General features: G+C 46.1%; 2 protein-coding genes, 2 long non-coding RNA genes and 2 other non-coding genes across 8 annotated transcripts; 4 read left to right on the top strand and 2 right to left on the bottom strand.

The window, feature by feature from the left end:
- Nucleotides 1-9,616: 9,616 nt before the first annotated feature.
- Nucleotides 9,617-111,635, top strand: CRTC3 (CREB regulated transcription coactivator 3). 2 transcript variants are annotated; one of them, XM_054713269.1, is made up of 15 exons: nucleotides 9,617-9,925; nucleotides 19,656-19,754; nucleotides 70,382-70,501; nucleotides 80,064-80,125; nucleotides 80,935-80,997; nucleotides 83,635-83,735; nucleotides 90,889-90,924; nucleotides 93,395-93,480; nucleotides 94,688-94,737; nucleotides 96,280-96,497; nucleotides 101,408-101,703; nucleotides 105,702-105,902; nucleotides 105,988-106,068; nucleotides 107,440-107,542; nucleotides 108,280-111,635. In XM_054713269.1, exons 1-15 carry the CDS (start codon nucleotides 9,794-9,796, stop codon nucleotides 108,483-108,485), a joined length of 1,854 nt encoding a protein of 617 aa, XP_054569244.1. In that variant the 5' UTR covers nucleotides 9,617-9,793; the 3' UTR covers nucleotides 108,486-111,635. The 2 variants fall into 2 exon arrangements, with proteins under 2 accessions (XP_054569244.1, XP_054569243.1); XM_054713268.1 differs by having other exon boundaries at nucleotides 108,277-111,635.
- On the bottom strand, nucleotides 62,592-64,519 carry LOC129148338 (uncharacterized). The gene is made up of 3 exons (XR_008555402.1): nucleotides 64,499-64,519; nucleotides 63,980-64,037; nucleotides 62,592-63,007 (listed from the first exon to the last, which is right to left on the bottom strand). It is a non-coding gene; the product is annotated as an uncharacterized LOC129148338 (long non-coding RNA).
- Nucleotides 111,636-135,521: 23,886 nt separating the features above from the next.
- LOC114229151 (U6 spliceosomal RNA) lies at nucleotides 135,522-135,628 on the top strand. The gene has a single exon (XR_003615240.2). It is a non-coding gene; the product is annotated as a U6 spliceosomal RNA (small nuclear RNA).
- Nucleotides 135,629-172,279: 36,651 nt separating this feature from the next.
- Nucleotides 172,280-238,897, top strand: BLM (BLM RecQ like helicase). Of its 2 annotated transcripts, XM_054713407.1 has the most exons (21): nucleotides 172,280-172,377; nucleotides 173,220-173,899; nucleotides 174,946-175,108; nucleotides 178,276-178,400; nucleotides 182,221-182,353; nucleotides 182,865-183,544; nucleotides 185,652-185,843; nucleotides 188,549-188,667; nucleotides 189,862-189,975; nucleotides 192,629-192,727; nucleotides 192,958-193,106; nucleotides 206,973-207,079; nucleotides 208,473-208,633; nucleotides 215,021-215,216; nucleotides 215,615-215,805; nucleotides 219,771-219,918; nucleotides 226,862-227,061; nucleotides 227,769-227,961; nucleotides 230,927-231,049; nucleotides 233,529-233,730; nucleotides 238,573-238,897. In XM_054713407.1, the coding sequence occupies exons 1-21, from the start codon at nucleotides 172,280-172,282 to the stop codon at nucleotides 238,748-238,750; spliced, it is 4,251 nt and encodes a 1,416-aa protein (XP_054569382.1). In that variant the 3' UTR covers nucleotides 238,751-238,897. The 2 variants fall into 2 exon arrangements, with proteins under 2 accessions (XP_054569382.1, XP_054569383.1); XM_054713408.1 differs by lacking the exons at nucleotides 226,862-227,061; nucleotides 227,769-227,961.
- On the top strand, nucleotides 193,277-193,395 carry LOC114229152 (U4atac minor spliceosomal RNA). Its single transcript, XR_003615241.2, has one exon. It is a non-coding gene; the product is annotated as a U4atac minor spliceosomal RNA (small nuclear RNA).
- LOC129148366 (uncharacterized) lies at nucleotides 218,804-225,894 on the bottom strand. Its single transcript, XR_008555429.1, has 3 exons — nucleotides 225,821-225,894; nucleotides 220,407-220,477; nucleotides 218,804-219,024 (listed from the first exon to the last, which is right to left on the bottom strand). It is a non-coding gene; the product is annotated as an uncharacterized LOC129148366 (long non-coding RNA).
- Nucleotides 238,898-247,580: the final 8,683 nt, after the last annotated feature.

Genomic DNA, 247,580 nt, shown 5'->3' with positions numbered 1-247,580 from the left:
TCAGGCATTTTGATGGGAGCTATATATAGAGTTAGGGTTTTAGTCGCATTGAAAAGGCCCGGGCAGACCCAGTGACATGAAGCCCTGCAGCTCTGATTACGTTTCTCTGTTCGCTCCACAGTCTCTGTCAGGTCTCTCTCCTCCTCTGACCTCTCCCACCAGCCATCGTGACATTTACCGGGGATTTACTCCCTCCCAAGAAATCGGACTGCCCAGCAGATCGGGGCAGTGCACCATTGCCTTCGTATCTCTTTGTCTGAAATAAAAGGTCATTTGTTCATGTTTGTGTTTATTTTTCTCAGTTTCATTGTTGGCAGTTCCTGCTAAACAGAGTGTTGATTAGAGTGAGACTTAATCATGGAAAACAACCCTTTATAGTCTTTTGAAGGAACAAACACAAGTCAGCTACCAAATCACTGAATTATCTCAGAGAGACTTTTTAAAAATATATTTTTATTGATTTCAGAGAGGAAGGGAGAAGAAGAAATAGAAACATCAATGAAGAGAGAGAATCATGGATTGGCTACCTCCTGTACGCCCCCTACTGGGGATCAAGCCCACAGCCTGGGCATGTGCCCTTGACCAGAATCGAACCTGGGACCCTTCAGTTCACAGGCTGACACTCTATCCACTGAGCCAAACCGGCTAGGGCTCAAAGAGATTTTTAACATGTGAGTAGCCTTTTTTAAAGTAATATGCTTAAAGTAGCCTCAACATAAAAAGAAATGGGGGTGGGGTGGGGAAAATAAACAACATTACTGAATTCTGATTAAATAGTGGCTGAAAGTTTAAAATTACAGCGGCATTTAATGTAAGTGACAATCTTATCTAATAAAAGTAATATGCAAATTAACTGTCACTCCAACACACAAGATGGCTGCCCCTATGTGGTCAAAGATGGTTGCCCCCATATGGACACAAAGATGGCTGCCACAAGATGGCCAGCAGGGGAGGGCAGTTGTAGGCAATCAGACCAGCAGGGGAGGATAGTTGGGAGGGACCAGGCCTGCAAGGGAGGGCAGTTGGAGGCAATCAACCCTGCAGGGGAGGGCAGTTAGGGGTGACCAGGCAGGCAAAGGAGGGAAGTTGGGGGCAACCGGGCCTGCAGGGAAGGGCAGTTGGGGGGGACCAGGCCTACAGGGAGAGCAGTTGGGGGGGACCAGGTCTGCAGGGAAGGGCAGTTAGGGGCAATCAGGCTGGCAGGGGAGCAGTTAGGCAAGGGAGTAGTTAGGGGATGATCAGACTGGCAGGCAGAAGCAGTTAAGGGCAATCAGGAAGGCAGGCAGGCGAGCAGTTGGGAGCCAGTAGTCCTGGATTGTGAGAGGGATGTCCGACTGCCCGTTTAGGCCCAATCCTACCATTCCTCGAGGGGTCCCAGATTGGAGAGATTGTAGGCTGGGCTGAGGGACACACAGCTCTGTGCACGAATTTCGTGCACCAGGCCTCTAGTCCTATATAATAAAAGGGTAATATGCAAATAGACTGAATGGCAGAATGACCAGTCGCTATGACAGGCACTGACCACCAGGGGGCAGACGCTCAACACAGGAGCTGCCCCTGGTGGTCAGTGCGCTCCCACAGGGGGAGCCCCACTTAGCCAGAAGCCGGGCTCACTGCTGGACAGTGCAGCAAAGGTGGCGGGGGCCTCTCTCACCAACGCTAAGGGTCTCCCACTGACGGCTTAGGCCCGCTCCCCGCTTCTGTACTGTGAGAAGGCGCAGGCCGGGCTGAGGGACACCCTCCCACCCCCGCCCAGTGCACAAATCTCATGCACGGGGCCTCTAGGATTACATAAAGGGAAATGGAATAATTCTAAATGAAACATAAGTGAAAACTTGGGGGTGATGGTCTGTGTGAATGGCTGGTGATGACCCCACCCCCCTCTGAGGAAGAGCGAGGTGCTGAGAACGTGGCTTTCCCTGGCCACGGGCCCTGGTGGGAGTTCCTCTCGGAGCCTCAGTCTCCTGCTTTGGAAACGGGGGTGATGCTCCCTGGTGGGTGTGTTACCGGAACCTGGAACAGACTCCTGTAACAGCCTGTGCTCAGCGCTGTCCTGCAAAGAAGTCAGTGGCGTCAGAAAGGTGCTTGCCAAGGCATCCCGATGTTGGATAGGAAGCCAGAACCGAGGGGAAATAGGAGGGGGAGGGAAGATGGAGCCTGGAGTGATGAGTAGGCGGGGAATGCTGAGGGGTCCCCTGCTCCTGGGGGGCAGCCACAGCAGCACTACTCACACATCGAAGCCCAGAAAGAATTTGGGAAAACTATACATACTTTACCGTTTAACTTTCCCCTTCCTTCCTTCCTTCCTTCCTTCCTCCCTCCCTCCCTCCCTTCCTCCCTTCCCTCTTTCCTTCCTTCCTCCCTCCCTCTCTCCCTCCCTCCCTTTCTTCTCTCCTCTTTTCCTCCCTTCCCTCCTTCCTTCCTTATCTATCTATCTATCTATTTATTTATTTTTATATTTTATTGATTTTTTACAGAGAGGAAGGGAGAGGGATAGAGAGTTAGAAACATCAATGAGAGACAAACATCCATCAGCTGCCTCCTGCACACCCCCCACTGGGGATGTGCCCGCAACCAATGTACATGCCCTTGACCGGAATCGAACCTGGGACCTTTCAGTCCGCAGACCGACGCTCTATCCACTGAGCCAAACCGGCTTCGGCCATAATATATTGTCTTGATGAAGAATTCTAAATGCAAGATTTGAAATGCATTTCTTAATGAGGGAAATGAAGGTTTAATAAACATTACTACTTGCTAGAATGAGATGGGGCTCATAACCAATTTTCTTCCTATTTTTCATTTTTGTAAATGTAAGCTGAGAAACTTTGCTGTCCTAGCAAGCATATGGAAATGGGGAGTGTTTTGTTATAGCAAAGTCACCCATGTTTTTGACTATGAATTATACTTGTAACCTTTTGACGTACAGGCAACTTGTTCAACCCAATATGCTAAAGATGCTTTGGGAAAAATAGAACTATCTCAATGCTCCTTTTGCTCTACAATATTTATTTTTTTATTATGAAGCACTTCTAACATGTAGTTAATAGTACAAGTAACTCCTGTGTGTTCACTACCCTGTCTCAACAGATACGGACACATGCTGAACTTTCATCTCTACCACCCCACACACCCCCGTGGGTTATTTTGACAAATCCCAGATATAGTATTTCAACCATTAATACTTAAGGAGCCCTGGCCGGTGTGGCTCAGTGGATAGAGTGTCGGCCTGTGGACGGAAGGGGCCCAGGTTCGATTCCGGTCAAGGGCATGTACCTCGGTTGCAAGCTCCTCCCCAGCCCAGGCCCTGATCAGGGTGGCGTGCAGGAGGCAACCAATCGATGTGTTTCTCTCACATCTATGTTTCTCTCTGTCTTTCCCTCTCTCTTCCACTCTCTCTAGAAATCAATGGAAAAATATTCTCAGGTGAGGATTTAAAAAAAAAAAAGACAGGTTGTGCTAGATATCTTCTATTCGTCCCTCCAGGTCCCCTCTGTGCCCTGGGAAGATGGCCACCTGGGCTGTACCGCTGTGTCCCTCCAGCTTCTGGTTGGGTTTGGTCAAGGAGGTGAGGTAGGATTTATTCCTCCAAGTCACTGAATTGGGAACCTCTCCCCAACCAGCCACCCTCCCCTGTGCCAGTAAGCCGTCCCTCCAGGCTCTGTGTCCTAGCGATCCCTGCTCTACCGAACCCCAGGGGTACCGCATTCTCTCCCAAGCCCCACCGGGTCTCCTTATTAACCTTTCCTCACATTACCATCTGCTTCCCGCTGGGACCCTGCCTCACGGGAGAGACCAATTAATGTCTCAACTGGTGAGAGTTTGGTGACCTGAATGGGAGAGTGGCTGTTAGGATGGAAAGGGGGGTGGTGGATGCTGGAGATATTACTAGGAAATAAGGTTGACTTACTGGGTGTTGGGGGAACAGTGGATCTCATTGGAATATCCGGCCAGCAAACGCTCCTTGGAAGGATTCTCTGACCAGAACGTTTGGGAAGTCTCGACACACATTAGCGTATTAAAACGTTTTGCTAAGCCCTAGCTGGTTTGGCTCAGTGGATAGAGCGTAGGCCTGCAGACTGAGGGGTCCCGGGTTTGATTCCAGTCAAGGGCACATGCCCGGGTGGCGGGCTCCCCCCTGGCCCAGGCCCTGGTCAGGGCTTGTGCAGGAGGCAACCAATCGATGCGTTTCTCTCACATTGATATTTCTATCTGTCTTTCCCTCTCTCTCCCACTCTCTCTAAAAATCAATGGGAAAATATCCTCAGGTGAGGATTAAAAAATAATAAAAAAAAAAAAAGCTTCGCAAAGTCCCACAGTGGAGAGATCTGCTGGACTGTGTGTTCCCTGGCTTTTCCCAAATGTATCTGACTGAAATCCCAGCCCTCTTTGCAGGAAGCTCCTGTTAGCGTTTGTGAAGCTCATGTTCCATGAAACACACTCCGAAATGCTGGAGAAAGAGGCTAGACTAGAACCTGACTTCAAACTTTTTTGTTTTAATTTAAAAAATATATATATTTTATTGATTTTTTACAGAGAGGAAGGGAGAGGGATAGAGAGTTAGAAACATTGATGAGAAAGAAACATCGATCAGCTGCCTCCTGCACACCCCCTACTGGGGATGTGCCTGCAACCAAGGTACATGCCCTGGACCGGAATCGAACCTGGGACCCTTGAGGCCGTAGGCCGACGCTCTGTCCACTGAGCCAAACCGGTTAGGGCTGACTTCAAACTTTTAATAACTAGTTAATATGACTTAGGAAACCCTTCCCCACCGCCCCAAATTGCAGACATTCTCTATTTAGCCTCTAGTTGTAGGAAATAATCTTCTTATGAATATGTGAGATAGCACACTTGATAAAAATTGTACTTGCTCAGAGCCCCTGGCCTTTGTCCCGGGGGAAACACATCCCCAATTCTTGTAGGTACAGAGGCACAGAGATCTGGAGGTCGGTGTTGAAAAGGAACATAGAAAAGATGATGAGATATGAATTCAAGGTTAACGCCTCTCATAAACAGCCCACTCTGAAAGAACCAGCTTCCAAAAATAAAGAGAACCTGGCCAGGTAGCTCAGTTGTTTGGAGTGTTGTCCTAAATCGCCCAAATAGCAGGTTCCATCCCTGGTCAGGGCACATGCAAGAATCAACCAATGCACGCTTCAATACATCGATGGCACAACAGGTCAATGTTTCTCTCTCCTCTCCCTCTCTCTTTCTCAAAAATCAATACATAAAAGTTTAAATAACAAATAAAGAGAACCAGTGCTCAAACATTCCTTCCCACTAAAAAACAAAGATTGCTTGGAGAACTGGCTGATTCTGGAGCTGGGTAGGAAAGTGTGTGATGAGCCCAGATCATCTTGTGCCCAGAAAGAAAAGAAAATATCTAAAAAGTGGATGGAGCCCTGGCCGGTTTGGCTCAATGGATAGAGCGTTGGCCTGCGGACTAAAGGGTCCCAGGTTCGATTCCGGTCAAGGGCATGTACCTTGGTTGCGGGCACATCCCCAGTAGGGGGTGTGCAAGAGGCAGCTGATCGATGTTTCTCTCTCATCGATGTTTCTAACTCTCTATCCCTCTCTCTTCCTCTCTGTAAAAAATCAATAAAATATATTTAAAAAAAAATAAAAAAAAATAAAACGTTTTGCTAAGCCCTAGCTGGTTTGGCTCAGTGGATAGAGCGTAGGCCTGCAGACTGAAGGGTCCCGGGTTTGATTCCAGTCAAGGGCACATGCCCGGGTGGCGGGCTCCCCCCTGGCCCAGGCCCTGGTCAGGGCTTGTGCAGGAGGCAACCCATCGATGTGTTTCTCTCACATCGATATTTCTATCTGTCTTTCCCTCTCTCTCCCACTCTCTCTAAAAATCAATGGGAAAATATCCTCAGGTGAGGATTAAAAAAAAAAAAAAGCTTCGCAAAGTCCCACAGTGGAGAAATCTGCTGGACTCTATTCCCTGGCTTTTCCCAAATGTATCTGACTGAAATCCCAGCCCTCTTTGCAGGAAGCTCCTGTTAGCCTTTGTGAAGCTCATGTTCCATGAAACACACTCCGAAATGCTGGAGAAAGAGGCTAGACTAGAACCTGACTTCAAACTTTTTTGTTTTAATTTAAAAAAAATATATATTTTATTGATTTTTTACAGAGAGGAAGGGAGAGGGATAGAGAGTTAGAAACATCGAGGAGAAAGAAACATCGATCAGCTGCCTCCTGCACACCCCCTACTGGGGATGTGCCCGCAACCAAGGTACATGCCCTTGACGGGAATCGAACCTGGGACCCTTGAGGCCGTAGGCCGACGCTCTGTCCACTGAGCCAAACCGGTTAGGGCTGACTTCAAACTTTTAATAACTAGTTAATATGACTTAGGAAACCCTTCCCCACCGCCCCAAATTGCAGACATTCTCTATTTAGCCTCTAGTTGTAGGAAATAATCTTCTTATGAATATGTGAGATAGCACACTTGATAAAAATTGTACTTGCTCAGAGCCCCTGGCCTTTGTCCCGGGGGAAACACATCCCCAATTCTTGTAGGTACAGAGGCACAGAGATCTGGAGGTCGGTGTTGAAAAGGAACATAGAAAAGATGATGAGATATGAATTCAAGGTTAACGCCTCTCATAAACAGCCCACTCTGAAAGAACCAGCTTCCAAAAATAAAGAGAACCTGGCCAGGTAGCTCAGTTGTTTGGAGTGTTGTCCTAAATCGCCCAAATAGCAAGTTCCATCCCTGGTCAGGGCACATGCAAGAATCAACCAATGCACGCTTCAATACATCGATGGCACAACAGGTCAATGTTTCTCTCTCCTCCCCCTCTCTCTTTCTCAAAAATCAATACATAAAAGTTTAAATAACAAATAAAGAGAACCAGTGCTCAAACATTCCTTCCCACTAAAAAACAAGGATTGGCCGAAACCGGTTTGGCTCAGTGGATAGAGCATCGGTCTGCGGACTGAAGGGTCCCAGGTTCGATTCCAGTCAAGGGCATGTACCTTGGTTGCGGGCACATCCCCACTGGGGGATGTGCAGGAGGCAGCTGGTCGATGTTTCTCTCTCATCGATGTTTATGGCTCTCTGTCCCTCTCCCTTCCTCTCTGTAAAAAATCAATAAAATATATTAAAAAAAAAAAAAAAAGAAACAAAGATTGCTTGGAGAACTGGCTGATTCTGGAGCTGGGTAGGAAAGTGTGTGATGAGCCCAGATCATCTTGTGCCCAGAAAGAAAAGAAAATATCTAAAAAGTGGATGGAGCCCTGGCCGGTTTGGCTCAGGGGATAGAGCGTTGGCCTGCGGACTAAAGGGTCCCAGGTTAGATTCCGGCCAAGGGCACGTGCCTGGGTTGTAGGCTTGATCCCCAGTAGGGGGCGTGCAGGAGGCAGCCGATCAATGATTCTCTCTTATCATTGATGTTTCTATCTCTCTCTCTCCCTCTCTCTTCCTCTCCAAAATCAATAAAAATATTAAAAATAAAATAAAATAAAAAGTGGATGGAGACATGTTAAAAGGACACAAAGCCGAGATCTGGAAACAGCCCAAGCGTCCATCAGTAGATGAGTGGCTAAAAAAACTGTTGGAACATTTACATAATGGAATAAAGGAAGAAAAGTTTATCCTTTGTGACAGTGTAGATGGCCAGTCAGAGAAAGACAAGTACCATATGATTTCACTCATATGTGGCATTTAAAAAATATATTTCTTTATTGATTTCAGAGAGGAAGGGAGAGAGAGAGAGAGAAACATCAATGATGAATTTTGTTCTCTAAAAATGAACCCAGACAGTATAACAGGAAATCGGAAAATAAAATATAAAAAACACGATAAACAGAACAAAATGAAACAGAAGAAATCAATTACAATTTTTAAAAACTGAACTCCAGCTAATGGAGATAGGTGGTCACATTAAAAAGTCTAAAAAATCCAGCTAGGTGCTGTATATGAGACACATGAAAAACATAATGAATTACTGCACAGTAGTTAAAACAGATGAATCTAAAAAAAAAAGAAAAAGAAAGAAAAGAAAATGAAAAAAGCTGGCCCCTCAGGTGTGGCTCAGAGGTTGAGTGTCGACCTATGTACCAGGAGGTCAAGGTTGGATTCCTGGTCAGGGCACATGCCTGGGTTGTGGGCTCCATCCCCAGTAGGGGGCGTGCAGGAGGCAGCCGATCAATGATTCTCTGTCATCATTGATGCTTCTCTCTCTCTCTCTCCATTCCTCTCTGAAATCAATAAAAAAAAAAATTTAAAAAGCTGCAATAGGTTATTCAGCACGTCATTTTTGTAAGATTTAACAACAAAAATTGGCATTCCATACGCAGTGGATAGGCCCATCCATCAGATGTACTAAAAGTACAAAAACATGAAGAGAAATGGACTGAAATGCACTAACTTGAGCGCAGTGACTATCTCTAGGGAGGATGGAGTGTGATGAAGGGTGGGGCGTTAGTTGTTCTAATTTTGTATTTCTTTACCAAATACCAAGTAAGTGAAGCAAAATGTTTTGATAGGTTTCATCTTGATGGTGGAGGGCGTGGGTTGTTCATATTTTCTGCACTCGGGCGGCATGCCTCTGCTATTTCCCCATGTGTAAAACAGACACACTTCCAGAGCTGCCCAGGACATCAGCATTATGCACATCAGCATCTACACTGAGCGGCTTCTGAAATGCTAAAAACTCTGGAGGCCGCCCTCACCGGTGTGTCTCAGTGGATAGAGCGTCGGCCTGCGGATTGAAGGGTCCCAGGTTCGATTCCGGTCAAGGGCATGTACCTTGGTCGAGGGCACATCCCCAGTAGGGGGTGTGCAGGAGGCAGCTGATCAATGTTTCTCTCTTATCAATGTTTCTAACTCTCTATCCCTCTCCTTTCCTCTCTGTAAAGAATCAATAAAATATATTAAAAAATAAAATATATAAAAAAATAAAATAATAAAAAAACACACAAACAAACAAAAAAACTCTGGAGGCCGACGGGCTGGTTCTCAAAGGTGAGGATGACAGTCGGCTGGAAGCCAGCGTTTGCAGAGGCCACAGGGAGACTCGGAAAGAACCAGAGAAAGGAGCCTGCGCTGACGAGGGAAGAGGTTGCACCAGGGCAGGAGGAGATGGTGTCGCAAGTCCGTGCAAACCAGGAGATGGTTTTTAAAAAAGATCCGGATTAAGCAACTTGGACTTGGGTGGGCCTGAGCAGACGGTCAGCGACACGAATCGCAGGAGGGAGCGAGCTGGGAGCCAGAGGGCCGCAGCGTGGGACCTAAAGGAGAGAATTGCTCCAGCTACAGTCACGCCATGAAGTAAACCATCCTACTTTTGGGGAGAAGGGTGTCACAAGTGTTCTAAAATTGTAACGTAAATACAGAAGCCAGGCTGTCCCCAAATGGCAGCGTTTCCAGTGAAACAGGAGGCTAGCTTCTCCCGCACACACGGGGTCCGTTGGCTTGGCTGATGGGGGTGTCCTCTGGGTCCACGCGCAGCGCGGTGCGGAGCCTGGAGAACAGCCTGGGTTCCGCTCAGGGCCGGTGGGCGTTGCCTGGCGCCTAGGGGCGGGGCCTAGCGGGAGACACGGGGCGGGGCCTGGCGGCGTGGGCGGGGTCTGGGCGGGGCCAGCGCGCAGGGGCAGACCTCGCGCGCTCCCGGCCGCTCGCTGGCTCTGGGGCCGCGGCGGCTCCTCAGCGGGGTCGCGCCGGAGGAAGGCCCTCAGGCGGCGGCTTGGACGGCCTGCGGACGGACGCACGGACCGACGGGTGGGCCGAGCCGCAGGCCCCGCGCCCGCCGTCTCGCCTCCGCCAGCGCCGGGCCGCGCTATGGCCTCTTCGCCGGGCTCGGGCAGCGCCAACCCGCGGAAGTTCAGTGAGAAGATCGCGCTGCACACGCAGCGCCAGGCCGAGGAGACGCGGGCCTTCGAGCAGCTCATGACCGACCTCACCCTGTCGCGGGTGAGGGCCCGGGCCGGTGCGGGCGGGGGCGGTTGCGGGCCTGAGGCGGCGGGTGAGAGGCGGCGGGCCTGAGGCGGCAGCGGGGTCGGGCCGGGGCGGCGCCCGGGAGCGGGGCCGGCGGCCGCGGCCTCGGCACTTCCCCGCTTGCCGACACCGCGCGCCGTGGAGGTGGGAGGTCGCGGGGCCGGGCTTGCGGGGAGATGGGCCGGGACCGCGCGGGCGAGGCGGGCGGCCTGCAGGGGAGGGGGAGCCGGAGCCCGGGAGGAAATGCCAACTGCCCGGCGGCGCGCAGTGCGTCTCCTCGCCGCTCCGAGCGAGCGGCCGCCACCGGCGAGCCCTCCGGGACTGCGGGGCGTCGGGGCGCGGGCCCGAGAGTCCCCCCCGCCCTCCGGAGCGCTCGGGGCCGGGCCGGGCTCCTGGGGTCTGGGGACCGCCTTCCCACTTGCACTCCTCGGAGGTGCCTTTTGGGCCGGCCCTGTGGGTTCATCCCGGGTGCCTCACGAGGGCGGGCAAGGTGCACAGCGTGGCTGGGGACCGAGGGGGGTCCTGGAGGAGTGAGCGAGGCCCGAGCGGGAAGACACCCGGCGGGATTGAGCAACTGCGGAGGGAGGCCGGGGAGGATGGAGAGCCGGGCTGCAGGGCGCGCGCGGGACTGCGGAGGAGGCGGCTCAGGCCTCGGGGGACCTGGTGCTGACCTTGAGGGACCCTCGGACCCTCGAGGGGATGGAGGAGGAGGGTACAGATGCTGGGGCGGGGAGGCGGCTTGAAGGCGGGCCGAGTGCAGAGTTGCAAACCGGTGGTCCAGCTCACTGAGCTGCAGACGCCCTATTTTTTATTTAATATATTTTATTGATATTTTACAGAGAGGAAGGGAGAGGGATAGAGAGCTAGAAACGTCGATGAGAGAGAAACATCGACCAGCTGCCTCCTGCACACCCCCTACTGGGGATGTGTCCGCAACCAAGGTACATGCCCTTGACCAGAATCGAACCCTGGGACCCTTGAGTCTGCAGGCTGACGCTCTATCCACTGAGCCAAACCGGTTTCTGCAAGACGCCTTATTTTTTGATCAGCACAGTGTTTGGGGAAAATTTTCTTGAATCTGTTGCCAGAATTTTTTTTAATTGGGAGATCTTCGCAGAAAACCAACGTTTTTCACAGAAAATTGATTTGTGCATTTCTGTATAGAATATTTATGTATTTCTATACATAAAGTATTTCTTTTAAGTGTAGATACATATATGATATAGTATTATATATACGTTTAAAATTGGCAGGCATTCATCCTGAATTCCCATATGACGGCTAGTGGCTGGAGCTGGGTGGCTGCCCCCTCAAATGGAGCGGGAGTCCTCTCAATTGGCCACAGTTCACACCACTCACTGTTGTGATCTCCCACTGAGGCTAGGTGTCACTTGCCAGTTATCATTAAAAAACATATTTTTATTGATTTTAGAGAGAGAGAGGAAGGGAGAGGGAGAAAGAGATAGAAGCATCAATGATGAGAGAGAATCATTGATCGGCTGCCTCCTGCACACCCCACACTGGGAATCGCCTGCAACCTGGGCATGTGCCCTGACCAGGAATCGAACCGGTGACCTCTTGGTTTAATGGTCCACGCTCAACCGCTGAACCACACTGGTCGGGTGTCATTTATCATATTTTTTATAGTGCTTCCTTTTAGTGAAGTTAGGGGAAAAATATTCTTATATTTAGATTTCTATCACACTCAGAAATATATGGATAAAAGCAGGCTGAGGATTTCAATAAATTTTTTTCTCATGCCCTGACTCCATTCTTTTATTACCTGCCTGGTGTCCACAGGCATTTACATGTGACCTTGGTTGGATTCAGGGATGAGCATGGCATGACAAGCTCAGAGCACATTGAGGAGAATGAGTAGAAGTTGAGGGATTTAATGCTGGGGTCTGTGTCCTTTTGTGTTGTTTAGGTACATAAATTATGTATGTACAGATACATGCATTCTCTATGACTGTGTACCTGGCGTTTATCCAGTTTCTCACCCAATACACGACTCCCCTTTAAAACATCCCTGAAGCCATTAGTAAGATACAGACTTTTTATTTTTATTTTTTAATACTAGAGGCCCGGTGCACAAAATTCGTACACTGTAGGGGGGTGGTCCCTCAGCCCAGCCTGTGCCCTCTTGCAGTCTGGGACCCCTTGCTTCTTACCACCGCTTGCTTGCTGCTCCTTAGCGCTGCCGCGGAGGTGGGAGAGGTTCCCGCCACCACCACTGCGCTCGCCAGCCCTGAGCCTGGCTTCTGGCTGAGCAGTGTTCCCCCTGTGCGAGTGCACTGACCACCAGGGGGCAGCTCCTGTATTGAGTGTCTGCCCCCTGGTGGTCAGTGAGCATCATAGCGACCGGTTGTTCTGGTGGATCCGCCTTAACGGTCACTTAGGTTTTTATTATATAGATATTTTTATTGACTTCAGAGAGGAAGGGAGAGGGAGAGTAAGACAGAAACATCAATGTGAGAGAGAATCATTGATCGGCTGCCTCCTGCACACCCCACACTGGGAATCAAGCCCACAACCCAGGCATGTGTCCTTGACCGGAATTGAACCTGGGACCCTTCAGTCCGCAGGCCGACGCTCTATCCACTGAGCCAAACCGGCTAGGGCCAGACTTTTTAAAAAACATATTTTATCGATTTTTTTACAGAGAGGAAGGGAGAGGGATAGAGAGTTAGAAACATCGATGAGAGAGAAACATTGATCAGCTGCCTCCTGCACACCCTCCTACTGGGGATGTGCCCACAACCAAGGTACATGCCCCTGACTGAAATCAAACCCGGGACCTTTCATTCTGCAGGTCGACGCTCCATCCACTGAGCCAAACCGGTTAGGCCAGGGCCAGACTTTTTTTAAAGGCAAAGTTTTTCACAGATCCTCAGTGTTCACTTAAATGAGTTTGATGATGTCACTCAAAAATGTTCAAACATAAACCTGTATGTAATGTTCTTTGCTTATAGCTGTGATACAACCAGAGACAGGATTGGGGACTTGATCCTAAGGACAATGGGGAGTCATTGAAGGGGTTGAACCAGGGGAGCTTTGCATTTTCAAAGAAGGCCTCCAGCTCCAGAATGGTGGGTAGAACTGAGGAGCAGGTGGCAGAGAAACTGGAGGTTGTAATACTCTTCTGGGAGGTGTGCCAGTGGCATGGACTGGGTGGTAGCAACAGGGAGGCCGAGCGGTGAACAGATTGGTACTTAGGAGGTTGAAAGGACAGCCTTAGTGAATTTACGGGGGGATGAGGGAGGGGGAGGACTCATGGATGAGCCCCAGCTTTCAGACTTGAGCCATTTCAGGGTCTCCTCCATTAAGAGGGGGAGCACTGGCAGGAGCAAGGTGGGAGCAGACTCCTCAGTTTGATGCCTGGCCAGCAAGACTCGGTGGTTGAACGTTGACCCATGAACCAGAAGGTCAAGGTTCGATCCCCAGTCAGGGCACATGCCTGGGTTGCGGGCTCAGTCCCTGGTGGGGGGCGTGCAGGAGGCAGCCGATCAGTGATTCTCTCTCATCATTGATGTTCCTCCCTCTCTCCCTCCCTCATTCCCTCCCTCTCTGAAATCAATACAAATATATTTTAAAAAGAGAGAGAGAGAGAGAGATACTGAGTTTGAGGTGCCTGTGGGGCATGTGAGTAGTGATGGTCCAGCCAAGTGGTCCTGAAGCTCAGGAGGGAAGTCCTGGCTGGTGATATAAACGTGGGAATCTTTGTAGCTTCAGCTGCCAGGGAAGAATTTCTAAGATAGATCTTTCAAATTGGTGGCCTAAATTCTAATTTGGCCCTCTGACATGTTTTTAATTTGGTTGGGGTGCCCAAATGTGTTCTCCCCGCCCCCCCCAAATTAGGGCCAACAATGAATATTGAGATTTTACATTAAAATATGGACTCTGGCCCGGCCAGGGTGGCTCAGTGATTGAGTGTCTACCTATAAACCAGGAGGTCTCTGTTCACTTCCTGGTCAGGGCACATGCCTAGGTTTTGGGCTCAGTCCCTGTTGGGGGGACGTGTAGGAGGCAGCGGATCAATGATGCTCTCTCATCATTGATGTTTCTATATCTCCCTCTCCCTTACTCTTTGAAATCAATAAAAATTAAATAAACAAACGAAGCAGCATGCAAAAAAAAGAATATATGGACTTTGGCCTCTTTGAGACTACAAAGACTAGGTTTGGGCTAAGAATTGAACATTATCTTTTTGCTAGGCAATGTACTGATCCCTTTAGATTTCTTATCTCATGTAGTTCTCACGACCCTATGGAGTATGTTTCTAGAATGTTCTTTATTTTGCAGGCGAGCAAGTTAAGGCTTGAGAGGGAAGGTTGCATGGCTGGTTAGAAAAATGACATTTATCTAACAACACTCATCCTACATTTCTGCAGGCAGCAGTTACCTGGAGCTGAATAGTGGCTGCATATGTTCTTCACTTTGCCACAGTCCCCACCCCTCCCTATGGTGTTCCTCACAGGGATTCTAGCCCACTTCGCTTAGTTATCTTTCATGCTTGGCACCTGTAGGCATTTGAGTTCATGACCCCTGCTTTAGAGGGAGATGCACAGAGGGCCTAGGAGAAGCCCAAGGAGCCCCCGAGTCAAAGGGGAGGGAGAGGAGGATGAGGAAGAGGCGCCAGCAAAGAAGACTGAAGAGCCACTAGACAGAAAAGCAAGGAGGGTGACTGCTGAGAGGAGGGAATGTCAACAAGCCCAGCCCAGGGCTGCTGACTTGATCTAACATGATAAGGACATGTCCTTTGGTCTGCTAGTCACGTAGAGGTCATTGGTAACCTTGGTGAGAGCCACTACATTGGCTGGGAGGGAGGTTGTAAGGCATTGAGGAATGAATGGGAGAAAAATGGAGACAGGCTTGGGAACTTGTTCCAGAAGTTCAGCTTTGAAGGACAACATGTAGTATTGAGAAACCACAGGATAAACTCAGCACGTCAACCTGGAGCATTAATTAGGCTTGACTATTTGTAAGAAACATTATTTTGAGCTTAAAAATAGACCGAGGAGACTACAAAGACTAGGTTTGGGCTAAGAATTGAACATTATCTTTTTGCTAGGCGATGTACTGATCCCTTTAGATTCCTTATCTCATGTAGTCCTCACGACCCTATGGAGTATGTTTCTAGAATGTTCTTTATTTTGCAGGCAAGCAAGTTAAGGCTTGAGAGGGAAGGTTGCATGTCTGGTAAGTGGTAGAGCCGGGGTTTGAATCTGGCTGTCACACTGAATGGATGTCTGTATATTAACCACTTTAGAAGCATTTGTTGAAGACACTTTTCTTTCCCTATTGAATTGCTATGACACCTTTTGTCAAAAATCAACTGGCCATATATGTGTGAGTCTATTTTTGGACTCTCTCTTCTGTTCTGTTGATCTCTCTATCTCTTTTTTTTCACAATAGCACACTGCCTAGATTACTGTAGCTTTATAGTGAGTCTTGAAATGAAACAACTCGACTTTTCCAACCATGCTCTTTTGAAAAATTGCTTAGGCTATTCTAAGTTGTTCACACATCCATCTGTTTTAGAATTGTCTTGTCAATTTCTGTAGCAAGGCCTGCTGGGATTTTGTTGGGGATTGTGGTGACTATTAGGATACTTTTTCAAAAAGGCGTTAGTGCGGGTTGGATCTCATTTCATACAGACCATGAAGGAAATGTCACTGAAGTGTGACTACAGTCTAAAGGTTGCTGACTCTAGTTACAGGGTAAGGCCGGTGAGGGAAATGAGTGGAGGGAGCAGGAATGGCATGATAAATAAATAGTAGCTGATCTCAGGCTGCAGTGGAGGAATAATAAGGTACAATGAGGACTCGGTCAAATAGGAGAACCTATGTCCTGCCTAAGGGGGCGGTCACTTCTCGGCTCCATGCATTTTGCTGTGCAAGAATATGGGTTCAGTATTGTCTGGTCTCAGTGAGGAGAAGCTGGAAATCCAAACTTTTATGCAGTCTTCCAGTTTTTGAAATTAAAATTTTATTATTATTATTATTATTATTTTGTTTTAAATCCTCACCTGAGGATATTTTTCCATTGATTTTTTTAGAGAGAGGGAAAGACAGAGAGAAACACCGATGTGAGAGAAACACATTGATTGGTTGCTTTCTGCACGCGCCCTGACCAGGGCCCGGGCCAGGGAGGAGCCTGCAACCGAGGTATGTGCCCTTGACCTGAATGGAACCCAGGACCCTTCAGTCCACAGGCCGATGCTGTATCCACTGAGACAAACCGGCTCGGGCAAAAATTAAAATTTTAAACTTTGAGTGGTTCAAAGTCACGTGGGTCAAACAGAACTCTCTAGGCCTGCCAGTCTGTGACCTCTGCTTCACACTGATCGTTCTTTGGTTCTCATTTGCATCATCGGTGAGCTGTCAGGACAGTGTCACAGACAGTCAGTCTCTAAGGCTCTTTCTGGTTCAATGGTTCTCCGTCTCAAAAGAGAAAAATACCAAAATTGCTCAAGGGTTTAGGGGTAGTTGAGAATATCAGCAATAATGATATTTTGGGAAGCTGCCCAGAGCTTTACATTTTGCATACCACTGTCATGCCTCTTCTTTCTTTTAATCCTTACAGCGTCTTCGTGAACTAGACAGCAGAGTAATTGGCCCAGCCGCATGGTAGTTCCAGGTTACACAGTCAGGTCCCCTAATTCCAAGTCCAGAGCTCTTTCCACTGGGGTGCAGCAGCCTCCGAAGGCCCTAGAAAGAGGCGCTTTGGGAGGGAGAGCAGATGAGGGAGACTGAGCGGGTCTTCAGCTCAGCAGGCGGCAGAGGTCTAGCTAGATGTAGAACTTAGCTTGGTTGAAGTGTCAAGGCTTTGGGGTGAGAGTTGAAGCCTTTGTGAGAACTCTCTGAAGGCAGGCACTTTGGTACCTAGTCAGAGTCATAGGCCAGTGCCTGACACAGCACCTGACACATGGCATGGCTCAGTGATTGAGCGTCAACCTATGAATCAGGAGGTCACGGTTCGATTACCTGTCAGGGCACATGCCCGGGTTGTGGGCTCCATTCCCAGTGGGGGGTGTGCAGGAGGCAGTCAATCCATGATTCTTTCTCATCATTGATGTTTTTTCTCTCTCTCTCCCTCTCCCTCTCTGAAATCAATAAAAAATATATATAAATACACACACACACACATTTTATTTCAGAGAGGAAGAAAGAGATAAAAACATCAGTGATGAGAGAGAATCATTGATTGGCTGCCTCCTGCACGCCTCCTTATTGGGGATCAAACCCACAACCCAGGCATGTGCCCTTGACTGGAATCGAACCTGGGACCCTTCAGTCCGCAGGCCGACACTTTATCCACTGAGCCAGACCAGCTAAGGCAAAATATATGTATTTTTAAAAAGTTTGTATGTAAGTGAACAAATGGACAGATTGATGGAAGAAGGAATCAAAGGCTCTAGGTCAAGAAGGGTGAGAATTCTGTCTAGAGAATTTCAAGGACAGCAGTCAAATGCTTCTGGTAAGAACTTTGAGCATGTTAAGATCAAAAGCTGAGACTTTATTCTTATAACTCAGCTGATGGATGGGAAAGCTCACCATGACCTCCTCCTCTCATTTGACTCAGATCTGGGTTTAGATTAATAGGCCATAACCGTCTCCCAGGGAAGTATGTTTGAGAAATAAAATTCTGTAGGTCAAACAGAACTTAAAGAAAGTAAGCCTGCTAAAGGGTTTAAAACTTCCAAACAGATACGAGTTCTTATCTTTTGGAGAGGATGTTGAAATATGGAATACGATTCCCGGGATTTCTCTTAGTGGACTGCTGTGGGCAGTGGAGGAGGTAAAGACGGATCAAGATTAGACATAAGTTGGGACCGTTGTTGAAGCTGGAAGATGGCTCGATGGGGTTTCATTATGCTTATGTCTATTTTGTATATATTTGAAAGTTTTCATAACAAATGGAAAAAACAAAAAAATCAGAGGGCTTTATGGGCTCAGCAATGCTTTTGGTGAACCGAACTTTACTTGTCTCTAAGCTTGTAAGCAGTATGGTCATTGAGAGAAATGAAAAAAAAAAAAAAGAAAAGAAAAGAATGTGGCAGAAATAAGAAAGAATATGGGTTGCCCTAGCTGGTTTGGCTCACTGGATAGAGCGTCGGCCTGCAGATCGAAGGGTCCCGGGTTCGATTCCGGTTAGAGGAACGTGCCTGGGTTGCGGGCTCGGTCCTCAATGGGGGGGTGTGAGGGAGGCAGCTGGTCGGTGATTCTCTCTCATCATTGATGTTTCTCTCTCTCTCTCCCTCTTCCCTTCCTCTCTGAAATCAATGAAAATATATTATAAGAAGAAAAGAAAGAATATGGGTTTTTAGTTAGACCTCCATAGCTCGGCTTGCGCAAGACCTCCAGAGACCTTGCACAAGCCTCTGAACTTCCCTAAGTCTGGGTCTCCAGGTCTAAACGCAGCCTCCCTGGGAGGTGGCCGCGAGGGTTAGAGGTGAAGTGGGCAATGGAGACTCCGCTCTGATAGTGCTTTTAATTAGTAACGAAAGGGTCAAAACCTGCCTCGGGGTTCCCATCCACCCTTTCCTCCCAACATGAATCATAAGTGCCAAGCGTTATATAACCGCAGAGGTCATTTATTATTTTAGAAAGAGAACTCTTAAAAACCAAATTGGACCACTTTGGGGTTTACAAGAACTGTAACCAGTTTATTGCCTTTTGAAAAACGAAGCAAGGGACAGCTGGCAGGAGAAAGGCATGTTGAAACTGGAATGCCATCTTGTACCTGTTCAGTCGGCCTCCCTTCTTACCCCAATTCATGGTCTTATCCAATGTTGGTGAGGTTTTTGGTGAGACTGTTCTCTCATATGTACATGGGTATACCTTTTGGGAAAACATTTCGGCAGTATGTGTTGAGAGCCATTAAAAGGCCAATACCCAGAGACTTAGTAATCACTCTTTGGAATGTGTCCTATGGAAATGATTCAGAAGAAGTGTTACGTTGCCATGAAATATGATTATGTAATCTAGAAAAGGCTTAAGAGTGTACCTGTGTTATGATTACAACTATGCAGTCTTTACACATAAAGGTGAATGACTGGAGAAGAACATGGAGATGGGAGGGCAGCTAATGTCACAGACTCCTAGACAGTGGCTTAATTTTTCTTCACGAAATTCCCTGCCCTAGCCGGGTTTGCTCAGTGGATAGAGCGTCGGCCTGCGGACTAAAGGGTCCCAGGTTCCATTCCGGCCAAGGGCACATGCCCAGGTTGCGGGCTCAGTCCCCAGTAGGGGGCGTGCAGGAGGCAGCCGATCTATGATTCTCTCTCATCATTGATGTTTCTCTCTCTCTCTCCCTCTCTCTTCCTCTCTGAAATCAATAAATTAAAAAAATATATTTTTTAAAAGAAAAAAATGCCTTGTCGCTGTTAAAGATTGTGCCTGCTTGCCTACACATACACACTCAAATGTCTTGCAAGAGGACTGTCATGGCACACAGGACATGTGGAACATGAGTAAATTCTTTACAAAAATAGACAAATAAAAAACCACAAAGCACCGGAAACCTGACAGTTTTGAGTAGAGAAGAAATTGAAACCAAGACTTCCCACTCTTGAACCCTTTCTCTACAAAACACCATACTTGGGTGCTTTCTTGAGACCTTTGCTGTCAGGTCTCAAAGGTGTTGAGTTTTTTTTCTCTCTATTTTCTGTGTCTCAAAGTTTTTGAAATCTCTTTGTTTCCAGGTTCAGTTTCAGAAGCTTCAGCAACTGCGCCTGACACAGTACCATGGCGGGTCCTTACCCAACGTGAGCCAGCTGCGGAGCAGTGCGTCGGAATTCCAGGTACCCCGGATATTTGCTTCTTCAGGCTGAGTGGACTGTAAAAAGATGGGCAGAGATGATCCTTAAAAAGATGAGATCTTGAAGGGTAAACCTGTCCTAGATCTAGTTCAGTATTTTTCACGGAAGTCCATCAGTATTCTCTTCCCTAGTTCCTGCAGCATAACAGTGTGTGATTTCACAAATGGCCTAAGGCAGTACTGTTCAGTGGAAATATAATTTGAGCCATATATGTGATTGAAGTTTTTTCAGTAGCCACATTAAAAACAAGTGGATTAAAATTTATTTAAATTATTTAAATAACTAGAGGCCCGGTGCACGAATTAGTGCAGGGGCGGGGTCCCTCGGCCTGGCCTGCAATCAGGGCCAATCAGGGCAGTCTCGCCTAGTTCTGATCGGAGCTGATCGGTCCGGCTGGCTGCGGGTAGGGACCACGGGAGGTTGGCTGTGGGTGTGCACTGACCACCAGGGGGCAGTTCCGGCATTGAGCGTCTGCCCCCTGGTGGTCAGTGCATGTCATAGCTACCAGCCGGTCGTCTGAACAATCACTTAGGCTTTTACATATATAGATTATTTAACTCAATATATTCAAAATATTATCGTTTCAACATATAATCAATATAAAAACATTAATGAAATATTTCACATTTTTTATTTTTCCTGTTAAGTCTTTGAAATCTAATGTGTATTTTATTTTTTAATTAATTAATTATTATTTTTTTAAAATATATTTATTAATTTTTTACAGAGAGGAAGGGAGAGGGATAGAGAGTTAGAAACATCGATCAGCTGCCTCCTGCACACTCCCTACTGGGGATGTGCCCGCAACCAAGGTACATGCCCTTCCTTGATCGGAATCGAACCTGGGACCCTTGAGTCCGCAGGCCGATGCTCTATCCACTGAGCCAAACCCGTTAGGGCTATTATTATTATTTTTTAATATTTTTGTTGATTTCAGAGAGGAAAGGAGAGGGAGAGACAGAAACATCAATGATGAGAGAGAATCATTGATTGGCTGCCTCTTGCATGCCCCTTATTGGGGATCGAGCCCACAACCAGGGCATGTCCCCCTGACCGAAATTGAACCTGGGACCCTTCAGTCCAAAGACATTCTATCCACTGAGTCAAACCGGCCAGGGCTAGATGTCTCTCCATTTTTTAAAAAAAATATATTTTATTGACTTTTTACAGAGAGAAAGGGAGAGGGACAGAGAGCCAGAAACATCGATGAGAGAGAAACATCGATCAGCTGCCTCCTGCACACCCCCCACTGGGGACGTGCCCGCAACCAAGGTACATGCCCTTGACCGGAATTGAACCTGGGACCCTTCAGTCCACAGGCTGACGCTCTATCCACTGAGCCAAACCGGTTTTGGCAATGATGTCTCTCCATTTTAAAAGTAGTCTTTTTTTCTTGTGAAAACTGTGTTGACTTGTTTAATGATGTGCCATAATGCAGAAGTATTATTTAAATTGGAGACTTCCATTTAAGAGGGCTAAAAGGAACTCTGAAATATAGCGGTGATTATAAAAAGTACAGTATGAACAGATCTCTACCTATTCCACTGGAATCTTGACTTTAATATACATTGGCATCTCATTTTAGTACTGCCATTGCTAGCGGTCTACTTCTGTAGATCGAACCTCTTGTCTGTTGGCCTATTGGATCATTCTGTATCCAAATAACATAGACCTCTGTGCTGGGCTGGATTTCATGCTTCAGAAAATAAAGCATTGTCAAGGGCAGATGTTTTTGAGGTCCCATATCTGTGGCACTTTATTGTCAATTTTAGAGGAATACAGATTTCATTGTCCTGTCCCTCTCCTGTTGCTTTGGGGTATGGGATGACGTGACAGGCCTTGACTATCCCAGGATTCTTTCTTGAATACATTTTCTTACTCTGAAACAATCACAAACTTACAGAAAAGTTGGAAGTACCATACAAATAATTTTCCTACTTTGATAATAAGTTGCTGACCTCATGCTGTATCACCCCAAAATATTTCCCTGTGTATTTCCTACAAGCAAGGACATTGGCCTACATAAAACCAAAATAGAGCCATTAAAATCAGGAAATGAGCAGCGATAATTGTTACCGTCAGATCCTCAAACCCCATTTAAGTTTTATCAAATGTCCCATTACTGTCCTCTGTAGCAAAAGGGTCTAGTTCAAAATCTCATGTTCTTAATTATTGTCTGTAGTCGCCTTCAGTCTGGAACAGTTTTTCAGTCTTTTATTTTGACATGAAAACATTTATTTTTGACCTTCGTGGCCTTGCCACTTTTGAAGAATATCCCTTAGTTGGGGTCTGTCTGATGTTTTTTGTGATTAGATTCAGATTATGCATTTTTGGTAGTAATAGTACAGAAGTGATGTCCTTGTATTTCATTGAGTGAGTGACTTTCATTTGTCCTGTTACTAATGGTATTCATTATAATTAGGGTGGTGGCCCTGGCCAGCGTGGCTCAGTTGGTTGAATGTCCTCCCATGCACCAAAAGGTAGCCTGCCTCCAGAGTCCCCCAGTCCCCTCAGCCCCCAGCCGCCCAAGGCCAGCCTGAGGCGCAGGCAGGTCTCGGATGATGGCTGCCCAGCCGCCCAGGGCCGGCCCAAGGCACAGGCAAGCCTCGGATGGCTGCTGCCCAGCTGCCCAGGGCCGCCTGAGGCTCAGATAACCAGGGCCAGCCGAGGCTTGCGCTGCCGGCAGTGGCAGCAGCAGAGGTGTGATGGGGGTATCGCCTTCCCCTGATCGCTGGGTCGCCTCCTGCCCCTGAGGGCTCCCCGACTGTGAGAGGAGGCAGGCCGGGCTGAGGGACTCCCCCACCTCCCCAACCCCCCACCCCCACCCCCGTGCTAGTTTTGATAATAAATCCTCTTCCTAGGATTCTTGACAAACTGAGGGTAAAAGGGAACCCAAGAAGTAGTGGTTTTTTTTAAGTAAACATTTTTTTTAGGTATAATTTACATACAGTACAATTGACCTTTTTTAGGTCTACAGTTTTGTGTGGAATAATCTGCACCACAATCAAGATACAGAACAAATCCTGGCCCAGTAGCTCGATTGGTTAGAGCATCGTCACGTGGGTTCGATTCTGGTCAGGGCACATATAAGAATCAACCAATGAATTCATAAATAAGTGGAACAAGAAATCAGTGTTTCTCTCTCAAATTAATTAACAACAATAACAACAACAACTTATATTCACATTGTTGCACACCAATCTCCAGAACTTTTTCATGCCATGGAACTGAAACTCTGTATCCATTAAATAACAACTCCCCATTCCCATTCCCAAGCCTCTGGCAACCACCATTCTCCTTTTCTGTCTTTGTGAATTCCACTACTCTGGGAACCTCATATAAGTGAAATCATGCAGTACTTACCTTTTTTTGACTGGCTGTTTCACTTAGCATAATTTCCTCAGGCTTATCCATACTGTAACATATGACAGGATTTCCTTCCTTTTTAAGGCTGAATAATACTCCAATGTATGTATAAACCATATTTTGTTTATCCATTCATCCACTGATGGACATTTGGATTGCTTCCACCCGTTGGCTATTGTGAATAATGCTGCTGTGTACATGGGAGTGCAAATATCTCTTCCAGAACATGATTGCAATTGTTTTTTGAGTGGATACCCAGAAGTGGGATTGCTATAGATTGTATGGTAATTCTATTTTTAATTTTTTTAGGAACTCCCACACTGTTTTCCACAGTTGCTATACCATTTTATAGTTTCACCAACAGTGTGCAAGAGTTCCAATTTTTCTACATCCTCCCCAACACTCGTTATTTTATGGGATTATTTATTTATTTATTTTTAAATATATTTTTATTGGTTTCAGAGAGGAAGGGAGAGGGAGAGAGAGATAGAAACATCAATGATGAGAGAGAATCACTGATTGGCTGCCACTTGCATGCTCCCTACTGGCGATCAAGCCCACAGCCCCGGCATGTGCCCTTGACCGGAATCAAACATGGGATCCTTTAGTCCGCAGGTTGATGCTCTATCCACTGAGCCAAACCAGCTAGGGTAGGATTTTTTTTAATAGTCATCCTAATGATGTGAGATGGTGGCATTTCATTTTAAAAAATTTTGGTCATTCTAATGCATTGTGGTTTTAATTTGCATTTTCTTGCTTTTTTTCTTTTTTTGTATATTTTATTGATTTTTTTACAGAGAGGGAGGGAGAGGGATAGAGAGTTAGAAACATTGATGAGAGAGAAATATCGATCAGCTGCCTTCTGCACACCCCCCACTGGGGATGTGCCCGCAACCAAGGTACATGCCCTTGACCGGAATCGAACCTGGGACCCTTGAGTCCCCAGGCCGATGCTCTATCCATTGAGCCAAACCGGTTAGGGCTAATTTGCATTTTCTTAATGATTAATAACGTTGAGCACCTTTTTATGTTCTTATTTGCTATTTTTGTATCTTCTTTGGCGAAGTGTCTCTTCAAATCTTTTGTCCAGTTTTTAAATTGAGTTGTTAATTTTCTTATGAGAATTCTTGATATACTTTGGATACCATTTCTCTATCTGATATGTATTTAGCAAATGTTTTCTACCAGTCTGTGGCTCGTCTTTTCATTTTCTTAACAAAAGTCTTAAAGAGCAGATGTTTTTAATTTTGATGAAGTCCAGTTTATCATTTTGTTATTCTATGACTTGTGCCTTTTGCGTCTTTTCTAAGAATTCTTTGCTTAACTCTGGGTCAAAAAGTTGTTTTTCCTATGTGTTCTTCTAAACGTTTTATAGGCCCTAGCCAGTTTGGCTCAGTGGATGGAGCATCGGCCTGCGTACTGAAGGGTCCCAGGTTCGATTCCGGCTAGGGGCACGTGCCTGGGTTGCGGGCACATACCCTGTAGGGAGTGTGCAGGAGGCAGCTGATCGATGTTTCTCTCTCATCGATGTTTCTAACTCTCTATCCCTCTCCCGTCCTCTCTGTAAAAAATCAATAAAATATATTATAAAAAATAACATGTAGGACAAAGTAATGGGTTGAGGATCACTCTTTTTGCATATGGGTGTTGACTTCTTCCAGCACCATTTGTTGAGAAGGCTTTGCTTTCCTTACTGAATTGCCTTGACGATTTTGTTGAAAATCACTTGACCATGTACGTGTGGGTCTACTTCCTGACTGCATCTTCTGTCCAACTGGTCTCTGTGTCTGTCCTTTTGCTAACACCGTGCTGTCTCGATTGCTGTACCTTTCTAGGAAGGCTGGGAATCAGGTACTGGGAATACTCCCACGTGGTTCTTTTTCAAAGTTGTCCGGCTTGTTTTAGTTTCTTTGCTTGTCCATCAAATTTTAGAATTAGCTTGTTGATTTCTACAAAAGAGTCTGCTAGGATTTTAAATGGGTCGCACTGAATCTGTAGAACAGGCTGGGTAGAATTGATAACTTAATAATACTGAGTCTTCTAATCCAGCGGTCGCCAACCTTTCGGACCTCACGGACCACTGTTTGGCGACCGCTGTTCTAATCCATGAGCATGGTACAGAAGCAGAGATTTTGATTCAAGTTAAGTTGCTTATAATTATTTATGTAAACACAGTCCTCTTCCTTTTACATGTTAGATCACTTGGGAACTTGCAAAAAATGCTTTCACATCTGTTATTTTATTTGATCTTTACTACAGCATTAGTTGCTAAGCATAGTACTATTTTAATACTGGTTAAAGACCAATTTCCCATCCTCATGGGGAATCAAAAGCACATTTTTTTCCTGTAACCGATTGGGCCTTATCAGAGAACACAGACTTAATCAGATGAGTAAATCAATGCCAGCTCTTTTTGAGGGTTTATGAGATTTACTCATCTGATTAAGTCTGTGTTACTCATCTGATTAAGTCTGTGTTCTCTGATAAGGCTGCCTTCTGGTAATCCTTAGCCAGGGGCAGGCCATCAGTCAAGGATGGCTCGGGTCCTAGCCCTCATATCTCTAGGCAGGGTCTGGCTTATGGACATGGAAGGCAGAGAGGAGGAAGTGGGTATTACCTCCTTCTCGGAGAGCTGGGCTGTCTCTTCTGGTTAGGGGACCGGTAACTGTTCTCTAGTATGTTCCAGCTACCAGGGCATCTGTTGGCTGTGTGGCCCGAAGGTCAGCCACAGAGAGAGGACCAGGGGCTTCTCTCTGTATTGGACTATCTGGGTGTAGTCGTAGCCTTTTGTAGCCTTTATATAACCCACCTAGTCCTTTCAGATTTCACCACTAAAAATGAATCACACTTTATACATTTCTGATTGCCACATTTTATTTATTTTTTATTATTGTTTTTAAACAATACATTCGTTTTTTGTTTTTAATGTATCTTTATTGATGTCAGAGGGGAAGGAAGAGGGAGAGATAGAAACATCCATGAAGAGAGAGAATCAAATATATATATTTTTATTGCTTTCAGAGAGGAAGGGAGAGGGAGAGAGAGATAGAAACATCAATGATGAGAGAGGACCATTGATTGGTTGCCTCCTGCAGGCCCCCTACTGGGGATCAAGCCCGAAACCTGGGCATGTACCCTTGACTGGAATCGAACCCAGGACCCTTCAGTCTGTAGGCCGATGCTCTATCCACTGAGCCAAACTGGCCAGGTTCTGACTGCTACATTTTAACAAAATTTTGCCACCTTATTTATAGCTGAGGGTTTATGAGTTTTAACTCTTGAAGCCCACCACCTATATGAGGCCTAGAGTCTGCGTAGCAAACCTGTAAGAGAACCAGAACTTACCAGTCATCTTTGACGCCTAGTTCAGTGTCAGTGGCTTTTCTTTGCTGCATTTTCTCTTAAATTTTTAAGATTCTTTTTAAGAAAAAAATAAATAGCAAAAGATATGTCAGTTAAATTCAAACAAATGGAAACATAAATACCAATATTCATCTCAAAACTACTGGTAATAATAGCCAACATTTATTGAGTACATGTCTGTGCCAGCCACTGCATTCAGCTTTCTACATACATTATTTAATCTTCACAAAAACCCTTTGGAGTTGGGATATGTATTTGGTAATTGTCAAAGCGTCATTTGACTTTTATATGATGAAATAACATGGCAATAATTTTTTAAAATATATTTTATTGATTTTTTTTTTTTTTTTAGAGAGAGGAAGGGAGAGGGACAGAGAGCTAGAAACATTGATGAGAGAGAAACATCAATCAGCTGCCTCCTGCACACCCCCTACTGGGAATGTGCCCGCAACCAAGGTACATGCCCTTGACCGGAATCGAACCTGGGACCCTTGAGTCCACAGGCCAACACTCTATCCACTGAGCCAAACCGGGTAGGGCAACATGGCAATAAATTATGAAAAGCAAAACCTAGTAAAATGAGGATGTGACAGAAGCACAGCTATAGATTTTTAATTTGCTATAATGGTTGAGCCAATATTCAAAACAAAGATAAAGAAGAGTGACATCATTGTCAAGTCAGAAACACCGTATATAAAAATTTATTCCCTAAAAAGGCAGATACCTTTTTAGATATTCATAGACAAATTTTTAAAATAACATTTTTTCCTGATTATAATTTTGAGACTAGCTGATTATAGAAAGCAGATAACACCCCTTTTCACATTTTGGCTTTTTTCTTTCAGTAGTTCTAACAAAATCAGCAGCATACTGATTTTGCCAGCGGGGCTTGACAAGGGTGTCACCAGCCAGGTCTGGATCTAGCCCAATGATGGGGAGCCAGCCAGGTCTGGGTCTCACGTGATTTTGAGATGCATGTGGGTGGGCGGGGACTTGACACTGGGTTCCGTGGTGCTCCCCAGACTCTGATAGGAGGAAGATATTCATATACATTTTACTAATTTTCTCTCATCTCTGACACTTCTATTATAGAGAAAGGGCAAATAGCAATATTAAGATATTTCCTCTAATTAATCCCCTTTTATGTGCATGAATTTTGTGCACTGGGCCACTAGTTTTAATTTAAATTAAATTTAAATTAAAAAGGCAACCACTTGAAAAAAATTTTAAATTATTAAAAGAAAAACCTATTAGAGCCCTAGCTAGTTTGGCTCAGTGGATAGAGCGTTGGCCTGCTGAAAGGTCCCAGGTTCAATTCCGGTCAAGGGCACATGCCTAGGTTTCGGGCTCAATTCCCAGTAGGGGGCGTGCAGGAGACAGCTGATTAATGTTTCTCTGTCATCATTGATGTTTCTATCTCTCTCTCCCTCTCCCTTCCTCTCTGAAATCAATAAAAATATGTTAAAAACACACACACACAAAAACTATTAGATATGTTATCAGTGGCAAGTTAGATAATACATAAAGGGGAAAAGAATATTTGTAATAGTTTAAAATATATACATATGTACAAAACACTTATTTTACTTAAGAAATTTATAAGAACTATATGAAAAACACTATAAAGCATGAGAGAAAATTAAGAGCTAAGAGACTTTCCTTTACTTTGAAATCTGATGAAAGCTCTTGCTTCCTCCTGAGAAAAATAAACATGTACACATGCTCTCATTTACTTCTTTTTAAAAAAAGTTTTTATTGGGGAAAATTTTGAATATTTCACACTCATTTTTCATATGTATTTTCATCCTTTGTCAGGAACTCTTGGCCTAAGATGATTTACATTTATTTATGCTTTCATTAAATACTAGAGGCCCAGTGCATGAAACTTCATGGGAGGTCCCTCAGCCCGGCCTGCCCCCTCTTACAGTCTGAGAACCCTCAGGGGCGGGAGGCGACCTGGTGATCAGGAAGGCGACGCCCCATCACACCTCTGCTGCTGCCACTGCTGGCAGTGCAAGTCTTGGCCGGCCCTGGTTACCTGGCCTCGGGTGGCCTGGGCAGCTGGGCAGCCGCCATCCGAGGCTTGCCTGTGCCTCAGGCTGGCCCTGGGTGGCCAGGGGGCTGAGGGGACTGGGGGACTCCGGAGGCAGGTGTGCAGAGCATGCCTGCCACCCCGGCGGGGCTGAGGGGACTGGGCGCCGCCATCTTGTGGCTGTGGGTGCCACCATCTTTGAGGGTGGGGGCAGCAATTAGCATATTCCCTCCTTATTGGCTGTGGGTGCCACCATCTTTGAGGGTGGGACAGCAATTAGCATATCCCCTCCTTATTGGCTCTGGGCGCAGCCACCTCTGAGGGTGTGACAGTCAATTAGCATATTCCCTCCTTTATTGGCTCTGGGTGCTGCCATCTTTGAGGGTGGGCAGTCAATTAGCATATTCCCTCCTTATTGGCTGTGGGTGCCACCATCTTTGAGGGCCGGGCAGTCAAGTAGCATATTCCCTCCTTATTGGCTCTGGGCGCCGCCATCTTTGCGACAACGTGAGGGTCAATTAGCTTATTCCCTCTTTATTAGATAGGATTAAATATTAAAAACTAGAGGCCCAGTGCACAAAATTAGTGCACGGCTAGGGTCCCCATGATTAGGCCCGATTAGCGGGGCCGGGACCTTCCTTCTGGCTGCCGGCTGGGGCCTTCCTTCATTCCGCACCTCTCCTGGTGGTCAGCGCACATCATAGTGAGTGACCGAACTCCCGGTCTCCTGGTTGAACTCCCTAGGGGACAATTTGCATATTAGGCTTTTATATATAAAGATTAAATATTAAAAAATCATTTTCCTTAACTTTTTATGCCGGGTTTCTGAATGTGTAAAATGTAGCCAAATAAAATTGTGGAAAATGTTTCAGTAGCTTGGTGCAAGATGAGAGGCAGAAAAGGAGTTGACATACCTGGGCATTATTTCCATCTGTCAGCCTATTTTTCACATGTAAAATAGGGATAATAAACCCTATTTGGGTTGGCTCAGTGGACAGCATCAGCCTGCAGACTTAAGGGTCCCAGGTTCCATTCCGGTCAAGGTCACGTACCTGGTAGCAGGCAACCAATCGATGTGTTTCCTCACATCAATGTTTCTCTCTGTCTTCCCCTCTCCCTTCTACTCTCTCTAAAAGTCAATGGAAAAATACCCTCGGGTGAGGATTAAAATATAATAAAATAGGGATAATAATAATTGTCAAATAATAATAAAAAACTGAGTAATGGGTGGCCTGGAGGCATGGGCTAAAGGGTTTGGGAGCTGGAGTGAGTTAAGGGAACTAGGATGGAAAGATAACTGATTCCTTCCCAGGCCACTAGCTAAATTCTGTTTGTGTAGGACCATTCGTCATAGTTTGTGGCTTTTGTGGCATAGTCATCTGCTCAAAACTTAAAAGTGAGAGGGAATTTTGTTTCCAAAGTCATAAACCTTAGCCAGCCCCGCTCTTGGGTACAGCATGGTCTCTGCCAGCCCTGAAACAATGCCCTTCTATCCAATTACTATTAGATATAATGAGATAGGGCAGTGACCTCGGGCTTCCGCATGAGACTTAAAAGACCACACTTACACATTACTTTAAGCATGCGTTATTTCCAGGGAAGGTTTTCACTCATTCCTAATACCTGTTTTATGTTATGTCTTAGTTTCCTTTTCAGAAAACGGTATTTTTCTGACCTAGTCCCTAAATTCTGTCTTGGAGTCCGTACCTCCCAAATCACGTGCACTTTGCAGCTGTGACTTTTTTACCCCCTCTGTGTTTGATTTGCTCACTGGTCTGCCTTTGAGTTTTGACTTCCAGCGGCGTCTTCTCTTCTGCCTAAGGAAATAGTGAGAATCACAGAAAGTTAGGGGCTGACTTCATAGCTTTGGAATGTGCATCTATCCCGAGAGGAGCTGTGACCAGGAATGCGGGTGTCACATTTTTAATGCATATTTGAGGAGTACTTTTTCCTTTGGATCTATCCGTATGTGTTGAACAGAAGCCTCACAGAATGAAAGGGAAAAGTAGACAACCCATGAGTTTCCAGCAGTCGGGAATAACGGTCTTTGAAATGGTGGAAGGGGCGAGGAGACACTGGCCCATGCACTGAATTAGGAGCATCTGCCTCTATGAGAACTTGAACGAGAACCGGAACATTGCCATTCTCCTTCCACCTTTCACCATTAGTCAGGGTCAGCACGGGCCTCCAAATGGTGCTTTAAAAGGCTGACATAGTCCATTAATTGTAAGGTTCTAAGCCAGGGAAGTTGGGAGAGGTGGGAACTTCTGAGAAGTCCATCCTGTGGATGAAACCAGAGATCTATCTGCAAAGAAATACCGCGAGGACTGACATGCCAGTGTACGTTTTGTTTGAAAGTAAAAGCTTTGGGGCAATACCAACGCTGCATCGTATGGTGGCCAAAAGGTCAGACTCTGATTCAATTCCGGCTTCTGCCACTTTCCAGCCTTATGACCGTGGGCACATCACTTACCATCTCTTTGCCGGTGTCCTCGCCTGTGAAATGAGGATGGTGGTGATGGCAGTATCAGAGTTTCGTCGTGAGGAATAAATGAGTTACAGGTAGAGGCGTTTTCTCTCATTCTCGGCATTGTAACTATGGCCACTGTACTTACTCTGCCACCGCTGCCACGTCCAGGGCCCCAACTACACCCTGGGTTTTGACGTGATCCTGGCTTAGGTTCTAGCCCTTACCAGCTGGGTGTTCTACTTAAGTCTAAAAGCATCTGTTTCTAGCCCTAGCCGGATTGGCTCAGTGGATAGAGCATTGGCCTGTGGACTGAAGGGTCCCAGGTTCGATTCCGGTCAGGGACACATGCCCGGGTTTTGGATTCGCTCCCCAGTGGGGATGTGCAGGAGGCAGCCGTCAGTGATTCTCTCTCATCATTGATGTTTCTATTTCTCTCTCTCCCTCTCCCTTTCGCTCTGAAGTCAATAAAAATATATTAATTAAAAAAAAGTCATCTTTAAAAAATAAAAATAAAAGCGTCTGTTTCTATATTTGTAAAATAGAGGTGTGAATAGCATCCATTTCACAGGGTTATGGTCAGGGTGAGCCGGGTGATGCCCATGAGCTTGAGCACAGTCCCTGGGGCAGTCAGTGCTTGCTGCTGTGTTAGTGTCACTGGGTGGCTGTCAATCAAGGTGTCGCCCACAGCAGAGTGTGGGTCTCCATTATGAGTTGTGCTCCAGGTAATTTATTCTTACTAATAAGCACAAATTATAAGTGTCATTTTAGTAAGGAAACTATATTTTTAGAAAGTCGCTAAAGCTAAGTCAGAGTTATCCTCAGCACAACCTGAGTGCCGTTCACGTCCATTTTGAGGCGTGGAGAGCGCTTGGAGGAGACAGCCCTAGGCTCCTAGGATGGGCTCACCTGGGTACACCTGTCGGACATAAGGGTTGCATTTGAAAATTGGGTGTTCTGTGTGGGGGCAGAAACAAGTCTCAGAACCGCTGGTCTTGGGGTGCTGTCCTGTGTGCCACAAAGGGTACTCTTTTTTAAAAAATATATATATTTTTATTGATTTCAGAGAGGTAGGGAGCGGGAGAGAGAGAGAGAAACATCAATGATGAGAGAGAATCATTGATCGGCTGCCTCCTGCACGCCCCCTACTGGGGATCGAGCCCGCAACCTGGGCTTGTGCCCTTCACTGGAATCGAACCCGGACCCTTCAGTCTACAGGCCAATGCTCTAGCCCCTGAGCCAAAGCAGCTAGGACCACAAAGGGTACTCTTCACACTCTTGTATTCATGCTCTTCCATGTGGCATACCTCTGTTCCTGTGGCTTTCCAGACTGAGGGTCAGCCCGCCCCCCAAAGCCAACCCATTTCTATCCTGTCCAAACATGGAGATGCCAGAAAAACACTTGTTTTGACTGTTAAAATCACTTTTCTGTTACCTTAAATAGCTGCTGTAACTTGTCCTGACTTTTATTCATTAATAAGTATTTATGGAATGCCTGTTAGGAGTTAGATATTGGAATATGTCCATATTGAAAATGGATTTATGGAGATAATTGAGAGAATGTCCATTAACGAAGCTTATAATCAAGTTTGATAGACAGGTTGTGTACGCAAGAACTGTAGCAGAAAAGCGTTGCCTCCAGTGTTCCTTTCCCCCTTTTTGTTTCCATTTTTAAGCTTTTACATTCAGGAAAATACATTGTATTTGTTTATAGCTTGGTTCTTAATTTGTTGTTCATTATAAAAGTATTACATGCCCACTTAAAAAAATATAAAAATATATAAAATTAAAAGGGACAGCAAATGATCCATATTTTATCAACTAGAAATTACCATTTTAATGTATTTTTTGTTATTTTTCAAGTAACTTTTATTTCTTCAAACAGGTTTTCTATTCCTTGCTCAGTTTCCTCTCCTTCTGGAACCCTTATTATGCGGATGTTGTTTTGTTTCGTGTTGTCCCAAAGTTCCCTTAGGCTCTCCTCCTGCTTTTAATTTTTTTTTCTAGAAGCTGCTCTATTTGGGTATTTTTTTCCTACCTTGTCTTCTAGCTCACTGATGCGGTCCTCTGCTTCTTCTAGTCTACTCTTGATGCTTTCTATTGAGTTCTTTACAGCAGCAATGTCATTTCTCATTTCTTCTTGGTTCTTCTTCATTTCCTCTTGGTTCTTACTCATATTGTCGAATTTGTCTTCCATTCTTTTCAGCCACCTTATGACCATTTCTCTGAATTCTTTCTCTGACAGGTTGCTTGCCTCTGTTTTGTTTCCTTCCTTTTCTGGTGATGCCTGCTTTTCTTTCATATGCGGGCTGTTTCTTTGTCTCCCCATGGTCTCTCTTCTCCGGATGTCTGGTTATGTAGTTCTCTCTCTCCTTATTCCAGGTGAAATCTGACCTTTCCGTGGTGGAGTGTAGAGCTCCTCTGAATCTGTGTGTTTGCGCCAATTGGGAACTGGTGTTCTGGGGTTCACAGCTGTTCGGTGGTTGCCACAGTTGTAGATTTTCACGTTTCCAACAACATCCACTTTCCCCTTCAAGATGGCGTGGTCTCCGCGTCTGAGCCCGCAGCCCCGAGAGGGGACCCAGCAGCAGAGGGGGCTGCCTGGTCAGGGGAACCCCGTCCAGCAGTCCCCCACCTTCTCCTGGAGAATAGCTGTCCCTTAACTCACCAACAAATACTCCCCATGCGACTCTCCGCTGTTCCTTCTTTCTGCTCCTGGACAAGGCTCGGGACCCGTCTGTCTATTCCGCCGCCATTTTCTTCCTCTCAAGTAACTTTTTTTTTTTTTACTTGTTTAAATTACTTTATTGATTAAGGTATCACATATTTGTCATCAACCCCCTCCCCCCGTTCCCTTCCCAATCCTCCCCCCATCAAGTAACTTTTATACAGGTGATATAATTCTTTATGTTTATATCCTGTTTTCTTTTTCATTTTAGTCATTATGTTATTAAAATTCTTGGTAAGTGTAATTTTAATACCTTAATAATATTTCATCATATATGACTTATAATTTATAAGCACTCCCTGTATGCTGGACATTTTGGTTGATTCCAGTTTTTCTTTATTATGAATAATGTAATAATAAACACCTTGGTGTATTAGTCATCTGTGTTTCTGATCATAGATTTCCATAGATAGATTTATTCAGTCAGAGTACAAATATTTGTAAGGTAATTAATACATGTGGCCTTGTTGCTTTTTGGCAAAGATAAGTTAACCTAACAAAATTGTTGACTCTGCTTGACTTGACTTGACTATTTATTACCTTAACTACAGGAGATCCTTAGCCTTTGCAGATCCAACGTTCCAAGTGTTGACTATTCAAGAATGACTCCAAAGTTCATGACATAAAGTAGTTTGCATATTTACTGAAGCACAGGGTTTAATCACAGGGGCCTTGAGGCTGCTGTGCAAGGTCTGAGTCCCTTGGTTGGTGAGTGACCAAGGCTGCCTGGCACATTTCCCGGGGGCTTCATCCTCTGCAGTACCTCTCATGTATTGCTTTAAATTAAAATAATAATAATAATAATATAGAGAGCTTTGCCCTAGCTGGTTTGGCTCAGTGGATAGAGTGTCGGTCTGTGGACCAAAGGGTCCCAGGTTCGATTCCGGTCAAGGGCACATGCCCAGGGTTGCAGGCTCGATCCCCAGTAGGGGGTGTGCAGGAGGCAGCTGATCCATGATTCTCTCTCATCATTGATGTTTCTATCTCTCTCTCCTCTCTGAAATCAATAAAAATATATTTAAAAAATAATAATAATATAGAGAGCTTTTATCAAAACTGAAAAGGCCATTAACTTATGGTGTACACATATGCATAGAAAATGTATGACTGTAAGAGAAATGTGATTGAAGGAAAAAACAGAAAACAACAACAAAACACGAAAAAAAGAAAAAAAAACATGAGTTTGCACAGATATTTCCTAATTAATGAAAGTGAAGATTAGCAAAGGTCTACTCTTTCTAATTGCTTGATAGTATGTATTAATCTGTCATTTCTAGAAAATAAATTTAATTTCGTTTTTATTGCCAACTATAGAAACGATTCTAGTTATTTATTTTTTAATCCTCACCTGAGGACATTTTCATTGACTTTTAGAGAGGGAGGGAGGAATGGAGAGAGAGAGAGAGAGAGAGAGAGAGAGAGAGAGAGAGAGAGAAGTATTGATGTGAGAGAGAAACATAATCTGCTGCTTTCCCCACATGCTCTGACCTGGGGACGAGGATCGAACCCGCAACCTAGGTATGTGCCCTGACCAGGAAACAAACCTGCGACCTTTAAGTGTACGGAATGACACTCCAACCAACTGAGCTACACCAGCCAGGGCAGAAATGATTCTCTTTATAATAAATCATGAAATGATACTTATCTTTATAATAAAATATGGAAGTAAATATATTAATTAAATCATCAGGCAGTGAACTGCTACAAATATTCTCCCCGTACTTGCTTTAATTTTTAAAGAAGTTCTTTGGCCTGGCTCGAGTGGCTTAGTGGTCAAGCATCAATCTATGAACCAGGAGATCATGGTTTGATTCCTGGTCAGGGCACATGCCCGGGTCGCAGGCTCAATCCCCAGTGGGGGGCGTGCAGGAGGCAGTCGATCAATGATTCTCTCTCATCATTGATGTTTCTATCTCTCCCTCTCCCTTCCTCTCTGAAATCAATAAAAATATATTTTAAAATAAATAAACAAATAAATAAGTTCTTTGTATTTTGGTGGAATGTCTTATACTCAAGCTAGGAAAGAAAGTGTGGAAAACAATTTAGTCAGTGTCTAGGATCCTGAGAACAAACTTAGCACAAGAGACATTGCTGAGACCAATCACAAATTAATCTCTGCTTAACCTTGCACTTCTACGTGGAACCACGCATCCCGCCAGCTCCAGCATCCCAGTCTGAGAGCAGCTCCCTCCCCTCTTGTTTGAACTATTCCCCTGGAGGTTGCTTTCTCTCCTTTTGGTGACAGTAGGGTGGTAGCCACAGTTGCTATCGTCTGGCCCCCACAGTATTTTTTGCTTTTATTTCACAGTCCACTGGCAAACTAGCACCCCAGCTCTTCCCCTCCCAGGACCTGCCTTTCCCCCCCTCGTGGAGGGACTCAGATTTCTGCACGCCTGGACTTCTCATATGGTGATCTGGCCTTGTGGCCCTGCCCAGTATGTTAAAGGCCTAGAGTCTGTATAATATGCCAGCATCACCCTGATAAAGCTGTGGCTGCAGATGGAGTCAGGGCTCTGTGGTTTCTGGCTTCTGTTGTAGCCTTTCCCAGGCTCCGGGGGCCTCTTGGCCCCTGACTAGCCAGCCTCCAGCCTGTCTCCGGGACACAGCCCCGTCTGAGCCAGAGGCCCGAGGCCGCCTCTCACTGTCGTTTGGCCTCAAGTCACCATTGTTGGCCTCGCGCCTCAGCTCCAATAACTGGGCTCTTGTCTGGTTCCTGGGTGCCAGAATCCCATGGTAACCTGCCTCTGATCCCGGGGCCTTGTTTTTATCAGCCTCCCTCCCAGGGCCTGAGTCCTGCCCTACAACACAGTGACCAGTGCACTCGCCTGGTGGCAGCTGCCCATTTGCCCTCTGGTTGGACTCCAGGGCGCCCCAGATTTCTCATCGCCCGGCAGCAGCGCCTGCAGGCGGGAGCCTCCGTTCTGGACACTTATCTCAGCAAATGGCAACTCCGTTCTTCCAGTCGCTCAGGCCAAAACCTGCAAGTCATCCTTAACTCCTCCTGTTCTCACACAGCTCACAGCTGAGCCTTCAGCAAATCCTTGGTCCTCTATTCCAGGCTGTCCAGATTCTGACGAGCCTGCTCCGAGACAGTCATCCCTGCCCTGGATTCCTGCACTGGCCTCTGATTGGTCTCCTGGCTCTTGTCCTTGTCCCCTTTCAGCTGTTGTCAACACAGCTGTCTGAGTGATCCTTTTAAAATATGAGCCCGATTATATCACTTCTCTTTTCAGAATCCCTCTCACTCAGTGTAGAGTCAGGAGGCAAAGGCCCCCTTGGTTACCTCTCGGCTCCTCCGTACGACACACCTGTCCAGCACCCTTCCTCGCTCCCTCCACTGCGGCTGCGCTCGCCGCCTTCTCTGCTCCTTGACCCCTTCCTAGGACCTGTCTGCCAGGAATGCTCTTCCCCCAGGGATCTGATTGGCTCCTCAGTTCTCGTAGCTCTTTGTTCAAACATCTCCCATCAGGGCGGCCTGCCCTCTCTAAAATCCCAACCCCCTCCGCCTTCTTTCTTGCTGAATTTTTTCTCCTCCTCACTAGCCAACATACTATATATTTCGATTTATTTATCTCATTTATATTTCATCTCCATTAAAATCTAAGCTCCATGAGGGCAAGGGCAACTTTGGTTCACTGGTGAATTTCCGAAGTCTGGAACAGTGCCCAGCCAGAATATGAGTTCATTAGATATTTGTTGAATGAATGAATCAGACATTTGAATATCTGCCATGTGTCATCACTGTTCCAAGTGTTTTGTTTTATTTTCTTTTTTTAAAAATATTTTTACTGATTTCAGAGAGGAAGGGAGAGGGAGAGAGAGAGAGGAACATCAATGATGAGAGAGAATCTTCATGCCCCCTATTGGGGATTGAGCCTACAACCCGGGCATGTGACCCTGACTGGGACTCAAAACGGTTCATTGGTCGACTCTCAACCACTGAGCCACACCAGCCGGGCCCAAGCGTTTTCTATGTATTATCTCATCTAATGCTACAGTAATTCAATATGATGGGACTTTGTGATTCCCATTGTGCCTATGAGAAAACTGAGTCTAATAAGAGAGGTTAATTGACTTGACCAAGAGGATCTGAGCTGTGACGCAAATATTCTGAGGGCAGCATGTTAGAGCGAACATAGACTTTGTTGTTAGACAATCTGAGTTCAAGGCCCAGCTGTCAACTACTGGTTGAGTTATAACCTCTGCAAGCTTTAGTTCCTTCAGTTATAAAATATGGACAATGATTCTCCCTCTCAGAAGGATTGCATGAGGTCATGGGGATGTTATTTTCATATGTATTTTCCTTATTACTGGTGAGGTTGACAGGTTTTTCATGTATTTATTGGCTATTCAGATTTCTCCTGGGAATTTCCTGCTCATAACCTTTGCCCAGTTTTCTTTTTCCCCCTATAAAATTGCAGAAAGTTATTTGAATGGTAGACATACATGTTGTCCTATGTGTTACAGTTTACCTCACACTATCATTTGTCTTCTTTAAAAAAATACTTTTTTTTATTGATTTCAGAGAGGAAGGGAGAAGGAGGGAGAGAGAAACATCAATGATGAGAGAGAATCATGGATCGGCTGCATCCTGCATGCCCCCTACTGGGGATGGAGCCCGAAACCCGGGCATGTGCCCTTGACCAGGAATCCATAGTTTGACGTTCAACACTGAGCTATATCGGCTGGACCATTTGTCTTTGGATAATGTTCTTGGAATCTTTGATTGATCAACTCAGTGAGGATACAGATTATTCATTCAACAAATATTTACTGACTACTAGGACTCTGTAGGATGTCCATTCAATCAGGACAGCTCTTAGTCCTGACCTTCAGTTTGCGTCACTGATGGTGGCTCTCAGCTTTGGTTTTAGCAGATTTTTGAAAGAGAGTGTGTTTTCTCAGAGTCAAGTAGACCCAAACATTTCCCAGACTTTGGCCACATCATCAGAAATTTCAAAAGAGTTCTGGAATTTATGGGCTTGGCTCCAAATGATCAGGCCTACGTTTTCTCCTCTGCGGGCTTACTCCACCTTCCCTGCAGCTCCGAGGCCTGACGAGGGAAGACGATAGGACTACTTCAGACATCCGGTGGGGTAAACTCTAGACACAGAATTCATCCGGTCAGAACCTGAGAGGCTCTTCTGAAAATCGTGTGACATAATATCAGGCCACCAACTCGGCAGAGCCTCAAAGGTCTGGGCGTTGCAGCTCCAGTGTGAGTCTGAATAATAAAGGTCCCTTGAATGAGTCACCAGTGCCCCTGGCTCACCCTCCAGATTCAGGGTCAGTTTGTGGAGGTGCCTCACATGAGAACTGCCGTGTAAGCCGTTTGGGGGGCCTCTCCAAACCTTTAATACCACGCAAGTCCTTGCTTTGAAAAAACAGCGACAGTAAATCTCTCCCATTAGTCTCCACAGCCCTCATCAGTGCATCCAACTAAACACAGCTTTCACGCCCTGCCTTGCTGTCTCAGCTGGGCATCAAGGGTGTGTTCCCTGGAGCCCTGGCTGGTCTGGCTCAGTGGATAGAACGTCGGCCTGTGGACTGAAGGGTCCCGGGTTCGATTCCAGTCAAGGGCACATGCTCGGGTTGCAGGCTTGATCCCTAGTGGAAAGGGGCGTGCAGAAGGCAGCCAGTCAATGATTCTCTCTCATCATTGATGTTTCTATCTCTCCCTCTTCTTCCTCTCTGAAATCAATAAAAATATATTTTTTTTAAAAAGAGTGTGTTCCCTGGAGTCAGACTGGGGATCTGATGACCAGTGTCACCACTAACTAGCATTGGGGCCTGAGACAAGAGCCTTAACCGGTCTATGCCTCAGCTCACTCGTCAGCGCCTAATATAAAGCTGTGAGGATTAACTTAGTGCACGTATATCTTTAGAACATGTATATGCCCATCGCCTAGTTATTGCTCAATAAATGTTGCAGCCCTTGCTGGTTTGGCTCAGTGGTTTGAGTGTTGGCCCTTGGACTGAAGGGTTACGGGTTCGATTGCGGTCAAGGGCGCATACCTCAGTTGCAGGCTCGATCCCCGGCCCCAATCAGAGGGCATGCGGGAGGCAGCCAATCAGTGTATCTCTCTGACATCAATGTTTCTCTCTCTGTGTCTCTCCCCCTCCTACTACTCTCTCTCTCTCTCTTTATTTTTTAATATATATATATATATATATATATATATATATATATTGATTTCAGAGAGGAAGGGAGAGGGAGAGAGAGATAGAAGCATCCATGATGAGAGAGAATCACTGATCGGCTGCCTCCTGCACGCCCCCCACTGGGGACCGAGCCCACAACCCGGGCATGTGCCCTGACCGGGAATTGAACCGTGACCTCCTGGTTCATAGGTCGTTGCCCAGCCCCTGAGCCATGCTGGCCGGGCCTACCACTCTCTCTAAAAAATAAAATCCATGGAAAAATATCCTCAGGTGAGGATTAACAACAACAAAAAAAACCCACAAAACAAAACACAAAACAAAATAAATGTTGCAGAGTGCTTGGTCCAGACTCTCCCGTTGAGTGAAGTCCCAGAAGCAGGGCCTACCAGCCTTCCAATTTGACTTCAATGAGTTGTTGGGACCATCTTTCCCTCTCTCATCGCAGGTGCCCTTCCTAGGGCTAGAGAACCAGATCTTGCTGTTCAGATAACACTTCTTAAATCCAGACAGCCTGGTTACATCCTACTCATTCTTCTCTGACTAGATAAAAACGCTCTTGCTGAAAGTCTTCAGAGCCATTTCCGGGGCAGCAGCTGGATGCCGATGCCCAGACCCAGGGCAGCTTCCTGGGGAGCAGGGGGGACCCGGGGAGCAGACAGGCGGTGGCGGCAGAGCCAGCAGCAGGCCAGAGGCAGGTCTGCGTTCCCTCGAGTTTGGATTCCATGTTAGGTTCAAATCATACTAACAAGGAGCCGTCCGTCCTCTTGCCTTTCTCCTTGAATCCAGCCTCTGACTGCCGAGTCAGAAAGGGAGGGAGAGCCCTGGCTGGTTTTGCTCAGTGGATAGAGCGTCGGACTGAAGGGTCGCAGGTTCGATTCCAGTCAAGGGCACATGCCCGGGTTGCGGTCTCGATCCTCAGTAGGGGACGTGCAGGAGGCAGCCGATCAGTGATTCTCTCTCATCCTCGATGTTTCTCTCTCTCTCCCTCCCTCTCGAAAATCAATAAAACTATATATATAAAAAGAAAGAAAGGGCGGGAGGGGCACTGCCTTTAAAGCAGTGATTGTCTCTAACTATAACTAAACTTAAGTTCGCGCAGTTTTTGGCAGGAGAACCAGCCAAAGTTCTGTTCCAATCCCCTGCAAAGTTTCACAATAGCCAGAACTGGTCCCCGTGTTACGAAACAGCCCGTTTTTATACTTTAAACCTTAAAATGAAGCTGTAGTTGTTTATGAGTACTCTGGACATTTCCCAAGAGTCAGCGTAACATCTGTGGCTGATTCTACACAGGCCTTGATGCCCGTCACCAAAGTGGTTTCCCACTCACAGGCAATGGTCTGTGCTTCAAGGAACTCCCTGGGTGTGGACGTTGGCAATAGCTAGCGAGCCTCTTAGCCCTTTTCTGTCTGTGCCTCCAAGCTCTTGGGGATGTGACTTCAGAAAGCTCTTCCCCCCCCATTATTTTCTGCGACCTCTTCGGAGGCAGTCACCACAGTAACCACCTGCTTCCTGCCTGCTTTGCTTGAGTGTCCGGGAAAGCACTTCCTCCCAGACACTGACCAGGGAGCTTCCCAGGGTGAGGGGACAGTAGAGCTGCGGAGTACCTGACTGCTCTGTGGACCTGTATCCTTTAGTCCTCACACCAGCCCGCTGAGAGCAGTAGTATGTCCATTGTACTGATGCTTAAAGAGTCATGTGCCGACCCTAGCCAGTTTGGCTCAGTGGATACAGTGTCGTCCTGTGGACCAAAGGGTCCCGGGTTCGATTCCAGTCAAGGGCGTGTACCTTGGTTGCAGGCTCCTCTCTGGCCGGGGCTCATGCAGGAGGCAACCAATCGATGTATTTCTCTCACATCGGTGTTTCTCTCTCTTTCCCTCTCTCTTCCACTATTTCTAAAAATCAATGGGAAAATATCCTCAGGTGAGAATTATCAACAACAACAAAACGAGTAATGTACTCAAACTCACACCAGTGGTAAGTGACAGAGTTTGGACTCAAACCCAGAGTCATCTTTCTCAGGCTTTTGCTCTCCTTTTGCCAATTAAACAAGTATAGACACACAGAATCAATTTGTTTTTCATTAGGAAACGTGTCTTGTTCTTTCTTTTTCTCAGTCTGGCGAGATGCCTTTTTCCTCGTCCCAGGGGGCCCCCAGGTGCCCAGTTCAATGTGACTTTTGCTTAGTTCCTTCTCTTAGATGATGTTCTGATTGTTCACTCCCTCCGCTACCTGAGAAGTCCTTTTGCTGGTTTAATCCTGCTTTCAGTCTTCCCCTTGACTATCTAGGAAATCTGCCATTGGGTTAGTTAACTCTCCCCTGGACTGCGATTTTCACACTGGCACTTTGCCAGGAAAGGCCGGACTGGGAGGCTAAAGCCAGGATGGAAGAGGGGAGACAGTTAACAAAGGAAAGAGCTGGAAAGCTCCGAAAAGCAAACAGGGTCCAGAAGGTCAGAGCCAGTGAGGAGGGGGCGCACCAGAGCAGGTGTGGCCGCACAGGGTGCCCCGCGTTGCTGTGTGCGGTGAGTCTGCAGGTCACCTGCGGCCCAGCGAGCTCAGGGACCTGCTTCTGAGGCGGAGCTGCGCTTATCTCTTCTCAGCATCGCCCACCCACCCCTGCCTGTCATTTATGAAATTGCTCAAGAGATGCTTTCTGCCAGCCCGTGCCTGTCCAGGCTCTAAGTCGTTTGGGGGGTTACTTTCGAGTGAATTAACTCAGAACTATCCTGTAAAAGGTTGGAAGCCGCTTGTAAGTTAAAGTGTAACTCAAACTGAAGCAGAGAGAAGAATGTGAAAGGGGACACATTTATGGGAAACAAAACATAGCCTGGCCTGGGCTGCTGCCAATAACGGACGGCTCTAACTTGGAACCGAGATCTTTCCATATCGACTTCTGGTCCTGGCAGATGAATCAGAATTTTCACAACCAGAATTGACCCTGTCGCTCTTTTGATGCGATACTCTCACTGCAGAGGTCAGAAGATTGGAAGAAAAAAAACAATTAGGTGATTCACTGGTAAGTGGCTGGTGGAGCTTATGGAGTTGTCAGCGAGCACTCCATCCCCCATTTAACCAACACATTTGCCTTTTTTTTTTTTTTAGATCATTGTAAGTTACCGTATTTTCCGGCGTATAAGACGACTGGGCGTATAGAAGATTTTCCTGGGTTAAAAAGTCGTCTTATACGCCAGAAAATACGGTAGTGAGCTGTGCCATTTTGGACAAGGCAGTGTTTTTTTGTTTGTTTGTTTAGTTTTTAATATATTTTAATGATTTCAGAGAGGAACAGACAGAGACATAGAGACAGAGATAGAAACGATGAGAGAGAATCATTGATCAGCTGCCTCCTGCACACCCCGTACTGGGGATCGAGCCTGCAACCCGGGCATGTGCCCTGACCGGGAATCGAATCATGAACTCCTGGTTCATTGGTTGACACTCAACCACTGAGCCACGCCAGCCGGGCTGCCCTTTGTTTCCGAATGCAATGGGAAAGGAAATTGACTCCTTCCTTCTAAAGATCACTCTCATTAGCGTCAGCCCTGGTGCCCCTGCTTCCAGGACCGCTATTGGTGAAAATACACTGAATTTGCACCGTGATCAGGCCCTGCGGCTAAGTGCTTTGCACACATTATTTAATCTTCCCAGGACCCCCCAGAGTTCGGTACTGTTACTGTCTCTATTTACAGGGAGACAGGGGAGGCTGAGAAAGATTGAGCAACTTCCCTAGACCACAGCCCTAGGCGGTGGAGCCAGACTTCGAGCCCAAAGCTCTTTGATTCTGGAGTTCATGCTTGTAACCACTAGCTGTCCTTCCGGCCTTTTTTTCCTTCTTCTGTTGTTGGATTACTAAAACAGAACTTATTTTCTCCGAATGCAGAAGTCGAAACTTGTTGAAGAAATTCACCCAGACTATTTCTTGAAGAAAAACAAACCGTTTCCTGATTTCTTCACTTGGTAGCCCTGTGACATCACCAGGGCCGGTGCCAGCAGCTCCCTTGCCTTCACGCACAGAATGAAATGGAGATACAGTCAGCCCTCAGTTCTCGACTGTTTCCCATCACGAACGGTTCGGTTCTCGACCAGGCTGTTCCCAGGCAGATGTCTCAGTTGTCGAACAAAACTTCGTTTCTTGACCCGACAACCCTTTCATGCTGATACCTGTGTATCGATCAGTCAGTCACATGTCTCTCTGGTGACAGACGGAGGAGAGAATGCGAGAGTATGAGTCAGTTTACCGCTAAACCTCGCATTGTTAACGTCTTAGGAAATTGTATTGTGAATGTTTTCGTGTTTTTTTTTGCTTTTGTTGCTGCTTATTATTTTTAAAAGGTGTTTATTTTTTAAATTAAATATGTTTTTTAAATTGATTTTTAGAGAGAGAGGAAGGGTAAGGGCTAGAGAGATAGAAACATCATCAACTGCCTCCCGCACATCCCCTTCTGGGATTGAGCCTGCCACCCGGTCATGTGCCTGGACCAGGAATTGAACCGGTGACCTCTCGGTTCATGGGTCGATACTCATCCACTGACCTGTACTGACTGGGCTGCTTGTTGTTATTAAATACAGTAAGTCACATGGGTCCTAGATAGATTAGTGGCAGCAAAGTAAAAAGGAAAGTTGTGAGAATAACAATAGAGCTTAGACATGTATGTAAGAAAGGTTAAAACGGAATCATTTGGGGACCTGTGGCCGACTAATTCAATTTACATTATTTCTAATGGGAAAAAGTGATTTGGTTTTCGAACAAATTGCTCTCAAACAGCCTTCTGGATTGAATTAAGTTCGAGAACTGAGGTTCCCCCATAGTTACTTAAGGAACCCCTGAAGCTGTTTCGAGGGCTAGCAGCTCCATCTTCCTCTTTGATTTTCTCTGCCCTACATCTGGCCCCGATACCTGTGGAACGCACCATCCCAGCCATTGAGTAAAGGCAGGCAGCGCAGGCCCCGAGACTAGTCACTGTAGAATTCTCTTGTTGACTCCAATCTGCTTTTGTTCCAAACCCTGTCCTGCCTGTTGCCAAAACCGTGGCTCTGAAACCCCACCTTCGAGGCCACCTCTGACCCTTTGGACTTGCCACGGATAGAGAAATCAGGAAATAGGAAATTCACCCAGGAAAGAAACCCAGGGGAGTATGTGTGTTGTCACTATAAGCAGGGAGTGACATGTGGATGGAAATAATAATGCGATACCACAGCATATGGATAGCTTGGATTCAAAGTCTCCTCCACCCTCTAGGAGCTTTGCATTCAAGAACTTAAGCTGGCCCTGGCCGGTTTGGCTCAGTGGATAGAGCGTCAGCCTGCGGACTGACGGGTCCCGGGTTCGATTCCGGTCAAGGGCACATGCCTGGGTTGTGGGCTCGATCCCCAGTGGGGGGCGTGCAGGAGGCAGCCAATCAATGATTCTCTCTCATCATTGATGTTTCTCTCTCTCTCTCCCTCTCGCTTCCTCTCTGAAACCAATAAAAAAAATATATTATAAAAAAAATAAGAAAAAGAACTTAAGCTTTCTAAGTTTGAGTTTCCTCATCTGTAAGGTGGGATAATAATGGTACCATTTCACAGGGTTGCTATGAAGATTAAATGAGATAATGTATATAAAGCATCTAGCACTGTACCTGGAACAGTGTGATGCATTCAAGGTTGATTATTGCCAAAGTAGTAATTTAACCATTTTACTCATTAAAATAGGAAAATGTTTGAGTTAATACTCAATGTTGGTGAGGGAGTAATGAAATTGGTTCTCGTATACATTATTACAGATATTGTAAATCGGTATACATATTTTTGAAAGCAGTTTAGGAGTATGTAGGAAGTGTTACAATATTCGTATTCTTTGAAGAATTCTACTTTTGGGACTCTAAAGTAGAAAGTAATTCAAGGTATGAAAAGAAAACTTTAGGCCTGATAATGTTGCAATATTATTTACCATAGTGAATAATTGATTTGAATAAACTGTGATGCATCTGTTCAGTACAGTTTAAAATTATGAATGTAAATACTGCAGCTACATAGAAAAATTCCTGTATTATTATGTTAAGAAAAAAAAAATTAAAGGAGGTAGAAATTTTTATGCACTCGTTATAGATGTCTGACACTTTCACCCAGCTGCTTGGATGTTGCTGGCCGGTTTCTAGGGTTTCTTTGATCTGCCACACTGACTCTACTTCTTTTTGCTTTTAATGTGGCTTAAAAAATGATCAAGTAATGAGCAAAACATAGAACCCGATCCCATGCCTGAGTCACCTCCTCTCGGGCTGGGGGTAAGGGGTGGAGGGGAGGAACGGATGAGGCAGGGCTCAGAGATGCTCAAAGAAGTCACTTGTATCTTATGTGGGTCTCTTCTCAAAGTCTTGAACTTCTCTCTGTAGATGGTTGGGAGGGAGGTTGGGAGGGATAGTGAGTATCATATGATCTCTTACCTTGACCCCACCCCATGGTAGGGACATTCCAGTGAAATCCTAACAGTTTCTTTAGTCATGCATACATTATGTTCATGTTCTAACACTTCTTGATGATGATGATTTGGGGGAAGGAATCGTCATTTCTAGAAGTGAACCCAGTGGGCTAGAAACTAAATCATTGCTTTTTAAAAAAATTACAATAGTGACCCATCCTCCTAAGAGTTCAACCAGTCCAGTAATTAATGAAGTACAAAACCAAAGCCCCCAGGGCTGAGTGGTGGGTTAGTGAGGAGAAAGGTCGGTGGTATCCGAGGTCTGTTGTACACATTACTTGATTATAAAAACAGGCATCTTTACTTTGGCTTATAAAAGCCTCATGTTTTGACAGGGTGCAAAATGTTCCCCGACCAAAATGACTGTGTCAGAAGGGGCTTGTCAAAATGTCCAGCTTGGGAATACAGCTATGAAAAAACATGCCCAGGGAACAAAAACACTGGATGAAAACAGGGCAGTGTTTGGATGGTAGGATTATAATTCTACCTCCCCCTTCTGTGTTTGTGAATTATCTGTAATCTGATTATATATTACTTTTGTAATAAAAGTCTAATTTGACAGATATTTATGGACCATCATCTATGTGCCCCACACTGTGCTTGATGCTGGAGATAGGACAGTGACTCAGACAGGCACGGTCACTGCTTGGTGGAACTTCATTCCAGTGGGAGAGGCAGGTCAATTTGCAGGTCATTGTCAGACCGACTGATAAACCCAAGTAGAGACTTCAGAGATCAGCTGGAACACACCTGAGTGGTGCCTAACCCAGACCGGGTGGGGAGCACCCCGGAGGGCTGCCTGGAGGAAGAGGTGTCTGAGTTGGATCTGAGGGCTAAGTAATTAACTGGAGTTTGGAGTGGGGAGTGTTCCAAGCAAAAGCAACAGCACTTGGCAAAGCCAGGAGGCAAGAGAAAAGCGTGTCCTGTTTGAGGAACTGGAAGTTTGGTGAGACTGGAACATGGATTGAGTGTGAGGTGGGGTGGTGACAGATGAGGCCAGAGGGTGAAGCAGGCACCACATCACGAAGGACTTTACTGTCTTTGTAAGGAATTTAGATTTTGTCCTGAGGGCAGTGGAAAGCTGTTGGAAAAATATTTACTTATTTGCTTGATCACTTATTCTTCCAAATTAATTTTTATGTAAAAGTAATACATGTTGGTTGCAAAAACTCAAATAATTCAGAAGCACATAAACGAAAAGTAAAAGTCTCCCTTCTCTTTTTTGCACTTTCACCCAATCTAATCCCCAGAGTCACCCACGGCTAAGTGTGTCTTTTGCACCCTTTCAGAAGTTTTCTGCGTGTATCTATGCAAGCACACACGTGGAATCATGCCGCACTGGATAACTTCCCCCTGGAAAACAAAACAAAACTTGTGCATTGTGGACATCTTTCCATGCCCTTGACCGGAACCGAACCCGGGACCCTTCGGTCCGCGGGCCGATGCTCTATCCACTGAGCCAAACTGGCTAGGGCCTAACACTTCTTTATGATGATTATTTGGGGGAAAGAATTGTAATTTTTAGGAGCTAACCCAGAAGGCTATAAACTAAATCATTGCTTTTTAAAAAATTATAATAGCCGAAACCGGTTTGGCTCAGTGGATAGAGTGTCGGTCTGCGGACTGAAAGGTCCCAGGTTCGATTCCAGGTCAAGGGCATGTACCTTGGTTGCGGGCACATCCCTGGTGGGGGGTGTGCAGGAGGCAGCTGGTCGATGTTTCTCTTCATCGATGTTTCTAGCTCTCTATCCCTCTCCCTTCCTCTCTGTGGAAAATCAATAAAATACATTTAAAAAAAATTATAATAGTGATCCACCATCATAAGAGTTCAACCAATCCAGTAATTAATGAAGTACAAAGCCAAAGCCCCCAGGACTGAGTGGTGGGTTAGTGAGGAGAAAGGTTGGCGGTGTATAAGCTACATACTCTTTTCAGTGGTGGCTTCGCATGCCTTTCTATAGCTGTCCTATCATTTAAGTCTCTTATTGCGGGACATTTAGACTGTGTCTAGTTTCTCACTATTAAAAGCAAGACTGCAGTGAACATCCTTGTTACATATATCTTTGGGTATTTATATAAAGGTATCCGTAGTACATGTTCCTACAAGTAAAATAGCTGGGGAGGAGGGTTTGTACACTTAAAATTAAGGTAGATATTCCCAATAGATGTAGTTACGCTTTCTGTTCCCATCAGCATTACGAGAGTGTCTATTTCTTCATAAGAACTTCATCCTGGCACACATATATCCGTTTTTTAAAAGTTGTGGTAAACAACACATCACATAAAATTGACCATCTTGACCATTTTTAAGTGGGCAGTGTTAAGTATATTCACATTATTGTGCAAACAGTCTCCAATACTTTTTCATCTTGTAAAACAAACTATTCCCATTAAACAACTCTGCATTTTCCCTTAGCCCCGCCATGGTAGCCACCATTCTACTTTCTATTTTATGAATTTGATCACTCTAGGTACCTCACGTAAGTGGAATCATACAGTATTTGTCTTATTATGGCCGGCTCATTTTACTTAGCATAATGTCCTCCAGGTTCATTCATGCTGTAGCATGTGACAAGATTGCCTTCTTTTTTTCTTTTTTTAAGACTGAATATACTCTGTTGTATGTATATACCACATTTTGTTTATCTATTTATTCATCAAAGGACATTTGAGTTGCTTCCGTCGCTTGGCGATTATGAATAATGCCGCTATGAACATGGGTGTGCAAATATTTCTTTGAAATCTTGCTTTCAACTCTTTTTAATATGTATTTAGAAGAGGGATTGCTGGGTCATATGGTATTTCTATTTTAAATATATATTTTTAAAATGTATTTTTATTGATTTCAGAAAGGAAGGGAGAGGGAGAGAGAGAGAGAAACATCAATGATGAGAGAGTATCATTGATTGGCTGCCTCCTGCACGCCCCACACTGGGGATTGACCCTGCAACCTGGGCATGTGCCCCGACCGGGAATCGAACCGGGGACCCTTCAGTCCATAGGCTGATGCTCTATCCACTGAGCCAAACTGGCTAAGGCTATTTTGAATATTTTAAAGAACAGCCATACTGTTTCATAGAGTCTGTACCATTTATATTCTCACCAGTACTACACAAGGGTTCCAACGTTTGTTATTTTCTGTGTGTGTGTGTGTGTGTGTGTGTGTGTGTGTGTGTGTGTGTGTGTTTTAAATAGTAGCCATCCTAATGTGTGTGAGGAGGTATTTCATTGTGGTTGTTTGCATTTCTCTAATGATTAGTGATGTTGAGCACCTTTTTATGTGTTTATTGGCAATTTGTACGTCATCTTTGGTGAAATGTCTATTCATTACATACATCTTTTTAATTTTTGCCAACCTAATGGGAAAAAATGGCATCTTGCTTTAATTGGCATTTCTTCAGTTATGAGTGGAAGGTATCCATTTATTCAGTAAGTAAATATTGAGTGGCTCCTACGTGTCTGGCACTGTTCTGAATTGCTAAGGACATAACACAAAAGATAGGTTGAGCATCTCTTTTTAAAAATATATATATATTTATTATTGATTTCAGAGAGGAAGGGAGAGGGAAAGAGATAGAACCATCAATGATGAGAGAGAACCATTGATCAGCTGCCTCCTGCCCGCCCCACACTGGGGATCCAGCCTGCAACCCGGGCATGCGCCCTGAGGGGAATTGAATCCTGACCTCCTGGTTCATAGGTCGAAGCTCAACCACTGAGCCACACCAGCCAGGCGAGCCTCTCTTTATGCTTATTTGACCATTTGTATTTCCTATTCTGTAGACTTTGTTTTTAAGTCTTTTGCCTGTTTTCCTATTGAATACTTTATCTTCTTTTTGGCTTATAAAAGCCCTCTATTATATACAACCCTGTGCCGCTTAATGATGGGAATACGTTCTGAGAAACGTGTCCTTAGGCGGTTGTGGGGTTGAGCGAACATCCTGGCGTGCATCCGCACAGACCCGGCTGGTCCCGCTGCTGCTGTGACGACCTGTGAAAGCTTTCAGCTTTGTTTACACCCGCACCCACAGACACCTGAATGATTGCAGTGATGCCTGACTTGACTTCTCTTTTTGAAATGCAAGTGCCTGCCTTCAGCTTTGATTAGGCTTCTCAGCTTCAACAGAGGTTATTTCTGTTTCCCACGAGCACACTGCCAGTTCCACGACTAGATAGAGAGCCGGGGTGCCTCCTTTGTTTAGATCTTGGTTAATATGATAACCGACCATTGGGGCTATTTGTTTTTCCTCTCCCCATGCTTTGAATTCCCACTCTTCTGTTTTACATTCACCAATTCAGTGACCACGTGAAACCCTAAGCCTCACCTTTGACCCAAATAAAAGGAGAGACCCAGGAGCCTGCCTGCGCTTGCGCCTGTGTTTGGGGCATGTGTACATGCGGGCGCTAGGGGCTTGCGTGTGTCTGTGCATGCATTGGGGGGGATGTACGTAGGTGAATGCGTGCTTACGTACGTATTTGGAGGCATGCAAGTGGGCATGTGTGCGTCTGCCCGCATGGGGGCATGTGTGGGTCTGCCCGCATGGTGGCATGCGTGATCTGCACGTGTGGGGATGAGTGCGTGCGTGTGTATGTGAGAGCATACGTGGATCTGAGTGCATTCATGGGCTCCGTGCGTGGGCATAGGTGTGAGTACGTGAGTGCATGGGAGTATGTGTGGTGTGCGTGTGTGGGCGTATGTGAGTGCGTGCGTGGGACCTGGATGGGCAGGCGCTCTCATACATCCGGATTGATGTACATTTATTTACATGTTTCTACTTCTCTGTCCAGTGGTCAGTTATCAGATTAACCAAGATCTAAATAAGTCAGAAGCTGTTTTTCTTCCAAGTCTCTTAGCCGTTGTTGCTGAAAGGCATCTTGCTGTGGCTCTCTTGTCACAGGGCTTTGGAGAAGGTCTTGGAAGCTTCCCGCCCCAGGTGAGCGCCCCAGACGTTCCTGTGGACAGAGTGAGATGGCACACAGGAGCACGTCCTTGCTAGGGCCTTTTGAGGACACGTCTCTAGGCATAGGAGTTCCTCAGCTCTGTTACAATCTTACTAGAGGCCGGGTGCACAAAATTTGTGCATGGGTAGGGTCCCTAGGCCTGGCCGGGGATCAGGGCTAATTGGGCCTTCCTTCGTTCCGCACTGCCCCCTGGTGGTCAGCGCACATCATAGCAAGCAACTGAGCTCCCGGTCCAACTCTCGAGGGCACAATTTGCATATTAGCCTTTTATATATATAGAAGATTGGGCTTCCCTCCTATGTGGGGGTCCATTGTTGACGTAAATGTAGTCATGCGGTATTAAGGAAATTGTACCTTTGTGTGTTAGTTTTCTATTGCTATGTAACAAACTACCACAAGCTTAGTGGCTTAAAACAACACACATTTTATTACCCGACAATTTCTGGAGGTCAGAAGTCGGGGGCTTGGTGGGTCCTCTGCTTCCGGTCTCACCAGGCCGTGCCATCCGTGTATCAGCCGAGGTGGGTCTCATCACGGGCAGGCCTGGGAATGGGCTGCCAGGCTCCCGCCAGGTTGTTGGCAGAGTGTGTCTTCCTGTGGCGGCACGACTGAGGAATCAGGTTTTTGCCAGAGGCTCCCCTCAGCTCCTTTGGCCACTGCGCTTCCTTGCCAGGTGGCCTTCTCCAGCGTGGCCACTAATTTCATGGCAGCGATTTCTTCCAGGCCGGTAAAGAAATAGCGAAATAGATCCACTCCACTGCCCTAGCCTACTGGTTAGAAGAAAGTCACGAGTCCTGCCCCTCCCCAGCAGCTGGGAATTTCAGAAGCTTGAACTTCAGGAAGTGGGGATCCGTGGCGGATTCCTTGCAGTCTGTGCACCACAATCTGCCATAGATATATACATTTTCCTCATTTAGTAATTTTTATTGGGGGGGGGGTTCTGCTCTAATTTTTATGAGGCAAATGTGTTGGCCTTTTCATGGCTTCTGTTATAATTTATAGTATGCTTATAATGGCCTTCATTACTTCAACATTTCTCAAACATTCACCCATTTTTTTAAAACCCATACTTTATTCTAATACTGTGATTACTTTGGAATATTGATGTGAGACTTGAAACAGAGATTCCACTTTTTTCCCTCTGGCCAACCTATTTTTTCAATTCTCAAATAGTTCATTTTTTTTATATGGTTCTTTTTGTCCCATTGATGTAGCTTTTTCTCTGTCCATTTCCACATCAGTGTAGCTGCTATCGTTTTATAATATGCTCTTTGACTTTAATTTTAGTTATTTGTTTTTGATAGATATATATATACATTCGTGTATGTGGTTCAAGTTGAAAGATAATGCAAAGACTGTGCAGAGAAAAATAATCCCTTTCATCTCTGTCCTAGTCACCCAGCTCACTTCCCCACAGACAACCAGTGTTGTTTGTTTATTCTTTCAGGGCTATTTTATGTAGGTGTCAACAAATATGAATATAATCCACTTTACCCCATCCTTTTACCCAGAAGGTAGGTAACCATACTCGTTCTGTACCTTGCTTTTTTCATCTAGCATCTCATGGCAATCTTTGCATATCCACTCCCAAAGAACATGCTTATTCTTGTTTTTGTTTTGAGTGTACAGTATCCTATTATATGGATTTCTCGTAATTTATTCAACCAGTTCCTGATTGACGTACATTTATTTACATACTTCTAAAAATGTACAAACTGTGTTGCAGTGAATAACCCTATGCACCTGTAATTTTATACACATGCAGGTATAGCTGCAAGAAAAATTCTGGAAGGGGAATTGCTGTATCACTGAGTACATGCATTTGTAGTTTTGGTAGTGTCAATTCGTCTTCTGTAAAAGTTGTATTAATTTCATAACCCAACTTGCTATGTACGAGAGTTTGCCCACATCCTCCCCAACTCAGTGTTTATCAAACTGATCTTTGTAAATTTTATAGGTAAAAAAAAATCATATTTCTATGTAGTTTTAAATTGCATTCCATTATTCTGGGTGAGGTGCATTTTTTCTGTTTATGAATCATTTGTGTTGTCTTTACTGGAAACAATTTGTTCATATCTTTGCCCTTAATTATTTGAGGTAGTTGATCTTTTTCTTATTGATTTTTTTAAGAGCTGTTTATATATTAGAAAAAGTAGACTTTTTCTGTGATATAAGTTGGAAATATTTTTCCAATTTGCTATTTGTCTTGACTTTCTTTTTTATTTTTTGTCTTGACTTTCTTTATGGTGAGTTTTTTTCCATGCATACATTTAATTTAAAAATATGTATTTTTATTGTATTTTTGTCATGCTAAAAATTATTTCTTGTAATACTTTGTGTCTTCATTTTTACATTTAAAATCTTTGATCAGTCAGGAGTTTATGCTAACATAAAATGTGTAGTGTGGATCTGACTGTTTGTTTTTCCAGTTTGCTAACCAGTTGTCTCAACACTGTTTATGAAATAACTAGTGACCCGGAGCATGAAATTCATGCATGGGGCAGGGAGGAGGGTGTCCTTCAGCCTGGCCTGCACCCTCTCCAATCTGGGACCCCCTCAGGGGATGTCCGACTCACAACCCGGGACCGCTGGCTCCTAACCGCTCACCTGCCTGCCTGCCTGATTGCCCCTAACCACTCTGCCTGCCTGCCTGATCAACCCCAACTGCCCCCGCTTCCGGCCTCATCACCCATAACTGCCTGCCCCTGCCGGACTGATTGCCCCAAACTGCCCCCCCCCCCCGCTGGCCTGCTGGCCCCCAACTGCCCCACCTGCCGGCCTGCTCGCCCCCAACTGCCACCCCCCCCCCGCCAGCCAGCTCGCCCCCAACTTGTCCCCCCTGCTGACCTCTCCCCCAAGTGCCCCCCCTCCCGCTGGCCTGCTTGCCCCCAACTGCCACCCCCCACTGGCCAGCTTGCCCCCAACTGCCCCCCTGCCAGCCTGCTTGCCCCCAAAAGCCCCCCCTGCCAGCCTACTCGCCCCCAACTGCCCTCCCCTGCCAGCCTGATTGCCCCTAACTGCCTTTGCCTCGGCCCTACCACCATGGCTTTGTCCTGAAGGACGTCCTGAAGGTCACCCGGAAGGTCTGGTCTAATTAGCATATTACCCTTTTATTAGTATAGATGACTTTCCCCCACTACTTTAAAATTCTGCTTCTGTCATTTACTAAATTCCCACGTATGTTAGATTATGTTTTGAGACTTCCTATTCTCTTTTCTTGATTTGTGTGTCTATTCATACAAGAGAACCACACTGTTTCAACTGATTATTACAGCTTTATATTACATTTCAAAATTCTGGTAGGGTTAATTCATTCTCATGCTTCTTTGCAGTGATTTTTTCCAGGCTATTCTTGCATGTTTATTTTTCCAGATGAACTTTAAAATCAGCTTGTTAAGATTTTTTAAAATCCTATCATTAATGGGTTTTGTGCATCTCAGTGATGTGATCAGATTGGTGTTTTAGGAAGATTATTCTGACTGCAGTGTGGAAACTAGGTTGGAGGATACAAGGTTTGAGACAAAAGGACCAATTAACAAAGCTGTTGCAGCAGTCCTGGATGGAGTGGATAGATAGGGAATTGAGGGTATTTGTGGGTTTGAGAAGTGTTTAGAAGGTCGGACTGACCAGACTTGGGATGGAGAGGAGTGGGGGCGGAAGCGCTCAAGGATGACCCAAAACTTCCTGGGTTAGACACTTGGGTGATGTTATTCCCAGAGACTTAAAACACAGGAGATAGGGCCGCTTTGGGAGGAAGATGACAAATGCACTTCTAGACATGTTGAGTTTGAAATGCCTGCAGGCAGTTCCTAGAAGAGTGGTGCAGCGGGCTGTTGAACATACAGTCTGAAACTCTGGAGAGAGATCTGGGCTGGAGATAGAGTGGCGTGACAGAGCCCTGAGGAATCCCCGCATTTTAAGGAGGCTGGGAAGTGCAGGAGTCTGGAGAGAAGACTGCAAAGGAACAGCCAGAGAGGCAGGGGAACACGGAGAGCATGGAGTCACTGAAGCCCAGAGAGTGAATCGTCAATGAGTTTAGAGCAGTGGTTCCCCACAGGGGGGCACACGCCCCACAGGGGGGCAGTTTGATGTTTAAGGGGGGCAATTCGAGAATGAGTTATTAACAGTGAATTTTTTGCATTTCTTCTGGTTCTCGGGGCCTCATATGCAGTCTATAAATATATATTATGACATATTTATGCATTTCAGTTCTCTATGTTTTGAAACTTTATTTGCTTCTTTTTCATATCACTTCATATTATTATTTTTTTAAACAATTTCTTAGTGATTTCTTCCTCAGTCCTTCAACTGTCCTTTCGTTCTTTTATTTTTCTCTTTCATAGATGCCATGTTCTTTGGAAGCTTGTTTAGACCAAGTTCATGGCCTTTTAGGGTTCCTCCACGTGAATAGGAGCTCACTTTTTGAATAATTAGAATTACAGGTCACGGGGGAGTGGGGAGGACATCAGGATTTTAGAGATGCTTAGGTGGGGCGTGGCCAAAACAGGCTGGGAACCACGGATTTAGATGCTTCTGAGAGGTCAAGTAACTGAAGAGCTGAAAAAGTCCAGTTTGATTCAGTGACAAGGAAACTCCATGGTTATCTTGGGAGTAGGAATTTCACTGGAATAGAGGTGTAGGGGTCTGGGGTGAGTGCGAGTCGAGGAAGTGGTTGAGGCAACTCCTCCATCATGAAGCTGGGCTGTGAAGAGACCGGCCTAGGAGGAGGAGAATGATGCATCAAGTTATATTTCAGACTCCTCTGTGGGGGAGGCGTGGCTGTAGTTAAATGGAGAGGGTGCGAGGCTTGTGATCCTAGACTTTGGGGACCAAGAAATACTGAGATGGATATAGAGCTAGGAGATATTGGCCAACATGAACCGCCAAGAAGAGAGTAATCCAATTATAGTGTTGCTATATGTTCTCTGACAGTTTTTTTTTTAAATTTCTTTATTGATTAAGGTATCACATATTTGTCCTCATCCCCCCATTCCCATCCCACACCCCTCCCCATACATGCCCCCACCCCCGTGTTGTCCTTAACCGCCAGTTAGGCTCATATGCTTGCACACAAGTCCTTTGGTTGATCTCTCCTGCCTACCCCCACCCTCCCCTCCCCTCCCCCCGAGGCCCAACAGTCTGATCCATGCCTCCTTGTTTCTGGGTCTGTTCTTGTTCATCAGTCTATGTTGTTCATCATTTCCCCTAGATGAGTGAGATCATGTGTCACTAGAGATATACTTATAAGAACTGAATGTGAGACGAGCAATAATAGTTATGCTGACAGGCAGATGAATCAGTCTGTAGTGAGTTTCTTTCTGGACCAACAGTTCTTTTGAGACCCAATTTCAATGTCCAACAGTTCCTTATGTGTACATGTCAGCACTGACATTACAGTTCTGGATGGTGGACAAATGATGATAATGCAGGTCCGACTCTCTGGTTTGGTCCTGGGCAACCTGCCGTGATGCACAGCTGCTGACTGCTAGTATGGGAAGGCCATGTCAGTGTCTTCCATCTCTGGACTGCTTCTCTTCTGTCTTCATGGCTGGAGTAGTCCTGTCGATTCCTCTCTGTTGCTGGAATCCACATGGTCTCGGAGTTGTTTTCTGTCTCTGACAGTTTTTAAAATATATATATTTTTTTATTGATTTCAGAGAGGAGATTAGAGGGAGAGAGAGATGGAAACATCAATGATGAGAGGGAATCATTGATGGGCTGCCTCCTGCAAGCCCCCATGGGGATCGAGCCCACAACCCCGGGCATGTGCCCTGACCGGGAACCGAACTGGTGATCTCTTGGTTCCTGACGCTCAACCACTGAGTCACACCTGGCTGGGCAGTGACTTTTAATTTTATTGAGTTTTCTAATATTTTTGTTCGGCTCTTTTTATATTTTGAGGATTTAGAGAAAGAACTGAGAAATTGAAATCAGTTTTAGAAATGTAATGGAAATTAAATTTAAAAGTAAGGTTCAGACAGTGTATTAGTATGCTACCATTTGTTAAAAAAGGAGGCGAAGTAATATATATTTATATTTGCTGTGCGTACATAATTAGTATTTGGAAAGAGTCACAAGAAACTAACAACCTGGCTACCCATTGGGAGGTGGAAACTAGATAGAAAGGAAACAAGAGTTTGAGGTTGTCTCTTCACTGTCCATCTTTATATTTTTTACTTAAGGATGAAAATGTATTACTTCTAAAAATAATTTGATCTAAGCTGGTTGGTTATCTTTAAAAATAATGGTTTCGACAGACCCTGAATTTTCTCAGTCACTGGTGGCTCTGAGTGTCTGATTTCTCGGTTCTTCTGCGTCTGTGAACCACTATGGAGTGCACTTTGGCTGTGTGATGGTGAGATGTGAGTGTGTGTCTTCTCCCTCCTTCCCCACTGGGGACCAGCAGCGCTGGGGACGTGGACAGTCCTGGACCTTGGGTCAGGGAAGAGGACTAGGGCACGTCCTGGGCCTGCTAGTCACAGCCTGACTTAGTGGGCCTTTTGGTTCTGTGCCCAATTTCACCGTGGAGGTGTGTGTGTGGGGGGGGCGGTTCCCCACCCCAACAAGCAGTTCTCCAACAATTCAACTCAGTTCTGACACTATCTACCAGGAAATAGCATCAGATTCCACAGATTAAGGGCTCAGTCCTACACGTACTTCAGATGCCAGTCTCAAGTTCATGTCCCCAGGTTATCCATGTCTTCTGTCCGACTTGGCTGCAGCTGGAGGTTCCCAGGACCCCTCCCTCGATTCAGTAAATTTGCTATAAGAGTTCACGGAACTGAGGGAGACACTTATGTTTACCAGTGTGTTATAAGAAGATAGAATAAAGGATACAGGTGAACATGCAATTGAAGACATGCATATGTAGGGGAAGGTATGTGGGAAGGGACAAGGAGCTTCCATACCCTCTCCAAGAGCTCCATTCGCCCCAGATCGCTATGTGTTGAACCCCATCCTCTTGGGCAGTGGTCGGCAAACTCATGAGTCCACAGAGCCAAATATCAACAGGACAACGATTGAAATTTCTTTTGAGAGCCACATTTTTTAAACTTAAACTTCTTCTAACGCCACTTCTTCCAAACAGACTCGCCCGGGCCGTGGTATTTTGTGGAAGAGCCACACTCACGGGGCCAAAGAGCCGCATGTGGCTTGCGAGCCGCAGTTTGCCGACCACGGCTCTTGGGGTTTTATGGAGGCTTCATTACATAGGCACCATGGATGAAATCCGAACTCACAAAGGAGGGGCCTGGCTCAGCATAGCTGAGTTTTGTCTCCCCAATTGTAGGCAGAGATGGGCACTTGCAGATTTTAAAAACAGGCTTCCTCCTCATGAGTCCTGCCAGATGTACCATTTGGTTGACAAAAGGAATGCCAAACCAACTTAACTTGGAGTCTCCAAACAAGCAACCAGACTCGTTTGCAGTTTTAACTCAAAAGGAGAACCTTTTCTTCCACTTTTGGTGGATTGCTTCCTCCTGGAAGAGACGGATCTTACCATAATGAATTTTTAGAAACCTCTCGTCTGGGCAGATTCCCCCACGGACGTTTGCTGATCAGCCTAAGGGAAAAACCAGAAGCGTGGCTGCATGACAAGGGAGTGGCCGGCCTGGGAAAGCCGCGGTTCCCATCTCGGGGAGGCTGGGTGGCCCTGGGTGAGGAGGCTGCGCAGTTGCTCGGCTGACCTGGAAGGGCGGTCCTCACTCTTGTGACTGTCTGAACCCAGACGGGGCAGGACGCTGTGTGTGCTCTTCATAAGCAAGGAGCCACATGAGAAGTACCCTGGGCTCTTTTACATCAAAAACAGGATGTACTTTTTTTTTTTTTTTTTTACTCAATATGCTTTATTTAGAATTGCCATGTGCTCTTATATCTAACTAAATATTCCAGATTATTTTATTCCCTCCAGAATATTTTCTCCTATGATACTTTTCTAGTTCCTTTGTGAAATTAGGTATTTATTTGTCCTGTGTAAAGTCATGTAGACAAAAGCATTTTAATATTTTTGCTGGCTGTATGGTAGAAAACTTAGCCTTCATCCCTTTTTTCCTATCTAGAGAAGTTATTGGGTTAAAGCTAAAAAACAAAAACTAAAAAACAAAACAAAACCCCACACCCTTAATTTATTAGTGCCATAATTTTATTTTTAAAAATATTAAACTTGTTAGCTAGAAATTTAAAGTATACCCAAAAGTAGAGAATAGGATAATGAACCCCTTTATACTTATTACCAGTTTCAATAATCTTTACCAGTTTAATTTACCAGAGATATAATTGACATATAACATTGTATTAGTTTAAGGTGTACAACATAATGATTTGCTACATGTATATACAGTTCACCCTTGGGAAACGTGGGATATGGGGCACCAACCCCCATGTATTCGAAAATCTATGAGTAACTTTTGATTTCCAAAAAGCTTAAGTTGTCCCTCTGTGTCCATGGTGGATTGCTTTCAAGAGTCCCCCTTGGATACCCAAGTCCAAGGATGCTCAAGTCCCCTATATAAAACAGCATAGATCGATGCATACCATCAGCCCGCTGCACCCACAGACTCCCAACTGTGGATCAAAAACAGTACAAGTATTTATTTTTAAACATGTGTGTATACGTGGACCCGTGCATTCAAACCTGTGTTGTTCAAGTGTCAGTTGTATTGCAGAGTGATTGCCATAGTAAGTCTAGTTAATATACATCACCTCACATACTAGTAGTTATAAATTTTGTTTCTTGGGATGAGAACTTTTAGGATCTTCTCTTTTAGCCACTTTCAAATATATAATACGGTATTGTTAACTTTAGTCACCATCCCTACAACTTATTTATCTTAAAATGGGAAGTATTTTGTGTTTTTTAAAAAATATATTTTTATTTATTTTAGAGAGAAAGGGAGAGGGAGAAAGATAAAAACATCAATGATGAGAGAGAATCATGGATCGGCTGCCTCCTGCACACCTCCTACTGGGGATTGAGCCTGCAACCTGGGCATGTGTTCTTGACCCGAATCGAACCCGGAACCCTTCAGTGTGCAGGCCAATGCACTATCCCCTGAGCCAAACCAGCTGGGGCAAAATGGAAAGCTTGTACCTCTTGGCCACCTTCATCCATCCCCCCAATAACTTTCAACATTTTTAAATTTTGTTTCATCTATTTCCCCCCCCCCCCCCCCCGACCACCACCACCATTTAAAAAAATCCAACTTACAGATCTCGTGTAAACCCAGCGAAGGATCTTACCAAGTTCAATGGCAGTGGTGGGTCTGGTATGATTCAGATTGCAGCAAGACTGGAAGGAGGGGGCAGGTGGTCAGTGCCAGCTAGTGACTCTTTCTTTCTTTTTAAAAAAATATATTTTATTGATTGTTTTACAGAGAGGAAGAGAGAGGGATAGAGAGTTAGAAACATCGATGAGAGAGAAACATCGATCAGCTGCCTCTTGCACACCCCCTACTGGGGATGTGCCCGCAACCAAGGTACATGCCCCTGACCGGAATCGAACCTGGGACCTTTGAGTCCGCAGGCCGACGCTCTATCCACTGAGCCACACCGGTTTCGGCAAGTGACTCTTATGTCCATTTCCTGCGGCAGGAAGAGGCAGGTGATGGGCTGAAACTAGGGGTCAGGCACTTGGCTCCCTTCCCACTTGACCTAAACTACCTACTTGACCCTCTGGCCTCTGAGGACACCTTTGGCCTTACTCTATTGGACAGTTGCTCTCCTGTTTAACCTGCCTCCAGGCCAGGCGCCTTCTGCCTGTCACTGCTCAAGTCTTAGCCCACGAAAAACACCTCTTCCCTTTACAGTTTCTGTCCTTTATCGGTCATCACCATGAGAAGCAAACCGGCTCCTTCTGGAGGAAAGGAATGGACAGACCCAATTTACCCTCAACTGGTTTCTCGAGTCATGATTTGTTAGTAGAGTTAAAAGGGGAACTGCACTCAGCGGAAGGCCTTTCTCTCTACACACATCGCACCAGGCAGGAAGGTGGGGGTGGGGGATGGGCAATTAAAACTGCTACCTCTTTTGGGGCTTGTGTGGCACTTTCTGGGAAGCCAGTAACAGGTTTTTTTTTTTTTTTTTTTTATTGATTTAGAGAGAGAAAGGGAAACATTGACTCATTGCTCCACTCATTCATGCATTCATTGGCTGATTCTTATATGTGACCTGCAACCTTGGGTATCCAGACAACCCTCTAACCAACTAGTTACCTGGCCAGGGCAACAGTGATAGGTTTTTTTAGAGGCTTGGTGTCTACATTAACCCCTGCCAGGCCCATGCTCATCCCTGAGTTGAAATTCTTCATTTTATTATGAAAAAATTGAGCTGTCCACCGATATCAGTAATTACCAATATTTTTTCATTTAAACTTTTTGATCATGCATCCAAGAGTTTTGTATACCCAATCTGGGTATGTTTGTTTATAAATTACATACATGTGCCGAAACCGGTTTGGCTCAGTGGATGGAGCGTCAGCCTGCGGACTCAAGGGTCCCAGGTCCAATTCCGGTCAGGGGCATGTACCTTGGTTGCGGGCACATCCCCAGTGGAGGGTGTGCAAGAGGCAGCTGATCGATGTTTCTCTCTCATCGATGTTTCTAACTCTATCCCTCTATCTTCCTCTCTGTAAAAAATCAATAAAATATATTTAAAAATAAATAAATAAATTACATACATGTACCACTCTACTATTACATGGTATACACAAAAAACAGAAAACTACATGGAGACAGAGCTTCTCATGTCTTCTTGCCGCCCTCTTCACATCCTGTGTACCCCCTGGGGGGCACATGCACTGTTTGCAGCCCAATGATTTAGAAACATAATAATTTACCAAACTTGTATTGGGACCTGCTGTCCCAGACGCTGCAGGTGCTGAGAGGGACAGTGCTGGGCATGGGCGTGGTGGCAGGTCCCCCGCTGCAGCCCGTGGGCCAGTAGGATGTCACACTGACCCCTCCTGGGGAGAAGCATTCGCGAGCCCTGCCTGGGACAGTGACTTTCTCATCTGCCTCTTACTGAACAGGAGCCCAGCATGAACCCTAGACCCTGTATCCTGAGCATGTTTTTTATAGTTTGTTGTTTTTTTCTTATTTTGGCAGATGAGTTAGCGTGGACCTCTGAGACCATTTTGATTGCTTTGAGTGTGTGTGTGTGTGTGTGTGTGTGTACAGATCTTTGCTGCCTTAAAAAAAAACAACTATTTTAGAGTAATATTTTAGCTTAGTTTTCTTTTTTTTTTTTTTTAATATATTTTATTGATTTTTTTACAGAGTGGAAGGGAGAGGGATAGAGAGCCAGAAACATCGATGAGAGAGAAACATCGATCAGCTGCCTCCTGCACACTCCCCACTGGGGATGTGCCCACAACCAAAGTACATGCCCCTGACCGGAATCGAACCTGGGACCCTTTAGTCCGCAGGTCGACGCTCCATCCACTGAGCCAAACCGGTCAGGGATTAGCTTAGTTTTCTTATTAACTTTCCTTCCCTTTTACCTTTCAATTCAAAGTAAGGACTAGGACGGGGCAACACAAGGGACATGGTGACAGGTTAGGTCTCAAGTGGGAAGATTGGGTGCCAGCATCTCCGCTGCTCTGCTCTGCTCTTTACAGCCTCTTCATCCTTTCAGCGGGGCTCATTTGGAGAGAGAAGGCTGCACCCCAATTCAGTTGGTCAAAAAAGGCGTAGTCTCCAAGCTTCAAAACAAAACAAACAACAAACTGCTGGCCCCTGCCTAGCAGCTCAGTCGGTTAGCATGTCATTCCGATACGCCAGTGTTGCGGGTTCTATCCCTCATCAGGGCACATACAAGAATCAACCAATGAATGCATCGCTAAGTGGAACAACAAATCGATGTTTCTCTCTCTCCCTTCATCCCTCTATCTCTTCCTTTCTCACTCCCTCTCTCTCTCTCTCTCTTTCAAATTAATAAATTAAAAACAACAAAACAACTACCCACCCCGGTGACTCACTGGCTCTGAGGCTTCAATTACCCTGCAAGACTGGGCTAAGACTAGCCCCAACATCGCGTAGCCCTTGCAGACCGTGGGGAGGAAAACCTTGCCTTGTTCCCAGAAGTTCGGGGCCTTACAGGAGTTTTGTGAACTTAAGGCCTCGCCCTCTGGTCTGTGTAAATAAGCACCAACTCCTGCCCAGGTCTGACCCCGCAGAGGGCAAAGGAAGAGGGTGGGGACCCGCAGGCAGGGAGGGCTGGCAAGACTCCGGGGGCCTGACCCAGGAGATTTGTAAAGTATTTTGACTTTATCTTTAAGGCGCCTTTTTTTTTTTTTTTTTTTTATGGCGGTATAATACAGTCTCTACCCAAGCTCTGAAATCCATTCATTCTACTCAATTCATAAGGTAGAATTAAATGGTCCTTTTAACCTCAAGGCAGTGAGTTAATGGCCTCTTCTTTGTTGTGGGCAGGTCTTCAGGACTCCCTCCCCTCATCATGAAAACCAAAGGAGGTGCTGGCTGTGGCTGGAATGATCTCCAGCTGGGTTCCACGTGAGGCACAGTTGTCGCTTTGTTAGACTGACTTACCCTTTTTAAAAGAGAGAGGGCCTCTGATGTCTCCCATTAGCTGGAGCCTGGCACCTGCCTTCCTTCATGCACCTTCCCCCAGAGAAGTGTATTCAGTACGAGGGGCTGGTCTTTCATGCACTTACCGAGATCTAAAGAAGTAAAATTCAGAACTAAAGCACCGTCACAGGCCAGCAGGAGAGCCTGCAGAGCAAAATAGTATGCGTGTGACCTCAGGCCCAAGCATTAGCTCACTCTCTCTAGTACCTTTCCAGCCAGTCTCCTGGAGAGAGGGAAGCAGACGTGGACTCAGCTACTAGCAGATACAGGAATTGAGAATGACAGCCGGGGCTGAAGGCGCACCCCCTGCTTGAGACGGCATTCTCCTGGCAGAAGGCAGAGTATGAGGATTTTGTTTGACAAGATGTCCATCGCGTTTGCTCATGAGCCACTGGCTAAAGAAAGTCACAAGGCCCTGCCAGCGTTCTTTTCAGCATCCTTCCCAGGCTGCAGCTTTCACAGTGACCTGGCGTGGGCAGCAGGTGGATGTCTGACTGAGATCTCGGGCCCTTGGGGGGAGACTGCGAGGCTCAGAATGCTGGGGAGGCCCCTAGCGTTGATGCTACTCTTGCTGTCCACGAAAGGACTCTGTAGGGTGGCCTTACCTCTAGCAAAGTGCTTCCACGTGTCAGCCACCTGGACATCCATCTTCTAAGGCCCAGTATATGGGTCAGCTCAGGCTGCCCTAACACAATCCCATGGCTGGGGGACTTAACGTTTATTTTCTCACAGTTCTGGAAGCTAGAAGGCCAAAAACCAAGGTGTCGGTAGAGTTGGTTTCTGGTGAGGACTCTTCCTGACTTACAAATAGTCACCTTGCTGTGTCCTTACATGGCCTTCCTTCTGGTGGTGTCACTTCCTCTTTTGTTTTGTTTTGTTTTGTTTGTTAATCCTCACCCGAGGACATTTTCCGTTGATCTTTTTGAGAGAGTGGAGGAGAGAGGGAAAGACAGAAACATCGATGTGAGGTAAACATGTCTATTGGTTGCCTCCTGCAGGCATCCTGACCAGGGTTTGGGCTGGGGAGGAGCCTACAACCAAGGTACTTGCCCTTGACTGGAATCGAACCTGGGACCCTTTGGTCCACAGGCCAACGCTCTCTCCACCGAGCCAAACCAGCTAGGGCTGGTGTCACTTCCTTTTATTAAGGACACTAGTCCTATTGGATTAGAATGCATCCTTATGACCTCACTTAAACCTTAAATACCTCCTTAAAGGCCCCATATCCAAATACATTTCAGGTTAGAGCTTCAACCCATGGATTTTGGAGGATACAATTCGGTCCATGAACATCCAGGATCCCTGGGATAGGGCAGCATTTGCAATACATAATTTAGTGTTCTCAACAAGCCTGCAAGGAAATTATCAGCATCATCATTTCCACTTTACAGATAAGGAAGATGAAGTAACTTCTCAGTAAGTGGAGGATCCTGGACTAGAACTGTTGCTTTGATTCCAGTCACATGTTCTTTGAACTGGAACACTGAATGTTGGCCTCATAAACATGGGAAATGAAATACTGACTAAAGCTGTAAGGGTTATGTAACATATGGAATATTATTTGTAAAATGACATTAAGAACAAAAATAGATCACAAAAATACATGTTCTCTGTGGGAACAACCATGTAAAAACTATGGATAAAAAAGCTCAATCAGCATGGCTCAGTGGTGGAGCGTCGAACTATGAACCAGGAGGTCACGGTTCGATTCCCTGTCAGGGCACATGCCTGGGTTGCGGGCTCGAGCCCCAGTGTGGGGGCGTGCAGGAGGCAGCCAATCAATGATTCTCTCTCATCATGGATGTTTCTGTCTCTCCCTCTCGCTTCTTCTCTGAAATCAATAAAAATATATATTAAACAACAAAAACTATGGATAAAACTTGAAAAGGAACAGAAAAAATGAAGTACAGGGTGGGGCAAAAGTAGGTTTATGGTTGTTCATACGGAAAATAATACAATCATTCATAAATAGTAATCCTATATAATAAAGAGCTAATATGCTAATTGGACTGAACAGCCAAACGACCTTCTGGATGTCCTTCCGGATGACCTTCCGGATGAAGCTGGGGCTGCGAGGGCCGACCAGGGCTGCGAGGGCCGAGTCCCTTGCATGAATTTCATGCATGGGGCCTCTAGTACAAGAATAAGCTCTGCTTCATGTTCTCATAACTATAAACCTACTTTTGTCCCACCTTGTACTTGGTCTTCAGGGTGGCAGGGTTCTTCCTCTCTCTCTCTCTCTCTCTCTCTCTCTCTCTTTAACTTAAGAAATGTACTTTCCAATAACAGAATTTTAGCTCTAGCAAGCAAGACAAGTTAGAAGTCGGTGGAAACAGGAGAATCATGTGTCTGTCTATCACTAGCTTTTTGGGGTCTCCAACACCATAGTGCTTGATGGGCTCCTTCCCTCTGAAACCGCCTTCAGCCCCCAGCTTCCCTGACTGGACAACTGCTCTAACTCGTTTGATGGGAGGTAGGTCCCCATGAATTGAGAATGCCGAAGCCACATATAGTTGGAAGATCAGCTGCTGCAGGGGCAGAGAATTGAAGCTGCGCCACGCTGAGGAAGAAAAGAAAATATCATATGTAAACACAGGCTGGTACCCCAAAACAGTCCCAGCAGTACAGGATTTGGGCCAGCAGCGGATAATGCAGAAAAGGAAAGGGTAGTAGGAAATCGAGAAGACATTTCCAGAGCTTTCTAAAGACCCTTGGCCGCTGCAGCCTGGCCTCTGGAAGCGCAGTCTGGCCATATGTTTTCAAGTACATTTAACATTACTAGAGTGAATATATGATCTTTATTTTTTATTGATTTCAGAGAGGGAAGGAGAGGGAGCAAGAGATAGAAACATCAATGATAAGAGAGAATCATTGATCGGCTGCCTCCTCCACACCCCACGCGGGGGATCGAGCCCACAACCTGGGCATGTGCCCTTGACCGGGAATTGAACCATGACCTCCTGGTTCATAGGTCGACACTCAACCACTGAGCCACACCAGTTGGATTTTTAAAAAACTTTTAAAATGTATTGATTTTTAGAGAGAGAAGAAGGGAAACATCGATTTGTTGTTTCCCTTCTTTATGCATTGATTGATTGATTGTTGTATGTGCCTTGGCGAGGGATCGAACCCACGACCTTGGCGTATCAGGATGATGCTCTAAACAACTGAGCTATCTCGCCAGGGCCTATATGATTTTCTTACCTGAGAATCTTCCATTTTTCTTTATCCTGGAACAGTCATCTGTCTCTTAAAATTGAGTTTATCTTGTAAAATAGGTTCTAATATAAAGTGTGTTGTGGTGCGCATCCTCTTGGTTAACAAAGGTGTTTCAAGGAATCACTCACATCCAGCTTACCTGTCAGAATGAGAATTTTTCTTCCAGGCCCAGAACTTGTTCCTCAGTAAGACCTCTTTGTTTTAGGAGTTAATAGACTTAGATTGTAAAAACAGATTGAAACAAACTAAATGAGCCCAGACATTTTATCAGCCCACTCAGGAGAAATAGGAGTAATTCCCAAATCCAATATGAGAAAATCCATATGTTTAACAAAGAAAAATGAGCCATCAATTCTTAGCTAAAGAACGCTCCCTATAAAAACATATTCCAGCCCTAACCGGTTTGGCTCAGTGGATAGAGCATCGGCCTTCGGACTGAAGGGTCCCAGGTTCGATTTCGGTCAAGGGCATGTACCTGGGTTGCGGGCACATCCCCAGTAGGGGGTGTGCAGGAGGCAGCTGATGGATGTTTCTCTCTCATTGATGTTTCTAACTCTCTATCCCTCTCTCTTCCTCTCTGTAAAAAAATCAATAAAATATATTTTAAAAAACATATTCCAGGCCTGGCTGGTGTGGTTCAGTTAGTTTGAGCAGCATCCTGGACACCAAAACGTCGAGGTTTCGATTCCCAGTCAGGGCACATACTCAGGCTGCAGGTTCAAAACCCAGTCAGGCCGCGTGGAGGAGGCATGATCTTAGGTGAAGCTTAAAAAAAAAAACAAAACACCACAGGGTGTCTCCTAAAAATGTATACACATTTTGAATGATCATCAAGACAGTGTTTATGAAAATACATTTCATTTTCAAAATGTAATAGAATCTACAGGCATCGTGTGTACATTTTTTGGGGACACAGAAGGTTGGCCTCAGAGGACTCCTTTCCTAGTAAGCGAGCTATTTGACATACTCAATTTTTTTTGACATATTCAATTGTAACTAAAAGTCTGTTTTTACCTATTTCATAAACATTCATCTCTGTGTATGCAGTGTGCATACATATCACCTCATTATGTGAGCTGTAATGGTCCAGCCTGGGGTTTATTCTCTGACAACCAGAAATGTCCTTTTTGGTGCCATTCTAAAAAATGTTAAGAATATACCCCAGGCACCCTTAAAGTATTTCGGATCTAATGACCATGGGTTTATCTTAAATGTGTTTATCCTTCATTCATGCCTTTTGGGAATCATGAGTTGCAAGTTTTCCACTTGTATCTAGATAGTGTTCTTTTTTCTCTTCTTACCTCAGGTTACAAACTCAAATATCTGACACAGTGAGTCCATAAAGCACAAGAGCGGGCTTCCTACTTACAGAGAGCAGCCACTCTTGTTTCACCCATTATTGCCATGTGGGATCCGTGTGGCCAAGATGTTCTGATTTTGCCCTAGAAGCCCCTAAGTCTGAATGTTTAATACTGTCAATTCAATCAAAATTATAAATAGTCCCCAGTCTGTAGCTGTTCCATTTTATTTATTTACTAGAGGCCCAGTGCATGATTGAATCATGCACGTGTAGGGTCCCCTACACGCTTTTGCTTTCGATCGCAGTGGAGCTGGGTGCCTGTCCGCTGGTGCACCAGGCCTTTCGGAAGCCTCCGGCTCGGCTGAGGCTTCCGAAAGGCCTGGTGCCAGAGCAGACAGGCACCCAGCTCCCCCGCTTTTGATGGTCTGCGGCGGGACGTGAGCTCGCTGCCCCAGAGGCCCCTTCTGTTCCAAAGCACAGCCATGGCTCTCCCGCCAGCCCAATCGGCTACCCCAGCCACCCCGAGTCCCGCCCCCTGCGCCTCCCTCTGGCCCAATCCTGGGTGTAGTGGAGTGATGGTAATTTACATATTACCATTTTATTAGGTAGGATAGAGGCCTGGTACAGGGGTGGGGGCCAGCTGGTTTGCCATGAAGGGTGTCCCTGATCAGGATTGGGTTCCCTTGGGGCGTGGGGCGGCCTGAGCGAGAGGCCTGTGGTGGTTTGCAGGCTGGCCACACCTCCTGGCAACCCAAGCGGAGGCCCTGGTATCTGGAATTTATTTTCCTTCTATAATTGAAACTTTGTAGCTTGAGTGGAGGCTTAGGCCTGGCAAGGGCAGGCGGAAAGCTTATTTCCCTCTGTTGCCTGGGAAACCTTGCTCTCTGTGGCTGTAGCCATCTTGGATGGGTTAATTTGCATACCCGCTCTGATCGGATGGTGGCTGTGGCTTGTGGGCGTGGCTTGTGGGTGTGTTGGAGGTATGGTCAATTTGCATATTTGTCTGTTATTAGGTAGGATTTATTTTCCCTCTAAGGACATGCTTAGAGAGAGGAAGGTAGACACACACACACACACACACACACACACACACACACACACCGATGTGAGAGAGAGAGACATTGATTGGTTGCCTTCTGTCCCGACGGTAATTAAACCTGCAACCCAGCGATGTCCCTGACCAGGAATCGAACCAGCGACCTTTGGGTGCACAGGACAACGATCAGCCCGCTGAGCCACTCCAGCCGGGCCCATTTTATTTCTGATACTATATCTGTATTTCTGGGCTCTGCGGACTGCGGGTATCCAGCTTATTTCTGTCTTAACCTTTTGCACTCGAATGTCGAGTGTGACTCGACACAGTTAGCATCGGTAGCAGGAATCGAGAAAAAGCAAGCAAGTGCAAAGGGTTAAATTTCACATCTTTCACATTTCAGGTGTACTTCCTAGCTTCTGGGATTTGATGTATGAACCCACAGTCCCCTGATTCTCCACCTCCTAACTGCGACAACGTATATTAACATATTATTCTTTCAGCTCCATCTTAATACACTAAAGATTATTTTTTAATATTTTTTATTGATTACAGAGAGGAAGGGAAAGGATGAGAGAGATAGAAACATCAATGATGAGGGAGTATCATTGACCGGCTGCCTCCTGCACGCCCCACACTGAGGATCGAGTCCGCAACCTGGGCATGTGCCCTGATGGGGAATCGAACCGTGACCTCCTGGTTCATAGGTTAACGCTCAACCACTGAGCCACGCTGGCTGGGCAAGACTATTTTTACTTATTCTCCAACTAGATAGAAAAGCTTCGTGTGCTACGTTATTTTCTTTACCTTGACTCGGGTATAGTCATGGAGTAAAATTATAAAAGCACTCTTTCCCTCTGTTTTGTTAGCCGTTGTTCCCGGGCGTGAGTGGCAGTTGCAAGGTCACAGGCCAACCTTCTCCCCTTCTCTTTGCAGCCGTCCTTTCATCAAGCCGACAGCGTGCGGGGCACCCGCCACCACGGGCTGGTGGAGAGGCACTCGAGGACCCGCTTCCACCCGCTCCACCGACGGCCGGGAGACAAGCCGGGGCGGCAGATATCCTTTCCCGCTGTCCAGGGGAGTGGGCACTGTGAAATGTTTGGGAGGCTCTCAGGATTTATCTTCCCTGCAGTTCCTCTTTGGCCTCAAAGTCGTCGTTTTATCTGATGAGTGGACGCAGTGGAAGTAAGTAAGTTGGAACCTGGAAACACCTCGGCCGCCATCGGGAAGATGATTATAGGTGTTTGCCAGAGCATCACTAAGGTTCCATTTCATACACAACATGTCATTCAGCCCCATTGCGAGGCTTTCGCTGCATCTTCTTGAGAAATCAGGAACGTCGGGGTTAAACCTGACTTTGAACCAGCGTTGAGAGATTCCGTTATCTCGCTGCAACAGATACACAAATATGTGATTTAGTTTTATTTATGTTGACCTGCTGTTAGAACTGACAGACAAGATTTCATAGGATTTTCTATTTATGGACTTTCAAACTCAGTAAAGGACAAGTGAAATAGATAGCCGGTATTTAGGAAAATTCCTATACACTCCAGGCTGTTAAGGAGGACTAAAGAGCAGAGGTGATGATCTCACCTGACAGTTTTATTTGACCGGTCCCTATCAGGGCTGGAGCTGGCGTGCTGATGGGCAGCCAGCATTGGGCAGAGGGATCTGGGGGCACAGAACCGAGCTGGACTTTGTGGGCCAGGACCTAGAATGAGCATGCTAGGAGGGCCCTGCTCTCTCCCTTCCCTCCTCATACATGGAGGTGGAGGAAGGCGCAGAGGTGGGGTGAGTCTGACTGCAGAGCCGAATTCCTGGCAGTGATGGTAGAATTGGCTTCAGGAGCCTAAAAACCAGGAAGTGGGGGGAGGGGCACTCATGTTTACTGAGCACTTACCCATGCCAGGCACTGTACTGGGCAGTTCATATGTCATTTAGTCCTCAAGGCTTACTGAGTAGTTTGCTTTTTTAACCCCCATTTTCCACGGAGGAAACTGGATGCCAGAGTTACTTGCCTAAGATTCCACTGCTGAGGTTGGAGGGGCCCGGATTCAGCCCAGGCCAAGCTGACTCCCAGCCCGGGCCCCTCCCTGTACCACCCGCATCCACTCGCTCATGACCAGGACCGTACGCAGGGCAGGCCCGTCGGGGAGTTGCAGGTGCACAGACTACTGTCCTGGCCTTCAAGCTCCTGGCAGGTTTCCATCTATTCAGAGCAAAGGCTGTACCCCCGGGGGCAGTTATTGCTCCCCTCTTTCTGCCCCCAGGGACATATACCTCATTTGGTCCACTGAGATACTCCGACTCCTAGGTTTGTTTTTTATTTTTATTTTTTAAAGGCATTATTTTATTTTATTTATTTATTTTTAAATCCTCACCTGAGGATATTTTCCCATTGATTTTAGAGAGAGTGTGGAAGAGAGAGGGAAAGACAGAAAGAAATATCGATGTCACAGGAACACATCGATTGGCTGCCTCCTGCATGTACCCCAACCAGGGCCCGGGCTGGGGAGGAGCCTGCAACCGAGGCACCTGCCCTTGACCGGAATCGAACCTGGGACCCTTTGGTCCGCAGGCCGGCGCTCTATCCACTGAGCCAAACCGGCTCGGGCCTGACTCCTAGTTTTGTATGGTACGTGGCCATTATTAGGGAAAGTGAAGATGACAACTGATGCTGAGAATTCCTTTCTGGAATGTGTGGTAACTTTTACGTAGAATGGAGGAGGGAAAGGAGAATTGAGGCGGTTCTTCAGCTAATTCACACAGGTGTGGGTGGAGCAGTACGGCAAACCATTGTGCAGATCACTTGGAATTTTCAAGCAAAAGCCTTTGAGTGTTTCTTCGCTTGATTTAACAATATATCTTTTTCTGATTTCTCAATTTCCTCTTTCTATGTAGGTGCTCTCTCTAAATATCCTGAGTGTGTGTGCGGGTGTGTGGTTATCTCAGATCCTTTTTGCAGCAAGTGTAGTCTAAATATATACACATGCTTACAGCTATTATAACCAAAGGAATAACTTAGAAGAGAAGGGGGTTGAAGAAAAGCCACAGAGAGGAATATTCATTCACCCAATGATTTAAGTATATGCTAGTGTCAGGCACCATTGTAGACATTGCTGATATTATGCAAAAAATATTATGGTCCGGCCCTAGCCAGTTTGGCTCAGTGGATAGAGTGTCCGGCCTACGGACCGAAGGGTCCCGGGTTTGAATCTGGTCAAGGGCACGTACCTCAGTTATAGGCTCCTCCCTGGCCGGGCCCTAGTTGGGGGCATGTAGGAGGCAACCAATTGATATGTTTCTCTCACATTGATGTTTCTCTCTGTCTTTCCCTCTCTCTTCCACTCTCTCTAAAAATCAATGGAACAATATCCTCAGGTGAGGATTAAAAAAATAAAAAATAATATGGTTCCTACCCTCAAGTTGCTGATAGTTCATTCCGAGAGGCAGCTAGGCAAAGACGTGGTCACAGCACAGTGCAGTGAGTAGAGTGAAGCAGCTCAGGGGCTGGGTGAGCTCATAGGGGCAGCCTGAACCAGTCTTGGGGGGATGGAGAAGGCATCCTGGGGGAAAATCGGAGGCTTGAAGGATAAAAAAGAAGTAAGAGGAGAATGAGTTCATGTATCCGACAGGTATTTACAGAGCTTCTTCTCTGGGCAAGGCACTGTGGTAAGCACGGGGGCCTCAGTGGTGAGTAGACAGACATGCCCCTGCCTTCTTGAGTATACTGTCCTGTGGGAGATGACAAACAGCAAACAGGCAAATAAGTGATTAACCAGTTAATTGCCATGATATTTTTTTAAAATGTATTTTATTGATTTTTTGCAGAGAGGAAGGGAGAGGGATAGAGAGCTAGAAACATCGATGAGAGAGAAACATCGATCAGCTGCCTCCTGCACACCCCCTACTGGGGATGTGCCCACAACCAAGGTACATGCCCTTGACCGGAATCGAACCTGGGACCCTTGAGTCCGCAGGCCGATGCTCTATCCACTGAGCCAAACCGGTTAGGGCGCCATGATATTTTGAATTTAATTTAGAAAGGTCCGCCACTTGCGTCATAAACACTATGGCAGTTAACTGGTTAAGGAAACAATGTCAAATGGTCGTGAGTGACAGAGAGAGAGGCAAAGAGCTGGGAGGGAATGTTCCAGGAGAGGGAGAGCTTGTGCAGAGTCCCGGAAGCGGGGGCTACTCTGTGTTCAGGAGACTCTGTCTCTTTTCAGGGGAAATAGCACAGGATATGACTGGGCCCTAGATGTGTGTCACTGTGCGAGCCGATGAATTCCTAAGGGAAGGAAAAGCAGAAACCCAGTTAATACTCAGATAAGTGAAAGTTGTTCAGCAAACAGGACAAGTCTGATCCGCAGAGCATGAGATGTCTCTAGATTCTCTTCTTAAGCACCTAACTGGGGTCCTGGGACTGGACAGCTGAGTCAAAAAGTGTTCTTTTAAAAATATATGTATATTTTTATTGATTTCAGAGAGGAAGGAAGAGGGAGAGAGAGATTGAAACATCAATGAGAGAGAATCACTGATTGGCTGCCTCTTGCACGCTCCCTACTGGGGATCGAGCCTGCAACCTGGGCATGTGCCCTTGACCAGAAACAAACCCGGGACCCTTCAATCTGCAGGCTGATGCTCTATCCACTGAGCCAAACTGTCTAGGGCCAAAAAATGTTCTTTAAACATGGGCCTGCCCATTAAGGAACAGCGAGTCTCTTTTGAGGAATCAAGGGACTATGCGCTCCAGTTAAATACAAAAGTGAAATGATCTTAGGCGGAAGATATTAATACATTCAGGAGAACCTGGAAGAAGAGGGCTGTGATCCACCTTGCCTTTCGTGGGCTGCAATCATTTGATTGTGAAAGAATTTACTGCCCTGGCCGGTGTTGCTCAGTGGTAGAGTGTCAGTCTGCACACCGAAGGGTCTTGGGTTCGGTTCCCAGTCAAGGGCACGTACCTGGGTTGCAGGTTAGATCCCACATGTGGGAGGCAACCAATCAATGTCTCTCACATCAGTGTTTCTCTCCCCCACCCCTTCCGCTCCTTTCTTTCCCCCTTTCCACTCTCTAAAAAAACAATGGGAAAATATCCTTGGTGAGAATTAACAAAACAAAAAAAGAATTTGCTTAAAATGGTTGCCTTTGACACTTGTCTATTAAATCCTTAGCGAAGTTTTTTGTTTTTTTTTTAATATATTTTATTGATGTTTTTACAGAGAGGAAGGGAGAGGGAGAAAGAGTTAGAAACATTGATGAGAGAGAAACATCAATCAGCTGCCTCCTGCACACCTCCCACTGGGGATGTGCCCACAACCAAGGTACATGCCCTTGACTGGAATCGAACCTGAGACCCTTGAGTCTGCAGGCCAACACTCTATCCACTGAGCCAAACCTGTCAGGGTTTTAGGGAAGTTTTATCATTTGAAAGTATTAACACTGATTTGAATCCTTGTTCAGACAAAAAGAAAAATTGCATTCAGAATTCTCTTGTCACAGCTGTTTCTTGGCTGGGTGCTATTCTAGAATAGGCAGACCGGCCCAGACAGCAGTTCAGTGCTCTGATATGGTGATCGTAAATGAAACGAACATTAACAAATATTGCAGCTTCCTCCCAGAGTGGGCAGCCACACCAGCAGAGCTCTGGTCCGAGGAGATCCCTCCTGCAGTGGGCGGCCATCCCCGCAGAGGAGGCTGGTGCGTGAGCCTGGCTGTTGGCATGGGTGGACACTACAGGCAAAGACCAGGGCACTGCCCAGCAGGCTTCTGGCCGGGGCCACATTCACGGCAGGAGAGAGGCTCTGCCTGGTCCCTGGCGAGGCCCGGGTGTCAGAACTCGGGACAGGAGCTCTCCTCCCTCTGCAGCCGCTCACTGCTCAGTCCTCATGGGCAGTAAATGCGTATCCCAGGTACCACCTCGTTGAATTTCCGAACTATTAACATAAATTTACAGCAGATATATTAGTATCTCAGACCTATGGGTAATACACTGAAAAAGGAGGGAAACACGGATGAATTATAGAAACTGGCTTCCTGGAAAAGAGATGTGCTTGCCCTAGCTCTGTGGTCAGCTCACGAGTCACATGCGGCTCTTCGGCCCCTTGAGTGTGGCTCTTGCACAAAATACCACGGCCTGGGCGAGTCTATTTTGAAGAAGTAGTTAGAAGAAGTTCAAGTTTAAAAAAATTGGTCTCTCAAAAGAAATTTCAGTCGTTGTACTGTTGATATTTGGCTCTGTTGACTAATGAGTTTGCCGACCACGGCTCTAGCCGGTTTGGCTCAGTGGACAGAGCGTCAGCCTGCGGACCAAAGGGTCCCCGGCTCGATTCTGGTCAAGGGCACGTACCTGGGTTGCAGGCTCCTCCCGGCCCCGGCCCTGGTCAGGGCGCGTGCAGGAGGCAACCAATCAATGTGTTTCTCTCATGTCAGTGTTTCTCTCTGTCTCTCCCTCTCTCTTCCACTCTTCCTGAAAATCAATGGGAAAATATTTATCCTCGCGTGAGGATTAGGAAGGAAGGAAGGAAGGAAGGAAGGAAGGAAGGAAGGAAGGAAGGAAGGAAGGAAGGAAAGAAAGCGTTTTTAGAAAGAGAGTAAAGCAAATGTTTAGAACATTTCTGATATATATTCCCGAGGAGGTTTGAGAATGTACTGCATCTGTTTTTTTTTTAAATATATTTTATTGATTTTTTACAGAGAGGAAGGGAGAGGGATAGAGAGTTAGAAACATCGATGAGAGAGAAACATTGATCAGCTGCCTCCTGCACACCCCCTACTGGGGATGTGCCCGCAACCAAGGTCCATGCCCTTGACCGGAATCGAACCTGGGACCCTTCAGTCCGCAGACCGACGCTCTATCCACTGAGCCACACCGGTTTCGGCAATGTACTGCATCTTAACTAGTGTGAACAGCCGGGAAGAGATGCCTTACCACCTGGCGATTAGGAATGGCTCTCCTCTCTGGAATGGGTCTGGCTTTGATTCTTTTCACACAATGAGATGGAAATTTTAGGGTGTTGGTTTGTAGAACACCATTCTTTGAAGTGCATGGTCTGTGCTCTTCCTCAGTGAGTAGGGGGGCTCTAGAAGGCCGCCAGTTAAGAAACCTCTTTGCCCGGGGGGTGTGGCTCAGTGGTTGAGCATCAGCCCATGAACCAGGAGGTCACTGGTTTGATTCCCGGTCACGGCATATACATGGGTTGCAGGCTGCTAGCCGATTGATGGTTCTTTCTCATCAATGTTTCTATCTCTATCCCAACCCCTTCCTCTCTCTAAAATCAATTAAAACTTTTTTTTTTCGTATTCTTATCTTTAACCCGGGTTTTCCCAAATTTATTTGATCACAAAACCCATTTTTTTCCTCACACTCACTAGAGATTTTCATCTCAAAGGACAAGGAAATGCTGGTTTTTAGAGTTTTAAGGGGAAAAATATTCAGATTTCAAAATTCTACGTGCCACCGATTTGTCACTCGCACGCTAAGAGAAACAGGACGATGTTCTCGTGTGTGCACAGACTCAAAAAGATGCCACGTTTGACTTTCAGATGGGTCCTGCTAGTCAGCGTTGGAGGGGAAAGGACCAGAGGAAGTAGAGTGATGGTGAACACGTGGGTGGAGAAATTAGAAGGCCCCCGGTTGTGACCAGTTTTATATATTAAACCTGTCCCTGGAACTCATCGTGCGGGGTGTGTGTGTGGGGAGGGAGGGTTGGATTAAGCAGACTCCAAGTTCCCATCCCACCAGCTGCCTGGAAGGCCACAGGCCTGTCCCCAGACTCTGCCCCTGGTAGAACAGGGTGTCAGAGGGTAGGAGAGAAGACGGCACCCCCACTGCCTCCGAGGGCAGGTCCCGAGCCGCCCCAGGTGCACTCGCCACATGGAAACAGGAAGCCAAAAGGAGAAGGCTGCTCTGGGCACCAGCCACGGGCAGGCCGCGCCGAGAGGCAGGGTGGGGCTGGTTTGGAGCGTCTGTGGCTCCGCGGCCCCACCCGCGTGCAAACACCACCAGATGTCTTCTCTTATCAGCACCCGAGCTACTCCCCTTCCTTTGGGGAAGAGTGAGTAAGAACTTTCCCTCTAACACTCCCCCAGGGGGAAGGGTAGGAGTCCCCTGTGGATGGATTGAGGCTGGAACAGAGAGGGACTTTCCCCTAGAGGACTGCAGAGACATGGGGGGAGGGAGAACGGATGCGGGGGCCCCTGAGGTTCCCAACTGGAGCCCCCAGGTGGCTGGTGCTCTCCATTAAGCACGATAGACCGTCGAATGGACGTCAGAAAGGCCGCGCTGCTGACTACACCACGTTGGAATAACCCGTGGTTGGTCACGGGGTTACTGTCACACCGCTGCCGTCTAATTTGTATTTCCAGGACTGGATCGTTGGACTCAGTGACTTCAGGGATGGCAGGGTGCTGAGAGAGGTGGGGAGCTGCTGCTTGGTGAAATTAGGCTTTTCTGGACACACAGTCACCAGATTCTAAGGGAAAGAGAAAGAAGCACAGGTTATAGATTCAGAAGCTGCTGCCTGATGGTTCTGCCGGCTGAAAGGCTGATCTGCTCCGTCTCTGAGGGCCTTCTCACTTCTTTTCTTTTCTTTTATTATTTCTTTTCTTTTTAATTTTTTATTTAATTTTTATTTTTTTATAATTCTTTATTGTTTAAAGTATTACATTGAATCCTTTTTCCCCCATTGACCTCTCCCCTCTTGTTCCCCTACCCTCCCGCACATCCTCCCTCTCCCCACTGACTGTCCATGGGTTTTGCTCATATGCATGCATGCAAGTCCTTTGGTTGATCTCCCATCCCCACTCCCCGCCCCCTTCACCCTCATTTTCTTCCTTTCCCCTGAGGTTTTATGGTCTGTTCAATGCTTCTGTGTCTCAGGATCTATTTTAGTTTATCAGTTTATGTTGTTCATTATATTCCACATATGAGTGACATCATGTGATGCTTCTCTTTCTCCGACTTTAATCCTCACCTGAGGATACTTTTCCATTGATTCTTAGAGTAGAAGGAAGGAAGGAGAGAGAGAGAGACAGTGAGAGAGACACATCGATTGGTTGCCTCCCGCATGGAGTGGGGATCGAGCCTGCAACCGAGGCACATGCGTCCGACAGGAATTGAACCCAGGACCCTTCAGTCTGGGGACCGACGCTCTAGCACTGAGCCAAACTGGCTAGGGCGGACCTTCTTATTTCTTTACCACCGTTTCCTCTTCTGTCTCCTGCGGTCTCTTCCAATCTGTCCTTCCTACCATTAAGCCTAATAGTTAGTGTTAAAGAAATGTCTCTCTTGGAAAATCTGTTTTCTTTTATTGACTCAATTCAGATTAAGCAATGAGATAACTAGACAAGACACAGCTAATACACAGGAAGCGAAACTTGTGATCAGAATGCTTCTCCTGGCAAGGGGACATTTCACCAAATCGTTAGGAGCTCATTAGCTCAGTGCCCACATTTCACCTGGGGGGCCCAGTCTCGCCTTCGTGCCACTCCCTTCTCCATCAAGGGTCCTATTTCCTCCTGAGTCCAGCATGATGACTTTTTTTTAAAAAGATATATTTTTATTGATTTCAGAGAGGAAGGGAGAGGGAGCGAGAGAGAGAAATATCAATGATGAGAATCATTGATCGGCTGCCTCCTGCACGCCCCACATGGGATCAAGTCCCACAACCTGGGCATGTGCCTTGACTGGGAATCGAACCATGACCTCCTGGTTCATAGGTTGACACTCAACCACTGAGCCACACTGGCCAGGCATGCTGGCTTCTTTTAAAGAGAATCATTGAGGGTTTTTGAGCAAGAGGGTGATATGATTAAGCATGTTTTAGAAGACTATTCTTTGGGTGTAGTGACTGAATTCACCAAAATTTCTCCACTGCATTGTGGGTGCAGGTGCAGGGGCGTGCTGGTTTCTCCACGTACGTGGTGCACGCTCCAAGGCGTGGGAGGCCCACAGAAGAACAGAATCTGTGGAGCGGAGTCCCTGACCACTTAAGGAAGTTCCCATCTCTCCACAAGCTGATGGTTATTAGTAACAGTACTTGCGTGACTTGAAAAAGGAAACACCGGCTTATGTCACCCAAAGGCTAGAGCCAAGGATTCACGCAGCAGCATTGAGACTGTATCAGGGAAGTGCCCCCGCTGTGCTGTTGTCATGCGTAGACAGGCTTTCACCCCCTCAATTGGGGGAACCCCTTTTTCTTCCCCTCGAAGGACTTCCTGTTTGTGTCACAAGCTCATCCCTGAACCATTCGCTGTTTCCTAGAGCGTCAGGTACCTGGATGGGAAGACCCGGCCTGGGTCCCTCCCGAGAGGCAGGGAGGCCTGCGCAGAACGACAGTCCTACCAGGTTTGGGTGGGGGTGGAGGGAGTTCTTAAAAACAGAAGCTCCTGCAGACATGAAAAATCAGAAACGCCCACGTGAATCACACGAAGATGGCCCTGGTTAGGTGTGGACGCTCCAGGGGAAGTGATAAGAGCACCCGAGGAAGAGCTGGTGGGTGGAGAGGGAAAGATAAAGAGCCAGAACCTCCGCAGTGTAACTCTCCGTAATTCCCCGCCTCGTTTCTGCTCCACCTTTTCATTACGTTTATTTTTCCTTAATTAAAAATTCTACTTTGATGGTAGCACTTTTGGAGCCAATTACTCCTCACAGCCCCTGGACGAGAGTTGGCCAAGGTAAGCAAACCCTATTTTAAAGATAAGATGGGCATGTGTTCATTTTAGAAACTTTTGCTCTATTTTATCTGCCTTGAATTCTGTTCCAGAAATTTCTCATATAAAACAGAATCTTGTTTGCTCTTACAAAACTTAAGTATTTTCATGTGTAATCATAGGCTGATATGAAAGTCTAAAATGAAAAGTTATTTAGATCTTCACTTTTAAAGCCAAATAGAAACATATTTGGAATATATTTGCCAATAGAATACTCTGACTTATTATTCTTATACTAGAGGCCCGGTGCATGAAATTCAAGCAATAAAAATATATTTTTTAAAAAGGTTTCAAAGGTGTTTGTTTGCCCCACACCTTTTTATTTATTTATTTTTTTAAACATATTTTTAAAATATATTTAATGATTTCAGAGAGGAAGGGAGAGGGAGAGAGAGAGAGAAACATCAATGATGAGAGAGAATCATTGATCGGCTGCCTCCTGCACGCCCCCCAATGGGGATCGAGCTCGCAACCCACTGAGCCAAACCGGCTAGGGCTGCCCCACACCTTTTTAAACTCTATATGCCCAGCTAGCTAGTCCCATTCTCACAGATTTGGGGCAGTTTTATCATAGAAATCAGAAATCCTAGGAACCAGAGAGATTATTCAGTCTGATGTCATTTTCATCGTGATGAGCAACACGGGCATTTTGAAGGGACTTCCTGAGGTTGCACAGCCAGGCGAGTGGAAAAGTCAGTTCTCAGACCCACGTCTGAGTCTCTGCTCTGCTTCTTGTGGATTGAACTCCTTTTTATCTTATTCTGTGTTTAAAGGCAACAGCGTCCTTGGAAGGAAGAAAAGCATCCTGGGTTCAGGCTGACATCTGCGCTTAACAGGTACAGGCATTGCTTCCTAATAGAAATAACTTGGAAAGAAACCAATCCGTTTGATCGCCCTGATGCTCTTCATATAGTGCCTCGTTGCCAGAGTCTGTTCATAACTAATTGTGTTTATATGAAGTGTTAAGAAAACAAACCTCAAACCCCTCACCATTTATTGAATGTCCACTGAGGACAGACTAATACAGTTAAGAACATGAGGTCTGGGATGAGACTACAGCAAGCATGTCAAACTCAAAGGCTAACACGGGCCAAATAAAGGAGGCATGCGGCCCGCGGCCTGCGAGTTTGACATGCTTGGGCTACAGGGTTTGCCTCTTTCTATGTGACCTTGAACAAGTTATTTAATTCTGTGCTCGCTTTTCTCATTTGGAAAAGGGAGATAATAGTATCTGCACTAAGGGACGGTTATGAAGATTAAATAAGAGAATACATGGGAATGGTATGTATTCAGTAAGCGTTAGCTATTGTTAGGACTCTTGGGGTGTATGTTATTTAGTCAATCCTGATAACGTCCTATAAGAACGAGGTTTTGTGTGTTGTTTTCTGTTCTAAGAGATTAATGACTTGTCCAAGGCCACTTAGCTAATACATGATGAAACTGGGATTTAAAAAAAACACAAAAAAACTTCTTATAGTGCAAAATTTTAAACATACACAAAAAGGAAAAGAGTTACACGAAGTCCCTTGTGCTCATCTTTCAGCTTCAGTCTTTAGCATTCTGCCATTTCTTCTCTAACCCCCACCCCATCCCACAGCTGGCTAGATATAATCTTTCACTATAAATATATCTAACAGTTTAAGGCTGGTAAGAACCTTTTACAACAAACAGAACGTAACCGCAGTTTCATTATTGCACTTTACAAATTAACAATAACTCATTAATATCATTAATACCAGCCTGTATTCAAATTTTCCCAGGGGGCCCCCTCTAGCTGCTAGAGGGGATGCTGCCCGATTCATGAATCACTTCATAAAGCCAATTAGATCTTCAAAAGAGACAAACACAACATCTCCCAGTTATCTCCCTGCATCTGATACTCTCTATTGAGTCTCTGTGACTCGAAAGGAGCTGGATCTGAACCCAGGGCCCTCTGACCCGAGCCCATGCTCTTCCTGTTGCAACACGCAAGCTCTGACCGCCTCTCCCTGGTCTGGACCACAGCCACGGGCAATGAGGCCAAGAGGCCATCACCTGAACAGGCCACAAAGACGCATTTTAGGCTGATTGGAAGCCCACACGTCGTTTTTATGGCAGACAGCTCGACCTGCATGAGACAACCATCATCTCTTGGAATCGAGGCTGTTTAGAAGTTGGAGCTGTCTGGGGAATTCCAGAAATACGCTCTAGACCAGTGGTCGGCAAACTCATTAGTCAACAGAGCCAAATATCAGCAGTACAACTATTGAAATTTCTTTTGAGAGCCGAAAACCGACTTCTGCGCATGGGCCACGAAGTTTCAATTGCACTGTATGTGCGCGCCCGCACGTGGTATTTTTAAAAAATATATATTTTATTGATTTTTTACAGAGAGGAAGGGAGAGGGATAGAGAGTTAGAAACATCGATGAGAGAGAAACATCGATCAGCCTCCTCCTGCACACTCCCCACTGGGGATGTGCCCGCAACCAAGGTACATGCCCTTGACCAGAATCGAACCTGGGACCCTTGAGTCTACAGGCCGATGCTCTATCCACTGAGCCAAACCGGCTAGGACTCGCACGTGGTATTTTGTGGAAGAGCCACACTCAAGGGGCCAAAGAGACGCATGTGGCTCGCGAGCCGCAGTTTGCCGACCACTGCTCTAGATCAGCGGTTCCTGTGTTTTTTGTCCTTTACCACCTTAGAAGCCAGGGAGACCCTAGAGTGTCTGTTTGTGTCGGTGTATCTATGGTGATTTGTCTATTGATATTAGAAATTAAATTGAGAGATATTTAAATGTTACTTATTCATGAATTTGAAAATAGCCAAGTAAAAATAATAAACCCATCGCATGCTCACATAAATATTTCTTTAAGAAACAAAATGACATTTTCCAAAACAGAAAAGTGTATTGAGACGAGTGGCATTGTAATCTCTTCTACGAATCCCTTGACCAAAGTTAGGTCCTCTGCCGATGCATTTAGTGGGCAGTGACTTCACATGTCACACGGCTTCTGTCACTCTCCACTGTGCTCACCAGAACGAGCGAAGGGGCAAAGGTCATTCTAGTGTTAACTGCAAGTCCCTGGATTTGTACTGCCCCCGAAAGGGTCTGAGAACCGCTGCAGCGGTGAGCCTTCAGACAGGAGTTCCTCTCAGTGGAGGAAGGATGGGCAGGGGTTGGAGGAAGCCACGCATCCCAGGCCTTACTGATCCATTTCCCAGGCCTTATTGAAATAGACCAGTCAGCTGTGCCAGCGGCTTCAAGGTGTAAAGCTGTGCGAGCACAGATGACAGTCATGTGGGGTGTGGGTGATCTTCAGTGGCTGTCACTGATGTGAGGGACTTCAGGTAGGTCCCGATCCCTCATTGCGTGGATCATCGGCAAGAATCATCCTGACCTTCTCTCCCGTTGGTGATGTTCAGCAGAGACTATTGCGTTGTCACGAAGGAAAAACGGATTTTCAGCCACACTCTCTCCTCCCCCCTCAGGACCAATTCTGATTCTGCTCTTCACACGAGTGCTCTAAGCACCAAGCCCCAGGACCCCTATGGAGGAGGGGGCCAGCCGGCCTGGCCGGCCGCGTACATGGGTAAGACACACGGCCCTGCCCGCCGCGGCTCTGCTTCTGCCTGTCCTGGGGCATCTTGCCTGGCGCATGCCCTCCCCAGCCCGGTGGTCTCCCGAGAAGGAGCGGCGGGGAGGTGTGTGCGCTCCGGCGGATGAGTGGCGCTTACAGGTCACATGCTTGGTTGCAGCCTCTTCCATGGCAGGTTCTCCCCCCTCAGCCGCTCCGGGCCTCCGTTTCCTTTCTTCCTCCCACTCATCGTTTTCATGTGGACTCCTCGTGGCTTTCTACCCGGTCTCCTCACTTCCGGGCCTATATACTTCTCATCCAGTTTTACGTGATTTATCTGAAGGTCCTCTTTTCTCACCTAGGATCTGAGCAAACGGAGAAATAAAATCAGAGGTGACAGGTGAAGCTAAATGTCTTTACTAGTGAGACGAGGATGCGGATGTTCTCTGGCTCCATGCCCATTATGACTGAGCCCACTGTCCGGCAGCCTGGCCCAGGCCGAGTGCCATGGGAGGGTGAGGTCAGGCTGAAGGGCAGGTCGAGCAGAGAGGGCCTGAGGAGGAGAGGGACTGGACGGGGGCTGGGCACCGCCTGCCCCGTTGTTCCCCATTTTGCCAGGTAGACCATCGTTCTGCCTCCAGAGTGAGTGAAGCGGAGGAGAGAGCGGGAGCGGCGGGAGTGGGAAAGCCTTCTCCTGCCATCTGCTTCCAGAGTGAACTCACGTCTGATCACAGTCTCCTGCGTACAGTCCTCCGTGCCCCCTCCGTCCAGGAGAGCCCCAGTCTCGGCTGGAATGACAGGAGCTCCAGGACCTCTCCCCCCCCCCGCCCCCCCGCTTCTCTCCTCACTCCCCAAGTCAGCCGTGAGGACCACATTGGGGCCTGCTAATGTCTCATTCTGTTCTCATCTCTTCCTCCCATAACTCACTCCTGACCTGCCTGATCAACACCCTCCGCTTTGTCATCATTTCTGTGGGGCCATCCTTGGCCTCCTCTCTTTGCCAGAATTGTCCTTCTAACATCCCAAAGCTCCTGCGTGCAGGTGGCTCTCTCGGCACCTGTGTCTCTCCCGTGTTCAGAGTCGGTTTCCTGAAGTCAGCATCTTACTGGTCTTACCTGCAGCACTGGGCCTGGCCGAGGAGCCCTCAGCGCTGGGAAGTGCGGAGAAACCACAGGGAAACTCGCTAGCATCAGCCTGCACGTGCCACAGGCTGGCTCGCTGAGCCACAGCCCGGCCTGCCCCTCGGGGGGTATAATCTAGTAGGAACAGTGGCTCTGATGGCCCCTTCCATGTGCCAGTCCGTACTCCAGATCGACCCTTGTCCGCAAACAGGAACGACGATGTGTTTGGTCTTGAAACGCAAATCAATCTTCAGCCAAGCTTTTCTGGATTCTTCACTTTTTAGTCAATTTAAAGCAGGGGTCCTCAAACTTTTTAAACCGGGGGCCAGTTCCCTGTCCCTCAGACCGTGGGAGGGCCGGACTATAGTTTAAAAAAAAACTATGAACAAATTCCTATGCACACTGCACATATCTTATTTTGAAGTAAAAAAAAAAACAACAGCAAAAACACCCGCATGTGGCCCGCGGGCCGTAGTTTGAGGACGCCTGAGTTAAAGCCTAATGGTCTGTTCCTTCTGATGAGAACATGGCTGGCCTTACGTTCTTGCACATAGTAGGACAGGTCTTAGTACTAACTGTTCCCTCGTGCAATCAGAGGTGACCAAACCGTTGTTGCTTGTGAAGTGTAGGGTCTTTCAGAATTGGGGAAGGCCATCCAGCCGAGGTTCCACCCACGGGGACAGGAGAGGAAAGCTGGCGGTCATGTCGGACGCGGGTGTGGGTTAGAGAATCGGGTACCTGGGGCGGTGGGGAGGTTAGCTCAGGATGGGCAGAGATGGGAAGATATAAACAAAACCCAGCAGAATCAGAGCCGGCGATCAGTGGGGTCCCTGTGACTGCGGCAGGATCTTAGCCCCCCTGGACTGGGAGGGAGCCAGACCGATGGGTTTGGACCTGGGACCCCGAATGCAGAGCTGATTTCTGCCTCTGCCATTCCTTCTGGCAGAGTTGACTCCAGAAAGGGCTGACGGCCTAGAGAGCACAGGAAATCCTAGGTAATTGAAGTAGGACCTTTTGAGGCTGCATGCAAGGAGAAAAGAAAATAACTAAAGAAAGTGCCGATTGAGGGAAGCGTTTATGCCAAGAGAGATGTGGCTTCAGAGGGACGAGGTGAGGAGTGTCAGGCGGTGAGAGGATGGATGAGAAGGCAAAAGAGTGTTGATCCCGGCAGACAGGAAGAGCAGAGAGAGAAAGGCACCCAGAGCAGGCTTTCTGGGGTGACTTGAGAATCAGGGGCGCTCCTTGTCACCTCAGCAGTTAAACATTGTTGGGCCACGAATCTGACAGCCCCGAGGGCGGGCTGCCCTCCAGCTTGGACCGCGTGGCTGCTCCTGCAAGTATCGCAGATCTCAGAAACACATCCAAATATGGACGTGTTTACATGGGAAAGCCAGTGTGTTTAAAATATTAGTCAAGTCTCCAAGGATGGGAATTATTTCTGGAGAATTCTATTTGCTGGTGGGAGCTATTTTAAATCGTTTCATGCATTTTCCCCCCTGTAATTCATTAAAGTTTTTCCTTTTCTTTTCCTCTTGGATTTTAAAAATATCGACTAGCTTTGCAAAAAGGTATTTCTTATTATAGGACCAACCAAATAAAGATGAAGCAAGTGATGGGAAAATGTAATTGGAGCCCAGAGTCGGGCTTCGTAGCAGAAGCAACATTAACTGCTCTGCCTCTGGGGACCTTCCTGAGCATAATGATGTAGCTTCGATTAGTGTTCCCACTCGTTGTGAGCGGATGAAAAAGCATCTGCTTAACTCCATGGGCAGTAAACTTGGATGCATTAATGAGCGGTTTGTGTCCCAAGAAAACCAAGCCATTCTTCTGATACACGGGTAGTAATTTTCATGATGGTTATTGAGCGTCATGACAGTTCGATGTAAGTGATGAGCAGTTGAGATAAATGGCAGCAATAGACCTGGATACAACCAATCAAGATTGTTAGATTTTCTCTTGTTTAATTAGCCAGAATCTCTGAAAGGACATGTTGATCCTCGCCCTGGCAGCCCGTGCCGTTCAGTTATCATCGCACACGCGTACACACGGCGGCAGGGACGGGCTCTCTGACATGCCCTGTCCCAGCGCCCAGGACCGTCCCCTCACTCTGCCGGGCTCACGGCCGGCCTGGGGAGGAGGCCGGGGGCCCGCATCCTTTCAGAGGGTCCTAGAGCCCAGGCTGATGCGCGTCGGGTGCTTGTCTTCTGCACCCTGAGCTCCTCCTCTGGGTCCGGTAGAGGCCCAGATGTCAGTGACCTTCAACATGCGATACGCTTTGACCTGCCTGGTTAAGGAGAAGTTTCAAATGCAGATAACCCTGAAGGAAGTGAGCCTGTGCATGATGGGAGGGAGAGGGCAAGCATCCCAGGTCATAGAGAGGGCAAAAAGCGTCCCCTCGGTGGCAGGAGGGCCCAGAATGAGGAGGCTGAGGCCCCAGGGGCTTCTTAAAGGACCCCCTCTGGTTAGAGCCGTGGTTCTCAACCTTCCTAATGCCGAGACCCTTTAATACAGTTCCTCATGTTGTGGTGACCCCCAACCATCAAATTATTTTCGTTGCTACTTCATAGCTGTAATTTTGCTACTGTTAATGAATCGTAATGGAAATATCTGTGTTTTCCGATGGTCTTAGGTGACCCTGCTAGCGGTTCTCAACACAGATATTTCCATTACGATTCATAACAGTAGCAAAATTACAGCTATGAAGTAGCAACGAAAATAATTTGATGGTTGGGGGTCACCACAACATGAGGAACTGAATTAAAGGGTCTCGGCATTAGGAAGGTTGAGAGCCACTGGGTTAGAGCATCCACCTCTTGCTGCTCCTCCACTCAGTGAATCGGGGCTGCGCTGGGAGTCACTCCCCATGTGTCAGGCTTGGGAGCCGGGAGAGGGGACACGGAGGAGGTCACCTCGTGGCTCCGACCCAGGAAGTCTCACAGGTGCAGCCTCGGTCCCTGCTGTGCCATCCCCGCTGGACCGATGCGAGTGCGTGTCCTCTGTGCAGACCTCCCATCACCACCCGCTCCTTTGTACTGGTAGCCCCTTGTGTATGGTTGTGTCATTCAGCGGCAAAAATCCTGGCTTGTATATGTTGGTCACGTGAGCTTGCTGCTGCCACCTCCATCTTTCTGGTCACCTAAACTCAAAACCTGGGGTTGTCTTTTATATTCTCAGTCGCACCCCTGTCACCTCTCAGCAGCCACGTCGCGCTCAGTCTACCCCTGCGGTGCCTCCACCTGCCCTCTCTCTCTCTCCCCACTTCCTGCCTTCGGCCTGGACCATTCTGTTTGGTTTCCACCTGGTCTCCCTGCCTTTCAGTCCTTCTCACACTGAGCTGTCAGAACCACCTCTCGAAAGCGTAGCTGAGCCCTAAGCGGTGTGGCTCAGTGGATAGAGCGTGGGCCCGCGGACTGAAGGGTCCCGGGTTCGATTCCGGTCAAGGGCATGTACCTTGGTTGCGGGCACATCCCCAGTGGGAGGTGTGCAGGAGGCAGCTGATCGATGTTTCTCTCTCATCGTTGTTTCTAACTCTCTATCCCTCTCCCTTCCTCTCTGTAAAAAGTCAATAAAATATATTAATTTTTAAAAAAAGAAAGAAAGCGTAGCTGAATCGCGTCACTGCTCTAGCGGAGACCCAGAATGTCCTGCCTTATGCAGACTCACTCCTCTCTCAGTGAAGCCTCATCTCCCTCCTCCGCCTGTCTTCCCACGGCGCATCCCTTCCCACCTTACTCCCATGTCCAGCCCCTCAGGCACAGCATGGTGGACATTCTGAAGGCGCACAGGCCAGAGTTCGGTCGCACTGCTAACTAAGTTTAAGTTAACTAGATTCCTGGGCCCATTCTTACACCTTCTGAGGCAAAAAGCTTTGAGGATTGAGCCCATGCATCTGCTTTAAAAAGCTTACCCAAAACTTAGTTAGCAGTGCGACCGGGAGGGTTAGTACCTGCCTCAGAGAGTTGCTGTGAGGATGGCGTGAGATCACCTGTGTTAAGGCCCAGCACATAGTCAGCGGACAGTACTCTTAGCAGCTGTTATTATCATCCTCGTTGTTACCCTCAGTGTCTAACTCAGGTGCCACCTCCTCCGTGAAGCCTTCCTCGGTTCCAGTCTGACGGAGAGGCGGTGACACTAATGGCCTGTCGCGTGGAATGTCTGCTCCCCTCTTGGGCCGTTTCACGAGGTTGAGTCCTCGTGTTGCAGGGACAGGTCAGCCTTGTTCATTAGACCCAGAGTGATGGGTTTCTTGGTGAGAAAGAGAAGCAATGGTGGACTGCTGTATAACACGAGGATTTTATTGGTGATCGGGCTATCACTTTGTCATGATCAGAATGGTCACGTTCTCTGCCCTTGGCAATATGAAGGCCCCAAAACGTGAGTGAAAAGCTCCTCTTTCCTCCTTGTAACAGGGCCGACTGCAGAGCGGGCCCTTTGCCTCTGAACCTCATTTCCTGATGTTCTTCTGTTCACATCTCCTTTCTTCAGCTGCATTAACGCACCATGAAGCGATAGCCTAGCCAAGTCTCTCATCGGCCAGGACCGTCTAAGGAGAGTCCTCTGGGGTGATTTAAAAAAACTAGATTCCTGGGCCCATTCTTACACCTTCTGAGGCAAAATGCTTTGAGGATTGAGCCCATGAATCTGCTTTGAAAAGCTTACCCAAGTGGTCTTTATGTGCGTTAACATAAAGTTTTCTATCACTGACTTAGATTCTGTTTCTATCAGCCTGAAAGAAATTCTGTCTTTATGAATGTGCTCAATTTATTGACACCTCTTCCTGCTCCCGGGGACTCTTGGTGCTGGCCAGGCACCCAGCCTCCACTAAAGTTTGGTATCTTCTGGCTGTAGAATTTGTATCCAGGTTCTGTCTTCACCCCTACACTCTGTCACCTGCCACGTCTAGCATTTAGTAGGAACTTAATATATGTTGAGTGAATGATTGTTAGATATTTAGTTTACATTCTTATAGACTAATCTGGTTAACCTACAGGTTAACTTACAGATTAAGCTTACCCAAAAACATTGAAACTTTAAATAAGTAAGCCTATATTTAAAGGCTTAGAACTTTAAAATTTCTCCTGATTTTATATTGAAAACTCACTTGGTATAATTGATGTCTCTAAAGAGAATAATAACCATACTTTCTTGGCACAAGTCTTTGGTTTTAGCCTAGAGCAATTGGATATACTGTACTTGTCATTAGCAGTGTATTTTATGGATTAAAAATACTTTATTCGGCCCAGCCGGTGTGGCTCAGTGGTTGAGCATTGACCCATGCACCAAGAGGTTGCCGATTCAGTTCCCAGTCAGAGCACATGCCTGGGTTGTGGGTTCGATCACCAGTGGTGGGCATGCAGGAGGCAGGCAATCGATATTCTCTCATTGGTCTTTCTATCTCTCTCTCCTTCTCCCTTTCTCTCTTTCTTTAAAAAAAAGAAAAAAAGAAAACATATTTCTTTAAAAAGAAAAGAACCAAAATGTTAAAAAAACAACAACTTTATTTGGTTAGAATGTATTCAAAGTCAGATTTTTAAATTTCTGTGAATAGCTATCACATACACTTTTTAAGTTGACTGAGACTTCAGATAAATGATTTTTTTAGATAACTTGACTCTTTGCAAGAAATGTATGTATAACAACACACAGTATGGAGCTTCCCGTTGCTCCGCTGGGCCCGTGGGGCGAGTGTGAAGCAGTTACCTGCCCTTCCTAGTGGGCGATGCATTTGGAAGAGGTTTCGATCCTTACTTTATTTTGTAAGCTGAATAGAGGTTCTCAGATTTTGAAAATTGTTCTCTCAGGACAGTTTAAGAGTGAGATAATTTTAAAGGAGAAGAAAAGTAGATAGGAACCAACTTTAGGCTTAAATGAACCATATCTGTCTTAATTTTAGCATAAAGGCCCATGGATCTTAGCTGGACCTCAAATCAGTGAACCAAAATGGATAGAATTTTAAAAATTCAATTTCAAATCAGAAAGAGCGACAAATTCATGAATAAAGGAAAAGGAAAGCGCCATATAAAAGTATCTGTTTTCTTTCCCACCAGGTTTCTGTGATGGTGAGAACAATGGACTTGGGGAAGGTACGGACTGGTCTTGCTTCTGGGCTGGGCGGGATGCTGATGGCAGTTGACATGACCTCCTTTCAACATGTGAACTAATTGATGCTCATGTTTCAGAACTTCCCAAAATGCTGACAACTACAAATTAGTTTAGTTGTCTGAGATGCTCTATTAAATTAGGGCTACTCATGACCAAGGCCACGAGAAAGGAAGCGTGTGGTGAGATTGCATCATCTGGTTCCCCATAATCCCAGTCACAGGGGTATGCAGGGAAGCAGAGGTTGTCATCACATGAAAATATTAATGACTTGGTCGCCCTGGCCAGTGTGGCTCAGTTGGTTGGGCATCTTCCCCTGTACCTAGAGGTTGCTGGTTCTATTCAAGATCAGGGCACATGCCCGTGTTGCCGGCTGGATTCCCAATAGGGGGTGTGCAGGAAGCAGCTAATTGATGTTTCATTCTCACATCGATGTTTCTCTCTCTCTCCCCCTTCCTCTCTTTCTAAAAATCAATAAGAAATCTTTAAGGAAAAAGAAAATATTAATGAATTGGTCACTTATACCATTAGTTATTCCAGTATTCCTCCGTCCTCAGCTGCCTGTCTCTGCCCATTTAGAAAGTTTTGAGACTCTGTGATTGACACACGTAAATAAGCAGTGCGAGGAAACTGCAAATCGACTGCAAAATGAAACTGCAGAGATTGCAGAAGATACTGAGATTTGTAAAACCGATTACAGTGACATTGGAGATCTGCTGAAATGTCGCTCAAAGCCAGTGATAAGTGAGGATCTGATACAGTTCGTTTATTCATTCAGGGCCAGACACTTTTTCCTTTTCCCTAAATCTTCACCATCTTGAAATTTAGTTTTTGCAATTTGAAAGTGAACAACTAAATTAGGTTTATAATAAATTGCAGAGATAAGGACTCACGGGGAGTATGCTATATGAGGCGCATCTCGAACCAGAGGCACAATTCTCTACCGTCATCCTATTGAGTCCTTTTCCGGGCAAGCCATTTTAGGCCATGAATAACATCATGAAAAGTTGAAACTTCAGTAAACATCCACTAAGACAAATAAATACCGTATTTTCCGGCATATAAGACGACTTTTTAACCCAGGAAAATCTTATACGCCCAGTCGTCTTATACACCGGGAAATACGGTAATTGGCTTCAAGCTTCTTTTCATCCCCCCAATGGATCCTTTGAGGAATCCTCAACAAATCTTGGAGACGAAGACTAAAATCAGTGAACTTCTCTAAGGAAGCAGTCCTCTTTAAGGCCTTGGTCGGCCCCAGCCATGTTCCTGTGACCAACCTCTTATGAGCAGTAACCTTGAGGCACGAAGCCACCTCACTCAGCCCTTGAAACTTTTCCTATCATCCGTCAGTGCCGTAGAGAGCGATTGTTTATTCTCGAGTGCCTCATTGTATTGCTTTATAAAGGCTCGCAAACCTACTGTTCCCGCCGCCCAGTTTGAGAGTCACTGCAGAGCCAGGGTTGAGCTGGCACTGTGCCCAGCACCCCGGGTGCTGAAATGCTGCTGAATAAAATCAAGGCCCTGCCCTTGTGGGCTTCACATTTCCAAAGCCGTTCATAGTAAGAGTTAGACTAGGTAGCATTTGAAGAAAAGAAAATCAAACAAGGATGTGGACAAAATGAGTTCTTCAGAAGAGAGTGGCTTGAATATCACGATTAGGAGAGAGACCTGGGGCGGCTGATAAGCCTGGATATCTGAGGAGGAGCGGAGGCTGTCCTGATGGTGTGAGGCTGACTGTGAAGGCACCGCATCAGGCTCTGTTACAGCGCCTCCACCCTCCTTAACTCATTCTGAGAGGCCACCAATGCAATCAGATCCCGAGTGTTAGTAAAAATAAGATAAAAGAAACTTATTGTAGGGTTTTTCTTTCCACTTTTCAAATCTTTTTCTCAGAATTTACTCTGAAATTTTGGTCCCTATTTTTTTTTTTTTTTAATGAATTTCAGAGAGGAAGGGAGAGGGAGAGAGAGAGAGAGAAACATCAGTGATGAGAGAGAATCATTGATTGGCTGCCTCCTGCATGCCCTCTACTGGGGATCCAGCCCACAGCCCAGGCATGTGCCCTGACCAGGAATCGAACTGTGACCTGCTGGTTCGTAGGTCAATGCTCAACCACTGAGCCACACCGACTGGGCTGGTCCATTTTAAGTGACTTCTTTTTGGGGTTTGTTACCCATGGGTCTCCTGTGTGGGGCTAAAACAGACAGTCATGACATGACAGTCCAAGTGGAGCGCACGTGGTCACCAAACCCTAATTTCTAATGTTGAACCCCCTGCCTGGCATCAGGTCCCCTAATTCCTGAGGGCTGGCCTTTCCCTTGTCTTCTGGTCTCTCTCTGAGAACAACAGTAAATATTTGTGAAATCATTTTTTCTCTCTCAAAGATAATTTCTTTGGCCGGTGTTGGGATGGCTGCCATCTAACGCAATGAATGTGCTTCCCCCACTTTAGCGATGACTTTCCCTGGTTCCCTGAAAGAAGAGAATCTGTTAAACGTTCCCAAGCCACTGCCAAAGCAACTGTGGGAGACCAAGGAGGTGGGTGAGCAGCTCTCACTGTGCTTGTTATCACTGAATGTTTGCCCTTCAGCAGTCCCTGCGGAGGGAAAGCGAGGAAACGGGGAAAAGGAAGGTGATTTCTCTGGGGACAGAGATAGGACGAACACACGAGGGAATGATGGTTCAAGTAAGAATGGTCATATTTTGTTGGTAAGTTCGTACAGTGACCTCTTGGCTTCCTAATTTGCATGTGAATTGACTCATTAAAAAAACACACCAAACTATTGTTTGTGACCAACACCCTCTACCAGTGACCAGTTTCTATCCACCACTGCTGCTTCACCAGATATCCCTTTTTTAAGTCAAGGGCACTTGACCTGAGTCCTCAGGGAGTCGGTAAACAAGTCATCTGTTTTATGATTTCCATGAGTATTTGTGTCCACTTGTGCTAGCTGACCCCCACCGCGCTCCCGCTGCGGAGGAGGGAGAGGTCCCACGGTACCGGGCTGGGCCCTTCTTCCCATAGGGAAGCTGTGCTGCCTGTGAAAGAAAGCAGCTCACCTCCCAGCCCTTAGCGATGCAACTGCTCATCTGGCCTCTGCACTTAACTGCCCGCCTGCCTAGCCTTCCTTCGTCCACTTCCATTTCTCCTGCCACGTCCACCATGGTCCCCTTCAGCATTGGCGTGGGCCTGATAGGTCTTTTGTAAAAGCGAGGTGCATTTGATGTTTCATCATTGGCGGGAGGGAGAGAAATGATTTAAAATTCATCTCCTTGCCCTAGCCAGTTTGGCTCAGAACGTCAGCCTGTGGACCAAAGGGTCCCGGGTTCAATTCTAGTCAAGGTCATGATCAGGGCCCATGCAGGAAGCAACCAATCAATGTGTTTTTCTCACATCGATGTTTCTCTCTGTCTTTCTCTCTTCTACTCTCCCTAAAAATCAATGGAAAAATATCCTCCGGTGAGTTTTAACAAATCAAAAAATAAGAATAAGCTCTGTACATAAAACATTGGCCTTTCCGAAGGAAATACTATTCATGTAGAAGATAAATTAATAAAGCATCAAATTAAGAAAATTTTAATGTTCTGCCGCCCTTGTGCCTGGAGAAGTCTGGTCAGAACTTAAAGGGCCGCTGAGTGAGGTGCTGACCCTCTCACTTGCACTGACTACAGATCTTACAAAGACACTTGTAGGAGCGTGGATTTGACTCCTCAGTGAGTAAGCCCAGCTTCTGTCTCTCCCCAGATCCAGTCGCTGTCGGGGCGCCCTCGATCCTGTGATGTTGGCGGCGGCGGGTAAGTGATGTTCTTTCTGTTCGTGGCTCGGGGATTGTCCCAAGGTTTTCCCAAAAGGACAGTCTTGCTACTTCGGCACAGAACTCTGCGAAACGGCCCTCGTTATGTGTGCATTGAAAGTCAACGGAATTTTCATAAAAACAACAGCTCTTTGGTACTCAGTATTTCAGTTATTTAAAGTCGTTATATGACATAACAGCAATAACAAGACTGTCATACATATGTTTGCGAATAACACAACTGACTCTTGGTAAACACACGACTTGAAGCAGAAGCGTGCAGGCGTGGCGAGGAACCCGCCAGCTGCACACGGTGGGCGCTGGCCCCCTTTTTGACTGTTCAGAGCGTCATAACTTGCCTCTCTTATCTCCAGGCTCTGCCTCTTGCACCCCGGCCTCCACTCCCCCGAATCTGTTAGCCACACTGTCCTCAGGATGACCGCATGTCTCTCCCTGCTTCCCGCCTTCCACTGGCTTCTTGCCATCAGCGTGTACCTTTCAGCCTCTTATGTTCTCTGCCTGCTTCTACAGGGCTCCCATCAGCACCCGCCCTTCTTAAACTTGACCTTCCTGCGGTGTCCGAGTTCCTGGGCACCCTGTGTGGCTTCGCGTCTTTCTGCTTTGCTCACGCTGTGAACTTGCCTGGAATGGTTTTCCTGCATAAATTCACCATGTGAATTCTTTGGCCTTCCAACTGAACTCGGATACCCCCAGGGAGCCCCCTCCAGCCTGCTGGTTGTCCCCACGCCCGAGGCCACCAGACTCTGTCACTGTACTACTGAATTGTATGATATTGCAAGTTCTTTCCTGTTTATTTACTTATCTGTTCGCTCATTTATTTTAAGCAAGTTATTGTCCTTTGGGCTCTATCTCCCTGCTTTGTCCAAGTCTCTTGAGGCCCCATTATCAGTATCTGGTACCGGGGACGTGCTCTGCTGATCATGTTGTATTGAATGGAGTGTCCTCAATCGAATTCATCTCCTCCCGCCTCTTCCTGAAGCAGCCTTAGCTTCCGACTGGGTCTCCCTGCTGTCTTTCTACTCCCTTAAACCATCCTCCACACTGTCATTGAAAAACTATATCCTAAAAGAAAAGGGAAAAAAAAAACAAAAAAAAACTATATCCTGGAAGGTATCTGATTGATACAGAGATACTTTGTGTGTGTGTGTGTGTGTGTGTGTGTGTGTGTGTGTGTAGGAAAGAGAATTTAGAAACCTAGCAAAAGAACCGTGTAAATTGCACAGCAGTGCCTTTATATAGTGCTTTATAATTTCTAAAGTGCTTTTACATCAATTATTTCATCTGGTCTTGGAAAATATTCCTATAAAGTGGGTATAGATGCATCCTCTGTCCAACCCAGCAGGTTAGGAGTGGCCCTGCAGAGGGGGTAAGCCAAGGAAGCAAGTTCTCAGGATGAGGAGGAGGCCGAGCTTACACGAGGACTTGGATCTTTGCTTTTATTTGACGAGGGAAAGTGTCAGACATGTCCTATTCCCCAAAGCCTGATGATTTCAGGAAGTAATAGTTATCTTTCCTTTTTCAGCGCTTTTCCACACAACAGTCCAAACATGGGCCTCTCCCCCTTTCTGGGGACCCTGAACACCGGAGGGTCCCTGCCAGACTTAACCAACCTCCACTACTCGGCGCCGCTGCCGGCCTCCCTGGACACCGGTACCCCCCTCTTCGGTGGCATGAGTATGGGGAACAGTGTGGGCAACCTTCCAGCTGCTATGACTCACCTGGGCATCAGAAGCTCTTCTGGTAAGTGTCCCTGCTCCGTGGGACCCTGCCCGTGTCCCCTGCGGGCTTCCTCTCAGCTGGTGCCCAGCCAGGCGGCCTGTGAGTGGAGCGTGGAGTGGGCACATCCCTGTTCTTGTAGCTCCTGACCCTGCTGCCATGTTGCTCTGATGGCCCAGTGTCTGCTAGACACGATGCATCTGGAGCAGCTCTGCTAAGCCTCCCTCTTTATCGTCTTCATCAGCCCTGTATCCCGGGGACTTGGAGAATAAGACTTGAGAGTCAAGAAATAAGTGTCCACTCGAGTCTGAGCTGGCCGAACAGTGTTAGTGGCTCTTATTAAATATCACGTGATGATATTCAATCATTACAGCCGTCTCTAGACCCCTCCAATTTCCCATTGGATTTCAAAAGAGAACGTTTTGAATTTTAGAAAATTTACAGTGAATATGATGACAATACTTATACTTAAATAGATGCGTGTATTTAATAGAAATTACCACAGTTCAAAATAATTGGCTCAAATTTTCAGAAGTGCTAAAAGATGTGGCATGTGGCTGTATTAACCCTTTGCACTCGCTTGCTTTTTTCTCGATTCCTTTATTCTACTCGGGATTTAATTTTTTAAATACCCCAGATTTTACAAAGCGTGGCAGTAGAATAAAAAATTGGAGTTTCTTTTCATACAAACTTATTTATTTGGATTTTTTTATATTTCAAATTATTGATACATTCAAAGAGTAATTTTAATCTCGGCATCTGAGTGCAAAAGGTTAAAATGCTATCCATAATGTGACTTGGGTGTTTCTATCTGTACTAATAAAAGGGTGATATGCTAATTAGACTGGAGACCTTCTAGACATTCTTCCGGACAAAGCCATGATGGCGGGGCCGAGGTCGAGGCGGTTAGAGGCCAAGACGGGAGGGCAGTTGTGGGTGATCAGGCCAGGATGGGACAGCAGTTGTAGTTGTGTGTGATCAGGCCAGTGGGGGGGGGCCTTTGGGGGTGATCAGGCCAGCGGTGGGGGGGGCAGTTGGGGGTGAGCAGACCAGCAGGGGGGCCACTTGGGGGCGAGCAGGCCGTCAGTGGGGGTCAGTTGGGGGTGATCAGGACAGCGGGCGGGTGGCAGTTTGGGGTGAGCAGGCCAGCAGGGGGCAGTTAGGGGCAAGCAGGCCAGTGGGGAGGGCAGTTGGGGGCGAGCACACTGGCACGGGGGGCAATTGGGGGTGATCAGGCTGCTGGGGGGGCAGTTGGGGGCAAGCATGCCGGCAGGCAGAGTAGTTAGGGGCCATCAGGTAGGCAGGCAGGCAGGTGAGCAGTGAGGAGTCAGCAGTCCCGGATTGTGAGAGGGATGTCCAACTGCTGGTTTAGGCCCGATCCCTGTAAACTGGCAGTAGGACATCCTTTGAGGGGTCCCAGATTGGAGAGGGTGCAGGCTGGGATGAGGGACACCCCCCCCCCCGCGCACAAATTTCGTGCACCGGGCCACTAGTCTATAATAATAAAAGCGTAATTTGCTAATTAGACCGGATATCCTTCCAGACGACCTTCTGGACAAAGCCAGGGCTGCGAGGGAAGCCTGGGTCCCAGGTGCCTGCTGGTGACCAGAGGGAAGCCCGGGTCCTGAGTGCCAGAGGGAAGCCCGGGTCCTGAGTGCCAGAGGGAAGCCCGGGTCCTGGCAGCCAGGGGAAGGAAGGCCTACTCTTGCATGAATTTTGTGCATCGGGCCGTTAGTATGAATATAAGTATCTACAGCTCAGACCCATGGGACTGCATTTGCTTGAACCCTGACATGCGCTCTTGTCAGTGTGTAGGCAGGCGTTACTACTCCCTCTCACACTCGGGGTGCGGTACAGCCCTGGCATAACGGTCCTAAGGATGTGTGGACCTTTGGAAGTGTCCTCAGTGAGGGTCTGTCTGTGTAAAGTGCTCGCTGGTGTCCGCTCTGGGTTTAACAGGACTCGTCTACGTAAATCAGCTCTCCGCTCACAGGAGAGGGGCCCTCTTCGGGTGGTCCCGGGAAGGCTCTGATGATTTGCAGTCGCCTGCCGTGGCGAAACATGACTTTGGGTTTGAAGAAGGGATTTCAGCGAGCACCTTTATTTTGGGTTCTTTTGGTCATTTTTTTATCCTGCTGCTTTACTTATGTGACTCTGGTCATTCTCTATGAAAAAAGACGTTCAAGGTCACATAGGTCAAGTCACGTCGGCATTTAGCCCTCCTGGGTCTTGGTATCGCCTCCAACACTGGGCTTCAATTGCAAACCCCGAGCTTAATCACTTGAACCAGTGTCAGCTTTTTCTAGCTCCTATGCATGGAATTTTAAATGCATGGGACACAGAGTTGCACATATTTTTAAAGATGTTTGTGCTTTTTTTTTCCTGAATGAGTAGGTTTTTTAAAAAATTGAATCATATCTGTAGCTCTTAATTCTAATTCTTTTTTTTTTAATCCTTAGCTGAGGATATGTTTGGTTTGTGTTGCTATTGTTTTATTTTTAAAGAGAGAGGAAGTAAGAGAGAAAGGGACATCGCTCAATTGGTTGCCTCCTTTACGTGCCCCGAACAGGGATTGAACCTGCAACCTAGGTAGGTGCCTTGACTGGAAATCAAAGCTTTTGGTGTACAGGATGATGCTCCAACCAGCTGAGCCACCGGCCAGGGCTAATTGTAATTCTTTTTTTTTTTTTTATATATTTTATTGATTTTTTACAGAGAGGAAGAGAGAGGAAGAGAGAGTTAGAAACATCGATGAGAGAGAAACATCGATCAGCTGCCTCTTGCACACCCCCTACTGGGGATGTGCCCGCAACCAAGGTACATGCCCTTGACCGGAATCGAACCTGGGACCCTTCAGTCCACAGGTCGACGCTCTATCCACTGAGCCAAACCGGTTTCGGCTAATTGTAATTCTTATTTGACCAGCCTTATCTCCGACCTTTACATGGGAAGTTGAGTTGTGGAATACTACTTAGGGTTTATCAGAGACATCTTTCCTACGTTTTAAAAGTTATTTGCCAGCTAAAGATGCTTTATTTCTTCCTTTCTTCATTTTCATAATTTTTATCTAACACTCAATTTAAAAAATATATGTATTTTTTATTGATTTCAGAGAGGAAGGGATAGAGAGAGATAGAAACATCTATGATGAGAGACTATCATTGATCGGCTGCCTCCTGCATGCTCCCTACTGGAGCCCACAACCCGGGCATGTGCCCTGACCTGGAATCCAACTGTGACTTCCTGGTTCATAGGTCAACGCTCAACCACTGAGCCACACCGGCTGGGCTAACACTCAATTTCTTTATCAACATGAAAAAGTACCACTTCACCTGCTGGTCCAAGAGTGATGGGCTGACGCCCTAACTGGTTTGGCTCAGTGGATAGAGCGTCGCCCTGCGGACTGAAAGGTCCCAGGTTCGATTCCGGTCAAGGGCATGTACCTTGGTTGCGGGCACATCCCCAGTAGGGGGCGTGCAAGAGGCAGCTGATCGATGTTTCTCTCTCATCTGATGTTTCTGGCTCTCTATCCCTCTCCCTTCCTCTCTGTAAAAAATCAATAAAATTTATTAAAAAAAAGAGAGAGTGATGGGCTGAGCCGTGAAACATGGGTGTTGCCAGTTAAGATACTCAGCAGCAGCGGCAGCAGCATTCATTCATGGAGTGAAGCCACTCTGTGTCAGGCCCCGTGCCAGGTGCCCAGGACCCAACAGGGCACAGGACAGTGCCCCTGGCCTCCTCCAACTTGTGCCCAGCTCCCTGTGTCATGGAAATGCCTTCCCCAAACTCCCTTGCTCATGCTAAACCTTACTACCCTCCCTCCCAAATAAAACTGAGCATCAGCAAAAGCTTCCTTTCCCCTGAATCGGAATAGACTGTGATGAACAGTTTCTTTGGAGCCAGAAAAACAAAGAGAAAGGAGCCGAGGGGCAGGAGACATGGAGGGTGTCTCTTCCAGGGAGTCTCTGGGTGCTCGGGATGTTTAAAGGCTACACTGAGGCAGCTCCCCAGAGCCACGCCTCCGTGGAAGCGTGCTCCCCGAAGCAGCAGAGGGTTCGCAGTGTGCCTGGGACAGAGGCACGTGGGACTCTGAACTGGGTTTTGTGGCCCTGGCCGGTGTGGCTCAGTGGATAGAGCGTCGGCCTGTGGACTGAAGGGTCCCGGGTTAGATTCCGGTCAAGGGCAGGTACCTCGGTTGCAGGCTCCTTCCAGGCCCCAGCCCTGGTCGGGGCACATGTAGGAGGCAACCAAATGATGTGTTTCTCTCACATTGATATTTCTGTCTTTCCCTCTCTCTCCCACTCTCTCTAAGAATCAGTGGAAAAGTGTCCCTGGGTGAGGATTAAGAAAATAAAATAAAGCCGAGGCCTGTTTGGCTCAGTGGATAGAGCGTTGGCCTGCGGACTGGGGGGTCCCAGGTTCGATTCCAGTCAAGGGCATGTGCCTTGGTTGCGGGCACATCCCCGGTGGGGGATGTGCAGGAGGCAGCTCGTCGGTGTTTCTCTCTCATCGATGTTTCTGGCTCTCTGTCCCTCTCCCTTCCTCTCTGTAAGAAATCAATAAAATATATTTTAAAAAAAAAAAAAAAAAAAGACAATGAACAGAGTTTGTGGTCCAGCCCTGGCTCCTCTCCCTGGGCTGGAGCTGAGCACACTGCACATTGGCCTCCACTACCCACTCTCACCTGGTCCTGCCCCCCATCCTCACCCCCCGTCTGTGACATGATCACCTTCCTCTCAAGAAAACCGTTCCCCGAAGGCACCTTCCGTGCCGCTGGCACATCTGATACATGCTCAGTCGGAGTCTCCCAGGAGCTCCTCCACACACACACAATCCTCATCACATCATAGGAAGTGATGTTTTCCTTAATCTTTGGAAAATGAGCCATTTGGTCTGAAATTATGACAAGTAACTTGGAATCTGTTCTCTCCTAGGTCTCCAGAGCTCCCGGAGTAACCCCTCCATCCAGGCCACACTCAATAAGACAGCGCTTTCCTCTTCCCTGAACAGCCACCCGCAGACATCGCCCAGCGCCTCTGCTCTCCACCCTTCCCTGCGCCTCTTTTCCCTCAGCAACCCCTCTCTCCCCACCACAAACCTGAGCGGCCCCTCTCGGCGCAGGCAGCCTCCCGTCAGCCCTCTCACGCTCTCTCCTGGCCCCGAAGCACATCAAGGTTTCAGCAGACAGCTCTCTTCCACCAGCCCGATGAACCCATACCCTGCCTCGCAGGTAAAAACCGCTTCGGCAAACAGACCGAAGATACGGGAATCGCTTTCCTTCTCTCTGTGATTTTGGATTGAGTCTTTTACACCCAGTGCTGCCCATGAGGTCACTTCTATGTGGAATCGGAGCGGAAATGTGAATAATTCAGAAGGCATTAATGATTTCCCAAGAGCAGACCTGTGTGGATCATTCCTAAGCAAACATTGAACAGTTTGCAGGCGTTGTAACTCTCGAAGTCGGGGTTGGGGGAGAGTGGTAAGGTATAGAAGACGCAACCCAGGCCTGCCTCCCTTAGTGCAGGGAAACAGGCATGGCAAGTCAATCATTGGCTAAGTACTTTATTTTTTAAAATATTTATATTGATTTCAGAGAGAAAGAGAGAGGGAGACATCTATGATGAGAGAGAATCATTGATTGGTTGCCTCCTGCACGCCCCACACTGGGGATCGAACCCGCAACTGGACATGTGCCCTGAATGGGAATCAAACCGTGACCTCCTGGTTCATAGGTCAATGCTCAACCACTGAGCCACGCAGACCAGGCAGCTCTCTACGCACTTTAACCACAAGGAAAAGCCCAAGAAGACCTTGAATATCTCCCTAACTCAGTGGTCGGCAAACTCATTAGTCAACAGAGCCAAATATCAACAGTACGATTGAAATTTCTTTGGAGAGCCACATTTTTTAAACTTAAACTATATAGGTAGGTACATTGTTATTGACTTCATTAGGGTACTCCTAAGCTGGCCTTTGCTAAAAACTCAAGGGGCCATAGAGCCACATGTGGCTCACGAGCCGCGGTTTGCCGACCACTGCCCTAAAGCATTGCTATTAGACCTCTCCCTAACTGACTGCAGAGTTGAGAAACAGGACTTTTATTGCTCAGGAAATAGTAGGTGTAATAAGGACCATGTCGCCATGAAAGGGCCCAAAGAAGCCTGTTTAGAAGGAGGCTGAAGCCCCAAGCCTGTTACAGAACCTCGTGTTTTCACTTGCTGACTGTTTATTCTAAGCTCTGAGGCGGTTCTCCTTACCAGAATCATCAATGAATATATTTTTAACCTGTTGGTCACTCCCTGGATACATTATAACATCATTCACTAACCACTTCTCCAAAAATGAGTAATGACTTAGCGAGGGGGAGTGGACCGAACACAATGGAAGGATTGGCAATCCAGTTATTAGTCATTCTTTACCAGTTACCAGCTACGTACAGGATCTTGATTATATGAGTAATCCCTTTGGGGAGAGGGTATTTCATAATTGTTTCTTAATGGTTCTTTTTATGTTATTAATTTTATTTTGCAAAGTTATTCAACAGGCTATAAAAAATATTACTCAGGCTTCCTAGGTACATTTTAAGAACTCTATGGATAGAGCATCATCCTTTTTCAGATGTTTCCATTTTAAAATTCGCTTTATTTAGCTTTTTAAAATCAATGTTGTTCGTGCTTACAATTTTATTTATTTATTTATTTATTTATTTATTTATTTTTAATATATTTTATTGATTTTTTACAGAGAGGAAGGGAGAGGGATAGACAGTTAGAAACATCGATGAGAGAGAAACATCGATCAGCTGCCTCATGCACACCCTCTACTGGGGATGTGCCCGCAACCAAGGTACATGCCCTTGACCAGAATTGAACCTGAGACCATTCAGTCTGCAGGCCGACGCTCTATCCACTGAGCCAAACCGGTTAGGGCCGTGCTTACAATTTAAAAAGTCAAATAGTTCTAAGGGACTTGTTCTGAAGTTAGAGTTCTTTCCCCTCCCCCCAATACATAGTTCTCGATCCCTGGAGATGATTGATTTCAACCACTTTAGCTCATCTCTTTGGTGTAACCACATTATTTCTAGCTAATTTACCCTACAATGTTAGTGTTAGGTGTTATCTAGTGACATTCTACCACGGAAGATTAGTGCTTTGTTCTGCAGCTCTCCCAGTCGTCCCACACACATACATACATATTTCCTCCTCCTCCTCCTCCTCCAGCATGTGGTTTATTATGATTTTGATTAGAGCAGTACTCAGTGTGTAACGTTTCATAGTTATAATAATGTAGTCCGAGTTTACCATAGAGTGGTTGACATAACAAAGTGCCATTTTTTTTCCTCCTGGGTTTTAATAAATATCTTACTTTGTTAGTTTGGTTCTACGTATATATTACTAATCCAATCTCAAATGCTTGGAATTGAGTAGGTCTCTTCTTAATATAGCTAAAAACAAATCCTCCAGCCTGTATGGCGCAATGGTTTAGTGTCAACCTATGAACCAGGAGGTCAAGGTTCGATTCCCGGTCAGGGCACATACCTGGGTTGTGGGCTCCATCCCCAGTGTAGGGCGTGCAAGAGGCAGCCGATCAGTGATTCTTTCTCATCGTTGATGTTTCTATCTCTCTCCCTCTGCTTTCCTCTCTGAAATCAATAAAAAATATAAAATAAAATAAAAATAAAAACAAAAACTTCAGTAGCTTTACAAAATAGAACATATGGCATGATTTAAATGTCTTTATCCTCTCCACCATTTTATTGATAATTGACTGGATATAGAATACTAAATTTGAAATAATTTTCTCTTGAGATGTGGAAGTTATTAATCCATTGCCCTTTTAGTTTCTAGAGAAAGCCACTTTTATTCTGATGCATAAAACTTTGAATGAAATCTCCTTTCTCTTTTTTTCTCTGAAGGCTTATAGGATCTTCTTTTTGTCCCCAGCGTTCTGAAATTTTAGAATAATATGGCTTGTTTGACATGAGTCTGGATATTCAGTGGCTTTCTTCAATCTGAAAATTCACATCCTTCTTTTCTGGAAATTTTTTTTTTCTTTTTTTGATTAATCTTCACCAAGCATATATTCCCCCCCCCCCCCATTCATTTTAGAGAGAGTCGGGGGGCGGGGAGGGAGGAGAGAGAGAGAGGGAGAGAGAGAAACATCGATGTGAGAGAGATGCAGCCATCGGTTGCTTCCTGCACATGCCTGGACCCAAGCCAGGATCAGGCTTGCAACCCAGGTACGTGCCCTTGACCGGGAACTGAACCTGGACCCTTCTGTCCGTGGACCGATGCTCTAACCATTGAGCAACCAGCCAGGGTGGAAATTTTCTTTAATTATTTCTTTGATGGTTTCTTTACCTGAGAACCGAGTTGGGAGCAAAAAGTGGAGGGCTCAAGTTGAATAACAAGCTTTCTCACGAACGGTATTTTCAGGAAAGCGCCTCACCTGGCGCCGTGGGTGAGCCCTGCCTGGAGAACCTTTGTTGTCCTCTCTCCAGAGTAGAGCCCTCCCCCCCCCCCCCCCCGGCCCCTCTCCTGCAGGCCAGGGCTCAGAAGCCCGCCTGCTTCTCACCTAAACTTTGATAAGACCCTCCTGGCTCCAGCTCTGCCCCCGTCCCCAAGGGCCGCCTTGGGGATCCTGAGTGTAAATCCGTTGCGTCTTGGTTTCTCACTGCAGCGTAGCAGCGGCTTCCCAGCTCCACCACGCCAGTCGCCTCTTGACCATCTGCCTTTCATTTTCCAAACTGTGTAGGATTTCCTTCTCTCCTGGTATCTTTGTCCTCGTGTTGTTTGTTATTTTGTTGTTATTATTGTTTTCGTATGTTTAGTGTCGCTTAATGTTGCATTAGTGTTTCAGTAGAGTTTTGGGAGACAGTAGAGTTGAATGCTTTCTTCAATCTCCCATCTTTAATCAGAAGTTACGGCTTAAAAACCAACAACATGGCTTTTACTGAGAAAGCTGAGAGCAAACTGGTAAATGAGCTGGGTGTTTTGTTTTGTTTTGTTTTTCGGGACAATAGAAATGGTCACGGAGTGGGAATTGCTTTGACAGGGGATGGGGGGGGGGAGATTCGAGATACACTTTGAAGGAGCAGAACTAGCTTCTCCGCCCAGCACAGAAGGCCCTGGTGAGGGTCTCGGGTCTCTCCTCACCGTGCATCTCCGCATCTTAAAGGACTCGGACGAGGCGCTCCGAAGCTCAGCTGTCAGTGCCTTTGTTTTTCAGATGGTGTCCTCTGATGGGAGCCCGCTTTCCTTCCTGCCCACAGAGGCTCAAGCTCAAGTGTCCCCACCTCCCCCGTACCCCCGGCCCCAGGAGCTCCCCCAGCCTCTCCTGCAGCAGCCCCACGCCCAGGAGCCCCCTGCTCAGCAGCCACAGGCAGCCCCGTCCCTGCCACAGTCAGACTTCCAGCTCCTCACGGCCCAGGTGAGTCCCGGCGGGAGCGCCGGGCTGGAGGGAAGGCTTATTCCGCCCCGGCTTCCAACTGAACGCCCCTCCCCTTTCCCTGAAGGGCTCGTCTTTGACCAGCTTCTTCCCGGATGTGAGCTTTGACCAGCAGTCCATGAGGCCGGGCCCAGCTTTCACCCAGCAGGTGAGTGATCGCCTGGGGACCTGCCTCTTCCCAGAGCGGAACTGCTCAGTGTGTGGGACCCACACCAGGCCGACTAGGCACGCTCCGTCTCTGAATCGATGTGCTTGGATCTCCCCGAGCCCCGAAGTGACTGTCAGGCCTCAGCAGAGACACTGTGTGAACAGTGATGGGAGACGCGTGGTGGCTCTCTGGTCAGAACTGGAGCAGCGTTCATACTGGCAGGGGCCACAGCAGCCCACTGACCTGTCCTGTGTGGGGACCGAGACACCGAGAGGGGCTTAGCTAGCCTGAGGCCCCCTTGCTGAGCCCAGCGCAGTGTGTGGGCGCCCTCCCAGGAGAGCTGGGTCCTGGCGGGGGCAGTCCTTCCCTGGGTAGTTCCAGTCAGCCATTTGCTTTTGCTTTGCAATCTTTCCGTAACACTGGCCTTTTTTGAGAGAGAGAAGCATCAATGGTGAGAGAGAATCACGGATCTGCTGCCTCCTGTACGCCCCCTACTGGGGATCGAGCCCGCCACCCGGGCATGTGCCCTGATGGGTAATCGAACCGTGACCTCCTGGTTCATAGGTTGACACTCAGCTGCTGATCCACTCCGCTGGCCATTTTTAATATCCCTAGGTTTTAGGTTGTTTAGTAAGTGTGGGCTGCCCTGGGATGGAGTGAGGACAGAAGGAGCACTTTCCAGCACTTAGCCGCAGTGAAATAAAGACAGGCATGTGTCCTGAGGTGTGGGAAAGCCTCGTGGTAAGAACCCGTATGCTGCCTGGAGAAGCCGTGTTAATCTCATGGTCAGTGTCTCCCAGAGAAAATGCTGGAAACGCCTACTTTTGAGAGATTTTAAAAATAGTTTGGAAACTTAATTTCCGGGAAGGCACCTGGGTTCTGGCCTGTCTTCTTAGCGGTTTTCTCTGAGCGAGGGCCTCACCTGGGGCTCCTCCCTCCGAGTGGGAAGAAAGGGCTTCTGTTTTCTCGTTTTTCTGGAAGCCAAAGAGGAAAGGAACCTATTGGCTACATCAGCTCCTTGGGGAGCCTTGACAGGGTTCCCGCAGATGGCAGTTCCCCCGAGCCTCAATGTGACTGAGGAGGGGCAGGGGTCAGAGGCCAGAGGGCACAGAAGCCACAGTTCGGTGTCTCCTGGGATGGCTTAGAGGGCCAGGCCGTGCGTGGATGGGGACAGGTCCCCACTGTGGCCCTCAGGGGCCCTGCTCCACACTAGCCCCGCCTGCATGGCCGGTGTCACGATGGCCAGGCACTCCGATCCCACAGGGAAGGGACTCAGAGAGGCGCTCCCTCTGGGATGCCCCGGGAGCCATTGCGTTACTCACTCCTCGGCAGCAGGGGTCGTTCCTCACATTGTGACCTTTGACCTTCCAGGTGCCCCTGGTGCAGCACGGCCCCCAGGAGCCACAGGACCCGTTTCATTTGAGACCAAACCTGTATTCCAACTGCGGGAATTTCCCAAACACCCTCCTGACAGGTGAGTGGGGCCGCCCGCAGCTTCCTCACGGCTGTGGTTTTGCTGTGTTGGGACAGACTCCATTGCAAGGTCGTGTAAACGGCAACAACATTAGATAAAGCAAAACGGGGAAGCCTCCAGCTCGGCTTTTCCCGTGTGACTTGCAGGTGTCCAGCGCAGGGACGGAGGCACTGAGTCTTTTCTGAGATACTTAGTTTTCAGTGATTGACAGCTGTACAAACGGAGAAAGCCTGCAAAATTGGGAGTTGTGTGCCCTAGCCGGTGTGGCTCAGTGGATAGAGCGTCGGCCTGCGGATCAAAGGGTCCCGGGTTCGATTCCGGTCAAGGGCACGTCCCTCGGTTGCAGGCTCCTCCCCCTCCTGGGCCCTGGTTGGGAGTCATGCAGGAGGCAACCAATCGATGTGTTTCTTTCCCTCTCTCTTCCACTCTCCCTAAAAATCAATGGAAAAATATCCTCGGGTGAGGATTAAAAAAACACACCAACAAACAAATAAAGAGTAGCCACTTTAAAAAAGCAGGGGGGGGGGCGAGGGGGGAGGCGTGGGCGTTGCAGAACTAACTGGGAAGAACGTAGATTCCAGAACAAACTGTAGGCCTGGAAGCGGCTGGGACACAGCGATCACTGTCCTTCCTGGCTGGGAAGCTGACAAGGGTAGCGGTTTGGGGGTGTCATCAGTTTGTTGCCCTCACGCCTCCTAATCTGCCCCGTTGTTCCCTCTTGCTCTTTCTTCCAGAAGACTCAAGCTCCGGCCTGTTCAGAGACCTCGGCGGGGAGCTGGAGGGCATGCCCGAGGTCAGTCTGAACATGGACACCTCATTCCCATTGGACGAAGAGCTCCAAATCGAGCCCCTGAGCCTGGATGGGCTCAACATGCTAAGTGACTCCAGCATGGGCCTGCTTGACCCCTCTGTCGAAGAGACGTTTCGAGCCGACCGACTGTGAACCGAAGGGAACGGGGTGGAATAATTTATATCTGAACAGCTAACGTGAAACGGAACAGAATGGAGCCCGCGGCACCCCTGGGCTTTTGTGACCCCGGGCTTCTGACATGGAAAGAACCAATTCCACGGCTCCCAGCTTTCTGATGAGGTCCGACCTCACACACAGTGACTCATCCTGGACCACAGAGCGAGGCCCCGCCTCTCGGGCCTGCGGTGCAGGTGCTGCCACTGCCGGACGGCTCATTCGGAACTTCCGGTGAGCTGGTCATCACCGCGACCATCACCCCGCCGGTCAGCGTGTAAAAGGAAAAACGGTCACGGGCGGAGGCCCCACGTCACCACCGAGGAAGGACCTGCTGGGGTGGAGGCAGGTAGGGGCCCCAGGCCTCCGAGAGTTGGCTCAGCCTCGAGCGACGGTACCACAGCCCCAGACGCCTTCTCTGCCCCGGCTGTGATGGCTGGGCCCCTGCCCGCTGGCGGCAGGGCTATTCAGGGCAGAATGGAGAGCCGCAGCTCTCCGATGCCTTAATTCTAATATGAAGAAGAATTTGCACCGTGAGTCCAAGAGCAGACTCGAGTTGAGCAAGCTGAATGGTAGTTGGTTTTCTTCCCATCTGTAATCTCCTTTCTGCTGCTTCAGTTCGCCTTTTCCTCTGGACAAGAGGAGAAGGAAGATGATTGTGTTCAGTCACTGAAGGAAACGTCCCTGAATGAAGGAGCAGCGCGTCTTGGGGACTAGAAGAAAGAAGGGGGGCTGCAGGTGTCTCGCAGCCACGTGACCTCCTTCAGCCAAGCTCTGGACCAGCTCCAGGGGTGCAGGCCTCTGCGCACACACCACCTGGAGGGGACGGCCGAGGTCTGGCGCAGACGCAGCCAGCAGCTGAGCAGCAGCAGAGCGAAGCTCTTGTCTGTGGACTGGGAGTGATCATGTAACTCCACTGGACCCTCCGCTCCTTGGGGGCAGCAGGGACTGTGCCTTACTCACCATTGAACCCTCAGTACCAACAAGTGCCTGGCACTGAGCAGGTGCTGTGTAACCGCGTGCTGAATGTGTGAATGAATGAATGAATGAATGACTGCAGGAATGAATGCATCTGCCTGCTGTAAGGCAGTCTAATCTCCACTGTCCCTATTCCTCGCCAAATCTTCTCAGAGCTTTCGCTTTTCGGACACTTGTGCCTGTGGTTAGGTCACGCGTGCACTTTAATATGCTTTTAACACTAGGTGAGCAGACCCCCCGTGAGACTGGGCCCGTCCTCCAGGGTGAGCTCCAAGCAGGTAGGTGCAGACTGTCTTCTGAGCGCGTCCCCGTGGCCAGGCGAGCTGAGGCCGCCCAGTGCTGGGCCCCTGGGGTCCGGCAGGCCTCCCCTCAAAAGTTCTTCCCTCTCAGATCCATGGTTTGCTCTAAATTGCTTTAAAATGGAGCTTCAGTCTTTGGAGTTGAAGGACTTCGGTAGTAAAACGAAGGCCTACTTCCTCAAACCATCGTTAGTCGTTGGTATATGAGCATAAAAGAGTATTATTACCAGATTCCCAGTGTCCTCTCCCTTAGGCTGGGCCAGCCCGACCAGAAACCTGACGGCTGGGTTTGAAGGGAGCAGAGGGGACAGGGCCTGCTGGGCGCCCCTTGGGAGGGGTCTGGGCAGAATCCGGGCAGGGAGACCAGGCGGAGAGGACGGGCACTAAAGGAGAGGTGAGAGATGCCGGAACCTTTGCCTAAACAGCCACTGCCCGTCCAGAGATGCCAGGCGTGCCCTCCCTGAAGGTCACGAGGCTGCTCCAGCCCCCAGCCGCGCGGCTGTGTCTGCGGGCTGTCACACTCTGTGCCTCACGCAGGAGGAGCCTGTCCCAGGGTCCCGGGCACTGACCTCTGCCCTCCGGCCTTTCCAGCAGCCCTGGGGGTGACCAGCTCACAGCCCCCAGTTCCTGCTGTTGAATTAGGAGCTCAAACCAGAGTCCCCCTTGCCGAGGGCTGGCTCAGGAAGGAACAGTTGGCCTCCCCTTCCCAGCTTTATTCCAGTTGAACGTCCAGATCCCTGAAAAGATCTGAGAGGGGCCCGGGGAGTGGCTGGTAAAGCAAAGGGCCTTTCCTTGTGAGGGCACACAGCACCCCAGGTGCCGAGAGAAGCCAGCTCCGGCTGCCTTCCCTGTGTCCAAGGCCCCCAACATCTGGTCTGGCCTTTCAGACAGAACGGTTCTGATGTTATAAGAGGTTTTTATTAAGGGTGGGGGTCCCAGCATAATTCACTCTTTGCACAGTGCCTTACCCATGGGGATCATCAGTGTCGGGGTCCCAGCTCTCTCTGTCTGCGAGGCAGTCCCGCCTTACAGTTGGGGACCCCGAGACCTACATGATGACGTGCGCTGCCCCAGGGGCTTCCGGGAAAAGCGGCTGTTTGGGGGAGAATAATAATGACAATAAGACTTAGCACTGAATTGAATTTGTCCTTAGGTCCATCAGCCCGATCTTTTCCTGTGGAAAGGTTTTGGGCATTAACAACCCCCTTTGCTTAGATGGTGGCAAGGACAACCACGAGCAGGTGGTCGCTCTGACCTTCAGCGGGTAAGTGCACTCACTAGTGCCTTTAAGACAAGCCAGGCGCGATCCGCAGCCTCTGATGTGGCTGCATTCTAAATATTTTTCAATATTTAGTTTTGTTACAAGAAACCGATGCCTGTACTATCACTTACTAGGAGTTAAACAGCATAGAACTAAAACCTTCTCTTTCCATTTTTTCTCTCTGTACGGTTGTGGTTTTTAGGACATAAAGTGTTCGGAGAACATTTTCTTGATCATGTCAAGATGAACATGAATTCTCCTCTGTCTGTTTCCTTTCTCCCAAGTCTACTGTATATCCCCTGAGCTGAACTGTTTGTTGTGTATTCCCGTCCATTTGCATATCTGAAGACATTTCCAGTTCTGACTCTCGTCGGCTCCTCTGATTGATGCGCAGATGGTTCTGAGCATGTTTTCATTGCTCATGACGGAACCATCCCAGCAACGAATCAGACTCCCCGCCAGTGTCCTAACTCCCAGGTCCCTTGTCAAACAATATTTAAAGATTGGACTTTGTATAAAGTAGCTTCCAAGTTTTATAATGCATCATTTTACATCTTTCGTAATTAAAAGCACAATGAGGTTGTACCTGCACTTGGTGTTTTCTTTGGCCTTGAATGTGGTGGGGTGAGGGAAAGCCTTCATCCTCGCCACCTCCTGTGCAGCGCAGCCTGCAGTTAGGGATTTCTGGTCCTCGGCTTGACAGGTCCTGCACTGACCTGCTTGTCATGCGCCCCCTCCTGAGAGAAGCTCCAAAACAAGTAGGGCCCGTGGTTCCTTGGAAGCTGTGAGTATCAGGAAAGAGGCTCATGGCAGCGCCTCAGTGTCCCACCTCCCTCTGGCAGCACCCCTTCCGGAGCCCAGGCCTGCCCTCATCTAAACCCCTCCCCTGCTCGGCAGCTTGGCTCAGTGGTTGACTGTCAACCAATGAACCAGGAGGTCACAATTCAAATCCCAGTCAAGGCACATGTCCAGGTTACAGGCTCGATCTCCCGTGTGGGGTGTGCAGGAGGCAGCTGATCAATGATTCTCTCACATCATTGATGCTTCTCTCTCTCCTTCTCCCTTCTTCTCTGAAATCAATAAAAATATCCTATATAATAAAAGCCTAATATGCTAAGTGTCTAGTCGTCCAGTCATCCGTTCAATGAAAGAGTAATATGCTAATGATATGCTATGGTCATTCAGCTACTCACTATGGCAGACAGTCGACCGGTCAACCAGTCGCTATGACGTGCACTAACCACCAGTCAAGTGGTTAGATTGCTGCTGGGATCTGGCCATTCGGGACTGAGTGAGATGGGCTGGGCACACCCTGGAGCCTCCCACGTCCTTCACCAGCCCCTATCATGCACCGGTGGGGTCCCTCAGCCTGGCCTGCACCCTCTCGCCATCTGGGACCCCTTGGGGGATGTCGGAGAGGTGATTTCAGCCCAATCGCACAGGCCAAGCCAAGGAACCCCACTGGTGCACGAATTCATGCACTGAACCTCTAGTATTTTTAATAAAATAAAACCGGTCCCCTGTGGAGGTTCAGCCACGGATGCGCCTTCCTCCAGTGCTCCTCCTCATGGACTGGCCTTTAGCCCTGTCCCTACCTCCCCCAGGACTTTGGCTTTGTTTTTACCCCTGCCTTTCCCCGTTCCCCACGTCCCCCACAGGGCTCACAGGCCTGGCCTACCCAACAGCCTGAGAGGCCACCTTCTCAGCCACACCCACAGCTTGTCACAAAGGTGACTGCCGAAATCTTATCCAGAAATCCCATCTCTGGCCCTTACTGGTGTGGCTCAGTGGATAGAGCGTCGGCCTGATGACTGAAGGGTCCCAGGTTCGATTCTGGTCAAGGGCATGAACCTTGGTTGTGGGCACATCCCCAGTAGAGGGTGTGCAGGAGGCAGCTGATCGATGTTTCTCTCTCATCGATGTTTCTAACTCTCTATCCCTCTCCCTTTCTCTCTGTAAAAAAATCAATAAAATATATTTTATAAAAAGAAAAAGAAATCCCATCTCTGGCCTACCTTCCTGAGCCATCATCTGTACTTTGATCCACACAGACCCTGTTCTTTGACCCCCACTGAGGATTCAACCCCTGTCCCTTCCTCTCCAGCTGCCCATTCTCTGCTGGTGTCCCTTCCTTCCCAGGCCAGTGCACTGGGTCCGTGGCCTCCATGACCCTTCCTGACCCTCCTGCTCTGGCCCCTGGCCTTTCCCTGTTGGGAGCCCTGTGGAGAGAGACAGCCCCACACTATCCACTGGCACAGTCCTCCCCTGACACCCAGGGGCACTCCAGACCACCCCTCGGGGCCCTCATTCTCTTCTCACTTTCAGAAATTCCCAGGATTAATTATTATAAGTACTAGAGGCCCGGTGCATGAAATTTGTGCATGGGTGTGTGTGTCCCTCAGCCCAGCCTGCACCCTCTCCAATCTGGGACCCCTCGAGGGATGTCCGACTGCCCGTTTAGGCCCGATCCTGGTAGTATTGGGCCTAAACGGGCAGTCGGACATCCCTCTCACAATCCAGGACTGCTGGCTCCCAACTGCTTCCCTGCCTGCCTTCCTTATTGTCCCTAACTGCTTCTGTCTGCCAGCCTGATCACCCCCTACCCACTCCCCTGCCAGCCTGATTGATGCCTAACTGCTCCCCTGCCAGCCTGATTGCCCCTAACTGCCCTCCCCTGCAGGCCTCATTACCCCTAACTGCCCTCCCCTGCAGGCCTGGTTACCCCTAACTGCTCTCCCCTGCAGGCCTGGGTCCCCCCCAACTGCTCTTCCCTGCAGGCCCGGTCGCCCCCAACTTACTTCCTTTGCCAGCCTGGTCACCCTTAACTGCCCTCCCCTGCAGGCTTGATTGCCCCCAACTGTCCTCCCTTGCAGGCCTGATCCCTCCCAACTGCCCTCCCCTGCTGGCCATCTTGTCGTGGCCATCTTGTGTCCACATGGGGGCAGCCATCTTTGACCACATGGGGGCAGCCATCTTGTGTGTTGGAGTGATGGTCAATTACTCTTTTATTAGATAGGTTAGAGGCCTGGTGCACGGGTCGGGGCTGGCTGGTTTGCCCTGAAGGATGTCCTGGATCAGGGTGAGGGTTCCCTTGGGGTGTGGGGCGGCCTGGGCGAGGGGCCTGTGGTGGCTTGCAGGCCGTCCACTCCCCCACCAACCCAAGTGGAGGCCCTGGTATCTGGGATTTATTTATCTTTTATAATTGAAACTTTGTAGCCTTGAGCGGAGGCCAGGGCAGGCAGAAAGCTTGGCTTCCTCCATCGCCTCCTGCTCGCTCTGTGGCCACAGCCATTTTTGTTGGGATTTATTTATCTTCTATAATTGAAACTTTGTAGCCTGGAGTGGAGTCCAGGGCTGGCCAGGGTGTGCGGGAAGATTGGCTTCCTCCATTGCCAGGGAAACCCAAGCCTCCTGCTCGTTCTGTGGCTGCAGCCATCTTGGTTGGGTTAATTTGCATACTCACTCCTGATTGGCTCGTGGGTGTAGTGGAGGTATGGTCAATTTGCATATTGCTCTTTTATTAGATAGGACTAGTGGCCCGGAGCATGAAATTCATGCACGGGAGGGGTGTCCCTCAGCCCGGCCTGCACCCTCTCCAATCTGGGACATCCCTCTCGCAATCCGGGACTGCTGGCTCCTAATGGCTCACCTGCCTGCCTTACTCATCCCCAGCTGCGCCCCCCTGCTGGCCTTCTTGCCCCCAACTGCCCTCCTTGCCATCCTGATTGCCCCCAACTGCCCCCCCACCAGCCTGATTGCCCCCAACTGCCCCCCTGCCAGCCTGCTTGCCCCCAACTTCCTTCTCCTCCTGGCCTGCTGGCCCCCAACTTCCACCCCTGCTGACCTGCTCGCCCCCAACTTCCACCCCTGCTGACCTGCTCGCCCCCAACTGCCCCCCACTGCCAGCTTGATCACCCCCAACTGCCCTCCCCTCCTGGCCTGATTGCCCCTAACTGCCTCTGCCTTGGCCCCACCACCATGGACGTCCGAAAGGTCTCCTGTTCTAATTAGCATATGACCCTTTTATTAGTATAGATTATTTGTTACTTGAATATGTCCTTTCTAAGAAAGGATGAACAAGTCTTTAGAAATACTAAATTTGTATACTACTTGCTTTGAAATACCAAATCTTAGTGTCGGGGGGGGGAGGGGTGTGGGTATTTATTTATTTCATTAGTTTGTTAGTTAATCCTTACTGAGGATATTTTTTCCATTGATTTTTTTAGAGAGAGTGGAAGAGACAGATATTGATGTGTTTCTCTCACATCGTTAATTGCCTCTTGCATGAGCCCGGACCAGGGTCCAAGCCGGGGAGGAGCCTGCAGCCCAGGTACACACCCTTGACCAAAATCGAACCTGGGACCCTTTGGTCCGCAGGCTGACGCTCTGTCCACTGAGCCAAACCGGCTGTGGCGGGAGGAGTGTTTTAAATTGATCTTTTTTCGGTCCTGTTTGCCTAATGAGAGCTGTCCCTTTGCAAGTATGGAATTCAGGGTTTGCCATAAGCCAGTTATGGGGTAGTTTACAGTTGTGAGTGTGAAACAGTTTACTCTTGTTTTTATTATCGTATTATTTCCCACACAAACAACTGTAAACCTACGCTTGCCCCACCCTGTATGTGACTGTGCCCTGATTTGAACACTAGATGGAGCTGAGACCATGAGAGTGGCTATTAGGGCTCAAAACAGCCAGATGGATCCATGGGGCGCTCTCAAACTTAGCGGTTAGCGGGCTGGCACTGCGGTTGGTAGAAACGCATTCTCTGATGGCACAATGCAAACGGGCCTCTCTCGTGAGCACTCCGCCTGGCTGGGCTGTGAGCACATGCCATGCCCCTCCCTGCAACCTGAGAGGCAGGCTGCTTGGGCTGCAGATGAGGAAGCCGACCCGAGGCTCAGTCCCTGGCTGACCAGGGAACACAGGCTCTGACTCCCAGGTGCTGCCTCCACACCTGCCGCAGGTCTCCGCCCCCAGCCGGACCCCCAGGGGGATGCAGGGCACCCCTCCCACCAGAGGGAACTGTCCCAGGAGGAAGATGCGGAGTGAGAGGTGCTGGCCAAGGAGCAAAGGAATTTCTCTTCCAGGCATTTTTTTTTTTTTAAGAAAAGGCTTTGCTTTTATAATTGTAGGGCATGCTCATTATAAGAAATTCATGCCTGACCCACGTGGCTCAGTGGTTGAGCATGGGACCTGTGAACCGGGGAGGTGGGGGGGTGGGGGGGGAGGGGGTCATCATGGTTCAATTCCCGATCAGGGCACTTGCCTGGATTGCAGGCTCCATCCCCAGAAGGAGGCATGCAGGGGGCAGCCAATCAATGATTCTCTCTCATCATCGATATTTCTATCTCTCTCTTCCTATCTTTCCTCTCTGAAATCAATAAAAAAATATATTTTTTTTTAAAGAAATTCATCTAACACTGAAGAGTATGACGGTATTGGAGATTCCTCCTTCCACATGTATTCAGAGAAAAGTGCAGGTAAATGGATAGACATTTTTACCACACACACAAAAAAAGGACACAAATACAAGGTCTTTTTGGAAAAAGTATTTAAATTCAACACAACAAAAGGGAAGCCTAAATGAATCTAGAAACTGCCAAACTGCAAATAATTGTGCTTCTTAACGGTTCCTCTAAAAGGAAGGAAAACTGTCAAGAGGCTGGATTCAGTCTCTAAACCTGTTTCAACTGTAGATGGCATCTCTAGACAGCCCGAGACTTAGGATGAGGAAATGAGCTCACCCACTTCCTCCCTCCTGCCCCACTCCCCACGCTGGGAGTTCTTGTTTTCACATAGTCAGGGTTTGTGCTGTTTGCATCCTGTCCTGTAGCCATCCTTCCCACCATTGTTTGGCCCGGCTCATTGTGTGCGGGATCGCCTGCTCGCTGCCAGTCCATTATGGGTTTCCCAGTCCCCCATTCCAAATTATTTTTTAAATTACTTTATTGATTAAGGTATCACATATTTGCCTTGCCATACTAGCAGTCAGCAGATTTGCATCACTGCAGATTGCCCAGGACCAAACCAGAGAGGGTCGGACCTGCATTACCACCATCTGTCCACCATCCAGAACTGAAATATCATTGCTGTTATGAACACATAAACAACTGTTGGACATAGAAATCGGGACTCAAAAGAACTGTTGGCCCAGAAAGAAACTCACTATAGACTGATTCATTTGCCTCCCCATTCCAAAATCTTTATTATTTTTTTTTTTGTGTGTGTGTGTGTGTGTGTGTGAATCCTCACCCGAGGATATTTTCCCATTGATTTTTAGAGAGAGAGTGGAAGGAAGGGGAGAGACAGAGAGAAAAACATTGATGTGAGAGAGACACATAGATTGGTTGCCTCCCGCACGCGCCCTGACCATGGCCAGGGATCGAGCCTGCAACTGAGACTTGTGCCTTGACTGGAATTGAACCTGGGACCCTTCCGTCTGCGGGCCAACGCTCTATCCGCTGAGCCACACCGGCCAGGGCGTGAGTTCTTTATTTTCATTTTACCTCTTGGCTTTGCCATCGAGGAGTCAAGAAGAAGGGCCGTGCTGGTCACAGCTACGGGGGTGCAGCTCCTGGGCCGCGAGGTCGGAGACCTGAACCCCGAGATGGGGGAGGGCTGGGAAATTGGCTGGTTTATGCTCAGTGAAACTGGCATCGACCCGCCGTGTAGGGATGAGCAGACACTTCTCAATATGACTCTTTGCTGAAAACGGAGTCTTGAACTTGTGTTTGGTGACGCAGAGTTGAAGTTTTAGGATTTGGAAAGAAATGTGTGAGGGGCCCCAGAGAGTACTGTGTTCAAAGAAGGGACATTCTGGGCTCCTAGCAAGGGGACCTCTATGGCCAGCTGCCCCCCACAGCGACCCCAACCCCCCATTTCATCCCCTGACGGCAGTGCCCTCTCCCGTCTGCACTAGAAAGCCAACCTCTCCTTCGGGGCCTCGGCCCAGGGATCCCGCCTCTGTGAGGCCGGCTGGGAGGTCCGGATTATTGTTTGACAAGTATTTCCTTCCTCTCCCTCCCGGTGGGAACAATGAACCTCCAGGGCCTTCTCTGTTTGTTTGTTTGTTTGTTTGTTTGTTTCATTAACCCTCACGGGAGGCTATTTTTCCATTGATTTTTACAGAGAATGGAAAGGAGGGGAGAGACAGAGAGAGACACATCAGTTGGTTGCCTCCTGCATGTACTCCAACCAGAGCCTGCCACCGAGGTACGTGCCCTTGACCGGAATCCAACCCGGGACCCTTCAGTCCGCAGGCCGACGCTCCATCCACTGAGCCACCCCGGGGAGGGCTGCTCCTGGGCCTTTGCCCTTGGGCTGTGCTCCGGGACTTGAGGCATTTGGAGGTGAGACCTGGCGCAAACCCTTGACAGGGGCTGGATGGCAGAGCTTGTCTTCTTGGGCGTCTGCTGTTGCCAGGAGCGCACTAGTTCCGGGAGAAGGAAGGACAGGGAACACTTCCACCAAACCCACGCCCGGGGCCGGGCTAGCCAGGCCCAGCTGAGCGGGGCAGGGCTGCCCCACACGCAGGAGCCACAAATAAAGGCTCCTGCCAGGAAGCCGTGCGTTGTGGGTCATTGGCGACGTGGCCTTGTGGAGGCAATGGTTGGCTGATAACCTCTGCTTCCTCTTTGTGTTTGAGGTGCACTTCGTTCCCACAGCGTCATCAACTAGGGGCTAGTTGTGTTGTAGAAACTCTGCCCCCCCTCCTCTCCACCCCCCACTTCGGCCTGTGAGCAACGTGAGGCAAAGACTGTCTGATTCAGCCCTAGCCGGTGTGGCTCAGTGGATAGAGCATCAGCCTGCAGACAGAAGGGACCCAAGTTCGATTCCAGTCAAGGGCATGTGCCTCGGTTGCAGGCTCCTCCCCGGCCCGGGCCCCGGTCAGGGCGCGTGCAGGAGGCAACCCATCGATGTGTTCCTCTCACATCCATGTTTCTCTCTGTCTCCTCTCCCTCTCCCTTCTACTCTCCCTAAAAAGCAATGGAAACAAAAAAGAAATTAATTTAAAAAAATAAAAAAATAAAATAAATAATAAATAAATAAAAATTGCATTTTGGAAAAAAAAAATCAATGCAAATATATCCTCGGGGGAGGATTTAAAAAAAGAAGAAAAGACTGATTCCGTTCTGAAGGGCACCCAATGTCATCCTCTCCCTCTCTCCAGGACGGCCCGGTGTGAGTGCAGAGCCCAAGGCCTCTGCTCCCAGGACTCACCTGCAAGCTGGGACCAGAAGGTTCGAAAGCCCTAAGCTCCAGGGCCCACCGCTAGGGAAACCGCTCAGGGCACAGCCGCCCCTTTCCTAGCCGGGCTCAGGAGGGACAGGCAGGAGACCCTGGTAAGTGCGCCAGGGCGGGGGAGCAGGGAGAAGCGGGGCTCTCTGTCCAGCTGACCTGCAGAGCCCCAGTGTCCAGGGGGGTGAGGGCCTCTCACGCACAGCACAGACCGGCCTGGGGGGACGGGCACGGGGAGCCAGAGCTCGGGGACAGAGAGGGGCAGCGGCAGCTGCTTCCCCAGCTCTGCCCCCCAGCATCTTGTGTGATAATCTAGGTTCCACCTGGCCTAGTTTCCTTACAAGTTATCGTGCAAACCAGGATGCTCTTGGGAGTGAAAGACGGTCCTGTTAATAATCGTGCCAGGCCCCAGCCGGTTTGGCTCAGTGGATAGAGCATCGGCCTGCAGACCGAAGGGACCCGGGACCAAAGGGACCTTGATTCCGGTCAAGGGCATGTACCTCGGTTGCAGGCTCCTCCCCCGCCCAGGCCCTGGTCAGGCTCATGCAGGAGGCAACCAATGGATGTGTTTCTCTCACATCGATGTTTCTCTCAGTCTTCCCCTCTCTTGTCCACGCTCCCTAAAAAATCAATGGAAAAATATCCTCGAGTGAGGATTAACAACAACAACAAACATAGTCGTTCATGTCAGCGCGGCAGGTGTAAACAGGGATGCGTGGTCAGCCTGTGATCAGGAATAAGACCCAGGGGCAGTGCTGCTTGGGGGACAGGTGCCTGGGGTCTGGAGTCACAGAGACCCGGAGTTCCACGTGGCCTCCATCCTCCCCGACGGTGAAGCCGGGCGAGCCAGTGGCCTTTGTGCCTCCGTTTCTTTATCAAATGGGGTGAGAAGACCCACCTCAGTAGGTTGTGCCTGCCCCCAGCAAGTACTTCCGAAGTGTTAGCTATCATTCTCACTGTTGTTCTTTGTATTAAATGAATACGTAACACTGCTAGACCTCAGAAACACAACAGAAGGATTTGTTGAGAAGACCAAGCCCGTACTCCGGAAAGAGTACTGAACATAGTTTTCTCCACCCTCCTGCTGAGGAGCTGGCTGGCTGGCGAACCAGTGTGGCCAGGGGACCAGCGCCCTCCTCGGGCGCCTGGATGAGCCAGCTTCCTGGCTCAGGAGCCTCGGGCCATGCTCAAGTGATGCTCATTCACCTGCTGGAAGCCTGGCCCCGTGGGGCCTGAATCCCCCTAACTGCTCTCTGCAGGGGCTTCCTTCCCCTCCCCTGCAGGGGCCGGTTTTAGGGTCGCAGGCACAGCCATGCAACCTGGAGGGCCCTGCCCTCCCCGTAGCCAGGAGGGCACAGACCCCAACCCCTGCGACGCCGGCTCGATCCGCTTGGCCAATCAGACGTTCTCTCCCAGGAATCTGAGGCTTGAATGGGGGTCGTTGGAACTGAGCCACATTAGTGGCGGTGGCCTGGAGAGAAGGTTCGGGGCAAGGCCCCTGAGGGGCCACTGTCCTGCCATCAGGGCTCCTGTCCCTGTAACTCTGCCTCCTCTGTCTCCGGACCAGGCCATGGCAGGGGTAGCCAGTACAACGTGTCCCTTTTTAATCCGGGTTCTTTCTGAAGACGGGCCAAGCTTTGGGCAACTTCCGGTGTTACCCCACCACACACCTCTCGCCACTGCAAACGGTGCAGCCTAACCACTTCTCACCGAGGGTCCTGAGTGCCAGCGTGCACCAGGGCAAGGCCCGGCAAACACCAAGTGTGCCAGATGCTAACGCGGGTGCACAGACGGGCTGCCGCCGCCGGGGACTGGCTGCTGAAACAGCAACAAGACTGGAGGGTCTTTAAAGGGCTACCCGCTTCCAGGAGGCTGACGTTGCTCAAACTTGTTTGACCTCTGAATCCTCTGGGGAGGCTGGCATTCTGTGGGTCGCCCTGGGTAAGTCGTGGAAACAGGAAGGATGCGGGCAGGATGCGGGAGAGAATGTGACGTTGAAAGGGGACAGGATGGAGCAAACACTGAGGCGGATCACAAGGGAAGGATGTGAGGGCACCCCGAGTTCCCAGCATGGACCAGGCCCAGGGAGGTCTGAGAGACGTGCCTGACCAAGCCATGAGTATTGTTATTACATCAATTGATTACCCATGTTAACATAAATACTAGTAAGTGACCGCGAGGGGAGCCACATCTGAGACTTTAATATTAACTGGAGAGAGGGGGCTACTTCCTGGAAAGAGCACCCCTTTTCTCCCACTGCCTTGTAGACACTGTTTGGGGTGCTCATCCCGGCACGAGCTGACCAGCAGCCTCTGGTCTGCAAGTTGATTTTTTTAAATTTTTTTTTTCCAATTCAAAAATGTCTGGCTGGCCATCTAGTGTGTGTGAATGAGAGTGTGGCTCCCCAAAGCGAGCTTGTTAAAACGTCTTCGGCAAAAGGATCACTGTTTGCAGATGACATGATTCTAGGCCGGAAAGCTTGGAGAAAATCAAATTTAAAACCACAAGAGACAATAACCGAAATCAGTCATGTGATTATGTAAGAATGAATGGTGAAAGATGGAATCAAGACGGCAGCTTGAGCGCTTGTTCCAACCACCGTTCCAGCCGAGCCCTCTAAACATGACCGAAAGCATGTGTTTGAGAAATCCATCACAAGGCCCTTCTGGCGTGGCTCAGTGGTTGAGCATCGACCTGTGAACCAGGGGGTCACGGTTCAATTCCTGGTCAGGGCACATGCCGGGTAGTGGGCTTGATCTCCAGTGTGGGGCATGCAGGAGGCAGCCAATGAATGATTCTCTCTCATCATTGATGTTTTCTCTCTCTCTCCCTTTCCCTTCCTCTCTCTGAAATCAATAATAAAATAAAATAAAAAAATCTATCATAGGGCTAGAAACTACTCATTACCAGGAATTATGAGGGATAAAGAATGCTAGAAAGTTAAAGGCAAATAGATGGACTTGAATCCAAGGTAAAAATCTAACGGTAAAGGACACCTGTGAAGAGAGGGGCTGGCCCTAGGGGTGTGCCAAGTATAGGGGAGCCCAGGGCTGATGACTGGTGAGGTGTGGTGAGGGCTCGCCCCTCCCCCTCCCACTGCACCAAGCCGCCAGCAACAGATGGACCGGCAGACAGCAGAGAGATAAGGACAGACTTGGGGAGCTCATTTACCACAAGGGCGGCGGGACGAGGGACTCATTTCCTTCATAAACAACGAGCCCTTTATCAGTAAGATAAAGACCAATAGCCAACAGAAAAACAGGCCAAAACAGTGTCAGGGAGTTTGCACGGAAAGACATGCCAGTAACCGGTCCCCCCATGAAGGTTCCGGGTCTCCCTCATCATTAAAGAAATGCTAATTAAAACAATGAAAGGCATAGGGTTCACTTTTAGCCAAGATTTGGAAAGATTGTGGATGCTCAGGGTGGGGAGGCTGTGGAGAAAGAGCTCATATACCCTGCTGATGGGATGCCAATTGGTACAACCTTTCTGGACGACAATTTGACATTCCCTACCAAACAGAATTCTTTTTTTTTTAAATATATATATTTTTATTGATTTCAGAGAGGAAGGGAGAGGAAGAGGAGATAGAAACATCCATGATGAGAGAGAATCATTGACGGGCTGCCTCCTGCAAGCCCCCTACTGGGGATCGAGCCTGCAACCCAGGTACATGCCCTTGACCAGGAATCGAACCCAGGACCCTTCAGTCCGCAGGCCGATGCTCTATCCACTGAGCCAAACCAGAATTCCTTTTTGTTTGATTGTTTTGTTTGGTTTTTGTTAATCCTCACCCAAGGATATTTTTCCATTGATTTTTAGGGAGAGTGGAAGAGAGAGGGAAAGACAGACAGAAACACCGATGTGAGAGAAATACATTGATTGGTTGCCTCCTGCACGCACCCCAACTAGGACTGGGCCTGGGAGGAGCCTGCAACCAAGGTACGTGTCCTTGATTGGAATCAAACTCGGGACCCACAGGCCGACGCTATATCCACTGAGCCAAACCAGTTAGGGTCAAACAGAATTCTTAAGGTACTGAAAGAAAATACAATATTTTTTCTATTATTGGAGTGGCAAAACCTAACTAAGCAAGACACAAAATCTAGAAGCCATGAATCTTTTTTTTTTTTTTTAAAGGACAGACTTGACATCATAAAAATGTAAAACATCTCAAGGGCTAGAGACCATGGCAAAGATAAGAGACAAGTTTCAGAGAATGGGTGCAACATGCATCATAGGCCTAAAATACATAGCCCTATCAAAGGAGGAAGCTTTTTATTCCATGACATAAGTAGTCAAAGGACAAGAACAGGCTGTTCACAGGAGGAAACATTAAAGTGGCCACTAGTTGAGATATGACGCTTATGCCCGCCGAGGGATCCAAGAAATGCAGATTTAAAAGTTGATCGTATCTAGGTGTTGGCAGACGGGAAGGAACTGTGCTGGTAGAGTCCCGTTGGCATCATGTGCTGGTAGAGACCCGAGGGGCTGCTGGAGGCACCTGACTAGGTAACATCTGCAGATAAACTTCCAGGAATCCGTTCTTGGAAACACCTGCCCACCTGTGCATGGACATGTGGACAAGTGCCCTCATCGCGGAACTGTGTGCATTCGGGAAAAGCTGGAGATGATCCAAATAAGCAGAGAGCAGGACGAGAAAGGGGAGTTCACTTTGGATATTTCTGTATTGTCGGAGCTTTTTCTCTTCAATGTTTTTTTTTAATATATATATATATATTTTTTTTTATTGATTTTTTACAGAGAGGAAGGAAGAGGGATAGAGAGTTAGAAACATCGATGAGAGAGAAACATCGATCAGCTGCCTCCTGCACACCCCCTACTGGGGATGTGCCCACAGCCAAGGTACATGCCCTTGACCGGAATCGAACCCAGGACCCTTCAGTCCGCAGGCTGATGCTCTATCCACTGAGCCAAACCGGTCAGGGCATTTTTTTTTTTTTTTAATGAATGCCAAAAAGGGGGCAAATGCTACAGATCTGATGTCAGCAAATTATTAGAGTGAGCTGAAATCCCAACACCTCCTGCCCCTAAAGACCCTTGAAATGTCCTTGGAATCAACCCAAATGAACTCTCAGGCACAGGAGGAACAAAGGAGCCACATGGCTCCGTATGACCCAGCCCTACCTAACGAGAAGAGGTGCCCGGCCGGCGTGGCTCAGTGGTTGAGCATCGTCATATGAACCAGGAGGTCAGGGTTCGATTCCCGGTCAGGGCACATGCGCGGGTTTCGGGCTCAGTGCCCAGTGTGGGGCCTGCAGGAGGCAGCCAATCCAATGATTCTCTCTCATCATTGATGTTTCTATCTCCCTCTCCCTCTTCCTTCCTCTCTGATATCAATCATGGAGGAGGAGGAGGAGGAGGAGAAGGAAGGAAGGAAGGAAGGAAGGAAGGAAGGAAGGAAGGAAGGAAGGAAGGAAGGAAGGAAGGAAGGAAGGAAGGAAAGGTGAAGAAGTGGACCTTCCACACAGCCCCATGCCACCGGCTGGAGAGGCTGATGTGGGGAGAGGATGTGGCCATGACTGCACAGAGGAGCAGGATGGAGGCAGCTTCTGCCTCCTCCCCCCCCCCCCCTCCCCGGGGCCCACATTCAGGAGAGAGAACCAGGAGGACAGCCCAGACCTCCCATTTCAGGTGCAGAACGAGGAAGAGCACTCGCCCACATCAGCCCACGTCATGGGGCAGTTACCGTGAGGGCACCGCAAACCTGCAGACCCAGAGCAGCCCGCTGCAGACAGCCGGTCACGACCGGGCTCCAGCTGGGCTGCGGGTCTTGGCTCCGTCTTCCTCCAAATAGCACGCGTGACTCAGCCCTCCCGGGGTGCGCTCCTCTCTCTGCCTCCACCGTTTGGTCTCATTCATGACTCCTCTCTGTATCATTACTCCCACTGATAGCCAAAATACCGAAGCGGGAGCACCCGCCAAGCAAAAGAGACACCAGCTGTGAACAATGGATGGAGGTAACAAATCACCCCAAAGCTCAGTGGCTTAGAACAACAAACATGTATGACCTCACACCCCTTGGGGTCAGGAGTCCCGAGCTGCTTAGCTGGCTGGTTCTGGCTCAGGGTCTCTCATGAAGTTGTAGTCAAGACGTCAGCTGGAGTTGGAATCATTTGGAAGCTTTAACGGGCCCGGAAGATACACTTCCAAGATGTCTCATCACGAGGCTGTAGGCAGGAGGCCTTGGTGCCTCACAAGCCAACCTCTCCACGGTGCTACTTGAGTGTCCTCACAACATGGCGGCTGGTTTCCCAGAGGGAGCGGTCCAGGGGAGCAAGGCAGGGTCACAGGCGGCATGACCTGGCCCCCCCTCCTTCCCAACCTCATCAGGCCCCTCTTTCCCACGGAACTGCAAACGCACCAACTGGCCACCTGTCCCTCCACGTCCCAAGTTCACCCTTTATATTTTCCCTCTGCTGCCCAGATCTTTCCGTGGCTGGTTCCTCCTGACCTTCCAGGTCTCAGCTCACATTTCACCTCAGACAAGCTTCCCTGAGCACCTCATCCAAGAGTAGTCCTGCCCAGCCAGCATGGCTCAGTGGTTGAGCGTCGACCTATGAACCAGGAGGTCATGGTTCGATTCCCGGTCAGGGCACATGCCTGGGTTGCAGGCTGGATCCCCAGTGAGGGGCGTGCAGGAGGCAGCCGATCCGTGATTCTCTTTCATCATGGATGTTTCTACCTCTCTCTCCCTCTTCCTCTCTAAAATCAATAAAACATATATATTTTTAAAAAGTAATCCCTGCCGAAACCGGTTTGGCTCAGTGGATAGAGTGTCGGCCTGCGGACTGAGAGGTCCCAGGTTCGATTCCGGTCAGGGGCATGTACCTTGGTTGCGGGCACATCCCCAGTGGGGGGTGTGCAGGAGGCAGCTGATCGATGTTTCTCTCTCATCGATGTTTCTGGCTCTCTATCCCTCTCTCTTCCTCTCTGTAAAAAATCAATAAAATATATTAAAAAAAAAAAAAAGTAATCCCTACTCCTGCCTGTCACTCTCTCTCCTGGCACCTTGCAGGGTTTTCTCTCCCTGTTAGAAATGTATGGGCACTACCCAACGATACATAATTACAGTCGGTGGTTTGCCACGGGCAGTCAGAACCGGTGTCACGCTCCGCTTCCTTCATTCTCATCACCGTGTGGGGACTTCTTCCCAGCACTGGCCTCCGTCTGAAATCACCTTTTTTACTGGTTTATTGCTCTTTTCCCTCCCAAATCCAGTGAGAGTCCTGGCGTGCAAGCAAGACTCCTCTTGCTGGTTTAAGCTGAAGAGGAATTTTTAAAAAATATTTTTATTGGCCGAAACCGGTTTGGCTCAGTGGATAGAGCGTCGGCCTGCGGACTGGGAGGTCCCGGGTTCGATTCCGGTCAAGGGCATGTACCTGGGTTGCGGGCACATCCCCAGTGGGGAGTGTGCAGGAGGCAGCTGATCAATGTTTCTCTCTCATCGATGTTTCTGGCTCTCTATCCCTCTCTCTTCCTCTCTGTAAAAACTCAGTAAAATATTAAAAATATATATTTTTATTGATTTCAGAGAGGAAGGGAGAGGGAGAGACAGCTAGAAACATCATTGATGAGAGAATCATTGATTGGGTGCCTCCTGCACGCCCCACACTGGGGATTGAGCCCGCAACCCAGGCATGTGCCTTGACAGGGAATCGAACCGTGGCCTCCTGGTTCATAGGTCGACGCTCAACCACTGAGCCACTGTGGCCGGGCATGAGGAGGAATAGATTAAAGGATAGTAGAGGCCTCATAAAATCTCCAGGAGGCAGGGAACCAGGCCTGGAGGCGATTTGCACGGATCAGTCCTCATATAAGCCCACGGCACACCCACTGCCGTCGCCTGGGGGGCACTTGAGGGACCCCACTTTTGGGATGCCCGCTGCTGCTGCAGGGTCTGCTGTCCTCCTCCCCAGAGAAGATCCTGGCACCTGTGTCTCAGGGTTGCTTCACCTCATGCACGTGCATCTGACTGGAGGTATCTTGGGTCACTTGCTCGGCTGGGTCTACAGGCTTCCACCCTGGGGAGATGCAAATTCGTGAGGCAGGGAATTCTCCAGGTTCGGGGCTGGGGAGGAGCCTGCAACCAAGGTACATGCCCTTGACCGGAATCGACCGCGGGACCCTTTGTTCGGCAGGCTGACGCTCCATCCACTGAGCCAAACCGGCTAGGGCCGTGGTCGGCAAACTGCGGCTCACGAGCCACATGCGGCTCTTGGGCCCCTTGAGTGTGGCTCTTCCACAAAATACCACGGCCTGGGCGAGTCTATGTTGAAGAAGTGGCGTTAGAAGAAGTTTAAGTTTAAAAAATGTGGCTCTCCAAAGAAATTTCAATCGTTGTCCTGTTGATATTTGGCTCTGTGGACTAATGAGTTTGCCGACCACTGGGCTACATTTTCTTTTTGAGAAGCAGCTGTCGGCTTGGCCCTGGGTCCCACTGTTGTCTGTAAGGATGGAGCAAGTGGGGTTGATGGGGTTAAGTAATAAAGGGGTCGGCTGTGGAGGATGCATGACATCAACCCACTTGGCTTCCCCACACCATGGACCAGTCATGCTGTGTCTCTCTCACATCGATGTTTCTCTCTGTCTCTCCCTCTCCCTTCCACTCTCCCTTAAAAAATCAATAGAAAAATACCCTCGGGGAGGATTAACGAAAAAAAGAAAAAAAAGAAAATAGTTCCTGGTGACAAGAGGCCATGGCTTTGCTCCAGAACCGGGGCTGTCTGCCATCCTCTTGGTTGTGTGTGTGTTGGCTGCTCATGCACTTATTTTTGCTTGCGAGAGCACCCTCCTGGGAAAGCGCTATGAGGACGGGGATGCTGTTCATCTCTATGGCTTCAATCCCCACACCGGGGCCTGCATGGCAGAGGTTGCCCGTGCATTTTAAGTCAGTGACTTGTGTCCATGAAGGCCCTCTAATGATGAATGCGGCTTACCTGTAACCCGCGGGAAACTGCAGCAATGACATGTGTGACTGTTAGGGCTCAGCTCCCATGAATAACTGACTTTTTTAAAAAATATATTTTATTGATTTTTTACAGAGAGGAAGGGAGAGGGAGAGAGAGTCAGAAACATCGATGAGAGAGAAACACCGATCAGCTGCCTCCTGCACACCTCCCACCGGGGATGTGCCTGCAACCAAGGTACATGCCCTTGACCGGAATTGAACCTGGGACCCTTGAGTCTGCAGGCCGACGCTCTATCCACTGAGCCAAACCGCTTAGGGCTTTTCTTTTCTTTTCTTTTTTGGCTGTTCCCCATTTCAGATTCCAGAGACGGGGAAAATGCCATGGGCTCATCTTGTCTATTTGTACCAAGCCAATAAGTCGCAAGGGGCCTTTACGTGGAGGCTCTGGGGAGAGAGATCCGCCCCACGTTAGTCAACCAGAGGGGCGGCGGCATCCCAGACTCTGTGATTGGCATGTCTGGTACCACGGGAGCACATCCTACCTGCGGATTGGGTTCTAAAACCTCCACGGAAGGCTTTATCCCATGCAGTCAGTTATTCGTGAAAACGCCTTAAATGCCCCCTACATTTCTCTGCCGTACAGTAGCACCTGTCAAAATTCTTACAAAATTCTAGTTCAGCCAGTTTTCCTTTCCAAGTGGGAACAGATGGCTGTTTCTCTGGGTGAGCACCAGATGAAGGAGCTGGTTTGCCTTATGGGTCTTTTTTTTTTTTTTAATTAAATTCAATTAATTAATTTATATGGATATTCAGATACAAGCGGAAGTTTATGTAGAAAGTCACAGAGGTAGGAAAAGTGAGCCAGCTGGGCTGCGTGGGCTCAGGGAACAAGTCACAGAGGCCAAAGAAGGGCCCCTGGAGCTCAGGAGAGAGAGCCAAGTTCAGGCCTTGAGGGAAGAAGAGGGGGAAAGGTGGGGGCATGCTCCAGGGAGAGAGAGAGTGGGCCAAGAAAGTGTGTTTTTTATTATACAATCACCATATGCTCAGTGTGAAAAATAGAGAAAAGCTCAATGACAGACATCACAACTGGGCACCTACTATGTGCCGGCACTGCAGTAGGTGGTAGAGATGAAGCATCTAGGCATCTGCCTGCCCTGTGGGTCTTGCCTGAAAAACACACGTCTTTCCACATTAGAGTCACACTCCTTATGATGAGATATGCCCACAGTATGAGGCACGTGGGACCCAGACCCACAGAGGACCCAGGCCCTTCACATCTTCCATCTCTGCTCACTGTGGGACGGGCACTGAGTAAAAGGGAGACGGGATCTATGGCACTATTTTTTAAAATACATATTTTTTATTGATTTCAGAGAGGGAGGGAGAGAGAGAGAGAGAGCGAGAGAGAGAGAGAGAAATATCAATGATGTGAGAGAATCACTGATTGGCTGCCTCCTGCACGCCCCCTACTGGAGATCAAGCCTGCAACCTGGGCATGTGCCCTGACTGGGAATCGAACCATGACCTCCTGGCTCATAGGTCGACGCTCAACCACGGAGCCACGCCAGCCGGGCTCTGCACTATTTAAGCTATCCTCTCCTCCCCGGAACTCTCCTCTCCTCCCCTTCTTCCTGTCCCTCCTCTGTTTTGAATGCATATATACTACAAGGCTTGGTGATATATTTAAAAATCCACTTGGATTGACACATGAATTGCCAGGCAGTCTGAATATAAGAGGGAGAAAATGAATCTGATCCCCAAGCACTGAAGTAAAAGCAGAAGGCAGTGAACTTGGTGATAACCTATCCTCTGAAAAGGCCTCTCCCTTGGAAATGAAAGAAGATTTTAGCAAACAGCTCTGACCTGCTCTCAGGCGCTTAGACAGGGACAGTGCCCGGGACACGGCGGCGGGGGGGGGGGGGGGGGGGGGGCGTGGGGCGGGGGGGGCGGGGGGGGCCGGGGGCGGGAGGGGTGACCCTCACATGAGCCTGTCGCTGGGGCTGCGATGAATAGGATTATGGGAGATTGGGTTATTAGACAGAAGACAGACAAGAGGAACCTAGGTGGCAAATGGGAGAAATTAATGGAGAGATGAAAGGAAAACTAGGCGGAATGCCAGACTCTTAGGATAAAGTGTGAAGAATATGAGGGGGGAAAAAATCCCTGATGTTTCTGAATAAATCAAGTGGAACAGAATCAATAATCAAAATGTGTTTATTCCCCTCCCCCCTTTCCCCCTTCTTTACTGAATCCTCCTCAGAACTTAAAAGAGTACCTACAGCCCTAGCCGGTGTGGCTCAATGGATAGAGCGTCAACCTGCAGATTGAAAGGTCCCGGGTTCGATTCCGGTCAAGGGCACGGACCTCCGTGGCAGGCTCCTCCCCGGCCCGGGGCCCTGGTCGGGGCTCGTGCAGGAGGCAACCAATCGATGTGTTTCTCTCACATGGATGTTTCTCTCTGTCTTTCCCTCTCTCTTCCACTCTCTCTAAAAATCAATGGAAAAATATTCCCAGATGAGGATTAACAAAAAAAAACCCAAAACAAATGTCTTCTTTATTACAAACGCCACAAAAAGAAGTGCTCCCGGAAATCCCTAGGGCAGGCCCCCCTCCAATGTGATGGTCCCGTTTGCAGATTTTATTTTATTTTTTTATTTTTATTTTTAAAATATATTTTATTGACTTTTTTACAGAGAGGAAGGGAGAGAGATAGAGAGTCAGAAACATCGATGAGAGAGAAACATCGATCAGCCGCCTCCTGCACCCCCCCCACTGGGGATGTGCCCGCAACCAAGGTACGTGCCCTTGACCAGAATCGAACCCGGGACCCTTCAGTCCGAAGGCCGACGCTCTATCCACTGAGCCAAACCGGTTTCAGCTGCAGATTTTATAAATACACGAATCTCTAAGGCTTCCCAAGGGCGCATTTCACGTGCGCCTATGAAATAAGACAGCAGAAACGCATCCGTGCTCTACACGATTCCGGCCTTGAGGCTTTCTAAATGGGGCGCGTTGCGTTAGCATCTCCCTCATTAAAAAGCACTATAATTATGCCCCTGGCACTGACACTGCGGGAAATCTATGTGAGAACTTGGCCCAGGAAGCCCTAACCAAAATAGGCAACCTCCTTGATCGAAACTGGCCAAGATTGTGTCTGAGAGAGCCCTACCGACTGTCAGAGACGCTCTGGAAATGAAGCTTGTCCCTGTGCGCTCTGCCAGGCCCTGCTCCTCGCATCTCCCTGAGCACGGGGCCAGGCAGGCTCGGCCCTGCCAGGGGGAAAACATCTCAAAAAGGCAGGCGGGTCAGGGCAGCAGCAGCTGGGGAGGGTTTGTGTGTGGGGGGTAGGGGGGTGGGGTTGAGGCCAACCAGCTTCTCCTGGGTTCTGAATGCTGAAGGAACCACAAAAGGGAGATGTCTGCATTGCTTCTTCTTATTTTTTAAATAGATTTTTATTGATTTCAGAGAGGAAGGGAGAGAGAGAGATAGGAACATCCATGATGAGAGAGAATCATGGATCGGCTGCCTCCTGCACGCCCCACACTGGGGATGGAGCCCGCAACCAGGGCAAGTGCCCTGACCGGGAATCGAACCGTGACCTCCTGGTTCATGTCCGGCCGGGCTGCATTGCTTCTTTGTAGAAATGAAATGAGGCAGAATTCTCTCCTCCTGAACCACAGAGGCACAGATCATGGTCCAAGAGGCTGTTTCTCAAGGAAGGCGGTGGGCGGTTCTGTCTTGTTTCCTGGGAATTTCTCAAAACCATGGTTTGTCTCGTTCCCAGTTATGTCGTGAGAGTCCCAGGGATGGCGGGGGCCAGGGCCACCCTCCTAGCCCAAGCAGAGCGGCTTTGATTTGATGTGTTTCGCTTATTTTCCTAATTTAATTTTTATTCAGTCAGTTGTACAATAAACATTGGTTAAATAGCAACAGCCTGAAAAGTTCAAACTTGAGAGGAGAGAGAGAAATATCGATTCATCGTTCCTCTTATTGATGCATTCATTGGTTGATTCTTTTTTTAAAAAAATGTTTTTATTGATTCCTGAGAGGAAGGGAGAGGGAGAGATAGAAACATCAATGATGAGAGAGAACCATGGATCAGCTGCCTCCTGCACGCCCCACACTGGGGATCGAGCCCACAACCCGGGCATGTGCCTTTGACTGGCATCGAACCCAGCACCCTTCAGTCTGCAGGCCGACGCTCTATCCACTGAGCCACACCAGCCAGGGCTCATCGGTTGACTCTTGTATGTGTCCTGACCAGGGATTGAACTTGCAGCCTTGGCATATTCAGACAACGCTCTAACCAGCTGAGCTACTTGGCCAGGGCTATTGATGGCTTTTTTTTTTTTTTAATGGATTTTAAAATTGGAATCATCTACTGACTTCCAATCTCCCTCCACGGAAGATGGAGGCTAAGCCCTATTATCACGCACTTCATCCCCACACACTCCCACCCCGCATCCCGTGTCGGAACTGCCCACGGACTCTGGGGAAAGGGAGGGTTTCAAGGAGGAAGAGACCACGAATGCCAATGGCAGTGGGGCTCAAAGAATGATGGGGACTGACGGGGTCAGGAAGTTGGTGGGATCTGAGGTGAGAGCTGCTTCCGTGGGTGGACGGAAACCACAGATGGTGGCTGCAGGAGATGAGAAAGTAAGGCAGCGAGTATGGACAGCGCTCTCTAGAAACTTGGCCGTGAAGATGGGCCAGGAGCCCTGTGGTTCAATTCTCCAAAGGCCTGAAGGCCGTGCAATAATACCATCATGCAGCTGTATTGGGGTTGTTTCTTTGTTTTTTCTCTTTCTAGGAAAAAAAGGTAAACAAAACAAAACGTGACTCTTTACAATTCCAAGTCCCACCAAAGACACAGTTTACATCTTCAGTACAGAATGAATAGGGAAAACAAAAACAAAAAAATGAATAGGGGGTATTTTCAAAGCTCTAGGGCAGTGGTCGGCAAACTCATTAGTCAACAGAGCCAAATATCAACAGTATAATGATTGAAATGTCTTTTTTTTTTTTAAGATATTTTATTGATTTTTTTACAGAGAGGAAGGGAGAGGGATAGAGAGTTAGAAACATGGATGAGAGAGAAACATTGATCAGCCGCCTCCCACACACCCCCTACTGGGGATGTGCCCGCAACCAAGGTACATGCCCTTGACCGGAATCGAACCCGGGACCCTTCAGTCCGCAGGCCGACGCTCTATCCACTGAGCCAAACCGGCTAGGGCAATATATGTATATATATATATATTTAAATTGATTTCAGAGAGGAAGGGGAAGGGAGAGAGAGAGATAGAAACATCAATGATGAGAGAGGATCATTGATTGGCTGCCTCCTGCATGATTGGGGATTGAGCCCACAACCTGGACATGTGCTCTGACCAAGAATCGAACCATGACCTCCTGGTTCCTAGGTCAGCGCTCAACCACTGAGTCGCCACTGCCCGGCTTTGTGTTCTCTTTACTGGCACACAGCTTTTGTGAAACACGATATACAAAAAAGCATCATCCCGTAAGCGGACAACCCACAGGACAGCGATGAAGAGGGAGCCTGGGCAGGACGGACCCTCCCCGCTGCTCCTGGCCAAGGTTTCACCCCCACCCAGGTGAGGAGCGGTTACCATTCCTTTCACACCGGGTGAGGCTGTGGTGGGGCAGGGCGTGGTTTTCAGACGTGGTTCAGCGCAATTTAGCTGGTGAGTCCATCCCCGTGGGGAGTGGTTTTTCCTAACAAGGCAACGGTCAGGTAGGTCTCCCCAGGAGGCCCCCGTCTGGATCAGGAACATAAATGAGCCTATTGGATCGTGGGGACGCCTTGGAGCACTTCCGAGATGACAGATGAGTGAGAGGCTGCTGGTTGACATTTAGCGATGGCACCAAAAGTATCCAAAGTCTCCTCGCCAGTTTGTCCAAGCCGGCCCGGAAGTGGACCGGACCTCCTGGCCGGAGGGGCTGCCAGCTCTCTCCCCCCGGCCATGCTGGGCACAGCCCACCTGCTCGTACTTGGCCAGCTGCCCACGCGCCTACAAGGGTAGTTTTTCTGTTCAAAATGTCTCTCCTCTCTTTGCTCTTGGTGTGGATCACATGGTGTAGTAGTCTGCTCAGGCTGCCGTGACAGATTCCATAGACTATGTTTCTTGGTTTGTTTGTTTGCTTGTTTGTTTGTTAATCCTCACCCATGGATATTTTTCCATTGATTTTTATTTTTTTTATTATTATTATTATTTTAAATATATTTTATTGAATTTTTACAAAGAGGAAGGGAGAGGGATAGAGAGTTAGAAACATTGATGAGAGAGAAACATCGATCAGCTGCCTCCTGCACACCCCCCACCGGGGATGTACCCGCAACCAAGGTACATGTCCTTGACCGGAATCGAACCCGGGACCCTTCAGTCCGCAGGCCGACGCTCTATCCACTGAGCCAAACCGGTTAGGGCATGTTTTTTAGAGAGAGTGGAAGGGAGGGGGAGAGACAGAGACAGAGAGAGAGGAACATCCATGTGAGAGAGACACATCGATTGGTTGCCTCCCACACACACCCCGACCAGGGCAGGGATCGAGCCTGCAACTAAGGTACGTGCCCTTGACCGGAATTGAACCCGGGACCCTTCAGTCCGAGGGCCAGTGCTCTATCCACGGAGCCAAACCAGCCAGGGCTAGACTGTGTTCCTTAATAGCAATTCAGTTCTCACAGCTCTGGAGGCTGGATGTCCAATATCAAGGGCTGGCTCGCTGAGTTTCATTCTGAGGCCTGTTCTCTTGGCTTGGAGATGGCCACCATCTCGCTGTGTGTTAGCACGACCTCTGTGCAAGCCGGGGGAGAGAGAACTCTGGTCTCTCTCTTTCTTCTTATAAGGGTACCCCTTCTGTCAGATTAGGGCCCCCCTCTTCTGACTTTATTTAACCTTGATTACCTCCTAAAGACCCTCTCTCCAAACACAGTCCCATTTAATTTAAAAACATTTTTAAAATATATTTTTATTGATTTCAGAGTAGGGAGAGGGAGAGAGAGAGAGAGAGAGAGAGAGAGATAGAAACATCAAGGATGAGAGAGAATCACTGATTGGCTGCCTCCTGCACGTCCCACACTGGGGATGGAGCCCACAACCCGGGCATGTGCACTGACCAGGAATTGAACCGTGACCTCCTGGTTCATAGGTCGACACTCAACCACTGAGCCATGCCAGCTGGCCAATAAAAATATATTTTTAAAAAATTCTTCTAGGCATACAGTTAAGATTTACTTTACTATATGTATACTATGCCTTAAACAATTTTTTAAAAAATAAACACACACAGTGCTCGCTTTGGCAGCACTTGTACTAAAATTGGAACGAAGCAGGGAAGATTAGCATGGCCCCTGGGCAAGGATGACACACAAATTTGTGAAGCGTTCCATATTTTTGAAAAATAAATTTAAAAATAAAAAATAAACACATGCCAAAGAAAAGAGAATCCAGTTAAATCTCTGAGGACTTTGGGAATGAGGCTGGTGGCCCATGTTCTTAGGGTGAGAAGTGACACCCAGGGCTTACCCTGTGGGAAGGGAAGGAACTTAACCTTTATTGAGCATTTTGGTTAGTCAGGCTGGTTCTGCCTATAAGAAACAGAAGTCCACTCCTGTGTCAAGTATACAGGGTCTTCCATGAATCCAAAAGAATCTGAAGAGCTAGGCCTCACACGAGACAGAAGCTTGGGGTGTTTCTCATTTTCAGCTCCATCCATCCATCTATCCATTCATCTATCCATCCATCCTGGATCTACCCACACATCCATCCACCTATGTCCATCCATCCATCCATCCATCCATCCATCCATCCATCCATCCATCCATCCATCCATCAGTGTATTCATCCATCCATTCATCCATCCATCCATCCATCCATGTATTCATCCATCCATCCATCCATCCATCCACCTATCCATCCATGTATTCATCCAGCCAGCCATCAATCATCCATCCATCCATCCATCCATGTATCCATCTATCCACCCATCCATCCATCCATGTATCCATCTACCCACCCATCCATCCATGTATCCATCCATCCATCCATCCACCCATGTATCCATCCATCCATCCATGTATCCATCCATCCATCCATCCATCCATCCATCCATCCATCCTGCATCTACCCATCCATCCATCCACCTATGTCCATCCATCCATCCATCCATCCATCCATCCATCCATCCATCCATCTCTATCTCTATTTCTGTTTCTCATGCAATTCCTGCCTATGCCCGTGTATCTGCCCAGTACTCTTTTGGACCCACTTCCTCTCCTTTCTCCTTATGGTTCCAAAATGACTGCAACAGCTGCTTAGTCAATATGAGTCTCCCTCCTCGGCTCCCTCATCAACTATTCTTTCCCTGTGTGTCTCTTAGGTCAACCTCCTGAGAAGGGAATCCGACTGGGTTCCAGCACCCCTTTTTAAGCCCATCTTCAAGCTGCTGCTGGGCCCCAACATCTGGAACCAGGAAGAAGAAGCTCATGTGCTACAGTTCAAAGCCATGTGAGGTCCGGGTCCTGGGTTAGGAGAACTTCTGTTCACATGGCTGTGGAGGGGCAGGCAGCAGTGATGGGTGTCTCAGAAATGGGGGCCACTTGGTAGGCATTGGGATTTTAAGGATGTCCATATATTTTCCTGTAATGTTTTTGGTTTTGGATTCAGGGTTATGCTGGTCTCAAAAAAAAAAAATTAGTTTGGAGTTATTTTCTCCTCTTCAATTTTTTGTAAGCGTTTGTATAGCAGTGGCATTTCTTCTTTCTTAAATATCTGGTGGAATTCATCCGTAAAGTCATCTGGGCCTGGAGTTTTCTTTGTGAGGAGGTTTTTAGCTACACACTTAATTTCTTTTAAAAATATACAGCTATTCAAGTTATCTATTTATTCTTGAGTGAACTTCGGTAGTTTGAGTATTTCAAGGAGTTGTCAATTTCATCTAAGTTAATCGAGTTTCTTTGTAGAAACTTGTTTATAATATTCCCTTTTTATTCTTTTTTCAAAAAATAATTTTATTGATTTCAGAGATGAAGGAAGAGGGAGAGAGAGAGGGAAACATCAATGATGAGAGAGAGAGTCATCAATAGGCGCCTCCTGCAGCCCCCTACTGGGGATTGAGCCCACAACCCAGGCATGTGCCCTGGCTGGGAATTGAACCATGACCTCCTGGTTCATAGGTCTACACTCAACCACTGAGCCACACCAGCCAGACTCCTTTTTATTCTTTTAATATCTATAGAATATATAATGATATTCCCTCTCTTATTTTTGATATTGGTCATTTGTATTTTCTTTATTTTCCTAATCAGTCTGGCTAGAGGTTTATTAATTTTATTGATTTTTTTCTGAAAGAAACAGCTATTGGTTTTATTGATTTTTCTCTATTGTTCTGTTTTCTATTTCATTGATTTCCTCTTTGACCTTATTTCCTTGCATTTGATTACCCTGCACTAAATTTACTCGTCTTTCTCTAGTTTCTGAAGGTAGAAGCTGAGGTCATTGATGTGAGACCTTCTTTCGGTTCTAATGTGAGCATTTAGTGCTATGAGAACTCGGGTCCTGGATGACTCTCCTGACTGCTGGGTAAGTCTCATCCGACCCCAGTCTAAGTCCAGAACATCAATTTTCAACACATTCCAACTACCTGGTGAGCTTCTAAGGCCACCCATGCCTGGGCCCTCCCTAGGCCACTGAAATCACAGTCGCTGGGAATGATGTTGGTAGTTGTCAAAACTCACCAGGTATTCTAACGAACAGCCAGGATTGTGAATCACCACACTAGGCAGTGTTTCTCACTGCTATGATCGGGGCAGTTTTTTGTTTGTTTCCAGTTTTATGTTTCTGTTATCTTTATTTTATGATGTATTTTTATTGATTTCAGAGAGGAAGGGAGAGGGCGAGAGAGATAGAAACATCGATGAAAGAGAATCATTGATTGGCTGCCTCCTGCACGCCCCCAACTAGGGATCGAGCCTGCATGTGCCCTTGACCAGAATCGAACCCGGGACCCTTCAGTCCGCAGGCCGACACTCTATCCACTGAGCCAAACCGGCTAGGGCTTGCCTGATACCTTTGTAAAATGCAATAAAAATGAACCGTATGGCTTCTAATAGTTTCCCTTATAAAAAGTGGTACTTCCATGGCCTCTTAAACCAGGTGATCTCATTATTCTTCAGCATCATCAACAGCAGAGGAAAGGACACGTGTAGAAAGATGGTCAGGCACATGGTTGCTTCATCGGTGTAGCCATTATCGCCCTCGGTGGACCACTAGCCAGCTGTGTGGAAGCTGGTCCATGACCAGGCTGTGAGTAGCACTGTCTAGACTCCTTGACTATATGATTCAATAATTTCCCTGTATTCTTTGAACTGACATCAAATGACAAAACTAAAGCGATTTAGTAACACGTCTGAAGCCCTTTATTCAAGGGAAAACAATCCTTGGGGTGGGAGGGCGGCGCCTCACCAGCCATGGCGCTCTCTTCCCCAGGGATTCGGGCAAGAGGGAGTTTTATGGGGCAGAGCTAGCGAGCAAGCAGCGAGTGGAAGAAGCTGCGGTGCAGAAACAGGGCTGAGAGGCTGGGGTTGCATATCTGACCTTGTGTAGAAAGGTTAAGGGACGAGGAAGTTAAGTGGAGATCCCAGGGATGGCGTCTGGGGATCAGCTGATGAGATCGACTGCATGTCTGTCAAGGGGGGACGGGGGGGGGGGGTCTACAGGAACACGAACGTGTGGGTGGCTGATGTGGCACCGGGGGCAGGAGCCGCTCCATCGTGGGCCTAGAAATGTACCATATTTTCCGGCGTATAAGACGACCCCCAACTTTTCCAGTTAAAATATAGAGTTTGGGATATACCCGCCCTATAAGATGACACCCGGCATATAAGATGACCCCTGACTTTTGAGAAGATTTTCCTGGGTTAAACAGTCGTCTTATACGCCGGAAAATACGGTACTTTAGTTATTATTATTATTATTATTATTATTATTATTATTTAAATATATTTTATTGATTTTTTCAGAGAGGAAGAGAGAGGGATAGAGAGCCAGAAACATAGATGAGAGAGAAACATCGATCAGCTGCCTCCTGCACACCCCCTACTGGGGACGTGCCCGCAACCAAGGTACATGCCCTTGACCGGAATCAAACCCGGGACCCCTGAGTCCGCAGGCCGACGCTCTATCCACTGAGCCAAACCGGTTTCGGCTAGTTATTATTATTTTTAAAAAATATATTTTTATTGATTTCAGAGAGGAAGGGAGAGGGAGAAAGATAGCAACATTAATGATGAGAGAGAATCATGGATCGGCCACCTCCCGCACGCCTCCTACTGGGGATGGAGCCCGCAATCCGGGCGTGTGCCCTTGAGCAGAATCGAACCCGGGACCCTTCAGTCCGAAGGCTGACGCTCTATCCACTGAGCCACACCAGCTTCAGCTTAGGGCTACTTCAGTTATAAGAGGGTTTTCAGTTAGAAGAGGGAGATTCCAAGTGGAACACCGTGCCACAGACATATCCGTCTGTTCTGCAACCGCCTGTTCACACATGACTCCCTTTCTCTCTGTTTCCCACGTGACAGCTGCAGCCATCCCAGAGGTGTGTGCAGTCCTGGTTGTATGATGATGCTGCGTACTCCCAGCTGGCTCCTTTTCCAGGAGTTCAGCGGAGACGTTGCAAACTCCTTGTCCTCCACGGCTGATAACACGAAGGGGAAATGAGAACACCTAGGTTTCAGAGCCAATGGAAGCAACTTTTTTTTTTTTTAAATAAAGGAAACTTCTAGAAGCCACAAGATCCTGAAATAGCTTTTCATCTTTCAACCACAAGCTTCTCTTTCAAGTTGCACATACGGATGTTAACATATTTGCATTTTCCTTTTTGATGCTCAAATCATCCCATATTTGGCCAGAAAGAGTCCCCTCGGGTTCGCTCCTGTAATTCCAATGCCACAGTCTCCCATGCTGTCCTTACTCCTCTGTCACAGCCCTGGGTCGGCCATGTCTCAGGAGCCTTGGTTCCTTTGAGTGGAGAATGGTATTTAAGGAGACAGGGAAGGTGTGCATTTTTTAATATTTATATATTTTTATTGACTTACGAGAGGAAGGGAGAGGGAGAGAGAGAGAGAAATATCAATGATGAGAGAGAATCACTGATCGGCTGTCTCCTGCACATCCCCCACTGGGGATCGAACCCGTAACCCGGGCATGTGCCCTGACCAGGAGTCGAACCCTGACCTCCTGGTTCATAGGTCAACGCTCAACCACTGAGCCACGCCGGCTGGGCAGACGTGCCTTTTTTAAACACAGAACCCACGTGATTTTCAGAAGACCTGTGTTACCATGACTGCTGTCCTTTTCACGAAGTCACTTAATGAGCGGAAACCATCATGTCAGTTGGGGTTTGGGATCGGTCTATATTGGAACCGTTTCTCAACCTCAGCACCATTTGGGCTAGAAAAGTCTTGGTTGCGGGGCCTGCTCTGAGCACAGTAGGATGTTTACCAGCTTCCCTGGCATCAACACACCAGATCCCAGTAGCACCTTCCAGCGGTGACAACCAAAAATGTCTCCAGACACTGCCAAGTGCCCTTTGGCGTGGCAAAACCACCCCCCATTCAGGACCACTGGGTGGCGCCGCCGGCATAGCTCAGTGGTTGAGCATTAACCTATGAACCAGGAGGTCATGGTTTGATTCCTGGTCCGGGCACATGCCTGGATTGTGGGCTCGATCCCCAGTTGCGGGGCAGTGTGTGTGTGTGTGTGTGTGTGTGTGTGTGTGTGTGTGTGTATGTGTGTGTGTGCTGGAGGCAGCTGACCCATGATTCTCTCTCATTGATGTTTCTCTTTCTCTCTCCCCCTCTCCCTTCCTCTCTGAAATCAATAAAAATATTAGCCGAAACCGGTGTGGCTCAGTGGATAGAGCATCGGTCTGCGGACTGAAGGGTCCCAGGTTCGATTCCAGTCAAGGGCATGTACATTGGTTGCGGGCAAATCCCCGGTAGGGGGTGTGCAGGAGGCAGCTGGTCGATGTTTCTCTCTCATCGGTGTTTCTAGCTCTCCCTTCCTCTCTGTAAAAAATCAATAAAATATATTTTAAAAAATAAAAATAAAAATATTAAAAGAAGAGGAAGAAGAAGAAGAGGAGGAGGAGGGGGAGGGGAAAGAGGGGGTGGGAGGTGGAGGGGGAGGAGGGAGGGAGGGGGAGGAGGGGGAGGAGGAGGAGGAGGGAGAGGAGGAGGAGGAGGAGGAGGATCCACCACTGGGTGGCCTCTGGAATTCTGTGGAAAGTTTCCTGGAACAAACCAGAGAAAGCCGGGCCTCCCGATGCGACATCCATGCCAGCCTCCTGCCTCTGTTTCCCCAGGTGTCTACTGGGCTCATGGCTACACCCAGAGAAGCACACTGTGGGGGGCGGTCTGACCGGCAAGGAGTCACCAGCACGGGCGTGAGGAGCGGACGTTCCGTCACGGCAGCCCCGCGCCGAAGTCCACGTCGGGTTTTGCTAACTGTGCTGCGACGGGACGGCCTCTGCCTGGGCTGACTCAAGTCCTGGAGATTGCTCCACTCCGGCGTTCCCACCACGCCTCTCCGCAACGCCAGCCTCGTCTGAGACTTGACCGTCACCGAGAGCAAGTCCCCTTTAATTCATCCCAGATGCTGGGTGAGTCGTCATGAATCAGTCCCACACCGTCCAGAAACCACCAAAATGAGTCATAGGGACCAACAGGACTTTTTCTCCCTGCAAAACACGGACTAAAATAGTGCCTTGCCCTTTTAGGAAAAACAAAAAAGCTTCTAAGATTAGGACAAGATTCAGGGCCCTGCTGGTGTGCGTGAGGTGGTTAAACTGAGGGCCCCAGAGAGACAGGGTATGAGACCTGCTTCTGAGCCAGGCAGGGGCTGGGCGGAGGGGACAGACTTCCAGAGTGGGGACTCCAGATGGGCGCCAGCGACTCCCAGAAACGGCTACGCAAGCCTCTGTCTCCACCCGAGTCACAAGGGTGTCTGAGACGCAGAGATTAGCAATCTCTCTCCTTTTTTTTAAATACCGTATTTTCCGGCGTATAAGACGACTTTTTAACCCAGGAAAATCTTCTATACGCCCCGTCGTCTTATACGCCGGAAAATACGGTATGTTTTTATTGATGTCAGAGAGGAAGGGAGAGGGAGAGAGAGAGAGCAACATCCATGATGAGAGAGAATCACGGATCGGCTGCCTCCTGCACGCCCCACACTGGGGATTGAGCCCGCAACCCGGGCATGTGCCCTTGGCCGGAATCGAACCCGGGACCCTTCAGTCCGCAGGCTGATGCTCTATCCACTGAGCCACACCAGCCAGGGGGGGAGTCTCTGTCTTGGAGGGAGAGCTCTCAGGAACGGTACAGGCGCTTCCAGGAAATGGCACCAGACACAGCTGAGGAGACCCACGAGCCGTAGCTCAGTGCCGCCTCCTTCCCAGACTCTGGGGGCCCTTGGGAGCGCTGGGCCCGCCTTGCCCTCTCTCCGGGCCTCGGACCCTGGAATGGAGGAAGCCCACGCCGCGCAGAGGCGGTGCTGACACATCCCTGGACGGCGGCTGGGGGAGCCTGTCGATCGGTTCCTGCTTCTGGGTCCCCAAGGCCTCCCTGGTTCCGTCCTTGTGGGAGGGACTCAGATCCTCCCCGTGAATTCCCTCTGTGGTCAGGGTCAGCGTCCGTCACTCCCCACCCCGGCGCCCCGTCATTTCTGTCAGAGGCGCTGAGAGCCACACTCCCACAGCCAGACCTCGCAGAGCCGTGAGGAGGTACCGCCAGCCTCGATGACACGCGTGAGGTGCCAGGGGGAGGGTCTCCCCTCTGCAAAGGCGAAACGGGGACAAGCGGACCGAGCGCTGCCTGCAGTGACCGCGTCATCGCTGACCCAGGAGCTGCCTCAGCCACGTGGCCACTAAGGCCCTGGAGGCGGCCCAGCTAAGACCTACAGCAGGGGTCCTCAAACTACGGCCCGCGGGCCACACGCGGCCCGCCGAGGACATTCATCCGGCCCGCCGGGTGTTTTTGCCGCCGCTGCCTGTCCTGCTTAGCAGCCGACTTAGCAGTGTGCATAGGAATTTGTTCATAGTTTGTTTTTTTTAAACTATAGTCCGGCCCTCCAACGATCTGAGGGACAGTGAACTGGCCCCCTGTTTAAAAAGTTTGAGGACCCCTGACCTACAGCAACGAGAGAAGATGGGACTCAGGTTGCAGCAGCGCCCCGCGGGAGGCCTGGGCACACAGGCCCTGCTGGGGGGGGGGGACCCTAAAGGCCCTCCCTCCTGGGTGGCCTCCAAGCACCTCTCCTGGTTCCACCTGGGACCCCTCCGTTCTCTCACATGTTGTCTGCCAGCCCCGCGGTGTCACTGGCTCACCCACTCCTAAAGGATGCTTTCAGCTCTCATTCTTCCAAATCTCCATGGCCCGGCCAGGCCCCTCGCTCCCAGCAGAAGATGCGTTTCTTGTTTTATTTTTAATATATTTTTATTGATTTCAGAGCGGATGGGAGAGGAAGAGAGAGAGAGAGAGAAACATCAATGACGAGCCCTAGCCGGTGTGGCTCAGTGGATGGAGCGTCAGCTTGTGGATTGAAGGGTCCCGGGTTCGATTCTGGTGAAGGGCACATGCCCGGGTGGCGGGCTCGATCCCCAGTGTGGGGCGTGCAGGAGGCAGCCGATCCATGATTCTCTCTCATCATGGATGTTTCTTTTTTTTAAAAATATCTTTTTATTGATTTCAGAGAGGAAGGGGAGAGAGAGAGAAACACAGTGTAAGCCTCTCCTACAGAATCTATCTCGAAATCTCGGCTTCTTTTTATTATCAGCGGGGGGATGGTCAGCACAGTGACTCAGAGCTGGTTCTTGGACGTCCCCCCTCCCGGGCCTGCTTCGGTGGCCCAGCATCCCACATTCGAATGGGGGAGGGGCTTTTGTCAACTCTGAGGAAGAAAGAGCTCATATTTAGAAGAATAAAAAAGAGCTCATATTAACACTCAGGTGCCCCCAATAGGGACGCCTTCACGCGCCTCCACATTCCTTCTCACTCTTACTTATTCAACCGCTCCCTCCTAACTGCACCCTCCCACTGGCATTTAAACATATTTCAATCTCTCCTAAAATTTTCACACACACACACACACACACACACACACACACACACACCCCACAAAAAACTGCTCTGACCCTACCGCTTCTGGCAGCTCCCACCCTAATTCTCTCCTCCCCTTCAAAACCCAACGTGTGAAAAAGCTGTCTGCATCCACTGTCTCCGTTTCCTCACCTCCCACTCACTGCAGTCTGGCTTCCCCCCCCCCCTCCCCCAGTCCTCAGAAACAGCCCCGAGGCGGTCAGTGATGTCCGCAGAGCTGGGTGCGGCCAGCAGGACACAGGCCTGGGAGCGCTGTAGGGGAGGGTGACGGCTGGTGTTACCCAGGATGAGGTAACAAACAGCACCTGCCTGCCTGCCTGCCTTCCTTCCTCCCATCTTTTTTTAAAAATATATTTTTTATTGATTGCAGAGAGGAAAGGAGAGGGAGAGATTAAGATAGAAACATCAATGATGAGCCCTAACCAGTGTGGCTCAGTGGATAGAGCGTTGGCCTGGGGACTGAAGGGTCCCAGGTTCGATTCCGGTCAAGGGCATGTACCTTGGTTGCGGGCACATCCCCAGTAGGGGGGTGTGCAGGAGGCAGCTGATTGATGTTTCTCTCTCATCGATGTTTCTAACTCTCTATCCCTAAAAAAAAAAAAATCAATAAAATATATTTTAAAAAAAGAAGAAACATCAATGATGAGGGAGAATCACTGATCAGCTGCCTCCTGCACGCCCCCAGTGAGGATGGAGCCCGCAACCCAGGCACGTGACCTGACCCAGAATCAAACCGTGACCTCCTGGTTCTTAGGCTGACGCTCAACCACTGAGCCACACTGGCCGGGCTTTCCTTCCATCTTTATTGAGCACAACTTGGGCCAGACACCAAGGCTGCCACTTGGTGTACACGCCGCGAATGACACAGACATGGGCTCTGCCCTCATGGAGCTAACCCTCTACTTGGGAGGTGGGCATGACTCACAGAGCCGTGAAAATACACAACGACAAACGTCACATTTATTTATTTATTCATTTAAATACTAGTATTTTTATTGATTTCAGAGGGGAAGGGAGAGAGGGATAGAAACATCAATGATGAGAGAGCATCATTGGTCGGCTGCCTCCTGCACGCCCCACACTGGGGATCGAGCCCATAACACGGGCATGTGCCCCTGACCAGGAACCAAACCATGACCTCCTGGTTCCTAGGTCGACACTCAAGCACTGAGCCGTGCCGGCCGGGGCTAACACCACATTTTATAGAGGACACGCTCAGAGTGCATCATGGTGGGCTGTGCTCTCACCGAAAGGTCAGAGAGATGTTTAGGCCGAGACCTGACCAGCAGGAATTAGTCCAGGAGGAACGGGCAGGGAGTCGGTGACAGGAGATTGGGGGAAAGGAGTGAAGGGTGATGTTCCCCCAAGATCCCAGGGATTCCCCAAGCGGAAGGGACCACCAGGAGCAGGCAGGGAGGGGTGAGATACGCTGGAGAGAAATTAGATTTCCCCCTCCTCTACCTTCTACTCTCTGTGCCCTGCTCTCCCGCCTCACGGAGGGACGTCACCACCCCTGGCTTCCACTCTGGTTAGCCCCTCAGCTTCCGCTTTTCTCCCAGGGCTGTGTGCTTTGCCCCCTGGTCCTTGCCTGTCCCCCCTATACCCTGAGTGGGAGTGCTCCACAGAGCTCTCCCCAGGCCTCATCTCCTTTGGTCTCCCCGTTTCATGGGCTATCACTTCTAACAGATCTCCAGCCCCAGAATTCTTTCCTGAGGTCCAGGTTCATCGCTCTATTTGCCCAATGATCCTCTCCACCGGAGATCCTGCCACCATCTCACACGGCGGATCGCAGTTAGGAAAAAATGTAGATTATATAAAGTCCTCTTTTTCCCCAGCCTGTTTTTAAAAGGGAGCAGCTAGCCCAGCCAGCATGGCTCAGTGGTTGAGCATCGTCCTATGAACCAGGAGGTCACGGTTTGATTCTCTGTCAGGGCACAGGCCCCAGTTGGGGGCTCAATCCCCAGTGTAGGGCGTGCAGGAAGCAGCCGATCAATGATTCTCTCTCATCATTGATGTTTCTATCTCTCTCTCTCTTTCTCCCTCCCTCTTTGAAATCAATAATAATTTTTTAAAAAATCTTACAAAAAAGGAATCATGCCCTAGCTGGTTTGGCTTGGTGGATAGAGCGTAGGCCTGCGGAGTGAATGGTCCTGGGTTCGATTCCGGTCAAGGGCACATGCCTGGGTTTCGGGCTCAATCCCCAGTGGGGGGCGTACAGGAGGCAGCCTATCAGTGATTCTCTCTCATCATTGATGTTTCTATCTCTCTCCCTCTCCCTTCCTCTCTGAAATCAATAAAAAATACAGTGTGTGTGTGTGTGTGTGTGTGTGTGTGTGTATGTTTTATAGGAATCAACTAAAACAATGCATCTTGAGAAGAACATGAGCATTCGACCTGACCTGTAGGAACTTGGTACCGCAGGGTCGGTGGTGAACAGCCTTTCTTTACACAAATAAGGAAACTGAAGTTAAACTAAGAGATTTGATTAGCTGATTAATGAGGCTGGGGCAAGCTCGCCGTGAAGCTAGGTTTAATGCCCTTGTCTATATCCCAGTCTTTTATGATTTCTTCCAACTCAGTATAATTGGATTGTTCAGCTTGGATAATGGGCATAAGAGGCGATTATTCATTACATGATTCTTCTGTGTCTTTTGAAATCTTTTGTCGTAAAACTCTAAAAAATATAACATATCTCATTAAAAAAAAAATAACTAGTCTGCCTTAGTTGGCTGATTAGTGCTAATCTGCAATGTAATCCTTAACCTCCTGGTTCGAGAGACTTGCCTGGACTCATGAACGGGATTTCTGCAGGAAATCATGTCAAAGGAAACATAGAACTATGCACTGAAGTTGCAAATGACATCATCAATGAGTTATTTTTCTTTGTGCTCCTTTCCTTTGTCCTTCTCACCATATATGTATATAAATGTGTGTGTGTGTGTGTGTGTGTGTGTGTGTGCACACTGAGAATTTCTGAGCATGGAGGAAGTGGTTCAATCTGCTCGTCTCCGAGCAGCTGTTGGCTTTTAGAATAAAGAAGTGAATCTCCCTAGTTTCTGATTCAGAAGCAACGTGAGACTTGCTTTCATCCACCACATCTAAATTTAAACGCCTGCCTTCTCCTCCCGGGAAGCTCAATCCTCTTTCCCCATAACACGGAAGGGAAAAACTTGGCTTTCGCATGGTGTTTAGGTTAGAGCTGCAAGGGGAGTTTTAAGCGTTGAGTACAGGGCACCTCAAGGAGAGAAGGCACACACACCACACACGGGCATGGAAGCCTCCGGCAGCGTCCGTGGGCCTGTGGGTTAGCGAGGACTCCGAGTCTGAGGACTCCGCCCTCCCATTTCTTCACCCATAAGGTTTATTCCCTCCCACACTTCTGCCACTCCCATCTTCATTTCAGCAGAACGTGATAATTTCCCTTCACCAATATCTGAGGTGTTCAGTGTTATCTGTTTGCACACTCATTCACTTTAATTTTAAATTTTTTTTATTTTTTAAAGGAATTATATGTGTACATATCTTACTTACCATTGCCCCCCCATCACTTTAATTTTTAAATTTTTATTTAAAAAATATTATTATTGATTTCAGAGAGGAAGGGAGAGGGGGAGAGAGAGAGAGACAGAAACATCAATGATGAGAGAGAATCATTGATTGGCTGCCTCCTGGATGCTCCCTACTGGGGATCAGGCCTGCAACCCAGGCATGTGCCCTTGACCGGAATCAAACCCAGGACCTTTCAGTCCGCAGACCGACGCTCCATCCATGGAGCCAAACCAGCCGGGGCAATATTCCTATGTATTCTGTGGAAATGCATTTCTATTTAAGCGGTCAGTATTTCTTCACTTGGATGAAATAAACGGAATCATCTTACTGTGGATTTGGCCCTGCCGTTCTATGCTTTGTAGCCGAAAGGGGGCCACATACGAACCCTGACATGTTCAGGAGAGGCCCGCACGGGAGCCTCACAAACCCAGAGACCAAAGAAAGCACACGAGGTGGTCTGAACAGAAACATTCCTGACTGAAAGCGGGCCATCCGTCTCCTGACCTCCTGTGCAATGGAAAAAAAAAAAAAAAAAAGAAGGCGGGTCATGGTGGTAGTCACGTCCTAGGCCTGTGGCCTCCTTGACAAAGGCCAACCTTTAACCTTGAAATTGTTTATTGTTTTTGTGCATCTAAGATAACATACTTTTGAAATGGCAGAGTCATCTTTGTTTCCAGATCCCTCGGGGCACCGCCACACGAGCCCACATCGACCTCACTGTTACCGCGTTGTCCACATACCATCGCCGTGTGCCGTAAGTATTAACTCTCCTGGGCCCACCCATGTCAAATGTCTCTCCCTTTAACTTTTCATCCCATCTCAGAGGTTTCCCCCTCTTTGCTTCCTCCGCCTCCCTAATCTACCGCCCATGAATTTCATGCACCCCTCCTCACATCTCCTCTTTTTTTTAAAAAAAAAAAATTTCTTTATTGATTAAGGTATCACATATTTGTCCTCATACCCCCATTCCCATCCCAAACCCCTCCCCACGCGTGCCCCCACCCCCCCCCACCTCCTCCTTTGATGCCAGTGTATAAAATAAGCTGCAAAACGGCCATTCTCCAGAGCATTTTTCTCACTCTGTTGAGATTTTGCGTCCTGGCAAAGGTCGTTCGTTTGGCTCAAATAAACACTTAAAGACTTTTATTTATTTATTTTTTAGGTTGATGTTCTTTCGTTGACAGCTTTAAAAATGGCAAGGGTGACAGTACTATGATCCACAGTGGAACATGTGGGAACACACTAACAGCTTTTATCGGATTTCCTCTGTCATACCTCCTTCATTCACAGGAGCCATTCCAAGGATCATGTGACCCAAGTGAAGGTGAAGATTCTTGGGCGCCATCAAGTGGCCGTCTGGGGAATACCTAAGGTGATCTGGGTGAAGACCATCTGCCTCGACAGATGTCTCCCCTGAATTTGGGGCCTGGAAATGGAGCAGAGAACAGCCAAGAAAGTTGTCAGAGGAGCCTAGCTGGTGAGGGAAATAAAGCATGGCCTGAGAAGTGAGGAAGTGGGTGCATAGCCAAAGCATTTGCAGCTGAAGCATCTCATGACTTCTATTTTAAAAAATGTATTTTATTGATTTTTTTACAGAGAGGAAGGGAGATGGATAGAGAGTTAGAAACATCGATGAGAGAGAAACATCGATCAGCTGCCTCCTGCACACCCCCTAATGGGGATGTGCCCGCAACCAAGGTACATGCCCTTGACCGGAATCGAACCTGGGACCTTTCAGTCCGCAGGCTGACGCTCTATCCACTGAGCCAAACCGGTTAGGGCTCATGACTTCTTTAGAAGACAGCTGTGAGGCATGAGAAGTCATTACAGTAATCTAAAGACATTCGGAGATTTATTTCTCGTCAATGTTTTTTTTTTTTCCCCAGTTGGCCACAAATATGAAGAACTCAAAAGTCATCTGGAATCAATGAAAGTATTGGCAGAGTTATTGGAAAGGTACGTGTTTTGATGAAAACAGCTCATCACCTGTGCAGATGTGGGCCATCAAAGGGGAACATCACCCTACCTCATTCTCTGAAACCAATGAACAGAGCCAACTATGTAAAATGTGACAGTAAGATGTCTTTGAGGCCATATAGTTTCAGTCAGGTGGACAGTAACTGCATCCGTTGAAAACCCAATACATGTCAGGGGTCCTGACAAAAAATAAAATAAAATAAAGAGGTTGCATACTCCAAAGGTGGCATTTAAGAGAGTCTAATGAAGAGACTGTTTACAAAAATATGGGCAGAGTTCCGGGAAGCAAAAAGGGATGGAACTAGCGACAGAGGGAAGATACCCCATAACTTGAGAGGGCAAAGGAAGGAGTGGTTGTTGGAACTTTGGTAATATTGGAACTTTGTAAAAGAATACAGCTACTATTTTTTTATTAATTTTTTTTTTTATTGATTTCAGAGAGGAAGGAAGAGGGAGAGAGAGATAGAAACATCCATGATGAGAATCATTGATTGGCTGCCTCCTGCACGCCCCCTACTGGGGATCGAGCCCACAACCCGGGCGTGTGCCCTGACTGGGAATCAAACCATAGGTCGATGCTCAACCACTGAGCCACGCCAGCCGGGCAATTATGAGATTTTTAGTTCATTGGAAATATATTTGGATTGTTAGAAATCGTGCTGTACCCGAACTGAACAAGCCTCCCACCCCATCTAGAGAGCAGCCAGGCCAAAACCGGTTTGGCTCAGTGGATAGAGCATCGGCCTGTGGACTGGAAGGTCCCAGGTTCGATTCCGGTCAAGGGCATGTACCTTGATTGCAGGCACATCCCCAGTAGGGGGTGTGCAGGAGGCAGCTGATCGATGTTTCTCTCTCATCGATGTTTCTAGCTCTCAATCCCTCTCCCTTCCTCTCTGTAAAGAATCAATAAAATATATTTAGAGAGCAGCCAGGACAAAAAAAGAAGTTTCTAACACGATAGATGTTCTAGCCCCATGGTCGGCAAACTGCGGCTCGCGAGCCACATGCGGCTCTTTGGCCCCTTGAATGTGGCTCTTCCACAAAATACCACGGCCTGGGCGAGTCTATGTTGAAGAAGTGGCGTTAGAAGAAGTTTAAGTTTAAAAAATTTGGCTCTCCAAAGAAATTTCAATCGTTGTGCTGTTGATATTTGGCTCTGTGGACTCATGAGTTTGCCGACCACTGTTCTAGCCACAGAACACAGGCTGGAGGCACATCTGGGGCGACCAGCTGCAAGGAGAATCATAATAGGCAACAAGGAGTTGTCTCTATTAGTCTTTGTACAACCAAGGTAATTTTTTTAATGGAGGAAAAGAGGGGAGTACTTACTAGAATCAGGGGGGCCTAATGCTGGGGCCGACAGGACTTGTTTAAGGGAAGAAAAAGCCTTTTAGATTTGAAGACCTGGGTAATCATTTAATGTTGTTAGCTTGTGTTAGATGCAGTAGAGCTTTTATATTGGAAGCATGATTTAATATTTACTGTCAACAAAAGCCAGGCATGTCCAGAGGGTATGCATTTGTCAAAGTGTGGTGAGCCCAGGTCCCTTGAGGAGGGCTAATTCTCTGGAAGAAAGTGAGCGTCCCTCTATTCCTTATTTGTCATGTCCACGTAATGGGCTTTGGACAGGCATAACTAATTTACTTTAAGGGTTTTGAGGCACAAGAAGAGAGGGAGATTAAGAAATCTCATTTGAGGCCTTTTAGTGAGGCCAACAGAAAGCTAACATATTGGATGGGAACCGTTTCCGGGAAATGTCATGTTATTTAAGCTGCTTTTTATGAATTAGTACAGGCTGAAACTGCAGATTAAACATGCACTTCTAGATCCATTCCCTCTGAAATCCCTGCTAAAACGATTGTAACGTAATTTTTTTAAAAACGACAGTAAATCTTCAAGGATGAGGAGAACAGAGGAGACAACAGTACCCAGTTTTTGGAAGGTAGACAGCAGAAGTGGGATGGTGACTGACTCTCTTAGCAGATCCGAGAAGGGATAATTTCTGGGCAAAAAAAAAAAGGAAAAAACAAGATAGTTTATACCATAGAATCCTAAAAAGTATAGCCGCCGACAGAACCAGGGTATCTCTGGAATTGGGAGTGAAAGAGGGTCTAGCCCTAGCCAGTTTAGCTCAGTGGATAGAGCGTCGGCCTGGAGACTGAGGGGTTCCAGGTTCGATTCCGGTCAAGGGCACACGCCTGGGTTGCGGGCTAGATCCCTAGTAGGGGGCGTGCAGGAAGCAGCTGATCAGTGATTCTCTCTCATCATTGATGTTTCTCTCTCTCCCTTCCTCTCTGAAATAATAAAATATATTTAAAAATAAATAAAATAATGAGGATGGGGTGGAAGCAGTTTGAGAGCAGGTAGCCCCTAGATGTTCTTCCCCACTGCATACCTTTGGGCGTGGTTTCCCATTACTTCACTCATTATGACAATACCTTAATTCTTTGAACATATTTTCTTTTAGATTTTGAACATATGTATCAAACTTTCCTTAAAGTCTGTGCTACATTCAACAGCTGATCATTTTGAGGTCAGTTTCTTTCCTTTTAAAAAACATCTTATTCAGCCCTAACCGGTTTGGCTCAGTGGATAGAGCATCAGCCTGCGGACTGAAGAGTCCCAGGTTCGATTCCGGCCAAGGGCATGTACATTGGTTGCGGGCACATCCCCAGGTGGGGGGTGTGCAGGAGGCAGCTGGTTGATGTATCTCTCTCATCGATGTTTCTAACTCTCTATCCCTCTCTCTTTCCTCTCTGTAAAAAATCAATAAAATATATACTTTTTAAAATAAAATAAAAAACATCTTATTCATACATATTTACTTATCTGACACTATTACAGATTAGGTCAGTTTCTGTTGACTCTTTGTTGTTGTTTTCACAATGGGTCACACGTTCCTATTTTCTTGCATGTGTAGGAATTTTAGATTACTCAATGGCCCATTGCAACCTCTAGTTTTTTTGTATTTTTAAAATTCTGTATTTCTACTATGAATAGGTAATGTCCTCGAATGTGCAAATGTCAAAAGATATGACAGACTATACAGGGAAGTTTATATCTCCTTCCTTACCTACCCAGTTCCCACTCCCCAACACATATCCATGGTTATTAGTTCTTTACTTATCAGAAAAGTGTAAATACAGGTACAAACAGATACATATAAACACTATTTTCTACACAAACAGTAGTATACTATTTTGCACCTTGCACATTTTTAAAAATATATTTTATTGATTTTTTTACAGAGAGGAAGGGAGAGGGATAGAGAGTTAGAAACATCGATGAGAGAGAAACATCAATCAGCTGCCTCCTGCACACCCCCCACTGGGGATGTGCCCGCAACCAAGGCACATGCCCTTGACCGGACTCGAACCTGGGACCTTTCAGTCCGCAGGCCATCGCTCCATCCACTGAGCCAAACCAATTAGGGCCACCTTGCACATTTTTTAAGTATGAAAGAGAATTTATCAGCTCATGTAACTGAGAAGTCCATGGCATGACTGACAACACCACAGGCTCCTGGGCCTCAGACAGTCCTATCAGAACTCGGTTTCTTTCCCTCTCCTTGTTTGCACTCTCTTCCGTGGTAACTTCATTCTCAGGCAAGTTCCCACTGCTCTGCTCTGCCCTGCTGCCTGGTGCTCCCCGCCCAGTCCCAGCTGCAGGATGACACCCTAACAGTCTGGCAGCTCTTCCAGAAAGGGCATGTTCCCTGTAACTTGTAGCAAAAGTCTCAGGGAGAGCTCTCATTGGACCAGCTGGATTGCAGGCCCATCCCTGAACCAATCACTGAGGCCAAGCTAGTGAGATATGCAGATTGGCTAGGTCCAAGTCACATGACTACCTCAGAAGCACTAGGCTTAAGCATTCAGCCTCATGTTGGCCTGAGGCATAAGGGCCGGAAGTTGGGGAGGGTGGATCTCCCAAGGAATAAATAGCAAGGTGCTGTGAGCAGATGCTCCCCAGGTGAAAACAGATGTCTACTGCAAAAGGTGCTGTTTTGTGGCCTTCGGTGTTTTGGCTCTTTCCTGCCTGGAACCTGCAGGTGTGGCTGAGGCCACTCCTAGCTCCTCGCACTGGCTTCTTGGAAAATGTCCCAGGGTGGAGAGAGGCTGCCCTAACAGTTTTGTCTTCGATTCTTTATTTGTCCACTTGGCATCTCTTAACCACAGGGCCAAACTAACAGCCAAAATTGTTTATTATTTCCCATGATGCTGCTCTTGCAAGCATGCAAAGTCTTATTATAAACCCTCCAGACAATCCCAAGACCATACCCACACCTTCTTTATCACCTCCACACGCCACGCCAATATTTCCCCTGCTCTCAATCAACTCAGAGCCAGGGACCAGACATCTAAGGAGAGACCCTATACCCCAAATCTTGCTGGAATTATTTAAACTTAGAGTTTATCGGGTAAACACTCAAAAGAAAAGAAAGAAGGGAAATGGTCAGGGACAGACAGGAGACAGAAAAAAAAAAAAGGGAAAAACTTTATCCTCCTACAGATACAGCTGCTTGGTTGTTCTAAAAGATTTTTTTTTAAGAGGAAACAAGGGGCAGGGGTTACTGAGAAGAGGACAGATTAGACTGAGCACAGGGAGCGGCTGCTGCTTAGAAGCACTGGGCCCTCCCCCCTCCCTCTGTCCTTTTATCAGCCTGAGACAGAAACCACTACAGCCTCGGTGGCTAAAAGCCTAAAACCAGAGAAAAACAGATGGGCAGGGAAAAAAGAAAAAAACAAAACCCTAATGCAGGGCGAGAAAAGTAAAAGGTTACTAAATTATGTATAAACTAGAGGCCCAGTGCATGAGAATTCATGCACTGGAGGGGGGGGTGGTCCCTCAGCCTGGCCTTCCCCCTCTCACAGTCTGGGAGTCCTCAGGGGCGGGAGGCGACCCGGCGATCAGGGGAAGGTGACGCCTCCATCACACCTCTACTGCTGCCACTGCCAGCAGCGCAAGCCTTGGCCAGCCCTGGTTACCTGAGCCTCGGGCAGCCCTGGGCAGATGGGCAGCTGCCATCCTGGGCAGCTGGGGGGCTGAGGGGACTGGAGGACTCCAGAGGCAGGTGCGCAGAGCGGCTGGACCTGCCTGGGGGCAGGCCCGGCCATGCTGAATGCCTGCTGCCCCAGCAGGGCTGAGGGGACTGGGCACCGCCATCTTGTGGCTGTGGGTGCTGCCATCTTTGAGGGTGTGGCCGTCAATTAGCATATTCCCTCCTTATTGGCTATGGGCACCGCCATCTTTGTGAGGCGTGAGGGTCAATTAGCATATTCTCTCTTTATTAGAAAGGATTATGAATACATAATTTATATATTACTAGAGGCCCGGTGCACGAATTTGTGCACGGGTGGGGCCCGGCTGGCCTGCCCCAATCGGGGCTGATTGGCTGGGCCAGCCAGGTGGGGGGGCCGCAGGCAGTTGGTCGCCGGTCCTGCCCCCTGGTCGAATTCCCGGTCGAACACCCCGGTAGAGGGGACAATTTGCATATTAGCCTTTTATTATATAGGATGAATATACTAGTAGCCCAGTGCACGGATTCATGCACATTGAAAGGAAATTAATTAGAAGAAATATTTTAATATTGCTATTTGCCCTTTCTCTATAATAGAAGTGTCAGAGATGAAAGAAAATTAGTAAAATGTATATGAAAATAATATATAAATTGATTAATAAATAACATGATATAACAACAACAAAGACATGGTATAAAAACAACAAAAACATGATATAGAAACAACATTGATAAAAGCAATGACTGATAAATTGATTAAACTTATTCTAATATCTCCTTGTATACCTCATTAAGAGTAAAAACTCTTCAGTCATTCAGAGTGCTTGACTAATTTCCCTTGTGATGAAGTATTTAGAACTTTAACTTTAACGTCACACGCTCTTCAAACTTGAGAGAAAGCAACATATAACTGACCATGTCTGAAAACGGGTGCAGGTGGGAATATTCCTACTCTGTCTACAGTTTGTCCTTGTGATTTATTAATAGTCATCGCAAATGTTGGCATCACGGGAAACTGTCCCTTTCTTTTTTCAGCTTCAGATGTGCCAATAGTTCGTCTTCAGACATATTCTGTCAAAGACGCTGCGTTCTTTCAACTTAAGAATGTCAACAAAAACAACCAAATTCACGATGGACAATGACAGATCGAAACACACGCGTGCAATTGGCGCCAGCAAGAGCTTTATATGTATCGCACATGCGCGGGTCAACTGTTTATTTTTAAATTGACAGTGTGCATCATATGTACCGGCCGGCCGGGTGGTCAGACGGACATATGGTGGGTCACTTAGCGTTTTGTATATATAGATAATTTGTAAATTATGTATACATAATATTTTAACATAAATATATAACAGATACATTATATATGTATATGTGATATCTAACTAAATTAAAACAAAGGTCCTTAATGTGGTCCAAATGGCAATCCAAAATTTATATACGAAAACTTATATACTAAAAGAATTTATATAACAAAAAGATAAAAATGGCTTCTGTGCGTCTACAACCTAAGTCCTAAATTAACTCTAACATTTGCTAAAATGTACCAATAGACAAAAATTTCTGGACTTCATTATTACCAGGGCTCAATTACTATAGTTATACCTGGGGATCCCACTAAATATAAACATTGTGCCCTATAATCTTAAGAAAGCAATTATAAAATAGAGAATAGGAATGCCTCACTTTAACTATTGCCTTGCCTAAATTTCCCTTACTTATAATACCCATAGCCATAAAAATATCCCACATTGGACAAACACACTCTAACACAATAAATAACAAATTTAAAAAATTAAATCTTTGGCAGTTACAAATTGGCTTGATACAATGGGACCCCAAGGACTCCACTCCCCAGTTAAAATAGTTAATATGGTTCAATATAAGTTAAAACAGCGCCTTCACGGATTAAAACTTATTCTATAAAACCCAATTAATGAAGGGGTAACTAGCTCCAGTGTTTCTCTACTTGATAATACAATGTTGTCTCTTCTTAAACTTGGGAAAAATTAGAGGCTGTCTTTGTAATTTGGGGTTGTCAGAACAAAACACCAGACTGGGTGACTTCTTTTAAAAAAAAAATATATAATATATAATATATTTTTTTTTATTGATTTCAGAGAGGAAGGAAGGGAGAGAGAGATAGAAACATCAATGATGAGAGAGTCATTGATTGGCTGTCTCCTGCACGACCCCACTGGGGATCGAGCCCACAACCCGGGCATGTGCCCTTGACTGGAATCGAACCTGGGACCCTTCACTCCGCAGGCCGATGCTCTATCCACTGAGCCAAACCGGATAGGGCAAGGCTGGGTGACTTTTAAACATTTATTCTCTCACAGCTCTGGAGGCCAGAAAGCCCAAGATTAAGGTGCTGGCTGATTCAGTTTCTAGCCAGGCCTCTCTCTCTTCCTGGCCTGTTGACAGCAGCCTTCTTGCTGCGTGCTCACAAGGCCTTCCCTCTGATAGCACTTTATAATTCCCTATTGACTAGGGCCCTTCCTTACAACCTTATTTAACTTGAGTTACCCTTCCTAACGGTCTTATCTCCAACACAGTCACATTGGGAATTGGGACTTTAACATAGGAATTTGGGGAGGGCACAAAGGTTCAATCCATAATAGGAGCCCCATGGTGGATTACTACAACATGAATGCTTTGGTCCCATCCATCAGGGCCTCCATATCCTGCCAAGAACCAATTCCAGCATGTAATAATTATAAGTTTTACCAAAAGGTTGGTGAAGCTTGGGCGGCTCAACAAGGGTGAGACACACATGTAGTTTACCTGTTGGAAACGGCTAAGGCACTTCCCCCAAACCTGAATAGGATTATTGTTAGCTGCCAGACGGCTCAGGGCATTTTATTGCCTCCTGTTGGTCAAACACCTGAACAGCTATTCCCCAAACTGACAATGATTCTTAAACCCTTTGAAACCTTACCCTTTGAAGTGTATATTTCCATTTTGCCTTGGGACAAATTATGTTTAATAAAAGCACGGGGTCCTGAGACAAGGAGAGTCTTCTAGCTCAGTGGTCGGCAAACTGTGGCTTGCGAGCCATATGCGGCTCTTTGGCCCCTTGAGTGTGGCTCTTCCACAAAATACCACGTGCGGGTGCGCACGCACAGTGCGATCAAAATTTCGTGGCCCAGGCACAGAAGTCGGTTTTCGGCTCTCAAAAGAAATTTCAATCGTTGTACTGTTGATATTTGGCTCTGTTGACTAACGAGTTTGCCCACCACTGTTCTAGCTCCTTCAGCTAAAGCTCCTCTGACCCCCAATGCCTTTTTCAAAACTATCTTTCGTCTTTGGACTCCTTCTTGAATCTACGTGCAGCCCCTTTCTCCAGAATGCTGAAGCCTTTGTAAGGCTGGGACCAGAACCCTGGCAATACCCAGTATCCAATATTAAAGTTCCTGACTCATCTCTCAGGTGTAAGGACACCTTCTGGAGCCTATCTGTCCCTCCTGGGTGCTCCCATAATACCCGTCCTCTTTCCAATGGCTTATGTTGTCATTATTAGTGTACAAGTGTCTACCTCTTTCACAAATGTCTAACCCACTGTCTACCCCATTAGGGAGTTCTCCAGCGTCTAGCACAATGCCTGGCAGTAGAGAAGGGAACAAAGCTGAAGGACAGAGAAGAAAAAGGCAAACGGAGGGTTTGGGCAGTGTGTGAAGCAGGCAATTTCAGCTGAGTGTCATCCCTCTGTCCATGTGAGAAACATTCAAAACTGTAAAGAATTTTTGTGAGTTTATTTGAGCCAAACTGTCCACAATTGCCAGGAAGCAAAATCTCAACAGATTGAAATAATGGCACTTTTGCACCTTATTTTTATACATTACAATCAAAAGAGAAGACTTAAGTGGGTTACACGAAATTCAATGGGGATAGATTAAGGAGGCGGGAGAAAGCCAAGTGGCAACTTCGGGGGTTGGATAAAAAGTAATATGACAGAGACATCTTTTACATAGGTGGGTACAGAATAGTTAACAATTAACGTACTAATAATGAGAGGATTTATGGTCTCCACTCGGGTGTATTGGTTGTGTCCAGAGGGGTCTGGAAAAGGAGTTATCCTGACATTCCAAAGGTATGTTATGGTAGGTGCAAAAAAAGACAATAGCCAGGCTTAATTACGGTAAAGATTGACTTTTATCAGGGAAGATTCTGGCCTAGGACATGACTACCTGCCGTAAACTGCTTTTAGTTTAAAAGTTTTAATTTCATGCTGAAACCGGTTTGGCTCAGTGGATAGAGCGTCGGCCTGCGGACTCAAGGGTCCCAGGTTCGATTCCAGTCAAGGGCATGTACCTTGGTTGCGGGCACATCCCCAGTAGGGGTATGCAAGAGGCAGCTGATCGATGTTTCTCTCTCATCGATGTTTCTAGCTCTATATCCCTCTCTTCCTCTCTGTAAAAAATCAATAAAATATATATATTTTTAAAAAGTTTTAATTTCAGACCATCCTTTGTGGTTATTTTAGGTCCAGAGTGTACACGGCAGCCCCGCAGGCCTCCCCTGAGCTTGTCGGGTTAGTATGTGGCCCCTTTTATCCACACCTGGTCGAATTCTGAGAGGGTCCTACTTAATGTTCTAGGTGGTATCCTTTTAAGTCTAAGTGTTAATGCCTTTATTCTTTTGGGAGATTGTTCATAGCTTGTACCTTGTCTCTATCCTGCTTCCTATTTGGCCATTTTGCTATTAAAAATCTGCGGAGCCCGGCCAGCGCGGCTCAGTGGTTGAGCATCAACCTATGGACCAAGATTGGATTCCTGGTCAGGGCACATCCCTGGGTTGCAGGCTAGATCCCAGTAGGGGGCGTGTGGGAGGCAGACCATCGATGTTTCTCTCACTCTCCCTTCCTCTCTGAAATCAATAAAAAGCTAATTTTTTAAGAAAAAAAAAATCTGCTTAAGTTACTCTGCTTTTTGCTATAACTCAACGTGTTTTGTTTGGCCGCATTTTGGGGGTGAAATTTAAAAACTGGCACACTTCACGCATAAAAAAGAAACATTTTCAGTTTTTCTCAAAAGAGGAATAAATAAAGGATTTTAATAAAGAAAAGGAAGAAGCTCTGGCATCCCAGGGCCACATTCTCGCGTGGCCACCATCGGCGGGAACCACAGCTTGGCTTCTCACTCAGGGACTGTACATGTCCCTGCAGAAATCTGAGTCTGCGACCCCTTTTCCTGTCAATGACAACTTACAGTTGCGGTGGGGCAGCGCCCGCGTTACTAAGGGAGTGGAGAGGAGAGAGCGTCCGAGGCTCAGATGGAGGATCAGAACCTCTGCCTGTGGGAACTGGCAAGTCTCAGGCCCTCCTCCAACCCGGGGCTCCCAATCCCACCGCAGTCCGCGGTCCCGTCGCCTGTTTTGGGCGAAGAGCCTTTACCAACGCCAGGAAACACAACAAAAACAGCGCACCCACCAGCCCCGGAAGCCGGGGGTTTAACCGTAGTCACCTGACCTGATATTCCGAGTTATGATTGGGCGTTGGGGACACGTGATTCCTCAGCACCGCGCGGCGGCCCCGCCCCGGAAGCGCGCAGGGGCGGGGCCAGGTACCACGGCGCGACGGCATTGGTCGGCTTTCTCGGGACGCATCCAATCGGAGCCGGCCGACTTCTGGCGCGAAGTGAGCTGGCGTGCGGCGCACGGGCTGAGGAGCCGGCGCGGGGAGTTTGGACCGTGGTTCCTCCAGCTCCGAGCCTGAGGGAGAGGTGAGTGCGGCGCGCGGACCCAGGGCCGGCCCGCCCCGACTCGGTTCGGCTTCCCGGCGCTGCTGGAGAGGAAAGCCCCGCGGGCTCCTCCGTGGCTCGGTCCGCTGAGCCCTGTCGTTTCGCGGGCAGCCTGGGCGAGATCCTAGACGGTTCCCTGAGAGAAACAGGCCCCGGGCGGAGGCGAGCTGTGCCGGGGTGGCCCAGGGTGTTGGGGCCGAGCCGGGCCAGCGCCCATTGTGTTCTCGTTGCGGGGAGACCCGTGCCCACCATGGTGTCTGCCTCAGCGGAGTCACCGGCTAGGCCCGGCCCCATTTTCCTCCTGAGGAAAAAGCAAAAACGCTATTCTGTCCCGTGGGCTTCCACAGCCTCGAGCCCGGCTGCCGTGGTTTGAGTGTCCACCGTGTGCCCCGTGCGTGGCACCCGTTGTCTTACGATTGTCGCTTCGCAAGACCCCAGCCCAGGGAGGCGGGTCAGGTGCCCGGGTTCGCGTCCCGGCTCTGTCACGTCCCAGCTCCGTGACTCCGCCGTTACTTCAACCTTGTGCCTCGGTTTCCGTCCGTCCCGTGGGGGGAAGGATCCCTTCCACATGGTTTTGTTTTGGGTCAGGATTCAGTGATTTCATCTGTGCAGAAAGTGCTTCCGGGAGTATCTGGTACACAGCAAGCGTTCTATTTGCTTGACTCGGAGAAGTGGGGCACATTGCCCTCCCCGAGCACCGGAAGCACAAAGGTGGTCCCTGCTCCGAGGGCTTTTGGAGAGAATTTGAACCAAGAGTTGACTTTGACTCCAAAGCATCTTCCTCAACATGGGGCCCTTGGGATTCCCAAAACCTGGGCCAGCCCTGACCGGTGTGGCTCAGTGGATAGAGCGTCGGCCTGCGGACTGAAGGGTCCCAGGTTCGGTTCCGGTCAAGGGCATGTACCTTGGTTGCGGGCACATCCCCAGGTGGAGGTGTGCAGGAGGCAGCTGATCAGATGTTTCTCTCACATCGATGTTTCTAACTCCCTATCTCTCTCCCTTCCTCTCAGTAAAAAAATAAATAAAATATATTTTTAAAAAAGAAAAGAAAAAACACACACACACTTTAAAAAACACAAAAAAAACTTGGGCCACCTGAAGTCCCAAGATGGAGAAGGCGCCTGCCAGCTCCCCGTGCCACCTGGGGGTATGGCACTCCGGTGCCCCTGTCACGTCCGAGGAGCAGTCCTGGGAGAGACTGCGTGAGGGACCGACCGATCAGACATTGAGGAGGGGAGGCGGGCATTCTGGGTGGGGAATAGCAAATAGAAGGAAAAGGCACCGCCATGTTGTTAGCTGGGCGGCTGTCAGGAAGTGGTTCGTAGTCCACCGGGAGGAGAATTTCTGGAGAGGTGGCTGTTGCCTTCATTGTGCTGATGAGGAAACCCAGAGTTAAAATGCTGGTTCAAGACCCTAGTGTTAGGTGTGCCATAAAGTAACAACATGCAGGGAAATTACATCCACTTTAGAATAGTCAGGATGATCTATGAGAAGAGAGGGATGGGAACAGGATAAGGGGAGTGAGTGAAATTTTAAATATATTTGAGCCCTGACTGGGTTGCTTAGTGGTTAGAGCGTCTTCCTGCAGACGGAAGGGTCAAGGGCACATACCCGAATTGCGGGTTCCCCAGCCTGGGTAGGGGCGTGTGCTGGAGGCAACCAATCGATGTGTCTCTCATTTCCATGTCTCTCTCCACCCTCATTCCTCCCTTTCACTCTTTAGAATTCAGTGGGAAAATTATCCATGGGTAAGGATTAAAATAAAAAAATAAATAATATATTTGAAATGTTTTATACTTTAAAAGAGAGAAATAGGATAAAGATTAACTTCTTAAATTTGGTTGGTAGTTACATGGTTGTTCTATTTTCTGTATGTTTGAAATATTTAAAACTTTAAATATACGGTATAAATAAACATAAATACACTAGAGGCCTGGTGCACGACATTCGTGCACTGGAGGGGGTGTGTCCCTCAGCCCAGCCTGCGCCCTCTCGCAGTCCGGGACCCCCTTGGAGGATAAGCCGGCAGGCCGACATCCCCCGAGGGGTCCTTAGCCCAGCTGAGGAGGCGGGAGAGGCTCCCACCACCGCTGCTGCACTTGCCAGCCATCAGTCCCGGCTTGTGGCTGAGTGGCGCTCCCCCTGTGGGAGCACACTGAACACCAGGGGGCAGCTCCTGCATTGAGTGTCTTCCCCCTGGTGGTCAGTGCACGTCATAGCAACCGGTTCCACCGTACGGTCGATTTGCATATTAGGATTTTATTATATAGGATATGTTAAATAGAATTACATTAATTATATATTAATTTCAGTACATATGTATTCTTTATTTTTTCGACATGTTTCTTTTATGGGAAGAAAAGCTAGAACAAAGAGGTTCAGAGAAATTGCAAACTACTCTTCGGGAACTAAATGCTGAAAGCCACTGTGGGTCTTCATTGCCTGATACCAATCATTGCACAAGTCTGTTGCACAAATAGTGCATAGACTACCCTTCCACCCTGCTTGGGAAGTTCTACTTGTTTCAAGCTTCTTTTATGTTTCTAAACGTAATAAGTTTAATTGCTTTGTACTCTTAGGCCTGATGCTGTTTGCTTCTGTTACAACCAGTTCTCTTTCTTCTTCTTCTTTTTTTAAATCCTCACCTGAGGATATTTTTCCATTGATTTTTAGAGTGGAAGGGAGGGGGAGAGAGAGAAGCATAGTTTTGGGGGAGACACATCTATTGCACCCACCCGACCAGCCAGGAATCGAGCCTGCAATTGAGGTACATGCTCTTGACTGGAATCGAATCCGCGACCTTCCAGTGCACTGGCTGATGCTCTAACCTCTGAGCCAAACCAGCCAGGGCTAGTTCTCATTCTTTTTTCTTTTTCTTTTTTTAAAATATATTTCATTGATTTTTTACAGAGAGGAAGGGAGAGGGAGAGAGAGTTAGAAACATCGATGAGAGAGAAACATCGATCAGCTGCCTCCTGCACACCCCCTACTGGGGATGTGCCCGCAACCAAGGTACATGCCCTTGACTGGAATTGAACCCGGGACCCTTCAGTCCGCAGGCCAACACTATCCACTGAGCCAAACCAGTCAGGGCTGTTGTCATTCTTGTTTCCTTGTGTGTTTGGCTGTTTTTGTCTGTGTTTGGTACACTGTCTTGAAAAATTGTAGACATTATTTAAGGCCTTGGATAAAGGTGTATTCCTCCAGAGGTGTTTTTGCATTTGCCTCTGCCAAGTGCCTGGGAATTAGGATCACTTTAATCTAAATTCATGGCTTGAGGTGTGTGTGTGTGTGTGTGTGTGTGTGTGTGTGTGTGTGTGTTAATTACGCAGGTATAAAAATTGGGTTGAAAAGTTTCTTGGGCTTGTAGTTTCAGGGTCTGTCCCATTTAATCCCTCAGCAACTGGTAACTTTACTTATACACAGACACCTGGGGATGGAAGTGGGGGGTTAATTTGGGTTTACCTTTTCCTAAATGATATAGTCCTTTTTGGTGCTAGTTTTATTTTTATGATATGCTTTTATTGATTTTAGAGAGAGAGGAAGGGAGAGAGAGAAACATAGATGTGAAAGAGAAACTGATTGGCTGCCTCCTGCATGCTCCCTACTGGGGATGGTGCCCACAAGTAGGGCATGTGCCCTGACCAGGAATCAAACCTGTGACCTTTTGGTGCACGGGACAGTGTTCAACCAACTGAGCCACACCGGCCAGGACTGTAGTGCTGGTTTTACAGGGAATGAATACTTCCCACGTTTGGTGGTCCCTAACTTTGATTCAGAGCATTTTTTTTTCTCCAAGGTTATCAAAACTGATGCTCAGATTCTCAGGATTAGACAGCTGCCCTCGGGAGAAAAGGAACTTCAGTGCTCTCCTTACTTTCTGGGTTCCCACTTTGATTTAGATTTTGACCTGATAATTTTTTAAGCTTTTTGTCAGAGATTTGATGTACTTAGTAATTTTCTATTTTATCCAGCAATACTCTAGAGCAGTGGTCGGCAAACTCATTAGTCAACAGAGCCAAATATCAACAGTACAACAATTGAAATTTCTTTTGAGAGTCAAAATTTTTAAAAAAACATTATTTATTTATTTATTTATTACACAGAATTTTACTTAAACATTTTTTTTTCACAGAATACATTTCACATTAAAGATTCTTACAGTGGGAAAAATAATAATTTATTATTTAAAGTTTTATATTTGTGGTTATTATTTTGGGACAAGTAAAATGAACACATTTGAGGAGTTAAGTCTCAGTTTAGAACATGTAATATTTTTTTTTAATTAATTTCTTTATTGATTAAGGTATCACATATTTGTCCTCATCCCCCCAGAGAGCCAAATTTTTTAAACTTAAACTTCTTCTAACGCCACTTCTTCAAAATAGACTCGCCCAGGCCGTGGTATTTTGTGGAAGAGCCACACTCAAGGGGCCAAAGAGCCGCATGTGGCTCGTGAGCCGCGGTTTGCCGACCACTGCTCTAGAGCAACTGTCAACAATCCTTTTCTGTAAAGGGCTAGGTAGTAAATATTTTAGGTTTTGCAGACTCAACATTCTCTGTCATAACTACTCATCTGTGGGGCTGAGGTAGCCAAGGGCAGTATATGAACAAACAGGCATAGCTGTGTTTCAGTAAAACTTTATTTACAAACACAGGCTGCAGGCCAGATTTGGCTAATGTCATCGTTTGCCACTTATTGACTCTAGAGTGTATGGCTTACTTATGAGCATTTGTTAAATATTGGTTCTTTGCCCTATTCTGTTGTTTCTGTCCTTACACATTAACCATGTTTTGGAGACTAGGCGTTTCTTTTTGTAATGTAATTTTTATTGTTGATAGTATTACAGATATCTCCCATTCCCCCCTTTTTCCCCCCTCCTCCCAGCCCCTACTACCCCCCCTCCAGGTTTTCATTTAAATTATTATGCATTTAATAAGATTATAATTCCAAATGCTAGTTCCCACTGCAGTGTTATTTAGTACTAGAGGCCCGTTGCACGAAGACATTCGTGCAATAGGCTTTCCTTCCCTTGGCTTCCAGCACCGGTTTTCCTCCGGCACCCGGGACCCAGGCCTTCACTCCGGCCAGAATCTGCCATGTTCGTCTTCGCTGCAGACTCAGGCCGGAGTCTGCCATCTTCGCTGCAGACTGCCATCGTCGTCTTCGCTGCAGACTCCGGAGTCTGCAGTCTTGTCTTCGCTGCAGTACTCCACTCCTGTAGATCCCTTCACCCCCTGCCCTCCCTCTCATAGCAGGCGTCCTGCCCCGCCTGGCCACTCCACCATCTTTGGCCTTCTAATTTGCATACTCACTCTGATTGGCTGTGGGCGTAGCAGAGGTACGGTCAATTTACATGTTTGTCTATTATTAGATAAGATTCTTGTATTGTGCTTTTGTCAATGAATTTCAGAAGCATTTTTGTTGAGTTTTGTGAAATATTCTTCTGGTGTTCCAGTTGGAATTTTGTTAAACTCATAAATTAATTTTCAAAGAACTGTTGTCTTTATGATATTCAAACCTTTCATTTAAGAGCATGATATATTTATCCAATTTTTTTTTTAATTTCTCTCAGTAACACTTGGTCATTTTTGTCATATCATGAAGATGTATGCCTTTGTTAGGTTAATTGGTAGTTGTTTAATATTTTTTCATTGTTACTGTTAATTGAATGCCTTTTATTTTATTTTATTAAATCTTTATTGTTCAGATTATTACAATTGTTCCTTGTTTTTCCCCCTATAGCTCCCCTCCACCCGGTTCCCACCCCACCCTCTGCCCTTACCTCCCCCCACTGTCCTCATCCATAGGTGTACGATTTTTGTCCAGTCTCTTCCCCCCCGAGAATTGTCAGTCCACTCCCTTTCTATGCCCCTGATTCTATTATATTCACCAGTTTATTCTGTTCATCAGATTTTTTATTCACTTGATTTTTAGATTCACTTGTTGATAGATATGTATTTGTTGTTCATAATTTTTATCTTTACCTTTTCTTCTTCTTCCTCTTCTTAAAGAATACCTTTCCGCATTTCATATAATACTGGTTTGGCGGTGATGAACTCCTTTAGCTTTTTTTATCTGTGAAGCTCTTTATCTGACCTTCAATTCTGAATGATAGCTTTGCTGGGTAGAGTAATCTTGGTTGTAGGTTCTTGCTATTCATCACTTTTAATATTTGTTGCCACTCCTGTCTGGCCTGCATAGTTTCTGTTGAGAAATCAGCTGACAGTTGTATGGGTGCTCCCTTGTAGGTAACTAACTGTTTTTCTCTTGCTGCTTTTAATATTCTCTCTTTGTCTTTTGCTCTTGGCATTTTAATTATGATGTGTCTTGGTGTGGTCCTCTTTGGATTCCTTTTGTTTGGGGTTCTCTGCGCTTCCTGGACTCGTAAGTCTATTTCTTTCACCAGGTGGGGGAAGTTTTCAGTCATTATTTCTTCAAATAGGTTTTTAGTATCTTGTTCTCTCTCTTCTTCTGGCACCCACATAATTCGGATGTTGATACGCTTGAAGTTGTCCCAGAGTCTCCTTACACTATCTTCATATTTTTGGATTCTTTTTTCTTTTTGCTTTTCCGGTTGGGTGTTTTTTGCTTCTTTGTATTTCAAATCTTTGACTTGATTCTTGTGATCCTCTAGTCTGCTGTTGGATCTCTGTATATTATTTTTTATTTCAGTCAGTGTATGCTTAATTTCTAGTTGGTCCTTTTTTATATCCTCAAGGGTCTCACTAAATTTATTGGCAGTTTCTAGAAAATTCTTGAAAAACCTTATAACCGTGGTTTTGAACTCTATATCCAGTAGTTTGCTTCCCTCCATTTCTTTCATTTGTGATCTGTTTGTCTCCGCATTTTGGCTGCTTCCCTGAGTTGATAGAGTGGCTTTGTGTGCTAGGTGTCCAATAGGGCCCTGTGGCTCAGCCTCCCCAGTTACCTGAGGTGGACACTCTTAGTGCACCCCTTTGTGGGCTGTGTGCACAGTCTTGTTGTAGTTAAGCCTTGATTGTTGTTGGCATCACTGGGAGGAATTGACCTCCAGGCCAATTGGCTGTGAGGATCAGCTGTGTCTACGATGGGAGAACTTCTGTGCTGGAGACACCCTTATGGGGCAAGGCTTGCTTCAGTGGGGCTTTGGTGCTCACCGAGTCTGCCCCCTGAGTGTGTCCTTTATGGATCTGAGGAGTTGTAATCTGGATGGTCCTACTCTGACCCCTGGGTACACTGGCTCTTGGATCTCCAAGGAGGTGCTAATTTAGCCTCTGCCTGAGGCCACCCAGCAGGAGCTACAGAGAGATCTGCAGATTCCTCTTCTTTGTTTGGGTTTTGGAGGTGCCCAGATGAGGCCCAGCTGTGAAGCAGTGCAAGCTGCTGTGGGGGCTTGGGCCTTCTTTTGGATGTTCTGGGTCTCTCTGACTCAGCTGCAGTTTGTTAGGTAAGTTTAGATTGCAAAGGGCCAGGCCATTCATATGCAAAAGCCTCTGCACACAGCTTGGATGGGGCTGAGTCTCAGGGCGGAGGAAACAGCAGTGGCTTCCCGTCAGCCCTGCCCTAAGAGGCCCCTGGGTCTCAGTATCCCTTGGTAATCGCTGCAAGCACCCCTGAGAGAAAGCTGCCCTCGAGTTCCGCCCACTTTGCCAGACAGTCCAGTTTCTCCCTGTATGAGTCTGGGTCCCCAGAGTCTCGCCCAGAACTGGAGTTCAGAGCAGTCGGGAGCTTGTGTCTCCCTCCCGATTGAGAAAGACAACTGCATCCTCAGTTGCCAGCCCCTTTCCGCGCGTGCCTCCGTACCTCTGCACTTTGCTTCCGCAGCTCCTCTGAGTCTCAGTGTGCTTTTCTCTTTCCTTCTAGTTGTAGAATTTCCACTTAGCCAGCCTTCCTGTGGTTCTGGATGATGTCCGTTTTGTCTTTTAGTTGTAGTTTTGAAGTTGTTGTGCGAGGCAGCAGGTTCAGGTGTTTACCTATGCCGCCATCTTAGTTTCTCCTGAATGCCTTTTAAAAATTGTATTTTCTAGTTAGTTATTACTACCACATGAGAATGCATTTGACTTTTGTGGATTTATATTTTATTTAACCACTTTACTAAAGTTTTAATTATCTGTTGTTATGACTGGATTGTGTTGGTAACCTAATTGTCTACAAGTCATGATATTCATGTTTCTTCTTTTCTAGTATTTTCCTTTTTTAATATTTTTGCACCAGCAAGAATGTTCAATATGAGAGTGAAAATAAAAGAACAATATTGTTTTTGCCTATATTTTTAATAGATTCACCCCTATTGTAAAATGTAAGATATTATATTGTGTCTGTTAGGTATCTATTAGAAATGGTTTGAGTTTCATCAGATGTTTTTTCAAAAATGCATTGATAATATATACTGTGTGATTCCATATATACAAATACCAAGAGGTTCAAGAAGAGGCCCTGGCTGGTGTGGCTCAGTTGGTTGGAGTGTTGTCCTGTACACCAAAAGGTGACAGGTTTGATTCCTGGTCAGGTTGCATACCCAGGTTGCAGGTTCAGTCGCTGGTCGGGGCGCATGTGGGAGGCAACCAATCAGTTTTTCTCACATTGATGTTATTTCCCTCCCTCCTTCTAAAATCATAAAAGAAAAGTTCTTTTTTAAAAAGTTCGCAGCCGAAACCAGTTTGGCTCAGTGGATAGAGCGTCGGCCTGTGGACTGAAAGGTCCCAGGTTCGATTCCGGTCAAGGGCATGTACCTTGGTTGCGGGCACATCCCCAGTGGGGGGTGTGCAGGAGGCAGCTGATTGATGTTTCTCTCTCATCGATGTTTCTAACTCTCTCTCCTTCTTCTTTCCTCTCTGTAAAAAATCAATAAAATATATTTTTAAAAAAAGAAATGAAACAAAAAAAAAGTTTGCAAATAGGCAAAACTAATCTATAGTGATAAAGTCAGGTAGTGGTTACATCTGGGGTATATTAACTGGGAAAGGGCACAAGAAAGCATACTGGGGTGCCAGAAATGTTCTATACCTTGATTTGGATGTTGTTTACATAGTTAGACACATTAAGTGAAACCATATTGAGCCATTTACTTAAGATTAGTGTACTTTATTGCTACTGTGCTTTACCCTGATAGAAATGTTTTTAAAATTTATTGATCAGATTATATTGATTTTTACTGCTTAAACTGTAAAGATGATACATCATATTAGTGGTTTCACTTAATGTTAAACCAGCTTTACATTTCCGTGATTAGTCATAGTTGAGACATATGTTATTTAACGTTTTTATTCTTTCATTTAATAAATATTTAATGCTAGGTGCTTAGACATGCTGTGGGTTATAAAACCCATAATGGCCCATTTTTGCATAGTGTTTACAATCTAGTAGAAGAAATACCAACTAAATAATTACAAAAGTGAATAGAATTGCAACTACGATAAAAACTGCAATTGAGAGGCATTTCTTATTATAAGAGTATATTATTGGGGTATATTTTCTTTATCAAACACTTACATATTGCCGACTATCTGCCAGATGCTATTATTCTAAGCACTTTACATATGAGGTGGGTAGGCATTGTATAGATGAGGAATCTGAGATAGGTTAAATAATATGTCCAAGAGCATTTAGCTAGTAAGTGGTAGAGCCAGGCTACAAATCCATGTATTTTGTTTGCTCTTAACCACTTTTGTGTGACTACCTAAATATGGAGTTTTCCTTAAGGAAGTAATGGTTAGATCGACCATTGGAGGATGGAAGATGAGTAGGAATAAATTGTTAAGAGAGTCTGAAAAAAGGCTTGTGTTTTAAGAACATATAATCAACTTCATCATATACTAAGCCATCAGGAAAGAGAACTGATTGAAAAGGGGTATTGTAATAAGTAACATGGAGATCAATCATTAGTGACCCCTGCCCCCTCCCATTAAGGGTTTTAGCCTTGTGATCAGGGTAGAAGCCAGAGGGAGTGGAGACCATCACTTTCTTTAGATTGTGACCAGAATCTGACCCACATTGCTGAGAACCACTGCCAGCTAACAAGCAGGTCAATGTGTGGTATTTTAATTATCACTTTAAAAATAGTTTCATTTTATAATGTTGGGTTGTTTTTTCTCCACTCCAGTTTTATTAAGATCATATTTTAAACTTTCTAAATTTTGCTTATATATTTCTTACTAATTTGTTTTATTAACTTGTGCCTCCACTTTGAAAATCTCCACTGTTTAAAGTCTCTACTTTTTTGTATATATTATATTTTTCTTTATGACAGTTTTTATTCTCATCAACATTTTTAAAAGACATTATATCTTTCTCATTTTATCCCTGCCAAATACCTACTTGTTTTAGAATCATAGAGGGCTAATTTTAGAAGGAAACATGGAAATTTTCTAACCCAACCTTCTTATTTTAGAAATGAGGACACTGGAGAGAGTCAATGAATTTCTCAAAGCCACACAGTGAATTTGTGGCAGAATTGACCAGAGAACCTGAGTTCTTAGTACATTTCTCATTTCTGTTGGTCAAGTGATACTGTTCTTCTTACAATTCTGCTTCTTTGTATTATTTTTCCTTGCATTTTAAAGAGTTTGGGCCATGCAAATTAAATATAGTTTGGGCTTTTTGTCACTCTACAATAACTTTTTATTTATTCCCATTGATTTGAAAAAGAAAGATAGCCCCGCCAGAGTGACTGAGTGGTTGAGCGTTGACCTATGAACCAGGAGGTCACGGTTTGATTCCGGGTCAGGGCACATGCCGCGTTGCGGGCTCAATCCCCAGTGGGGGATGTGCAGAAGGCAGCCAATCAATGATTCTCTCTCATTGATATTTCTATCTCTCCCTTCTCTGAAATCAATAAAAGTATTTTTTTAAAAAAGAAGATAGAATGGGAAAGGAGTTATAACTATCAGCTAAAATGAAAATTTTTTGCTATCCATAGATTTTGGCTGTCCTGTCTTCTTGTACCCCCGTAACTTGAAGGTGGCTCAAGCTGTACATTATCTCAGGCAATGGCTCAGCAAATATCACAGTTTGTTCTACAAGGTATTCTACAAGAATACTTTAATGCTTGGTAAAAGTATTCTTTCAGCTTGAAAGTGGATAATTATGAAACGTGGTATCTTGCTGGGGAACCATTGCGCTCATTGGTGGTGCGCTTCCTTCTTTTTCCAATTTACCCCTTGGACATAGAATTCAGACGAGATCGGGCGCGTTCAAGGTGGTATGGCCATAGACTGGACATAGGATTCAGTTATTCATTTGTTCTTTGGGTTTTCAGAATGCTTTGATTATTTTCTCCTACCACACTCTCTGTCTAGTTTCTATTTATTCTTCAAGCCCAGGCCAGGTGTCCTTTTTCTGCAAGCCCTTTCCTAATAATCCCTTCCCTTAATGTCCTTTGTGCTTATTTTAGCATTGGGGGAAACCAGGTCATTTTGCTATTCAAGTGAGCGTCAGTTAGTTAAAGATTATATAGTTCAAATGTAACCAGTTGTAAATGTCAAAACAGCTTATTGACCAAAAAAAGCCTCATTACTTTGGGCACAGTTGGAACAGTGCTCCATCCCCTCTGCCCCCCAAAAATATTGTGATTCATGCAAAGCACATAACTGTACTGATATCTTTTCCCTCTTTTTAGGATCATGGCCACTGTTCCTCAAAATAATCTACAGGAGCAACTGGAGCGTCATTCAGCCAGAAAACTTAACAACAAATTAAATCTTTCAAAACCCAAATCTTCGTAAGTATTTTGGCTGTTTTGTTGTCATACATACAGTATCATACAAATGAGATATCTGCTCTTTCAACCCTTTCATTGAATAGATGGGGAAATGAAGCTGTGAGGTCAATGATTTTCCCACTTTGCAAGTTAATGGTAGAACATGTGTTAGCAGCACCAAGTAATAAATTGTTCAGCACTTTTGCACAGTTCCTGGCACATAACACTTTGCTCAGTAAATATTTGTTGAATGAATTAATAATGAATCTTTTTGTAAATTTAGGCAAATAGGTATTTTTTATATATTCTAATATAATTTTATATCTTTTCCAAAAACAACTTATAAAGAAACTATAGCCCTCTGGTTCTGTTCTTTCCTCTAAGATACACTCCAAACTCCTAATGATATCTAATAATTTATATTCCTTATTGTACCCTTACCAAGTTCTGGGTGCTTAGCTTTAAAGTCACCATTGGCCTTTATGTCGCTAAGAGGTATCCAGGATTCTTACTTCTCCTCCAAATCTCAGTATAGCGAGCAGTTTTTTACATTTTTCCCCATAAAACTTTGATCAGAGTAGCAACAAGTAGCCACATTTGAATCTTTTCTCTTTTTCACTTATGCCATCCCCTTCCTCTGGATGACTACAAGCCTGAGAAATAAAGTAGTGGGAATGGCCTGGATACTCTCAAAACTGAATAATTAGCCCTGAATAGGAATGATCAGAGCATACAAAGTATACTTTAACGTGCCTTATAAATTTTAAAATCGGAGAGGGGGATAGAAGGTAAGTTATATAAATTAGTAAAAAATTACTGGGCTTGTTAACAACTTATCTAATTCAAGTATTTCCTTTTTCCAGCTGTTTCACTTTTAAAAAGAAAATACCTTCAGCCAACAATGTGTCTGTGACTTGTGTGTCCGTAGCAAAAACACCTGTGTTAAGTGATAAAGATGTTAATGTTACTGAGGACTTTTCCTTCAGTGAAACTTTACCTCGTACCATGAGTCCGCAGACAAGGATCGGTGACTTTAAAAATGCTGCTGCAGGACAGCAAACCAAGAGAATTGGCTCAAAACCATTATCGCCAGAATCGTTGCAGATTCCGAGGGAAGTTTCACTTGCTGTGCAGAGCACTCCAAGTAGAAAGGAATTCCGTGATGCCACTTTCAAGAAATTAGAATATAGTTCTTCATCAGATTGGGATGATATGGATGACTTTGATACTTCCGGAAATTCAAAAGCATTTGTTACACCACTCAGAGATCACTCTGTAAGAGTAAGCACTGCTCAGAAATTTAAAAAGTCTAAGAGAAACGTCTTTAAAGCACAGCTTCAAAAGGAAAATATAGTAAAGGTTGATTTGACTACTCCTTCCTCTGAATGCAAGCAAGTAGATTTGACTAAGGAACAGAAGGTGGACTCCGAATGGTCAAGTGGCGGTGTGATTTGTATTGACGATGGCCCCAGTTCCGGAGAGCTTACAAATGAAGATACTCAGAATAGTCACTCTTTAAAAACTCATTTGGGAGAGGAAAGAGGTAAAAATTATTTTCTTTTCATTTCAGTATATCGATTGTATTCGTTCATTCAAAGCTAGGTCTTGGAACAGTAGCAAATGTGATATAGCTTTTGCCCTTCAGGTCTTTAGAGGTGTTGATTGAACAATCTGTTGGCCACATGCTTGAGGCAGAATATACTAATGAAATGAAAGGTTTTATTCTGCTAATAATCTCTGATTTTTACATATGAAAAAAATAAGGTCCATAGAGGTTAAATGGTCTATTGGCTGGTAAGTGGTAGAATTGGGAAGTGAATTAAGCCTTTCTATTATAATTCCTTTATGGCCTGCTGCCACCGAATATTGCTGTGTAATATCTGATCGTGCTATTAAAGTATAAATTGCATTCAAATTATTTTCTGCTTAGGTCTCATAGTTATAGCTAAGATTAGCCATATATGGAAGTACCTACCTTATGAAATAGCTGCAAATGTGAGACTAAAATTTTTAAACACCTGAATCCTGTAGGGTGAGAGAGGACCAGAAAGTGATTGCTAATAAACAGAGCTATAGTCTAATCAAATGTGTTGCTGTTTATGAAGAGAAAATTTGGTAAAATGTAAACTAAAGAGTAACAATTGGGCATTGTGTTTTTCCTCGTAGTCAGGAGAGAGATTGAATCTGGTAGACTTTAAATCACTAGGAAGCCTTTGTGATCAAGTAAAAATAGTTTGTACAAACAATAGTGTTTGTAAAATTATCCGACTCATTATTTAAATATGAGTGAAAAATAGAAAAACAAAAGTGCTAGTGCCAAGTAGGAGTTTCATAAGTTAACGAGACAGTCATGAAAATCCTTAAGCAGATCTTTGGCCTCAATCCAGTATTCATTGGACTTACTCCAATTGACTCAATAATAATTTATGAAAAAACAAGCTGACATTAAGGTGGGAAATGAGAGGGCTCACTGCTAGTGTTGCTAGTGTTTATGACTTGCCTGAAGCACTTACTTTTCAGTGCTCATATCCTGTTCTTTCTATCTCATTAATGATGAAAATAACCTATGTTTTCCACTGTCTACTTCAGATAATAGTGAGAAGGAAAAACACTTGGAAGAAACGGAATTCCAGTCAATGGAGAAATCTCCATGTGTTGAGCTTGATGAAGATGATTATGACATCGATTTTATTCCACCTTCTCCGGAAGAAATAACGAATTCTGCCTCTTCTTCCTCTCTAAAATGCTTTAGGTAAAATAGCTGATTGATAAGCATTAGCGTTTGCATTTGAGGTATCTGAAATATTTTAATTTAGTGATGCACTATCATTTTTGTATAATTTCATGCTCTGCACAGTTTATTTTATATCTAAATGAAAACTTCAGAAAATTCCTATTGATACATTTTATTTAGTTGGTGGTACGCTAAAGCTATAAAGTTCTAGATTTAGCATACTACCAAAATTGTAATTACATGAGACCTTCAAACAATTTTATGAAGTTAATGTTAACATGAGGAATATATGACACAAAGCTCACTCCTTATTTGGACAGTTACTTAGTGATATGTTACACTCCCCCCCCCCCCTTTTTTCTTTTAATCCTACAGGATAGAATTGACTATTGTATTTGACACTCACTGAATTTTATTAAATTAGGAACATGATTGTGGTTAATTGGTAGTGTTATGGGGAAAAATACATAGGCCACACAGATCATCAATAGCTTAAAATACAAATTAATAATCATTGTTACCTCCATCCTCATCCCAGTCTAAATCATAGTCCAGTTAAGTGGTGGATTATATACTACATTTTTAACCAATATTTTGATAAGAACTAGATCTCTATAGTGTATTAGCTTAATTACAGAAGGAAGACAGGAAGGAGGTGTTTGTGTGCATAATTGAGTTTCTCCGGGTGTGTGTTTTAACAGGTGTGTTGGGATGTTTAAAGAGGCAGGAAAGGTTGAAGCACGATTATTATTTGATGACAAAACTAAAAAACTGTATCAGCTGCCCTCTCCTCCTCTCCCTGCCAATGGGAATTCAGACAGAATTGCACAAAGTAAGAAACTGATCAGGAGTTCATATGGAGTCTGGATTCTCAATCAGTAGCATCATTTAGCAGGTGAAGCAGCTGAGGCCCAGGGAGGAACAGGGGATGGCCCAGGAGGGTAAAATTAATGGCAGTGGACGAAGATCCAGCATAGTGCTATTGCCTGGCTTTTTGTTAGTTTATTTATAAAGTGTGTATTGCACAAATAACACTGTAACCACTTATCAGGATTCTTGTCATCTCAACATCTGAACAAACCAAACATTTTCTTTATCCGTGTTTGGTTTTGAACTTTTTCTGCATGTGTATGATTTTTGCTTTGCTGTTATCATCATCTAACTCTACTTTTTATTCTGCCTTTTTTTTTAATTTATTGATTTAAGAGAGGGAGAAACATTGATTTGTTGTTCCACTTATTTTTTTTAATATATATTTTTATTGATTTCAGAGAGGAAGGGAGAGGGAGAGAGAGAGAGAAACATCAATGATGAGAGAGAATCGTTGACTGACTGCCTTCTGCACGCCCCCCACTAGGGATTGAGCTCGCAGCCCGGGCATGTGCCCTGACTGGGAATTGGACCGTGACCTCCTGGTTCATAGTCAGTGCTCAACCACTGAGCCACACCATCTGGGCTTGTTCCACTTATTTATGCATTCATTGGTTGATACTTGTATGTGCCCTGACCTGGGATCAAACCTGCAACCTTGGCGTATGGGGACAACTCTCTAACCAACTGAGCTACCCAGCCAAGGCCTCTGCTTCTTTTCTCTTCTTAGTATTTTTAAAATATTTTCTATATTGTTATGTAGTCTTTATTCTTATTCCATTTAATGGCTATATAATTTATTGAGTTTTCATACCACAATTAACTTTACCTAGATCCTCCAAGGTACATTCTCTCTGTACATTTTTCCATAGCAACCTCATATACATATTTGTGTATATTATAAAACAAATAGAATTTTCACAAATCATGCTTTATATGCAAAGGACACTTAAATTTTATTACCTTTTATTGTGTTTTAAAATGCTGGTTATAACTTCTGAATTAGTTTCAGAAGTGTAATGGTCAGGTAATATATAACAGAAAAGAGAAACATGTTTTTGTAGCCCCTTGTATTTGTAAACCTCTTGAGCTGGCCCTCAGAATCCTCCATCTTCAGGCCCCAATTTACCTTTCAGCTTTATTGCTAGTAATGCTCTTACAATAACCTTAAGGTCCAGTGAGCCTCATTAGACGAATTGGAAAACCCTGCTAAAATGTAAGGCCCTTTCTTTAAATGTAATATCATTTTATAAAACATAGTTTTATTCATCAGTGTTTGGTTTAGTTAATAGATTGCATTCCAAAGTCCTGTTTTAGAAAAGTACAGTTGATTCTTGGATACTAACTGAATAGAATTGTCTTTTCTATCTCTTCATAGTCTCTCACTTCTCATATCCATCTTTCAAGGTTTCCTCCAAATCTACCCCTTTGCAAAGCCTTCTCAAGTTCCAGAAAGTGTTATCTTTCTTTGGATTACCACAGTACCTTCTCTTTAACAATTAGTACTTGTTTTGTTACTTTTGAAGTACTTTTTATATCTAGTCAGACTGACCATGTTTATATGTGTTAATATATATTTGTATGATCTGTATAAGTTAGTTATATGTACAGATACACATATTCATGTAGATATGGATAAAATGCTTTGGAATCTCAGAAGAGAGAGATGTTAAAAACCACTTGCTGGAGCCCTAACTGGTTTGGTTCAGTGGATAGAGCATCAGCCTGCAGACTGGAAGGGTCCCAGGTTCGATTCCAGTCAAGTGCATGTACCTTGGTTGCGGGCACATCCCCAGTGGGAGCTGTGCAGGAGGCAGCTGATCGATGTTTCTCTCTGATTGATGTTTCTCTCTCTATCCCTCCCTCTCCCTTCCTCTCTGTAAAAAATAAAATATATTTAATAAAAAAAACAACAACCACTTGCTGGAGAAATCAGAAAAATAGCACTTGAGCTGGGCCTAGAAGAACAGGTGTGATTTGGATAGGAAGAGGTTGGAATGGTGGGTTTTTCATAGACGAGCAGAGGCTGAATTTCTGAAATAGCCAACACAGGACTTATGTGAAGAATGTAAGTCATGCACTGTGATTGGAGCCTGGGGTTATTGAAAGGACATAATTGGAGACAAAGTTGAAAAGGTCTCCTGGGCCAGAAGATGAATGACTTTGAGGGCCAGCTAAAGAGGTTTTAGAATAGAGAAGATACAAAAATATATTTCTCTTTTCTGTTATATATTGTCTGACCAGCTGTGCAGAAATATTAGAGGGAAAATTATGTATTCTATATATTGATTGGTTGTATGTTTTTGAACTTGTAGTATGTTAAAGGAGCTTGACACCTGTGACAGAAAGAAGGATGGCCTAAGCACACCAGAGGACTTGTCAAAACCAGAGAAAATGCCTACTCAGCCATCTAACCAAGAAACTAGCAGAGACTGTGACGGTACAAAAAGTATTTTAGACATGTCATGTATTTTAATTGCTTACTTTTGAAAACCAAGCAAGATTGAATTTTACCTGTGACTGTATAGTATAAGATGGCAAATTATATTTCCTTATAGAGAATCATCCCTGCTCATTGGTTAGCCAGCATGTGCTCAGACAACTTGTAAACTCATGTTCTCACAAGGTAGTTCATTCTTTAATTTGAAAACGCTACTTGCTAGAAAATTTTCTTATATTAAACCAAAATTTGCCTTCCCAGAAGTTAATCCTTGTGAAGTAAGTCTGAAGCTCCCAGAAGTTTTTTGTGTGTTTTTTAAGGCTACATATTATTAGGTCTTTTTAACTCTTATCTATAGATACTGGTTTCTAGACATCCTCCGAGTTCTCCTTGTAAAGACTCTGGGTTTGGGTCTTAAAGTTTAATACTTTTTTGGTTGTTGGATTTGTTTCTTAATTTATTAAAATGTTTTCTATCAAATATCTAGTAGAAATAACCCAACCTATATAATAAAAACCCAGTGGTCGTAACGCTGTAACAACCAAAGACTGGTCACCAGGAGGTGACTTGACGCTGCGTCCTGCCGAGTCAGCGGGACTTGACTCTGGGTCCCACGCGATTTCGCGCGCTGGGCCCCCAGTAGTACTTATAAGACTGAAAACAGCAGTCTCCTTTCTCCTAATTCTACTTCCCAGAGGTTCCTTCAGTCCAGAAATTTGTGTCCTATTCTGGAAGGTTTTCTGGCATTTCCTTTTATTTTCTGCTTTTTTCTTTCACTCTTCCTGGACTTCTCTTATTTGGATGTTAGGGTTCCATTACCGATTTTCCTGTTTTCCATTTCTTGCTTCTCTGCTTTCTGGGAGATTTCCTCAATTTTATCTTTAACTCTTCTGTGGAGTTTTTCATTTTTATCAAATCCATTTCCAAGAGCTCTTTTTCTTCTCTGAATATTTCTGTAACACATTCTATTCTTCTTTGATGGATGTCGTACATGCGGTGTGCCTAGAGGTCTCTGTGTTGTTTCTGTTTGCTCCAAATTTCTTTTGGTTTATTTAAGTGCTTTACAATATTAACTGATTTAATCCTTACAAAGGGTCTTTAAGTTAGTTTCTATTATCCCCATTTTACAAATAAGGAAACTGAGATGCAGGAGTGATGACACATGGTCTTGGAAGTAGACAGCAGCAGAGCTAGGATTTGAACCCAGCAGCCTTGAAGCTCTTGAGTTTACACTGATGGCCTATGCACTGTAATGTTTCTGCATCAAGTTTCAGAACGATTGGCAAGGACAGGGGCAAGAACAGAGCCATACAGAATGTTGTTAGAGGCCTCCCTGTCAGCTGACATCAGTCCATTCATCACCACTTCTTTTTTTTTTTTTTTTAATATATTTTATTGATTTTTTTACAGAGAGGAAGAGAGAGGGATAGACAGTTAGAAACATCGATGAGAGAGAAACATCAATCAGCCGCTTCCTGCACACCCCCTACTGGGGATGTGCCCGCAACCAAGGTACATGCCCTTGACCGGAATCGAACCTGGGACCTTTCAGTCCGCCTGTGTGCTTTGGCAAATTAGTTAAGCTTCTCTGGACTCAGTTTCTATAAAACGGTGAAAATAATATTTAACTTGCTGAGTAGTTGTCAAGTAAAGTACACTGTAGGCCTTCAATAAATGGTAGCTATTGTTATCTGCCAGTCTAGTAATCCTTTCAAAGAACTTAGAGCATTAAGATGGCTGGTTTATTTTTATAACTCTTGCTAACTCTATAATTGTTTCCTCTCCTTAGAGCTCACAAAGGCAGCTGTTTGATAACGTGTTCTAGAATTTTGTATTAAATCAATATCAAGGTCATCAGCTTGTCGGTTTTGGCACTCACTTTACCGTTTTTTTTGAAAATTAGAACAATGTTTGCTTGTCTTCACTCTTCCATCAACTAGATGCTTCAGATATCATCGAAATCTTGTGTGCAATTTTCCTTTGTATTCTGAAGTGTCATCTGCCTAGACAAGAAGACTTGAGCTTCTTTCCGATGGCTGTACCTCTCTCTGAGCCTGTCTTGGCTTTCATTTCCTTCAGACCATTATTTATTTTCCTCTTTCCCATCTCATGCCCGTTCTCCTTGCAGAGAAAACAGAAGAAAGTAGGAATTCAGCAATTCCTCTTTTACCACCTCATACCTCACGTTCCTGTGTCCATCAGTCATTAGTAAGAGTCCACATTTCCCAACTCATTCTCACACAGATGCTTCTTCCCACATTGCTCTGTACACCCCCTAATCTGTTCTCTCTTCCTCTCCTTTCTGCCCGTCAGACCCTTTAACTGACTGCGCTTGGTCAGTCATTTCCCAGGAGCCTCATTCTCTCCTTTGAACATTTTCTTTCCCTTATTTCTCTGATTGTCTCCTGTTTGCTCTGCAGCCCATCAGCTGCTTTTTCTCCTGAGTACCTTGGGCCCTAAGGGTAGAGTAGGCATCTTACTTGCTTCCCTAACCCATTTGTTTCCTTCATCAAAAGCCTCACCTTCTTTGACATTCTATTTCTTGGTTACATAGGTTAAACAGAATGTGGAGTGGCAGGGCTGGATTCAGATACCCAACTATTGTTATCAGGAATTTCTCTCACACCTGCCTTCTCTGACCTCTGTTCTGCCTCATCTCTCCATCTCAATCCTCCATTTCCTTCTATCTCTGTTTTCTGCTTTCCCCTGTATTAGTCTTCTTTCCAAGGTGTGTTTCCCTATGTGGTGGCAGAGAGGGCCACCAGCAGCCTGTCCAGCTTGTTGAAAAGAGAGGCCCTCTTTTCCGGCCAAAGAACTTGACCTGATTCTCATTGAGCTGACTTACCTCAGGTGCCCGCTGAGGGAGTGGGGCAGGGATGGTCTCCAAAAGGAAAGTCTGGGTGCTATGGTGTTACCATCCAAAGGAAGCTTGGGTCCGGCGGGTGGGGCTCAGTGGTGAGCATCGACCCATGAACCAAGAGGTCCCTGGTTCGAATCCTGGTCAGGGCACATGCCTGGGTTGCAGGCTCGATCACCAGTAGGGGGGGCGTGCAGGAGGCAGCCGAATGATGATGTTTCTCTCTCATTAAAGTTTTTATCTCTTTATCCTTCTCCCTTCCTCTCCCTCTAAAATCAATTGGGGGGCGGGGAATGGGTTAGGGAAGCAAGTAAGATACTACTCTACCCTTAGGGCCCAAGGTACTCAGGAGAAAAAGCGGTTTGTGGGCTGCAGAGCAAACAGGAGACAATCAGAGAAATAAGGGAAAGAAAATGTTCAAAGAAGAGAATGAGGCTCCTGGGAAATTGCTGACCAGGCACAGTCAGTTAAAGGGTCTGACGGGCAGAAAGGAGAGGAAGAGAGAACAGATTAGGGGTGTACAGAGCAATGTGGGAAGAAGCATCTGTGTGAGAGTGAGTTGGGAAATGGTGGCGGTGGCGGGGGAGTGGGGGGGGGGGTTGGGGTGAGGAGTCCTTGCCTGTGCAGATCTTTATAATATACTTTGTGTGGGCACGGTGAGATTTACACCTGAAATTAGTAAAAAAAATCATAGTAAATTGATAAAACTTTATCTTCCAATGACCTTGGTTACCCTAAGAGAAATATTAAGAATTAACATGAAATTAAATAACATCATTACAGGTTCTCATGATATAGAATTAGAGACAATCTGATTTCATATTATTTCACGGGCAGATAATGACAGTATAAAGTTGTTTATAATTTTGTTTTTAAATTACTTCAGATTTTACATGCATGACTTTGAAAAACTTGTCTCTCTTGTTTTCAAGGTACAATACTAACACCATGATTACTTCACAGGTAGACAGATAAGTGCGCAGCAGCAGCTTATTCGAGTGATGGACCGCATTTGTAACTTAGTTGATGCTATTCCTGATGATGAACTGAAAGCTCTGGAATGTGGGAACGATCTGCTTCAGCAGCGAAACATAAGGTACCTTGATTTTTCTCCGTCTGGAGTGTATCTGACTGCATTGCCACCACTCCATATCAGAAACGTACAGGGCAAAATGGTGAGCATTCTGAGTAGGATAGATTGTCACTATGTTTTAAATTTATTTACTTTTTCAAACTGTTCCTTTAGTATTTTATCCAAATTTTTTTTAAAATACATTGTATTGATTTTTTTACAGAGAGGAAGGGAGAGGGATAGAGAGTTAGAAACATCGATGAGAGAGAAACATCGATCAGCTGCCTCCTGCACACCCCCCACTGGGAATGTGCCCGCAACCAAGGTACATGCCCTTGACCGGAATCGAACCTGGGACCCTTCAGTCCGCAGGCTGACGCTCTATCCACTGAGCCAAACCGGTTAGGGCTTATCCAAATTTTTGAAATTGGAAAAAAGGGAATGTATTTTGCCACAACTTGGGATGAGAACTACTTGTGTGGCCTACCGTGGTAACTACTCACACTTACTCTGGTGTTGTGTGTTTTCTCTTCAGAAGGAAACTCCTGGCTGAAGCAGATTTTAACACAGCTGATGCCAGTGTTCTTGGCTCAGTGTGGAGGTGCAGGCCTGATGCCCTCGGTAACCCCCTGGAGGACATGGCAGCTGTTTCCTTGCCTTATGCATTTTCAAAGGGCGATTCCTGCCCTACAGGGAGTTCTGATGAGTTAAATTGTCCCTCAAATTCCATTTCTTCTGGAGGGTGTTTGATGACTACCCCAGGAAAGACAGGATTCTCGGTCACCAGGAAGACTCTCTTTGAAAGACCATTACTCAACTCCCATTTACAGAAGTCCTTTGTGAGTAGCAACTGGGCTGAAACACCAAGGACAGAAAAAAGAAACGAAAGCTCTCGTTTTCCAGGAAGTTTTCTTACAAGCACCGCTGTGAAAGATCAGAATAAACATACTGCTCCAACAGGTGACGTAGAAAGAGACATCCAGGCCTCCTGTGAGATTGATCATTTTGACATAGATGACTTGGATGATGATGATGAGTGGGAAACTATAATGCAGGACTTGGCGACGAACAAATCTTCCACAGCTGCCTATCCACCTATTAAGGAAGGTCGGCCCGTTCAATCAGTATCAGGAAGAATTTCTCCAACCAAGACCAACTGCCTTCCTGTGACATCGACTGCTCAAAATAGAAACGTCTCAGGGTCATTTCAAAAATGTAAGTGCATATTTTAGAATTCTGACTTGATGTGAACTGATCAGTTTATCAAGTAGAGAAATGTTTATATCTCAAAATATTAAAATACAGGGCAGTTGAAGACAGATTTGAAGCCACGTTTTTTTAAATTTATTATTTTTTTTTAAACTTTAATGTTGAAAGTATTACATGTGTCTCCTTCCCCCCTTCTTCCCTCTATTGACTCCCTCCAGCCTGCCGCCCCCCGCCCCAGGCCTTCACCAGACTGTTGTCTGTGTCCATGGGTTATGCATATATTCACACAAGGTCTTTGGTTTATTTATTATCTTCCACCCACCCACCCTCCCCTGTCTTCCCTTCGAGATTCTGCACTCTGTTCCCTGCTTCCATGTCTCTGGATCCACTCAATTCGTCAGTTTATTTTGTTCATTAGATTCCACATATGAGTGAGATCATGTGATACTTGTCTTTCTCTGACTGACTTATTTCACTTAGCATGATACTCTCCAGGTCCCTCCATGCTGTCTCAAAGGGTAAGAGATTATTCTTTTTTACTCCTGCATAGTTTTCCATGGTATAAATGTACCACATCTTTTTTATCCACTTGTCTACTGATGGGCTGTTTCCAGATCTTAGCTATTGTAAATTGTGTGAAGTCACATTTCTTAAGTCAATCAAATTATTTCTTTTGGCCTAGACTCCTTTTAATTAATTCAATAAATATTTATTGAGTGCCCACTATGTGCATGTTCTGCTCTAGGTTCTGGTAATAGATAAATGATGAATAGTTCCTGCCCTCTTGGTGCTCACAGTTTAGTGAGGGAAGTTTTTGGAGGAATGAAATTAGCCACTGTAAAGGCTGCAGAGAAGAGCCAAAATTAATTTTAAAACATTACATCAATCCTATAAAGTTATCACAAAGTGTTTTACTGAAACAAGTTTTAGATGTACAACATTCTATAAAGCACAGCCTTCTCTATTTTTGCTATTGATGACTTAATACCACGAAGGTTGTTCTTATAGTTACACTGTCGACCTTTAAAATAACCTTTAATGGATTTATTTTTGTATGCTGTTAGAATGTGTCATACTTGACGTTCGCAATTATCTTGAGATAGTTGAGCGTTGGGGTTGGGAGTAACTGCCAAAGCTGGCATGAGCTCTGCTCCTCTGAGTTGAACCAAAGTTGCGACAGTACGGATGGAGAGCCGGGGGCAGATGTGAGTGACATTGTGGAAGAAGAATCAGGAAGCTAAGATGACTGAGGTTTCTGACTGGGTGACTGGGAAAGTGTGACACCATTAACAGAAATAGGGGAGTCAGGAGACAGGAAGACTTGGAGAAAAGCTGAGGAGGGCTAGTTCAAGACTTGTTGAGCTTACAATTTTGGTAAGTCATTTAGGTAGAAATGTCTTTTTTAAAAAATATTTTATTGATTTTTTTACAGAGAGGAAGAGAGAGTGATAGGGAGTTAGAAACATCGATGAGAGAGAAACATTGATCAGCTGCCTCCTGCACCCCCCCACCCCCCACTGGGGATGTGCCCGCAACCAAGGTACATGCCCTTGACCGGAATCGAACCTGGGACCCTTCAGTCCGCAGGCCGACGCTCTATCCACTGAGCCAAACCGGCCAGGGCTAGGTAAAAATGTCTTGCAGACAACTGCAGATGCATATAGGACTGGAACTTAGGAGTGGATCAGTCAGTTCTTATGCCTTCTGTGCACATAGGTGATGCTGAAGATCCTAGGACTAGGAAAATTCCAGAAAAGAGCCCAGCCCCAAGTGTCTGAAAGACTCCCAAATTTCAGGGGCAGGTGGAGGAAGTGGGAACCAATAGAGGGAATTTAAATCCACAGTTGCCTTGAAGGTCAGTCAAGAGAGAAGAGGAAAGAGGCTATAGAGTAGAGTTAGTGCTGTAGAAAAACCAAGGAAAGACTTGAATTTGGCCCTTAGGAAGTCTTTGGTGGCTTTGACACTTGTATGGAAGGAAATTCGGTACTTGGTTAAAGAAGGAATTGGCTGGAGGGAAAGGGATGTCACTGATCATGCAGGGCAGAGGGTAAGCGCTCAAACTGACTTGTGACATTAACGCACTGCTTTTTCTTAACATTGATTATTGTCTTAGACCAGTCGACGCAAAATTTACCATCCAGAAATCTGAATCACGAGCATTTCCAAAGTCTTAATTTTCCTCATACAAAAGAAATGATGAAGATTTTTCATAAAAAATTTGGTCTGCATCATTTTCGAACTAATCAGCTAGAGGCGATCAATGCTGCACTGCTTGGTGAAGACTGTTTTATCTTAATGCCCACTGGTATGTATTTTTAGATATGAATTGGCAGGAATCCATTGGCAGATGTGAAATGAAAGCCCTTTAATAGAAATGAAAAGAACATCGACACAGTATTTCTATCATTTATGGGCCTCTAACCCTCCCATGCCATAGTAAGAAAGTGTATTACCTCATACCCTCTGTTCTAGTTGTTGACATGACATTTATAGCCCTTTAAGGTTTTCAACTCAAAGCTGGTTGTGTTTAACTGATATAGAATTTCTCTTTGGGAATTTTTCCTTTTCTAATCTAAATTAGTCTGGAACATGAATAAAAATGTAGGACTGGAATAGAGATGTGACCATTTCTGGCAGTTTATTTGTTACAGTCTAGTGTTCTATGGTGGTTAAAACCATCAGCTCCGGAGTTTTTTAGCGGTGTGACCTTGAGCCAGGCACTTCATTCCTTGGACCCCACATGTGCAGTGGGGATAATAATAACCTGCCTCACAGAGTGTTATGAGAATTAAATGAAAAGCATTTAGCATAGTTCTTTCTTGGCCTCTTTTGAAGAGATCCAGGACTTTTTCATTGTGCTATAAACGTTTATAACAGCTGTTCAATGATTTATAGTCATCCAAGGCAGAGTATTAAATAAGCAGTTAGGATAAGAACCACGGGGAGTTTGGAGTTTCAGTACTTGCACATGGAATCTTCCCTGGGCCTTCTTATTGCCATCATTGTTTAATAGTATTATCTGGCTATCTGGATTTTTTCAAACTGGTTTTAAAATTTAGGTGATGTTTGATTAATAATCATTTACTGTTTCATTAACTTGTTTAATCTGTGCTCTGTGTCAACTCCAAGTTGGTACTCCAAAGCTAAAGCAGGAAAGGACCCTGGGTCGTCTACTGGTTTTGGGGGGGCTTCCCATGGTCCTTTGAGGTTTCGAGGGGGTGTTTGTTGTTGTTGTTGTTGTTGTTAATACTCACCCAAGGATATTTTTTTCATTTTTATAGAGAATGGAAGGGAGAGAAACACATCGATTGGTTGCCTCCTGCACACACCCCGACCGGGTCTAGAATCGAACCTGCAACCTAGGCATGTGCCCTTGACTAGAAATCGAACACTCAACCCTTCAGTGTGAGGCCCAACACTCTAACCACTAAGCAACACTGGCCAGGGCTCGAGGGGGTGTTTTTATGTGTCCTTCCACTCCAGTTTAACCTCTTGGTAGTGTGTGTGTGTGTGTGTGTGTGTGTGTGTGTGTGGTTTATTTTCAACAAAATTTGTAAGCTACTGATCTAGTACATTTTGGAGGTTGTAAAGTTGTGGCGTGATAAGGTTAACTGACATGTCTAAGTCACATAACCTATTGAGGGGTAGAACCGAAACTAGAACTCAGCTTCCTGGTCTTGCCTTGACATTTACACATACATACCAAAGAGAAATTTACTTACTACACTTGCAGAAAAGATGGGCTGTTTTGTTTAAAAAAAAAAATAAAAAAAATCGAAGTCCTAGAAACTGCCTGGCACAAATTTCTATTATCAGTGGGCTGATGAAGTTGAAAATTAGGGATTAATCATTTCAGTTACCATTGAATGTGTACTGATTGTCTTGCCATTTTGAATTTGAATGGAGAGAGATTCCACCCCACCCCACCCCACCCCACCCTGTGGTCTCAAAAGAAATTTATTTTTCTTCATCCTCTGTTAATGCACACAAATATAGTTCTACCCTTTACTTCAAAGGGAGATTGGGAATATTACCCTATGGATAAGAGTACAGGGAGTGTTCATACTAGCGGTTTAACAAAACAGATTCTAGAAGTGCCCTCTGGATCATCAAAGAAATACTAAACCATGTTAACTGTGGGTTTTAGTGTTCTATATTTTATCACATTTTAACTCTTTAAAATGAAATCCTAGCCGAAACCGGTTTGGCTCAGTGGATAGAGCGTCGGCCTGCGGACTGGAAGGTCCCAGGTTCGATTCCGGTCAAGGGCATATACCTTGGTTGCGGGCACATCCCCAGTAGGGGGTGTGCAGCAGGCAGCTGGTCGATGTTTCTCTCTCATCGACGTTTCTAGCTCTCTATCCCTCTCCCTTCCTCCCTGTAAAAAATCAATAAAATATATTTAAAAAAATAATAAAATAAAATGAAATCCTATATAATAAAGAGCTAATATGCTAATTAGACCAAACAGCAGAACGACCGTCCAGACAACCTTCCGGACGAAGCCAGGGCTACGAGGGAAGCCTGGGTCCCAGGTGCCTGCCGGCGGCCGGAGATAAGCCTGGGTCCTGGGTGCCAGAGGGAAGCGGTGCCGGCAGCCAGGGGAAGGAAGGCCTTCTCTTGCACGAATTTCATGCATGGGGCCTCTAGTATTATATAAAATAATTATTTTAATCCTAGTATCATAACTAGAGTGCCTCTTGTACTGCATTTGGATTTCCCAAGTAGACTTAAAGCAATTCTATTGCATTTAAGTTTTCCACCCTGATTCTTGCTTTTGCTATCATATGTACCTACATGAGATGTCCTGAAAGATAATCCTTACACATATAAATTATCTAAGTATTTCGGCTCATTTGAATATGGCAAGTTGTTGGCACCAGGGGGACTATCACTTGGCATTCTATTAATTAATTATCTTAAATATTGCGTGTGGTTTACTTTGTAACTTTTGCCTTCATGCTCTCAAGATAGGACCTGACAGATATTTCTTTGTCATTTCTCTTTCAGGAGGCGGGAAAAGTCTGTGTTACCAGCTCCCTGCCTGTGTTTCTCCCGGGGTCACTATCGTCATTTCCCCCTTGAGGTCACTTATCGTAGATCAAGTCCAGAAGCTGACTTCATTGGATGTAAGTTAAAAACAGAATTCTTCCAAGTACAATAAAAATGCTAATAAAAATATAACTTAAAAATAATTAGGTTTTAGTGCTCTGGGCTGCCTTTTTACTTAATAGTTTGTGAATTATAAGAATGAAGTACAGCTATTACATTAAGTTGTATATTTAAGCTCAAGTCTGAAAATTCTCATACAGATAACCTTGTGTGGTTCCATCTGATTTTATTCTAGGAGAATGTATTTTAGTAAGAACTTTTAACTTGTACTTTGCTGATATAAAAGTTTTTTATTTAATATGAAAGGAGTTTTTTTGTGTGTTTTTTTTTCTGCCAGATCAGCATAGTTCTTATCTTACTCCCTTAACATCTTAAAATGCATACACATGCATGTGCCCACACAGGTGTCCTTTTTCCTCCTGGCTGAGATTATAACTGTATATGAATTCATTCTACTAAATCCTGCATATTGGGATCAAACAGAATTATCTTCAGGGTTAATGAGCCACTACCTTTTTCTGTTTTATCTTTTTTTTTTTTTATGTTGGATTTCTTTTTTTTTTTAATTGCAGAGAGGAAGAGAGATAGAAACATCAATGATGAGAATCTTTAATCAGTTGCCTCCTGTACTACTGGGGATCGAGCCAGCAACCCGGGCATGTGCCCTTGACCAGAATTGAACCTGTGACCCTTCAGTCTGCAGGCTGAAGGTCTATCCACTGAGCCAAACTGGCTAGGGCGTCACTACCTTTTTCAACAAGACCGCTGGTTTGATTTTCCTTCCAAAGAATGTCTTAGTGCAGTGATGATAGCCATTGTTAAGTCAGTCCTGATGTTATGGCCCTTGCATCATTGTTACACATTAAAACCCTGAATACACATTTACCTAAAAAAGAATGCAGCTATACATTAGGACTGGATCTTTCGGATACTGAGTTCATGTTTATATTACTTACAAACATGAAAAGCAAAGGAAGTAAAGGAAAGCAAAAAAAGAAGTAAATAATGAGAAGACTATTTTAAATTATATTTAATAAGGGTTTTTTAAAAATGTCCCATGTGCTTATTGTTATTTTTATTACATTGAGATTATCTTTCCTCTGATAGGTTTGACATGTAACTTGTAAAATATTTATAAAAGCTAAGAATAAATATAAGATTAAGTCAGATTAATGTGTAAAATATACATTGTTTACTATTTTAATACTTAGATTCCAGCTACATATCTGACAGGTGATAAGACTGACTCAGAAGCTACAAGTATTTACCTCCAGTTATCAAAAAAAGACCCAATTATAAAACTTCTGTATGTTACTCCAGAGAAGGTTTGTATTTTTATCATTATTTTAAAATATGACATTAGAGCTGTGTTAGTAAAACAATTCAGTTCTCCCTCTTGAGTATGGAAAACCCAGTCTCTCCCTCCTCTGTTTCTCTCCTTTATTACTCATACTATATGAGTAATATTATAAGTATAATTACTTATACTGTTACTTATCTACTATAGAATACTTTCTTCTGCTCATCAAGTATGTGCATGTTTTTTCCTTACACCAAGCAATTCTTGCGACACCGGCCGATTGTCCTGTAATTTAACTCAATTCTGACATTGCCTACTCAGAGATAGTGTCAGATCCCACAGGTTCAGGGCTCAGTCCAACACTATTGTTCCCATCCCACTTCAGATGCCGATCGTAAGTAGTTGGTCCCCATCCAGGTCACCCATAACTTCTCTCTGATTTGGCTGTAAATCAGAAGTTCTTAGGACTCCCTTCTCAGTTCCCATTCATTTGCTATAGCGGCCCGGAGAACTCAGGGCAGTGCTTAAGTTTACCAGTTTACTAAAGGACATGATAAAGAGACAGACAAACAGCCAGATGAAGAAAAGGTCTGGGTGAGGTCTGGGGAGGTCCAGAGCACAGGAGCTTCTGCCCTCATGCCGTTGGGGGTCTCACCCTCCTGGTGTGGATGTGTTTGCCAACCTGGAAACTCTGAATCCCATACTTTGGGGATGTGATTTAGGCTTCCCCATGTAGGCACGATCAATTATTAAGTCTATTTCTAGCCCCTCTCCCCTGTCTGGAGGATGGGGGGTGGTGATGCAAATTCCAAGGTCCTAATGGCTTGGTCTTTGTGGTGCCCAGCCCCCATCCAGGATCCCCCCAGACTCGACTCTAGAGTAAAAGGATGCTCCTAGCGCTCGTATCACTTAGGAAATGGCAAGGATTTCAGGAGCTCTGTGCCAGACACTGGGGTGGAGACCAGTATATTTTTTCTATTATCTCCTAAAAGCTCACTAGAATACGTACATTTTTCAATTTTGACATATTTCTGATATATAGTATAGTGCAAGAATTCCTGTATGACTTTCACCCAGAAACTCCAAATGTAACTTTTACTGTGATTGCTTTATCATTCTATTTTTTTTTAATATTTGAAAGTAAATTGTAGACATGATATATTCTTTTAACCTTAAATACTTCGCCATGCATTTCCTAAAAACAAGGAATTCTCTTGCATACCAGTATAGTGATCAAAATCAGAAAGTTTTCATTGATATACTATTATTTAGTCTATGAACTTCAGTTTCACCAGTTGTCCTAATAATGTCCATTATAGCAAAAGAAATTCCTAGATTATGCATTGCATTTAGTTGTCATGTCTCTTTAAATAATTTGTCTGTCTGTCATGATTTTGACACTTTTTTTTCCAATATTTGTTTTTTTATTTCAGAGCGGAAGGGAGAGGGAGAGAGAGATAGAAACATCAATGATGAGAGAGAATCATTGATTGGCTGCCTCCTGCACGCTCTCCACTGGGGATCGAGCCCGCAACCCGGGCATCCCTGACTGGGACGCTTTAGTCCGCAGGTTGTCGCTCTGTCCACTGAGCCAAACCAGCTAGGGTGATTTTGACAGTTGAAGAGTGAAGGCCAGTTATTTTGAGAACCGTCCCTCAACTTGAGTTATCTTATATTTCCTCGTGATTAGTTACTCATCTTGGCAGGAACTTCAGAAGTTGTGATAAGTTCTCAGTGCATCCTATCAGGAGGCATTTGATGTCAGTTCATTCGATTATTGGTGATGTTAGTTAACCTAATCACCTAGGTAAGGTGATGTCTGCCAGACTTCTTCACTGTAAAATTACTTTTTTTCTCTTTTTTTGTCATAAATGTAAGGGTTTTTGGTTATTTTCTGCCTTTGTAATAGTAGATATTTGTTGTGGGATACTCTGAAACTGTGTAAATATCCTGTTGATTCATCAGACGTCTACCCAATAGTTTTATCATCCATTGATGATTCCCCTTTAGCTATTACTATAATGGCTGCCAGATGATGATTTTTCTAATTAGTTGGCATTTTACTATAACAAAGAGGTTTCCCTTTTACCTACATATTTACTTACATTAATATGAACTTATGGAATTTTAACTTATATAGTAGGCTAGCATCTGTTTTTGTTATATAATTTAATGTTCTAATTTGGCCAGTGGGAGACCTTCATCACACTGGCCTCTGTGTCCTTTTGACATGTCTGTTAAGATGTGGGTGCCAGATGTGGTCGTTAATACTAGGATGTCATTGCTTTTAGGCCCTGTCATGGACAGAGCTATGAAATACATACATACAAACAAATATGTGTATGTGTGTGTGTGTGTATCCCCCTCCCCAAGTAACAAGCATGCAAGTAACGTGTCCATAGCACTGTTCCCAGTGTAAGCATGGCCCTCAGCTACACTGAAGTCCAAAGTTTTACAACCACTGACCTGACACTTAACTGTTTGCTAAACATTCCAAAATGTCTCTGCTATTTTCTATCACTTCTGCTAATTCTCTTCATATAATGGAATAAGAACCAGTTTTCTCTGAAGGTTTTAATGGAGCGTAAGTTGTAGTGCAACTTAAAGACAACAGAATCCTTGAGGCGATGTGATGTTTAAATGTGTTTAAGTGTCTCATTAATCCATTTCTGACCTAGGTCTGTGCAAGTAACAGGCTGATTTCTACTCTGGAGAATCTGTATGAGAGGAAGCTCTTGGCACGGTTTGTTATTGATGAAGCACATTGTGTCAGTCAGGTAAATACTATTTTTTATGTCTTTGAAATATTGATAAATATGTACCACCAACAGTATATATATTTTCAGAACCAAAGAGAGAAAAAACATTGAATGCATTATTCTTTTTCACTGAAGAATATTCTATTTCACTGAAGGTGGTTCTGAATGTGGAGAGCAGTATTTGCTTTGTATACACGAAAGTTTCAAATGGTCTGAAAAGCGGGTTTTTTGTTTTTTTTCTCCACTAGTGGGGACATGATTTTCGTCAGGATTACAAAAGAATGAATATGCTTCGCCAGAAGTTTCCCTCTGTTCCGGTGATGGCTCTCACTGCCACAGCGAATCCCAGGGTGCAGAAGGACATCCTCACTCAGCTGAAGATTCTCAGGCCTCAGGTGTAAGTTGTTGAAAGTCCTGCATTTCAAACCCCGGGGCAGTGGTTCTCAGTGAGCTACACATTATAATCTGCGGAGCTTTGAAAATCCCAATGCCCAGGTTATGCCTGATGCCAATTAGCTCAGAATTTTGGGGCTGGGAGCCAGTAGGTTTTTTAAAATCCCCAAGTGAACCATCCTTTTCTTGGGGTGGTGTCACTGTCCAATTAGCATGTAGTGAGGGCAGTACTGCTAACGCCTTTAGAATAGAAAATCCCCAGGTGATTACAATAGATAGCAAAATCTGGGAACCAGGGCCCTAATTTCTTCACTTACTGAAATGAAACTTTCTCTCGTTACCTATTTTGTAAGTAGGGATAAAGTGCATGCTGTTCCTGTTAGCCCTGGTCTCGTCCCAGTAATAAATTAGCTTTTATTTGCCTAATTTTGGCTCCCATACATCCTAGAGTATACATCATGAAATGAGCCAATGACCCTGCTTTGTCCTTTTCTCTGAAATCCCAATGACACCCACAATGTTGAAAATAGTCCGGAAACTATGTATAACAGCTTTTTTACTTTGTTTCCATCTCAACAGCAAAGGGCTTCTTATTGGCACCAAATCCATAATTATTCAATAAGAAAAACAACGATAGTAAAATGCCCCACATATATAGGTTGTACTGGATTAGTTTGTACCTCTGCGTGAGTTTGTAGACATGGGTGCATTCTCTGATAGGTTCATTCACTCAGCAAATATTTACTTAACAGCTATTGTGGACCAGGGTTAAAATGTTTTTTCTTTCCAATTTGTTAATGGGTGTTTGAGTTTGAGGAAAGCCTGAAGGAATGACTAATATATTGGGGTGGGGTTTTTTTGTCTGTTTGTTTTTAAGTACACCTTTTGTTTATTTGGAAATAAAGAGAATAAGCTGGCTCTATAAATATGGTTATCATTAAAAACTATAGCAGCATCTCTCAGCGGGTTATGAGAACTGGAGTGCCACATGAAGGATATGAGGGATCATGAGATTAAAGTAGCTACAAAGACCTTTGCAGATTAAACTGACGCGTGTTTGTTTGTTTTTGTTAATCCTCACTCGTGGATATTTTTCACCCCCATTGATTTTTAAAGGGAGTGGAAGGGAGGGAGGGTGGAGGGAGAGAGAGAGAGAGAGAGAGAAACATCAATGTGGCCGGGATCGGGCCTGCAACCCACGTACATGCCCTTGACTGGGAATTGAACCTGGACTCTTCGGTCCTTGGGCTGATGCTCTAACCATTGGGCAACCGGGTCAGGGCTAAACTGGCATTCTTGAGTGCGAGAATTTCCAAGTACTCAAGAGTTTTTTGTGTGTGATCTCACTTGCAGAGGGGAGTTTGTATAAAATTGGGGAGAAATATATTTTGCTTCCATAATTGATAAACATTACATGATAGTTAAGGTGTCAGACTTTAGGTTTTAGTGAATAACCTACATACTAGAAATTTGCTTCTACAAGTACTACATTGGTCTGTGAAAGCTTTTTTTTTTTTAGATAGGCAATATTTTTAGCTTTTTCCCCTCAATTTATGCCAGAAGCAATCTACTGTTCTTTCTGATCAGTAATATTAATTTTCCAGATGCCCGACAGTTAAATTATGTAAGTTCAGTTTAATTCACCTTTTCTAATATATATATTGATGTCAGAGAGGAAGGGAGAGGGAGAGAGAGATAGAAACATCAATGATGAGAGAGAATCATTGATTGGCTGCCTCCTGCACGCCCCACACTGTGTGGATCAAGCCTGCAACCCGGGCATGTGCCCTGACGGGGAATCGAACTGTGACCTCCTGGTTCATAGGTCGATCCTCAACCACTGAGCCACACCGGCTGGGCTCAATTCACCTTTTGAATAATATTTTGTTAAGTATAGAATTTTTTGTTTTGCTTGAGTAAACATTGCACAAATATATTTAGAAGCAGACACCTTTAATATCCTTTCCTAGTAGTGTGAGGAGATCTCCTTGCAAAAGCAATAGATTATACATTTTCTGAGTCTGGCATGTGGTGCCCGGTGCATAATTGGCACTTGTTAAGAATGAATAAATGAAACATATGGAGGAGGAATTTGGGTAAATGTGGGTAAAATGTGGAAATTTGGGCAAGTCTGTTGACTCTTTAATATATTTGGTACGTCTATATTTGGGAAGGTTTAAATCTCTTAGTGGAAGTAAAAAATTTTAATGAACACTTTCTGACATATTTTTTCCTGCTCTTCTTTTCTACCAATAAACCTTTTGTTTGCATTAAATTTGCCCAACTGCTGATGTGTCATGACCCTGAAGAAGGCAGTTATCCAAAGGTTTGGAGCCATGGCCCCATGCTCCTCTCCTTATGCTGGTCTATGATATTCTTCCTCTTTGGGAAATACGAGGATGGATAATAAATTTTCCCTTTCCCTTAAGACCTGAGAAATATGAACTGAGAAAGAGAAAGACATATGGAAGTTGATACAATAATAATTAACAATACAACAGTAATAACAGCTAACACTTTTACATATCTAGCCTATACAATGTGCAGGGCACTAATATTGGCATTTTATGTGTATTAACTCGTCCACACAAAAGTCTTATAAAGTAGGTCCTCCCATTTTCCTCACTTTATGGATGAGGAAACTGAGGCACAGCAGTTAAATAACTTGAACAAGGCCACATACCTAGCAAGTGCTGGAGTAAGGACTTAAATCCAAACAATCTGTTTTCAGCACCCTTTAAATTCTCTCCAAATTGCAGAATGAAGTCAGTGGTGATTAGAAGTGTAAATTATTACTGCAGGAACTCAGAAAGGCAAGATTAACTGTAACCCAAAGTAACAACTATTAGTGAAGAGGGGTCAGACAGAGTTTTATAAAGGAAGTGGGTTTTGTAGGATGAGTGGTCTTTAAAAAATTTTAAATATCTGAATTGAGTTATAATGTCTATACCTAAAAATTCACCTATTTAAAGTATATAATTCTGTGATTTTTTAAAATTATTTTTAGTTTATTCACAGGGTTTTGCAGTCCCACCACTATCTAATTTTAGAACATTTTTGTCTCCCTTAAAAGAAACTCCATGCACATTATCAGTTAATTGCCACTATCCTCCACCTCCCCAGCTCTAGACAACCACTTACCTGCTTTCTATCTAGATTTTTGCCTATCCTGGACATTTCATTTAAATAGAATCATATACTCTGTGGCCTCTGTGAGTGCCCTTTTGCCCTTACCATCATGTTTTCAAGGTCCATCCATGTTGTAGCATGTATCAGTACTTCATTCTTTCTTATTGACAGCTATCGCATTGGATGGATAATCTGCATTTTATTTATTCGTCATGGGGTGAATATTTGAGTTGTTTCCATTTTTTGGCTATTAGGAATAATACTGTGAGCATTTGTGTACAAGTTGTCATGTGGACATGTGTTTTTATTTCTCTGGGACATATATCTAGGGGAAGAATTGTTGGGCCATATGGTAACTCTACATTTGACCTTTTAGAGAACTACCAGGTTGATTTTCAAAGCATCTGCACCATTTTATCTTACCTTCAGCAGTGTGTGCGGGTTGCAGTTTTTCCACATCCACACCAACACTTGTTACTGTATGTCTTTTTTACTGTATTCATCCTACTGGATGTGAAGTGATAAGTGAGTGGCATTTTAACAGATGAAGAGTGAGAATTCAGGGCTGAAGTTTTTGGTGTGAAAATACGGGCCAGGCCCTAGCTGGTTTTGCTCAGTGAATAGAGCGCCGGCCTGTGGACTGAAGGGTCTGGGGTTCGATTCCAGTTGAGGGCACATGCCCGGGTTGCGGGCTCGATCCCCAGTGAGGGGTGTGCAGGTGGCAGCCGATCAGTGATTCTCTCTCATCATTGATGTTTCTCCTTCTCCCTCTCTGAAACCAATAAGAATATATATTTAAAGAGAAAAAAAAAAAGAAAAGAAAATACAGGTCAGGCTCAAGGAATGGTGAATAATGCATAGGATAAGTGGAGAAATAAAGAGAAGGGATAACCCGGGGAAGGTGGCTTGAGGCCAGACCCTAGAGCAGGCATCCTCAAACTACGGCCCGCGGGCCACCTGCGGGTGTTTTTGCCGTTTTGTTTTTTTACTTCAAAATAAGGTATGTGCAGTGTGCATAGGAATTTGTTCATAGTTTTTTTTAAACTATAGTCCGGCCCTCCCACGGTCTGAGGGACAGTGAACTGGCCCCCTGTTTACAAAGTGTGAGGACCCCTGCCCTAGAGGGTCTTACATATCATAGCGCTCAAGTATTTGGATTTGTCCTCTCGGCACACCCACCTGGAAGGTGGCTTGATCGGAACTGTTTGGTAGAAGGATAACCCTGGCAGTGGATGAAGATGGAGTGGAGGAACAAAAGTTTAGAGGCAGGATAGCCCTTTAGGAACCCTATTGCAGCCCGTTAAGAGAGAGATGATGATGGTGGCCGCAGTAGAAAAGGAAGGTGGGGACAGTCAAGAGAAAAAACAGTAGAATCAACAAGACGGGCAGCTGATGGGGTTAGACATATGGACGTAGTGAAAGTTTATACCAGTTTCTGGTGCAGGTGACTGCCTCCATGGGTGATACCTGGAAATGCAGGAGAGTGGCAGGTTGGAAGGAATGGATAATGAATTTAATTTTAGATCGTGGTGTCTTCATGCTTTCTTCGGACATGTGCCTCCTAAAAGAATTTTGAAAAGCTGTACCGCTTGTACATTTTTAACCTGACACCTGAAATTTTTCAACATGAATTTAAATAAAGAGAATGTGGTCTGTTATAACATTTTAAAACAAAATTGTAACCCAGCCTTTTAAAATGTATTCCGTAGAATATTAATATACATATGAGAGCAGTTCTGTACTTACATCATCCACTTGCAAAACACATTAAAAATTTTTTACCTCTTTAACAGATATTTCACATTTTTCCTTTTTCTCTTTGAGCACTTATTTCTCTCAGTTTCCTACAGAATTCTATTCTAAGGCAATGTATTTTTATGCATGAAGTTTTTTAAAAAAAAAAAAACAAATATATTTTTATTGATTTCAGAGAGGGAAGGAGAGGGATAGAGATAGAAACATCAATGATGAGAGAGAATCATTGATCGGCTGCCTCCTGCACGCCCCCTACTGGGGATTGAACCCTCAACCTGGGCATGTGCCCTTGGCCGGAATCAAACCCAGGACCCTTCGGTCCCCAGGCTGACACTCTATCCACTGAGCCAAACTGGCTAGGGCATGCATGAAGTCTTGTTACTTACTGTATCATATGCAAAAAATATGTTTGTATATTAAGAATTGTTTTTAAATTTCTTATACCAAAATTTTTTTCCAAATTGAGTTACTGTAATTATTAGTAGCACATAACTGATCGGAATAGTTTACAAGTATGTATATATTTTACAGTTTACTGTATTTTAATAGCAGACTTACAGGAACAGCACTGAACACAGACCACATTTAAAACATGTGCTTGCATGTCGGAAAAGTAGAGTGAATGGATGCAATCTACTTTATTATAAAAATGCTACAAACACCATTTAGTTGCCATCAATAAGAAATTTACTTGTTTTTAAAAAATCCAAATGTTGGCGTTGGCCAGAAAAATTAAAAAAGTTGAACTGCTGAAACTTGTTCGCTGAAACATTTTCACTTGCATGAATGCTTTATGTCCCAGCATTTACGTTAAAAAATTTACACACAAATGAAAATGGAAAAACTGCCAATACCCGATTTCTGTCCCCTATTTTCCACTTGTAGTTATATACTTAGGTACCTTTTAACCCCATGGAAAGAAAATATCTAACATTCAGAACTACTAATAACAGGAAGAGGAGAATTTTTTTTAAAGAATGAAATAGCCCTAGCTGGTTTAGCTCAGCGGATAGAGCGTTGGCCTATGAACTGAAAGGTCCCAGGTTTGATTCCGGTCAAGGGCACATGCCTGGGTTGTGGGCTCGATTCCCCAGTGGGGGACTTGCAGGAGGCAGCCGATCCATGATTCTCTCTCATCATGGATGTTTCTATCTCTCTCTCCCTCTTCCTTCCTCTGAAATCAATACAAATATATTCTTTTAAAAAAAGAACGATGCCGAAACCGGTGTGGCTCAGTGGCTAGAGCGTCGGCCTGCGGACTGAAAGGTCCCGGGTTCGATTCCGGTCAAGGGCATGTACCTTGGTTGCGGGCACATCCCCAGTAGGGTGTGTGCAGGAGGCAGCTGATGGTTGTTTCTCTCCCATCGATGTTTCTAACTCTCTATCCCTCTCCCTTCCTCTCTGTAAAAAATCAATAAAATATATTAAAAAAAAAAAAAAAAGAACGAAATAGTTCCCATCATAGTGGGTTCTTAAGCACATTCTCCACGTTTGCAGTGTGTTGGGTGGGTGTCCTTTGGCATAATTGTGGCACATTTGGCATGGATAGGTTGGTGTCTTCCAAAAGGCCAACCAGATAGGCCTCCTGCCTCCTGCGGAGCACCAAATAGCTGCACACTGGAAGCACACGTCTGTTTTGAAGTCCTGAGCAATTTCTCCCACCAGACGCTGGAAGGGAAGTTTGTGACTCAGAAGTTCAGTGGACTTCGGAGAAGGTCTAATTTCACAGAGTGCCACAGTACCAGGCCTGTAACAATAAGGTTTCTTTACCCCTCCCATACAGGGCACACTCTGGCGAGTGGCTTTGGTAGCCAGTTGCTTCCATGGTACGTTACCACGGGTTGATTTGTGGGTGGTCCACTTTGTAAGAGCCATGGTATAGAGAACTCCTTACTTAGCCCCCCTTCTCCTTGGACTGGAACCCTGGTGCTAGAGGCTGGCTGGCATTAACGATGGCAGCGTGGCGATGGCTGGGAGCACAGTTCAAATATATTTTTAAAATTTCTTAAACATAAATTTTGATTGAGAATGTGTTATTTAATAAAGATAGGACTTCTCCTCCTCCCCCAGTTAGTTCATATATCTGTGGGTGAATTCAGTTGGCTCCAATTTATTTATATAATTGATTTCAGAGAGGAAGAAAGAGTGAGAGAGATAGAAACATTGATGAGAGAGAATCATTGATTGGCTGCCTCCTACAAGCCCCACACTGGGGACTGAACCTCCTGGTTCATAGGTCGATGCTCAACTACTGAGCCATACTGGCCGGTGGCTTAAATTTCTTTTATAGATGTAAACATTGAGAAACATTGCTCGCAAAAACGTGGATGGGAATGGAAAGCATTTTATTGTAGTAATAACACTCAATTATTTGAATTCCTTCTGACACATATGCCAACATTACGTAATGATCTGTCATGAAAAATTATTTTTAATGATATTTCAACCAACAACTCAATTAAGTCCTCCAAATTTTGTTGAAAGCAAAGATTTATAAACCATGTGACTGGCAAAATAAGTCCGATCATTAGTTACTCACTTTACTTTTTCCGGGAAATATACCCTAAAAAATGCCTTACCAAGACTTACCCAATTGCTGTTTCACATAAATAAACCTTATATCCAATTTATTCTGAAGACCTTTCCTAATCTATTTTTGACATATTTCTTTTTATTCTGTGATATGCTTTTAAATTAGTTTTGTCAAAACTTTGTGGCTACTGATTAGTTCTTTCAAATAATGGGAAATGACTACCACGTAACCCGATTGGCAAATCCAGTTTTCATTGCCAAACCAATCAGCTGCATTAGACTTATTTTCTTATATATAAAAAAAGAAAATTTTGACTGTTTATAATTCACATAAACTAGTACATATCCTCAAGACAAGTATTTCAGTTCCAAAAGCAACAAGAGCTGAGCACAAATTGATTCCATTTCCTAACACATCACTTAAAATCACATGAGTTTGACACCCTGGACCTGATAATATTTTTTATTTTAATGGCAACAACTCCTTTAGTGAAAATACAATCAAATCCAAACTTCTTTAAAAAAAAAAAGTCATATATTTATTAAGATATAATTGACATGCCATAAAATCCACCCATTTAAAGATTAAAATTTAGTTGTGTTTACCCTAACCGGTTTGGCTCGGTGGATAGAGCGTCGGCCTGCAGACTGAAGGGTCCCGGGTTCGATTCCGGTCAAGGGCATGTACCCTGGTTGCGGGCACATCCCCAGTGGGGGTGTGCAGGAGGCAGCTGATTGATGTTTCTCTCTCATCAGTGTTTCTAACTCTCTATCCCTCTCCCTTCCTCTCTGTAAAAAATCAATAAAATATATTTTTTTAAAAATTCAGTTGGGATTTTTGAATGTTCACAGAATTGTTCAACCATCCCCCAAATCTAAGTTCAGAACATTTTCATCATCCAAAAAAGAGACCTCAGTGCTTCTAAGCAGTCACTCCCCATCACTTAGCATAATGTTCTCAAGGGACGTCCATGTTGTAGCCTGTGTCAATCCTTCCTTCATTTTTATGGCTGAATAATCTTCCATTTTGGGGGCATTCCACATTTCCGTTACCCATTTATCAATTGATGAGAACTGCCTCTAACTACAATATCTGCTAATTCCAAACATACTGCTTTCCAGCAGGCCATGTCAGATTTGTTCTATGTAATAAAATCAGACAGACTTATCTTTTTCATTCTAACAAATTGTGGGAATGCTGCTTTTAGTTAGCGGCCCATCTGCTGGAGTTTAGCGTCTATTTGCTGTAGAGATACTTGTTTTGGTTTTAATTGGATTTGGGATCTACAGCTTTCTGTCCTAATATGATGTCATTTTCTTATTTTTAGTAAAAGTAGTCTGTTTGACTAAATTAGTAAACATTTCTCTATGCCACAAATAAAAATTTCAGATTTTATGCCAAATGTTTTTTGAATATATCAGCTTTATTGAGATATAATACACATACCATTCAATTCACCTATTTAAAGTGTATCATTCAGTGGTTTTTAGTAGTCAGAGTTGTGCAGCCATCACCACAATCAATTTTAAAATGTTTTCCTCACCCTGCAAAAACACCCATATCCATTAGTAGTCAATCCCACTTTCCCCTCACACCCCCTTACAGCCTGAGGCAAGCACCAATCTACCTTCTGTCTTTAGATTTGCCTATTCTGGATATATATATAAAAGCATAATATGCAACTCGACCAGGCGGCAGAACGACCAGTTGGCTATGATGTGCACTGACCACCAGGGGTCTGCCCCCAGCCTGGGAACCGGGGGTGGGTGGCTACAGGCAACCGGGGACCTCTAGTCTCATATAAAGAGAATCATCCAATATGGCTTCTTTCACTTAGCATAATGTTTTCAAAGTTTATTGGTGAAGAATATTCCATTGTTATGGGTATATCACATTTTATTTATTCACTAGTGGCCTGGTACATGAAATTCGTGCATGGGGGGGGTGAGGGGAAGGGAGTGTCCCTCAGCCCAGCCTGCACCCTCTCCAATCTGGGATCCCTCTCGCAATCCAGGACCACTGGCTCCTAACCGCTCACCTGCCTGCCTGCCTGCTTGTTCCAACTGCTCCCCCCCCTCCCGCGGGCCTGCTCACCCCCAACTGGGGAACCCCCCCCCTTGCTGGCCTGCTTATCCCCAACTGCCCCCCTTCCCCCCTCCACTGGCCTACTCTCTCCTAACTGCCTTTGCCTCAGTCCTGCCACCCACCATGGCTTTGGAAGGACGTCTGGAAGGTCTCCTGGTCTAATTAGCATATTACCCTTTTATTAGTATAGATTGGTCAACACTGGAGTTGTTTACCTTTTTGGCTATTATGAGTAATGCTGTTATGAACATTCACATACAAGTTTTTATGCGGACCTGTGTTTTCCTGACTCTCGGATATAGACGCAGGAATGGAATTGTTGGGTTGTGTGCTAACTCTATTTTCTACCTTTTGAGAACTGCCAGACTATTTTCCAAAGTGCCTGCCCATTTTACATTCCCACCAGCATTGCTACTGTCTTCTTTTTTGACTCAGCTTTTTAAAAATATGTTTTTATTGATTTCAGAGAGAGGAAGGGAGAAGGGAGACAGAGATAGAAACATCAGTGATGAGAGAGAATCATCGATTGGCTGCCTCCTGCTACTGGGGATCGAGCCTTCAACCTGGCATGTGCCCTGACCAGGAATCGAACCAGTGACCTCTCGGTTCCTGGGTTGACACTCAAACACTGAGCCATACTGGCCAGGCTCAACTTTTTTGTAATACATGAAACATTGTTCTAATATTAAAGTGTGGTGTAAAATGTAGGAAAAGGCAATAAGGCCATTCTTTTTTATTAAAATATGTTTTTATTGATTTTTAGAGAGAGAGGAAGGGAGAGGGGGAGAGAGAAACATCGATGAAAGAGGAACATTGATTGGCTGCCTGCATGGCCCCCACTGGGGATTGAGCCAGCAACCTGGGCTTTTTCCCTGACCAGGTATCAAACCAGTGACCTCCTGGTGCATGGGATGATGCTCAAACCACTAAGCCATATTGGCCAAGCCTGAGCAATTTTTTTTAATGCCATAATTCTATCAAGACCAGTTTCTTTTGCTGTGGCAATGATTATAAGTAATGAACTGAGAACAGTCAAATCAGTCCTTGAATATACCAGACTTTTATCTGCCCCCTTCTTTGCCACAATCTGCTTGCTACACATGCTCTGCCATTTCAAGCACTAAAAGAAAGCTCTGGCCGAAACCGGTTTGGCTCAGTGGGTAGAGCGTCGGTCTGCGGACTGAAAGGTCCCAGGTTTGATTCCGGTCAAGGGCATGGACATTGGTTGCGGGCACATCCCCAGTAGGGGGTGTGCAGGAGGCAGCTGGTCGATGTTTCTCTCTCATCGGTGTTTCTAGCTCTCTATCCCTCTCCCTTCCTCTCTGTAAAAAATCAATAAAATATATATATATTTTTTAAATAAAAAATAATAAAAAAAGAAAGCTCTGAGTGTCTTGTACAAGTGATATAAGAGGGATGGTTTTGACTCAGAGTAATGCATTCTCTGACAGTTTTCAGGGATGAAGGAAGAAGCACGGTCATAAAGTAAAAATCATCTTCACTCCCACCACCTTCCTCTGTATCTGAAACCAGAGCATTCCAATAGAGGCTGAAATACTTCATTCCTGATGTCATACCCTACCCTTAACAGAAATATGTAAAACACTTAACAAACATGAAGCTTCACCAATGGTTTCTGTTTCTTTGACTAAAGAAAGTTTTACCTATACCCATACTAGACTTTTTTTTTTTTTTTTAATGTCCTGGAAGTGTTTGCATCTGGAGCAGTGCACGGTAGTAAAGTTCAGAAGGAGGCAAAAGTAGGATTCGGTTCGTTTGTTTGTTTTTAGAAAGTGAGAGGACAATTGTAAAAGAAAAAAAATTGGGGCAGGAGAAATCAGCAGGATGCCTCGACTGCAGGCGCATTCTCAGATGAGTCTTTTAGCAAAAGTGACATGTGAAAATGGAGAAGGGAGGACCTGGAAATCGATTCCTTTAAAATCGTCTTTGCTCTTGTGCTTTTAGAAAGTCTTTGTGACCCCTCCCTGGGGGGGGCATGCGTGCCCGGTTTTAGACCATTTGTGTGGAAAGAAGTTGGATTATGGGTTGGAAATCTGAAGAAAGGTCTAAGCTGGAGGCAAAAGTTGGGAGTGGTGGGAATGGTATTTGGATGCAGTTTAAAGAAAGCGTGGTCCCGGAAGAAGATAATGCAGGGGAAGAAGAGAAGAGCCTAGCATTTCGGGGGTGATTGTCACTTAGGGAGCGAGCGAAGGAAGAAAAGATGGAGATGGGGGGATCAGAGAGGTGAAGGGAATGTGAAACTGAGAGCTAATCGGCTTTCAGCCAGGATAGCCAATGTGGCGTGACGGAGAGGTCAGAGAGGATGCGGTCTGAAAAACCAACGCACAAAACAGATGTCGGTGAAGGCTACGGCTGCCTCCTGCGTGGCCTTCTTAGCTGAACAGCAGTCCCTTCAGGGGCGTGGCTGCCCTCCCCAAGCAAGACACCATTTAGTTCTAAAACTAAACACGTTTATCCTACCGATGGCAACCAATCCTGGACCCAGCTAGCTTGGATTTGGATACAAACACAGAAAGCCAGTGGTTGCCTCCCTCTGACCTCCACACCCTTGAATAGCAGCCTCCTCCCCATCAGCCTGGGCACCGGGAGGGCTTTGTGCTCTAAATTCAACGTGTCCTTCCTGCGGAGATGGGAACCGGGGGCAGTGGAGGGTCCCTGCAGGTCACGGATCCTGTACCAGTTCTTGAGTTGTAAAAGCTTTGACAAAAACCATTTTGGTAGAAGGGTAACGGGAAAGCCAGGATGGAAGTGAGGAGAAGAAGCTGAGTGTGTGGTTCGTGGAGGGAAAGAAAAGGTGGGTGCCGGCAGCCGTGCGGTACCGGGTCAGGGGAAGCTTTTGTTGTTTTTAGGATTGGGGATCATAGGACGTATTCAGAGAAAAAAGAGAAGAATTCACAGAAGAGACTGAAGTACAAGAGAGGAGATAACGGAGAGGAAGAGCTTCCTGAGGAAGTGGGATACCAAGGGCAAAAGACCAGAGAGAGAAGAGCACATCTCAGCATCACCCACATTCTCTCCGGGGCGCAGAGCCAAAGTACAATGGTCCACGCTCCTTTTGTTGCCCGGCAATTAGCTCCTCATGTACACAGTCAAAATTTGGGAACGTTGGTGGCCTGAAAATGTATATGTTTTCTCTTATGATTTTCTGTGTATATATATTCTATATAATAAAGAGGTAATTTGCAAATTAACCCTCACGCCCTCACAAGATGGCTACCTGCGACCAGGCGGGCAGGGGCGTTAATGAGGGGCAACCAGGCTGGCAGGGAGGTTAGTGAGGGACGACCAAACAACTGAACAAGCAGGCTGTGTGGGGTGACCAGACCAGTGAGGGGGCTGTGAGGGGTGACCAGGCTGGCGGGGGGACAGTTGGGGGCGACCAGACCAGCAGGGGGGGCAGTTGGGGGTGACCAGACCAGCAGGGGGGGCAGTTGGGGGTGACCAGGATGGCAGGGGGGGCAGTTAGGGGTGACCAGGATGGCAGGGCGGGCAGTGAGGGGCAACTAGGCCAGCGGGGGGTGGGGGGGGCAGTTGGGGGAGACCAGGCTGGCAGTGGGGGGAGTAAGGGGTGACCAGGCCAGCGGGGGGGGAGGGGAGCTAGGAGCGACCTGGCCGGCAGCAGGGGGCAGTTAGGGGCCAGCAGGCAGGTGAGCGATTAGGAGCCAGTGGTTCAGGATTGTGAGAGGGATGTCCTCCAAGGGGTCCTGGATTGGAGAGGGTGCAGGCTGGGCTCAGGGGATCACCCCTCACCCCCCATGCACGAATTTCATGCACTGGGCCTCTAGTATATATTTTTTCTTAATTATTCTTATTTCAAAGAGGAAGGGAAAGGGAGAGATAGAAACATCAATGATGAGAGAATCATCATGGATTGGCTCCCTCCTGAATGCCCCCCACTGGGGATTAAGCCCGCAACCCGGGCATGTGCTGTGACCAGGAGTCGAACCGCGACCTCCTGGTTTATAGGTCGATGCTCAACCACTGAGCCACATTGGCTGAGCTGATTTTCTTAATCTTTTAAATAATGTTTTAGTCCTCTCTGCTCTTAGCCATCTTCATCGCGGAGACTGGGCTCTCGGCTTACCTGCATGTGTTCTCTTCCACAGTCCTTCTAACTCCCTGTCATCTAGTCCCGTAGACACTCCCTCCCTGTCACCATTCATTTTGTTAACCCCCTAACCCACCTTCCATTGCTCTGTTCTATGATGTAAGCTGCTAGCGGCAATATTCAATTGAACACAACTCAGTAATTAGGTTTGCTTTGTGGAAAATCAGCATTTAATTTTTGAAGGTGGCTAAAACTATTTTCTCCTAGTAACAAAATTTTATGTTTGGGACTTCTTTTAGGTTTACCATGAGCTTTAACAGACATAATCTGAAATACTACGTGCTCCCAAAAAAGCCTAAAAAGGTAGCATTTGATTGCTTAGAATGGATCAGGAAGCATCACCCACGTGAGTACAGCCATGTGATGAATTATGTCTAGAAGTAATCAATACATGTCTTTTTAGCACCACAATAGAATATATAAGATTGCATATTAAACATTTCTCATGATAGCACTGATTTGCTATTTATAGAGAAGAATATCTCAACTCCTTCAGTTCTGCATATTGTGAAATCTCATTCGGTTTGATAACAATAAACCCTAACAATAAAAAATACGTTTTTAAAAAGACCCTAACAAAAAAATATTAAATACTTCCTCCTACGTCTCTATTTTGTAATCTATGGTTTCAGTGTCTTAACTCTGGCTTCTATCTGTGTATGAATTATGCAGGTCTTTGTTTCAGTGTGTTCTCCCAAGTGTAATAATTAAAGTGAGATTCTGAGATTCATGGTCGTTTCCCATGTAACCCACTTTCCATGGAGAAGTTTTTTGTTAGGCATCTTTATTTCATTTTTTAAATCTTAATTTACATATTGGTTTGAAGAAATCAAACAGTGCAATGATGGACCACGAAAAAGTCAGTGATTTCCCTCTCCAGGCCCTCCTCTCCCTGGCAGCTAGTATAAATAGCATAATAGTGTGTAAATGCCTTTGGCTCTGACACAGAGAAATGACTTTTTCTTAATACCTTTATTTTCTGATTTTAAAAATAAATACATAAAAACAACAATAAATGTATTACATGCTCATTGAAGAACATTTAGATAACAACAAAAAGAAGGAAGCAAAAGACAAACCCCACCTCAAGACAAGTCACTGTTATTGTTTTGGTTTGTTTCCTTCCATTAATTTTTTAGTGCATTTTTCTTTCCATTAGCATACTATATAGTAGTGTGTGTGTGTATTGTGTTTCTACCCTTAATCTGTTTTATATCTTGAGCATTTTCTCATGACTTTTTAAAAACATAGAAAATACTTGATAATTGTACTGTATATTATTTTATAATTTCATGTCTTAAGAGGCCACCTAGTTTTGGCCATTAAATTTTTTCTAATTTTTCAAATTCGAATAAAACTTTTTGCGTAAGTCCTTGTACCGCTTTATTTTCTAGATTCCTTTTCTAAAAGGAAACTGAGTCAAAAGATAGAAGCATTTCTGGGGCTCTGTGATACATATTGCCCTATGTTTTCTACAAAGTCGGTGTAAGGGTGTCTTCCCATTTTCTAGCCAGTGTGAAATAGTGCCCGGGCTGTGTCCAGGCCCACCTCAGGAGTCATTTGCAGGGACAGGATTAAAGGTCAAATCCTGACACTTTCAGTGCACGTGAGTTCTCCTTGCTTGCATTCTTCTACCTACTTTAAGAAAACTATGGAGGTCTATTTATGTTTCATATGTTTCAAAGAACATGATTTAGATTGTGCTGTTATTTATGTTACAAATCTTCATTTCTTGGCAGATGATTCAGGGATAATTTACTGCCTCTCCAGGCGAGAATGTGACACGATGGCTGACACCTTACAGAAGAATGGTCTCCCCGCTCTTGCTTATCACGCTGGCCTCAGTGATTCTGCCAGAGACGAAGTACAGCACCAGTGGATCAACCAGGATGGCTGTCAGGTGACATTTTTTAAAGATAAACAAGTAATTTTTTTATAGTATATAAGCAAACTTGCTTACATAAATGAAAATTGTTTTTATCGTAAGTAGTAGCCATCAAAATAAGACTGAAATAGAAAAAAATATTTTTAAAGACTTCTAAAGTTGCTTTCTTTCTTAAATAAAAAAACAATTTTTATTGAGATTAACTCAAGACCATAAAATTCACCCTTTCAAAAAAGTTTACAAGTCAGTGGTTTTAGTATAGTCACAAGGTTATGCAGCCATCACCACTAATTCTAGAACACTTCATCATCCTAAAAAGAAACCCCATACCCATTAGCAGCCACCCCTTACTCCCCCAACCCTCCATTCCCTGGTAGCCATTAATCTACCAGCTACTGCTAATCTGTCTCTATAGATTTTCCTATTCTGAACATTTTATATAAATGGAATCATACAGAATGTGTTCTTCTTTTTTTGAAATATATTTTTATTGATTTCAGAGAGGAAGGGAGAGGGAGAGAGGTAGAAGCATCATGATGAGAGAGAATCATTGATCCGCTGCCTCTTGCACGCCTTCTACTGGGGATCGAGCCCGCAACCCAGGCATGTGCCCTTGACTAGAATCAAACCCAGGACCCTTCAGTCCCCAGGCTGACGCTCCATCCACTGAGCCAAACCGGCCAGGGCCAGAATGTGTTCTTTGTGACTCATTTCTTTTACTTATCATAATGTGTTTTTTTATTGTTGACACTATTACAGATGTCCCTCATTGTCCCCTTTCCCCCCTCCACCCACTTACATGTTCTCAAGTTTTATCGACATTGTAGCATGTATCAGTGCTTCATTCATGTTTGTGGCCAGATAATATTTCGTTGTATGACTTTACCAGTTTGCTAGGCATTCATCAGTTGGTAGACTATTGTGAATAAATGTGTGTGTTAGATTTTGTTTGGATGGGAATGTAAACTATAGAATTTTACATTCCCATCCGAAATCTATGAGGTTCCAATGTCTCTGCTTCCTCATCAACACTTAGTATTATCTGTCTTTTTCATTGTATCCATGCAAGAGTGAATCTCAGGAAAATGACTCATGCTTTTTTTGTAGCCTATGAATTTTTCAGCTCTCAGGAAAAGAAACCGTTACCCTCAAGATATGGAGGAGAAATATCTCTCAAAATTATTTTCTAAGGGGGAACAGAAGAATATCTTAGAGGATATCAGCCTAGTATCCTCAGAAAGAAGTGGTCTAAGATGCAAATGATCTGACTCAGTGCAGACATTTGAATCAATGATGTTGTAAAAAAAACTTAAGAATGTGAAAGAAAAAGAAAACAGGTGGAAATTGAAAAGAAAAAATATGATACTTGTTGGTGACAGGGAATAGGGGTTTAGCTTACAAATAATAAGTGTACCCAAGGAAGAAATCAGGATAGTTAAGATGTACTATAAGTAAATATGTATCAAATTTAAAAGACAAAAATCACTGGGGGAAAACTTACATGTCGATATAGTTCACCACTTTGATTTACAAACCTAAAAAATTACATTCATCAAGATTTACTCTACAAAGAACAGAAAACAGACATGCCTGAGAATGTCTCACTAAATACATTTAAAAAAACAGGAGTAGACTCTTTAGAATCAGAAGTGGGAAGACTGGGACTGGAGAGTTTCATACCCAGCTCAATATCACTTATGTTGAAAACAACAGGAAGGCATTTTCACATATGTAAACGTTCAGAAAATAGATCACTGATTTATCTTCACTGAAATACAGATGTCAATCTTCTCAAATCAATTTATTTATTTAACTAATCAAATTTCTAGTATTTTTTTTTCCTTTGATAAATGTTTTCTAAAGTTTGCCTAGAAGAATATTCAAGTGAAGATAACTAAAAGAATTTGGCAAGAAAATAATAACATGTAAACACTGGCTGTATAAGAACATTATAGACAGATCAATGAAACAAATCCAGAAACAGACCGGAAAACATATAAAATTAGTATATAATAAAGAATGCATTAAAAATTAATGAGGAAGGGAAGATTATTCTACTGATATCATTTTGGATCCTTGTATCAAAATTAATTACAGGTAAATAAAGATGTTGGTATTTTTAAATGAATTTTGAGTAGAAGAGAACCTACGCTTAAAAATAGCCCAAAACTAAGTAATCACAGAAATGATACCTAAAGAGCTCGGTGCTTCTCTATTAATAAAATTATAAGCAACAACAAACTAGGAATTATATTTTCAGCAAATAAAACAAAATGAAGAGCTTGTAAAAATTTGATAAAAAAAAAAAAAAACATGAGTCTTAATAAATTGCCCTATAGGCCATCAAGAGACTATTGGAGCCCTAGCTGGTTTGGCTCACCTGGATAGAGCGTTGGCCTGCGGACTGAAGGGTCCTGGGTTCGATTCTGTTCGAGGTCACATGCCCAAGTTGTAAGCTCCATCCCTAGTAGAGGGCGTGCAGGAGTCAACTGATCAATGATGTTTCTATCTCTCCTCCTTGCCTCTCTGAAATCAATTTTAAAAAAATATATGTGTATGTGTGTGTATGTATATACATACACACACACATACACATATATATTTTTTTTTTTTTAAAGAGACTATTGGATAGGAAAAACTAAAAGGCTAAATCAAATGCTTCTTTAAAGTGCAACTTTGCTAATATTCAAAGGAATTCAAATTTAAAATAGTGAGAGATCATTTTCACCTCTTGCACAAACTTTTACTAACTGTTGGGGACAGTGCTGAAAGAGGCAGGTCCCTGCAGTGTTCATGACAGCCTTTCTGGAAAACAATATGGTGGGCTCTTATCAAGAGCCTCAAATCTGAATTTTGAGCATGGAATTGACATCAATGTGATCTTTAACCTTTTGTACTCGGATGTCGAGTGTGACTCAACACGGTTAGCATTAGAATAAAGGAATCGAGAAAAAAGCAAGTGAGTGCAAAGGGTTAATGGTAAATACCTTAATAACTTTTTACTACTAAAGAGTCTAAATGTCCTGAGAGAATGATTGGGAACCTTATGGCACTACATTCATGCCATTAAAAATGGTTTATGAAGAATCTACACTAAGCCGAAACCGGTTTGGCTCAGTGGATAGAGCGTCGGCCTTTGGACTGAAAGGTCCCAGGTTTGATTCCGGTCAAGGGCATGTACCTTGGTTGCGGGCACATCCCCAGTAGGGGGTGTGCAGAAGGCAGCTGATCGATGTTTCTAGCTCTCTATCCCTCTCCCTTCCTCTCTGTAAAAAATCAATAAATTTTTTTAAAAAAAAAGAATCTACACTAATAAAAGAGAAACATGCAAATTGACCATCCCTCTGTTACGCCCACCAGCCAATCAAGAGAGAGTATGCAAATTAACCCAACAAAGATGGTGGTTAATTTGCATACACAGGCACGGAGCGAAGAAGCGAAGACTGAAGACAGCGTAGAAGGAAGCCAAGCGCTGCAGCAGCGGAGAAGGGAGGGAGCGAGGCAGCGGAGATGGGAGCGAAAGCCTCACTCCCTTCTCTGCTTCGCTCCGAATAGGCCCAAGGAAGCCCTATTCTTGCAGGAATCTTCCTGCAATGGGCCTCTAGTTTTTTAATATAATGAAAATGTTCATGATGGAGAAAGATAGTGAAAAATAGAATTCAACGGTGTGTAATCTCAACTGCAACAAAGATTGAATAAAAAAATAGACAAGAAAAAAAAGAAACCGATTTCTTTAAACTTCTTTAAATCTTAATATATAGCCCTGGCCAGTTTGGTTTGGTTCAGTGTTTAGAGCGTCGGCCCTCAGACCAAAGGGGTTTGATTCCTAGTTAAGGGTAATTACTTGCCTTGGTTGCAGGTTTCCCAGCCCCGGTAGGGAGGCACACTCTCTCACATAGATGTTTTTTGTTCTCTTTCTCTCCCTCTCTTTTTTTCCCCCCTCTGCTTCCTGCTCCCTTCCACTCTCTAGAAATCAATGGAAAAAATGTCCTCAGGTGAGGATTTAAAAATATATACATAGGCCCTAACCGGTTTGGCTCAGTGGATAGAGTGTCGGCCTATGGACTGAAGGGACCCAGGTTTGATTCCGGTCAAGGGCATGTACCTTGGTTGCAGGCACATCCCCAGTAGGGGGTGTGCAGGAGTCAGCTGATTGATGTTTCTAACTATCCCTCTCCCTTTCTCTCTGTAAAAAAAATCAATAAAATATATTTTTAAAATATAAATAAATAAATATATACATAGTATAAATATTCTAAAATATACATGCATATATCTATAATAATAAAAGTGTAATATGCTAATTAGACCAGACAGCCAAATGACCTTCTGGATGTCATTCTGGACGTCCTTCCGGATGAAGCCACGCGGCGGGGGCCGAGGCAGAGGCAGTTAGGGGTGATCAGACAGGCAGGCAAGTGGTTAGGGGTAATCAGGCAGGCATGCAGAGGGGTTAGGGGCGATCAGGCAGGCAGGCAGGCAGGCAAGCAGTTAGGAGCCAGCGGTCCCAGATTGCAAAAGGGATGTCTGCCGGTTTAGGCCTGATCCCACAGGGACTGGGCCTAAACCGGTAGTCAGACATACCCTGAGGGGTCCTGGATTGTGAGAGGGTGCAGTCTAAGCTGAGGAACCCCCCCCTCCCGTGCACGAATTTCGTGCACCGGGCCTCTAGTATATATAATAAATATAAAACACTTTGATAAAAATATGGTTTTAAAAAATTGGTTAAAATTCTTTTTTAATCTAATTGTTTTCTACTCTCAGACGAGCTAATCCTTACAGTCAGGGCACAAGCTGGACAGCCTTGGTCTTGTTGGATTTGTGAATTAGAATAGAACTGGGTTGTTTTTCTTCACAAAGAAACGATTATAGCCTGAAGTTTTAAAAGCACCACAGAAATAAGAAGGAAGTAACAGCTAGACAAAGCCAGTTTCCCAGGTAAAGGCTTTCGGAAAGAGTTGGCTGTCATCTGTGGCCTTGAGTCATGTATCCGCCCAGCCAGGGTTCTTGGAACCTTGTGGACCACACCCTGTGGGCTTGTGGGCTGGGACATCTTGCTCCCCAGTCTCTCTACCTGCTCTCCACCACTAGAGGCTACGGTAGACTTCCTCTTTCCAAGGAGATTTGCCTTTGATCAAAGTGCCATAAATTTAGATGGACCACGGACCTAGCCTGCAGGCTGCTGCCGTTCCCAGCACTGATGGATGTCCTTGTCCCCATTTGCCATCCGCGTGCTCCATAGGTTTCAGTTCCCTTCTCTGGTTACTGAGATCGTGTCATTAGCCTCAGTCTGGCTGCCAGGTAGTTCATTTGCTTTTGATATACCGTTTTGCAGTAGCAATTAATTTTTTAAAACTAGCTTTATTTATATAATGTAATTTTGCCTGGAGATACAATGTTTTTGTCTGGGTTAAATAGGCCTTCAATTTGCAAAGGAAATGGATATTCTTGAAGGTGATTTTTTTACTAAACACTGATTTCTCAAGCTCCTGAAATTTAACTATCGCCTTGCTTCCGCTAAGTAATTTGCATAGGCCAAGATCGAGGGTCTCCGGTCTTTTTTCCCTGGTACAAGCAACTCAGACTTTTACTCACATGAGTTTCGATAAAAACCTCACGTTTTGACTGAAACTCACTGATGAATAAAAGAAGCTGCTGAATGATCAGCTGCTGTCACTGGGAGAACGGATGCTATACACTGAACAGGTGAATCATCAGAGAAGCTGGCAGCAGTGACCTCGACGCTCCAGCCCTGGGAACACCTGAGCTGCTGAGCAGCACGTGTCTGATCACTGGCCGGGACACCCTGGCTGTGTGCGCGGCACTCACAGCACCTCATCAAAAACCTAAGAGAACAACCAGTGACAGCACGTTGAGAGGTGGCTGCTATTGATGCCGGCTCCCTCAGGTGGCAATACCAAGCCACACAAGAAAATGCCTGCCCCACCGAGCGTCTCTTGACCTTCTCGGGTCTTAATAAAACTGCAAATTGCCGCCGAACCCGGTTTGGCTCAGTGGATAGAGCATCGGTCTGCGGACTGAAAGGTCCCAGGTTCGATTCCAGTCAAGGGCATGTACATTGGTTGTGGGCACATCCCCGGTGGGGGGTGTGCAGGAGGCAGCTGGTCGATGTATCTCTCTCATCGATGTTTCTAGCTCTCTATCCCTCTCCCTTCCTCTCTGTGAAAAATCAATAAAATATAAAAAAAAAAAAACCTGCAAATTGCCAATATGGAAATCTCCTATTAGTTGTGCTACATAGTGGGACCAAGTTAAGATACTAGATTGTTGTATAGAGTACATCTGAAAACAAAATAGAAGAGAAAGCTTTTCGGAGCATCTGTTATTAAAATGACCGTTTTAATGCATTATGAGGCTAATAGGCTTTTGCTCTTACCTCAGGTTATCTGTGCGACAATTGCATTTGGAATGGGAATTGACAAACCCGACGTGCGATTTGTGATCCACGCGTCTCTCCCTAAATCCGTGGAGGGTTACTATCAAGAATCTGGCCGAGCTGGAAGAGACGGGGAAATATCACACTGCCTGCTTTTCTATACCTATTATGATGTGACCAGACTGAAGAGACTTATACTGAGTAAGTCCCCCTTCAGTCTCGTGATAGTGGTATCCTACTTCTGGCATTGTGGTACTTTTGGTCTAGTTACAGAAAAATAGAAATGCTTATATAAATATGGGAGTTTTTAATATCATGTGCATATCATGCAAATCATCATCGAGAATAATGAAGATTTGCAAAATATTGTCAGCTACTCCTGACCATCTACATTTATACCTATAAAACTAATATCTTAAGGGATGCCCATAAATATTCCATTAATTATAATATAGAATGTCATGTTGATATATAATGCTATTAATAATTATTTCATTTAATATTTAAAGTAACATGAATGTATTATAACTATTTCTGTGATACTCTCTTGTTTTTCTACTCTAATAAGTCTTTTTTGCTATGTTCTTCCTTTCTTTTAGTGGAAAAAGATGGAAACCATCATACAAAAGAGACTCACTTTAATAATTTGTATAGTATGGTACATTACTGTGAAAATATAACAGAATGCAGGCGAATACAGCTTTTGGCTTACTTTGGTGAAATTGGATTTAATCCTGATTTTTGTAAGAAACACTCAGAAGTTTCTTGTGATAATTGCTGTCAAACAAAGGTAAAATGGAAAAACATTTTTCTCCTCTTGATATAGAAAAGTTAGCTGAAAGATGGATTTAAGAATTACTTTTCCCATCTTCTTGAGATAAGCCTTCTCAATCAATAAAACTGTCTTTGCTACCAAAAAAAAAAGTTAGATGAAAATAGTGGCCCCTAAGGAATTAAACAAGGGAAAGATTGCTTCCTTCCCATAGTAATTTGGAATGGAAACATTTTAATATTCTATGGAATATCTTTAGAATTAGAAGCCCTTAAAAATATACTGGGCCTATCCAAAATACTGGGGTTATTATATACGTGCACTAGTAATTATAGGATACTTTAGAAATACCATTATACAAAAAATCCAAAGTGAGCAGGTAGAATATTTTCAATTCAACTCTAATCTATATTTAAAGATCTCATTCTCAAAAGAGTTGTGATAACTGGAGTCCTGTGTGTGTGAATTCAGATCAATTAGATGACTCTATAAATTGATTTTTTAAAAACTATGAAGAATAGTGGCAATAACTTCTAGTTGAGTTTGCTATCATTTGTCCTAAAAATAACCTTGGGAGATTGTCAAATTCAAGTACTTGATTGTACCTATTATGGTAATGCTGTGTCTTAATGTCTACAGTTTACAGAGCATTTTCTCATTTGATATGTTACTTTCAATGTCTGGGTAAGTTGCTGGGGATTCACAAAAGAGCGTGGTGGGGCCCATTCATAGACTGGAGGGGAGATAGACCTATATGTGATCAGAGCGGTTACAACTAGACACGCAGCACTAGCCAGAGCAGAGGTGACTGAGTCTCTCTTGGGGTGCAATCTGGATTCATGGCCATCTCCGCCCACCGCACCCAACTCTGTAGACATTGCTAATCAGGGCACTCATTCAACAAATATTTGTTGAGTGCCTACTCTGTGACAGGCGCTGTTGTAGGAGTTTGGGATACATCACAGAACAAAATACAAAGGTCCCTGCCCTTGAGGATCTTACATTCTAGCAGAAGGAGGCTGAGTACAAACAAGACACATAGCAAGCACATGTTAAGGGGTAAGGGCTGTGGCGAAATGCACAGCATGATAAGGAGTCAGGACTAATGGATGGGATGCCGGATGCAGTATTAGATAAGGTGGCCCAGAGAAGTCCTACTGTAAAGATGACGTCTGAGCAAAACTTGGAAGAAGAGAGTTAGCTGAGCAGCTCTCTGGATGTGGGCATTCCTGGCTGAAGCCAAGAACAACAGCCCTCAGGTAGGGGCAGGCTTGTGCGTTTGAGGGATAAAAAAGGAGCCCACGTGGTGAGCAGGGCTATGAGTCAGGAAAGAGGTCGTGGCAGGCCAGAGCAGCAGCTGGAGAGCTGCGTAACTCAAAGTATGGAGTGATCCTCAGCGAAGATGTTTGGATAAGGCAGTCTGGCAGGAAGGATCAGGAATTCCGTTTGGGGTGTATTGGGTTAGATATGTCCATTAGATCCAGAAATTCTGAGAAGAGGCTGGTGATGCATATACATTTGGGGGTGTTTAACTTATAGATGTTATTTAAAGACATAAGAGCAGATGAAATCTTCAGGGATATAAGTTTATAGACAGAAGAGAAGAAAACCAAAGATTGAGTCCCGGGACATTAAGAGATTGAGAAGCAGAACTAGGAAAGAAGACCAAGAAAGAACAAGTGAGATAAGAGGGAAACCAAGGAAACTAAGTATTTCAGGGAGGAGGGAGTGCTTAAGTAGTGATCAGATGCTGCTGCTAAGCCAAGTACAGTTAGGACTGAGAATTCACCATTGGATTAGGACTTTAGACTTCACCATTGGCCCTGCAGGAGCCATGGTGACTGTGACTTGACTAGTTTCAGTAGGGTGGCGCAAAATTGGAGGCAGTGAATATATGGGACTCTTTCCAGTTTTGTGTGAAAGATGAACAGAGAAATGAAACAGTAGCTGGCAGGGGAAGTGGAGTCAAGAAAAGACAGGAGAAATAAACATTTGTGTGCGGATAGGAATTTGCCTCCAGAGGATGACCATTTGGTATGTAAGGATGGGGGAGAATTGCTGCAGCAATGTCCTTGAGTAGGCAGAGGGGATGGGATCTAGAGTAGAAGTAGAGAGACTGGCTTCAGACGGGAGCTTGGGTAGTTCACCTGTCATAACAGGCGGAAGGATGAGAAAATGTGCAGCAGGTGCTGGCAGTAGCTGTAGTGGAGGAAGTTGGTGCAATCTTCCCTGGTTGCTTCAGTTTTCTCAAGTAGGAAGCAAGGTCGTCAGCTGACAGGATATGAGAAGGGATTGAACAGAAAGGAGAGAGTAAAATAGTCATCTAAGACAGGGGTCAGTAAACTTTATCTTAAAAGGCCAGAGAGTAAATATTTTAAGCTTTTGGGCCTTAGAATCACGGCCTCTGTCACAACTACTACTCAACTCTGCTATTTTTAGCCCAAAGCAGACATAAGCAATAAATGCATTGGTTTTCCATGGCTGTGTTCCAGTAAAACTTGATTTACAAAAGCAGGCGTATAGCTCATGGACTGTGGTTTGCTGACTACGGTTCTAAGGGAATGGAGGAGTGATGGGCTAAGGATGTATGGAGATGACCTGGCAGCGTTAAGCGTCCAGTTGAGGTCTGTGGCCATGTATTGAAAGTGCCAACAGTCAGCATGGTTATCAGTGTAAGTGTTTCTCCAGCCAAGTTCAGCTACAGAAGTGCAGACATGGATGGTGGAGCACTGCATGTAATCATCTAATGTGTCCTGTCAGGCAATGTGATGACATGGCCTAAGGGCAAAGGAGTTGAGGGTGTATGAAAGGTAGTATGATAGTGATGGTCTATGGCAGTGGTCGGCAAACTCATTAGTCAACAGAGCCAAATATCAACTGTACAACGATTGAAATTTCTTTTGAGAGCCAAATTTTTTAAACTTAAACTTCTTCTAACGCCACTTCGTCAAAATAGACTCGCCCAGGCCGTGGTATCTTGTGGAAGAGCCACACTCAAGGGGCCAAAGAGCCGCATGTGGCTCGCGAGCCGCAGTTTGCCGACCACGGGTCTGTGGAATTCAAGCCGAGTTAGGCGAACATCTGAGGATGAGGATTGTTGGATGCCAGATGATGTGAGCTGGAAAGGTAGGAGGTGTGACCACGGGAATGAGTTGCTGACGTACGTGGAGGACAGGCTCACTGGAGCAGAGGAGATCAAGACGCTGAAGGCCAAGGTGCGGGAGGATCGCCTCTGTCCTAGTCAACAGGAAGCAAGACAGGAATGATGTTGGAGAGAGTGACAAGGCACTCTGTCCCGATGATTCTAGATAGAGCCTCAAAATCACTACCAAGTGTTCGTGGAAGACGAGAATCCTGTTGATCCTCAGGTTGTTGAAATGTGGCAGATGAACAAGGATTAGGAAATGGGGTGCTGCATGTACAGAGGCACAGAAGCAGGACCCAGCTTTGGGGACGCACAGGTGGCTAGATTGCTAGTTTGGAGAACTGGCGGAGAGAGCGTATGGTAATGGGGGCTTTAGAAAATAGGCAGCGTTTGGAGTCAGCCAAGGGGAATATGAGGAAGGGAACTGACAGGAGATAATAAAAAAGAGAGATTGTGGCACCAAAGACCCAAAAGAGATTAGAAACTCATAAATTTGCATGTTTTCCATCTCAGAAGTCACCAGCCAGTACATAACAGACCACTGTTCTAGGGGTGATGAAGGGTATTTTGTTTTCTAAGAATATTCTTACCTCTAGAGTACTGTCAGGTCATTGAAAGACAAGATGTATGTCTTCGAAGCAGTAATAAAATAGATATAGTAGAGTGCTAATTGTTCTAGACACAAGGTTAATATAAGAACTTAGGAAAGAATGAACATGTGAAACTTACTTAGATTTTGGTGTGGAAACGGTTGATTTGTGACACTACTAGTTAGTAAACCTTAGCAATCTAGGTCTCATCTTAATTATCATAAAAGGTAATCTCTTTTTATTCATAGGATTATAAGACACGAGATGTGACTGACGATGTGAAAAATATTGTAAGATTTGTCCAAGAACACAGTTCATCTCAAGGAATGGGAAATAGAAAACACGTAGGTCCTTGTGGGAGATTTACCATGAATATGCTGGTTGACATTTTCTTGGGTAAGTGATCTGTTTTTTTTTAATTTGCCTTATATCAGTTGAAGTTGAACATCTAAAGAATTCTCTTGTCTATTTTCTTATAGAAGTGAAGGGCTTCAGGATAAAACCTTTTTCGACTAACAAAAGAAAATCGGTTTTTATGAATTATGCCGATTTTTTTTCCCCAGAAAGAAACACTTTATGGTGTGTGTTTTTAAAATTGAGTTTTAGAGAGGAAGGGAGAAAGAGAGAAACATCGATGTGAGAGAGAAACATAGATCACTGCCTCCTGCATGCAACCCCGACTGGGGATCGAGCCCACAATCTGGATTCAAACCGGCTTTTCAGTGCATGGGACGGTGCTCAACCAACAGCCACACTGGCCAGGGCTATGCTAATTATTTTTATAGAATTTATAAGTCACTAAGATAAGGAGTTCTCATACAAAAAAATAAAATAAAGCTTATACAGTTTCATCTGAGTGGAATATAACTTGCTTAGAGAATTACCCGTTAGCTGACTTTGAGTTCAAGATGGCGGCCTGAGCATAAGTATCTTTTTTCTTTTTTTGCTTGACGCTCTGTTAAAATAATAATAAGGAAATAAACTGAGGAATTAAATCTGCAATGGCATAGAGAACCAGAGAGAGACCATCATTAGATTGAGGAAATGGATGGAAGCATATTTGCAAATGGAATGAAGCGCAGTAAACCACGATGGTAAATTAATTGTAGGAGAGAGTTAAAGCAAGGGAGGGACTATCAACCAGGCAAAACCCCTTATCAGTAGGCCTCAGGCCTGAAGTCTGGACCCAGGGACTGGGAGTGAAATCAGGGGAGCCCAAAATAGGAAAAATAGGAGGGGGCAGTTAAAAAGAGTCTGCCCACCAAAGAACTGCATCAAATACCAGCCTGATTCTAAAACAAAAATAAATGAACTGCCTGAGGACTAGAAAGGCAGCTGAGCCCTAGTCGGTTTGGTTGTGTGGATGGAGCCTGGGCCTGTGGACTGAAGGGTCCCAGGTTCGATTCTGGTCAAGGGCACATGCCTGGGTTGCGAGCTCGATCCCCAGTTGGGGGCATGCAGGAGGCAGCTGATCAATGATTCTCTCTCATCATTGATGTTTCTATCTCTCTCTCTTCCTCCCTCTCTGAAATCAGTAAAAATATATTTTTAAAAAATAATTTAAGGAAGAAAGAGAGAGGGAGAAAGAAAGGAAGAAAAGGAAGGGAGGGAGGGAGGAGGGAAGGAAAGGAAGAGAGAGAGAGAGGGAGGAAGGAAGAGAGAGAGAGAGAGAGAGAGAGAGAGAGAGAGAGAATAAAGAAAGGAAGGAAGAAAGTAAAGAAAGAAAGAAAGAAAGAAAGAAAGAAAGAAAGAAAGAAAGAAAGAAAGAAAGAAGGAAAGAAAGAAAGAAAAAAGAAAAAGAAAGAAAAGCAGCTGAGTTAGCATGGTGGGTGGGGGCACCCAACCCACCTAAAGTCTGGTCCTACCTACTTATTCTAAAGCAAACCTAATGACTGAATATCCCCATTCAGGGAAGGAATTTGGGGGGACATAGACCTAGATATAAAATAACAGAGGAAGTCCACTAAATAGTTTAACCTGGTCCTGAAGATTAAGTATAAATGGACAATCAAGAGAAAGACCAAATAGAGTATTTGACCCTGGGGACAGAGATAGCTAAGTAAGTAGGCAATAGCTTTGGGGAGAAAGGAGAGGACACTCTTAATTAGTATCTTCACAAAGACTTCAATAATAATAGAATGTTTTGGAAAAGAAAAAACGACTGAGAAAGCACTATAAAATTTTTTAAATGGTTGACAGTAAATTTAGTGGAAAGGTTGGAAGACGAAGTCTAGAAAATCTTCTAATACCTGAGCAAAAAATAAATGGAAAAAATAGAGATCTATTCTTAGGAGATATGAAATCTGACAAAATTTTTGAAATAGGAAATAGAGGGAATTATTAAACCAATGATAAAGGAAATTTCCCAGAGCGGAAAAGGAAAAGGCCTTCAGATTAAAATGCCCACTGAATGCCAAATCAAATGCTTTATGAGATGTAATACCAAGAATAAGAAAGAAAAAAAGAAAAGAAAAACAAAAGTAAAAAGAATGAAAAAGAATACCAAGAGTAAGAAAAATAAAAAAGAATACCAAGAGTAAAGAAATATTAGAGAGCCAGGCTGGTGTGGCTTGGTGGTTAAGCCTTGACCTATGAACCAGGAGGTCATGGGTTCGATTCCTAGTCAGGGCACATGTCCTGGTTGCCGGCTTGATCCCCAGTGGGGGGCATGCAGTGGGAGGCATGCAGGAGGCAGTCGATCAATGATTCTCTCTCATCATTGATGTTTCTATCTCTCTCTCCCTCTCCCTTTCTCTCTGAAATCAATAAAAATATATTTACGAAAACGGCTTTAAAAAGATTAGAGAAATGAGAGCAAGCAAATATTCCAAAATATCAGAAAGAAGCTTTATTATAAAAAAAAAAAGAGAGAGAGAAAGAAAGAAATATTAGAGAGGAAAAATTTTCTCTACCCTGTTAGGTTTAGTAGTGGAGGGGACCTGCAAATTAAACTGTCAAAAGACAGATTTAATCATGTGTATAAGGGAGTTCACGGAAAAAATGTAACTCTTAAGGGTTGGTTAGGCTTTGGGGCTTAAATACCACCTGAAGGGAAGGGGAGGGGGAGAAAGACCACTTAAGGAAAACAGAAGATTTTTTTGGAAAGGTAAATAGGCTCTTAGGAGAACAGATGGGAGGAAGATAGCGTTTTTTGTGACAGTGTCTGTTTAGATGTGGATCTTCGATGATAAGATCAGTCATCCCTGGTTGCTCCCAGGGAGGGGATTTATGACAGTTGATTGAATTCCTTGGGGGGTCTGTGCTTGAGATTTCTTCTGCTCAATAATTTTTATGTCACAGTGGCTTATTTGGACCTATTTATTGATGGTCCTGAAAGTTTTGGAAAGTAAAATCAGAAACCAAAACCAAACTGGCATCAGATTAATATCAGCAACTCTGGAGACTAGAAGGCAAAGAAAGTGAGTGCACATCATATGATACCATAAACAAAGGAACTGACTGAGGGTCCGGTGAGAAGAAATCCCAGAAACACAGCTATGCAGCACATCCAGTAAGCAGTTTGTGCCCATTGTAACAAGGTCAAGAAAAATCGGTCCCAAATAATCCTATCTAATAAAGAGGTGATATGCAAATTGACCGTCACTCCAACACACAATATGGCCGCCCCCGTGTGGACACAAGATGGCCATCACAAGATGGCCGGCAGGGGAGGGTAGTTGTGGGCCATCGGGCCAGCAGGGGAGGGCAGTTGGGTGGGAACAGGCCAGCAGGGGAGGGCAGTTGGGGGAGGACCAGGCCTCCAGGGGAGGGCAGTTAGCGGCAACCAAGCCTGCAGGGGAGGGCAGTTGGGAGTGACCAGGCCTGCAGGGGAGGGCAGTTGGGTGTGACCAGGCCTGCAGGGGAGGGCAGTTGGGAGTGACCAGGCCTACAGGGGAGGGCAGTTAGGGGCAACCAGGCTGGCAAGGGAGGGCAGTTAGGGGCAACCAGGCTGGCAAGGGAAGGCAGTTAGGGGTGACCTGGCTGGCAGGGGAGGACAGTTAGGGGCGACCAGGCTGGCAGGGGAGGGCAGTTAGGGGTGATCGGGCTGGCAGGGGAGCAGTTAGGCGTCAATCAGGCTGGCAAGGGAGTGGTTAGGGGGTGATCAGGCTGGCAGGCAGAAGCAGTTAGGGGCAATCAGGCAGGTAGGCAGGTGAGCAGTTGGGAACCAGCAGTCCTGGATTGTGAGAGGGATCCCAGATTGGAGATGGTACAGGCTGGGCTGAGGGACACACACCCCGTGCATGAATTTTGTGCACTGGGGCTCTAGTATAAAGAATAAGAAATTAAATATTTTTTAAAATATATTTTTATTGACTTCAGATGGAAAGAGAGATAGAAACATAAATGATGAGAATCATTTGATCAGCTGCCTCCTGCCTGCCCCCTACTGGGGATGGAGCCTGCAATCTGGGCAGTGCCCTGACCAGGAATTGAGCTTTGACCTTCTAGTTCATAGAACAATGCTCAACCACTGAACCACACTGGCTTGGCTTTTTAAAATATATTCATTCATTTATTTTAATCTTCACCTGAGGATATTTATTTATTTTTTAAATATATTTTTTTTATTTCAGAGAGGAAGGGAGAGGGAGAGAGAAGCATCAATGATGAGAGAGAATCATTGATTGGCTGCCTCCTGCACATCCCCCACTGGGGATGGAGCCCACAACCTGGGCACATGCCCTTGACTGGAATCGAACCTGGGACACTTCAGTCTGCATGCTGATACTCTATCCACTGAGCCAAACCAGCTAGGACTCTTCTTTTTTTTTTTTTTTTGTTTTTTTTTAAGAGAGAGAGAGGCGGGAGCCTAGGTGCAGAGGGTGAGAAAGAAAGAGAGAAACATCAATGTGAAGGAGACACATCAACTGGTTGCCTCCTACATGTGCCCAACCGGGGCCAGGGATCGAACCTGCAATCCTGGTACACACCCTTGGCCCCGATACCTTTTGGTGTGTGGGGCCAACACTCTAACCACTTAGCAACACTGGCCAGGGTAGAAATGAAATATTTTATTGATGGCAGTGAAGAACACAAATGTTACTTCTCAACCAAAAAGGGAGAAAGGGGCTTAGAAACTCCAGGGGAAAGATTATACAGGAGAGCTAAGGTTATATGTAAAACAAAGGAAATTGTCACATGATTTTGAGTAATTGATAAAATCTACCCAAAAAAATAATCCATTTGCCTGAATGCAGTAAACATCCTCCTTAGGATTGCACAAGAGTCACAGCATTCCAAGTGGGGAAGGAAACTTATTAACTGTTGATTAGCTACAACACTTGGCATCAACATATAGACTTAAATATGGTTAGGGAACAGGACAGGATGTATATGTTCATCTTGATATAATAAAGTACATCCTATCTAATAAAAGAGTAATATGCAGATTGACCATCACTCTAACACACAATATGGATGCCCCCATGTGGTCAAAGATCCTGCCCCCATGTGGACACAAGATGGCCAGCAGAGGAGGGCAGTTGGGAGGCACCCGGCCTGCAAGGGAGGGCAGTTGAGAGGGACCCAGGCCTGCAAGGGAGGGCAGTTGGAGGCAATCAACCCTGCAGGGGAGGGCAGTTAGGGGTGACCAGGCCGGCAGAGGAGGGAAGTTGGGGGCAAACAGGCTGGCAGGGGAGCAGTTAGGCATCAATCAGGCTGGCAGGGGAGTGGTTAGGGGGTGATCAGGCTGGCAGGCAGAAGCAGTTAGGGTCAATCAGGAAGGCAGGCAGGTGAGCAGTTGGGAGCCAGCAGTCCTGGATTGTGAGAGGAATGTCCGACTGCCCGTTTAGGCCCGATCCCGGAAGGATTCCACCGGGATCGGGCTTAAACGGCCAGTCGGACATCCCTCAAGGGGTCCCAGATTAGAGAGGGTACAGGCTGGGCTGAGGGACACCCCCCCTCTCTGTGCACGAATTTCGTGCAACTGGCCTCTAGTAAATAAATAAAAATAAAAGAAGAGTACACAGAAGGTTTGAGATGCTAATTTACATAGAGGGGAGAGAGTGGTCAAAAGTTCTATCTAAAGTTACAGAAATATTGAATAGGTGAACCAGTATTATAGCAAAATTTGGGGCAAGATAAAGTGAAGGGGGTGGCATAAATGAGATGAAGCCTCTCTTTCATAGTTGGGCATTCATTAGGTAAATGTCACGTGGTGACTGGCTAGAGCAGGGGTGGGGGGACCCTTTTTCTGCCGAGGGCCATTTGGATATTTATAACATCATTTGAGGGCCGTTCAAAATTATCAGCTTAAAAATTAGCCTGCTCTATTTGGGCAAACATTTCATTAACTCACCCTAATGCCTTGGCAGGGCCAGACCAAATGACTCTGTGTGCCTTATACGGAGCAGGCCAGATGTTCCCCACCCCTGGGCTAGAGGAACGACAGCAAGGGTTAGGGTTCCGGAGGAGGTAACCACAAGAGCTGAAAACAAAAGCTGTTTAGAAAGTGAATGCCTTAGAGAGGGGAAGTGAGACGGGAGGGGAGGGTGGGGCAGAGGAATGTTGCTCTTAATTATAAACCCTTCTGTACTATAGTCTCTTTTTCCCAGGTATCACATTAATTAAATATATAAACAATTAAGAGGTTCCTTCATTTTTAAAAAAATCAATAGCCTGGATTGGAGTAGGAGGAGGATTTGCTCAGCTTCTCAGCTTTTTCCTCTGGACCGGCTCCTTCCTCAGGACAAAAGCAGCGTCAGTGCTAAGTCTTCCCTTTCAGGATTCTTGCCTTCTCCTAGTTTGGACCTTTTTCAGGGGAACAAAGGATTGCAGATAAAACAATTTATCATAAGAGTTATACATGATCACTACATTGTAATATGTAGAAAACTGAAAAAATACAAATAACTCCAGAAAAATCTGCTAATATTTTAATGTGTTCGCTCACAATCACATATTTATCATATTGTACATATAATGTAACATTTTTATATAATAATATGAAAGCATTTTCTTATTTTTTATTTTAAAGTAATTTTTTTTTTATATATATATATATTTTATTGATTTTTTACAGAGAGGAAGGGAGAGGGATAGAGAGCCAGAAACATCGACCAGCTGCCTCCTGCACACCCCCCACCAGGGATGTGCCCGCAACCAATGTACATGCCCTTGACCGGAATCGAACCTGGGACCCTCCAGTCCGCAGACCGACGCTCTATCCACTGAGCCAAACCGGTTTCGGCTATTTTAAAGTAATTTTTAATAATTTATATTTTGTCATGGTAATGATGTATTTTATCCCATTTATCCAGACCTGCCCACAAATGACCTCTATTAGAGCATTATGATGTGCCTACATTTACTAATCTAACTTTTTTTCCCTTCTCACCAGGGAGTAAGAGTGCAAAAATTCAGTCGGGGATATTTGGAAAGGGATCTACATATTCACGACACAATGCTGAAAGACTTTTTAAAAAGCTGATACTCGACAAGATCTTGGATGAAGACTTATTTATCAATGCCAATGACCAACCCATTGCCTATGTGATGCTCGGAACTAAAGCGCAAGCTTTACTAAATGGGCATTTAAAGGTACGGCATTTTAAATGTTGATTTCATTTTATTATTTCACAGTGAGTAGACAAAAACATATTCCTGCAAATTAAACTCTCTTTTCCAAAGCTTATGGGTACTGAATTTATTTCTACTATCTTATATGAACATATTATGTTCCTCTTAATTTGCAAAGAGATCTTAAAATAGAACCCAAGTAATGCGATAACTATCAAAGTGCACTTAATGGGTTATCAGATCACTAAATCACCACGTATTTACTAAACTAACATTTGTCAAGAAGTAGTTCTGTGCTAGGCACTGGGGATACAAAGATGGAGAATGCACAGCCCCTGTTCCCAAAGGGCTTACTATACACTTGGCATAAAAGAAGTATCCCCCCCGCCCTGGCTGGTTTGGCTCATTGGATAGAGCATCGGCCTGCGGACTGAAGGGTCCCGGGTTCGGTTCCGGTCAAGGGCATGTACCTTGGTTGCGGGCATATCCCCATTGGGGGGTGTGCAGGAGGCAGCTGATCAATGTTTCTCTCTCATCAATGTTTCTGGCTCTCTGTCCCTCTCCCTTCCTCTCTGTAGAAAATCAATAAAATATATTTTTAAAAAAATAAAAAGTATCCCCCCAAAAATGCAATGAGGCATTAAATAAAACCTCTATGTTGATGCAAGTGTGCACACACACACACACTCCTATGATTTCTCTCTCTCTCTCTTCCCTCTCACTCAAAGGTTGACTTTATGGAGACGGAAAATTCCAGCCGTATAAAAAAACAAAAAGCCTTAGTGACGAAGGTTTCCCAGAGGGAAGAGGTTGTTAAGAAATGTCTTGGAGAACTTACAGAAGTGTGCAAATCTCTCGGGAAAGTTTTTGGTGTCCATTACTTTAATATCTTCAACACTGTCACTCTCAAGAAGCTTGCAGGTAGGTGTGTTTGAGCCTTCTGTTCCGTGGCATCAATTAATAAAGCCCAAGGTTAGTCTTGCTAAGGAACTTGCTAAGTGCATAAATGTATCTCAGGCTTTTGTATTATTCTTATTTAATCTCTAAATTGAAAGCTCAGAGAAGCCATTTAAACTTATTCTTGAGATACTTTCTTCCAATGCTGGATGTTAGAATATGGATAATTGCAGTCTCTAATACCAGATGTTCCTTATGATTATGTGTCCATTTGTGCCTGCCTTTATGAAATGTAGCTATGTTATTATAACGATGTCTTTGCAATGAGGAGCTAAGTTCCTTATGAAAAGAGATGATGTGTTATGCTTCTTTGAATCCGGATCAAGCACTCTTCTGTGTCTTCAGTTAATAAATGCCCTGAGTTATTGCCAAAGCTTCAGATAGCTCAACCAGAATTCTAATAGTAAAGGCCTTAAAATAAGGTGTTACATCAGTGACTAACTAGTAGTGTACATTACCTTCCTGAAGTCCCATCATCATCCCCTTCTCTCTTCTCCATTCCCATTCCCAACACCATAGGCCATTATAGTACTTCATCAACTCTAAGATGCCGTCTACTTTAAGACACTGCTATTTTATGAACTACTGAGAAAGAAAAAATTCTGCTAATTAAACTGTAACACAGTGCTTTTGTTGAAAATTATTTTGACTTATTCTGCTTGTAGATGAAAAATGCATAAAATTAAAGTGAGTTGATTTAGGTACTTGTAAAAATTCACATTCAAAGCCTGACTTCCAAATTATTTTTGAGTCCGTTTTCCATATCTTTGTTTTCCCGTGTGTCATTGAGAATGTTAGTGACAGCAGCCTTTTTCAGTGTGTTCCACTATTTTCCCATCACTCATTCTGGTTTGGTGGTCATGTTTTCTTTTTGTTTTTTTTCTTTTCTTTTTTAATATATTTTATTAATTTTTTTACAGAGAGGAAGGGAGAGGGATAGAGAGCCAGAAACATCGATGAGAGAGAAACATCGACCAGCTGCCTCCTGCACGCCCCCCTACTGGGGATGTGCCCGCAACCAAGGTACATGCCCTTGACCGGAATCGAACCTGGGACCTTTGAGTCCACAGGCCGACGCTCTATCTACTGAGCCAAACCGGTTTCGGCGGTCATGTTTTCTTGACGCTACCACAAACTGCCAACAGAAGGCTGGGCATCTCTGAGTGGCACAAAGGTATCGCCGCTTCATCCACTTTAGGCATCTTCTCCTTCAGTCGTGGGAAGCATTGGTCGTAGCGTGCAAGAAACTCTGCACTTGTGGTCATTTTCTCAGAAAGAGATATTGGCTTTATCAATGCCAAATTTATCCCCCATTCCTCCGTTTCTGAGGTTTTCTGCATCCACAATCACTTTTTCAGTCTAATCGCAGCCTAGTTGTTTTGTAGACATTTTCTGTGGCACGTGAGGAACCGGCCCTGCAGTCACGCCGTGGCCGTGCCAGCGGTGCTAATGGCTGTGACTGCGTCCTCACGTGCACAGGCAGCAGCCGCCGCAGCACAGCTACCAGTCAGCCGTCAGCACTTGTAAGACCAACCTTGACCTCAGGAAAGTCAAACGGTGAATAAGTGTCTTAGAGTTGATGAAATACAGTCTTTTGTTCCTAGGCTCTTAGTGTAGTTTTCTAACTGGTCTCCTTACCTCCAGATATGAACATGATGTACATTTTAATCTTCCAAAACCTCTGTTAAAACGCCAACAGCTCTCCAGATGAAGTACAAAGTCTATCAAGAATCTGCATTTCTACTTGCCTTTCCCACTTCGTCTCCCACTAACGCCCTCCATAAGCCTCCTAGTCTGTCCCAAAGGTCTGTTCCTCTTCCTCTAAACATAGAAATGATGTGAAAATCGAAGATTTGAAATCCACCCTTTGCTGAAGTCTACGTAGGAATTATTACTCCCTCACTCCCCATAGCCAGTGCATCAATGACTCCTACAGACCAGCCTCCCAAATGCATCCAAATCCATCTCTTCTTCATCTCTACTGCTACACCCTAATTCGCGACATCCTCGCTCGCTTCTCAGTGGCTCCCACTGGGCTCCTAGTTTCTGCTCTTCCCCTTATAATCCATTTTCCATACAGCAGCTAGAGTGATCTTTAAAATGACAGGCTTGTCCGGCTACGGGACCGATGTAGCATCTGTGTGCAGAGGACTCAACAGCCTACTTGCTAAAGTCAGATTACCCGCTTCAGCCCACAGACAGAAAGACTGGAGGAAGAATGGGTTTGGGTTGGGGGCGTGTAAGAATTCAGTTACGGGCCCTGGCCGGTTTGGCTCAGTGGATAGAGCATTGGCTTGTGGACTGAAGGGTCCCGGGTTCGATTCTGGTCAAGGGCATATGCCCGGGTTGAGGGCTTGATCCCTAGTAGGGGGTGTGCAGGAGGCAGCTGATCAATGATTCTCTCTGATCATTGATGTTTCTATCTCTCCCTCTCCCTTCCTCTCTGAAATCAATAAAAATATATATATATATTTTTTAATTCTTATTAAAACAAAAGAATTCAGTTACGGTCTTTTTGAGTTGGATATACAAGTCTGGAGTGCAGGGGGGAAGTCAGAGCTGGAAACATGAATGTGGGCATTCTCCTAAACCTGAATGTGAGAAGATAGCAAAGTCTGCTTAAACTCTGAGGCAAAGCGCACAGGTGCTCTCCGGCTACCCTGGTTACCCCGTGTCCTTTGCTCTCCCTCCCTCTCAGCCCTGACGTAACGCGCCTTCGCTGCTGGAATTGGATGATGGGCTCCTACCCTCTGGGCCTGTCTGCTGCCTCTGTTGGCACCAACTGCCTTGCAGAAAATTGGCCCATGTGCCCAGTGCTCTGCCCTTGGTTGGCACTTAACAAGCATGTGCTGAATGGGTGGATGAGCACAAACCCAGTGGGTTTTCTGTTGGTGGTAATTTAAATTCCTGCTTTTATGTTCACGCACAGAATCGTTATCTTCTGATCCTGAGGTTTTGCTTCAAATTGATGGTGTTACTGAAGATAAACTGGAAAAATACGGTGCAGAAGTGATTCCAGTATTACAGAAATACTCCGAGTGGACACTGCCAGGTTCAGTATACAGCCAAATATGTGTTTTCTGAAAGCCTGACTTAATGTTAAGCGATGCATCTCACTGGATCAAATCTCTGTGGTTTCCGGGTTGTTCATGCTTCCAACACCTTGTCGCCCTGGCGCTCAAGTGCTCAGGGCACCCTTCAGTGGTGTGCCAGGCACCGCTTCCAGGACACAGGTGCTTAGGCCCCCTGCGGGGTGCCAGCTTCCAAACCTGCTGCCGGACCCAAAGGGAGGACCTTTGAGCCCCGAAGTTGTTGGTTCTGTTCAGGCAAATACCTGGGGGACCCTTAGGGCTAGTCGCCGTGGTCGGCAAACTGCGGCTCACGAGCCACATGCGGCTCTTTGGCCCCTTGAGTGTGGCTCTTCCACAAAATACCACGACCTGGGTGAGTCTATTTTGAAGAAGTGGCGTTAGAAGAAGTTTAAGTTTAAAAAATCTGGCTCTCCAAAGAAATTTCAATGTTGTCCTGTTGCTATTTGGCTCTGTGGACGAATGAGTTTGCCGACCACTGGGCTAGGGCAGCTCCCAGGCCGGCCACCATCTCGCTCTGTGCTCCTTGGCAGGCCACACATAACCTTGTGCTGCAGTTTCCTTATCTGAGGAGGGAACATGCTCTCTGAAAAGCATGTCTCCAGGTAAAATGGAAGAGTGGAGTTTAAATATTTTGGGGAAATGACCATGGAATTGTAGTGCTAGATTATCTTCTTATTGTTAGCTAGTGAAAGAATCGGCCCAAGTCGGTGCCTCATTAGCAGATGTTCCCAAAGGTTACAGTAGGCCTGTCACGAAGCATCTCTCATGACGAACCCCATCACTACTGAGCTGTAGAAGGCACTGGCTGAGAGGAAACGGAGAGCAAAGGAAGATGAAGGAGACGGGACACATGCAGAAGTCTTATGGCCTCCTCTAACGGGCTGCCATGTGATAGGACACAGCAGGCAGGCCAAGTGCAATGTTTTTCCTGTTTCTCTAAGGGATCTCGGTAGGGGTTTCTTTTCCAGGCTGATGGGAATAGTAAACAGGCTGAGAAATGAGTGAGCATGTGTTTCAAGTTCTGTCTGTTCCTAATTGTTTTCGATTCATTAAGAAAATGCTACAGAAGAAGGGTTTCATACATTCCTCAGTATCGTCCTTACCCCATGAGAGGCCTTGCTTTGGCAATAGGGGCAGTCCCTGGGTGGGAACTTCATGTTTGTTTCCTATAGTAACTAGTTTGGAAGGGTTTTTCCCACGTGAGACAGGGCTGCTCTGTGGAAGCAGCCAGCCTGGTGATGATTGCTGCCACTATGGAGGGACGGGCACTGTGCCAAGAGCTTTGTCTGTTTTGTATCCCTCAGTCCTCACAACACCCATTTTACAGGTGGAAATGGGTGAGGCCTTTTCATAGCCCCGAAGTCCCACAGCTGGGCTGACAGCGCTCTTGGCCCAGCTACAGTGCCTTTCTGTGGGAACCAGTGTTGGAGGGACAAGGCCCGCCCCGTCCTTTTTACCGGGCAGCGAGGTAGCCTGAGGGTGAACCAAACCAGCCAGGAAATACCTTCCTTCAGAAAATGGAGGAATGAATTTATCTGTGGAGGTTTCATGTTCTTTCCGTGTGTTGGGGTGCCAATACCTGTGGAAGTAACTATTTCTTTAAGTGTGTGCTTCCATACAGACCCATTTCCTGCATGGTGTGTGAAATGTTCCCAACTGTTATGCAAAGAGGTGTTTTTGTCTTTGAAGAGCAAAATATGGCCTGGAAGTTTCTGACACTCACTCACTAAGTAACTGTTGTTCAGAAGTGAGGTACAGAGCATGGTTTATGTTTCTCTTATATTGGGTTATATTTTCAGCATATGTAAGTTGATAAATAAAATTTATCTTTTATGTAGCACATCATACTTTTAAAAGAGCTTAACAGGATTAGCTGCCCAAATAGTAACAGGTGTAGGTCATACACACAGAGTAGGAGCTAAACCTAAGGTCTCTAGTTGAGTTAAAGAGTATCACAGATTTTTTTTTTAATATATATTTTTATTGATTTCAGAGAGGAAAGGAGAGGGAGAGAGAGAGAGAGAAACATCAATGATGAGAGATGATCATTGATCAGCTGCCTCCTGCACGCTCCACACTAGGGATCAAGCTTGCAACCCGGGCATGTGCCCCGAGCGGGAATCAAACAGTGACCTCCTGGTTCATAGGTTGATGCTCAACCACTGAGCCATGCTGGCCAGGCTCACAGATTTTTTTTAAAATGAATTCTTATCCTCTGCCTTTAAAAAAAATAAATTGCCATTGAGCACTTTGGGGCTTTGTGAAATTAAAGAAAAAGAAAAAGAAAAAGGAATGTTCAGTTCCTGCGGAATTGTCAAACCCATGTGGCAAGAAGACACCAGGAACGCAGGTAGGTGTCAGCTGAACTGTGTGTGTTGTGACGAATGACACTGGGCCCAGCAGGCGTCAGCGGTAAATGTCTGCCTTGTCCGCTTGCAGCTGAGGACAGCTCCCCACCAGTGAGCCCATCCAGCAGCAGAAGCGCTGCTAGAAATGGCTCGGAGGAGTGCGACGAGGAAACACCGACATCTTCTCATTACTTTGCAAATCAAACCAAAAATGAAAGAAAGAGGAAAAGGATGCCAGCCTGCCAAAGGTCTAAAAGGAGAAAAACTGGTTTTGGTGATTTCAAGGCAAGAGGGTAAGTTCTGCAACCCAGGGTGTAAGGGAGGAAGGTACAAAAGGGCAGCTGCTTTGGGGTCCTTTGAAGCATTTAGTAAAATAAGCCATTAGTAAATGTTGCCTGATCCAACATTTGCTTTAGCTTTCATTTTCTTTATTTATTTTTTAACATATTTTTATTGATTTCAGAGAGGAAGGGAGAGGGAGAGAGAGAGAGAAACATCAGTGATGTGAGAGAATCATGGATCAGCTGCCTCCTGCACACCCCACACTGGGGATCAAGCCCGCAACCGGGGTATGTGCCCTGACTGGGAATCCAATCACAACCTCCTGGTTCATAGGTCAACACTTAACCACTGAGCCGTGCCGGCTGGGTTGCTTTAGTTTTAAAAATAATCTACTCCTGCCGAAACCGGTGTGGCTCAGTGGATAGAGCGGTGGCCTGCGGACTGAGGGGTCCCGGGTTCGATTCCGGTCAAGGGCATGTACCTTGGTTGCGGGCACATCCCCAGTGGGGAGTGTGCAGGGGGCAGCTGAATCAATGTTTCTCTCTCATCAATGTTTCTAACTATCCCTCTTCCTCTCCCTTCCTCTCTGTAAAAAAATCAATAAAATATATTTTTAAAAATTTTTTTAAAAAATAAATAAATAAAAATAATCTACTCCTAAGTCGATTATCACTAAAATTTTCTAGTTTGCAAAAACTCCAATTTTGACTCGAACTTAGAAAAAAAAAATTTATAATTGCTCTTCTTAAGAGTCTTTTCCACTTAAAATACTATAAATCGTATACTAGTTGAATAAACAGAAACCTTTGTTTCCTCCTTACTTTGATGATTCTGTCAGTACTTGCTATATGCTATATTATATTGCCGCAGAATCTACGGGCCTCCACCTGGAGGCCCTGCACACTCCCTGCCATCCATCCATACCTGGGAAAGCCGGCCTCCCAGTCTGCAGGGCAGCTGGGAAGAGTCCACAACAGGAAAACCAAAAGGTCAGGCAAGCCAGGCTCCGAGAGACTGCTGCTCGAATGGCCTCCGTCCTCCCTTTCCCACATGTGCCTGCCCCCTGGGCGGGGACTCATCTGCTGTGGGCGCTGTTAGCACACCAAGGGGAACAAAGGTAGTGTTGTCAGGTGCTGGGTGATGATCTGGGCGGCGTTCGGATTTCTTCATAATTGCACTGCTTCGCACAGCCCCCTCCCTGTCTTCTGCAAGGGCACTCTCTGTCCTCACCAGGAAAGGAAGGTCTGGCAGGATCACGACCCTCCCATCAGTCTTAATGTTAAGGACCTTATGATGGCCGCCTCCCACATAACTGCATGTTGTCACAGAGATGCTTGCAGAAAAGGGAAAGAAGTCCTCGGTAAATTTCTGGAAGCTGTTGTGTGTTTTTCTTTTGCAGTTTTTTGTAACTCTCTCCCTTCTGGGTAATAAAAAAAATTTTTTTTGAGTGAGGGAAGAAAGGGGAAGGCAAATGTGACCAAATTGTCACTTTCTTGTTAAGTCTACAAACATCTTGCATGTGCTAATTATTCTGCCAGGATACAGAAATTAAAAGCATTAGTAAATGTTAGTTTAATTTTGTGGTTTTTAATGTGCAAGTGACCAGCAGATGTTCTTCGGTGGGGACATTTTATTTTCTTCATTTATTCCTTCGTTTTGGGAAATACTCATTTCCTCAGGAGCCCACACAGAGTGAGAGTCCTTAAAAGGCATGTGGTCCAGTCCCCTGGGGTTTATGATGAGGAAACCAAGGCCTGGCCTGTGGGAGGCTTCCCAAGGTTGTACCAGCCTGGTCTCAGTTTTATAGGTAGACTGGACAGTGGCTCGCCCACACTTCCCCAGAGCTTTTTTTTTTTTTTTTCAATCCTAACCCGAGGATATTTTTCCATTGATTTTTTTTTTATTTTTTTAGAGAGAGTGGAAGAGAGAGGGAAAGACAGAAAGAAATATCGATGTGAGCCGAAACCGGTTTGGCTCAGTGGATAGAGCGTTGGCCTGCGGACTCAAGGGTCCCGGGTTCGATTCCGGTCAAGGCATGTACCTTGGTTGCGGGCACATCCCCAGTAGGGAGTGTGCAAGAGGCAGCTGATCGATGTTTCTCTCTCATCGATGTTTCTGGCTCTCTATCCCTCTCTCTTCCTCTCTATAAAAAATCAATAAAATAAAAAAAAAAAGAAAAAGAAACAGAAAGAAATATCGATGTGAGAGAAACACATCAATTGGTTGCCTCCTGCAGGAGCCCTGACCAGGGCCTGGGCCTGAGAGGAGTCTGCAACTGAGGTACGTGCCCTTGACCAGAATCGAACTCAGGACCTTTCGGTTCTCAGGCCGACGCTCTATCCACTGCACCAAACCAGCTAGGGCCCAGAGCATTTTCATTTCTACATGGAGTACCTGGGAAGACCTTAGCAATGGTTGTGATTTCATTTTTACTTGTTAGAACAAAGCAAACCATATTTTAAGTGATCATTGCCATTGGCTCCCTTATTCCGTTTTCACAACTTTGGTCTGTAAGAGTGAAGCACTTTGACCTGTGGCCTAGAACCTGATCTAATCAGAAGTAGGAAAGCCCTGACTGGTTTGGCCCAGTGGATAGAGCGACGGCCTGTGGACTCAAGGGTGCCAGGTTCAATTCCGGTCAAGGGCATGGACCTTGGTTGCGGGCACATCCCCTGTAGGGAATGTGCAAGAGGCAGCTGATCGATGTTTCTCTATCATCGATGTTTCTAACTCTCTATCCCTCTCCCTTCCTCTCTGTAAAAAATAAATAATAATAATAAAAAGTAATAAATATATATATATATATATATATATATATATATATATATATATATATCCTATCTAATAATAGAGTAACATGTAAATTACCATCACTCCGCTACACCCACGATTGGGCGGCGGGAGGCTGGGGGACAGGACTCGGGGTGGCCTATCCGGCCATTGAGAGGCACGGATCCGCTGCCACTGAGGGGGGCTACCCTGCTGTTGAGAGGCGCAGGGGGTGGGACTCCTGTCCCCTGTGCCTCTCAACGGCCAGATCCTCGGCCGCTGAGGGGGCCTGCTGTGGACACCCAGCTGCGCCTCTCAACGGCAGGGTAGCCAGGTGTCCGCGGCAGCCCCCCTCAGCGGCCGCGGACCATCAAAATTGGGGGAGCTGGGTGCCTGGTGCACCAGCGGACAGGCACCCAGCTCCACCGCGAAAAGCGAAAGCGTGTAGGGGACCCTACACGTGCATGATTCAATCATGCACTGGGCCTCTAGTATATATATAATAAGAAGTAGGAAAGCTCAGTCAGTTCCAAAGCCAGTCCCAGTTTTGATGCTGGTTTTTAATTAGCCTGTGTGTCTGTGATGGGATTCTTTGATCCCTAGAGCCGAAAACCAGTACGATTTGTTACTTTCTTTTACCTTTGTCACAGCCTCTTTGTGTCTGTGCTTCATTCTCCTCATTTCCCCAGAGCCTCTCTGAAAGATTCCCTCCAGTTCCACTGCTCACCTGGTTGAAGGTCTCTGCACAATGGCAGAATAAACATGGCTCTTTGCCAGGGTCCTTAACTCGCCACCCTACCGGAACTTGACCACTTGAGAAGAACACACAAGGAACGAATTTTGTTCCCAAGTTGTGTTCCCGGCTCCCTAAGCGGGAGTAAAATGGATGGGCTGGGCGAGATGGAGGCTGCTGTTGGCAGCTTCATTCTGTAAATCAACAGAGACAGCAGGTTTTTGCTCTGGACGTAATACCTCAGCAGGAAATCTGCATAGGGAAATCCAGGCTGCGGCTCTGCCGGCTTAGCACATCTTTGCCAGCTCTGTGGTCATACTGCCCTGGAGCAAGAGTGGAACGATGTTGAAAAACCACTCTTCACCTAGTCCCACCAGAGTGTCATTACCACAGACCGGTAGCCCCCGAATTCAGAGGTGGGAGGCCACTTGCCAGCCCCCGATGATGCTGTGGAATTCGTGTTGGGCATGAGTTCAGCCGGGTAACAAAGCAGCAGGAAATACTTGTGTAAGAAAAAGGCTTCTATAGAGAATGCTGCCGGCTGTTATCCTTGTAAACAGACGGCCCTGTGGGTTTTTTAAATTAATTTATTTATTTTACATTTTATTGGGGGTGGGAGGGAGGAGGAAAGAATCGCTATTATCTTCAGGCCAGCGAGGGAAGTGAGGTGCTTGAAGGACTTTGTAATGGGCTGTGGCCAGGGCTGCTTCCTTAACTGTAAAGGCAGCGAGTGGGAGGTTCAAGAACACAGATCTGGGAGTGCAGGCGGTCCAGCGAGCTGCTGGCGACGTGGCGGTGACAGAGACGTGCCAGACCCGAGCCCTCACAGGCCTCCCCAGGGAACCACATCTGCAGCCTTCCCCTGGCGGGGGCTGGGCAGGAAGAGGCTCGGCTCAGCTCTGCTCTGCTCTGCCCCATCTCCACGCACCCAGCCGCCTTTCTCTGGACTGGGCAATTCCAGAGTGTATTGTCCAGGCATTGGGGGCCTTAAAACAAGGTCCCCGTACTTTTCTTATATGATCAGAATGGATCTGGGTTCTGTTGTCCCAAGGGAGGGGTCTGATTATCAGCTATGAAAGGTGGTAGGTGGAGAGAAGGCACATGATTTGGCCTCAAGTCACAGAATTCAGAAACAGTCCTTGACATTTTAGGGAGATAAATTTGTCTGAAGAATAGCAGAGTCCTTTCCTCCTTGAATTGTAAAGGAAACTGACCTTACCCGGGGGGTTACCGGCAGAGAGACCCGTAAGACCAAAGAAAACCATGGGTTACGTAGCTCTTTCAGGTTAAGAGAAAAAAAGACTTTTTTGGGGTTTTATATAACATTTCCATTTTCTTTGTCATATTTTAGGAGATCCACCACATGCAGGAAGGTATCTCCTAAGACTAAATCCTCCAGCATCCCCGGGCCGGCATCAACTGCACGTGGTTCTCAGACGGCAGCAGGAATCGGTAGAAAACTGGGGATTATGGCTCCACCAAAGCCTGTGAATAGATCCTTCCTCAGGCCGACGTATGCCTTTTCCTAACAACCAATCTCAGTGTACAGAGCTCTTGTTTCCGGTTTGTCAGCATCTGACCATCTGTGAATATAAAGCTGTTACTTTTGTTATGCCATGTATAATTTTTACCCGTATCTATTAACGTTTCAATAAATGCTTGGGGTGACAGTTCTATTTTTACAGTAAACATTTTCTTTTGAATAAGCATGATTTGCTGCCACTGCAAGCCTTGTGGCTGCTGATTCGGAGAACCTCTGAGGCAGCAGCTGAGTCATCTCAGTGAGAGAAATTCGAAGCACGCGTGAAACACGGAAGCTGAAGGAAAAGACACGCATGGGACGTTGTAAAACTGTGAAACTTTCTGTAGAAGACATAAACAAAATGAGAAGACAGAGAAAATAGGAAAAAAAAAATATGACAAAGGAGTAATATCTGCAATATACAAAGAGCACCTCTAAATCATTAAGAAAAGACAGACCAGTAGAAAAAAGGGTGTGAGTAGGCTCTCCTCAGAAGAAGAAATAAAAACGACCCACAAATATCTCAATCTGCCTAGTTAAAAAATATAAAGTAGCACAATAAGTTGCCATTTCTTTTGCCCATGGAATTGTTAGCACTGAATAATACCCCGAAACCTGGGAACAACAAGAAAATGGTCAGACATTTTGTTGGTGAGAATATGTTAAATGTCGGCGTAGTCCTTCGTTATCAGGGAGTCTTACCTTACAAGACCCTTCATTAATAGGCTGGTTGGCCAGAAAGCCTTAAAGTGGAATTGGGCACCTCTTATCGGAGCTCCAGTACCCCATTTTTGGAGAAATCTTGTTCCTGAGCTGTAGGTAACTCTGGTGTCCACTTCTTGACCGGAGTCAGGAGCATAGAGCTGGGGAGGTCCTGACTGGACCACAGGTGTAAAGGTAGCGTGACTGGGAGCCTTGTGGCCTCTGCCTGGAGACTCAGTATTGGGGTAGACCCTGCACCCACTCTAAGGGACCACCCTTGGAGCTGCACACCTACTGACTGCCACATGGGACCTGCGTGTGGCCCACTTGACGGAGGAGACGGGCTGGACAGGAGTCCGCTGAGGGCTGTGCACTGTTGCCTCAGGATGCCTCCCACAGCTGACAGTTTTCGAGAAACCAACCTTCCAGCAAGTCCTGGCCAGTGGCCAGAAGAACCTTCTTGGAGTGAGGAAAGGAAATGGAGGGCAAAGTCGCCAGGAGATGAGGCTGCTGGGATCATGTCCCCCGTGTGAGGCCACCTTCCAGAGATGGCAGTGCCCAAGGACATCGGGCAGGAGGTCAGAGCCTTCCGCCGGCAGCAGTGCTGGCTTCGAGGGGTCAGGGGCAGCCCCGACACAGAGCTGATGTCACAGATGTTGAGTCACTTCCCGGCTCGGACCTCCCTCATTCCTGGATTAAGGACCTCATCTGCCTGGACAGTGGAGACTGCTATCCCCTCAGGAGTGTCCACTCTGCCTCGAGGGGCTCCCAGGCAAGGGGAAGATGGGTAAAGGCAGTGCAGTGGGAGCCCCAAGTGATGGGAGTGTAGCGGCTTTGAGCAGCCAGCACTGTCACCTACATCTTTCATCCCATCCCCCAGGACAGAGCCAGCTCATCCCCACCCTCCGGCAGGAATCCGAGGCCTGGAGACCTTTGACCAGGATCAGATGGCAGAGCCAATCCCAGCACCCAGCTCTTTTTTAAAAATTGCTGGGTTGGAACAGGCTCTTCGATTCCTGCAGGCACAGAAAACACGGGGCGATCGCAGGAAGACCGAAGCATACTGACTTGCCCTGACCAAAACTGGGGCCTCTGGCAGCCACCGAGATGGTGACCGCAAAGCCGCTCCAGGCTGGGCCCTGGTCAGGGCCCTCTGTGGGTGCAGAGGTCACCACCTGGGAAGAGGGGAGGGGCCAAGTCCACCAGGGGCTTCCAGCCTAGGACGGTTCACTGACCCACCCTCGTCATCACCCTCTGGAATTCACTGGGAGGACTGGAGTTTGAATCCAGCTCTATACACCTTCTCCCACCACAGGAACTCACTCTCGAGAGCTGACAGGTCCTTGCTTTTACCCCCAGGGACAGGGGACCCACTGCCTCACGGGAAGAGGAGAAACAGAGAGCCTACTCCATGCCAAGGGCTGTTCCAGGAATTGCACATAATTTACTCTTTTTCTCTCCCTGCCTCCCCCCCCCCGCCCCAACAGCCCTGGAGGCAAGCACAGGATATTGGCCTGTTTTTTTTTTTTTGCAAAAAAAAAAAAAAACAGTTCAGAGAGGTTATGTAATTGCCCATACCCACACAGCTAGGAAGCGGTAGTAAGTAGGGTAACCTACATTCCCGTTTGCCCTGAAGAGCCCCAGTTTACGTCTGCTGTCCTGGTGTAATAGTTAAAACAGTGCCTTTTCGTTCTCAGAAGTCCTCAGTTTGGACAAGATAAGGAATCCAAGTCGGTGCTCTTTCCCTGGACAATCCAACCTCCTCTCCCACCCCCAGTTTTCCATCCAGAGCCCCAGGGACCCCCTGCTCAGCACTGTAGGCCCCTGGGGCAAGCTGCAGAATTCTGCAGGCCAGCTGAGCTGCGGTTTTTCCCCAGAAGAGGAAGCGGGGGCTGTGGTCCAGGTCCCCTTGGTCTTCATAAGAAACTGCTGCTTCTCCTCCCACAGCTGGGGGTGCTCAGAGGCCCGCCCTGTCTTTGGGAGGCTCCCAGAGTCCCAGCCCGGACTCTCCAGCTCCAAGCAGCAGCCATGGGGTTCACCAAACCTCAGGCTCCTGCCTTGGCAGAAGACAATGGCCTGTGGGCTCTCCATGGAGGCCAGGGTAGAATCCACTAGATGCTGCAGCAGCCATGGCCTCCGTGGGGCCTCACAGGGTTCAGAGAGGCAGCTAGTGGGATGTCCCCGGAGACCCGCTCGCTGAGCCGGCCCTGCTAGGGGCTTCAGCCCTCGGTTGCTGCGAGGCAGGGATTCCATTTCTGCATCTGGGCAGGGCACCACCCGAATCTCTAGGATAAAGTTAGCCTTTAGAAAGCCCTCATTTCCCTGTTCTTCCCTCTGCGAGACCCGTGTTCTCTGTTGGCAGGAGAGGAAGGAGGGAGGGAACAGACTCCCAGGGAATGGGCCCCTGTTCCGGTCACTGCAGAGAGGACAGGACAAGAAGGTCGACAGAACCCCCAGGAGAGGAGGCACCCCCCCAGGCAGGGCTGAGGGCCAGAGGCTGGGTCCCTGTGGCCTGCAGGTGTGGGCACATGGGGTGTTGGCGTCACCACAGCATGGCTCTGCCTCCCACAGAAGATTCAGTGACCTGATGGCCCCTAGGCCCAGCCCTGTTCAGGATGCGGTTCCGCCCAGCGGTCTGTCCCTGTGGGTCCCCACCCAGGCCGCAGGCATCCCGCAGCCTGTCCCGGCCCCATGTCCTCAGTCTCTGCCAGGAGCCTCCAGGCCGCGCAATGGTCAGACCCTGGGGGAGCTCACTGGTCCCTGCTGCCTCCCATGGGGACCCTTCGTGGGACAGAGAACAGCCATGAGCCTCAGTGGGGACCTTCACTGCAGTCAGGAAGGGTCTGAAGAGCTTCCGCTCACAGACTTTGAAATCTCCACCTGCCCTGGCTGGTTTGACTCAGTGACTAGAGCGTCGGCCTGCGGACTGAAGGGTCCCAGGTTCAATTCCAGTCGGGGGCACATGCCCGGGTTTCAGGCTCGATCCCCAGTGTGGGGCATGCATGCAGGAAGCAGCCGATGGATTCTCTCTCATCATTGATGTTTCTATCTCTCCCTCTCTGAAATCAATTTAAAAAAAAAAAAAATTTTTTTTTTTTTTAAAGAAATCTCAACCTGGGAGGATTGAGAAACAGACCTATGGTTGGAGTCTTGCTCGCACCCGGCACCCTCAGGCCTTCTCAGTGAGCGGCCGTGAGCCTTTCGTGACCTGGGAGGCAGTAACCCCGCTAACCTCAAGACAGAAGCGTGAGTGTCTGCGGCGGCCGTGGTTTAACAGTTCGTGCCAGACACGGGGCCGCCCACGTGAGCCCCACTGAGACGCCGCCTGCATGACTGCACGCGCTCTGAGCAGAGACCACGCGCCGTCTGTCCCCAGCGTTCCCAGCACCCAGCCCAGCGGCCCCGCTCCTTCCGAACTAGCTGAGTGATCTTTGCAAGCTCAGGCCTCTCTGAGCCTCCATGTCTCATCCGTACAATGAACATCATACAATGAACATCATGCCAGGTCCCCGCCTCCCAAAGTGGTTGCGGGCACTCTTGTGGTCAGATACTCCATCACCATTCGGTGGCCAGGACACGGAGACCCAGGCATAGCCCTGGTCCTCGGTGAGGTCACAGTCAGCGAGGGCAACGGCCAATGCTCTAACACCCCGGGAGAAGAACAGAAGCAGTATTTGGGGCGTTGGGGTGCAGTGGGAGCCCCCAGCTGAGACCCAGTCCAGTCTGGGAGTCACAAGAAGAGAAGTTGGAGCCTTGAAGAATGGGGAGGAGTTGAGAGCAAGAGGAGACTTGGGGCGAAAGGGAAGTGCAGAGGTAAAGGGCTGGAGGTAGGAGGGAGCAGGGCCCATGAGGGGACCGCCTAGGGCTCAGGACAGCCTGGAGGGAGGCAGATGAGCCTGCGGAATTGGTCCCGGCTGAGGAATGTGGACTGTTCCCCAGGGGAGGCCCCAAAACAGGAGAGACAAGGTCTGATCGGAGCAATTAGAAAAACTGCTCTGACCCAGGGTCACAAAGGAACTGAAGAGGGTGGGGCTGGACACCTGCCAGCGGGCAGCAGGCTCTGATTTGTCCAGCGAGAGTCCTAGCAGCCTTCAGGGTAACAGGTGACAGGAATGGACAGATCCCCCCGGCCCGGGAGGGGATATGGGGAAGGGGAGGGCTGTCTCATGCTTTGAAGACACCCCAAGAGATGATGTTCCTCATCAGTGAGACCAGCAGTCCCTGCCCCTCCCAGTCAGCAGAACGCTATGTTGCCTGAGTGGTCCATTTGGGGGCCCCTGCTCCAGGTCCTATTTCGGCCCCGTGGACAGAGGATCTCCTACAACGTATGGAGTGCGCGTGTACGCACTCACTGCCTCCATGCTGGGCAAGTAATTTCTCAACTGCACACTTCCCCCACCCACCCCAAAGCTAACTCTGTAACAGCTTATTTTTTTACTTAAGAGCATGTGATGACTGCGCTGCTTACCGACCTGGGCAGTCACCCACAGCGTGTGGCTGAGCAGGACATGTCACTGTCCCACTGCTGCCACGCAGCCCAGCCCCGGACCCTGGTCCCCACGTGGGCTGCAGGGAGGGCCGTGCACACACGGCGATCAGCAGTTGTATGTCTCGTAAAAGACAGCTCCTTAAAAAAAAAAAAAAAAAGCAGGCTACAGACAGCATGGCTAGTAAAGATTTTATTTGTGACTTTATCTATGTGTGTGTTTGTGGAGGGGGGGGGGAGAGAGGGAGATATTGCTCACTGAAATATTAACAGTGGTGATTTTTACTTTTCTGAATGGCTTGACTTTTTACAACAAGCTCTGTGTCATTTTTATAATCAGGATAAAGCCGGGGAACAGCCACCTGGCCATCTCGGGGACCCCATTCCTGAGCAGAAAGCAACACTTCCTCACTTGGCCACCCTCCTCACTTTGAGGGGACAAGTGTCCTGGGTTGGGTCACCTGCCCAGGGACACTGGGGAGCACAGTAGGAGCCCTGGCTAAAGGAGAGGGTGCTGCCCAGGGGAAGGGGGGCCAGCCAGCCTCCAAGGCCTCCCCCCCCCCCCCCGCCAGGTCCTGCACTTCCTCCACTGGCCTGAGCTGAAGTCTGCGCTCTGCCCCACGCGGCCCCGCACTGGGGCCGGGAGGGCCTGCCTCACAGCAGTGCCGGACTGCATTTGTTGGGTGGCTGGGTAAATGGAGGGAACCCCTGAAGGCATCCGCCTAGACCCGTGGTCGGCAAACTGCGGCTCGCGAGCCACATGCGGCTCTCTGGCCCCTTGAGTGTGGCTCTTCCCCAAAATACCACGGCCCGGGCGAGTCTATTTTGAAGAAGTGGCGTTAGAAGAAGTTTAAGTTTAAAAAATGTGGCTCTCCGAAGAAATTTCCATCGTTGTGCTGTTGATATTTGGCTCTGTGGACCAATGAGTTTGCCGACCACTGGCCTAGACTGTCCTCCCCAGGGGGGGATGGGGCAGTGCCAGGCCTGTGGAGCACGGTGGCAGGCTGGTCATTGAAGGCTTCGCCCCATCACCACTTAAGTTGGCTTTCCCCAGACAAGTGAACGGGGCCTCAGTATTCACTTAGATATCTGCGTGTGTGTGTGTGTGTGTGTGCGTGCGTGCGTGCGTGCGTGCGTGTGTGTGTGTGTGTGTGTGTGTGTTTTGGGTTATTACTGTCTTATTCTCAGAAATCCCAGTCTCCCCATTTATTCATTTGGAGGTGCTAAGACCTGCACCATCACCAGCTTTGGTTTTTTCCAGCTCCCTGGTCTCCTTTGTGCCTGGCGTCCACTCCTGTGGGGGGAAGGCTTTGCGGGGGACCAAGATGCATGCCGTGGGGGGTGGGGGGACTCAAACATTCCCAGCCGAATGGGCAGAGGCCCAGGCAGCGGGTTTAACAGCTTCCGCGTCACAGGAGGGCCCGTAAAGCACAGCTTCGGAGGCAGCGGGTCTGCGGTGGGGCCCGAGGTGCTGCTGCCCGCCCCACCTCGGCCCCCGTGTTCAGAACCACTGGCCTCAGCAGAGCAAGGGAACCAGGTGTCAGCCCTCGGGGTGAGTGCAAACCTCGGCTTCTGGGAATTTTCGCTTCGGGCCTTGGGAAGGTGTCCTCTCCTTCGTCCCTGGTTTCCCAGGACGGCTGAGCTGCCTCCTCCCTCTGCGGTGTGCAAGGTGTTTAAGGATGTGGAACAGCCTCGCTCGGTGGGAGCCATTTGCAGGAAAGGGTCTGGTGTCACTAGAGAGCCGGGGCTCCAAAGCCGCTTCCAGCAGCCCAGTGCATCTTAAAGGGACACGGCCACAGGAATGCAAGCAGAGCCTCCCCTCCCAGCAGGCGCTTTGCTGAGTGAACTGGAGGCAGGAGCGGCAGGAATGAGTGTAAGCTGACATTTCCCAGGCCTCGCCAGCCTGTGGGGTCAAATGGGGTCATATAACCCCCCAAATTTGCCTGAGAGTGGAGTTCTGTCTCCCTGCCAGGCCAGGCAAATGCCACATCATGATATGATCCTTTGAGGACTCCCTGACAGGGGGGCGTGGGGTGCCAATGTGTTATAGAGGCTTTCCAGAAAAACATCTTTTTTTTTTTAATCCTCACCCAAGGATATTTGATTTTTAGAGCGAGTGGAAGAGAGAGGGAAAGACAGAGAGAAACATCCATTTGAGAGAAACACATCAATTGGTTGTCTCCTGCACACGCCCTAACTAGGGCCCAGGCCTGGGAGGAGCCTGAAACCGAGGTATGTACCCTTGACCGGAATCGAACCCAGGACCCTTTGGTCTGCAGGCCTACACTCTCCACTGAGCCATACCGTCTAAAGCTGGAAAAACATCTTTTTTGTGTTTACTTAAAGCCTGCCCTTTACCTAGATCCAATAGGACCCAGCTGCCCAACTGGGAACAAAGTCTCAGAACAGCATGGGGCCAGCCTCCCCCAGCTGTGAGTGCCCCCAGTTCATAGGCAGAAGGACTATGGCTCTGCAGTCAGAGTGCTTGAGGATAAAGGCCAGTGGAGTCGACTTACTGTGTGACCTTGAGTAAGTTACTTAACTTCTCTGTTCCTCAGAGATCATAATAGCATAACCCTATGGCATTGGTTTTAAGCATTTAGCAAGACACTGAGTGGTCAGCATGTAGCACAGTGCCGGCCACTCTCTGAGCATGAGCTGTTGTTACAGCGTAGACCCACTCTACATATTAGTTGTTGGTTGCACGCATTTGTGCAGAAGGTTGACTGGTGAGTGAACTGGACATAGTTTTCACTCATTGGGTTCACCATTCTCGAATTCATCCTTTCATAAGATCTCTCTTAGAAAAAGAAGCCTCCTTCAGGCATGGCCACACCCAGCTATCAAACCATCATAAGCATCTGGATTCCAGAGATTGGCAAATGGTACCCCATAACCTAGGAGGTCTCGATCCAGACCCCTGGGTGATCAAAAGATAGGCATGAGAGGGTGTCTAAACCCTTAAATTGTATGCACTGGTTTTGTGTGTCTATGCAGGTTTCTGGAAGAGGGGCCACGGCTTTCATTAAACTGGCCCCATCAGGTTCCCTGGACAGCGCAGCCACGCCCACAAATACCAGGGCCTTTCCAAAACCAAGACACTGAGCCAAAGACGGGAGCAGCTCAGATCTGCATCTCCTCCCGTGAGGGCCAGGCTTTCTCCAAAGTGAGGAGGGAACTTAACACAAGAAAACGGTGAGAGCAAATTAGGAAGTGTAAAGCCTCTGGCAAAAATGTGATGACAATTAGCCATAATAACAAACCGTCTGCAATGTTGTCAGGGAGATAAGACTCGTGGATCAGTGAGCAGACCTGCCCCAACGCAGACCCAGCGAATGGAGCGCGGGGCGGGGTGGCCACAGAGGCCAAGAATCAGACATGGAAGGGCGTGTGGAGTCCATGGTGCAGCTCCTGCAAAAATGGCCAAAGGACTTGCAGAATGGGTGAGTCCCGGCTCTGTCGCTCCTCAGGCACATGAGCCCTTAGCTTCTCTTAGCCTTTCTTTCTTTTTAATATATATGTACTAGAGGCCCGATGCACGAAGATTCGTGCAAGAATGGGCCTTCCTTCCCCTGGCTGCCTGCACCACCTTCGCTCTGGCCAGAACCACCTTTCTGCTTTCCCACTCTGCCCAGAGGCCCGGAGTGGC

Source organism: Eptesicus fuscus, chromosome 25 (genome assembly GCF_027574615.1).
Source record: "Eptesicus fuscus isolate TK198812 chromosome 25, DD_ASM_mEF_20220401, whole genome shotgun sequence".
Classification (NCBI taxonomy): domain Eukaryota; kingdom Metazoa; phylum Chordata; class Mammalia; order Chiroptera; family Vespertilionidae; genus Eptesicus; species Eptesicus fuscus.
Note: the sequence above shows the minus strand (reverse complement) of the source record. Positions and strands in the feature narration are given on the sequence as shown.

What these genes read in the sequence shown, in the direction of transcription:
- BLM (XM_054713407.1), top strand. Translation starts at nt 172,280, where the DNA reads ATGGCCACTGTTCCTCAAAATAATCTACAGGAGCAACTGGAGCGTCAT. An exon ending in TGTATGTTACTCCAGAGAAG is followed by an intron (nt 189,976 to 192,628) that starts GTTTGTATTTTT and finishes TTTCTGACCTAG; the next exon opens with GTCTGTGCAAGTAACAGGCT. An exon ending in TCAACCAGGATGGCTGTCAG is followed by an intron (nt 208,634 to 215,020) that starts GTGACATTTTTT and finishes CTCTTACCTCAG; the next exon opens with GTTATCTGTGCGACAATTGC.
- CRTC3 (XM_054713268.1), top strand. Translation starts at nt 9,794, where the DNA reads ATGGCCTCTTCGCCGGGCTCGGGCAGCGCCAACCCGCGGAAGTTCAGT. An exon ending in CCGACCTCACCCTGTCGCGG is followed by an intron (nt 9,926 to 19,655) that starts GTGAGGGCCCGG and finishes CTTTGTTTCCAG; the next exon opens with GTTCAGTTTCAGAAGCTTCA. An exon ending in GAGACAAGCCGGGGCGGCAG is followed by an intron (nt 70,502 to 80,063) that starts ATATCCTTTCCC and finishes TAAAAATTCTAC; the next exon opens with TTTGATGGTAGCACTTTTGG.